The sequence below is a fragment of the Sminthopsis crassicaudata genome, chromosome 3, assembly GCF_048593235.1.
Source record: "Sminthopsis crassicaudata isolate SCR6 chromosome 3, ASM4859323v1, whole genome shotgun sequence".
NCBI lineage: Eukaryota > Metazoa > Chordata > Mammalia > Dasyuromorphia > Dasyuridae > Sminthopsis > Sminthopsis crassicaudata.
Window position 1 is genome coordinate 328344285 of NC_133619.1, and position 280704 is coordinate 328624988.

At 35.9% G+C, this 280704-nt stretch overlaps 4 protein-coding genes and 1 pseudogene across 5 annotated transcripts in view; 3 read left to right on the top strand and 2 right to left on the bottom strand.

Annotated features, from left to right (window-relative positions):
- Positions 1 to 9857, top strand: part of NDUFB4 (NADH:ubiquinone oxidoreductase subunit B4) — a 127391-nt gene extending 117534 nt beyond the window's left edge. Inside the window, exons 2-4 of the mRNA XM_074301339.1 lie at positions 2748 to 3055; positions 7291 to 7437; positions 9713 to 9857. Of these exons, the coding sequence (XP_074157440.1) occupies positions 2882 to 3055; positions 7291 to 7437; positions 9713 to 9775 (384 nt within the window). The 5' untranslated portion in view covers positions 2748 to 2881 and the 3' untranslated portion in view covers positions 9776 to 9857. The remainder of the gene's footprint in view (positions 1 to 2747; positions 3056 to 7290; positions 7438 to 9712) is intronic.
- Positions 9858 to 56263: 46406 nt separating this feature from the next.
- Positions 56264 to 135157, bottom strand: HGD (homogentisate 1,2-dioxygenase). 2 transcript variants are annotated; one of them, XM_074301340.1, is made up of 14 exons: positions 134955 to 135157; positions 115057 to 115128; positions 114297 to 114385; positions 99256 to 99361; positions 93220 to 93279; positions 90339 to 90430; positions 87960 to 87994; positions 84847 to 84926; positions 82483 to 82582; positions 78726 to 78850; positions 73775 to 73879; positions 69579 to 69705; positions 62420 to 62601; positions 56264 to 56605 (listed from the first exon to the last, which is right to left on the bottom strand). In XM_074301340.1, exons 1-14 carry the CDS (start codon positions 134970 to 134972, stop codon positions 56456 to 56458), a joined length of 1341 nt encoding a protein of 446 aa, XP_074157441.1. In that variant the 5' UTR covers positions 134973 to 135157; the 3' UTR covers positions 56264 to 56455. The 2 variants fall into 2 exon arrangements, with proteins under 2 accessions (XP_074157441.1, XP_074157442.1); XM_074301341.1 differs by lacking the exon at positions 56264 to 56605 and adding an exon at positions 61596 to 61733 and having other exon boundaries at positions 134955 to 135156.
- Positions 135158 to 150282: 15125 nt separating this feature from the next.
- RABL3 (RAB, member of RAS oncogene family like 3) lies at positions 150283 to 218031 on the bottom strand. The gene is made up of 8 exons (XM_074301344.1): positions 217700 to 218031; positions 202505 to 202596; positions 188116 to 188245; positions 184105 to 184219; positions 171483 to 171633; positions 155234 to 155305; positions 151131 to 151169; positions 150283 to 150508 (listed from the first exon to the last, which is right to left on the bottom strand). The coding sequence occupies exons 1-8, from the start codon at positions 217743 to 217745 to the stop codon at positions 150443 to 150445; spliced, it is 711 nt and encodes a 236-aa protein (XP_074157445.1). The 5' UTR covers positions 217746 to 218031; the 3' UTR covers positions 150283 to 150442.
- GTF2E1 (general transcription factor IIE subunit 1) lies at positions 217996 to 241253 on the top strand. The gene is made up of 5 exons (XM_074301343.1): positions 217996 to 218124; positions 221821 to 222300; positions 232321 to 232522; positions 237520 to 237761; positions 240275 to 241253. Exons 2-5 carry the CDS (start codon positions 221826 to 221828, stop codon positions 240697 to 240699), a joined length of 1344 nt encoding a protein of 447 aa, XP_074157444.1. The 5' UTR covers positions 217996 to 218124; positions 221821 to 221825; the 3' UTR covers positions 240700 to 241253.
- On the top strand, positions 236073 to 236447 carry LOC141561559 (small ribosomal subunit protein uS14-like; annotated as a pseudogene).
- Positions 241254 to 280704: the final 39451 nt, after the last annotated feature.

The following is a 280704-nucleotide window of genomic DNA, read 5'->3' on the forward strand; positions in this document are numbered from 1 at the left end:
AGGGGAGGCCAGGAAAGGATAGGGAAGGAACTTTTCTGGTGGCAGGGAGCTGGAAATTGGGAGGATTCCCATCAATCGGAGAATGACTAAACAAATTGTGCTAGATGATTGTGATGGAATAATATTGTGCTATAAGAAATGATTAACAGAATGGTCCAGAAAAGACTTGCATGAGCTGGTGAAAAGTGAAATGTACTTTATACAAAGTCAAAGCAATATTTTAAGATGACCCACTTTGAATGAGCTGGTTATTCTCAGAAATACAATGATCCAGGACACTCTAAAGGATTTATGATGAAAAATGCTATATATCTCTCCAAAGAGGAAACTGATTATATCTGAATAGTATAGAAACATACTTCTTGTTGTTGCTTTATTTTTCTTGGGTTTTTTTCATCTATATTTTCTTTACATGACATGAAATATGCTTTGCATGACTACACATGTCAAATTGCTTGCTTTTTCAGTGAGGGAGACGAAGTGGAGGAAAGAAATAATTGCTTTCCTAGTAAAGTCAAGCTAGTAAAATACAGATATGTAATTTAGGTGGTTCAGTGGATAGTATGCTGGGCCTGGAATCAGAAACTCATCTCCCTATGTTCAAATCCAACCGTAGATACTTCCTAGCTGTATGATCCTGGGCTAGTCAATGTCTAGTTTTCTTGTCTTAAAATGATTGGAGAAGGAAGTGGCAAACCATCCCTGTATCCTTGCCAAGAAATCCTAGAGGGTTATGAAAAGTTGGACATGACTGAAACAAATGAATGCTAGATGTGCAATATAGAATCAATCCATAAATATTAATTAATCACTTACTCTGGGCTAGGCATTGTATTAAACATATGGGATAAAAAAAAAGCTGTTTTACAGCAGTTCACAAGCTAGATATGAAATTAGGACATGAAATAGCACATATGAGGACAGGAATGTTAGTTGGAGCATGAGATGGAATAATGTACTGTCCTAACTTAGAGAGTCAGGTTGGAGGCCTGGAGAGACTTACATGAACTGATGCTGAGTGAAATGAGCAGGACCAGGAGATCATGTATATTTCAACAACAATACTGTATGAAGATCTCTTCTGATGGATGAGGCCCTCTGCAACAATGAGATGAGCCAAATCAGTTCCAATAGAGCAGTAATGAACTGAACCAGCTACACCCAGTGAAAGAACTCTGGGAGATGATTATGAACAAAGAATTCCCAATCCCTCTAGTTTTTTTCCGCCTGCATTTTTGATTTCCTTCACAGGCTAATTGTACACTATTTCAAAGTCCGATTCTTTTTGTACAGCAAAACAACTGTTTGGACATGTATACATATATTGTATTTAATTTATACTCTAACATATTGAACATGTATGTATTGGTCAACTTGCCATCTGGGAGAAGGGGTGAGGGGAAGGAGGGGAAAAGTTGGAACAAAAGGTTTGGCAATTGTCAATGCTGAAAAATTACACGTGTATATATCTGGTAAATAAAAAGCTATAATAATTAAAAAAAAAAAAGCTAGGTTGGAGTTAAATTGTGAAGGGGTTTTGAATGCCAGACAAAAAGATTTGATTCCTATCCTATAGACAAGGGGAAACTTCTGGAAGTCAGGTCTGCGATTAAGGACTGTCAGATTGGCAGCTCTGTGGCTGACGAATCAGAGCGGGGATAGATAGATACCACGTGATTGGAATCGAGATTTGGCCTCGGACTTGATGCGGGGAGAGGGAGGGACAGTGGGGCGGGATTCAGAAGTCTAAGATGCTCCTGAGTTTTAGAAGAAGGGAATTTCCTCTACAGAAATAGATGTGTTAAGAGGACAAGTTTAGGGTAAAGATAAATTAATTTTGTTTTGGACACTTTGAATTTCAGATGCCTAGGATATCGGGGAGTAGACTTTTCAGGTCTTTGCCAAGATTTGGTTCAAAGAAATTTCCTATTGTTTTTTATATAACTTTCCAAAAATTGCTCTCAGAAAACAAAACAAAACAAAGAAAAATCTTTGTATTTAGAATATTTCCCGTGGGCAAGGGTTACTTTATTTTTGCCTTTGCAAACCTGGCCCTTGATATGTAATATATGTTTGTCGGTTGGGTGATGGTTACAAAAGAAAATATAAAACAGTATAGAAGACAAGGTGTTATTGTCGCTCATGACAGGCAGGGGGCACCCTAGAATTATGAGGTCATAGATTTAGAAGCGCCTTCGCAAGTTTCATGGTCCTATTTTACAGGTAAGGAAACTGAGGTGTAGAGCGGGGAACTGATTTGTCCGAAAAGGCAAATTTTATTTTATTTTTACTTTAAAATTAAAAAAGGTTAGAGAGTGTCACAGCCAGGTCAAGGTATGCTGGTAAATGCTTTCAACAACTGGCTCTCCAAACACGTATGCAGGATAGATTTTAAAGTTTGATCTGCGCTAAAACATTTCTTCATCACCACATCAATCAAGCCCTGATTCGTAGCATTTACCGATTTTCCGAGGTGCACATGAGCCCACAGAAAATTTAACACGCGGCCCTCCCCGGTCCGATCAACTTTAATAAATTCCCGTCAGGATTAGAATTCTGCCGGAGGCATTAAATTATAAAGGTAGAATTGGAACTCTAGTCCCCAGATCAAAAAAAAAAAAAAACGCTGTAAGAAACGCCTGGTTTAGGCATGCGCAGTCCAGTCAGCGCGGGGAGGTGGAGGGGGGAGAGGAGTATAAAAGGAAACAAGATTCAGAGATCTCATTGGCTCAAACTCTGTCCTCTAGGAGACTCCTAAACCCAGCCGCTAAGGTCAAACCTAGAGAAGGCTCGGACGCATGCGCCGGTAGACGGGAAACTTCCGGCAGAAGGCGGGCCTTTCGGGACTGCGCAGGCGCTCGTGCCTAGCTGAGCTTCCAAGATGTCCAAGTACGTCCCGTCTCGGCTGGCCACCTTACCCCAGACCCTCGATCCCGCCGAGTACGACACATCATCCGAGGTCCGGCGCGCGCAGAACGAGCGGCTGGCCATCCGCGCCCGCCTCAAGCGCCAGTACCTGCTGCAGTACGACAACCCTCACCGCCGAGGGATCATCGTGAGTAGCGGGGGTGGCGCCGGGGTCACCGCCGGGGTCACCGGGAGCGGCCCGGCCCGACCTTGGGCCAACCTGCCTGCTGGGCCTTGAAGGCAGAAACTGCCCGTGGTGGGGAGGCCGTCAAAGGCCCTCTCCCCGCGTTTGTGTTCGCTCTTAGTATAGTGGTAATAATCATAAAACAACGAGAACTAGTGAGACTCCATTTCATCCTCTGTACAGGACGTCCCCAAGTCAGTGCACCGAAGCGTTAGCCAGGGGTTCTCAAACTACGGCCCGCGGGCCTGAGGACGTTTATGGGCCCGCCGGGTTATGGCAAACGGACTGAGGGGCGGAGACTGTGAGGCCCTCCTACAGTCTGAGGGACAGTGAACTAGCCCCCATTTAAGAAGTCCGAGGACCACTGCAGTTCATACCATGCCATCTGCCCCTTCTAAAGTTCTTGTTTCCTCCTCCAGACTTTTCTGGAATACCTTCAGGAAGGTAGCATATCTCCCCATTTGTAGACTAGGAGAACCCGACTTGGATTGTCGGAGTGGTAGTAATAATAACAACACATTTTACGACTGTTCGGTTTACAAAATGCTTTCTCACCAACAACCTCGTGTGATAAATAGTATAAATATTATCCTCTTTTTACAAATGAAAAACAGGCTTAGAGAGGAGAAATGATTTGCCCAACATTATAGGGCAGTAGGAGGCAGTGAGATACCTCAGTGGATAGAGCACTGGGCCTAGAGTCAGGAAGACCTGAGTTCAAATCTAGCTTCAGACATTTACTCCAACCCTGGGCAAATAAATCACTTAACTTCAGTTTGCCTTAATGCCCTGCAGAGGGAAATGGCAAATCACTTCAGTGTCTTTGCTGAGAAACCCCCTGGACAGTTTGGCATCCTGTTGTCCAAGGGGTCATAAAGATGCGGCTGAACAACTACTAGGGACAGTAACGTTCAGAGGCAGAACTAGAACCTTGGCCAGAAGGCCTTTTTCCATTATAGTGTGTTGCCTTCTTTACCCAGAATGACCTGCTCAGCCATGTTGAGAATTGAGCTGGGAGAAAATTTGGTGTCTGAATTCCTATAACAGATGTGTATGAGTAGTAGCTTTCTAGTTGTAGGAAGAAGAAATCTTTCTCAGAAAGAGGTTATTTGGGGAAAGCATTTGGACAGTTATCAAATTCTCAACTTGATTAGTTTAGATTTACAGTGGACCCAGGTCTTTATTGCTACAACTATTATGTTTAGCTATACTGCTTGACTATAAGTGTTACTATAAGTAACAAGGAATATCAAAGTGAACTTTTCCATGGGAATACGGAATATTCTATTTACATGAGGCATGATTTTTATTTAGATTAAATTTAAATTCCTGGGTATACTTAATTTGACCTTGTGCAGTTTGTTGCAGACCTTCCAGCCTTATCACTCAACTGGAACAGCTGTCTCCAAAATTGGCATGGATCTCAAATCTGTTCCCAAATCTGCTGGTGTTCTTTCTCAGTCCTTGTCCTTCTTGACCTCTTGGCAGCATTTGGCTCTTGCTTACTTTTTCTTGCTGTGCACTTCCACCTCTCTAGTTTTTATAACGCTGCTTTTTTGGTTCTCCCTGTTTTACCTTTTCTCAAACTCCTTAGCTGGATCTTCATCAATGACATGCTCACCAACTAGGCCCTGTTATCTTTTTCTCCCTATGCTGTCTCACTTGATTATTTCATCAGTTTCTGTGAATTTGTCTCATAGTCTCTAGGCAGATGATTCCCAAATACTTGTGTCTGCTCTTAGGAATAGTGGTGATAATAAAACAACAACGAGGAGGACTAGTGAGATTCCATTTCATCCTCTGTATAGGACGTCCCCAAGTCTTAGTGCACTGAAGCTTTAGTCAGGGGTTCTCAAACTACATCTACTATTCAGTATTTACTATCTATTTGGATATTTTAAACTAGATGTAGTGTGGGCATTTCCACCACTGTTTGTCCAAAGCATAACTTGATTTTCTTTCTCCTCTCCTGATCTCTCTTCTTAGAGACTTCTGTTCTTCCAAACTTACCTATAACTGGTGAAAATACCACTGCGTTCCAAGTTACCCAGGGTTCAACCGTGGTGTTGCCTCAGCACCTTGTTCTCACCTCACATATCCATTTTACTGTCAAATTTCCTGTAGAAGTCCTCTTCTTTTTTTTCCCCTGAGGCAATTGGGGTTAAGTGAGTTGCCCAAGGTCACAGAGTTAGGAAGGGTTAAATGTCTGAGATCCCATTTGAATTTGGGTCCTCCTGACTTCAGGGCTGGTGCTCTATCCACTGCGCCCCCTAGCTGCCCCTTATCCGGCTTCTTTATTCACCCAGCTATCATCCTAGTTTAGGCCACTTGCCTGGACTATTGTAATAGCCTTCCTGTTGGCCTTTCTGTATTGAATTTGCCTTTCCAGTCTTAAAAATGCTCTCTTTGTCTTTGCGTCTTAGAATCTCTGGTTTTACAATTTGGAACCTTGCCTCATAAGTTACAAAACCATACATACCTTCCCACTAAGAGCTGCTATTATATACTTATCTTAGATCAAAGAGGGAGGGAAATTATCTGATGTACAAAAAATATTGGAGATTGGATGAACAAATTAGAGTATATAAATGTAACAGGAATGCTATTATGATGTTAGAAACAGTGAAAGGGGTATTGTTCCAGAGAAATGTGGGAAGACTTGTATGGCTGCAGACAGAAGTGAAGAGGATAAAATTTTTATAGTAACATCAATAATAAGCAACTTTGAAAGACTTAAGAACTTAGATCAACACAGTAACTGTAGTTCCAGTAGATAGATAATGAAATATGCTACCCCTCTTCTGTCAAAGAAGTGATGGATTTAGGTTGTAGGTTGAGATCCACATTTTTTTAAGACATGGCCAATGCAAAAATTTGTTTTTCTTGACAGATTATTTTTTTCCAAGGGTTTTGTGTTTTTGTGTGTGTGTGTGTGTCAGTGGAAGAGAATGATAATAAACAATAAATGCTTTGTTGATTTGTTGATTTAATGACTTTTGTTCTACAAAATCTGCATTTTTGTGTTAAAATCATATTTCACATAGTCACATATCTGTGCAAATTTCACATTCAGTTAATTGGCAAATATTCTACTTAAGGAAACTGGTGATTTGGTTACTTTATCTGTCAGTCTTTTTAAACAATTACTTGTGTAGGCAGTGGGAGTGAACTGTTTACATTTCAGTGTAATTATGTGTAATTGTTACTACACTTTGTTAGGGTAGTGTTAACCATTTAAAACACATTTAAAAGTTTGTTTTATTAACAGCAGTTTTGTGAGCTATGAATACTTTTCTTCAACAAGCAGTTATAGTGACTTAAAAAAACAACAAGCCTATATTTAAATTTTTTTCTTTAAAATTATAAGTAATTTTTTGGGGGGGAGGGGAGATTATCCAGGCCAACATCAGAAACCTGTTTTCTGAGTTTTTATCATCCTGATTATATGCTGATACAATGGATAGAGTACAGGGCTTGGAGTCATGAAGTTCTGAGTTCAAATCCAGCCTTAGACATATTAACTGATCAAGAATAAGTCACTTATCCTCTGTTTGCTTCAGTTTCCTTATCTGTAAAATGGAAATAATAGTATCTGCCTCACAGAGTTTTTTAAAGGATCAGATGAGATAATAATTGGAAAGATCTTTATATCATGGCTGACATAGACTAGAGGCTGTATAAATGTTATTCTGTACTGGAAAGATATCTGGCCATCATTAAGAAGAGCATTAGAAATGAAAGCATAATCTTTTATGAAAGCATGATAAAGTGAAAAATTAAGACTTAAATCTTAGAAATATAAGGGGTTGTGTAAAGGTAAGATAGTCTGTTTTAATAGATAAGAATTGGGTGAATGTTTCCTTAGTTACCAAAACTAGGAGGCAATACTTGAACCAAAAGTAATTTAAAAGAACTGAAAGAAAATATTACATTATAAGTGTCAAGTATATGGAAAATGAGAAGTTCAGATAGGATGGAAGAATAAGTAAGTGCTAGATAGCTTTAGAAATGAACAAATAAAATATACATGGTTTCCAAAAGGATTTTAGAAACATTCTGTGTAGGTTCCTAATCTACTTGGATGATATTTTAGGTGTAGCTATCAGATTTCCTCATAAAATATCTCTTAGAGATAGAATACCAGCTAGATGGAAATTGTTCTGGTTCAATTTGGGTATGTTTTGTGTTCTTTATTTTAGGAAGATCCTGCTTTGCTTCGTTGGACCTATGCAAGAACAGCAAATGTCTACCCGAATTTCAGACCTACTCCCAAGACCTCATTCTTAGGTGCTGTGTTTGGAATTGGTCCCCTTTTCTTTTGGTATTATGTTTTTAAAACTGATAGGGTAAGTTATAAAATATAATGTTTAGTCTAATAAATGTTGAATTGTTGAATATGTTTTAACTGCTAGCTTTAGCTGTGACTCTTTTTCGTGGGAAGACTGCATAAGCTTCTTGGTAGCTACATAGAATTGAAGTCTACAGGTCAACTGTGATTCTTTCAGGCCATAACTCAGCATCCAAATTCACGCATAGTAAATTTGACTAATAAGCCTTTTTTTCCCCACTTTGAATTCTTTTTCTTTCTTTCTTTCTTTCTTTCTTTTTTTTTTTTTTTTTTTTTTTTTTTTTTTTTTTTTTTTAATGAGAAATGACAAATTTGCTGACATTAGGAATTTTTAAAAAGTCATATTAGGAATTTTTTTTTTAGTTAGCAAATAGCCCTTTGGGGATATGTTGAGATGAGTATACACTTAATTAAATGTCTGTTATCTTTTACCTACAGGCCAAGAAGCCCCTAGGTTTAATTCCTTTAAAAAATCAGTTGTTTAGGATTGAAAAATAATTTTCCTATGGAAGTAAGGATGCCAAAATTTATCTAACCCACTCCATATCTGAATTGCTATATATTTATTAATAGAAAACATTAATGGTACAATATGAATAATTAAACAAAGCAAACAATTGAGAATAGTGGCACTAGTTTGTGAGGATATGTAGATAGCCTCTTTTTTTTTCATTCTTTCTTTTCTTGATCAGATTAAGGTAGCTATAATCTTGGGTTAGGAAAAAGTCAGACCACTGAGCTCTGATTCTGGACTACTTTAGAGCTTTGATTATATTCTACTATAGTTCCTCATTATTCCTCAGTTTTTCCTGAGGAGTTATTTAAAAGAAAGTATTTCACTCGGTCCTTTCCTGGTTAACCCTTCTATACTCAGATCAGGGGTAGGGACTAGTCAGAATGGCATCTGTCCCTGTGCAATATTTGCAAACCATAGCCTTTCAGTTTAGGTGCTTTCACCTCCATGAGGACTTTTGTGATTTCCCCAGCTATGAAAACTCCTTCCCTCTTCCCTGTGAGAACAAGAAGTCTTTCCTTGGTTGGTTGGTTGATTGATTGATATGAGAAGGAAGTCTGCCATTAATTTGATGCTTCACTTAGCTATTGACAAGGTTAGCTGTTCCTGGAGTTGACAAGACGATTAGTTTCTTCCTTGGATGTTATTGAGAAGAGCCTTAGGAAAGAAAGGTTTTTAAATTAATAGGGAGCATTTGCCTGCAGTTAGTGGGTATTTCTATATGATTGCTTTATTTCTTTAAGATATTCCTGATTCCTGATTTGTTTAATATTAAACTATTTTAATCATTTGAAAAATCAATTAAATAGGGAAAGAATTTCAGATAGACTTCTCATAATTTTGTTTATAATTAATTGCTTTCAAATTAAATATGCAATGGATGGATTGAAAATAATTTATGGAAAGTTTATATTTTGAGGATTTCTTGTACTTTAATGTTCAGAATGATGGTTCAGCAATCAGGATGCTGATCATAATGTTTTTAAAGTAAGAAAAGGCATTTATAGGTATAGAAAAGCTTTTGATAAAGTTACTCTTAATTCTACCTAATTTTCCATATAAAGAGAAGCATCACTTTAATCAGAGTACTGCATTCTCTCAATATCCTAACAGAAGCTTTGTTGTATTTAGTAATTCAGAGTATCATTCTGCTCTCCAAATACCCTATTGAGATATTCCACAAAATCTACTTACTACCTAAGTATAGCATGCTCTGAAATAACTTCTCTTTTTCAATACTTTCAATGAAGGATAAAGGTTGGGAAAGCAAAATTTTCATTCCTGAGGAAGGTTATTAGATTTCATTAAATTTAATCATCTAATTATCTGTTATAATGAAGTATGAATGACTTATAGGTCCAAAGAAGGGTATATACTATAAACTTATCAGTAATATAATATTATCAGTAATTACCAATAATAATTATTTAGCATCTATGTTCTCATATCTAGTATTGGGAGTGTTATGGTTTGTTGACTCAAATCAGCCACTGGTTAGTACAATTAGAACTGTGAGAAATCTGAGGAGAGAGAGGTTTCTGCTTCTCCTTTGCTAACTCTGAAGATGTCCTTCTATTCCAGAGTGTCCTCTGGGTGTCTGGGACTAAAGTTGTAAATATTCAAGCACAAACAAACCACAAACTGGATAAAAATGTTTATCTTCAATAATCTTTGACTCTTTTCTTACAATTGGATTTTGATTTTATTGGAGTACATTTATATATTTAATGTGGATTTTTTTTTTTCCCTCTCTTTATAGGACAGGAAAGAAAAACTTATTCAAGAAGGAAAATGGGAAAGACCACTGAGCATTACTTACTAAGTCTGTGAAAAACCATGATTGCTATGTATTTAAATCACTGTATTATCTTGCTTAAATAAATTTTATGATGCTCATTAAACAATCTTTTTCTTAATAGTGCTTTTTATTTTTCTTCAGGGTTTCTCCTATATTTTCTCATTTGTTTTTCCTAAGAATTTAACAAGGGAGGTAGAACAGGTACTACCTTTCATATTATTTGGGGGTTAAAGTCATATAAAAAGCAAAGACTGTAAGCTTATTGCTCTCTTTTCTATAACGCTTCAATGTGAGGGTGTCCCAACACACCTTGAAATACTACGTGGTCTTATTAATCCTACTAGAACAATCCTTTTGCTATATAGTACCTTATCTGCCTTATATAATATGACTGCAGGTTAAAAAAGTCCCCTTAAAAAAGATCTCGATCTCATACCAAATTCTTATTACTAAAGAGGGAAATGCTCAAATGGGCAACACTTCTGCCTTGGTAGCAATGAAAAAGGGTACCAATAGCAAGGTGAAATTGAAGTCTTATTTCAAATGATACTTTTTTAAAAAATTAAAAAACAAAAAGGAAAAAAAAGAAAAAGAAAAAATAGGAAATGGGGGGGAAAATTGTCATAGAGAATTCAAAATATGTGATAATAAATTTCCATTTCAAGAAAACAATAATAGAAGACATTATATTCTTGGTGTCCATCTCTTCTTTGCCTTTGTGTAGATTATTCTTTTGTTTTCTGCTATGCATTTTTTACTTTTCTTTTTTTCCCCTTTCATCTTCTCCACCTCCTTTGATCAGGCCACAATTAAGCACAGATTTTTTTTTTTTTTCCCACATTTTAATAGTATTTTATTTTTTCAAATACATGCAAAGATAGTTTTCAATATTCATCTTTGCAAAACCTTTGTGTTCCAAATTTTTTTCCCTCTCTTCTACCCTCCCCTCTCCCCAAGAGAGCAAGCAATCTGATATAGGTTAAATATATAAGCATTGCTATATTTATGTGTATAAATATATGTATGTATATATGCATTTACACAAATTTAGACATGTATCTAAAACAATATGCTTGATATGTAGATTCTCTTGGTTAAATTTTTTAGTTTGACTTTGAGATCAATGATTACTAGCTCTACTTTTTCTTCCCTAATAAATTCTATTCCTGATCTTTGTTATTCTATTTGTGTGTATCTCTCTTAATTCTTATCCTTGCTAGCTCTTCTACTTTAATTGTAGTCTTTAACTTGCCTTGCTGTTATTTAACCTCCCACCTACTTATATAATCCTGAACCCATCCTCACTTATATTCTCCCCCTATGGTTCTCTCCCTCTTTTATCCTTTTCCCATTAATATACACACTTAATTCTACTGCTTTGTGTATTCCACCTTATCCTATTCCTTCCCACCCTCATTACTTTATAGATTTTGAAGAGTGCTATTCCTTTCATGGTACATATACATACATACATATGTGTATGTATGTGCCTGGTCTTCTGCATTTCATATAATTACTGTTTTTATCTTACTTTTTTAGAGTCAAATCAGCTTTGCCCCAATCTTTTGAACTACACAATTACTGATGTCAGTCTTAGACATATGATTTATATTTCTACATATAAAATATAAACAGTTTGTCCTTGTTTGGTCCCTTAAAATTAGCTTTTGGTGTTGATGCTTATATGTTAAATTTTCTATTGAGCTCAAGTTTGGTTGAGACAAAATCCTGAAAATCTGAGTTCGTTGAATGTGAATTTTTTTTTTTCATTCAATACTATGGTTGATTTTGTTGGGTATAATAATTTTGATCATGGACCTAGTTATTTTGGTTGTCCATATATATTATCCAGGCCCTGTGGTTTTTTTATTGTAGCTGTTGACAAATCCTGTACAATTCGAATTGTAGTTCCAACATATTTGAATTGTTTTTTGTTTGTTTCTTTAATCTGGAGGTTTCAACATTTAGCAATAATTTTCCTATGTGTTTTTCTTGTAGGATTTCTTTAAGGAGGTGGTTAGTGATTTTTTTTTTTTTCCTCTTTGTACTTTTCCCTCTTGTTCTATCATTTCAGGACAGTTTTCTTTGATTATTTGATGATTGTATCAAAGTTTGGGGTTTTTTTGGTCACAGCTTTCAGGTTATCCAATTGTTCTTAAGTTTTCTCTTAATCTGTTTTCTCATAAGATATTTCACATTCTATTCTTTATATCTTGTTTTGTTGTTTCTTAGTTTTTTGTAGCTTTGTTGACTTCCCCTTGCCCAATTCTAATTTTCAAAAAATAATATTCTTTAAGATTCTGGATGGTCTTTTCTAGTCAGTTGACTTTATAGTTTGTTTTTGTTGAATGATTTTTAAAAATTTTTTTACCTCAATTTCTCTTGATTTCTGAATTCTTTTTTGAGTTCTTTTAAAAATTCTTTTTAAGCAATAGCACTCTTTGAGGTTGGAGAGATGTTTTTATACTTCAGTGTCCTCCTCTGAAGGTGAACTTTAATGTTCCCTATTACCATAGTAAGTTTCTATAGTTGGCTTCTTTCTCCTTTGCCTGCCTTTTTTTTTTTTTTTTTTTTTTTAATGAGAACTTAATTAGTGTAACCATCTCTAGTCCTGGAGTTGGGGGAGATGATGCCTCTGGCTTCCCATCAGTTCTTCCCTCTGGTCTGGAATCCCCAACCAAGACCTCCACCCTCCTACAAGTTCCAGCAGCCAACTTCCCTCCCTAGGCTGAATCTCAGCAGGGTAGCTGGGCTTGGCTTTATCATGGGAGGTTCCCTCAATCCTCCTTGAGGTAGAACTCTCCCCCACTCCCCAGAGGGTCTGGGAGGTAAAAGTTCCAGTTGTCTGAACTGAGGTGACTTACAAACCCAGCTAACTCCAGGGCTCCCCCTTTGCTGTTTTAGTGGAGCTAACCTGGAGGTGATTATACTTCACACCAATTACTTCCTTTCTGGACTCTATTTTTATTTTTTTTTTTTGGGGGGGGGTCCTCTCTGTCCCTGGAAAGCCCCTGTTGTGCCTCTAGTTTTTTTTGTTTTTCACCATTGTTTATCTATAGGTGCAATTTTGTTTTGTATGTAGGAGGAATCTGGAGAGCTAGGAATCTTCCAACCTGCTCTACCATCTTCCCAGAATCCTTCCTATTCCAAATGACTCTTAAGGGTTTTGATGAAATCTTGTATTTGGGAGCTTGTATTCCCTCTACCTTGCTACTCTTTCAAAGAAAAAAAAAATCTTTGTCCTCTTAGTTCCTGATAAGTGTAAGCTGCAAAAAGGAGACCAGATTTGCTACCATTATAATTACCCATCCCAGGAAAATGATGTCTTTTTACTAATTGCGGTTTGGATAATTTTTTACTTTACTGTGGACAGAAATTATCATGTACAATAGAAATGTAAAATAACAAGGTTGGAAACAATTGGTGTGGTCTTCCTGGCCAGTCTCATAATCCAATAAATTAATAGTCCCTTTTTACTATATTCCACTCAGGAAGAATACTCCTAGGCACAGGGAGCTAAGTATCTGATGGGACTGTTCCACTTGCAAATAGTAAGTTCTCCCTTATATTGAGCTTAAAACAGTATGTCTATAACTTTTCATTGATTTTATTTTGCTCTGGGGAATTGTGGAGATCTAGTCTAATTTCCTTTGTATAGTAATTATTTAAATATTTATAGAGTTGTTATGTGTTCCTCAACACTAAGTTCTTTTTATTAGGCTAAACATCCTCAATTTCTTCAAGTGAACTCAAGATAGTTTTAAGTTCTTGCCATCATAGTTCTTTCTGCCTTACATTTTGTCAAATTTTAAATACTTATTTGTTACTTTGTCCACAGTTTTTTTTGTTTTGTTTTGTTTTGTTTAAATGGAATTTGACCTACATTGCATTTTAATTAAGAAGCAGCCAATACAGCCCTTTTCATATGGCTAGAAACTGGAGATTAAATAGATGCCCATCATAGGAGAATGGCCGAGTAAATTATGGTATATAAATGCTATGGAATATTAGTATTCTGTAAGGAATAACCAGTAGATGAATACAGAGAGGCTTGGAGAGACTTACATGAACTGATGCTGAGTAAAATGAGCAGAACCAAGAGGTCATTATATACTTCAACAACAATTCTGTATGAGGATATATTCTGATGGCCTCTGCTCTCTTCAACAATGAGAGGATCCAATTCAATTCCAATTAATCTGTAATGAACAGAACCAGCCACACCCAGCGAAAGAACACTGGGAAATGAGTGTGGACCATAACACATAGCATTTGCACTCTTTCTTTTGTTTGCTTGCATTTTTGTTTTTCTTTCCAGGTTTTTTTTTACCTTCTTTCTAAATCCAATTATTCTTGTGCAACAAGATAACTACAAATACGTATACATATATTGTATTTAACATATACTTTAACATGTTTAACTTGTATGGGACTGCCTGCCATCTAGGGGAGAAATGGGAAGGAGGGGAAAAGTTGGAACAGAAGGTTTTGCAAGGGTCAGTGCTGAAAAATTACCCTTGCATATGTCTTGTAAATAAAAAGAAATAATAATAATAAAAAGAAGGAGCCAGTGTCCTCTCTGGTCTCCTTTGAGAGTTTGCCTCCTCTCTCTCTCTCTCTCTCTCTCTCTCTCTCTCTCTCTCTCTCTCTCTCTCTCTCTCTCTCTCTCTCTCTCTCTCTCTCTCACACAGATCTTCATTTCCTCTCTCCTTGCTCTCTACCAACACTCAAATCTATCTGTACTTAGGAAGCTTTCACATTAACCTGCCATCCCTTTAAGCTGTCACCCTCTGTCTCCCTTTTCTTTCATAGCCAAATGAGGAAAAATTGCTTTCATTTCCTCTCTCATTTCAAACTCTGCTTCCTGCATATCTGGCTTTGGAGCACATCACTCCACAGCTGTCCAAGATGATCTCGTCACTGGAACACATCACTCCACAGTTGTCCAAGATGATCTCGTCACTGGTACATTTACTTAGTCCTCATTCTTCCTGAGCTCTCCACTTCCCCTCATGCCACTTTGGATTTTCATGTTATTGCTTTCTCCTGGCTCTCATTTCTATTTAACTACCTTTGCTAGCCCCTCATCGTTGTTCTGCCCACTCTTGTAATGGACATCCCTCAAGTGTCTTTTCTAAACTACTCACTACATTTTCTTAATGATCTCATCAGTTCCTACCACTTCAAGAATATCTTTTGCCAATTGATTCCAAGATCAATATATCTAACCCTATCCTGTCTCCTAAATAACTAGTTTTGTCTAATAAATCCACAAGCATTTATTAGGTATCTATTATATGCTAAGAACTTGCCAGACAGTGGGAACACAAAAAAATAAAATCGTCCTTAACCTCAAAAAGCTTACATTCTACTGGAGGAAACAGCGTGCACATACATAAACATAGGCAAAATCAGCATGAGGTGGAGAAACCATAGCAGCAAGGGCATCAAGAAAGGCTTCAAAAAGAAGGTTATGTTTGAGTTGAGCTTTGAAGGAAATGGAGGGTTTTAAAACAAAAAAAGTGAGGAGGAAATGCTTCCAAACATGGACGACAAAGATAAAAAGATCCAAGATGAAATGTCATGGGAACAATAATTAATCAATTTTGGGTAGCCTAAAAGGGGCAGGAAGAAAAGGAATGTGTAATAGCCTGGACAAATAGGTGCCAGCCAAATGGTGAAGGCAAACAGCAAACAGGAGTTTGAATGTATTTTAAAGGTAAGAGGAAGCCACTAAGGATTGCTGATAAGGGGATTAATAGTGTCCAATATGTATTTCAAATGTTTGAATGTATAATCAAAATAGAACCATAGTTTGGCACTCTAGCTAAAAATGTCCTATGGTACTTCTCTGAACTTGGTGCCTCATCTTTTTCACATTCTTAGAGACCATCCCCTATGCCTGAGATGTACTGTGTGCTCATTTCTATCTCCTACAATCCCAAACTTTCTTCAACGCTTATACCTTAGCTAGTATTCCATTTACAGAAATCCTGATCCCTTTAGCTGTTAGTTCTCTTTCCATTTTCAAATTATCATGTACATGTTGTATCTGTTTACATGAAAATTGTATGAGGATGCTGCCTCTGTGTTCATCTGAGGCATTAATAAAAATATCTGCAATACAGGGCTAAAAAAATAGAGAATTCTTTGGTACATTACTAGAGTCCCCTTCCAGGTTTTCATCATTCCATTCATCAACACTTGGATCCTGGATGTTTGATTAGTAATGAACTATGTATCTAGCCTGCCTCTCTCTATCTTGTCTATTTTGTTATGAGAAATTGTTCAAGACTTTATCAGAATATCATTCTTTCCCCAAATAATTCAAGACTTGTAAAAATTTAGACGTGGCATAGAGAATTATTTTTGAGTAAAAGTATGAAATAGTGATCCAACTTGAGGGCCATGTTTGGTGTTATTACATAATGTATAATATATATAATGTATGTTGTAATTTATTATATAATATATTATATAATATAGATTTATGATGGCTTTATTATTCCTGTTGAGTCATGTTCAACTCTTCATGACTTCCTGAATCATAGCATGTCAGGCCCCTGTCCTCCCCCTATCTGTTCAAGTTCATCATTTCCATGGCATCTCATTCTCTACCACTCCCTTTTCCTTTTGCCTTCAGTATTTCCCAACTTCAGGGTTTGTGTGTTCTTTTAATAGTTATAAATAAATTCAAATAATTTAATTTACTATCTAATTTGGATCCAAATACAGATATCAATACAACCTATTATTTAAATAGGGGAGCTAGGTTGGCATAATGGATATAGTGCCAGGCCTGAAATAAGGAATACTCACCTTCCTGAGTCCAAATGTGGACTCAGACATTTCCTAGCCATGTGACCCTTGGCAAGTCATTTAACCCTGTGTGCTTTAGTTTCCTCTTTTGTAAAAATGAGGTGGAGAAAGAAATGGCAAGCCACTCCAGTGTCTGCCAAAAAAACCCAAAAGGGGTCACGAAGAATCAGACATGACTGAAAAACAATTGAACACTGTTAAAATTAGTTAAGTAACAAATTCCTAATTAAAAAAAAATGAAGTCTAAAACTTTTTAATAATCAAAATTAATTTAAGAATGAGCAAGAAGTCACTCCCAGTTGGCAATAAATTCTGGAAAACAGAGATAGAACAGCTATACTACTATTGAAATAAGCATTCTGTGGTAAACCAGAGAACTTGGATACAGGATTGACACTTGGATGAGGGAACTTGGGTATAGGACTGACACTTGGGTTAGGAAAGGTCTCTGGAGGATATCAGAGCCAAGAAGACAAATACAGAAAACCAGAGTTTAGGAGAGCCATGCAGATTGTGCCCCAAACCCCCCCAATCTGGCCTTTACAAGGCCCAATCTTATGTGACCCCTGGAAGCACTCCTTCTAGTGTCATATGGTGTTTTTGCTTTACTCTAAATTTACCCTTCTACTGATTACTTTCTAATACCATATGAGGAGTATGTGTGTTCACATATACATACATACATACATAATTCTTGGATATAAATGAGAAGAATAGATTGTTTTGTCCTAGCTTACTCTAAACTATAAGTCCAGTGTCAATACCAGGCATGGGGCTGGGGCTCTGGGTAACAGAGCAGCGTCGAGTCAGTCAGTTGTTTGATTTAAGAATAAGGTGGGAAGGAGTTTGATGAGTAAATCTTTTTTAATTAAAGCTTTTTATTTTCAAAACATACATGGATAATTTCTAATATTCAATCTTGCAAAACCTCGTGTTCCAGATTTTTTCCCTCTCTTCCCCTGACCCCTCTCCTAGACAGCAAATAATCCAATATATGTTAAACATGTACAGTTCCTCTATACATATTTCCACAAATATGTTGCCCAAAAAAATTTTTTTAAAAATGAGAAAGAAAGCAAAAAGCAAGAAAACAACAACAACAAAAAAAAAAAAGAGTGAAAATGCTATGTTGTGATCCACATTCAGTCCCCATAATTCTCTCTCTGGATACAGATAGCTCTCTATCACAAGTCTATTGGAATTGGCCTGAATCATCTCATTGTTGAAAAGAGCTAAGTCCATCACAGTTGATCATTGCATAATCTTACTGTTTCTGTGTACAATGATCTCCTGGTTCTATTCACTTCACTTAGCATCAGTTCATGTAAGTGTTTCCAGGCTTTTCTGAAATCAGCCTGCTCAACATTTCTTATAGAGCAGTAATATTCCATTACATTTATATACCATAACTTGTTCAACCATTCTCCAACTGATCCATTTAGTTTCCAGTTCCTTGTCACTACAAAAAGGATTGGTAAAGGGTTTTTGCATATATGTGTCCTTTTCTCTTTTTTATGGTCTCTTTGGATACAGACCCAGTTGAGACACTGCTGGATCCAAGGATATACAGGCAGATTGGAAATTCTTTCCACTGATGCATACCTTTAAGAACTATCTTAAGAGAATTTCTTCTTGGTTCACTGAGAGCCTGTGACTTGCCCATGGTCACACAGCTATATATATATATATATATATATATGTATGTTGATTGTAGAAAATTATCCTTGTATGTATTTTGAAAATAAAAAGTTTTAATGGAAAAAAAGAAGAAATGTGGTATGTATATGTGTGTGTGTGTGTATATACATATATATATATATATATATATATATATATATATATTTGGCAGAATCTAAACCCAAGCCTTATTGATTTTAAAGTCAATAACTCATTCCTACCCTCTCACCCCATTTATGTCTTAGTTTCTAATATCAGAAGTAATGTGGAAAATTTGAAATTAGTATGACAGAAATCAAGATAAGATCAAAATGGGTTCATGATTTAGACATAAAGAGTAATATTATAAGCAAATTAGAAGAACAAAGGATAGTTTACCTCTCAGATCTGTGGAGAAAGAAGGATTTGTGGCCAAAGAAGAGCTTGAGTACATTAATGAATGTATTCCAACAAAATGGATAATTTTGATTATATTAAGTTTAAAAGTTTTTGCACAAACAAAACCAATGCAAACAAAATTAAAAGGGAATCAATAAACCAGAAAAAAATTTACATTCAAGAATTCTGATAAAGGCTTCATTTCTAAAATATACAGATAATTGACTCAAATTTATAAGAATTCAAGCTATTGTCCAATTGATAAATGGTCAAAGGATATGAACAGACAATTTTCAGATGAAGAAATTAAAACCATATCTATGACTATGATACAAAAAGTTGCTCTAAATCATTATTGATCAGAGAAATGTAAATTAAGACAATTCTGAGGCACCACTACCCAACTCTCAGATTGGCTAAAATGACAAGAAAAGATAATGACAAATATTGGAAGGGATGTGGGAAAACTGGGACACTGATATATTGCTGGTGGAATTGTGAACTGATTCAACCATTCTGGAGAGCAGTTTGAAACTATACTCAAAAAGTTATCAAACTGTGCATACCCTTTGATCCAGCAGTGTTGCTACTGAACTTATATCCCAAGGAGATCTTCAAGGAGGGAAAGGGACCTGTGTCAAAATGTTTGTAGCAGCCCTCTTTGTAGTGGCCAGAAACTGGAAACTGAGTGGATGCCCATCAGTTGGAGAATGGCTGAATGAGCTATTATGTATGAATGTTATAGAATATTATTGTTCTGTAAGAAATGACCAGCAGAGTGATTTCAAAGAGGCCTGGAGAGACATGAACTGCAAGATTATATGATGATGAATTCTGATGAACATGGTTCTCATCAATAACGAGATGATTCAAACCAATTCCAATGATTTTGTGATGAAGAGAGCCATCTGCACCCAGAGAGAGAACAGTGAGAACTGAGTGTGGATCACAACATAATATTCTCACTCTTTTTGTTGTTACTTGCTTGCATTTTGTTTTTTTTTCTCATTTTTTCCCCTTTTAGAGCTGATTTTTCTAGTGCAGCAAGATATTTGTGTAAATATATAGAGAGGATTTTGGAAATACATATAGAAGAATTGTCCACATTTAACAATATATTGGCTCACCTTCCAATGGGAGGAGAGGATGGCAGAAAGGAGAGGAAAAATTAAAACACAGGATTTTGCAGGGGTGAATGTAGAAAATTATCCTTGTATGTATTTTGAAAATAAAAAGGTTTAATGGAAAAAAAAAAGAAGAAATGTGGTATATTGGGAAGAATTCATTTGAAATCAAAAGACTGTAATCTTAGACTTGTTAATTAATTATCTATTTGTAGAAAGATTTTATATCTCTATCTGTATACTGGAATTATATAACATTCAAACTACTTAAGACCTAGTAAGGGTATTGTGAGAACCAAATAAGGTAATGTTCATAAAGTGCTTCCTTAAAGCCCTGTGTAAATGTATGCTTAAAAGTACAAACACTATTTCAGAATGTTCTACAGTTCTGACTTTTACCAAGTCTAGAAATTGCCCTACCTTATTTTTCTGAATTTATTAAGATTTACTACGTCTTTATTAATATTGCAGAGGTTTCATTTGTGCTGGTGACTGGGACTGGAGATAATTTCCCATCATTTTCCCTCTGGCTGCCTTGCCTCAGCCTCTCATTGGCCCAGACAGAACTTCTTCATGCTTGATAACTTTTGTGGTCTTGGAAAGAAATGGTGATCTGTCACTCTTCTTCATTGGTATTTCAGGGCTGGCCAGGCTAACCTTCCTCTCTTATCACTTGCAAAGCACATGGTGCCTCTCAACACTAAGCTTCAAGCCTCCATCACAAAGGAAAACAAAATGAGAACTTCCAACTTCTGAAGGCTGTTGGAGAGGAAAGTGGGGGCTGAGTTTTTGAGGCTATGGAAATAAGCCTGATGTACCCACATACAGTTAGTTAATCCTGAACTCTTACTGGTCCAGAAAAGTACTTTTTTTTTTCAGTGGGTTTATTTTTTAATTTTTTTAATTTTTATTTTTTTTACCCAGATGATTCTGGTGCAGTTGAGGGGGAGGGAGAGGAAATGGTTCTAGGGTATTATTGTTTTTTTTTTTCCTAAAAAAGTATCTTTGACACTTATATCCAGGAAAAAATATCATTCACTTCTTACCAATTGTATATAAATAGCTTTTAATTTTCAAAATACCTGCAAAGATAGTTTTCAACATTTATTTTTGCAAAAAAAAAAAAATTATGTTCCAAGTTTTTCTCCCTCCATATTTTCCTTCCCTAAATAGCAAATAATTCAGTATAGGTTAAAAATGTGCAATTCTTCTAAACATATTTCCACATTTGCCATTCTGTCCAACTTCTAACTAGTTTTAATATCTGCCCATAACTTTGTATCCAAGTTCAAGGATGATTAACTCTGCCACTAACTAGCACTGTGGCGTTAAGTCCCCTTAAGTTCTCTTCCCCTCAGTTTCCCCATTTGTTAAAAAAAAAAAAAAAAAGGAGGGGAAAGTGATGGGACTGAATAAAATTTTAAGGTTTATTCAGACAGCTACATGGCACACTGGATAGAGCTGTGGGTCAGGAGTTGGGAAAACCTAAATTAAAATCTGGCTTCAGAAATTTACTAGTTTTGTGATTTTTGTTTGACTTAATGGTAAAAAAGGAATAGTAATAGCATCTACCTCCCAGGTTGCTGTGAGGATTAAATGAGATAGTCATAATAAAGTGATTAGCACAGCGCCTAGTATAGTAGGCACTATATATAAATGCTTTGTTGTTATTCAGTCATTTTCAGTTGTATTCAGCTTTTTGTGACCCCATTTGGGGTTTTCTTACTAAAGATACTGCAGTGGTTTGCCATTTTCTTCTCCAGCCCATTTTACAAATGAGGAAACTGAGGCAAATAGGGTTAAGTGACTTGACCAGAGTCACACAGCTAGGAAATAGCTGAGGATGGATTTGAACTCAGGAAGATGAGTCTTCCTGACTCCAATCCTAGCACTCTATATACTATGGAGCCAACTAGTCACTCTATAAATGCTCATTCCCTTCTAAAGTCTTCTGCCTTTTATGTCTAATTAGAGTAGGGAGAGCACTGAATTTGGAATCAGAAGACCTGGGCTTGAGTCCCAACTCTAACCTCTTATAGCCTCAGTTTCTTCATCTGTAAAAACATATTATAACATTTTGTACAACTTAATCCCCAAAGGGTTGTTGTGAGGAAGATATTTTGTAAACTGTCGAGTGTCATGTACATGTATTCTAAACTTTGCCCCTAGGATCCATCCAGGCCGGCATGCCTGAAAAGAGGAACAGATCTCCTCTCCCTCAAATATAGACCCATATACTTTGGCCATTCCACACCCACTTCAGGCTGACCCAGCCACCTGCCTCACTGTTTCAGTGGTTGAGATGGATTAATCTTTGAGGCTCTCTAAAACTGAGAAACCCACTCCCTCAAATACAAGGCTTCCAGGCTTTTAATAAAGCTCTTACAAATTCCCTAAGATGAATCCTGTGTAAATAACCCTCCTCTAGTAACCATATTCTAGCCAGACTCTTTTTAAAAATGATAATAGCTTTTTTTTTTCAAAATACATGCAAAGATAGTTTTCAACATTCACCCTTTCAAAAACTTGTATATATACATATAGAAATATGTATAGAAGAAACACATTTTCTCCCTCCTCCTTCCCTTGGTCCACAAGTAACCCAATTTAGATTAAACATGTGCAATTCCTCCAAACATATTTATACATTTATCATGCTGCTCAAGAAAAATCAAATCAAAAAGGGAAAAAACACAAACATGCAAACAATAACAAAAAAAGGTGAAAATGTTATGCTGTGATCCACATTCAGTCCCATAGTCCCCTCTCTGAATGCAGATGGCTCTCTCCATCACAAGACCATTGGAATTACCCTGAGTCACCTCATTGTTGAAAAGAGCCACGTCCATCACAGTTGGTTGTCACATAATCTTCTTGTTGCTGTGTACAGTGATCTCTTTCTGACTAGACTCTTACTGGCAGTGTGTAACTGAAGAGCCTTCCTCACTAAATTCTCTTACCAGAAAAAGCTCTACCTTCCTGTAGGAATCCTGTAGATCTCAAGCCCTAAGTGATCAGCACTCTGTGAGGGTCATGGTGGAGTGAGAAGTGATGGCCACAGAATCAGGAGATCTAGGTTCTAATCTTGGTTTTGCCACTGCTTGAATATGTTACTTTAATTTATGACATTTATATAATATTTATATAGTTATATTATAATGATGTGTTTAATATGTAATATGGGCAAATCATGCAACTTCTCAGGGCCTTAATTACCTTATTATCTATAAAATGGGTGGAATGGCAGTAGGAATTAGACTACATAATCTCTGAAGCTGCTGTAGCCTCCAAATCCATTCGGTCTTTGGTATTCTCTAAGCTTGTTTTTTCATACTTGTTGCATAAGCCTATTTATTTCATCGGTCCAGAAGAGATTTATTTATTCTGAGCTTTAAAGCAGTCCACTGAACAATCTGGCCTCCATCTACAAGTGTCAGATGGAAGGAAGGAAATTTACCTTTGATAAAATGACATGATTTGTGATTCAATTCCCAAGGCCACAGTGAGAGAACAAACCATCATCGTGTTCTAATTCATTTCTATTACCAAGCCTCTTAAGAGAGTCTAAAGGTTTTAAACCCATTGCATCTCCAACTGCTTTTGTTCCACAAACTCTGGCAGAGGCTATGACTTCCACCTTGCATCAATGTAATGAGTTCACCTCAAGGACATAGTCATTTGGCTCTTTCTTCATGTTATAGATTATGTGCCAATCCTTTAAGATTAAAAAAAAAATCTGCAAAATGAGGACAGGCAGAAAATTTGATAGAATTGCAACTGAGCTCTCTTGAATCTTGATTTCAATAGCTCCAGGCTATCGGTAGCAAGCTTGGAAGGATTTGCTGTCACAAGAAGTAGGTTCAAATTCTGACATAGCTAATTATTGTTTGTGTGTTCATCATTTAAACTCTCAGAGCCTCAGTTTCCTCACTTGTAAAAGGGAGACAAGATGACCTCTAATATCCATTCTAGCTCTAAATAAATCTAAATAGGCCCTTCTTTCCTATTCTCACTCTTTCTTCCCTCACCCGGTTGGTGAATTCCTTATGTGTACCATATATCTAGAAAGGTTTCAGCAATGCTTCATGTTATTCTCCAATCATTTATTGTTATTATTATTTTTTTCCTGAGGCTGGGGTTAAGTGACTTGCCCAGGGTCACACAGCTAGGAAGTGTTAAGTGTCTGAGACCACATTTGAACTCAGGTCCTCTTGAATTCAGGGCTGATGCTCTATCCACTGCGCCACCTAGCTGCCCCCTCCAATCATTTTTTCATCAGATTAATTGCCTCCTTGTATCTCCTTTTCAGTGGAGTCATTTTTTACTCATTTGGGTCTGGTGCAAGAGTAAAATAATAGTTCTAAGGTGTTATGATTTTTTTTTCTAAAAAGTATTTTCTACATTCTCCACTTTGCCCCACTTTCAGTTCTAGAACTATACTCAAATCAGTACAATCATTGCTATTGAAAATAGTATATCAATCTATTCCAAAGAGTTCTACAATTTTTGAAGCCATAATATCTCTTCTTTCTCATAACCCCATTATACATATTGTCTCCTCCATGAAAATGTAGACTCACGATGCTGGAGATAATCTTTTTTTTTTTTTTTCTTCAATTGTATCCACCAGTGCTTACTAGTTTGGGGCACAAAAAGCAATTAATAAATGAATTTTCATTCATTTATTCATTCACTCCCTCTAGCCTACTATTTTAATTGCCACTTAAAAGGCTAATGAATATAAGTTGAGGCTAAGAATAGGAGGTGGTATCACATAGGAGTTAGGGATTAGAAGAAAGTCAGGAAAAATAGTTAAATCAAAACCTGAAATTTTATACAGAAAAATTCAAAATATATGATTCCAGATTGTCAAGCAAAGGAAAATATGGTCCCTTTTCCCTGATCTCACCCCCAAGCTGATATTTGAAATATACCTGATCATTTTACTGGTGAAATTTCTGTTTAATTTTAAATGACAATATATTAAATAACCTGGTACTCTGTCTCAGAAATCAATGATTCTATTTTGTTTTATGGGCCAAAGACTCCCAGTTTCAGGGATAGGGTTAAGATAATCTTTAAGAGTTCAACTTTCCACTCAATGTAGGAATTTATGCTATATAACATCCCTGACAGAAAGCTGATGTTCATCCTCTCATTTCTTTAATCACTTTTAGTGATTGGAGGGGAAGTGAGAGAGGAAGATCAATTAACCTCATAGGGCAGCATTTTCCATTGTCAGGCAGTTATGGTTGATGGAAGATTCTTTCTTATGTCAACTATAGCATCTTTGTTGTTCAGTCATTTGTCATGTCTGACTCTTCATGACCCCATTTGTGATTTTCTTGACAAAGATATTAAAGTGGTTTGCCATTTTCTTTACCAGCTCTGATTACAAATGAGAAAAGTGAGGCAGAGTTAAAGTGACTTACCCAGGGGCACACAATTAGCATGTGTCTGAGACCAAATTTTAATTCAGGAAGATGAGTCTTCCTGACTCCAAGTCCAGCACTATACCCACTGCGTCACCTAATTGCCTCCCACTATAACTTCTACTCATGTTCCAAAGACCATCTATTCTGGCCTTTTAGAAGAGCATAAATGTAAATACAATGACCATTTAAAAATACCTACTTGGATAAATCATTATACAAAGTTTATACAAAAAAATAGTTCTGCTCTTGATTTAGTAGAAGAATGAGACATGAACACATATAGCTATAAAATACAATTTTACATTATAAGTATATTAAAGAGTTGCAAAGCAAAATGCTATATGGGGTCTGAGGGGGAAGGTTATTACCAACTGAAAGAAATAAGAGAAACTTCCTTGAAAGTAGCAAGTTAGGAATTCAACAAGCACAGAAATGGAGGAAAGATAGTTCAGGATGGAAGAGTGGTTTGAGAGCATTGAACCAGTTCTTGGGAATGAAATGTGTGTGTGTGTGTGTGTGTGTGTGTGTGTGTCTATGTCTGTGTCTGTGTGCATGTGAATGTTTATCCAATTTATCTGCAGTTTAAAGTGAAGAGAACTTAATAATATGACATGAGTGAAAAAATAAGTACCAGGTAGTGGAGGGCCTTATGTACCAGGAGTTTGAGGATAGAATTAATTTTATTCAAGAGGAAATGGAAGGGGCAGCTAGGGGGCAGCTAGGTGGCGCAGTGGATGAAGCACCAACCCTGAAGTCGGGAGGACCTGAGTTCAAATCTTACATCAGACACTTAACACTTCCTAGCTTTGTGACTCTGGGCAAGTCACTTAACCCCAGTTGCCTGGGGGGGGGGGGGAAGATATGAAGAGGAAATAGGGAGCTAATGAAAATTTCTTATTAGAGGAGAGATAACAGATTTATCATTTTGATTGTGAGAATATGGATGGATTGAAGAGAGGAGCAAGTGAAGATGAGAAGAAAGAAAGAGAGAGGAGCAGTTAGATGGTGCAGTGAATAGAGTACCAACCCTGAAATCAGGAGGACCTGAGTTCAAATTTGACTTTGACACTTAATACTTCCTAACTGTGTAATCCTAGTCAAGTCACTTAACTCCAATTGCCTAAGCAAAAGACAAAAAAAAAAAAAGGAAAGAAAGAAAGGGAGGGATGGAGGAAAAGAAGAATGGAGGGAAAAGGAGGAGGGAGGGGAAAAAGGAGAAAAAAGGAAGGAGGGAGGGAAGGAAGGGGGAGGGAGGGGGAGGGAAAGAAGACAGAAGAAAGGAAGGAAAGAAAACTAGAAAGAAGGAAGAAAGAAAAGGATGAAAAAAAAAGTAAAGGAAAGAGGAAAAAGGACAGAAAGGGAAGGGAAAGAAAAGAAAACACATTAACCAAAATTGAATACAGTAATCCATATCTAAACAGATATGGGCATAATATAATAGGAAAATAGTTTCCTGTGATATAGACATTATATTTTTATTAAGACTCTAAAACAGATGCATTCATATTTTGTTGTTGGCTCCAATTAAGCTCAATTATGACCCCTCAGAGATTTGACATGAGTGGCTGTTAAGTTAGATATTTCTTATCTCACTTTTCTGCAATTAATCATTTTAGCCTGGAGATGAGACTTCACACTTATCCTGTGAAATTATATCCTGTCAGTTTTTGTCCAGTTCTGACCTGTCAGTATCACTTCATGCTTTAATTCTATCTTCTGTTGTATTAATGACCTCTCCTAGCTTCCTGACATCTACAAATTTGATAAGCATCTCTTCTGCCTTCATTCAAGTCATGGATTGTTCTGTTCAGCACTGTCCTGTTCAATAGGACAGAGCCACATATAGATGCCTGTGACACTTTGGGTTAATAAGATCATTAATCAACAGTTTTGGGGTGAGGTTGTTTAACCATCCTTGAATCCACCTGACAGGGCTGTCATTCAGCCCATATTTCACTATTTTATGTCCCAGAAACAGCTTATTTTTGAAGATTATTAACTTCCTTCAAAATCATTTTAAAGTTGTTCTCTTGTATCTTCCATTTATGCATTCACAGTCAGATCTCCTTTAATGTCTAGTAATCACTCATTTAGAAGTTCATCAAGTCTTAAAGGCAAGGATAGAGGAGACATAGGCAAGTAGAAGTTTAGGAAGTGAAGTGATTTCAATCCAAAGGAAGCCCATGGTGATCTACCATTGTTGTTATTATTAAAGGCTGCTCATAGAGCTAATCTCTACCTTAAATCTCCCTCCACATACCCTTATGACACAAAAGACCCTCATATACAGTAAAAGACTTCTCACTTTTCTAGCTGTAAGTACTCATCCAAAAAATGGGAAGATTAATTACAATATTGTCATGAATTCCGTATAAGTACATGGCTCATAAAACACAAAGAATGAACAAGTTTATTTGCAAGTGAATGAAAACAAATGGGATTCATTCCAAATAAAATAATAACTCCTGTTATTCTTGTTTATTATTATATTGTTTATAATTATTAAATTGTTTATTATTGTCTTGTTTGGACAATATGCTCCAAGAGATCTGTATAATTTAAATCACAGTCTTTGACTTGGATAGGATTTGCAGTAGCTATTGCCCTTAGTATGGCTCTTCATTATGTATTTTTTTTTTTATCATCACTCCATGTCTGTATTCTCATTCATGTCTTTTAACAGCTTCATAGACTAGTCTGCCTACACTTCTCTTCAGCTCTAAGCACAGAGCATTAACTGTTCTTTTTCCTAGGAAAACATCTCTTCACCACGAGCTCTATAGTAAAGTACTTTAGAACTTGTCATAGCGGACATAATACTTCAAAACATAGCTCTACACCTGGGTACCTCCCTCTGAAACTTTCTCTTCTCTCTGATTCTTGTCTTCACACAAAAATTCTTCCAGGGGCCAGGAACAAAATTCCCTTTGCCTCTTTCTGGGTGAGACTTCACCCCTAACACCAGGTTAGCTTAGGGTGAATTTCAGTCTGATGTTCTTTTTCTCCTGGGATTGTGCCTTACCCTCATATCAGCACTTCCCCAAATCCAGACTATTACAAAGTCCACTCCCTAATTGGAACTCTCCCAGGGCCAACTGGGTTGACTCAGATTCCTTGTTATTCAAAATGGGACAAAGGAGGCTTGCCTGGATACCCAAAGAGAAAACATTTTATTGTCATCACTACACTGAGTTATTTTTCAGTTTTAGAAAGGTAGGTGCAATATAGCCTATTCGACTGCTATTGTAAAAGATATATTCCTTGGATCTGGAACATAAAATAAAATTCTTTAGCATGATAGGCAAATTGGTGAACTATGAGAATCTGAGGATGTTCCTGATACCCATTTATGCTTGTACTTCATACATATGAGGAAGATTAGATATTTTGCTAAACCTCCAATATAATCAGAGTTTATATAATTCCAAGAGGAAGTAGCAGTCATTGTTAGCTTCTAGAACAGTCAACTGTGGAGACAACATAGCCTTATCAAAGGCAAATTATGCCACTCTAACAGTATTTCCTTTTTTGACATATTTATTAAATTTGTAGATTAGGAGTATATTTTAAATATAATTTAATTTATCTGGATTTAAGCAAAGTATTGTTATAACATTCTAAACCAGAGGTCAAGATGGGGAGAGATGTGGGTTGGATGATAATATAGATGCTTGGATTTGGAAGTGGCTGAATAGACAGATCAAATGAATATTCAGGCCATTGATTGATCTGTTTAGAAAAATGTCTCTCTGAGTTCCCTAGGAGTATAACCCTAGTCTTAGTCTATTTAACATTTTGATTATTTATAATGTAGGTATAGAAAACATCTTTTATCAAACATCCAGATTGCACAAAGTTTGGAGGGATAATTAACATCTTATATGAAAGATTCAAAATCCCAAGAGATTTTGATAGGCTATAATAATAGACCAAAAGTAGTAAGATTACATTTTTAAAAATTAATATAAAGTCTTATTCTTGTATTTAAAAAATTAACTCACAAGTACAAGATAGGAAGTCATGGCTAAGTAATAGTTCATATGAAAAATATTTGTAATTTCCGTAAACATTTCATCATTATCTTTGTCTTTCTAGTACCTATCACACAATAGATGCTTAATAAATGCCTGTAGATTATTTGGGGATTTTAATGGATTACAACCAAAAATTGGACTACAACCATCAAGAGTGTGATATGGTTGCAGTAAATCTAATACTATATCTAATCTATATTAAAAGGGAAATAAGAGTCCAGAACAGAGAAGATGATACAGCTAAGTCCTAATTAATGCAGGTTATTTGAATTTACATCCACTGAATATTTCCATTGGGCTGGAACCAATTACCATATTTTCATAATTATAACTTTGAATAATATTAATTAGATGCATGCAACTACTTTGCAGAATTCATTGTTGGTGTTAATTTGGACTTAGCTGTTGCCCTGCTGTACTCTGTCTTAGTCAGACTGAATTTAGAATATTGTATTTAGTTTTGATCACCATATGTTAGGAAAGACATTGATAAGCTATAGAAGGCTGAAAGCAGGGGCTATTAACCTGGCTTCCATGAATTTTTTAAGCTTATTTTGATAACTTACTATAAATTGACTTCTTTTATAATTCTATATATTTTATTTTGTGCAACTTAGAATAAGTTCACCTTTCATTATAATATTCGTTCTTATTAATTGTTAACTACTCAGAATTGATTTCCACCTTCAAAAACACCCACCCTTCCAAGGGCATATAAGTGTTAACTGGGTTCTTTAAGGGATTTTTGGCATTTGAGAGTGCTATGATCCCTTTTATAATTATCTGCTAGCATGATTAATAAAATTATTAATTATCCAGAAATTATGTATCTTGAACATTTTGTCATAAACCCATTGGTTTTACCAGACTACCAGATTCCATAATATTTTTTAAAAAGATTAAAAACCCTTGGATTAGAGGCATGTGATGGTGAAAAATCTCTAGATCTTGGCATGTGAAGCAATTGGGAAAGAGGATGGCACAGATATGATAGATATTTTCAAGTATTTGAAAGGCCATTTTATGTAAAGGGATTAGATTGATTCTACTTTATCCCAGGAAGCAGAAATAGGAACAATCTGTGTAGGAGATGAAAAGGGGCAAATTGAGTCTATGTAGAAGGTAAAAACAAAGAAATAAACAAAAACTCCACTTTTTGAGAATTATAACTATCAAAAGTGCAGAGAGGTTCCACTTCTTTAGGGGGTCTTCAAGAGGCAGAGTATTGTATGAACATTTGTTGGGGATGTTGTAGAGATGCTGTGCTCCTTGAGATTCAATGTAAATATAATGATCTTTCTAGTGACTCTCAAGCATTTTGATGTCAATACAACTTTCAGTTTTAAAAGTCATTCAGGGGGTTCTCTCAAAATTATTTATTTGTGTCAATTTTCTATTTATTAATATACTGAATTAGAGAATATAAAAATAATTTTGATCTTATAAGACTCCTGAAAATGTGTTGGGGATTCCCAGGAGTCTACAGACCACACTTAACCAATATTATAAACAGCAGATGAATGTTCTTAGGATATGCCCAAGATTCTTAAATTTCCAAATTGAAAAGAGAAACCCTTGAACACAAAGAAGAAGATAGAATCAGAAGGAAAGAGAAATCTTAAAATATAATGAGGTACCCAGAAGTCAAAAGACCTGAGCAACCCACTGTGATGAGTTTGAAAATGTAGAGAAGCTCTGAGAGGGAGAAGGAAAAAGAGAGTGTTTACATAAATCTCCACTCACATGCAAAAAAGAGCATATCAACATCCCACAAGGTGGAGAAAACCATAATGCTTTCAGGTAGCATTGATGCAGATCATAATATTATTATCTCTATTGAAGAATTTTTTGGGAACAAAACTTCCCCCTTCAGCAATAACCCTTGCTATCCCCTTCAGATATCCTACTATCTAAATTCCTCTCACAAAAAGAGCTTAATTTAGAGTCAGAGAAAACTGCTTAAAATCTACCAATTAATTAATTACCCATGTAACCTTGAGCAAATATTTCCTCATCTCTAAGATGAAGGGTATAGATTTCATGGCCTCTAATATTCACTCTGATTATTCATGTATGATCCCATTATTCTCATTAAAGGAGAAACACTTATATTTGTTGATTAAATTGATGATTATAATCTACCATCTGTCACCAACTCCTGTGCTCTTGGGCTAAAACTTGACCTTTCTAGACCTCATTTTTCAATTAATAAAATGAAGGGATTGGAATAAATATCTTTAAGGTCGCTACACTCTTAACAAAAATGTCTGTGTAACATAGTAACTCAACCAGCTATTTGCATTACAAATCTTTTATCTTTACTTGTATAATCAAAACTGGTGTTGAGGAACTGCATTAGGATTCTGGTTCCTGCTGTTTTCACTTTACACCATCCTTCTTTTTCCAGCATAGTGCCTAGCCATGCACACCTTGGTTGAGGCCCCAGGAGTTGGCAGTCTTTACAAATCCCTATCCTTGACCTGCCCTTGATGTTTTGTCTTCTATTTATTGCTCTGGGATTGTCTGTCTTCTTAATAGGGGAACTAAGCTCCCTGCTCAAGGAAATATTAAAAAATATTTCCTATCTAAGAATCCTGAGTTGAAAAAGGGGAGAAGGGAACCTCTAAATTCATGATACTCAGAAGACTGGTCTTCAAGAAAGCTAATTTAATCTACTTTTTGTGAACAGGATGCAGAGGGATAGGAGTGTCAGCTAGAAGAGACCATAATTTTTCTCCCTCCCAAGCAGCCTCTTGATCCTTCAAAGAAGTTACCCAAGGCTAATATGCCACCTTAACTCAATTTAAATTTACAAACAGCAGGTATCCCACTGGACTTTTCCAGATAGGTTATGTCCCTTGCTCTGAAGGGTCTGCCAGCTCCCTACCCAACCTTTCCCTTCCTTTGCAGCCTGAGTAAAGTCTTTGAACCATAAACTCTGCCTCCCTTCTTTCCTCCTAAGCCTTCCTATCTGAGCACATCTAAGGGCATCTTAATCCCTCCCTCTCTTTTAACTAAACTCATTAAGAGTAAGCTTCCTTTCTTGATTTAATTCTTACAGGGAGCTCCTCTCATATGACTTTTATTTTGTTTTTAATGTTTCATGTTTTCATATCTTTTGCTTTACATTAACTTCAAGGTCAAATATCCTCCTAACTTGTCTATCCAAAAACCCATCTCTGATAATAAAATGATGGAAAGAAAAGAGAAAACCCAGCAAATTCAGCAAAACTAACACAATCTTTTTCTACCCAAGTGACATTGGGAGGCAGCGTGGTACATTAGAAAGAACATTGTAAGTCAGCTAATTACTTATTCTCCCTATGGCTCTCAGTTTCCTCATTTGTAAAATGAAGGATTGAGATTGGATGATCTCTGAGGTCCCTATGAGCTATCATCCTAAATCTTTTAACTTCCCAGGACCTCTGTTTCTTCATCAGTAAAGTTATTCTAATGTTTGATAAATTCTTAACATCTCAACTACTGGGCAAAAGACTGATCATTGAGAATAATAGCTAGATTTGGAACCATACCTCAACAGCTATTAAATTGTGTATATGCCAATTGTCCCAACTATATGGCTATTAGGAATATTCCAAAGGGATTTTTTTAAAAGGCCAAAAGGACTCATATGTATAAAATATTTATTGCAGCTCTATTTTGCATTGGCAAAGAATCAGAAACTGAGAAGGTATTAATCAATTGGAGAATGGTTGAACAAGTTATAGTATATGAATGTTCTGAAATACTATTATGCTGTTAAAAATAATGAAGGGTATGATTTCAGAAAAACTTGGGAAGATTGGTATGAACTGATATAAAGTGAAATGAAAGAGACAATTTCAGAGGAATCTGGGGAAAATTGTATGAACTGCTGTAGAAGGAAGCAGATCCAGGTGAATAATTAATACAATAACAACAATATTGTAAAGATAAAAGCCTTTGAAAGAATTAGGTACTCTGCTCAATTCCACATGGCAATTCCAAATGACTCATGATGAAATAGTCTATCCACCTCTACAGAGAAAATGGATCGACCCAGAGATCATAATGAAGGATATTTTCTTTTCCTTTTTGGACATTGCTAATGTGAGAATGTTTTGCTGATATATATATATATATATATATATAAAATATGTAATAATTTTTTTGGCAAGGTAATTGGGGTTAAGTGACTTGCCCAGCATTACAAAGCTAGTAAATATTAAGTGTCTGAGGTTGGATTTGAACTCAGATTCACCTGACTCCAGCACCAATACTTTATCCACCTTCCCATCCAACTGCTTCTAATTATGTGTATTTGTAATGAGTTTTGTTTTTGCTTTCTCAATGGGCAAGGCAGGGAGAAATGGAAGGGAAATAATTTGGAACTGAAAATAAAATTGAATTAAAAATCAGACTACTTTCTGGGAAAACGAAAGGGTTCTGACAGAAATCGAATTTACATCAACTCATACCATATATCAAGGTAAGTTCCAAATGAATACATGATTTAGATATAAAAGATCACACAATAAGCAAATTAAAGAGGCAAGAAAGAAATTACCTTTTGTATCTATCAATAGAAGAAGTTGTGATGAAACAAGGATAAGAAGAGATCACAGAAAATAAAATGGACAGTTAAACAATTGTTATTACATTAAGTTTAAAAGATTTTGCACACACAAATACAATGGAGTTAATATTAAAAGTGAAACAATTAGCTACAGGGAAAAATCTATGCAGGAAAGTTCTTATTTTCTAGATATATAAGGAACTGATTCAATTTATAAAAACAGTACCTGTTCCCCAGTTGATAAAGTCAAGAATATGATCAAGCAGTTTCAATGGAAAAGCTATCAATAGTCATATTTTTAAAAAAGCTCTAAACTGCAATTAATTAGGAAAACACATATTAAAAGAACTGAGGTTTCAATTAATACCCATTGCATTGACAACATTGACAAAATGGAAAACAATAAATGTTGAAGGAACTGTGAGAAAATAAGCACACTGATGCACTATTGCCAGAACTGTGACCTGGTCTAGCCATTAGGACAATGCTCCCAAAAATATTAAATTGTTCTTGCTCTTTACCCAGCTATACACATTAAAGAAAGAATAAAAGTAGCTATATTCACAGAAATATTCATAACAGCTCTTTTTGTGGTGACTAAAAACTAGAAAGTAAGAGGGTGCCCATTAATTGAGGGATGGCTCAATGAATATAATATAATACTACTGATCTGTAAGAAATAATGAAAGAGACAATTTCAGAGGAATCTGGGAAAAATTGCATGAATTGCTGTAGAATGAAGCAGAACCAGGAAAGCAATTTATATAATACCAACATTACCAAAAAAAATGAGCAATACAATGAGCAACAATGATTCCAGAGGACTGACTATAAAACTTCTTATTGTTCTTATGGGAGAGAGGTGATGAACTGACGCAGAATGAAACATATATTTTAAATGTATGTGGCTATATAGGAATGTACTTTACTTGACTATGAACATTTGTTGCAGATTTTTTTTTCCCAGTGAAGAAGAAGGTGAAGAAGAAAAAATAAAGGCTTGTTAATTAAAAACATTTTACTTACAAATAAAACATGGTGTCTGGGGCTTCCTCCAATTCCAAATCTATCAATTGAATCTGACAGTATATGCAATGTCAGTGAGTCAATAAACATCTACTGTGTGCCAGGCACTGTGCTAAGCATTGGGAAACAAATACAAAGATTATATCCCTGCAGTCAATCAAGTTACAATCTAATGATGAAGACAATTTAGAAAAGGAAAATGAAAAGCAGACAGGTGAAGGGAGTTACCAGTCACAAGACATGATAGAGTCTAGTCTGAAGAAATGGGACAAAGTGGAGAATTGAGATGGCTGGCTTGGGGGCCTTTTTCAAATGGAGCTTTGTGAGATGTGCTTATCCTGATCACTAGACCTCCAATTAGATGGATAGAGAATACTGCGAGTATCAATGACATGTGAATCCCAAGGCAGGTATACTTTTACAGAAATGATACTCACTAGCCATAGTGTCCCATCTCTGCAAAGAAGAGGTTGTTGTTTAATCATTTCAGTCATGTTCAACTCTTTGTGACTTCACTTTGGATTTTCTTTGCAAAGAGATATTAGAAAGTTTGCCATTTCCTCCTCCAGTTTATTTTATAGATGAGGAAACTGAGGCAAACTGGGTAAAAATAACTTTTCTGATGTGATCTGGTCACATTTGAACTCAGAAGAAAAGTCTTGACTTCAGGCTAGGAATTCCACTGTACTATCTAGAGGGAGATACATTTTTGTAATCTCTTCTCAAGGGTTAAGCTCAGTAATCATCATGGCCCAGCTGCTAGGTTTGTTGTTGCTGTTGTTTTATTTGTTTATTTGTTCTTTTCAATTAAATTGTTAGAATTGTGAATTCAAATTGGAGTTTCAAATATTAGATGTTCTCCTGCTCTTAGAAGAATCTGAGACAGCTTTACTGTTCAAAGGAAGCTGAGCAATAGCTGAATTTGATTAATGCTCAGTTGGAGATTTCTCCCTTATGAATTCGGAATTGAAAGAAGTGTCAGAAAAAGAAAGTGATTTAGGGAGAAAAGTAAACAGTCATCTGAAGCATTTTTTTTCTATCAAGAACCAATATCAGCAGATTTGTCTATTATTGAAAAATACCTTGTATTTAACCCTCTTTTATGAGTCAAGTCAGCAAGCATTTTATTAAGGACCTACTTTGTAACAAGCAATGTTTTAAGTGGTAAGGATACAAAGACAAAAAGGCTCGAGACAAATGTATTGGCTTCCTATATTATTTATACCTTCAGTAATAAAATGTTTCATTGTAATAATAATCATTCATACAGTACTTTACAATCACAATGGTGACATATAGAAATGCTGAAGATTTATGTTTTTTATTTCATATCCTGCTACTTTGTTAAAAAAAATATTTTCAACTAGCTTTTTAGTTGAATCCTTAGCATTTTCCAAGTTTACTATCACATCCTCTTCAAAAAGAGAGTTCTATTATCTCATTATCCATTCTAACTTTCAGTTTCTTCTTCGCTTATTGCTGCTGCTAACATTTCTGTTACAATGTTGATTAAGATTGGTGATAATTGGTATTTTTATTTCACTCCTGATCTTATTGAGGCTTCTAGCTTATTTTCATTATAGATAATACTTGCTGTTGTCTTAGGTAGATGCTTTTTATCACTTAAAAAATCCATTTGTACCTATGCTTTTAAGTTTTTTTTTTAAAAAATAAGAATGAGTCTTGTATTCTGTATCTATTGATATAATCATATGATTTTTGTTATTTTTCTTATTGATATCAATTATGCTAATAGTTGTCCTTATATTGAGCCATTCCTACATTCCTGCAATAAATCCTACTCAGTCACAATGTATAATCTTTGTGGTATATTATTGTAGTTTTCTAGTTTTTTTTTTTTTTAAGATTTTTTTATCAATATTATTTAGGAAAATTCATTAGTGAAAGTGTATACTATGATTTTTTTCTTTGCTTTTTTTTTTGATCTTCCAATTTTACGTATCATACTACTATTTCTTCCAAAAAAAGAGTTTTATTGGACCCATTATTTACCCATTAATCCAAATAATTTAATAATATGATTATATGATCTTTAAATGTTTGATAGAATTCACTTGTAAATTCAAAAATCTTGATACTTTTTTTTTTTCTTAAGAAGCTCATTTATGGCCTGTTCAACTTATTTTCTAAAAAAAAAGGTTTATTTAGACATTCTATTTCCTCTTTTGTTAATCTGGGCAGTTTATATATATATATATATATGTATATATATATATGATTCAGGACTTTTATTATTATAATTTTTATTGACAGAACATATGCATGGGTAATTTTTACAACATTATCCCTTGTACTCACTTCTGTTCCGACTTTTCCTTTCCCTCCCTCCACCCCCTTCCCTATAAGGCAGGCAGTCTTAAACATATTAAATATGTTATAATATGTCCTAAATACAATATATGTGTGCAGAACCATACAGTTCTCTTCTTGCACAAGAAGAATTGGATTCAGAAGGTAAAAATAACCTGGGGGAAAAAAAAAACAAAAATGCAAACAGTTTACACTCATTTCCCAGTGTTCCTTCTTTGGGTGCAGCTGATTCTGTCCTCTATCCATCACTGATCAATTGGAACTGAATTAGATCTTCTCTTTGTCAAAAATATCCACTTCCATCAGAATATTTCCTCATACAGTATTGTTGTTGAAGTGTATTACGATTTCCTGGTTCTGCTCATTTCACTTAGCATCAGTTCATGTAAGTCTTTCCAAGCCTCTCTGTATTCATCCTGCTGGTCATTTTTTACAAAACAATAATATTCCATAACATTCATATACTGCAATTTACTCAATCATTCTCCAATTGATGGGCATCGATTCATTTTCCAGTTTCTAGCCACATCGAAAAGGGCTGCTACAAACATTTTGGCACATACAGGTCCCTTTCCTTTCTTTAGTATAGCTTTGGGATATAAGCCCAGTGGTAACACTACTGGATCAAAGGGTATGCACAATTTCATAACTTTTTGGGCATAATTCCATATTGCTCTCCAAAATGGTTGGATTCTTTCACAGCTCCACCAACAATGCATCAGTGTCCCAGTTTTCCCACATCCCCTCCAACATTCATCATTATTTTTTTCTGTCATCTTAGCCAATCTGACAGGTGTGTAGTGGTATCTCAGAGTTGTCCTAATTTGCATTTCTCTGATCAATAGTGATTTGGAACACCCTTTCATATGATTAGAAATAGTTTCAATTTCATCATCTGAAAATTGTCTGTTCATATCCTTTGACCATTTATCAATTGGAGAATGGATTGATTTCTTATAAATTAAAGTCAATTCTCTGTATATTTTGGAGATGAGGCCTTTATCAGAACCTTTAACTGTAAAAATGTTTTCCCAGTTTGTTGCTTCCCTTCTCATCTTGTTTGCATTAATTTTGCTTATACAAAGACTTTTTAATTTGATATAATCAAAATTTTCTATTTTATGATCAATAATTATCTCTAGTTCTCCTTTGGTCACAAATTCCTTCATCCTCTACAAGTCTGATATGTTTCTTTAATTTATTCATACTCTCTTTCTTTATGCCTAAATCATGGACCCATTTTGATCTTATCTTGGTGTATGGTGTTAAGTGTGGGTCCATGCCTAGTTTGGAAGTTTGTATTTTTGTAAGTATCCCTCAATTTCACTTAAGTTGTTAAATTTATTGGTATATAATTAGTGTATTTCCCTCCATCTTATTTAGTGTATTCATTAAAGTAGAGGACATTGTGCTAAGCTTCCTGTACAACTCAGAGTCTTGACTTTGAATATAGAGACCCCTTGAAGCTTCCTGCTTCACTTCATCATCTTGGTTCCACACCTGGAGCACTCATCAAAATCTACATCAAATTGCTTACATTATCAAAAACATGGGAGAAAGAAAGGAGAATTTGTCTGCTCCTCTACTGAGCCAGGACTTAGGGTCTTAGTTGCTGATTTGCTATAATTAAGAAAATTTACCTTTTACCGCCTTTCCCAGAGACTGTCTGAATTGGGCTGAACATACTTTTCACTCCAATGAGACTGACCTTTCTTGAAGTTAACATATTTCCCTCCATCCTATTTTTCCTGTTTAATCTTTTTTGTCTCTTTATACCCTATTCTTCTTCAGAAATTTAATTTGCTTTTGATTACAGCCTCCCTAATCTGCACACCCTCTAAGAGTTCCTTCCTTATGCTGCTCCTTGTCCTTCTATTTTTTGTTAAGACTTTAATACTATAATAAATGTATATGTTATTCCATTTTTAACCCAAATCTGATAAGACTAAGGTTCTAGTCCAATCTGACCTCCACTCTGCATTCCCCTCCTCTCTAACAATTCTTTCATTCATACCTCCTTTTATAAGAACATTTTTGCCATGCTTACATCTGCTTACCCAGTTTTATTTTTTAGCATCATTCTATCATAATCAAATGAACCTCAAGCCTTCTATCTAAATTTTCTTACATAAGAAGTAAACAATTTTTTTTCTTTTTTCTGAGGCTGGGGTTAAGTGACTTGCCCAGGGTCACACAGCTAGGAAGTGTTAAGTGTCTGAGATCAGATTTGAACTTGGGTCCTCCTGAATTCAAGGCTGGTGCTCTATCCACTGCACCACCTAGCTGCCCCAGAAGTAAACAATTTAAATCCTTCATAATTAATCTTTCATCTTTACCTTCTTTTGTTTCTTCTGATTCTTGTAAGTCAATTTACTGTTCAATTATGTCTTTTTCCTCAAGAATACTTAAATGTCTTTTAGTTCACTAAAAATAATTTTCTCCCTTTCAGAATTACTTTGCTGGACAAGTTAATTTTGGTTGTGACTCCAGCTCCTTTGCTCTTTAGAATACCGTATTTTGTACACATTGGTGTTTTAATATAGAAGCTAAAAATGGAATAACATTATGTTATCCTGACTATAGCTCCATAGTATTTTTTTTTTCTTTCTAGTCACTTGTAAGATTTTCTCCTGGACCTCTGTAAAATTTAGCTATATTATTTCTATGAGTTTTCGTTTTGGATTTTTCAGTTTCTATTTTTACCTGTTCTAAAACTTAAGGGCATTTTCCTTGATAATTTCTTGAAGCACAACATCTGGATTCCTTTTCTGATAAGTTTTTAGATGCCTAATAATTCTTATATTATCTCTCCTTGATCTCATAAGTTATTTTACATTCTCTCCTATTTTTCATTCTTTGGATTTTGTTTTTATTATTTCTTGTTATCTTATGAAGCCACTAACTTCCTCTTGCCCAATTCTAATTTTTAAAAAGTAATTTTCTTTGGCAGATTTTTAATCTCTTTTTCTTGAAATTGTAGTTTTAGAGTTTTGCAACAATGTTCCTTGGGGATTTCCTTGTAGGATCTCTTTCCAAAGGTGATTGATGGATTCTTTGAATGAGTATTTCCCCCTCTGTTTCTAGAATATTAGGCTGCTTTTTTTTTGATGATCTTTTGAAGAATGCTATCCAGACTCTTTTTGGGGTCATGGACTTTAGGTAGGCCAATGATTTTTAAACTGTCTCTTTCGAATTTATTTTCCAGGTCAGCTGTTTTTTCTAATGAGGCATTTCACATTTTCTTCCATTTTTCCCCATTCTTTTTAGCTTATTTGGTTGATTCTTGCTATCTTATAGAGTCATTAGCTTCCATTTGTCCCCTTCTAGTTTTTAATGTGTGATTTTCTTCAGTTGGCTTTTGCATCTCTTTTTCCATTTGGTTAATACTACTTTTGAAGGTGTTGCTTTCTTCAGTTTTTTTGTTTGTTTGTTTGTTTGTTCTTTGTTTTTTTCATTTGGCCAATTGTATTTTTTAAGGATTTGTTTTCTGCAGTCATTTTTTTTTCTTCCTTTTCCAACCTGTTGACTCTCTTTTGCATACTTCTCATTTCTTTCCTCATTTTTTCGCCTGCCTCTCTTATTTGCCTTTTAAAGTCTTTTATGAGCACTTCCAAGAATCCTCTTTGGGCTTGAGACCAATTCCTATTACTCTGAGATTTCCTGGACATTTTGCTCTCATCTGAGTTGGTGTTTTTGATCTTCCTTATCACCATAGTAACTTTCTTTGGTCAAGGTTTTTTTCTGTTTGTTTGTTTGGTTTTATTCCCATTTTCTTTCTTTTTCTTTTGGTATTTCCTTTTTTTACTTTTATGGTTGAGCTCTCTTCCTGGGTTACTGTCCCAAGCTTTCTATGCAGCCCTGACCCTTGGCTTTGAGCACAGAAGCCCCTTATGTTTTCAGGGGATAGCTTTGCCTGCTCTTTTCAGGAAACAGCCTGGTTCCCCAGAGTTTGCCTTGTGAGCTGGAACAGGATATTGTTCCATTGATCTGCTGCCCTACTAAGCCAGGACTGAGGGTCTCAGTTACTAATTTGCTATGATTAAGACACTCTCATTAGCTTTCCCAGAGTCTGTCTGAGCTGGGCTGAGCACCCTTTTCACCCCAATGAGATTGACCTTTCTTGAAGATTTTCAGTCTATCTTGAGCTGGTTTCATTCCATCAGACTCTGTTGAGAGGCTTGATTTCTTGTGTTTTTCGAGGGAAAGTGGGAGAGTTCTAGTCTCTTTCTAGTTTTATTCTGCCATCTTGGCTCCCTCCCTGAAAGTCTCTCTTTTTCTAATTTGTTGACTTTTGTTTTGTAATTTTCTTGATTTTCTTGCACTAGTCATTTCTTTTCCCAATTTTCCCTTGACCTTCCTTACTTTATTTTTTAAAAATCCTTTTTAAGCTTTTCCAGGAACTCTTTTTGGACATGTGACCATTTTGCTTTTTTTTTTTTTTTTAAGCTTTACAAGTAACTATTTTGACTTTAGTATCTTCTTCTGAATTTGGACCCTTATCTTTTCTGTCACCATCGTAGCTATCTACAATCAGGTTCCTTCTGTGTTGTTTGCTCATTTTTAATGGCAATCTCTATTGCCATTAAAGTATGTAGAGAGATCAGTCTTCAGGATTTTCATGTTGTTTTTTTGAGTTCTATTTGAAAGTCTTTGACTTTTTTGGTTTTTCTAGTGTTCTGTGATCAAAGATCAGACATGCTCCTGGCTCCTCTGGTTCATTCCTTGGTCTATTAATAATCTCAGGTAATCCTTTTTGCCCCTGAACTATAACCAGGGATCTTAGAGCTCCCAATACCACTGCTACCAGAAAAGCTTTTGCCCATTATGGTTCCTCAGGTGGCTGCAAACATCAGTTTACCTCTTTGTCTTGGAACAAAAATAAAAAATCTTCTGTTAATAACTCATAGCCAGGAAGGCTCCTTGCCCTTTTGTGGACCAGCCTTCCAGGAACAGTAAATCATCTCCTTATCAGTTGTCCCACATTTACACTGTCAGTGGAGTGCAAGTTCCAGAATTCTTCCATCTATATAGCTATCCCTAGGACTTGCTATTTGTTAACTTGGGTATATCTACCTGGCAGTATCTACACTTCAATTCACACAGATCACCACACCAGAAAGTCAGATATTTCCTAACATCCTCTCAAATTGCCTTAGACTGGATGATTGCTTTATCCCAACTTTTAATTATTTCTATCATTTTTAAATTCATATAGAGGCATGTAAGTTATGGGGAGAGGTGTAATTTGGGAGGCCTAGGAAATTTCCTGCTTATTCTGTCATATTTATGCCAATTTTCATTTGAACCTGAAAGAACACAAGTCATTCAGATGAGCCAATTTCAGGAGAGTCTCTGTGAATGGTCTTGTGCTAGTTCCCTATTTATCATCTGTCCAAATTTTCTGTTTAGTTTCATTTTTCTAAATATTTCATTTTCTAAGAACTGTATTTGGAGTTAGAAGAACTGGGTTTGAGTTTTATCTTTCCTATTTACTATGAAACTTCTAGCAAATCAAATCCCTCTCTGAGCTCCATTTTTCCCATTTGTCAAGTGTGAATGATCTGGACTGACAAATAATTGCATAGTGGCACTCTCTAGAAGGACTTAGAAATTTAAAATAGAAGACAAAAGTGAAAAAAGTACTCTCTTTTAGGAATGGGAATCATTATGAAAACACACATCTCTCTTTCCATCAAAGAGATTTGCTTCTTCGTCTATATTCTTATTTCACTAAACACGTGTCAGTTAAAAAAAAATGGAAAAGACAACTTAGCTCACCTCACCCATCTCAATTATCAGCTCAACATGGTTCCCTGAATAAGGATTTTTATTTATTTATTAATAGTATTTTTCCCAATTATATGTAAAGATACGTTTCAACATTCATCTTTGTAAAATTTTGAGCTCCAAATATTTCTCCCTCCTACATTGCCCTCCCTCCCTTTCTAAGACAAGAAGCAATCTGATATAGGTTATACATGTACAATCATGTTAAACACATTCCATGTGTTTATGGAGTTGTGTTATGAACTAGCATGTATCTAGAACCATCAGCAAGCATCATATGTAATGGAGATAAACTAGAAGCATTCCCAATAAGATCAGGGGTGAAACAAAGTTGCTATTCAATAATGTATTAGAAATATTAGCTTTAGCAATGACAGAAGAAAAAGAAATTGAAGGAATTAGAATAAGTAATGAGGAAACAAAATTATTACTCTTTGAAAATGATAGGAACATTTAGAGAATACTAGAGAATTAATTTAAAAACTACTAGAAACAATTAACAACTTCAGCAAAGTTACAGGATACAATCATTGGCATTTCCATATGTTATCAACAAAGTCTAGCAGCAAGAAATATAAAGAGAAATTCCATTTAAAATAAATATGATAATATAAAATATTTTGGAGTCTACCTGCCAAAACAAAGCCAGGAATTATATGAACACAATTAGAATTACAAAACAGTTTCCACACAAATAAAACTATATCTAAACAATTAGAAGAATATCAAATGCTTGTGGGTAGGCTGAGCTAATATAATAAAAATGACAATCCTACCTAAATTAAGTCTACTTATTCAGTGCCATACCAATCAAATTGCCAAAAAAATACTTTATAAAGCTAGAAAAATAATAACAAAATTCATTGGGAAGAACAAAAGGTCAAGAATTTCAAGGGAATTAATGAAAAAAAAAATAAAAGCAAATGAAGGTACCAAACCTAAAAGTATATTATGAAGCAGAGGTCATCAAAGCCATTTGGTACTGGCTAAGAAATAGAGTAGTGATAAGTGGAGTAGATTATGTTCACAATACACAATAGTCAATGATTAATCTAATGTTTGATAAATCCAAAGACTCCTGCTTCTGGCATAAGAACTCACTATTTGACAAAAATTTCTGGGAAAATTAGAAAATAGCATGATAGAAACTAGGCATTGACCAACATCCTATACCAAGATAAGGTTGAAATGGGTTCATGATTTAGACATAAAGGGTGATATTATAAGTAAATTAGGAGAACAAAAGATAGTCTATCTTTCAGATCTATGGAGATAGAAAGAATATATGGCCAAAGAAGATCTAGAAAAATGGATATACAAATGGAGTGCAAAATGGATGATTTTGATTATTAAATTAAATTTAAGAGATTAAATTAAATTAAATTTCGCACAAACAAAACCAGTGCAGCCAAGATAAGAAGGGAAGTAGAAAACTGGGGAAAAAATTACAGCCAAGGTAAAGGTCTCATTTCTAAAAAACATAGAAAATTGACTCAAATTTATAAGAATACAAGCTATTTTTCAATTGATAAGTGGCTAAAAGATATGAACAGACAATTTCCAGCTGGTGGAATTAAAGCCATTTCTAGTCATATGAAGTAAAATCACTATTTATAAGAGAAATGCAAATTATGACAACTGAAGTACCACTAAGATGACAGGAAAAGATAATGAAAAATATTGGAGGGAATGTGGGAAAATTAGGACATTAATACATTGCTAGTGGAGTTGTGAACTGATCCAACCATTCTGGAGGGTAATTTGGGACTATGCCCAAAGGGCTATCAAATTGTGCATAACCTTTGATCCAGCAGTGTCTCTACTAGGCCAGTACCCCAAAGAGATCATAAAAAAGGGAAAAAGACCCACATCTGCAAAAATGTCTGTGACAGCCCTTTTTGTAATGGCAAGGAACTAGAAAGTAAGTGAATGCCCATCAGTTGGGAAATGGCTGAATAAGTTATGGTATATGATTGGGTTTTTTTAAAAAGCTCTTCTTTTATATATATATATATATATTTTATTTATTTATTTATTATAGCTTTTTATTTACAAGATATATACATGGGTAATTTTTCAGCATTGACAATTGCAAAACCTTTTGCCCAACTTTTCCCCTCCTTCCTCCTACCCTTTCCCCCAGATGGCAGGTTGACCAATACATGTTAAATATGTTAAAGTATACATCAAATGCAATATATGCATGGTATATGAATGTTATTATTCTATAAGAGATGATCAGCAGGATAATTCCAGAAAGGTCTAAAGAGGCTTAAATGAATTGGAGCTAAGTGAGGTGAGTAGAACCAAGAGAACATTGTATCTAACTATATTAAAATTATACGATGATCAATTATGATGAATTTGGCTCTTTTCACTAATGAGGTGATTCAGGCCAATTCCAATAGACTTGTGATGGAGAGAGTCATCTGCATCCAGAAAAAGGACTATGTAGACTAAATGTGAATCACACATAGTATTTTCACTTTTTTGTTGTTATTCGCTTGCTTTTTTTCCTCACTTTTTTTTTCCTTGTTGATCTGACTCACACCATAGTATTTTCATTTTTTTGTTGTTATTCTTTTGCTTTTTTCTCACTTTTTTCTTTTTGATATTATTTTTCTTGTGCAGCATGATAAATATGGAAATATGTGTAAAAGAATTGCACATGTTTAACTTATATTAGATTGCTGTCTGAGGGAAAAAGTTGTGGTTAGGGGAACGGCAAAGGTTTGGAACACAGAGTTTTGCAAAGGTGAATGCTGAAAACTATCTTTTCATGTATTTGAAAATAAAAGGCTATCATTAAAAATTTTCAAGTCATGTTATGAAAGAAGTCTCAGAAAAAGGGGGAAATCTTGAAATAGAAAATAAACAAAAAAGTGAAAATGGTATGCTTTGATCTGTTTTCATACTCCATAATTCTTTTCTGGAATGTGGTCAGCACTTTCCATTATGAGTCCCTTGGAATTATCTTGTATCATTGCATTGCTGAGAAGAGCTAAGTCTATCCTAGTCAATCGTTGTTGCTGTTACTATATAAAATTTTTCTAGTTTTGCTCACTTCATTCAGCATCAATTCATGTAAGTCTTTTCAAGTTTTTTTCTGAAATCTTTTGGCTTACAGCACAATGATATTCCATTACATTAATATGTAGATGAAGACTTGTTTTCCAGTCTCTAAATGATGAGCCTCCCCTCAGTTCCCAAGTCTTTGCCACCACAAAAAGAACTACTATAAATAGTTTTGTATATGTGAGTCCTTTTCTTTTTTATGATCTTTTTGGAATATAGATCTAGTAGTGTTATTTCTGGATCAAAGGGTTATGTACAGTTTTATAGCCCTTTGGGCATAGTTTCCAGATAATGATTTTAGCCAAAGGGGAAAGCAAATTAAAAAAAATGTAGATCTGCATGGCTTAAAATTTTCTGGAATTGAGAAGCTTGTAAGAGTTATTAATAGGATAAAAATTATTTAAGATTCATGTAAACTGTAGCTTCCTGGTTAGGGAAATCCTCAGCATTTTGAAACAGAAGTTTTGGACCTCTTTCCTATTTGTCTCCATGTACCATAAAGGATTCATTGGGTCACTGTTATATATATAGTACTTCTTGAAATTTCAGATATATACACATACAAAGAAGTAATTATCAATCATAATTTTATATAGAAAGTAAGATAGTTTTAAAGGAGCTATAAAATCAGGAATTATGAACAACTTAAGTAACAGAGAGGGAAGGCATTTCACCCACTCTTTTGCAGATTTCATCTCCAATACACTTCACTCACATGCCTTATAATTTGAATAGGCAGAGACAATGAACTGGGAGAGAACTCAAGTAATTTTTGACACCCTAGTCTTAGTCTCCCATTATCAAACATGCAGTGAATTATCTCTTTCACTCTCTCCATAACCACCACTCTTCAGCTTGCCAATGTGATACTACTTCTATATCTTTACTCCCCATTTTCCTTTGCTTCTGGTGAATTCTTTCTAGTCTAAAGAACTTTATACTGCCTATGTGGACTATAATTTCTATGTAGCTAGGCTTTAAAAGCCTTTATTCTCTTCCTGCATAGTGCTCATTTCCCCCCAAACCCTACTATATTCTGATTCTATAATATGATATTGCTACTATCCTTCATTAGACAAACAAGAAGTTTTTGAGGTTTCTAAGGTCTAAGTAGGAACTAAATAAAATAAAACTTATTTTAAAATATAATGAAATTTCTGTACAATAATGATTATATTTACTAAATAAAAATAAATGTAAGATTTTATAATTATATGTGATTATATATGATTTTTAAATTATAAAATAACTTATAAAAAAAAGGAATGATGGCCACAAAAATAAAACCATGAATTGTGGGATAAACCCTCAGATTTTATGGCAATAGGTATTAACCTACCCTCCAGGAGGCAACACAATAATGTTCAGATGTCAGCTCTAAAGGTCAGTGTTGTCAACTCATGTATAAAATATTCAACAGAAGAAAAAATAGTTCAACAGAGGGATAAAATTCCTCTCAAATACTGTGGCATGTTTTTCAACTCTAAGTAGCAAGTGCAGGAATATTTTCTCCTTTGTTTATGCATTTTTATCCATCTAAATGAGGAAAATTAAATGGTACTCCAAAGGATAAGCATGGTGATGAGCTGGATGGGTTACTGTGAGAAAAATTTTATGAGAGGACAGCAGTAAGAATCCAGAGAAAGAATTCTGAGATGTATTTTTGCACATTCCAGGGATGTACCAGGGAGATGACATAAAAAAGACAAAAGGGTGTTACAATAGGTTCATCCTGGCCTCATCTGGGAAACTAATGGACTGTGGGTTATAAAGTCATAAAGATCAGCAGGAACTCAGACTGAAAAAAAGAGGGAAATTCTATTATCCTATTGATCTTTCCTTTGAGCAGTAGGGCACAGTGGTTAAGATAAGACTTGGCCAGGTGACTTCTGACAAAGAAAGTGTTATACTCAAGTCAGTGACTGAGAATTACATGTGTTGGTGGATGCTCATTCAATAATTTCTGCTTTGTTTCTTCCTTAAAAAAAAAACCTGTATTTTATATTTCCTGCATTCTGAACCATGTGCTTACTAGTGAGAAGCAGATCTCAGCTTGCTAGGAAAGCATTGCTTTTATGCTTTTCCAAGTTTCCTGAGTCAGGGCTGTGAGCCAAGAAAAAAAAAAATCCTTTCTTATGTACCTGAGCATTTTGTATCATGAGAAATTTCTATAACGCTTTAAGGTTTGAAATGCATTATTTCATTTGCTATTAACAAGAACCTTAAGATACTAAGGATATTCCATGTTATAGCTATAGGAAGACAGACTGTTATTTGCCCCAGTGTCGTAGAGTTACTCAGGCAGAATTTGAATTTGAATCCTCCTGACTGACAGGTCCAGTGCTTTTGCTATGGCAACCTAGTGAGAGTCTTTGACATTGGTGCCATAAACATTTATCCTTCTTGGGACACAAACGAGCTTCCTTTCAGAGAAAATAATGACCACCTCTGAAGATCTGGTATTATGTGGTGGTGAGAACTTTGGATTTGAAGTCAGATCAGTTATTCCTTAGCTATGCTACTTACTATATGCGGTGTAACTTTGTTATCTTTTATATCCAATAAGATGTCCTCTAGCTTTTACACCTTCTATCCCTTTTCAGAACAATTAGTCTACCTTTGGGGCAAAATTACTAAGAGGAGGTATGACTGCTTCTTCAAATCTCTCTGTTTGATCATGGGGTTGCTTTTTCTGAAAATCTTCCCAAGATTCTTCTGTAGATTTTCAGTGACCCTGACTTGGGCTCATATCAGCTATCAATAAAATAGAATAAACTGAAGCAGTTTGTAAAAGAAGACATCTTAAATTGTTGCTAGTTGTAACACAGTTGTTAAATGGTGAGTTACACGGTGTCTGATTGTGACTGATCAGACCAATATGAGCTCCGCCCTGCCACAGGTCAGACACAAATACTCCCTATGACCATCTGGGGTGCTTCTGTAACTTTACACATCTCACATTCTTTCTCAGCTATTTCAATTCTGTTTTGCTCATAGAGCACAACACCTTCCCTGTGCCAATATCTCTTATGTCATACAATCAATTCTAAAATTCTTGAGAGACCCTGAGAGTATTCTTGTATTGCTTTTTCTGATCACCTTGGGAGTGCTTATTCTGTGTGAGTTCTCCATAAATTAGTCTTCAATTTGAAGTAACATTGCAGGCAAATCAAAACTTCTTTCCTGTGGGAAAGAGAAGGAAGCCTAAACTTTTCCATTCTTCTAAGAAAAACAACAGGAAAATGTTAAGATAAGCTAAAAGAAAAATCTTTCAGAATTGGAAAAACCAGAAGTGTGTTGCTAAATATTTAACAACTGGGCAAACAAAATGCAATAATATCAGCACCTATACTTTAAAAAAATTTGTTGTTGTTGTTATACATATATATTAACTTTTTTAAATACACATTTTTTAATGAATCATGTTGGGAGAGAAAACACAGAACAAAAAGAAAAAAACCATGAGAGAGAGAAGAAAAAAAAAAAAAAAAACAGAAAAAAGCAGCACATGTGCTTTTTTTCCCCTGAGGCAACTGGGGCTAAGTGACTTGCCCAGTGTAACACATCTAGGACATGTTAAGTGTTTGAGATCAGAATTGAACTCAGGTCCTCCTAACTTCAAGGTTGATATTCTATCCACTGTGCCGTCTAGCTGCCCCAGATACACATATACTTCTAAAGTTTAATCTGAAGTGTTAATAGGGTTTGCTGATTTCCAAATTGTTAATACATTGAAAACTGGACACTGGACACCTGAAAGGATGCTTTATCTTTATAGAGAAAACAAAATATCTTAAGGGAGGAGAGAATTTTGAACACCTGACCCCTTTCTATTTGCTCTCAGTCCTCATCTCAGTCTGTTAAAATGCTGGGGTCTCTTCAAGACTCAGCTTAAACTACTTTGAATAGGGATGATTTTTCCCATTCCCCAGGAGGCTAGTACTTGCTCCTTTACCTATTTCTTCTCTGTATGGATTATGCAAATACCTGCTGAGGTCCAAGTTGGCTTACCTATTAAAATGAAAGCTACTTGAAGGAAGAACTAATTTTGGATTTTCTTTGAATCCTTTGCACTTAGGAAATGCCTGACACATTTGTTGTTATTGTTCAGTCCTGTCTGACTCTTTGAGATCCTGTGGACTGTACCATGCAAATGTTGCCTGTGGTATTTTCTTGGCAAAGATACTGAAATGGTTTACCATTTCCTTCTCTAGCTCATTTAACAGATGAGGAAGCTGAGGTGAATTGAGTTAAGTGACCTGTCCAGTTTCACACAACTAGGAAGTATCTGAAGTTCAATTTGAACTCAGATCTTCCTGGATCCAGGAAAAGTGCTCTATCCACTAAACCACCTAAGCTGCCCCAACACAGATGCTTTATACATGTAGAACTGTTAAGTAATTGTTGATTGATTTGTCATTAATCAGGGACAGAGAAAACACACTAAAACCTTCTTGTCGAATTCAAAACAGCTTAGACAGGGAAAAAAGGTATGTGATTAAAATATAGAGAATTCACAGTTGGCAATTGAAAGATGATTTACCACAACTGAGCCTGAAACCAGGAGGACTCCACAAACTCTAGGAAGGTTTTGACACCAAGCTTAAAATCAGTATGAGTTGCCATGGGACATTTCAAACTATCTGCATGTAATATTCTTGAATAGAAAGGAAAGGCTCAATAATTGTATGTGTATAAATGTGTATAATATATGTATACATAATATATATATACATGTATGTTATATACATATATGGATATTATATATACATATTTTAGGTGTTTATATGATTAACAGGGTTTACTCTTCAGAAAAAGGTTTTTCCCCTTCAAAGGGTAGGGAAGAAGAAGGGAAAGACTTTGAACTAAAAATAAAATTGAATTTAAAAAATTAAATGCTTGTTGATGAATCGACATATCTGCAGTTTTTGTCTTCTGGCTTGGATCATGTGTCTCATTGGTAGTCACATTGTTACTTGTTGACAGAGTACCTCAATTATGGGAGAAATGACCCAAAAGGGGAGAAAAAACCCAGCCACTGGTGCTGAAACTGCAAAACCAAAGTAAACAGCATATAGCCAGTTCTAAATTAATATTTCTATAATGATGTCAGCAGTTTTGGCATAGCATCTGCAGTGAATGGAGAGGCCCCAGGATCCCAATTGTATAGCAATGGGAGAGATACTTACTGGATGACAACCCAATTATTGGAGATAGTGACAACCTTGCTCTAGGGACAACACTGAGGGATTATTTCCTGGAATATATTCAGCCATAGAGTCAAAGAGCAATCATGTGTTGAGTTTGCCTAGGTAATAAAAGGAGGAGCTGCTGAATAAAGTGAATTTGGAAAAGGACAGCTATATTTTCATCAATAGCAAGGGCCACAGGTCTCACAGCAAACTCAGCTTCAGGTAGCAGGAATAGCAATGCCTACCCAATAAGGTAGGGAATGTGGAGATGGGCAGTCAGGGCACATATGGGGCAATTGTTTAGCCTGTTTCAGAAACTAAATTATTTCCAAATCAAATAGGAGCCAGAGAATGAAGGCAAGCTTATTTCACATAGCAACAGAATCCCTACTGATGTTGATGATTTTAATGCTGACCATCTGGGTTACAGACGAATAAGACAGTGTCATTGTGGAGGATTATCAATTTAGCAGAGTAATAATACAATTATGTAAATAGAATATAATACTTTGGAATTATTCAAACAACTAGACACAAAAGTGGTGATTAATGTACATATGTTACCCTGGAGGGTACTCAATAGTGAATTGTGCCAGGGTTTTGTTCTTGGCCTGTTCTTATATTTTTACCAATGCAACTTATTTGTCAATTAAACCCATGACCTTGACATGATAGATCCAGGTGGAATTTTGGGGGCTCTTTCACATATAATCTCTCTCCCCCCCCCCTTTAGGCTGGGGTTAAGTGACTTGCCCAGGATCACACAGCTAGGCCATGTTAAGTGTCTGAAGTCACATTTGAACTCAGGTCTTCCTGAATTCAAGGCTGGTGCACTATCCACTGCGCCACCTAGCTGCCCCTCTTTCACATATAATCTCATTGTTTTGGGCCTTCAGAAGCTCTGGAGACATCAATTTCTGGCTCATGTTTTCCACAAAATCTCCATGCTTTTGGCCTTACCCCTGGAAATACTGGGAATTTCACTATCCAGTTCATTTTATCATTCAAAGGGGCTTCAATTATCTTTAAAGCAATCAATGCCAACAAAAATTAAATATGTTTCACCTGACAAAAATCACAGAACAGGCTCAGTGACAAAAATCCTTAACCCTTAGGAAAGATTTCTGGAGGTATCTAGCAATCCTCCACCTCTCCTAGCTCCCAACTTTGTCTCAGATCTTACTATCCATGACTCAGGACACAAAAAGATAAGTCTGGATTACCCCACAGGCCCCTTCTGTATCCAAAGGATTATGGGATCAGAGCTTTGGAGCTGGAAGAAACTTAGTTCATTAAGTTCAAAGCTCTATTTTTATTCAGGAGGACCCAAAGATTCAGCAAGGTTAATGATTTGACTGAGGTCACAAATTGGCTGAACTGATGCTAAGTGAAGTGCGTAGAACCAAGAGAACATTGTACACAGCAATAATAAGATTATGTGATGATCAATTCTGATGGACTTGACTGTTTTCAACAATGAGGTGATTCAAAGCAATTCCAATGGGCTTGTGATGAAGAGAGCCATCTGAATCCAGAGAGAGGACTATGGAGACTAAATGTGAATCACAGCATAGTATTCTCACCTTCTTTCTTGTTTTTTCTCATTTTTCCTTTTGATTTTTTTTTCTTGTGTAGCATGATAAATGTGGAAATATGCTTAGAAGAATTGCACATGTTTTACCTATATTGGATTACTTGCTATCTAGGGGACAAGGAAGGTAGGGAGAGGAAGAAAAATTTGGAACACAAGGTTTTGCAAGGGTGAATGTTGAAAACTATCTTTGATTGTATTTTGAAAAATTAAAAGATATTGTTTTTTAAAACTACAAATATGTGCCAGAGATTTTAACCTAGGTCCATTGATTAAAATCCATCATACCATGTTGCTTTCTTCTTCCTTTTCAGAAATGAGATGGTACAGCCTATAAGTCTTTATCTAGGTCTTAATAAACCTGGCTTTTTCTATCTTCTCTCTTGCCTTCTTGTCATTCAGATTCCAAATCACTTTCTTCTCTCATCAAGATTTTGAATCATTTACCTCTTGTTCTCCTTAAGGTGCCATTTCTCTTGGCTCTGGCCATCTGGTCTCTGTTTCTATTTTTATTTCTCTCTTTCATGCCTTCTCCTCCTCTCCTTTGCCTATTGCATTAAACTCATCCTTTAAAAGCCAATTCTATCTCCACTTCTCTGGAAGACCTTCCCTGATTTTCTTTTAAATTTCACATAATATTTTGTTTTAAATACACTTCTAGAGAAATCATGCTGTTATTTATTGGGAGGAGTAACCTTTTTAGTCTCTACCTAGTTCATCCTTTCTCATTTACATAAAACAATGGAACATGGTAGAGGATGGTTAAAAATTGTTTCCTCATCAATTTCACCCAGCACTTCTCCCCCCCCCCCCCAGTTTGAATAGATATGGTCCTGAGAATATTTGCCTAGCAAAGTGGTAATAAAATGACATAAAATTACAAGGGATATCTGACCAAAAACAAATGACAGACTGAGGGAGGGGAAACAGCAGGAAAAAAAAATTCAAAAAAGAGTTCAAAGGGCAAATGTTATCTTAGTCTGGACATTTGTTATATTCTGTGAACAACCTGGATTAAGGGAAAAGCTTCATTGCCATTAACTTTTCATAAACATTAGCTGAAGAATTTCAACACTATTGACTGAGAGCTCATAAAGGAGAGCTCTTGGGGAGGGTAGTCAATAAGACTCATAAAGAAGAGTCTTATTGACTACCCTCCCCAAGATGTAGCACCTCATCTGAAGACCATCACTGAAGTTTAATGTTTGTATTTGAGATGGAGTAAGGCAGAAAAAGATGTGTCCTTCCTCTACAGGGAGAGGCTTACTAATCATACTATTCCTGATAGATAATGAATAGACCATTAGGTAATCCAGAATATAATTGAATAAAAATCAATTGAAATAGACAATTGATGTCCACCATGGAGCAACAGAAAAAGATATCCATTGGGGAACAGACCCTGCAGAGAGCATTCCTTTAATGATATCACCAGAAAATATCAGCAACTTTGCAGTGTTAAAGGCTTGCTTCTCCTGTCTGTGCTCCCTAGCTTTATATATGTTTTCTGTATGTATTCCCCATCCACATAAGTGCCTCAGTTTTATATATTCTCCATGTGTATAAGACCATAAACAAACTTATGCAAATATTTTCCAGCTAAAAGTGTATGTTTTGATTTAATGGGGAATTTTCTTGTATTATATTATTGCTGTGTCATTTCAATAAATCTTTGCTATGAACTAAATTTGTTCTCTAGCTGACTAGTAAGAGTAAACACTTGGTGGTGGTTTGGAGAAGACTAGAATTCACAATCTCCCTCCTGATGTCATTGGTCCTCTTTGGAAATGAAGGATGAATGGTAATCTGGATTCATAGTATCTAGAATCTGGGGTAGTTTTCTGGAGGTTTGGGGTGCTACATAGTTAGGAGATTTTACTGGTAAAGGAACTTGCTGGTGAGGAAATTCCTTCTACTAATGTACGTTGTTTTTTTTTTTTTCCTCTTCAATTTAAAAGGCTCGAGGAATTACCTAGTATACTAAGGGGTTGCTAAAAAATCACACAGCCACTATGTGTCAGAGGATACTCTGAGGCTAGCTTTCTCTCTTCTAAACCATGCTACATGTAATATGAGTAAGCACACATACACACACATACACATATATAATCTATATATTTATGTATGTGCATATATAGGTATACATGTATACCTATGTGCAAACATATCTATATAAGTATATTTCTATATGAGTATGTATAAGTATATATACATACACATACATATATGTGTGTTTGTACAGGTGTATGGATATGAAATAATATATGTTCATCCATATATAAGGATCTCTGAGGGCAACATTTTAATTTTAAAATGTAATGTTATCTATGCTTTATTTTATTTTTATACATTTGTTAGTATTTCCCAATTACATTTTAATTTAGTTTGGACTGCATTTAGAAATGTTAAGGGTCTGAGGTTTGAGATCCTATATAAGAGTAATGAATAAAAAAATCTTAAGTAATTTTTCTGTGTTTGGAACTGGAACTATGGTTGAAGTCTTGAGCAGGCAACCCTTGGCTTCATCAGAGAATGTTCATCCTCAATGAATGGTTACTATCTGCATGTGCATGAATTAAATCACATGCAAATCTTGAGACCCCACTTGAAAGTTTGTGATGATGTAGGGTTTCTCCAAAATCTTAGTGCCAGCTTAAGCTTCAATTAATTTAAACAAAATGGTTTTAATTAGCTTGAACAAAATGGTAGGAAGATTTTAAAAGATGCTCTGTGTGTTAAAAAAAAATTTTTTTTCATATTGAGCATTCACATCTCAGATACAGCTCAGAATCCTTTGGTATTCCTTTGTAGAAACACAACCCATTTTGGGGGGGGGGGGAAATCACTTATTGACTAATCTTTAACTGATGAGCTCTAATGAATATTTTCCATTGGTAGTTCTTATCTCTGTTCCCTTTGATCTCACATGGATATTTAGGAGCATTGTCTGCTAAGCATCAATTTTATGAGTTTTAAGATCCCATGGTTTCCCACTGATTGAGACCTTCCCAGCTGCTGCCAATTGTGCTTCTCCTTAAAAATTTTTGCTGAACTTGTCTTACGCCTGACTGGATCATAGTTTCAGTTTTAGCGTCACATCAATCATTGGAAAGATACGCTCATAGCCAGGGATGTGCTGGAGTCAACTTCTTAAATTTTTGGTGTTAAGTCTTTTTATATTTTGGAAATCTATAAATGCTACAAACCAGGACTTGATTTATTGTTTTGCTGATTATCTAGATTCAAAGTAATAGATAATATGTTGACAATTTAGATTAAGCTTAAAATATGTTGTGGGTACATCCACCCCACCCCAGAATTGCCCATAAATTTGTGAGTATACCATTCCTCCTAGCTGTGCACCCACAACCACCCTCACCTGACTTTTATATTCTGCCCAGACTAGAAAGATTCCTGCTAGAGTTTTGCTTTTCTCTTCAGACTAAACTACCTATCATCCTGGGACTGCCCACATTCTGGCCATGATATTTGTTATTTCCATATATTGCAGGTAGGTCTTTATTGAGTAATTAAGTTTACAATAATGTCACTTGCAATACACTTTTGCACTAATTTCCATGGAAGGATGGATAATTATTTTGACCAATTACAGGCTTATACGACTATATGCAGAGACCCTAACTTTTCCAAGAGGGGCTCTAAACATGAACTCTTCAGGCTTATTTATGGCCAGTAGGGTTTCTGAGCTTGGGCGTGAAGTGACTTCGTAAGTTTTCCCAGCACTTATAATAGTTCCCATCCAAACAGTTGCATGTCTTGAGACCCCACTTGGTGACAGCCAAACTGAGTGAAGACTCAAACATAAATGCCTGGTAGAAATGGATAAAAAGGGGAAAAGGGTGGTTAGAGACAAGGGTAAATATCAACAATAGAATTCTGAGGCATAAATAAATAATAAAATAACATTTTAAGATTTGCAAAGTACTTTGCAGTTATTATCTCATTTTTTATTATCAAAATTATCCTGGGAGGTAGATGCTGTCATTAATCCAATTTTACAGATTAAAAAATCTGAAGCAGAGAATAAATGATTTACTTAGAATTTATCTAGGATAGCTAGTAAGTATTTCAAGATTTGAACTGAGGTGTTCCTGACTCCTAGTTCAATGCTCTAGCCCAGTAGTGTCAAATTAAAATAAAAACAAGGTCTACTAAACCATGTATAAGGATTCCTGAAGGCTTCATATTGACTTAGAAAACCACATATTAATGTTATCCATGTTCTATTGTATTTTTATTTATTTTGTTAAATATTTCCCAATTACATTTTCATCTGGTTCATGCTATCACTGCAGCCTATGATGATGGGTTTGACACCTCTGCTCTTATCCCTGTACCACTTAGCTAATATTAACCAGTTTGGTGTCTAAAGCAGGGATTTTTAACCATGAACTTGGCCAAAATAAAAATCCCATCTTTATTTTCAATAGCCCCTCATTGAAATTTAGCATCTCATTTGATTCTGAATAGAGGCAACCAGTCATTATTCTGAAAAGGGGACCTCAGCTTTAGGAGCCAAAGGTTCTATGACACAAAATTTAAGAATCTCTGGAAAGAAGAATATTTTACTAGGTACTTCACTGTATGTCGTGTGGTTGGGTGGAAGGAAAACTACAAATGACAATTTCAGTCTTGAGCAAGTCCTGAATTCTAAAGTTAAAGAGATCAAGTTAAGTTAGTTCATTGTTCAGTCTTACTCTAACATGATATTAATTGGGGCTTTCTTGGCAAAGATTCTGCGGTAGTCTGCCATTTCCTTCTCCGAATCATTTTACAGATGAGGGAACTGAAGCAAATAGAGTTGAGTACCCCAGATTTACACAGCTGTAAATGTCTGAGGTTAGATTTGAACTCAGGGAGAAGAGTTTTACTGACTCCAGTCACAGTACTCTATCCACTGCAGCTGCCCCAAGGCTGAGAGAACCTTATGATAATATGTTGGCCACTAATCTTAACCCTCTAACATATTCAATACCCTTCTGCTAACTCCTAATTACCTGGGGTACTCCATGATGTTGCCCTTCCTGAGAATTTACCCTCGGAAAATATCTTTCCTTTGTCCCACTTTTTTTTTTTTTTTTTTTTTTTACCTCTCATGTCTGATAAATGACAGCAAACTAATTATTGTCATAGGTGCTCATTGTGTTATCTTTCTCAGGTATAGACAGAGACTATCTAAAAACAATACTTTTATCTAAGGGAATGATTTAAATGGTAGGAAAATCAGATATTCTTGTAAACTTGAGGAGGGAGATGTGACATAAATTCGGGTATGATAGAGCCAGCTTGAAAGGGCTGAGACAATTGTTAAATTTTCAGTATCACTTTTTTTTCTGTTTTTTTTCTCTTGTGGTTTTCCCCTTTTGTTCTGATTTTCCTCTCTCAACATAATTCATAAAGAAATATCTATGAATAAAGTTACTGTAATGTATAACCAGAAAAAATAAAATAATTATTAATAAAAAAATAAATTAAATGGCAGTGTGAGCACTTAACATCTTAGAATAAATCAGGGCTTCATTTATTGTTTGGTTGGATGTCTAGAATTAAGAAAATGATGAAGAAGATGTTAATAATGAAGTTTAAACTTGAAAATATTTCCTGTTTAATTCCCCTCCCCTCCATCAAAGCTGTTTGTTAAACATTTACAAGCACACCCCTATACCGGACACTTTATAGAATCCCTCAGATTATTCCACATAGGCCACAAATAGCCTGAGGCAGTGTAAAGGAAGCACTGGATTAGGACTCAAAGAGTCCTGATTCTAATATTCTCTAGCAATAAGATTTTGGGAAAGTTACTTTCCGTTCTCTGGGCATCTGGAAAATGAGGAGCACCATACAATGGACAATGCCCCTGGAGTGACAAAGATATGGATTTGAATCCAGAATCAGACACTTATTAGCTATTTGCCTGAGCAAGTCTGTAGCCTCAGTTTCCACATTTGTAAAATAAGGGAGGAGGGTTGGACTTAATGGCCTCTAAAAGTCTTTTTTTAACTTGATACCTATGAGCTTATGATGTCCATAGATAGCTAAATGATAACAAGGCCCAGTTTTGACATTCTAGAACTCTCTAGGTTTCATCTAGCTATCCTGGCCCTACCTACCCTGAATTTAAACCCTAAATTTGGGTTTAAATTCATCCAGATTTGACATTCTAGGACTATATAGTTTTCATCTACCTTAACTTGGTCCTGAGTTTGGGTTTAGCTCAAAATCTAAATCCTATGGGCCTCTGAGGGGTGCAATGGATAGAGCACTGGCCCTGAAGTCTGAAGCACTTGTGTTCAAATCTGGTCTCAGACACTTAACACTTCCTAGCTGTGTGACCCTGAGCACTTAACCCCAATTGCCTCAGTAAAAAAAAAAAAAAAAGAAAAAAAATCTAAATCCTAATGATAGTTTCATGACTCAGTTCATTTGTCTAGCAAGGCTTATCATTATTTTTGAACATTAGGAAGCATTTAACTTATTGTTCTATTCTTTTTTAAAAATTAATTTGCATATGATTTAGAATAAACTTAGAGCTTACAGTCAGTAGACCCAACCTGCAAAAATATAATAAAACCAAAGAGAGCAGCCTACTACTACACTTATATTCTAATTGAATATTCAGAGCACAGCATACAGGAAATGCAGAAAGATTTTAAGAGCCAATCGGTTTCCTTCTATGCCAGATGAAAAAGAAAAAGTAATGCAGATGAAAATGTGGTTCATTAGCTCAGGCTTTGATGAGGCTGGAGCTTCTGGACTCTGCCTGGTTCAAAAATATAGTTGAAAGATATCATTTTGCCTCACTGTAGCCCTGGTCCTGGAAGCTTACTTTGTTCTAAAAAAAAAGCAGGGAGAGAAGAGACTTGGAAAGACTAAGTGCTTAGAGCCATGGGGAGGAGAAAGAAAGTTCAAAAAGGCCTTTAACTTAGCATTAGTTTGCCTTCTCCCTTCACTCACCAAATAAAGGTGGGGCAGCTAGTGGAGCTCATAGTTTAATCTGGGAAAAGTTTCATATTCTTTTAAGACTCAAGCATTTTAAAATTTTTGGATCCTTATTCCTGTCCTTCTAGAGACAAGAGGCTGTATTTCTAGGGCCTTAGGGATTTTAGCAATAAGTTTAATAGTTTGTTAAAATATGATTTCTTTACAATAGAAGCTAGACCACCAGATTATATAGCACTTTAAAATTTACAAAGACATAAATATATATAATTACATATATAAACACACACATATACTGTTATCATCCAATATCATCCCTCTCTTTTCTCCTTTCTCTTTTTCATCCCTTGTTTTTTAGAGCTAGGGCCTAGAAAGTAAGCTGTGCACTGAGGTTGGCGTAACAACAATCCCTTAGGCTCATCTTCTGGATGAATGCTGCTGCAACTAAATTATGGAACTGATAGTCCTTGAGCTCGGTCCCAGATATGAAACCCTGAACTTGTCATTGTATAACCTTGTCTCACTGTGGCTGCTTTGCCCCACCACTGTTGTGATACTATACTATTTGATTCTTTATATAGTCATAAATGTATAAATCATAGTTTATCTGCTTCTATCTCCTACTACAGGAGTCCCTGACACATGACTAATTTTTCTCTCCCAAAAGAATAAATAAAGTTTTTTGCTTGTAACCTGTTCATATTACTCTTTTGTATTTGGAGAGTTAACAGAGGTTGCAAAACCTATCATTCTTTGGTTATTAGTTACCACAGTTGACATTGCTCTCATATGTATATGTGTGCGTATGTATGTTTGTATATAATACATTTACACCTATACATATATACATACATATATAATGTATTATATGTGTATGTATAGATATAGATGTAATTTGATCTTCACAACTCCCTTGGAAGGTAAGTGCTATTATTATAATAACCATTTTAAAAATGAGAAAACTAAAACTCAAAGTAGTTAAATTATTTGTCCAAAGTCAAAGAACTATTATATTCTAGAAGCCAATTCCTTATCCATTCTCTCACCTAGAAAGGATCTCCCACTATGATGATCTAAAAAGGTAACCCACATCTCTGAGCTAGTTGCTATCACCTTATCTACACCTTATCTACAATCTCAGTTTGTTGGGATTCACAGCAGGAAAAGCACCCTCTCCTAATTTGAGACTTCATAATCAGCAACAACTCCCTTTCTCTCTCTCTTTGTGCCTTCCCTTCCTATCTTTGAGGACTTTTGTTGTCTATTTCCTTTATTTTATTTTTCATTTTAATTTCTGTCTTCCACTTTACCCCCCCACCTTTAAAATTAAAAAAAAAAAAAAGAAAAGAAAACTTTTGTAATAAACATATATAAGCAAAATTCTACATTGTTCATGTCTGAAAATTTGTCTTATTCCTTCCCTGGTAGGGAGACAAGATCAAGGCAGGAAAAATAAGGTAATTTTTTCTTGTGTTTCTACTTTATGGCAAAACAGAGAAGAGGTAGAAATATCTTCAACCTCTCACTTTGTACATGTATCAGATAGATAATATGTATATGTGTATACACACATATATACAGCTACATGTATACATCTAGCATACATAAAGTATACATAAATACATATCAATCAATAAACAATTTATTAAATGCCTATTATGTTCCAAGTATTGGCCCTATAGATACAAAAAGATACAAAGAGCTCATAGTTTAATGATTGAGACAATATGCAAATATATACAAAGTAACTATATGCTCAATAATAGGAAATAATTAACAGAACGAAGGCACAGGAATTAAGAGAGGGTTGGAAACAATTTCTAGTAAAAGATAAGATTCTAGTTGGAACTTAAAGGAAATAAGGGAGATCAGTAAATAGAGATGAGGAAGAAGAACATTTCAGGCAGATAGGACAGCCAGGAGCCAAGAGACTGAATGTCTTGTTCATGGCAGGGCCAGTAGGTCGATGTCACTGGATCAAAGAGTACAGGATGGCAGCTAAGTGTAAGAACACACACATGCATATATACATGCATATACATATTACTTTTTTTTTAAGTAGGCAAAAGAGGCCATTTTTTGCCTCATTTTTTACCTAGCCTCAATCATTAAATGAGTGCTTCCTCAGGCAAACTGAAAACTGGGAATGAGGTCATAAAGAATATAAATTTTTTGGAGTAGAACTTTGGAAACCGGCTATTGAAAAAGCCATTGAGATTCAAATGGAGTTACTTGACTGTCTTAAATCCAAATCTCTCTGGCTCTCACTGATTGGCCAATAATAAGTCCCAGCTCAAGCTTCTAATGGTCATTGGGTTCTGAGGGTTCAGAGTGAATCTAAATATCAGTTGTTTCTGTTCTGGTCAGAAACACTAAGTGTCTTTCTCTGCCAGATTGATTTTTTTTTTTTTTTGGAGTAGGTAAAAGAGGCAAATTTTTGTCCCATTTCTTATCTCCTTTAATCATCGAATGGGAAACTTGTGTCACACATTGGAACATAAGCCTATAAACTCTGTGATCAGGTACTGTTTCATTTGTGTATTTGTATCTTCAGTCACTAACAGAGCACCTGGCACACAGTAGGCAGTTAAGTTCTTTTTAATTTATTGATTAAAGACCTTGGGGCTTTGGGGAAATGAAGCTGGGGCTCACCGAATGACAATATTGGGATTTAAAATGCTTACCATGGTTCCATCTGCAATCCTCTCTGGCTCCAGCTTGGCTTTGCTTGCCTTCTCAAAACAATCTCCATCTGGCCCATGAGGAGTCATGGCACTGTGTAGGCTGCCTCCTCCAGGCTGGAATCCTTCTTCCTTTGCCTCATAGTGCCCTTTGATCAGTCCCATAAATTCACTCATGCAGTTCCCTAGGGGATTTGAAAAAGTGTTTTTTAAATAACATATAAGAAAATGGTTATAATGCTTGAAACTACAGTTCCCAAAGACTTCAGAGAAGGGCAGGTGAGCTTTAGAGAGTGACTGGAATACTAAGGAGAAAAAACAGTAATAAGACTCTAGATTTGCAGTTGGAAAAATTGTGTCCAAATGCCACCTTTGATGTTTTCTACCTGTGTGGGTTTGGTCAAGTCACCTGATTTAGCCTCAGTTTACTAATTTGTAAAATGAAGAGGTTTGACTAGATAACCTTTAGATTTTTGAACCTATAATCATGAAAGATTTAAATCCTGGAATGCAATAGGGTAGGTGTGAATTTGCCCAGAACTGGAGTGTAAGGACTTAAAGAAATGAGACTAAGCTAAAGGAAATCAGGCTGCAGCAAGAAATTTTCATAAAAATAAAATCTGAGTTGTAATTCTACTCATGCTATTGATCCATAAACATTGAAACTATGGATCTTGAAACTTTCCTCCTACTTGGTTTCCGTGACATTGAATCTTCCTCTTTCTGCCAAGGTTTTTTGGGCTCTTGCTTACTACCCATCCTCCATCCCCTTTTTATGGATTTTCATCTACCAACCTTTTGTCCAAAAGTCTCTGCAGTTCTATTTCTTCACTCACTCATTACCTTTGTGAACTCATCTGTCTTTATAAGGCTTCAACTATCACCTCAATGGGGATGACTCACAAATCTCCACCTCCACTCCTCCTCCTCCTCTCTAGTCATATATTTCCAGCTTCTTAAAAGATGCCGCCACCTGTCTGTCTTGTCACAAAGATATCTTATTTCTTTCTGATTCTAATCCATCATCTTTGGTGACCACATCCTCCAAATGGAAAAAAATTAAACTGAAAAGGAAAATCAATTTTTAAAAACTATAACAATTTGTGGTCCATTATTCTTTCTCCCCACCTCATCTCTCTAAGAAAGAAGGCTTCAGAAAATTAGTGAGAATCAAGAACAGTGCCATAGACCCTTGGAGAGGAGGGAGCATTTAATCATCCAGGAATCCAGAGAACAAGGATGTTTGGGGGGGGGGAGAACATCATGACCTGCTCCTAATGGTTTCCTAAGAAATCTGGTATTCTCATGATTCCAGCTTTTAATCAACCTCTTTTTCATCACCAGTCTTCCTTTTTTTTTTTTTTTTTTTTTTTTTTTTTTTTTTTTTTTCTCTAGGCTGTTTTGACTCATATATTCAGAGCTACTCTATGGGTCATGATTCTCCACTATATTTGACTTATCTGATCTTAAATCTGATTATCTGATTTTTGTCCAACTCTCATTTACTGTTAGTTGTCAGTTGGCTCAAACCACTTTGGTCAGTTTTTATCAACTGTTATATAAGTAAGTATGATAGTGGCTACTATCACTTATTATTCTATGCAATACATCTTCAAACTTTATGGTTTAGGGACCCTTTACATCCCTAAAAATTACTAAGGAACTCTCCCAGCTACTCCAAACTTTTATTTATGTGGATTATGACTATTGGCATTTATTGTTAGAAGTTAAAATTTATTATTACGATTATTATGATGATGAAAATTATTTTGATTCAAGGACCCCTTTAAAGGGTCTCAGGGGTCCTTGGGAGTTCTGGACCATACTTTAAGAACCTTTGCTTTACACCTGTGCTTTTTCCTCTATGTCTGAAGTTGTAGATTGGAACTGCATTCAGCATTACCTTCAGAAGTCCCCTACCCTGCTCTTCTCAAGCCCATTCTCGGAAGGCTATTAGCTGGGAATGAAAAAAGAACAAATGCAATTTCTCTTTTTATAAACTATAGATAGATAATTGAAGGTTTCTTTTGCTAGTGAGGATTAAAAGCTAGAGAAAAGCCATTTGCAAGGGATTTTTGTTAGGAAGTTATCATGAAGTCCTAAACCTCTGTAGCTAGAGATGGAGCTCTATCTGTATTGGACACACTTTTAATTGAAAGAAATTGTTCAGGGTGAGTTTGAAAATTAAGTTCTGTTGAAGCCTTTGTAAGAAAGTCTGGTTTCTGGGTAGCTTTATGTGATGTTGAGAAATTTCCCTAACCACTCTGAACCTATGTTTCCATATTTGTCAAATGAGGACATTTAACTAGAGCTTTCCAAATCTAAGTCTATGAATCTATGAGTAAATTAGTTAAAGCTTAATGAATCAGGTACTTAATTGTATTTAGGTGTATGTATTTCTTCAACCTTTGTTTTAAAGTCTAATGTTTCATAATTTAATGGATCTGTGGTTTCATCAGTGTGGATGCTTCCTCCTATCAGAGTATATAATAACCTCTCTATGCATTTTATAACTTTCTCATATAAGAACCACTGCATGTGTTAATGGAACTTCTTTGATTCTTTATCTTAATGGTACCGATGTAGTCTTTCTGTTTTCTCAATTCTGGACTGAACTTATCTATTTGAAGTGTTTACCCAAGATATATAAATCTCTCTATATATACATGCATGCACATATACATGTGTATATATGTTTAGAGGTAGCTGTATGTATATATATGCAAGTATATGCATATATACCTGTATGTACATATGCATATATGTTAGAAAGATGAACTAGTTCAATGAACAGATTGTGCACCCAATGGTATGTCATAATCCAATAGAATGTAAGCCCCCTGAGAACTGGAAAGGTTTCATTTTTATTTTATATGCTTAGTAGCTAGCACATAGTAGGCATTTTAAACTCTTGTGGGATTGAATTTAGTCAATATAGGTTTTTCACCACCTCATTTTATTGTTTAGATTGTTCAACTAATCTCTTACGGATGATAATGGATTTCACCGAGGAGATTTAGTAATATCTTATGGCTTACTGCAGGGAGTCCTATGAATGACACATCCAAATAAGAATATTTAGAAAAGCTCATCAACATTTTCTATTTGGATTCTCTCTGTGCAAGATTTTCTCCATACCACTGCAGACACCTCAGGTGAGCATAGGTTTCCAGGGCTTTTGCCTCACTTGATGCTCACAGTCAGTAAGTTGAACAAAGTTATCTTTGTAGGTACATCTGTCATAGAATCTTGTATTATTTTAACATATGTGTGGGCAACACCTTATTTGAGAACCTTTAAAGCAGTTGGATTGTATATCATCTTTTAAAACGTCATAATTAGCTATTGTTCTGCTTCACTCTTGGAGCAGAGAACCCTCTTTTTATAGAAGAGGCATTTATTTGCAAATGGAAAAGTGAGCTTTGACATTTGCCCGGGTCCATCCTGCTTGCAGAATGTTTGGACCATGAGGCCGTCCACTTGGTGGCAGTTTATTCCAACCTAAATTCCCAAAACTAAGGGGAAATGCACACTACCTGAAGTTTAGCTCTGCAAACCAAACCTATAAAATGCTAGCCAAAGTCACATCCCCCTTCTCTCTGTGTGAATCCTAGCAAAGTGCCAAACCAAACCACTTTTTTTGTTGTTGTTTTTTTTGTACTTGGCTCCACAGCAATTCTGCTTGAAGCTCTGAGGAGATGACTCTGGCAGAACCCGACAGGAGGCTGGGAGTGTGACAGCCACAGTAGGGTAGGTGAGACTCTCATCACAGCTCCACTCTTTTTTCACCCATAAAGAGGAAATGTAGGAAATGGAATAAGTTTTCACATAAAATTCATGTTTAAAAAGCAGCCTAAGAGATAATGTTCATCATGGGTATATAGAATCAGGAAGGCTCAGGTCCCTTTTCCTCTGACACATACCTAAGGCAAATAAATAGCTTAACCTCTTGGGGGTCTGCTCCCCAAGTTCTCTAAGCCTCTGTACTCTGACATATATTGGTAGGAGTTTCCTTATCTTCATATTCTCAATGACACTGAGATTTTTCTCCCTTTGAAGAAGAATAGTGAAGTAACTAGATGGGGCAGGATCTCAGTTCAAATCCAGCCTCAGACACTTAATATTTACTAGCTCCAATTGCCTTGCAAAAATAAGTATGAGGTCACTTACTTTCACTCTTGTTTAAAGTGTTTATCCCCTTGCTAATATTCCCCATAACTGATTATCAACCTCCACATTGAGTGACAGTAACTGACTTTCTCATTATCTCATCCATTTCAATTGAAAGACTAATCTAAGGACTCAGCATTTTTTTGCTCTTTATCTTGAACTGAAATTCTCCATCCTTTGTCTTCCATACATTGGCCCTACTTTTGCTTTCTGGGATCACACAGAACTACCTAGTACTTTTATATGACAATCCTTCAAACATTTGAAGACAGTGATATTATTCTCCACTCTCCACTGGTCCAGTTTTATCTTCTCCAGATTTAAATCCAAATCCTTCAATAAATGCTCACTTGTCATAGGGCTAAGGGCCCTTACCTTCTTGGGTACCAGTTAGATATGTTTCAGTTTGTCATTATTTTTTCTGCAATGTGCCACTCAGGAATGGATGCAAGATTCTACTTGTGGCCTGACTGGGGCAGAGTGCCTCTGGAATCTTGTCCTGAGCATTCTATTTCTATTAATACAGCCTAGGATTAAATTGGGTTTTTTGGCTGCCACATCATTGACTCATAAACAGGTTTGCTCCTGGCTCCAATGTGCTCCAGCTCACTCTTTGCTGTTCCCAGTGAAGCCTGAAGGTGACCTTCATGGCTCAGTGGGAGAGAAGAGCAAGGCAGAATTCAGCACTGTTCTGAATGTAAATTGTATGTGTCAGTGGGTTCAGTGCTGGCATTTTTACATCACTTTTCACAGATAACAGGAGAACATTTCTTGCCTGTCTGATTAATGCTGAATTCAGTTAGCTAAGGTGGTTTCAGGCTACCTAGAGGCAATATTTTTATGGGAATAATTTCCTGTTTCACTCTTAAAATTATATCAAAGTTACATAGCTTTTTGCTTATTGCTTTAGCAATATTTTTTGACGTCTTTAGTAAAACTCACTTAGAATTAGTGGTTCTGCAATTGTAGATATGGCACAGTATAATCACATATTTATACAAAATATAATTGAAATCCATTACAAATTACAAGAGAAATATCTATGGTATCAGCAAGCATAGAGGCATAAAATAATAGATAAAGTACTTGGAATCAAGAAGGTTGGGGTTTGAATTCTGTCTTACATATTTATTAGTTTTATAAACAAGTCATTTAACTGCTAACAACCTCAGTTCTTTCATCTGAATAATGGACCTAATAATAATTCCTATGTCACAGGGTTACTGGGTGGATTGAACTCAGTAATATTAGGTGGCCCAATGGATAAAATGTCAGGTCTGAAGTCAGGAAGACTCAACTTCAAATTTGGCCTTAGACACTAACTAGCTATCATTTAAATTCTGCCTCAATTTCCTCTTCTGAAAAATGATAATAATAATAGTACTTACCTCCCAGGGCTGTTTTGAGGATCAAATGAGGTAATATTTGTAAAATACTTTAAGAATTTTAAAGTGTTTTATGTATATATGAACTATTATAATTATTTTGATAGACTGTACTCTAAGCCAAATTTTGGTTCCTACTACCTTTTAGTAAGGCATCAAATTTTATTAAGTTCAAATCTATAAACTTTCAGCAAAAAGTTATTTTAAGTCAAACAGACATGAAATGCTGAGTCATTATCCTGAAAGAGACCTTACTTCAATAGGTCAAAGATCACTAAACCTCATTCAGATGAAGATCAAATGACAGACATCAAGACTGCTGACTTCTGCACAAGTAGCCACAAGACCAGCTCCCCTCCCACCTTATTCTGATCTTCATAATCAGTAAATATTTATTAAGATCCTTCTGTATGCTCAACACTCACTTAAGGCTAGGGAAAGTACAAAGTTAAGTAAAATGTAGTTTTTGGGGTTAGAAAGTTTATTATTTTTGCCAATACAAATAACTATTCATGATTTCATGACAAATGAGATAGTTGCAAAATAAAATGCTTTGTGAGGTCAAAGAGGGGAAGAGGAATCAGGGAAGACTTCATGGAGGTAATAGCATTAAGCTGAGTTTTAAAAAGATGGGTAAAAATTTAGCTGGTTGAGAGAGAGGGAAAGAGAAAATAAGAGGCTAAATTCCAATAGATTTGTGTTGGAGAAAGCTATCTGCATCCACAAAGAGGACTATGGGGACTGAATGTGGATCACAACATAGAATTTTCACCATTTTTTTGTTGTTGATTGCTTTTTTTTCTTTCTCAATTTTTTATTCTTTTTTGATCTGATTTTTCTTGTGCAGCATGATAAATGTAGAAACATGTATAGAAAAAAAATAAAAAATAAAACAAGAGGCCAGTGTACAGCGTGTTTCCCTTTGGTGTGATAGGCACTATGAAGGATATGACAAAAATCACCAAAAACCATGACAGAAATCAATGTTAAAAAATCAAAAAACTAACAAATGGATCATTATTATTGCTTCCTTCCCATTTTCAACCTTCTTATCTTCTCTCTTTAGGAGACAGAAAGGGAGCAAAAGTCAAGGACAGCAAAGTCTTCATCATCACCATTGCTAGTGTTTACATGGTGTTTTAAGGTTTGCAAAGTGCTTTATGGATATTGTATCATTTGATTCCGGAAGGTAGATGTTATTGTTATCCTCATTTTAGCAAGAGGAAAGCATGGCAGACAGAGATTAAATGACTTGTCAGTTTTACACAACTAGTAAGTATCTGAGGCTTAGGAAGTATCCCAGCTTCCCTACTCCCACTCCAGAGCTCTGTCTGCTGCATTATTTGGTTGCCATGGGCCTCTCCGGCAGGGAAATTTGACTATCCAGGGATCCAGAGAGCAGGGATAGAGCCCTATGAGCTGGTCCAAGTAGACTCCTGAAACAAAACCTGGCATTCTCATAACTCCAGCATTTTCAGAAAATAGCTAGACCAATTCTAAGTGTGCAGGTCTCTCTGTTTTTGCTCCAAGAGCCTTACAACTCCTTTACTTGGTTCCTCCTTGGTTTTCTTGATTGTTTAACACACTCTATTAATTAACAGGCTTACTGTGATAATAGGGAGGTCGGAAGGTATGGTCACTAACTCCCCAGCGAGGTGGGAAGATGACAAAATCAGCAATTGCCACTCCAGGACGAAGCGACTTAGCCGTCAACACAGTGAAAATGGAAGGATCCTGTGAAAATCAAAAGGAAAATTACCAAATTTGGTGAGATACTAATTCAACAAAACCCCTCTTCTCTTGCTGGAAGTATCTTTTAGCTACAATTCACATTTTCCCTAAATGTTTCAGTTTTCTAAGCCAGACATCCTGCCTCCATTGAAGGTACCCCAAGGTGTCTAGACTTATTGGCCTTAGTATGCAAGTAATTAAACCTCTCTGGGTTTTCCCCCTGCTATGTTCTGTAGCAAGGTGCATTAACACTATGTGAGTGAAGCCAAAGCTGATTTTCAAACCACTAAGTTTGTGTCTTATAAAGCTTATGGTATATAATATCCCACCAAGTTAGGAACCCAGTTTTCTTATGACCCTACAAAAATAAGTACACACAGTGATCTTAAGTTAGATAGAAGGGGACAGTTAATAGCACAGTCAGTCCAGAGACTTTGGGTAAGAAAGTTAAAATTAAAATTACATTGAGAGAGGATTCTGGGAAGATGGCAAAGAGGTCAGAAATTTTCCAGCCCTCCAGATCTCCACCACAAACAAAACAAAACTGCACCTCGGGACAAGTATAGAGTGGTTAAAATACAAATAAGGGGTGGAGCAGAATAGTGGTCTTCCAGAACAACTGGACAAGATCTGAAGAAGAAAGGTACTAGAGTGAAGATTAGTACCTGTGAAGTATAAACACCTCCAGGTTAGTTCTGCTTAAACAAGAAGGGGATAAGAGCCTTAGGGTTAGATGGATTAGGAAGTAATCTTGGCTCTAGCCATAGGAATTTTTACCTCCCAGAGTGAGGAATTGGGAATCTGAGTCAAGGAATACTGAGGGAATCTCTGCTGGTAAGAAACACTAGACTCACATTATTACTCTGGTGAGTAAATATTATTGGATAAGTTATACTAGAAAAGCAGTGAAAGTAATACAGAGTAGTTAGATGTCATTATCAGAATGGCATGGAAAAATAGAATGACTGTAGAAAGGTTATTGGCAAGAAGGAGGAAGCATATTACAATTGGAGATAGTTTCACTCCTAATACAATCCTATCAGAAGAATTAGCAGAGAATTTAGGAATTAATTATCTATTCTGTGAAAGGAGAGCTGTCTAGAGGTTAGTAGACTTTTATGAAGTGGAATGTAAAAAATTAGCCAAATTTGAGGGGTTGGAAAAGGATGTGCAAACCAAATTATTAAAAAAGAAAAAGGGTAGGGGCAGCTAGGTGGTGCAGTGGATAGAACACCAGCCCTGAATTCAGGAGGACCTGAGTTCAAATCTGGTCTCAGACACTTAACACTTCCTAGCTGTGTGACCTTGGGCAAGTCACTTAACCCCAGACTCAGAAAATAAAAAAAAGAAAAGAAAAAGAAAAAGCTGGGAAATCATGAGAAATGGATTGGCATTTGGTTTCCATAGTTATGAAGATTAAATTGAAGAAATGAAACTTAATTCAGGAAACTGAAACTCACAAGGACATAAAAGAATAATCAAGGATGGAAGGTATCTGTCCCCGCCCCAAAAAAGAATGTAAATTCCTTAGGGGCAGGGACTGACTTTTGTGATTAGGGATGATGGCCTGAGATTTGAAAAGAATCATTTGTTCTTTGTCCTTAGCCCTCCTCTGTTAACTCTCCTCTTCAAGAATATAAACTGCTTGGAAGGAGGGACTGGATATGTAATGAAGGATGAAGATTCATGTAGTATAATTTATGTAGCATCCAATTAAGGAGGAATCAGGGAGGGACTTGTGCTTCAGGATAGGAAATGCTGCCTTTGGAGTTTCAAAGGTGCATCTACTCACTGAGGCATCCCTTCTTGCAAGAATGTAAAATAAATCTTTCCTGCATTCAAAACCAAACAAAAGAAAAGAAAAATAATACCAGACCCAACTATGCTGTGAAAAGGTAGCCTTAGGTAAGAAGGAACCAGCACATACCAGGTGAGTGCAGAAGCAATGGAGCAAGATTGCTGCTGTCTGCAGGCATCAACAGAAGGGTGGAGTTCTTGGTTTTAAGTTCCAGACCAGAGGGAAGAACTGAAGGAGAACCTGAGGCCCAAACACCATCCTCCATACCCCAGAACTAGAGATTATACCAACAAATCTGCTATAAAATAAGCAGGCAAAGGAGAAGGAACCATAGACAGTTCATACGGGAATAGGGAAGACCAGTGTTCATCTTCAGAGAAGAATACTGAAATTAAAAAAGCCTTTCCTACTCCAAATGGTCACCTGCCACAAAAGAATTCATAGAAGAACTTTTAAAAAGACTTTAAAAATCAAATGAGTTTGAGGAAAAACTACAAAACAAAATGAGAACAATCCAAGAAAAACACGATTATGTAAAGAAAGTCAACCAACTAAAAAACAAGTTCCAGAATCTTAAGGAACAAAATTTTTGAAAATTAGAATCAAGGGGGCAGCAAGGTGGCACAGTGGATAGAGCTCCAGTCCTGAAGTCAGGAGGACCTGAGTTCAAATCTTAGCCTCAGACATTTAACACTTTCTAGCAAGTCACTTAACCCCAATTGCCTCAGCAAAAAAGAAAAAGAAAAAAAGAAAATTAGAATCAGGCAAGGGGAAGCCAGCAAAGTTATAAGAGACCAAGAAATAATAAAACAAATATGAAGAATAAAAAAATAGAAAAGAATGTGAATCATCTTATAAGAAAAAAACAACAAATCTAGAGAGCAGATCAAGGAAAGAAAACAGAAGAATAATTAGACTACCTGAAAACTATGACCAAAAAACAATCTTGATATAATAATACAAGAAAGAATTAAAGAAGACTGTCCCAAAGTGTAAGAACAATAGGGGAAAGTAGAAATAGAAAAAAAAGAAAAATCTACTGATCACCACCTGACAGGAAATCATATAGGAATATTATAGCTTAATTCTGAAACTCCAGATGAAGGATAAAATATTATGAGAAAAAAAAAAAAAAACAAATCAAATACCAGAGTCATAAAAATCACATAGTATCTAGCAGTGACTACATTAAAAGACTGCAGGTCATGGAACATATTTATCAAAGAGAAAAAGAATTGGGTCACAACTGAGAATATCATACCCAGCAAAGTTAAGCATAATCCTGAATGGAACAAAAAAAAAAAAAAAAAAGATATTCAATGAATTATCATACCCGAATGTAATAGAAAATTCAACATATAAGATCCAAGGGAAATATCAGGTAAACACCAAAGATTAATTTCAAGGGATTCAGTAAGGATAAATTGTTTATGCGTTACACATGGAAATGGGAAATTTAAACCATAAGTCTAAGATTATCATTAGTAATCGGGTAGTTCAATAGAAATATTAAAGTAGAGTTGAGAAGGATGTGATCCTAAAAAATCAAAACTGTATAAGAAAAGATAAAAAAGAATAATTAAGTTATATGAATGAATTGCAAAAGCAAGAACTGACACAGAGGAACTAGAGGGGAAGGTGGGTTAATAGGTTCTAAAATCCTCACATACGGAATGGATTAAAGAGCAAACTACCTTCACACACACATATATATATATATATATATATATATATATATATATATATATATATATATATATATATATATGTATATATATGCTCTTTTCAGAGAGGCAGCTATGAGGAGTATTGTATTATTTGCTTTCTTTCCATTTCTTTTTCTGGTTCTGAACCTAAAGTCTGTGAATTTTAAACAAGTTTTATTGATGATTCTGTTTCAACTTAATTGGTTTCTTTTGTAATTCTGTATATTTAAATGGGTACATTTAAAAACATTATGCTGAGGAGTCCCCAGACTTCTTCAGAGTGTCAAAAGGAAAGCCTCATGGTAAAGGTAGGCAGAAGGAGTTTTTATGTCCTTCCAGGGATAGCAATACTCATTAACTGGATTAAGAGATATACCAATGCTGAAAAGGAAACATAACAAGAGGAAAGAGATGAAAAAGGCAATAGAGAAAGAACCAAATAATGATGAAGGCGCGAATTAATTATTTTCCTCCCAAAGGAAAGTATATTCTCTCCCCACTCTAACTAACCCCATCCCACTCTAACCATCTCTTTCATCCTGAAGATTTCTTCCACTTTAGGACTTACCGCATGGTCAAAGGCAACACTGTTGATGACCATAAAGTTCTCCAGATTGTATTTATAAGGAGTGTAGTTTCCATGCCATGCAACAACATTGAATGGAGAAACATCCTGTTTAATACGTAAACAAAGATTTAGTGCATATTTGTCAGTTAGGCAGCTATAGAAAAGAATGGCCTTACTGACTTCTTACTTACCTTTCTTCCTTCTCTCTTCCTTTTATCTCTTTCTCTCTTTTTCCTATTTGTATTTGGTTTCAGAAACTGAATTATTATTATTAATATTATCAATAACAAATTTATATGATACTTTATGATTTATAAAATATTTTACTTTATCTATTTTGACCCTTATTACCTTGTAAGGTTGGTACTATTGTTGTCCCCTTCTTAGAAATGAGGAAACTGAGATCATTAATTAATTTACCACAGAGACACACAACAAATAAGTATCTGAATCAAGATTTGAACACAGGTGTTTGGATGTATTTGCCCAAATATGTTGATATAATGAGGACAAGATATTTTAAATGGAAAATTCAAGTACTGCTTTTATATACCCAAAATTCTTGAAGATTTTGGGTAGATTTTTGCAATTTACTGAAGGGGAATCCAAGAGGCTTTAATGGAAAAACACAAACATTCTTTTTTTCTTATTATTATTTTACATGAGAGATGGCTAAATGGGGAAGAGACAGAATATCTATCTATGTGTAAATATAGATATAGATATAGTAATGAAGGCGATATAAAAATAAAAAGGCATTAATCATTTTTTAAAGGAAAGGCATGGACAAGAATTGTGATGAGATGGCATAGATGAGTAGATGTCTGTACTAGTGGAGATGTCTGTACTATGAGACCATGGATCTATTGAAATATAAAAACAAAAAACCAACCTTGGTTCAGGGAAAATCTTATCTTTACCTCTTCTACCCACTCATTTCCTTCTCTATCTATTCTCTGTAATTCAGCTTTTAATCACCCTAAAATAATCTATACTACTGAATGATGGAGAAGTATCTGACTCTATCCCTGTTTTTAGGTATCATTTGATTCTGCTTATTACTAAGTAAGCAGGGCTAGCTTGATGCTTCTGTTTGAATTCCAGAGTTCTGTGTTTCCCATTTTCTTCTTTTCTTCCAGAAGTCTCTAATATGCATCCATTGGCAAAGGGCTGCAGAAATCATCGAATACAACCTTTCAATTTTTAGATAACTAAACTGAGACCCCAAAAGGATGTCACTTGTGACTTTGGCAAAGTTATGAACGATCCATTGTTCTAAGCTGCCTCAGAGTGTGTGTGCCAACCTGCAATATATAGTCAGGAAAATCGCAATGTAAAAGAGATAACTGTAGTCATCCACCCAATACTTAATTTCCAGAAGTGAAGAACCTGCTATCTATCTCACTTTGCAACACTTCTAATTATGAGCAAAAATTTCCCCTTATATTAATCTTATATCTACTTCAATTCAAACATCTACCTATTATCCCCAGTTTTGTTTCCAATGCTTCAAATTTAAATCTAATAGGAGACCTAAAAATCTTTTTTTTTTCCCCAAGAAACCTAAGAAAAGCTTCTTTAAAGGTGTTCCCTAAGCTGTCTCTGGCAAATAGAAAAAAAAAATTGCTTGAATGTCAGAAATGTTTACCCAGAGACAATAGTTTGGGGCTTTGGTGCCAAGGATAAGCATTTATTGTATGAAGGAGTCCTTTAAGAAGGGTGGCCTTGGGAGCTAGAATTGCCACAAGAACCAGGTATAGCCAGACATGAGAGGAAGTGAGATAGAGTAAAAAGAACACCGAATTTGGAAACAGAAGCTTTGAACAGCCAGCCTCTTAATAGCTGTGTGATGCTGGGCAAGTTTTTAGACATTTTTCTGCTTGAATACAGAAGGCAGAATTAATAACCAATGGGTAGACATATGGGACAGAGACCAATTCCAGCTCAGTATAAGGGAAATTTCCCTAATAAACAAAAAACTAGAAATCTTCTAGCAGAGGATTAGGTGATCCCTTAAGGAAGCATAAGAGATAGGATTCATGATTTAGAAAGTGGTTGTATTAGATGACACACAGATATTTCATTCAGTTCATTTGTGATTTTAAGGCATTTTAGTTAGACAACAAGGAGAGATCATTGGTAATTAAAAAAAAAAACTTTTTTCATTGACAATTTTTGATAGTTATTAGAGTGAGGAAGCATGTGCATGCAGTTAAAAAAATAGATAATGAGAAAATTAAGGTATTTATCCCAGAAGTTTGATGGTAAAAAATAATACAGCATTGGCACAAAGCAAAGCATTGTATCAAGCACTTTTTTTTTTTTTTTTTTTTTTTTTTAATTGGAGTGAGGGGGATAGAGTCTGTGTCTGCTTGAAGGAGACATTGTAGATGGAGAAACATAAAGGATGCTGGGGGGTAGAAAGGATAAGTAGGAACACAGTTACTCTTAGTGGGAAAGGTATGTTAAATGAAGTAAAACTTTTAAAACTGTGAGTCATGACCTTATATGGGTTATGTAATTTAACATGGAGGATTTGCTTGCCATCTAGGGGAGGGAATGGGGGAAGGAGGGGAAAATCTGAAACACAAGGCTATGCAAGGGTCAATGTTGAAAAAGTATCCGTGCATTTGTTTTGAAAATAAAAAAGCTTTAAAAACATGGGGGGGTCTCAAAATTATGATTTATTATCAGTGAATGTTTGATTTGTATACCTAATCCTGAGTAAGCCACATAAACTGTGTGCCTCAGTTTTTCAGCTGTAATAGGCATAAAAACATCTACTTCCCAGGGCTATTATAAAGATCAACTGAGATATTTGTCTCCTGTTATACAGTAAGCACTTAATAAATCTTCTTGCTCCATATATGGGGAAAGTAAGACCTGTAAAAGTAAAATGACAAAACACAGGATCCACATAGTTATTCCATGGCATCTGAAACCCAACTCTTGGCCTTTTGCCATTATAGATTCTGCCCTTGCCTTCACACAACTACTACATGTTAAAAAGCCAGAGTGGTTTCCAAAGGGAACAATCAAGAGTCAAAGATGATAACTTGGAGGTTTAGAGAAAAGATGACAATTTCTTTCTGCCCAGGGACCACCTCTGTTCTCTATTCCCTGTGTTACCTTGAGTTAACTTATCTGGACCTTAGTGTCTTTAGATTAAAGGTGTTGGACCAGATGATCTCTGAGGTTCTTTCTAGCTATAAGGAATCCTATGGTCTTCATGGGGAGCCTGGTGGTGCCGTGGTTAAGCACTAGGTTTGGAACTTCCCGAGTTCAAATTAGCTTCAGATACTTTCACTGTCTGTGTGATTCTGGGCAATTGCTTAAAATCTCTCCCAATCTTCAAGGTTCAACTGATATGATATCTCCTTCATGGAGCCTTCCTTAATTCACTGAATTTGTGGTTTCATGATGGTAGGGAGCTCTCCATGGAAGAACTTCTACCAGTGCAGATATGAACTTCTCCCCATTTTACAGTCTTAGGGAAAACAGAATTGAATTAGCTCAGAAGAAACATGAGATACACAGTTAGAGAAGCACCTCAAATGTGCATAGAGACCATTTGTGCCCAACCTGTGGTAAAGCTTTCTGAACTCATATTGGTTTGATCAGCCACAGTGGGACACACTGTAACTCAGCACTAATATAATGATGTCATTTTGCTCATCTTCAAGAACAAAGGACAACAACCAACCAATCAACTAAGTGACTTTCCCAGGATCACACAGGTTATGCAGACATAGGACTCGATCCCAGCCCTTCAAGACAGCTTCCTAACCATTATACCACACTGTCTATCAATAGGAATTGTTATTGTCAACCAACAAGTACCCACCATATATCAGAAATTATTCTGGGTATGCAAATATAACATTAAGACCGTCCGGAGGGGGGGGGGGGGGCAGCTAGGTGGCACAGTGGATAGAGCACAGCCCTGAATTCAGGAGGACCTGAGTTCAAATCTGGTCTCAGATACTTAACACTTCCTAGTTGTATGACCCTGGGCAAGTCACTTAACCCCAGCCTCAGGGAAAAAAAAAAAAAAGATCGTCCCTATCACAGGGAGCTTATATTCCATATTACCTTAGATGTTAATTTTAAGTCCCTGGCTTATGCCTATCACTTGATTTATTTCTGAGTCATTTTCTATCATCTGTCACTTCAGGAGAAAAATTAAACACAAAATTAACTTTTTAAGACAAAGGTTGCTCCTTCCTGAGACAGTAACATAAGAAATGACAGAGCTGCTACTTACAGGATCCTCAGACTTTCATCCTTCCTGACCATAACATTGTTTTAATAAGCCTTGATTTAGGATTACTCTGCAATCTCAGGACCTTGGGAGCACTCTGAACTGTTCCAGATCTTCTTACCTCATAAGTATAATTAAGAAGATAAATATGCTATTGGAAAACATATTATGAACCCCAAATTTAAATATAAACTCTTAAAAGTATCCGACATTTTGTATTATATAGGATTCTCTTCTCCTCCAATAGTAGAGATAGCCCATAATTGACTGTTACAGTATTTCACCAAGCTAATTTAATTGTAGCTAGGTTTTTTGAGCTATAGAGTAAAAGAACCATAGTATTATGTGTGAGTTCTCAGGAGATACCTATAAGGGGATACACTAGCATTTCAGAACAAGGAGTGCCCCTCCCAAAGGCAGATGAAGCTTTTTCTGTAAAGCCTTCTCCTCAGAGTCTAGGACCTTAAAGATAGTGTTTTGTTCGCCATCACAGTGAAGCAATAACAGAGCCTGGATTAGAAGCCAAATCTTCTGAGATCCCTCTATTCATTATATTCTACTGGGATGATTCAAAAATTTATTTTGGCTACAGGACCTAGTACATCGTCAATATGTAATGTTCTCTATTACGTGTACAGATATTGAGAAGAGTAGAATTTTCTTAGTTTTTCACGGAGATAATAGCATTACCTGTTTGGCAGCAAAAAGCTTGCCCTGGTATTTATTAACCACTGTGTAACCACCTGGCACCTGACGATCTTCATACCAAGCAACAGGCACCAAGAAATCTCGAGGGTTAGCCAACCCATTGGCACCTGAAATGAAAAGACACTAATGGTCTTGTCAGTTACTTCTTAAATTCTATCTAGGGATTTTCAAGAGTAGACATGATATTTTTAAAAAATATTTTGTATAATTTATTATTAAATTTATGTTACATTTTTAAAAAATAAATTTTTTGATCTGTTTCTTACTTCACTATGGTATCCAACATATCATTTCCTTTTTCCTTATTCAAGAGCCATCCATATAACCCATACAACAACTAGTATATTTTTAGAGAGAAAAATAAATCATCACCACTGGTCGATATATTAAAGAAGTATGAAAACAACATGTTACATTTGTGGCCCTTCCCCTTTCATGAAGTATTTGAGTTCCACTTGATCTTTATAATTTGGTTACATTTGCTTTTGATTTTTTGGTGTGCTATTGTTCTTTCCATTTAAGTGGTTATAGTTACTGTATATATTATATTCTTGGCTCCATTTACTTAACTATTTAAGTTCATATGAATTTTTCCATGTGTCTCTGTATTTATCATACATATACAGAGACACATGGAAACATCTCTCTCTATAAAAAATTTCATTCATTTACCATACTTTTGCTTAGCCATTACCCAATTGTTTGGCATCTACATCGTTTCTCATTTTTAGCTATCACAAAAAGTGCTACTATTAAAATTTTGGAGTATATGGGGATGTTTTGTTTTTTTTTTTCTCAACTTTACTTTTTTTTCCAAAATGCATACAAATATAGTTTTCAACATTCACCTTGCAAATGTTGTGTTCCAGATTTTCTTCTTCCCTCCCCTAGACAGCAAAAAATCTAATATAGATTAACATGTGCAATTCTTCTAAACACATTTCCATATTTGTCATGCTGCCCAAGAAAAATCAGATATGTCTTTATTCTTATCAGATAAATTTGCTGCAAAGATTTCCCCCATTCAACCACTTCCCTTCTCATTCTAAATGCATTAATGCTACTATGCATTAGCTTGCAGTTTTGAGTGATCAAATTTATCTTTTATTTTTTGTAATTGTCTCTATCTCTTGTTTTATTAAGAATACATCTCTCACTTATAACTGTGAGAGATATGTGATCTGTTTTTTCTTTTAAATTTTTTATGTAGTGTGATCTTTAATATTAAGGTCATGTATCCATTTAGAATATGATGTGGAACATGGTTCAAGGTGTTGGTCTAAGCCTTTTTTTTTTTTATTGTCAGAATGCTTTCCATGTGATAACAGAGACATGTTTTCCTTTTCTGTCCCATTTAGAAGATGCCATAAAACTTTTAATTCTAGTTTCTCCAGAAATTTGTTTAGCTCCACATTTTTCCCTTTTGTTTATTTTTCTGTTAGATTTATGCAAAACTGATAGAGGAATACTGAAATTTCCTGTTACTATTGAGTTGCTTTCTGTCTTCTTGAAAGTCAGATGTTTCATTTATGAATTTGGATGCTAAGGCATTTAAATTGAATGCCTTTGTTTGTTATTTATGGTTTCTTTCAGTATTTTATAGTTTTTTTTTTTTGTTTATCCCCTTTTATTTTTTGAGTGTTTGTTTTTGCTTTGTCTAATAGCATGATAGCAATTCCTGTTTTTTGGAAATCCCCCATTTTCTCAGTTTTATTTTATGTATGACTTTTAAAAATGCATTTTTTGTAAGCAACAGGTTAGTCCAATTGTCCTCTCTTTTCTATTTTATTAACCAGTTTATCCATCCACACGTATGAGTTAGGTTTATATTTCCTCTGTCTCTAATTTTTTTTTAATTATGATTTTTTTCCTCCTTCTGTAAACACAATATGTTCCTTCAGTTACTTAATTTTTATTAAAGGTGGTCCTATTCCCATTGACTCTCTTTCCTTCTCCCATTCCTTCTTTATTATTTTTAGGATTTTTATTATTAGTTTCTTTCTGCTGATTTTATCTGATTATATATTACTTCTACTTTTCTCCCCTCTCAGTCAGTAAAGTAAAAGGGAAAGAAAAGAACCTGTCAGCTAGACCATTCTTCAGTTTTTTAATTTTTATTTTGTGCACCTCTTTCCAAAAAAGGATTTCTCTCTTCACTATCTACCTTTTCCTTCTATTTATTCTAGATCATTTTTCTCTGATTCATGACCTCTATCATCATCTGATCTTTCTTTTTTCCTCTGTATTCTTCATACAATCAAAGCATTCAAGGTATCATTCTACCTCTGTCCTCTAGGTACTTTTTGCTACTGCTTTGTAGAGCTTACCCTATGAATTCCCTTTTTCCATAGTGTCTCACTCCTAGAACAATGTCAATTTTAGGAGTCAAAGAGTCTACTACCTTATGGCAAAACTTCCTATCTGGTGTCCTCTCCCCCACCAAAAAAATTGCGTAACTCTCTCTTGTTAACTTTTCCCCCCTGCATTTGCATGGAAATCTCCCTGCATCCATATTCTCCCATTCTCCAGTTGCAAATTGCCCCAAGGGTTCCAACTTCCCTACCTTACAGAACAAGTAGATTTTCAGACAGCAAATTCCCTAGGTTTCATCAAATATAAGGGCCTTATTTCCTTTTATTCACAATAGCATCATTTGTAGAACCTCCTCCCACATCCAAAGTAAGGTGTCCTTCTTTCCCCCGACACATTTCCCAATCTTTCTCCACTCCTCCCTTCCTTCCCCCTGTAGGTTCTTTTCCTTGGTAGCTCTTAATTAGATTCCGATACATCTCTCACTCTTCTCTTTTCTCATGTTCTTCTCTCCTCCTTTTATGTACCTGCTGATGTTATAGTGTAGTCCCACAAAAGAAGCATTAACTTGTAGGAAAAGTATCATCACGTTCTGTCAATAATTCCCCCTTTGTCTCCTCACTGTTACCTCTACCAGATTTCTGCCTTCCCCTGTCTATATATATGTAGAAAGAAGTTTTTCCCTGGTTTTTATGTTGTTCCTCCATTGCTGTTATATTCTTTGATATTTTCATTTTCTCCCCCTCCACTTTATTCTCTTTATCATTCACTTTCTGACTCCCTCCTTTCTGATGATGATTTCTTTGGAGACTTGATCTCAAAGTGTCTCAGTCAGTCACTATTCTAGGTTCCTGCTCTAACTGGAAACTGTGTTATTTTTCTCAGACTTTTGTGAAATCATAGGTCCAGATCAGAAAAGGAAATAGGTATGGACTCTGATTTCATTGCTATAGGGAATACTTATATGAAGATGCTGTTTCTAATAATGCAAGTTGACACTGTCTATTAATTTAAATTTTGAGGATTATAAAATAAAATTTACTAACATATTAGTGTGTATGTCAGCATTAGAGCTTGAGTTTGAATCTTCCAGAATTTAAGGTTGGTTCTCTATACACTAATGTCATGCAGTTAGACTGAATATAAATATCTGTGTGCGTGTATGTAGCTATATGTAGCTCAATGTTACTCTAGTCCTACCCTAAACCTTATATCAATGAAATCACATCTATCTTCTATATCTTTATCCTTTAATTCTATTCCAGGTAACAGTTGGACACAAAAAAGCCTCTCCAGTAAGAAAGAAAATGGATTTATCAAAAGGCAAATGAGGGCCTAAATGAAAAAGTGAGAGAAAAGGGTATCAGGTTTTCTTATTATTGACAATATTCTACTGAGTGATATTTTGAGATCTAAAATAAGTCTTTACCAATAGGTCCCAGGTCAGGCAACTCAAAGTGAACTCCATAGACTTCTAGGATGTAACCTCTGGTCTCCTCAAATACATCCACGCTGAACCTCATTCCTCTCTGGAAAAAGAAGCAAACATTACGGTTCCTCAAAGAAATCATACCTGCAGGGACAAAGAGGCCTCATATAGCCTCCAAATGCAAAGACTACATTTATCCAAGAGGCCTTCAGGTTAGTGTGAGTCAGAGAAGAGAAGTGAATTTGCAATCACATTTCTGTTTCTACATAATTTTAGGATTAGAAGATTGGGGAATAAACACTTAAAATGTACTTCACCCCTTACAACTTGCCAAGCCTCAGGGCTCCATTTAGTCCTGTTTTGACTACTAGCCAGCCTGAGAGACTCATCATCTACCATGACATAGGGGTATCATTTCCACTGAGTCCCTTCCTTACTTTTTTATTTCTTGCTCAGAGAGTGAAAAGCAAACCAATATCACCATGGCTACCGCAAAAGTATGTGACAATCTACTCTTCTATAAATTTACTCAGAATGTCTGTGATTCTGAACATTAAGCCACCTTGGCCAAAGCTCCTTTCCCTGGCCACTACTCCCCAGTGCCTCATACGTATTAATGTCATTCCCATGTTTCCAGTGTCCCTTATCCAGCTCTACCTTAACCTTCCATTCTGACCTCTGAAGCCTCTTATTCTATTGTTAACATGTTGTCCTTCCTATGCTCTTCCCTTGAGAAATTAATTTTTAAATTAGTATCTTATGTTTATGTTTCCAATTACTCCAACATAGTCTTTGTGGGCAAAGACTCTGGATTTTGTCTTTGTATACCTGGCACTTACTACAGTGCCTGACACACAGCAGATACCTAATAACTGCTTACTTAGTTTGACTCTCAGCTTGAGACCATCCTCTCCTAGGGGCCAACCTAGATTAAGCACAAGACGGAGCTTCTTCAGATCTGACTCAATGAAGTGTCTCTCTCTTTTTTAAATGGTATTTTATGTAAAGACAATTTTTAACATTCATTTTTAAAATAAAATTTTAAGTTCCAAACTTTCTCCCTTCCTTTTCTTCCCTTCCCTTTCCCCTTCCTAAGACAGTAAACAATCTCAATAAGGTTTCAATCAAGCCACTCAACCTCATTCCTCTCCTGAATCATCATGGGAAAAACTTTGCTCTATGGCTTTATCCTATTTTGAAAGAAATTTGTGGGAATTTGATTTGCTTAAGTGTAATGTGTATATGTGTGTGTGTGTGTGTGTGTGTGTGTGTGTGTGTGTGTGTGTGTGTGTGTATTTTAAGAAAAAGGTTTTCTTTTTCTTTTTTCTTTCTTCTTTCTCAATGAGGGTTAGAGGTAAGGGGGAGGAGAAAGTAAATTCTTGTTGATTAGATAGATTGATAAGGCATTCATTAAGTGCTTACAAAATGCCAGGTACTATGCTGAGTACTAGGGATACAATTAAGTAAAAAAAGAAAATCAGTTCCTGCCCTCAAGGAGCTAACATTCAAAGGGGAGAAGATCATACATAAAAGGGACCTAAGGAGAGGTGGAAAAGATTGGAGAGTCAGGAGAGAGCATAGAAAGAACAAATTTCAAAAACTCAATCTTAATAAACAATAACAACAACAAATCAATCTGCAGGATATAAGGAATTAACCCTACTGATCCATAAGCTCTTTGGCATCTCTCTGTCTTTCTTTTCAGCAACCAGAGTTGCTATTTAACCACTGAAACAGTAAATGCATCACCTCATTCCTGGATTATTGTAATAACCTGCTGGTGAGTCTGCCTGCCTCAAACCTCTCCAGATCCATCCTCTATTCAGTCACTAAAGTGAATTTCCTAAAACTTGTATGAGAGAAGGCAAAGAACACCCTTTCTCCTGACTCAATAAATTTCAGTGGTTTCTACTGCTTCCAGGAGCAAATACAAAATGCATTGACCTTTAAAGTCCTTCATAACCTAGTCCTCTCCTACTCCTCTCTCCAAAGTCCATTCTTCAAATCTATGACAATGGTCTCCTGACTATTTTGGGTTTGGGCATTTTCTCTGTCTCCCTCGCTTGGAACATTCTCCTTTCTCCGTTATATTAACTTCCCTGGCTTCCTTTAAATCCCTAAGCCCCAACTTCTAAAAGAAGCTTTTCTCAATCCTTGAGGGTAGGGGTTGTCTTTTGTTTCTTTTTTATACCCCCAGTACTTAGCAAATAGTGCTTGGCACAAAATGGGCACTTAAATGTTTATTGACTGATTTATTGATCCAAATGCCTCCTTGCTTCTGTTGGATTTAACCTAAACCTGGAAAGGGCATATGTGGGAATGGTGAGGGGGGAGTTGGATGGAAAGGAGAGATATTTTACTTACTTGAATGACACAGATCTCATTGGGTTCCACCAGCATCTTGCCAAACTCAGTATAAATAAGAAGCTTCCCTAGCTGGGGAACTGAAGAGAAAGACACATTTAGAATTCTAAGGGACTAGAAATTTTTCCATCTCTGCAAACATAGAGAACAGAAAGCTAGGTTTAAGGGTGAACTTCCAGTTGATTAAAAAATAAAAAGTATCGAATTCAGGGCCCTGGAGGCTGACAAACAGTCAAAGGAATGAACTGAACAGTCTTCTAGAAGTGATAAGTACATTCTTAAGAATTCTTAGGTTGAGTTTGCCCTGGAGCTCAGCTGTTGGCAGTAATGGAGTAAGAGAGGAAAGGAAAAAGCTGACATTTATTTGGCCTTTATAGTAATCTATGAAGTAAGAGTTATTATTATATCCATATAATTATATGCAATATAATTATATTACAGATAGGGAAAAATGAAGTTCACAGAGTCTAAATGATTTGTATGGTCTATGGTCAAACAGATGATAAATCTAAAACAGGATATGAATTCAGGTCTTCCTTACTCCAAATCCAACAATTTATCTTTTACAGTGAAAACCATTCCTATTTGTGGTTGCTCTAGGAGACTGGTTCATACTTGTACTTTCTTGTACCTGTAGATTGAAGGAAGATATAATAGATTTGGGGAAGATTCTATATCATTTTGAAGTTTGCTATGAATAGTATGACTAGAAGTTTGGTCCGATATACATGTGCCTATTATTCACCTGTCTCAAGCATATTTTTAATCTATTTAATCTATTCTCCTTTCCATTAGAAAGAATACTTTGAAATTGCAAATAATTCACTAATGTAATTCAGGGTCTCTGGAATATCTGCCATAGACTTGCCCAAGTTCAGAATGGCTTGAGTCCAAATCTGAAGAGGTCAGTTGCATCAAACAAATTTTGGCAATACTTCTTTGGCTCACAATCTCTCTTCTGCTGGGACTGCTTCCAAGGCTAATCTGATTGTCAAGAGAATATCTCTTTCCAAACAAGTCACCCAAATTTAAAACCTCAGCGTCATCCTGGACTTCTCTCTCACCCCACATATGCGATTGGTTGCCAAATCATGCCATCTCTTCCTTCATTACATCCAGTCCCCTTATGTAAGTCCCCTTCTCTGCTCTACCACATCCATCATTCTAGTTCAAGGCTTTATCGCCTCTCACCTGGATTGTTGTAATAGCCTTTTAACTTAACTCCCCTCTTTAAGCCTCTCCCCATTCTATTCCATATCCACATAGCTGCCAAAGTGATTTTTGCTGCAGTAAAGTTCTGGCCACATCACCCTCAGGGACCTCCAATAGTTCCCTACTGCTCCAGGATCAAATATAAATATAAATTCATGACCTGTTCCTTTCCTACCTCTTCAGGTTTCTGCCATTGACTTCCCGCAATATACTCTATAATCTACAATAGCTTACTTGCTATTCCTTATTGATAAGTAAGTTTCCATCTTTAAGTTTTTATGCTAATTGTCCTCCATGCCTAGCATGGTCTGTCTCCTCACCTCTGTCTCCCAGAATTCTTAAATTAAGATTTAGTTCAAGTACCATCTTTTGGGGGAGTTGAGTCCTTCCCCTGTCCTTAAAAATGCTCTGCTCTTCCTCTCAAATCAATCTTTCATTGATTCTGTATGTATTTAATATGTATCTAATAATTTACTTGCTAACCTCACCTAGAGGGGAACTAGAATCTAAGTTCTTTAAAGATAGAGACTGTTTGTGTCTTTTTTGTACCTCTAGTCCTTGGCACATAGAAAGTTGTTTGTCTTTCCCATTCAAAGAGGATCAAAATAACATTATGATGTTAGAGTCAACATACAGGTATCTGGGCTAGAACAGATTGTACCAATACAAACTTGGAAGGCTCTATTATACTTTGGGCACTAATAGTCCATTCCCAGTAATTATTTAATAAATATTTGTTTATTAGAGAATTATTTTTACATCCAGAGAAATCTATACTATTCAAGAAGAACAACCCTCCACCCTGGAGGGGGCAGGATGACAGATTTGACTCACTGAAAGAAAACCAGAAAGATCCCAGCACTACTATGGGATCAAAGGTAATTCTACCAGAAGATCTCATTCATTGCACATAAATAAAAATGTCTTGATCCAAAGAAACCTAATTTTCTAATCCTTTGGATCTATAGGTAGCTTTTTTATATATTAAATTCTCCATCCTTTTTTTTTTTCTTGACTCTGCTAATAAACCCATACATGGCAAGATAAGGAGCCTTTGAAATAGATATTCCACCTAATGTGGTTAATTCATCAGACACTATACAAAAGAGAAACAAGCTGGACCTAGGGAGATTCAGAGTTCCATATGTAACCCCCTTTTCTATTCTGTTCATATGGAAAAGTTCACATTTGTTGGCATTTGTCAATTTCAGAGTAGCTACATATAGATGCAAAGGATTTGGGTTCAAATCCTGATTTTAGTTCTCTGTGACATTAGTAGTCAATTAACTTCTCTGGGTGTGGTTTTCTCATCTATAAAATGAAGGGAATGATTCCCTAAAATCCCTTTCAGTTCTAGCTTATGACTACTGAAAGAAAACCTTAAAAATTTTGTCTACCAAGGAGTGAAAATTTCTTTTAAATTGTCCCGAGGCCAAATTCAGAAGTATATAATAGTTCAGGTGATCATTATGTATTTGTATATTCAAATAATGTATGCATATATGTATATTTGCTTATAATAATATGTGAAATGCCCAGATCTTATTGTCCTATCTTTTCTTGAACAATTGTATTGTATCCAAGGGTTCATTTCATCTTAATTTTTCTCTTCATGTCTTCTTACCTGAGCCAGATGTCCTGTGAAAGAATGGAAGAGCTCAAAAAGATAGACACACAGAGCAAAAGAAAATAGAAGATAGGATCTTGAGAAGCAGCAACACTTTTTTCTGGACCGTTAACGAATGGGTCTTTAGTTTTCAGATGACTATATAAGGCTAAACTGTTGGAAATTAGAGAATTTAGGAAAGAAGTGCTATTTTTAAAGTACTAGGAGATAGAAAAGGCAATTTGTGGCTAGAGACTACTTGAGAGTCACAGGAAAAAAGCTCTTTATAACTTACCAATCAAAAAATCACCATCTGAATTGTAAAAACATCTGGAAAGAAAGTAGAAAACAATTTATAAGATGTTCAATATCAGCAAAATAAAAGCAAAATAAGGAGCAGCACAGTGCTCCAAAAACCAAATGGGATTTGAAATCAGAGATTCTGAATTCTAACCCTGCTTCTGACAACTTGTTCCACCCATGGGACCTTTAATAAATCATTCCCTCTCTCTTGGTCTCATTCACTTTATCTTTAAAGTGAGGTGATAAAGATGGCCTATTAAACCCCTTCTGCTTCTAAAATTCTTTGATCCTAAATGTAGCAAGCATGACAAGTAGATACTAGCTGGTTTCAAAATTAGGAAGAACTGGGTTTAAGTCTTATCACAATGACAAAAACTGGTTGCAGGATCTTGAGCAAGTCATTCAGACTATTAAGGCTCCCAGACAATTCCAGTACTCTCTAAGTGGCTGGAGATGGATCTGAGTTATTAGTAGGAGGGGTTTCTTAATGGGAGCTTCTTGCCCAAAGGTGAGGTAACTGTTAGGATAGAGGGTTTCTCTAGGCACTAACCATGAGGGAATGTGAAGAACTGTATGATTGCCTAAGAGTATTCTTTATCCATATATGAGCAGACTGATAATAGTGTGACTATACTCTCAAAGTAAATCATTTTAGTGTTTGGGATATGCCTATTTGTAAAAGCTTGCAGGAAAGTACAGTAGGAGTGTTTAAAAATGTCCTTCTTCCTTTTTTCTCCCTTCCTCGCCCCTCCTGTCTTCCCTCCATTTCTTCTTTCCTTCTTTTCATCTTTCCTTTCTTCCTTCCTTCTATTTATTAAGATCATTCTTAATAGGTTAATATCCCAAATATTGATCTTTGGGAGGAAAATTTATAGTAATTACAGATTACCTTCATGCTAGAAAAATATAGAAAACAGCATGCATTATGGTTAAAGAACAATGAATGGAATTATTGGTGTTACCCAACAAATGTTGGAGTACATTTAGAGAACCCTCTAAATATATTGAGGTTTTAGGATTCCCTGTACAAGCTAAAAAATGTTGAGGTTCAGAGTGTTGGACTGCAAAAGTATTTTGGGGTTAGGGATCAGTGTCACAAGAATTTGTAGGTTTAAACTTTCTCCAAATCAAGAGGCAAAGTTTTATTATGCTGTTAACAGCTGGCTAAAGCCATATGAGATTTTTAGCAAGGACAGTGGTTTTAACAATTAACAAGGGCTTTCAATTTTAACAACTGACAAGAGCTAGCAACTTAAAATTAACCATGGAAAGATGTCATTAGGGAGGAAGGCACCATTAAGGCATGGCAACGAACCCTCACCCCACTGACTGGAGCTAAACCTTTAAAGGTGTTAGTTAAAAGAACTGTAGCTTCTTTTATAGGGGAAATATAACCTCAGAAGTTGACATCGTAAGTTGTTCTGACTGGATACAGTTACTATGGAATTATGGTGGTTTTGTCAATGCAAAGAATTTGCTAAAAAATCAACCTGAAGTGGGACTATAATAAAAGCCCATTTAAAGAACAAAATCAAAAGGTACACTTATAATCTTCTCAGTGTTCCTCCCAGTTTACCTCAGGGAGTAGCACTGTTTATAGAAATTTAAGCTCTCTTTATCCATCTAGCTACCAAGGACCAAGGACCTTTCAAAATCAGACCTTGCATTCAAGTCTGGGTTCCGACTCTACACCAAAAATGGGGAAATCACTTATCTGAGCCTCAATTTACTCCTCCTTGAAACAGAGATAATAAAGCTCTTTGCCCCAGAAGTGTTTTTTGTTGTTGTTGTTGTTGTTTTGTTTTGTTTTGTTTTTGTTGTTGTTGTTTGTTTGTTTTTGAGGAAGACATTTTAAAGTTTAAAACAGTTTGTAAAAAAGAACTATTATTACCTAGGGAGATTTGTAACTTATTGACAAATTGAATTATTTAATTGATTCCCTTCAAAGAATGCAGGACTCAAATTCCTTATTTGTAAAATGAAGAGTTTAGAGTAGATGATCCTTTCTGGGGCAGCTAAGGGTCAGTGGATATAGTACCAAGTCTGAAGTCAGGAAGACTCATTTTCCTAAGTTCAGCTCTGGCCTTAAACCCTTACTAGTTATGTGATCCTGGGCAAATCACTTAACTCTATTTGCCTCAGTTTTCTTATCTGTAAAATGAACTGCAGAAGGAAATGGCAAACCACTCCAGTATCTTTGCCCAGAAAATCTTAAATGGGGTCATGGAGTAGGACACAAATGACTGAACCACAAAAGGTGTCTTCTAGCTTTGATATTTTGTAATTCTAAGGTCTTAATTCTAGGGAATCAAAGTCTCAACTGGAAATTAGAATTAAACCTCCTTTGGGGCTCAGAGGACCGGTTACTTACTTGTTAACCATAGACATGTTACAAAGGAACATGTGCACAGCAATCCCATTGTTAGATTTGATGTCTCCAGCTCCACACAAGGTATGAAGTCCCTAGGAAACAAAGGCCACACCCACCAGGAAAGAAGTATTAAAATGCAAGGTTTCCTTCCATTCCTCTGTAACTAAAAGAAGTCAAGTTGTTTACACCAGAGGTTGGGAGACAAATATGAACTCTAAGACAAGCAAAGACCAAGAGGAGCTGATTGAAGAACTCAAGATGCCTCATATCCATATATCCTTCTTCAATCTATAAACTGAAACTATAGGTTATAACTATAACCTATAACCTATAACTTCTGTAACCTATAACTTTAAAAAAGATAGCTAGTAATGACAACACAAATAACATATATGAGAGGCAGTTGGACAGCTGGTGATACATGTTGGAAGGACCTGATTTCAAGTCTGACCTCATACTAGCTGTGTGACCCTGGGCAAGTCACTTAACCTATCTCTAATTCAGTTTCCCCATCTGTAAAATGGAATAATAATAGCACTTATCTTGTAAAGTTGTTTCAAGGATAAAATGAGATGACATTTGTAAAGTGCTTTGCATAGTGTCAGGCAAGTAGTAGGTGATTAATAAATGTTTAATAATTAAAATAACTTTTTTTTACCTTTTTTTAAAAAACTTTTTTGCATGATATTCATGTCTTATTAACTCAGCAAAACTGTCTCATTCTTCTTTCAGGACATATCTACCAAGCTGGAAACTTCATAAAAGAAAATTTATTTTGTTTCACCTTTATAGCTCCTTCAGGACTGTGCTGTGTACATAGGAGATACTTGATAAATGCTTGTTGAAAAAATGTATGAATGAATCTATATGGTGTGTACTGCATCAGAGGTGAGCTTTCCATATATCCCTTTGTACTCAGCATAGTGCTGAACACATGACAGATGTTCAGCAAAATACTTGTGAAATTAAATCAAAACTCATCTATCCTCTTGTCCATTCTCTCAGATCCTCTCTTTTTGCTGTGACAATTAGCTAATTTCATAAACTATTTTTCATTAATGTATTAATGGGTACTTCACCATTGTTCAGTTGCTTTAGTTATTTTCAACTTTCTGTGTGATCTCATTTGGGGTTTTCTTGGCAAAGGTACTGGAGTGGCTTACCATTTCTTTCTCCAATTCATTTTACAGATCAGAAAACTGAGGCAAAAAGGATTAAGTGGCTGACTTTCACTCAGTTTAGTAACTGTCTTGAGACTAGATTTGAACTCAGGAAAATAAATCTTCCTAACTTCAGCCTCAGTGTTCTATCCAATGTCCCAGTAATGGGTATTTATGTTTCTTCATTCCAAAGTGATTTTAATATGAGCCTTCTGGGGACAATGATTTCATTCAAAGGAATCTCTAATAATAGACTCATAACTGAGGAATAAGATACTTGAGAGGTAATTGTGACCTTGTGATTTTGCTCAAACCTCATTGCTAAGTTCCAGTTTAGAAAAAGATTCAACCTTGAGATGGGACTTTTCTGTATGATGTTTCTTTATCACTGCCAAGAAAAGCAGCATGGAGATTTGATTCCTGCAGAAAGACTGTATAGTAAGAAGTCTGAGAAGCTGGGGCAGAACTGGGTTGATACAGAAAATTCCCTTTCTTTGGAAACATTGAAGCAGAGATTGAATAAAATGGAAATGTGGAAGGAATTCTAGCATTGGGTGAGTTAAATTTGATGATCACTAGGTTTTCCTGAATAAATGCATGAAAACCTTAAAATATAATGCAAACAAACTCTCATTGTTATAATTATCATTCCAACTCCAACCTTCTATGATTTTTCCTTTGTAATATTGGGTATGTCATTTCATGTGTCAGCAGCTCACTTCCCTCTTTTGTAAAAGGAGGGGAATGATTTTGGATGATTCCCTAATTCCTGTGGGGGAATACTGGGATCATAGGGTTTATATCTAGATGAGATCTTAGGGATAATATGGTCCAATGCCCTTATTTTCTCATAAAGAAAAATGGAGTCGGGGCAGCTGGGTAGCAAAGTGGATAGAGCACCAGCCCTGAAGTTGGGAGGACTCGAGTTCAAATCTGGTCTTTGACACTTAACACTTCCTGGCTGTGCAACCCTGGGCAAGGGTCTTAACACCCTTAACCACAATTGCCTCAGCAAAAAAAAAAAAAAAAAGAAAAAGAAAAAGAAAGAAAATAAAATGGGGTCCAAAGAAAGGAAGTGATTTGCTCAAAATAATATAAGTAGTAAATGAGTGATAGATGATGAATTTGACACAGATCTAATGCCAAATTCAATGTTATGTCCACCATACCATGATGCCTTTTTTTTAAAGCTAGGTAAGACATGGTTTCTGCTCTCATTAAGTTTATATGGTCTATTATTTGCCACCTTCAAATTCTCCCTAACTTGTGGCCCACTTTCTGTTAAGTAATATAAAGATGAATTGATAAATAGTCTTAGTGGCAAGCAAAGGATAAATACGTGACTTTCTTCCAGAAAGATGTACATTTTAAGCTAACGGTAGCTACCTTTAGCTAATGATGAAGATATTAGGCTCAGGGACAGGCATGTGAAGGCCATATTTGGATCAGAGGGAAGCTTTCAATAATCCTCCACCCTATTCATGAATGTAAGGCTGACCGTATTTGGCACCCAATTGGATAACAGTTGGATATACCAAATGAACCTTTCCCAATAGAATATAATTTCCTTGAGCCTACAGACTATTTAATTTTTATCTTTATATTCTCATCCCTCTGGAATGTAATAGGCACTTAATAAATGATTATTGGATGAATAAATGAATGAATGTATGAATGAACTAGCCACAAAGGAGAGGAGAGGGCTAAGAATAGTGACTTACATTCACAAAGTCCATTTTTTTCTGGGATGCTTTTGGAATCTCAAATGGTTTCCACCTAAGCTGAAAAACAAGTCAAGATAAAAAAGTTATTTTACAAAAAGAAATTAGAGATTTTTAAATGAACGGTATCTACATCATGGAAGATAAAGTAAGGAGCTCTGACTGCTAGTGATTTTATTTTGAAATTGATCATTATTAGTCACTTTCTTCCAGAAACTCTGGCAGGATTCATTAAAAAAGAAAAAGGAAACTAAGTCACCCATTTTTTCCAAACGATTTGCAGGGTGACACCTGCTATTGCTCCAAGTAGCAGAATGTGTCCCCTGCTTCCTTTGCTTTCTCCTACAGATGCTGAAGCTTTGCTTTTTGACATTCTGCTCAGGCAGATCAGGGAGTTTCAACTGATCCCATTTTTTATGCTATTTATAATCAGCTCCCCTTCCTGGCACACTAACTGCTCCGTGTGGGCTCCCAACACTGCAGAGGCTGCCTGGGGCTGCTTTTTTGCTTTCAGCCCTCGTAATTCTGAATCATGACTTTAAACAAGTGAAAAAGCATTAAGTCTGGGTGACTGGGGGGCAAGCTAGTGCCCCGTTTGAGCCTTGGTGTTATTTGTAAAACTAAGAGGTTGGGCTAAGTGATCTCAAAGGGCCTTTCCAATGCCTACATCCCTGTGATTCTGCAAATTGATTGTTGATTTTATAAGTTACAGAAGTGCCATTCAATTCCTTCCCCAAACTTAGGATTTGTCCCTAGGCTACCTGGCATTTTCATTAGATTCATCACAATATGTGATTTGTTAATTATGCAATATTTAACTTATTAATTAGACAATTGAAAGAATCAGAAGATGTCAGCAGGTTGGAGGCTCTGCCATTTGTGCCAGCCAGCCAAGAGGCCCAGGGCTTCATGATTTATTAATCAGCTCTGCATTGGGTTTAACTGAGCAAGGTGATGTTGTCAGAGGTTGATAAATAATAAGGCTTCTGAGCCCATCTGCTTCAAGAGTGACCCTTCTGCCTCAGCTCCCCCTGCACAACAGCTCCCTGATCAGTGTCTCCATTAGTCCTAAACAGCGGGTGGTGCTCATGCCCCATCACTTCATGCTACAAAAAGTGAGTCCAAAAGGTGGAGAGAATATGGTTAGCAATTAGTCTACCATCTACCCACAGTCATGTAGTAGTCCTGATTTTTTTTCTAAAAGAAAATAAGGTTGTCATAACTGGGAAATATTTGCTTTGGGAATTTAAACTACACATCTGAGTCCCTGCATCCCTTTGCCCTCAACTTCTAGTATCTCCCCTCCCCCAAACTGTATTTTTAATGTATTCATTTTGCATATATATACATGTGAGTGTGTACTCCCTCCTTTGAAAGACTGTAGGCTTTCTGAGGGCAGTGACTATTTGTTTTTAATTTTTGTATCCCCAGTTTTTTTCACATTGGCACATATTAAGTAAATAATAAACGTGTTGATAGTTTGCTTAAGAACACCACACACACATATGTATATTTTAATAATATATTTCAAAGATTCACAACTTCATTGATGAGACTATTCTATCTCAGCAAACACTGGTCTTAGCCTTTTCATAGCTTGAGAAAAAGGCTTTGCTAATTGCTGTGGCTAAAAATGGGGAGGCAGCCAGATAGCACAGTGGCTAGAATACAGGCCTGGAATCATGAAGTCTCATCTTTCTAAGTTCAAATCTGGCCTCAGATACTTCCTGGCTATGGGACCCTAAGCAACTCTGTTTACCTCAGTTTTCTCATCTGTAAAAATGGGCTGGAGAAAGAAATGACAAACCATTCTAGGATATTTGCCAAGAAAATTTCAAATGAGGTCATGGAGAATTGGGCACAATGAACAACAAATAACAAATGGCTAGAAAAAAAATCATCCCCTGGTTGACCAACCAGAAGAAATGATGAACCCTTCTAAATTTAGCTAGGCTGAACCTTGATTGACAGGCATTAAGACTTTCCCTCAGGCTCAGATTTGAAGACTTTCCTTTGGGAAGACTTGTCAAAGCTCACATTCTTTTGCCACAGCCTTTGAAAACCTAATAAAATTTGGAAAGAAGACTTTGGTGAAGGACTTATTTATTTATTTATTTTAATGAAAGGAAATCATGATTCAGCTCAAATCTCAACTTCTGTAGGTGACCTTTCCCAACTTCGTTACTGCTAGTTCCTTCCCTCTGAGATTACCTGCCATCTGCTCTGCATATATAATGGTTTGTTGTTTCTTCCACTAGATTGTGAGCTACTTGAAGGCAAGAACTTTTTTTTTTTTTTTTTTTTTTTTTTTTTTTGCCTTTCTTTGTGTCCTTATCACTTAGCACAGTTCCTGGAATATAGAAATAACTTAAATTTTTGTTGAATGATTGAAATTTCCCAAGTAAGTAATATTGTTGAAGCTTTTGCTTTCTCTAGCATAAATTCTGAATAATGAAATATCCTTCCTCCATCTTTTCCCTCTCTCCCCAAAATTGATAGCTTTAGGATTTGAATTCAGTGTCTTCTACCTGGAAGTTAAAAGATCAACAGTCATTCCACTATCCAATACTTTGTTGTTCAACCACAAATTAATTGCTTGTGACTCAATTTGAGGGTTTTCTTGGCAAAGACTGGAATGGTTTGTTAATTCCTTCTTCAGCTCATTTTACAGATGAGGAAACTGAGGCAAACAGAGTTAAGTGACTTGTCCGAAATCACATAGCTAATAAGTGTCTGAGGCCAGATTTGAACTCACAAAAATGAGCCTTCTGACTTCAAGTCTAGAACTTTACCTACTATGCCACCTGGTTGCTCTATTCTGCCTTACCTCATAAGACTAGTTGACCCAGAGAAAGAGAATGAATCAGTTTTATAGTAAAGGTTTTTTCCATAGTATATATCAGCCCTTTTTCTAGGATTGCAGCCCTCAGGCAAGGAAAACAAAGCTTCAAGGAAAAAAGGGAAGAGATCCTAGGAAACAAATGTACTCCTAAATAGCAACTATTCCCCAAGTGATACTTTATGGTCCTTTGGCACTGAAGGCATTTTCTCCAAGGAAACATTCTCAGGGAGGAAGGAGCAAGTGATGGGAGTGAAACATTACACAGTTAGGCACAGGAACAAGAGTGTCTGATCACCATGGGTAGCTCAGAATGACTTGCTTGATGGGGGTGCATTTGAATGAGACATGAAGCTGCAATATTAGAGAGAATAGGGAGGAACTAGTGGATTGTGGTATAGGTAGGCAACAATGTAATGGGTAAGTGAATAAATGGGGAGCTCTAGTTTAGATCTCTAGGGAAGTTATGCACACGATTCTGTCTGGACACAAGTTCTAAGAAGGGGACAGAAGGCTAGAGCCTCCAACAGGCTATGAAGATGGAGACTAGGAAGAGGAGATGGCAATATACAAAATGCTTTAGGAGTTGGTGGATGAAATCTTTAGAACAGGACATAGGAAATCTTTCGTTAGGGCTTGGTGGGCAGCTTAATTTGGTCCAGTACTATATGTGATGAAATTAATCACATCTATTTCCTCTCTGCTGACTTGCTATAACTATGCTTTCCGAACCTCTGAAAATTTGGTAAAGGTGACTGAATTATACCCAGAATAATAATAATTTAGGTCTGGGAGTGGGGATGGGATGTGGGAATTGTAGGGAACAATTAATCCAAACTTCCCACTTCTGAGATGAAAAAACTGTGAGATAGCAATAGTTAACTCATTTTTTAAAAAAATTGATAAGAGAAATTGATCGACAACAGTCCAAGGCAATTCCAGAGGACTTATTATGAAAAATACTATTTATCTCCAGAGAGAGAACTAATAAAGACTGAGGTTTTTTCACCATATTTTTCTTGCCTTTTTTTGGGCAACACTGCTAATATGGAAATATGTTTTACATGAGTTCCCATGTATAATTGATATCATATTGCTTGCCTTCTCAATGGGTAGGAGAGTGACTGGAAGGAAGGAGGGAATTCAGAAGTCAATTTTTTTTTTCTAATGAGGAGAGATATCAGGGAAGAATAACAGAAGGAGAGTGTTTCACTGGAATTAAACAAATGAGAGATAGAGGTAGGGGATATGGAAAGAAAACAAACATTTATTAGCATCTACTGTATGTCAAGCCTTGTGTTGTGAGTCTTAGTGCTATTATCTCAGTTGATCCTCATAAAAATCCTGTGAAATATTGTTATCCCCATTTTATGATCGAGAAAACTGAGGAAGACAGAGCTTAAATGAGCTGACTAAGATCACACAACAGATTAGTAGCTGAGGCCAAATTTTAATGCAATTCTTCCCTCCTTCAGAGTCACTGCTCTATCTACTGAGCACCTAATTGGAAAGAGCAAGAAGCCTGTTACTTGAGAATCTGGGTTCAAACCCCAGGTCAGTTATCTGTGAGATCACTTGACTACTCTGACTCTCAATTTGTTCATCTTTTACAAAATGAAGAGCTTGGACTAGATGTGTAGTGTTCTTTTAAGCTCTGAATCCTAAAATCCTATAAAATGTGAAAAGAAATAGAATTGTTTTAATCATTGCTTCTGGTATGTAAAGTTAATTCTTTATGAAGGAATCACTGAAAGACATTGACAGGAGTTGCATTAGATCTTAAGGCATAAATGAGCTGCTTTCTAACCTGCAAGGTTAGCCTAATGGACAGATAATGTTCAACTTGGAGCACAAAATCCTGAATTTAAATTTAGCCTCAGATATCCACTACCTCCATGACCCTAGCTAAGCCATTTAACCTCCCCTAGTCTCAGTTTATTAATCTATAAAACAAGAGGTAGCTGGGTAGCACAGTGAATAAACATTGGAGCTAAATTCAGGAAGACCTGAATTCAAATTCAGATTCAGACACTATCTGTGTGACTATGGGCAAGTCACTTAACCATTATTTTTCTCTTATTTTCCTCATCTGTAAAATGGAAAAATAATAACATCTATTTTCCAGAGTTGTGAGGATCAAATGAAATAGTATCTGTAGAGTACTTTGCAAATCTTTTTCTTCTTCTTAATTTTTATTTTATTTCTGTATAAGCTAAAAGGAAATTTACATAATTAAATCTCAAAAGATCTGGGGAATGCATACTTACCTTGTTAGAAGTTCTTCTACAGCTCTTTTTTCCATAGGAATTTCCCCATTACAATTTACAAATAGTCTTACTATATATATATGTATATATAGATCTATATCTATATCTATATCTATCTATCTATCTATCTATCTATCTATATACAGAGAGAGAGAGAGAGAGAGAGAGAGAGAGAGAGAGAGAGAGAGAGAGAGAGAGAGCAATCTATGCTTATTTAATTTTATACTGTGCAAAATCCTCAAACAAAACTATACTGGAATACTATAATGGAAGGGGAAAAAAATCCACTAAAAGATCTTAAAGTGCTATAGAAATGTTAGCATGTCATAAGAATTTACATAGCACTAGGTGTTGCAGTAAATATAATGTTATATCTGAAGTCAGGGACCTGGGTTCAATTCCTCCCTACCTATTTGCTATGTGACCTTGGGCAAATCACTTACCCCTATTTGCCTCAATTCTTCATCTGTAAAATGAGCTGGAGAAGGAAATAGCAAAACATATCTTTTCTATTAGGGTTTTTTTTTTTAAGGATAAATGGATATATAAAGAAGGATAAGTAGAGTACATATTTTATTTAAAATCTCCAAAAGCCATTTTAAAGATAGCTCGTAAAAATAAGCCATCGTGGGATTGAGAGAATATTTTGTTATAAATGGGGAAATTGAGTTTGAAAGAGGAAAATAAGAATAAGCAAAACTGAAACTTTACTGGATAGTACTAATCTTATTTAACATTTTTAAAAAATGGATAAGAGATATTGCATTATAGATAGACAGATGACCTTGAAACCAGGAAGACTTTGAGTTCAAGGCCAGACTTTGATACTGGCTGTGTAATGCTAGGCAAATCAATTAACCTTTTAGTGGTCTATGCAGAGAGTTTCCCTGTATCAATTAATTTAGAGCCTATCCCCTATATATATCTTACCTGGTTAGGGTCTGGCTCTACTTCATCCCAGTTATGGGTGAGATGACCTTGGTCAATGGATTCAAAAGGCTTGTGATTGACGGAAGGTACAATTCTGTACAGCCAGCTGTGGGAGATAAGAGAAAATGAAAGATTTAGGAAACTTAATGATGCAAAGCCATGTCCAAAAGTTCATAATCTAGATGGGTAAGTATACATGTGAACATGTATACAAACAAATCAAACTTCTTGTGGATTTCCATGGCAGTCACTGACTTTTCCTACCTTTCTCCCTCCCTAACCCCTCCCAAATGCTGCAGGGTATTTGGCACACTGATTAAGGCAGTGAAATGACAAATAAGAAATGAAGAATTGTAACATGCTTTCATTTCTTTATGCCTCAGTTTCCTCATCTGTTAAATGAACATATTGGTTTTTAATGTCCCTTTCAGCTCTAAATATTATGATTTTGTGATATCATTGGGGAAACCTATTTTAGTTCAATTATTAAGAAATCAATATTGTTTTAGTTTAGAACTCTTTCTTTTAGGGTCTTTTTTAAGTAAAAAGGTCAAGACTAAAAGTCAAGGCATTGGAAAGTAAATTAAGAGAGATAATCAAACTTAGAATTAGAAGTACTTTCTCTTATTCCAACACAATGCTCCACTTGGTAGATACTTAATAAATATTTGTTGACTTGACTAGTTAATATCCTTGCCTTTTCCTTTCCCTTAAAATAGATTAGAGTTATGATCCAACTAAAGACAGCACCCTTTCACTCCTTTTTCTAAAGGTATTAGGGTATTGATTAGCGCAAGGAGGTTCCTTTAATTACTTCAAGAGTCTTTGAAGCAAGGGGTCAAAGAGGTATGAGTGATTTTTCTCCAAGCATAGTTTGTATAGATAAAGTGACTATTATTTTACTATATGAATTAAGATAAATTCTTCTTTATTATGCTATGATATTTTCCTCATTCAGGGTTTCTATAAATGTTACTTTACAATGTTTTGACATGTCTGAGGGGATTTGGGGGACGGGGGACTTGACAATGTGGACATTTCATTCCAAACAGAACAATGCTTGAATTTAGAATAATGTTAAATTAATTTAAAACTGTCTCTGGCAGACTCATGTTGGAAACGCAGATTATGTATTCTTTTTTGACATCATGATCCTTTTCAACTAAAACTCTAAATGGAATTTGGAGAGAAGAGAATCCTTTGTGACAGCATTTCAAAGTTGCAATGAAAATTACAAAAAATAAGGAACTGAACTCCTTATATTTTGAAAGCAAATAACAAGAATAGCAACAAACATTTACATAGTGCTTTAAACACTTTAAAAATGAAAAAATGATTTCTGAATATGATCCTTATTTGACCTTTACCACAACCCAATAAGGTAGGTTTTACAAGGTAAACTATAAGGAAACGAAGACTTAGGTTAAAAGAAGTTGTCTTGCTACTACATCTAATAACAATAAGAATGATAATACCATCATTGTCAGTAGCAGTAGCATCATATTTAGCACATATCTAGGGCCAGATTGAGACTCCAGTCTTCTGACTTCAAGTTTACCCACTGCACCAGATAGCTCACTTTCTTATGGGCACATAGAGGGAAAATAAAATTATAATCTTTGCTAGTAGGGCAGTAAGAATATTGTGGGACATGTATGGTCTTGGAGGGTAGGAGCTTTTTTTTTTTTTTTTTTTTTGTCTATGAAACTATTGTCTAGTACACAGTAACCACTTATTCAATGCTGTTGAGTCATTGACTGGCTGATTGATTGGATTTGGGTTCTGAGATTTTGGGCTCTTAGTCTCAGGCTAACCACTATTGAACTAGGTAGTTTGGGCAAGTCTCCTGTCTGGACCTCTGTTCTCTTGGAATTGAGTTAGATTAGGGGATCGAGGTCCTTTCCAGCCTAGATTCTATAATACTTGTGGATCATTTCTGAACAACTATAGCTAAGATACAATCACCTTGAGTCACAAACAGTTGATTGCCTTCCCTTGGAATATGCTTGAAGATGATTTCAGAAAAGCCTGGATTTACATAAACTGATGCTGAGTGATGTAAGCAGAACCAAGAGAACATTGTACATAGTAACAAGATTATGTGATGATCAACTATAATGGATTTGGTTCTTTTCAACAATGAGATGATTCAAGGCAATTCCCATAGATTTGTGATGGAAAGTGCCATCCACATGCAGAGAGAGAGAACTATGGAGCCTGACTGTAAATAAAAGAATAGTATTTTCACCTTGTTGTTGTTTGTTTACTTGTTTTTTTGTTTTTTTCCCTTCCTCGTGTTTTCCCTTTTGAGTTGATTTTTTTTTTCCTCAGCATGACAAATATAGAAATATGCTTAGAAGAATTGTGTATGTTTAACCTATATCAGATGGCTTGCTCGCTTGGAGAGGGAGAAGAAGAGGAAGAAAAAATTGAAACATAAGATTTTGTGAAAGTAAATGCTAGAGGCTCTCTTTTCATGTATTTGGAAAGATAAAATACTATTAAAGCCAAACCATAACAGAATATGCTTGAGGGAAAAATTGAAACTTACTTCTCAGTTTCTCTTTTAAGGCATTCTTCCTAGTCCTGTCATCCACTGACAGCCTGGTCACCCTTGTTTCATCAGTGGCCTGATCCCCCTCATTTACACTTCCCTATATTCTATTTCTTTCCCTCTAGATTCAGGATATCAACTACCTAATCAGACAGGCTAATTTCACGCATTGTGCATGCATTGTGACTGTGGTCTCTTCAAATCAAATCAAGTCAGTAACTATTTATTAAGTATTTACTATATATGTATCAGAGCCTGTATCAGGCTCTCTGCTAAGTACTGATAACATAAATACAAGCAGAAACCAATTCAGACTATAAGCTCCTTGAGGGCAGGAACTAGTTTTTGTCTCTTTATATCCCTGGCACACAGTGCTTAATAAATTTTTATTCATTGATTGATTCTAATGAGGGAGACAACATGCAAACAACTACATATAACCAAGATATACACAGGATAAATTGGTGATAACCTGAAAGGGAAGGTACTAAAACTAAGGAAGTCACGAGAAAAACTTCTTACAGAATAACATGAGCTAACTTCTTTTATTCCACAAAATATAAGGAAATGCTTAGCCTAAGGACTGGACCTGGGTGCTAGATGCTAAATAAATGTTTATTACATAGTAGATGTTTAATAAACTGTTTATTATATATTGTTGTTCAGTTCTGTTCCAGTTGTGTCTGACTCTTCATGACTTCACTTGGGATTTTTTTTGCAAAGACAATAAAGTGGTTTGTCATTTTAGTGACAACTGAGGCCAATTTGAACTTAGGAAGATGAGTCTTTATGATTCCAGGCCAGGCACTTTATCCACTGTGCCACCCAGCTTCCCTGCTTGCTATTAGGTGCTTAATAAATGTTTATAATATAAAAGATGTTTAGTTAATGTTTATTGCACTCAAGGAGGAAGATAATATATAACAGAAAATAGAAAAGCAAGTTGGTGCAAGGAAAGAAGGTAATAGAAAGAGGGCATTGCAGAGAAAATGCAGAAATCAGGAGTGAAGCCTAAAAAGGTATTAAGATATGGCTGTCCTGAATATTTTCTTTAAAATGAAGATTCTAGGAAAGACCAAGCAATTAGAGGAAGGGACCAAAGAAACAGAATATATTTCTTATGAGAGCAAGTTTTGAGCATATAAAGAACATGCAGCATAAGGAAGGCACTGTGGAATGGTGGGAAATGTCTGAAGAATCAGGAATAAAGCTCAGATAGGAACGAAGACTTTGGAGAGATAATGCAATGATGATGCAATGTTGTTTAGTCATTTCTGACTCTTTGTGCCTCCTTTTTGGGAGGCTTTCCTTTGCAAAGATACTGAAATGGTTTGTCATTTTCTTCTTCAGTTCATCTTACAGATGAGGAAACTGAGACAGAGTTAAATGACTTGGCCAGGGCCCCACAGTTAAGAAATGTCTGATTCCAGATTTGAACTCAGATCTTCCTGACTCCAGACCTGAAGCTCTGTCCACTGGTCACCTAGCTGCCCTTTAGCATCCTTCATAGTTGGAATTCTAAGTTGTTGGTAGAGAGATATAGGGCAGTGGCTTTCCTGGTTCCCTCATGCTACTCCATCTGTGTCTATGAATGTTCCCAATAGAGTTTTTTTCCCATATCTATTCCCATAGCTTTGGTGCCCAATGTTCCCCAATGGAGTTTTGTGTAAAAGACAAGGGAGACATGGTTGGGTTTACGCAGTAGTTGAGTCAGTTCATAAAGCTCACTGGGCTGCTCAACTGAGATTTAATTCTGTTTCAGGGAAGAATGCCAGCTCCTTAATGAAGCTCTGACAGCTCCTTTCCAGTTTTCTGGAAGAGACTGTGGTTTGGGCTACTGGTAATTACTGCTGAGTGATGTGAGCAACAAAATATTGAGTCTAATTCTCCTGTTATTTTGATGGTTGTTAAGACCAAATAAATGGGTTTAGGTAGAGCCAAGTTGTCATAAATGAGACCATAATAGAGATTGCATTTTTCAACTTTGGCTTCACATGTACCATTCTCTTCTACTTCTCCCCATGATAGGGATCTATATTTAAGGGGAACATTTAAGGGTTGTGACTGAGCAGGATCCATAATGAGCCTTTCCTATGTTAGGAAGTGGCTAGGAGAAGAGCAGAAACCATTCAGTTATTCATTATTCTTATTCAAGACCAGTTATGTGCAGCTAGGTGGTACAGTGAGGGCCCTGGAGTCAGGAATTCAAATCTGGCAGCAGACACATTCTAACTATATGACCCCAAGCATCACTTAATCCTCTTTGCCTCATTAATTTCTTCATCAACTGCCTCAGTTTCTTTATTTGTGAAATAGGCTGGAGAAAGAAATGTCAAACCATTTTAGTATCTTTATCAAGAAAACCCCAAATGGGGGTCATGAAGAGTCAGACATGATTGAAATGATAGAATAACAACATAGGCAAAGCACCATGGGAAAGGCTAGGAACACAAAGATAAAAGCAAACATTCTTGGCGAAGAGGTCTCTAGGAACATATACAACACACACAGAGATACATAAATGCAGGAAGTCAGGAATATTTCAGATAAGTGATGTCACCTAAGCTGAGCCTTGAAAGGGAGTCAAGGCTTCCAAGAGACAGATCAAGAGGAAGAGCAAAAGCATTATAAGCCAATACCTAGAGGCAAGAGATGGGATGTTAGATAAAGGGAACAACTTTGTCAATTTACCTGGAATACAAAGAATAGAAAGAAGAAAAGAAATAAACATTTATTAAGTATCTCCTATGGGCCCTGTGCTAAACACTTTACAAATATTATCTCAATTCTTACATCAATTCAGGGAGATAGATGCTATTATAATTTCCAATTTACAGTTGAGGAAATTAAGACATTCAGAAGTTAAGTGGCTTGACTAAGGTCAAACAACTGAGAGTCTAAGATTAGATTTGAATTCAGATCCTCCTCACTGCCCAGCACTTTATCCACTGTACCACCTATTTACCATGAAGGTAAATAAAATGTAGTAAGCCTGGAAAGGTAGGCTGAAGTCAAGTTTTAAAAACTTTAAATGCTAAACAAAGGTGTATATATTTTCTGCTAAGGGTGAGTCACTGAGGTTTCTTAAGTTCATGCTTTAAAAATATTTCCTGTATTAGATTTGGTGTCCATTGTTCCTCATTGGAGTTTTGTTTAGTAGACAAGGGAGACATGGTTGGGTTTACACAGTAGTTGAGTCAATTTATAAAGCTGGACGGCTTGACAAAGATTTAATTCTGTTTCATGGAATAATGCCTTTGTTCCTGCTTAGGTGAAGTCAGAATCACAATATGAACCTACCAATAACAAGAACCTGTATATGAATCATGGAATTAAGAAGGCCAGATCATGTGAAAGTCCATGTTTAAAGTAACAGTTGGGTCAAAATTAGAGGAGAAGTGACATTCAAGTTTCAGGCTGTAATTGTTTGTTAATGGGGGTACCAGTAATAGAGTAATCATTTTAGTTATTTCAATTTGTTGTATTTTGTGGGCTGGTAGGCACATGGCATAGTTCTAGGCCCTCCGTTTTCCTGGGAAAACTTCAACTAGAAAATCCATACTCTTCCTTCTCTCCCCATCACAGACTGGGACACTGGACATAAACCTTCAGACCTGAAATAGGTGGCACTAGCTATTGCCAGTGTGCTGTGTGATTTCAAATCTGGCCTCAGACATTTGCTAGCTATAGGATCTGGGATCTGGAATCAGTCACTTAACTTTGTTTTCTTCATCTGTAAAATGAGGATCATAATAACATTTCTCCCTCAGAGCTGTTGTTAGGATCGAATGAGACAATAATTTTAAAGCAATTAGCACAGTGCCTGGCACATGGAAAGCTTATATAAATGTTAGCTATGGTTTTTATTCACATGAAAATTATCCAGATCAGGAATTATATGTGGGTAGATTTTCAATACAGTAGCAATATTGATATTATTACAATAATACCTCAACTAGCTTGTATCTTCACCCAAAAGAAACAACCAAGAACCACGAAGAAACAAAAAAGCTTCTAAAAGTCCATAATCACTATCACAATCTATATGCTGAAGGTCATGCAGTTGGCTTTTGTAGGAAAATATTTCAAAACCCTCACTCAGAGCCTATTTTTTAATACAGAATTCCGACAAACTTAGTTATCTAGTTTATAAATCACAGAAGATTAGAGCTAGCAAATAAGAGCAAGAAAGGATCCTACAAGCAAGCACATTGCTAGCAAGAAGTGGATAGTTAATAACCTAACAAAAATGTGTGTATGTGTGTGTGTATGTGTGAAACAGAAAAACTAAACACAAGGACTCAAAAAGCACAGCAGGTTGGGAATAACTTTGTGATGAAACTTAGCAGTGTGATCTGGCCTTTCAGGCAAATGTACAACTTGAAATTCTATTGCCTGCTATGAAATCAATGGTGTGGACTCTACAATCTTAGAAGGCTAAGATTTATTAAGGGGATGAATGCAGTTGAGATTAAAATAAGCACTTCTATCATGAGACTTGGGGAGGTAAGATATCCAAAGAGGGCAAATTAGTTTTATATCCCTCAATGAACAGCATAGTATAACAACTGATTTTTGCACTGATAAAATCCATGACCAAAAAGAACCTTATCTGTCACTTTAGCCCTCTTGCCAAATGCCTAAAACTCCACTACACTTTGACACTGTTTTTTGAGCCTTTCTAGTGAGAGGAAATGCTTATCCCATTAGGGATACACATTCTTTTTTTTTTTTTTTTTCCAGACAATTTTAATCATTATAAAGTTATTTCTTGTGCTAAATTGAAATCTCCCTCTTTCATCCACTGGTCTCAATTGAGGCTAGAGAGAACTCTAATTTGTTGTCCACGTGTCAGAGGTTCAGAGGTTTGCAGACAATTATGTTTCCCATCTCCGTTTTCTGAAATATTCACAAGCTGAAATATTGCTTCATACTCTTTCTAATATAACATGATTCTGTATAACCTGCATCAAATGCTTACTTTATTAGGGGAGAAGAGAGAGAGAGAGAGAATGTGGAACTCAAATTAAAAAAAAATTAATGTTAAAATTTGTTTTTATATGTAACTGGGAAAAATAAAATATTATTAAAATATATAACATTTCCAGTTCATGTATTTCCAGTCCAGTATAATATTACCATCCAGTTCAGGAGCTCCAGCTTGTTAATATCCCAGGATATTAAAAGGAGAGGGCATAATACTGCAGAAATGTTCTAATGAATACAGACTAAAGAAGAAGTATCATACTAGGTCCTAATATCAAGAAAAGGTTGGGTAAATATCTATAACTCTTTGTTTAAGAAACCAGAAAAGAGCATAATTTTCAAGAAATTTCCCCTAAAATTGTTGGAATTTAAATGCTATGGCTTCAATGTTATAATATTATCCACAACTTATTTCTTGGGTATCATTTATACATAATTGTTTATATGTTGTCTCCCTCATTAAATTGTGATCTCTTTAAGAGCAGGGATTGGGGTTATTTGTTTTTGCTTATTTTCTCCTTATCCTTACTTTTTAGCATATAGTGCTTGGTACATAGTAGGTATTTAATAAATGCTTCTTGACTTTGGTTGAGGTTTATATTCATCTATCCAGAAAACTCAGCTATCAAGAATGATTCATTCCATAAGGGTAGTTGAGGTTCTTTATCTTAATAGTTTCTGCTCTTTTATTAGGTTAACAAAAACACATCTACTCTGTTGGCTAGAAATTATTGGTTCTCATTATGTTGAATCCCATATTTCTTATGGTGGCTACTCTCCAACATCTTTTTTTTGTTCATCTCTATAATGATTATAAATATTAATCCATTTGTTTATCACATTTTGAAGTTAATTGTTGTGGAACACACTTGCCAACACTATTATGTCTGTTGGCATAATTCACAACAACGAGGACATCTCATTTGCTGCCGTTTTTATTAATAATAGCATTGATAATAATTGTTCTGTTGTTGCTTCAGTTCACATGAGTTTTTCATATTATAGTTACATTGACCAAATGTTACAGAATTGCAAAGAGTTTTGGAAATGGAATATAAAGAGCTGAATTTGAATTTTAACTTCAATTCAAAGTATCCGAATCTCAATTTCTTCATCTATAAACTGGGAATAGTCTAATGGCACTACCAATCTCATAGGACTATCGTGAAGACAGTGCTTGGTAAATTATAAAGTGTTATTTTAAAAAAAGGTGAAGTGGTAATAGCAGTAGTAGTAGCTGTATACAAAATGTAAAGGGGTATTTGGAAGAAGGAGGAGGAGAAGGAGAAAAATAAGGAGAAGCAGGAAAAGGAAAAGAAAGAGAAGAGGAAGAGGAGAAGGAGCAAGAGAAAGAAGAAGAGAAAAAGAAGATAGGTACTATTATTATTATTATTTCTATTTTACGGATGAGAAAATGTAGGCAAGCAGCAATTAAACTAGTTGGTCACAAAGTAAGAATCTGAGGCAAGATTTAAATTTAAATCTTTTAAATTCCAAGTCCAGTGCCCTATTCATGGGTAACCTAGCTGCCTAATAAATAAGTGATAAAAGTGAGACGGTGATAGCAATGGTATTAATATTAAGGCCAAAGTACTCTAGGTATTTGCTATCTGACAAATAAACCCATACAGAGCAATCATGGCATAATGGAGATCAATATACATCTGGATTCAGAAAACCCTGGTTTGAAATAATATTTCTAATATTTGCTAGCTCTGTGACCATGACCAAGTCCATTTAACTTGTCTAAGTTCCTTCATCTATTAATTGGGGATGCCAATAGGCATTGATTTCAGGATGACATGATGAGGTTCAAATGAGATAACTTATACAAAGTGCTTTGCAAACTTTTAGTGGCTAGAAATTATGCCCCAAAATCTCAGTGACATTTTACTTCAAATTAGTATTATTTACTTATTATTAATCTATATGTAAGACACAATTTTTATTAACCTCAAATATTAAAGTGATTTAGCCCTTATAGTTTCACTATGGGAAAATCACTTTACCTCTTTCAACTTCAGTTTCTCTGTCTTTAAAAAAGAGGGATTAGCAGTTCCAATAGAACAGTAATGAACTGAACTAGCTACACTCAGCGAAAGAACTCTGGAACTTGACTATGAACCACTACCTAGAATTCCCAATCCCTCTATTTTTGGCCACCTGCATTTTTTATTTCCTTCACAGGTTAATTGTACACTGTTTCAAAGCCCGATTCTTTTTGCACAGCAAAATAATTGTATGGACATGTGTGTATATATATATATTGTATTTAACTTAACTTTAATATATTTAACATGTATTGGTTAACCTGCTATCTGGGGGAAGGGGTGGGGGGGAAGGAAGGGAAAAGTTGGAACAAAAGATTTTGCAATTGTCAATGCTGAAAAATTACCTATGCATAAATTTTTTGTAAAAAAAAAAATGAAACAACAACAACAACAACAACAACAACAACAAAAAAAAAAGAGGAATTGGACTAGATAAACTTTGAGGTCTCTCCTGCTCAGAGATTCTTTGATTATGAAGTAGCTTTGGCAGAGTGGATTTGAAGTCAAGAAAATCTAAATTCAAATTGCATATTGAATACTTATCATCTGTCCAAGGTCACTTTAACTTTTTTTCAGTCTCAGTTTCCTCATCTGTAAAATGGAGATAATAATAGTTCCTCTCTTATGGAGCTAGAGAACCAAATGAGATAATGAATGAAAAGTGTTTTGCAAGCCTTAAAATGCTAAAAAGAAGTATTAGCTAGGATTATCATGATTCTGTGCTTCAGGTTCATCTGGCAAGCCTAGGATACTGCTTGTGACCTACTTATTCAATAAATTATTCTGCTAGAACACTGACATTCTAAAAAGCTGCTTATTTGGGAAGAGTGAAAAGGTTAATGCACTTTTGAGAAATAGGAGGCGTGAAAATAGCCAGATGACCTGTGGCTATTTCTGGCATATTCATTTCTTATTTCATGTCAGCTACTGGATTTGCAAGGGATGGAAGTATGCCAGACTTACAAGAGTACACGAGTCAGATTGTAACTTAAATTTTGTAACTGTTGTTGCTAAAAGAATCAGATTGTATGTCAGAGAATGGGAAGGATGAGTGGCCTTGAGATGAGTGGCAATCTCTGCTCTACTACTATGCTAACTCTGCTGAGTGGGGAGGACTTTGCCCTTAGCCATATTAAATTTGACTCATGGATTTGACAGTGGATCACAGATTGAGGGCACTTGGGGAGGAAAGGTGGGAAAAGATGGAGGCACCAAGAGTGGTGTGTGTGTGTGATCAAAGAACATGTTTATAAAAACCTACAAGCTGGGGATAAAGGGATTTCAGTGGAAATAGCTTAAGGCTCAGTAGTAAGGTTCCTATTCAAGACAATCTTAAGAGTACCTGGTTTAGACTGATTCATCTGATCTCTGCACATTTGACAAATGGCTTCATCTTGATGTTGACTGACATCATATACAATTACTAGACAAGGATGGCTTTGAACAAACTTGTAAAATAAGTTTAACTTATCTTCAGAGTCCCAAGTTTCTCCTTTTTATGCCCTGTTCAGATACAGTTTTTGCTTTGTGGATTATGCAAATAATGTTCACAGGTGGGCATCAACCACATTTAAAGTTCATTTGGACTAACAAGGAGGGTGGGTTAAAATAAATTTCATCATCAATGGGTCCTAGAATTTGAGCTAGAAGTAACATTAGGGGCCATTGAATCCAGCCCTTCCATTCTGAACATGAGAAAACTGAGACAGATTAAGTGATTTGCCCAGAATCAAATAAGAAATAAACAAGCAAAAGAGGTAGAATTTGACTGTAAGTCCACTCAAATCCAAATCCAATGTCTCATTGCTCTACCTCATGCTGTACCTCAATTCAATTGAATTCACATTACATTTTTCTAATTTGTGTAAAAGCACTCTAATAGACTTCCATTTCAGTGAGGTCTGATGTTGCTAGTGCAAGTAGGGCAAGAAGAAAAGGGAGGGAGGGAGAAGGATGGAAGAGAGAGAGGAAGGAAAGGAGAAGTAGGAAGAGAAAGAGAGAGAGAGAGAGAGAAAGAGAGAGAGGGAGAGAGAGAAGAATAGAAAGAAAAAAGAGAGAAGGGGAAGAGAAGTGGGAAAGGAAGAGAGAAAAGAAGGAAAGAAGGGGAGAAGAGAGAGATAAAAAACAAAATACAAAGAGACAAAGACAGACAGAGACAAAGAGACACAGAGACAGAATCAGAGACAGAGAGAGACAGAAATACAGAGAAAGACAGAGAGAAAGGAGAGAAACTCTAGAATATGGATAGGATGTGAATGGATGTGGCTCAAACTCAGCTCAAACTCAGACAGCTCAAACTCCTTTGGCTGTCTGTTTTAACTCTATGTTTACTTTTTCAACTCTATATCCTGTCACTTCCCTCTTCTTCCTATTGCCTCAGTTTCTAATCACCCCTTCTTCTTTTCACATGATCAAGTCAAATGCTCAGGATAAAAATTCAAAAGCAAGGATCTTACTGCTTTCAAGGAATTTACATTTTTCAACTCTTTGGATCTTATCAGTTCCATATTTCTAACCTCTTCTACCTACTGCCTTAGTCTCTAACCACTCCCTTCCTCTTCTTTTCACATGGTCAAGTTAAATGCCAAGCATTGTTCTACATGTTCAGGATAAAAATTAAAAAGCAAAGATTTGCTGCTTTTAAGGAATTTACATTAGGAAAAGACGATTCATCTTAGAACTTAGTGGGCAAGGGAAGAATCTCATGATCTCTTGCTTCCAGCTCCTCACAAACTGAAAATTGATTGATATAAATTTTCCCACCTGCAAATGCAGCCTCACTAGCATTGTGTCTGCATGTCCACAAACCATGTTATCCAGGAGAGGCTAATGGTTCTCCTCACTTCCTTTAATTTACTAAATTAGGTGAAGTATCCAATCACTACCTCAAAAATGGTCAAAACAAACAAGCCTCAAAGACCACTGACCTGCCAATGATGCTAAACATATGATTATCTCATTATTATTCCAATATTATCCATCTTAGACATGTACATATAGCAACAGACCTATAATACCTTATAATATGACTCTGATCCTTAAAGCACACATACTCAGAGAGAAAATGGGAAGTGTCATACACAACTGCAGTAAATGAATTATCCAATAGTCTTGATAAAGAATTGCATAGGAAACACAGTCCAGACGCAGAGCTAGCATACTATATAACTCGAGAAAGTTAAAGCATCTTTATGGATGACAATCAGCAATGAGTGGAAAACATCTGTTAGTCCATATAGCACCTGTTCTCAATTGGGAGAGTAACACTCAACCACACAATACTCATTAGTAAATCTATCCTGCTAGCAGCTCTGTCTCTGCTGCTTAGCACCAAAAGCAGTAGTGACCACATGGGCAATCCACCATGCTCTTAGCAACCTAGGAACTCAGCTTTTGCCAAGGGTCCCAAAGCAATGGATCATTCATTTTCTTCTATCATATGGAAATGACCAGAGAGGTAGCTGAGGAGGTTTATATCAACAGGAACAAATAAAAAAAAAAAAAAGAGAATGGGAACTTTTCTTGCTATTTTTCATAATCACTGAAGTAATAATAACATCTAACATTTAAATACTGCTGTAAGGTTTGCAAAACAATTTACAAATAGTATCTCATTTGATCCTCAAAACAACCCTGGAGGGGTTACCCCCTTTTTATAGATGAGCAAGTTGTGATAGATAAGAAGTTAAGTGATTTGCTATGTATCACATGACTAGTTAAGTGTGTAAAGCTAGATTTGAAATCAAGTATTACTTATTCCAGTTCCAAGTTTCTATCTACTATACCACTAGCTGCCTCTGACATCTTCCTTACCACCTTGAAAGTTTCTAGACTATTCTGATTTCAAATGCTGGAGAATATTTTTCACATTTACCAGGTTCTCAGAACTTGTTTTAATAATGGAGAAAGCCACTTGGGATGGCTCCCAGCTCTGAGAAAGCTAGGAATGGCCTTTCATTGGCTGAAACTTTGGACTTATGTATGTCTTCTCCCACAGAGTAACTTCACATGACTCTGGGAGCTGCTATTGGAATCAAAGATTTGCAGAGAAATCAGTTTGAGAGCAATATAAAGAAAGACATTTCTAAGCATTAGAACATTCTGAAAGTTGAAGGGACTTCCTTCTAGATAATGTTACCCGTCACTGGAAAATTTCAAAAAGAAGCCAGATAACATTTAGGATTGACAGGTTCTTGTAACAGGTGAGAAACTGACCTTAATAATAGCTCACATATACAATACTTTAAAGCTTTTTAAAGCCATCCACCCCATGGCATAGAATCACTATCATTATCTCCATTTTAAAGATTATAGCTCAGAAATTAGAAGTGATCTTTCCAAAGTTACACAAAAAATGACAGAGTTGGGGTGGGGGACACTTGAACTCAGATCTTCTAACTTTAGATCCCGTTATCTTTGAACTTTGCACTGACTTTTAAATTCCCTTTTAACTCCAAGACAGTAAAAGCATGATCACTCTGGGGATGTCTTTGATTGTAGGTCATTTGACTTTGTCAAGGTTTGGTGAAAAGGCAGACAGGGGTTTGGAAGAGTTATATTATTGTCAGGACCTTGGACAGGAACTCTGGGAAGACTGCAGGGATCAAAAATCAGATTTTTGAAAGGGATGGTACCTAGGTTCTGGGAGTTAATGTCTGTATGGTCATTTTGGGTGTTCCCAGGCCAGGAAAAAAGTGTAGAAGAAAATGTTAAGGAGGAAGAGTGGTCTTCTGCTCCTTGTGGAATTTGTAATAGTTTTGGTGCTTTCACAAGATGACTCAGATCCATGGGATTCTCTAACATTTAGGAAGAACATGACTGTATACTTAAAGATTCCTGAGAAATTTAACAGAAATGGGCATGTTATTTTATGTCTCCACTAGGATATCAGCCTCTGGAAAGTGACTAGGTGAATCATGTGAGTGTGTGTGTGTATGTAAGGAAGGAGGGATAATGTTTCCCACTGACCCTCTCCCCTCAACCCCATGCAGTTGTTTTTAACTATACTTGGTACATCCAATACCAGTGTTTAGGTTTTAAATAAACTTGCAATAATGAGGCCTTTCTCAAATAGTCTAGGGATGCAACTTTGAGATGTAACTTTTGAGACTCTGCAGCTCAGCCTTAGGGTCTGTCTGAAGGTTCTAGACCTAAGAGTTCTTCAAACCAAAGCTTACTTTATTCTTTATTCCCTTTTTCCTTCCAGGGTTGCTGAGCTGAGAAAATTGCTTACACTTTTTATATATCTCACTTCACACATCTCTAAAATGTAAGGTCTGAACAAAATGTCCTCCAGACATTTTGATTTTATTATCTTTTGACTAAAAATGGAAGCAATTGAAAAGGATTTATTGACTCAATAGCACCCTAGAATAAGAGAAGGAAGTTGACTCTGACTTAGAATTTTCTCCTAATCCACAGAGTGGAAGCAGTAGACAAGGTTTCTGTACCTTCTTTTATTGGTGCTTCGGGGGCAAGTGAATGCTGATCCTGAGAGCTGTTCAGCATACAGGTTATATGGGCAGATCTGAGGATTATTCTGAAATTTTAAAAGATAATAAGTAATAAAAAACTATTCCAAAAGAAAAATTATTCCAGTCATTAAGCACTCATATTAAAATATGACAAAATCCAATGCAAGGAGAATCAGGTTTAATTTTCTATGGCATAAGAATTGTAGAAGACTGATTCCATGAACCCTTAGATCTGAGGAGGTCATTTGTCACTTACCCATAGAGGATAGTATAGTTTTGGATTAAATCAGATCTTAATTTAGGGGACATGTCCTCTTCCATCCCAACACATATGCATACACACACACACACACACACACACACACACACACACACACACACACAGAAATCCTGTAATTAGCTCACACCATACACATTGAGCCTAGTACATGGAATTATGTAGTAATTGGGTCTTAACAACTCGCACTTAGCCATTTTATAGCCAATGGCCTACATGATGAAACCTTGTCAACCAATGCATTGATAGTCATTATTAATCTATTCCAGACACTGGAGATGCAAAGACAAAATTGAAAAAGTCTCTGCCTTTGAGGAACTTAAATTCTGTCTAGAAAATCCTACATGGGTCCCAATTGTTTTAGTGACTAGCTGAAATCCATATAAGAATTTGGCCATATGAAAATTAAACCTCCCCTCTTCAGCAGAAATAATATGAGCTAGACAGAATATTCCATACCTGGCCCTCTGGCAGGGCTCCTGGGCAGCGTGGATCCTCCGAGGCAAACTCATTTCCAAATCCTGAAATGTACTGTATTCAAGAAAGACACATTACATTAGTGAATTAAAGAAGCCAACTTTCTTTTCTTTTCTTTTTTTTCATTTTTTCATTTTTTATTATTATAGCTTTTTGTTTATAAGATATATGCATGGGTAATTTTTCGACATTGACAAATGCAAAACCTTTTGTTCCAACTTTTCCCCTCCTTCCCCCTCCCCACCCTTCCCCCTAATGGCAGGTTAACTAATACATGTTAAATATGTTAAAGTATATGCTAAATACTATATGTATACACACACACACACACACACACACATGTCCAGTTACTTTGCTATACAAAAAGAATCGGACTTTGAAATAGTGTACAATTAGCCTGTGAAGGAAATAAAAAATGCAGATGGACAAAAATAGAGGGATTGGGAACACTATGTAGTAGTTCATAGTCATCTCCCAAGGAAGCCAAATTTCAAAAAGCTTTTTGTCACTACCACAACTTTGTCTACAGAAGAGTTAAACAATTAGCCCCCAGTGGTTCCTTGGGTGATGACTCACCTTTTTCACTCCTCACCTGCTTTGGCACCCAGTAGTTTTCATTGTCTCACTTATTATCTATTTTCCCACCCTTTCTGACATCCCCTGAGCTGTATTCTTTCACATACAAAAACCTATAGAGTTAGAAGAGACTTAGTACGTCATGCAGTTCAACTCCATACCTGAAGCTAGGATTTCTTCTGTCACTTGACAAGTGACCTTTAGTCAAGCTTTATTTTAAACACTTTATTATGGGTAGTGCTCTATCTGATGATTTTATTTTTGGATGAGTCTATTTGTTAAGTTCTTGCAATGCTCTGAAACTTGCTTCTCTGTCACATCTATTCCCTAGCTCCGTTCCCTGTAATCACACAGAGTATGTCTAATTCCTCTTTGATAGCATATACATTTTTGGTTTCTTTTTTTAAAATAGCTTTTTATGTTTCCAAATACATTCAAAGATAGTTTTCAACTTTCACCTTTGCAAAACCTTGTGTTCCAAATTTTTCTCCCTCCCTCTTTCCTACCCCCCTTCCTTAGACAGCAAACAATCCAATATAGATTAAACATGCATAATTCCTCTAAACATATTTCCGTATTCATTATGCTGCACAAGAAAAATCAGATCAAAAGGTGAAAGAGAAGAAAAAACATGAGAAAAAAAACCCCAAAAAACCAAATAACAAAAAGGTGAAAATACTATGCTTTGAATCATGGACAATCTTCACAGTTTTCTCTCTAGATGGTTCTTTCCATCACAAATCTATTGGAATTGCCTTGAGTTATTTCATTTTTGAAAAGAGCCAAATCCAACACTGTTGATCCTCATATAATGTTATTGCTATGTACAATGTTCTCTTGAGTCTGCTCACTTTACTTAGCATTTAATTCATGCAAGCCTTTCCAGGATCTTGCTTGTCATTTCTTATAGAACAATAATATTTCATTACATTCATATACCATAACTTATTCAGTCATTCCCAAACTGTTGGGTATCCACTCAGTTTCTAGTTCTTTGCCACTACAAACATTTTTGCACATGTGATTCTTTTCTATTTTTTATGATTTTGGGGGGGGACACAGACCTAGTAGAGATACTGCTGGATCAAAAGATATACACACTTTGATAGCCCCTTGGATATGATTCTAAATTGCTCTCTAGAATTCACAACTTCACCAAATATACATTAATGCCCTACTTTTTCCACATCCCTTCCAACATTCATTATTATTTTTTCCTGTTTTCTTAGCCAATCTGAGAGATGTGAAATGATACCTCAGAATTGTCTTAATTTGCATTTCTTTAATCAATAGTTGTTTAGAGCATTTTTTTCATATGACTAGAAAGGCTTTTATTTCTTCATCTGAAAATTGTTCATATCCTTTGATCATTTATTAATTGGGAAATGGCTTATATTCTTATAAATTTGAGTCAATTATCTATATATTTTAGAAATGAGGCCTTTATTAGAAAAACTGGATATAAATTATTTCTCCCAGATTTCTGCTTCCCTTTTAATCTTGGCTGCATTGGTTTTGTTTGTACAAAACTTTTTTAATTTAATGTAATCAAAATTATCCATTTGCATTTTATAATGTCCTCCAGTTCTTCTTTGTCCATAAAATCCTTCTTTCTCCACAGATCTAAGAGGTAAACTATCTCTTGTTCTCCTAATTTACTTATAGTATCATCCTTTATGTCTAAATCATGAACCCATTCTGATCTTATTTTGGCATAGAATGTTAGGAGTTGGTCTATGTCTAATTTTCTGCAATACTATTTTTCAATTTTTCCCTAGCAATTTTTGTCATATAGTGAGTTCTTATTCCAGAAACTGGAATATCTGGGTTTATCAAACATTAAATTAATATAATTGACTATTGTGTCTTGTGAAACTAACCCATTCCACTGATCAACTACTTCATTTCTCAGCCAGTACCAAATGGTTTTGATGACCTCTGCTTTATAATATAGTTTTTAGGTCTGGTACATGTAGGCTGCCTTTCTTTACATTTTTTCATGAATTCCCTTGAAATTCTTGACTTTTTGTTCTTCCAGATGAATTTGGTTATTATTTTTTCTAACTCTTGAAAGTAATTTCCTGTTACTTTGATTGGTATGGCACTAAATAAGTAGGTTAATTTAGGTAGAATTATAATTTTTATTGTATTAGCTTAGCCTACCCATGAGCACTTGATATTCTTTCAATTGCTTAAATTTGATTTTGAGCACATAAACTTTTCAAAGATATATCCTACTTCAATCTTCTCTCCTCCAAGCTAAACATCCACCATTTCCTTCAAATGATCTTTCAGAATATTAATTTCTAGGGCCCTTGCTTATCCTCCCTGGCATGTAAATGATCTGAAATTTGTTTTTCTGCATGTAAATTTGTTGTTCAGTCAAATGTAATACCAAAACTTGAACATAATACTTCAGGTATGGCCTGACTAGTATAGAAAATAGTGGGTCTTTTTTCCTCACTGCCTATTATTTGAAATCTACTTATATGATTTCTGTGGTTCTCAGTGTATCAGTGTCAATGTATAGTTTACCAGTGTATACAGTACAGACACAGTGATATTTGGGTTTCCCATGGGGGATGCTTAATCTTCAAGGGTGATCAGTTATGAAATACCAAGTGGCCAAAATCAGGATGGTCATGAATAAAATTACCTAGAATGAGTATCACAGGAAACTGAGGACATTTTAGATAATTTCAGATCCAATTTCAAAGGTCTGTTAATCATTAAAGCTCTGGGAAGGAGAACAAAAGACTTGCTCTTCTATAGAAATATCTGATCTCCTGGACCTTTACTTAACTGCTTAGAGAATAATTTAACTATTTAATGGCCTGGAGATATTCTAAAAGGTCTATAAACTGGGTAATCTCTATTTGTTGAGGAAGCCTGAGGTAAACTAAGTCTCCTTGGTTATTCTAGTTTAATGAACTACTTACCTCTCAACAAATTTCCTCTTTGTGGGGCATTATATGGTTTCTTATAAAATCATTTACTAAGGTAGATTGAATTTATAACTTAGATTCAGTTTATCTGGGGAATTTAGGAAAATGAAATAGGGCGTTCATACTGGCTCAAGTAAAAAGTTGTAAACAGTTGCAAACTGACCACCATAAAACATTCCTGCAAACAGTTGTGAAACTGAGCATCATAAAATTCAGGTCAAAATTTAACAATTTAAATTTAACTTCCAAGCATTATTCTTGTGGTCATGACTACATAACTCATTTCAATCTCTGTGGAAATTAACCTCTCTCTACTGTCTGAACCCCAGTTTAGAGATGTTCCTTCTTGCAAGATTCTAGAATAAACATTTCTATTCTTCACTTGAGATATCTCTGAGTATTTGTAAATTGGATTTGCCATACCCACACATGACTGACCTGAATTCCTGTCTTTGGAGCCATCCAGATGGCCACTTACTGTGTAGGCTTAGTTCTGTCCTAGACCTTAAAAATAATCTAACTTCTAGGGTAGGGGAACATATAAAGAACCATGATTGGCTTAGTGTAACACAGATGATTTTGTTGACAATGAATCCTGGTTCTTGTAAGTAGATTATTGTCTTCTTTTTTAACACCTCAGTCCTACCAAATGGATCCCTGCTTTGTTTATGTCATATTCAAATCCTTATCCTGCTTTGTGTCTTTGTTCCTCCAAAATTGTGTTTTTTCCTCTCTTCTATCCCAGTCCTAGTAGATAAGTCTCTAATCCCTGCTCCCTGATTACCTCCTAATTATCTATCTTCTTGGGTCACTGGCCATTGAACCCTGTTTGATGCTAAATTAATCCTGATAAGATGATGACTTCTCATTCTAATGGTACCCACATCATTAGGTGCATATTGGCCAGAGAGTGCTCTTCTTGAGGAAAAAAAAATAGATTTCTGAAAATTAATTGTATCCATACTCATGACCCTAGAGACTCAATAACCTTTCAGTGTACAGTAGTGAAAAGAGTGATAGTATACTTCAAGGGATGCTTAGCAATCCTAGCAGTACAGGTGATTCCAAAGGTCATTCATCCTACTGATCTTTATCTTTAGGAGTATATCTTAATACAGTTTTGATAAAAGAACATCTCTATTTGTGCACATGCGGTTTTTTGAATTTTTGCATATTCTAGTCTTTATCATGTAGGAAATAACACTGTATTTGTTTTCTAAAATCTTTTAAAATATTTATTGTATCATTTCAATTAAAAAGTTCTCCATCCCAACTTTCTTTTATGGAAAAAAACCACCACCACTTGTAATTATTATGCATAGTTAAAAAAAACAAAATCATGTCCAAAATCATATGTCTCATTCTCTTTCATGAGCCTCTTTGTCAGAAAGAAGGTAGCATTCTTCATCAATGGTCCTCTAGAATTATGGTTGGTTATTACATCAATCAAAGTTCTTGGGTCTTTCAAAGTTGTTCATTTTTTCTTAATATCTTTAAATTTTTGTCATTTTCTTGATACCTAGATATATATTTTCCCCAAAGTTCAATGTATGACCCCTTACTCTTTTCTCTATGCAACTGATACTATCTCTGGCATAAATCATCTAATTTCATGGTTTAAAATTTTCAGTAGATTCCTATTGTCTATTTATAAAATCCAAATGCTTTAGTCTAGACCTTCCTATCAAGAAGTTTTTTTTTTCTCCCTAGATCTAATGGATTTCCCTTTTCATTTCTTCCCTCTTACTGTTTCTGGGTCTGAATTGTTATTTCTTGTCACTGGGTCAGGACTCCACTTAGCTTCCATACAGAGGGCAGGAGAAATAAGGGATTAAGAAAGAGAGCTCAGAATTGACTTGACCCATCAAAGTTTGTACAGGAGTAATTGCTTTGACATGCAGAGGATCTCTCTTCTTACTCCCATTATAATTCTCTTTTCCCAATCATGGACAAAGCTCCAGAAAAACTTCACTTACTTCTTTACTTCCTCACCTTTTTTTTTTTTTTTTTAAACATGTCCTCCTGGATATGTGAGGGAAGAGACAGGGACAGACACAAGATATTTATGAAGGCATGTTGAACATGTGACAAGTAATTAGCTATAGAAGTTGAAAGAGTACACGATGGCCCCAGGATTGTGAGCCTATATGACTGGAAGAAGTTGAGTATCCTGGTGAGGTTCATTTTGCATTTATAATTGGAGATGTTTTTAGGTCATCTTGGTAGAGATAGCTGGCAGGCAGCTGGTAATACTGTACTGCAGTGAGAGAGAGAGAGAGAGAGAGAGAGAGAGAGAGAGAGAGAGAGAGAGAGAGAGAGAGAGAGAGAGAGAGAAAGAGAGAGAGAAAGAGCAGAGAGAGAGAGAGAGAGAGAGTGAGAGTGAGAGTGAGAGAGAGAGAGAGAGAGACAGAGACAGAGACAGAGAGACAGAGACAGAGAGATTATAATGGATAAATAGATATTGTAATCTATCTGATGAGATAACCAAGTGGAAGGGTATAAAGAGAAAAGATATTCAAAAAAGATGTAATTGCATTTAGAGGGCAGAAGATGGATGGTGATACAGCAAAGGATACTGAAAAGTAGTAATCAGTTAGAACACTTATGGGTAATATGGCATAGAAATAGTATGCAGAACTCAAGGATCTTGATTTCTGATCTCAGGTCTACTACTTCTTACCCATGTAAACTTAAGAAATTCACATAACCTTCCTCATTCTGTTTTCTCATCTGAAAAATGAAGGTTTTATATTAGATGAAATCTAAAGTATCTTCTGATCCTAAATCCATGATTCCATGTTTTTTCCTAGACAAACTGCCTTATGTAGTGAATAGTCAGTCAGTAAGCTATTATTAAACACCTACTATTGGTCAGGTATTGTGCAAAACTGAGGGCACAAAATGAACTTGCCAGAGTTACTAGAGGCAAATGCCAGACCTGTTCTCAAGAAGCTTACCAAATAGGGACGACAACAAGCAAATAGATATGTATAAACAAGATTAAATCATAAACAATTAAATGAGAGGTTTTATGATTAAGAAAGGTTGCTAACTCCCTGTAGAAGAGGGAGTTTCAGTTGAGACTGAAAGGAAGGCAAAGATAAGGAGGAAGAGTTTTGCAGGCAACCAGAACAAATGCCTGCGGCAGAGTGGAGAGATGGAAAGATGGAATGTATTGTTTGTGGAAGAGGAAGGAGATTCGAGTCACTGAATCCAATAGCTGGTGAGGAATAAGGTGTAGAAGAAATGGGAGTGGGCTATGAAGCACTTTAAATGCCAGACAGAAGATTTTATATCTAGATAGACAGATATAGTTATATAAATTTATTCTTGGAGGTATAGGAGCTTGAGTTCCTTGGGTGGGGGGTTGGGCAGGGCTGGTCTTGACATGGTCAGATCTGTGATTTAGAAAAATCACTGTAATGGCTGAATGGAGATGGATTGGAGCAGAGAGAAACTTGAGACAGGCTATGTAGGGAGTTGGCCTAGGAGCTAAGAAGAAATGGTTTTAAGTCCTATCTTTGATATATGCTGGTTGGGTTACTTATTCCATTGCACCCTAGGCAGTAAGTAGTCTGTGGGATGGGTCGGGTGCAAGACCCCCTTCTCAATCTAATTAACTAATCAGAGACATCATCAGGTACAAATAGAAAACATTTATTTAATCCCTGCAGGGAAAGGCCCAGACACACACCTGGGAGCCATCCCAACTCCCACCATGTGAGCTTGGAATCTGACCAGCTTCAGGTTTATCCAGGGCTTAAAAGCAAAAGACTAGAGCCTTCTCATTGGATAGACTAAAAGGATGTAACCATCCTTGACCAATGGTCACCAATGCTGGCTGCATCCCACAGGTCATGTCACTTCCTACAACTTCCTGCATCTCCAGGTTTAAAGTTCATTCCTCCAGAGAACAAATAACCTCTCAAGGTCCCAAAGTTCTGGGAACAGGGATCATATGACAATAGTGAGAAATACTTCATCCAGTCCCAAACTTCAAAGGGAGACCAATAAATACTGTGGGTCCATTTCCAGTTACACTTCTTTAAGGTTTCTATTAACCTCTCTGGTGACCCAGGCAACAAGATATTGTAAAACCTATCTGCATTGGTGAAGGGATTTAATAGCCCTGAAATTCTCTATAACAATAAAATCACAGACATTCCTTTTCTTCCCCTCCTCCAAAAAAGTTCTTTTTGTTTTTTTTTAATGAATATGAATATATTTTTCCTCTTTCCTGATGAGGCAACCTGGGATAGTAGATAGGACACTGCCTTTGAAATCAAAACCTGGGTTCAGATTCTATCACAGACACTAATTTCTCTGTGGCATATAATCTCCTCTGTAATGTGAAGGGGTTGGATTCTTTGTCTTAATAGACTGCTTCCAGATCTTAATTTACTATACAATGATTCCCTAACTTCTTTCAGTAATCACTACACATGAAGAATATTTAAAATGCCATATCCATACTGATGGTCCTAGTAAATGCACTCTCCCTCCAGCTCCTTTTCAAATGGAAATAAAGCCTGTATTGATCAGTTTTCAGAATCATTCCAATGTTTAATTGCTTAGGCCTTTAAAAGTGAATCTAGCAGGATGGATTACCCTCACCTTTATTTTTCCCCCAAAAAAGGAAGCCTATTAGCAATTGCAACAGCAGAGAGAAAATTATGTTTTGATTCCAAGGGCCTGGGTATGTGAATAATGTTCAGGCAAATAACCTGGAAGGACTGTTGGAAGGACTGTCACATGTAAAATGTTCTGACCTGTAAACTGATAAAAGCAAAGCAATTTGTTTGCTTTCAAACATGATTGGTCTATACATCTGCAAGTCCATCAGCAAAAACACTATATTCTTTTAGGTTCAGGTTAGTTAAGCAGCAGCATGGTTCTGCACTGATTCATCTTTGGCAAAGAACCATGGCATAGTATTAGGTTTTCTTTTTTTTTTTTTTTTTTTTTTTTTTTTTTGCACAATTTCCTTCTCTCAAAGATAATTGTTGACATGAAGGGGATAGTACTCATTCTTGAATTAATCATTAGCTATATTGCATTTCAATTGGTTGGGGACAGGGATAGGGGGTGGGAAGTAATGACCAAATCAAATTGAATGTGGTGAAATGGAGGGATTGCAGACCATCTCAAAACTGGAAAATGTGAGCATGGTGATCAAAAGAGAGCTTATACTTTCCTTAAAATGCCCAAGTGCCACACTGCAACTACAGCTAGAGAGGAAAGGGTTAGGAAGTGCTGAGTCATCATTTGCTAAATAAGTTAGTTATCCAAAGCCACTGGAATTAAAAAATAAAAACCAGAGTTAAGTATTTTTAGGTTTGCCAAAAGGCTATGTGCTTCTCTTTTCCACAGTTACAGAGGGAGGAGGGTCAGTATCCTGGCTTTGAAATCAGGGCCAGTTTCTGAACTCTGGACTTATTGATCACAAGAATTATTAGGGATAAGGACTTGGGATCACATGATCATACATCTATAATTGGAAGAGATCTCAAAAATCATCTAATACAACTTTCATTTTATAGATGAGGAAAATGGGGACAGGGAAGTTAAATGATTTATCAAGTAACACATTTAAAGTATGCATCAGAAATAGGGATTTGAATACAGGTCATCTGACTTCAGAGCCAATGTCCTTTCCTCTATGTCCTATTGCCTCCCTTATTTATTTATCATAACGTAAAAAAAAAAAATCACTTCATCTGAAGTATTCTCAGAATCATGCAAAAACTTAATCATGAAGTCAAGCAAAAGGGCTTGGGTTGATTTCCAATGAGAATTCTTAGGATTTAATCTAATATTTTTTAAGGTGAATTATTTCCAAGAGAACTTCACAAGCACAGTATTCTCTGGATGATTTGGAGAACAAGTACTTGGACATATTGTGTTGTGTGTTAATTCAGAATGCCTAGCTTCTTGGCAGCTCCCAAGCCTACTTTCTAATTCTCACCTGGCCCCCAGGATATTTGTTTATGAACCAGAGTAGTTTGATGAGGCAGTTGCTTTTGGCTCTGATCCCCAATATATCACCCCAGTAGAGGGAACAGATGGTCCATCTTCCTCTTTTCACTAGGTATGAGGTAGAAATGGAGTGGGGGTGGGAAGAATCCACAGATCTTAACTGTCTTTTCACATTATTCTCCTCTCTTATCCTCTCATGTTAAGATTCAGCAAAACCAGGCTATTTTCTGATTTATTAACATGATCTGTACTTGCCTTAATTTCTGCTTTTGCTCTTACTGTTTCTTATAACTATGTCAAGGGTGTGCTGGTAAATATTTAACAACCAGATCCTTCTGAGGGGGAAAAAGTGGGGAAAAGTGGCCCTGACAACATTGTATATATAATCTGCATTATTATCATTTTCTCCATTACTTTCTCAACTTTAGAAAGCAACAAGGCAATAAATTAAGACCCATTTGAAGTATCTGCTTATTGTATGTAACAGATGTAACAATCATATTGAAAATGTAACCCTCAGCTCTCTTTAATCCATACAAGCAAGCTCCAATATATCCCTGCTTATAGTAAAGTAGGAGGGAATCTGTTCCCTTTATTGAAGCTGTTTTCCCTTTAAGATTATCACTAAACTGTGTTCTCTTTAAAATTAAATTGTGTCCCCTTTTTGATCTGAGAGATCAGAATCTCCCAGGCTCCAAGGAATCTAGAGACAGGGCCCATCTTCCCAGGATGAGAGAAGCAACACTATTCAAGGACAAATCATCTCCCATTGAAATTTTTGAAATTCTAAATTCTCATTCAGATGAGAAATCCTAGTCTGATCAGCTCAGGCTGTCCCAGCCCCCCACCAATATAACAATATAACAAGCTTCCTTCAGCTCAATTCTTTGCAGAGGGCCAAGCATTTTGCTAGGATCCTGCATATTGAGCATCTTCAGCGTCAAATTCCATTTCCCTAATAGGACTCTGCCACTAGAGAAGTCAGTCTCTTAGCAAACTGGTTTCTAATCAACAATAAGCTTTCATTTTGCAATTAATAATTTGGGAATAAGTGAATTCTTTCACTTTAAACCTGTGGCCGACCAAAAAGGAGATTTTAAACAACTGTCTTATTGTCACTAACCTCATCACCACCAAGAATTGAGGGATACAAATCTCATCAATAGTGTTTTCTGGGGGCAGCTAGGTGGCACAGTGGATAGAGCACCAACCTTGAATTCAGGAGGACTCCAGTTCAAACCTGGTCTCAGACACTTAACACTTCCTAGCTGTGTGACCCTGGAAAAGTCACTTAACCCAAGCCTCAAGGAAAAAAAAATGTTTCCCTATCAACTTCCCTTATGGAATTCCTACCTGTATTCATTAGCAGTAGGATAGAGTGGTTCTGAAACTTTTGTTTGCAGTATCTTTATACTATTAAAAATTATTGAGGATTTGTCAAATGAGTTTTTGTTTATAGGGATCATTTTTTAATAAAGCTTTTTATTTTCAAAACATATGCATGGATAATTTGACAGCATTGACCCTTGCATAGCCTTGTTTTTCAGATTTTCTCCTCCTTCTCCTCATCCCCTCCCCTATATAGCAAGCAATTCAATATATATTAAACATATTAAAATATATGTTAAATCCAATATGTATAAACATTTATACAATTCTCTTGCTGCACAAGAGAAATCAGATCAAAAAAAGAAAGTAAATGAGTAAGAGAACAAAATATAAGTGAATAATAACAAAAAGAGTGAGAATGTTATATTGTGATCCACACTCATTTCCCATATTTTTCTCTCTGGGTGTATGTAGATGGCTCGCTTCATCACAATATCATTGGAACTGGTCTGAATCATCTCACTGTTGAAGAGAGCCATGTCGATCAGAACTGATCATCCTATAATCTTGATGTTGAAATGTACAATGATCTCCTGGTTCTGCTCATTTCATTTAGCATCAGTTCATGTAAATCTCTCTGGCATTTCTAAAATCATCTTCCTGATCATTTTTTATAGAACAATAATATTCCATAACATTCATATACCATAATTTATTCAGCCATTCTCCAATTGATGGGCATCCACTCACTATAGTTTCTTGCCACTACAAAAAGGGTTGCCACAAACATTTTTGCACATGTAGGTCCTTTTCCTTCCTTAAGATCTCTTTGAGGTATAGGCCCAATAGCAACACTGCTGGATCAAAGGGTATGTACAGTTGGATAACTTTTTGAGCATAGTTTCAAATTTCTCTCCAGAATGGCTGGATCCATTTACAGTTCTACCAACAATGTATCAGTGTCCCAGTTTTCCCATATCTACTCCAACATTCATCCTTGTCTTTTCCTGTCATCTTAGCCAACCTGAGAGGTGTGTAGTGGTATCTCAGAATTATCTTAATTTGCATTTCTTTGATCAATAGTGATTTAGAGCACTTTTTCATATGATTAGAAATGGTTTTAATTTCTTCATCTGGAAATTGTTCATATGCTTTGCCCATTTATCAACTGGAGGATGGCTTGGATTCTTATAAATTTGAGTCAGTTCTCTATGTATTTTAGAAATGAAGTCTTTATCACAACCTTTAAATGTAAAAATGATTTCCAAATTTATTGCTTCCCTTTTGATCTTATCTGCATTAGTTTTGTTTGTACAAACACTTTTAAAAGTAATATAATCAAAATTATCTATCTGGTGTTCAATTGTGAATTCCAGTTCTTCTTTGGTCACAAATTCCTTCCTTCTCCACAGATCTGAGAGGTAAACTACACTATGTTCTTCTAATTTTTTTATAATATCATTCTTTATATCTAAATCATGAACCCATTTAAATCTTATCTTGGTATGTGGTGTTAGGTGTGGGTTGAGCCCTAATTTCTTCCATACTAGTTTCCAATTTTCCCAGCATTTTTCAAATAGTGAATTCTTATCCCCAAAACTAGAGTATTTGGGTTTGTCAAATACTAGATTGCTATAGTTATTGCCTATTTTTTCCTGTGATCCTAACCTATTCCACTAATTGACTACTCCATGTCTTAGCCAATACAAAATGGTTTTGATGACTGCTGCTTTATAATATAGTTTTAGGTCTGGTACAGCTAGGCCACCTTCATTAGCATTTTTTTCATTAATTCAATGGGGATCATATTTATAGATATTTGCCATATTAGAAACAAAACTATTTTGAATTTATAGAAATTCTGAAAAGGTTTCAGAGACCTCCAGGATTCTCTGGATGACACTTTGAGAACTACTGCTCCAAAAGTGTTGGCTGCATAATGGATAGAGCCAGATTCAAAGCCAGGAAGCTAAGGTTCATGCTATGAGATTCTGAACAAGTCACTTCATCTTTCAGTGCCCAAGCAATGATAATTTGAATAAAAGGGCCAACTTCCATTGGTAAAAGGGAGTTTCTTCTTCTGAGACTTCCCTGTACCAATGAAATTACAGATATAGTTCCCATCTTTCCATAGTTCAAATAAAATCCTGTCTTTTCTATGTTTCTTCCAAATTAATTAATCAATTAACAAGCATTTATTAAGCCCTTATTCTATGTCAGGCACTAGGTAATAGGGATATAAAAAACATAAGTGAGCCAGTCTTCTTCCTCCAAAATTTTATATTTTGGAGGAGGAGAAACCATATGCTTATAAAAAGTAAATTTATACAAAATAAACACAAAGTAATTAGCAGGAAGGAACAATATTAGCCTCAGACTAAAATCAAGAATAACCCTATGTAGGAGGCACTTGAGCTCAGTTTTGAAGGATTCTGAGACAATGAAGAGGGAATAAATTCCAGGCATGTCAGACAGCCTGTGCAGATACCTGATATCTAGAGGTGAATGATCTCTGCAGTTTAGCATTTCATTTCTGATCAAAGGGCTATCCTTTAGTCCAGTAGTGTCTCTACTGGACTAAATAATCCCAAAGATTATAAAAGAGGGAAAAGGACCCACATGTATAAAAATATTTGTAGCATCCCTTTTTGTAGTGGCAAGGAACTAGAATATGAGTGGATGAGTGGATAGTTGGGAATGGCTGGGTAAGTTATGGTAAATGAATGTAATGGAATATTATTGTTCTATAAGAAATGAGCGGGCAGATTTCAGAAAAGCCTGGAAAGACATAAATGAACTTATGTTAAGAGAAGTGAGTGGAATCAAGAGAACACTGCAAAAATAATAATAATAATAATAATAATAAAAAGGGCTTCTACAACCATTAAAAACAAAACAAAACAAAACCATTTCATTGCTGATTTTTTGACCTTTCAATATTTTTTCCCCCATGCCTGGAATGCACTTTCTCCTTACTATCTCCTTTTAGAATCCTGGTTTAGTTATGCCATTTGTCCCTTATCATTAGTTACTAGTGCTATTAGAATTAGTTAGTTACTTGTGCTTATTTAACAAGAGTTACTAATGTCTATTCTCTCTCCCTCCTTTTCAAATTATCATGTATATAACTATTTCTTTGCACATTGTAACTTATCTTCCCTTTCTCAATGAAGGTAAACTCCTTGAAGGCAGATTCCCCCCAAGATTATCTCAAATAATGTTTATAAGATTGATTTAGATTTAGAATACTACCTTACTTTTCTAGGGTGGGAAAAGAGGGCAGGGCAGAACCTTTAGCTGGCTTTTAAATCACACAATGTTAGGGCAGCAAAAGAGCTTAGAGATTTTGTGGTCCAATGACCTTGTTTTCTAGTTAAGAAAACAAGACCTAGTGAGGGGAAAAAACCAGGAGGTTCAGAGAAGGAAATGGCTGACTTATACCCAGAGAATTTAGCATCCTCCTTAGCAACCTCCTGAATTCAAGTACTTTTTCTGCTGGACTTTTCAATTAATTCAATCTAATAAGCATTTACTAAGCACTTACTATGTATAGAGCACTGTGCTATTTGCTGCAAATGCAAAGACTAATAACAGGAAATAGCCCCTGATTCAAGGATCTTACATTCTACTGAGGGGATAACCTATTTACACAAATAAATAAAAACATATAAAGTCACATAGGATAAAGATAGCACCAACAAATAGGGGCAATAGGAAATGCCTTCAATAGGAGCTTTGAAGGGAGGTAGAGGGAAGATGGAGGGGGATGAATTCTAGAAAAGAGAATAATAGTGTTTTCCTATAATAGGAGGCAGTTAGATGATACAGTTGATAGAATACTGGGCTTGGAGTCGAGAAAACCTGAGTTCAAACTTAGCTTCAGAAATTTCCTAGCTGTGGGATCTTGGGCAAAATCACTTAAACCCTATTTGCCATTGGCAAATCACTCCAGTATTTTTGCCAAGACAATTCCAGGGACAGAGGATGGACATGATTGAAACAAATGAACAATAACAACAACAACATAATAGATAGTAAATCATTTCCATAACAAATGAGATATTTGTAAAGTGTTTAACATAGTTACTGTACATAGTAGATACTTAATATATGCTTATTTCCCTCCTTCAAATGTGAGGTCATAAAGACCTGAACAAGTGTTAATACATTTTAAATCATTTGCTGTCTTTGAAAACTTGGTCTCCATTGTTAACTTATGCCCCCAAATATGTGATTTCCCTGACTGAGCTCTCCCTCCATTCAGAGAGCTCACACCCCAAAGGAGTGAGAAGGAACTGAGTTCCAATCCTGCCAATCCCTATTTACTAGTTGTGAGACCCTTGGTGAATCATTTCATCTCTGTCCATCTCAGTAGCTCTTCATACTCTAGTATTTTCACTGACTCTGGAATTTTCTCCCTCCTTTTTTGCCTCCCGGCCTCCCTAGACTCCATGTCTCAGCTAAAAAAATCCATCTTTTGCAAGAAACTTTTCTCATTTCTTCTTAATTTCCTTCTGAGATTATCTCAATACAGATCTTATTTGTACAGTTGTTTATTGTCTTTCCTATCAGCAACTTGGTGTTTTTCTTCTTTCTTTGTATTCCCATCATTTAAACATAGCACCTGACACATAATAGGTGCTTAATAACTGCTTGTTTACTTGACTCAGTTTCCTCATCTGTAAAATGGGGATAACCTCTATATTCCAGGATTGTTGTGAGGATAAAATGAGATGATATATGCATGTATTAATATGTATTTATACACACACACACATATATATCTTTTAAGTCCAGTGCATTCATTACTCTTTCCTATTTCTCTCTCTTGTTTCTTTGCTTTACTTCCCTTATTCTGCTGTTCTCTTTCCTTTCCTAAATTTCTTTTGTTCACTACCACCCCACTGAGATGCATATATGTGTGTATACACACACACACACACATATTTGTTTAAATATGAATATATACATACAATTGTGTGCGTTCGTATGTATTGTTTAGAAAATATGTATATTTTTGTTTGTTGTAATTGTTGTTATGAGTTATATTAAAGAAAAAAAAACTGGAGGCCAGTTCCCTGGAGCTACAGCTCTTCCAGCTTAGCTATACTGACCTTCTATTAACAGATGTACCTCCAAGGTACCAGTCTTACAGGGAATAATTCTACTGTGGTTCTGTTGTATCTAACACAAACAGGACTTTAAGGATTCATTTTATTTGGGTCTTTGTTTTGACATCTTGACTAAAATAAAGAGATAAAAGCTGAGAAACATAAAAAATTAAATGCTGCATCACCATCATCCTAATCAATAAACATCATAGCTTTTCTTTCTTTGGATCCCTGGGCTGACCTCCAGCACTAACCTTTCAGAACAGAGATTAGACAGCAGCAGGGATGAATGCTTTTGAAGTCTAATAGAGAGACCAGAACATAATTTACATTGGTGGGCTGCTGGAGCAGTGCATAATAAATTGCTTTATAAACTACAACCCACTAAGAGTTGAGAATCATTTATTTATAAATGGTAAAAATGTTTCTGGCTCCCCTTGAACTTCCCCCATGGGAGTTTCATCAGGAAACTAAGTTTCCTAGAGTTGATACTTAACTCAATTAAAAAAAAAACAAAAACCTATCCTTAGACAAGACTTGATGAAATTATTTTCCTGAGGGGGGGGGGGGGGAAGAAAGAAAAGATGGAAGAAAGTGGAAGAAGAGAAGTTTTAAATGGCATGGATTTTAAACTGTGGCCATGATAAAGACATTGTCTCTTTGCTTCTTGGTTTTTCCATCTATAAAATGTGGGGTTTGGTCTGCATTATCTCTAAACTTCTTTTCCTTCCTAACTTTCTTTGGTTATAGGAAGTAGCAATCTTAATAAATAATCAAGTGAATAAAACTTTTTTTTTTGTAAATCTAGCCTAGGAATTAAGAAATCTAGATTCAACCAGACACTAACATGATCTTGGGGTTGATAGGAGAATTCAAATAGGATCTTCTGGTAGACCAAGACTTGCATTTATAAAATTTGACAGACTTTTAATAAAAAGAAAACAAAGGCCAGGAACAGTATTCATGCTTGAAATTCCCCACCCTTTTAAGTAGGAAATAAAGGACATTTTAAAATATAGAAATAGATGACAATTTTCAGAAAACTGCAAATTCTCAATAGTTATTATAAATACAGACATATGCACATGAATGCATGTGTGTATATGTTCCAAATTACTGAAAAAAGAAATGCAAATTGACCAATTTTGAAGAACATACACCTAACAAAGTAGCTTTTGATATAGGCAATTTTTGATATAAAAATATTCAACATTTCAATCCTGATATTGAAATAATCGGTGCTGAAGAGACTGTGGGGGAAGAAAGACACATTAATATACTGTTAGTAGAGCTGTGAATTGACCCATTTTTTAAAATAGAAAAAAAATTGGAATTATTTAAGAAGTCATTAAAATGTGATACTTTGTTCTACTGATCCATCTACTGGGCACATATCTCAAGAAACATAAGTTCATATTTGCCACAATATTCATAGCAATGTTTTTGAATACAATAATACTATTGTACCATGTTATTGTTGTTCAGTCATATTTGATTCTTTGTGACCCCAGGGGACTATAGCATACCAATATTATCCATTGAGTTTTCTTGGCAAAGACACTGAAATGTTTTGCCATTTCCTTCTCCAGCTCATTTTATAAATGAAGTAGTTAAGGCAAATAGGGCTAAGTGACTCGCCAGGGTCACACAGCTTGTTAAGTTTAGGAAGCTGGGTATGAAGTCCTGTCTCCTTGACTGCAGGCCCAGGACTCTATTCTCTGAGTTATCCACCTGTCTCCTATTGTGCTAGAAGTCATAAATAGAAGTAATTCAGAAAAACATAGCAATATATATATGAGCTGACACAAAGGGAATTAAGCAGAAACAAGAGAACAATATAATGTAAATGAAAAACTCTAAAAGGTATTCAAAGTATAATTAATTGTGATGAATTAAGCTCTCTCTTAAAGAATTGAAAAAGGAAATACATTTCCCTCTTCTTGGTATAAGCATGGGAGCTTAGAGGTGCCAAATGTTATATTTTCTATAAGGCTTGTCTCCCCTTTCTCCTTCTTTTAATCTATGCTCCTTATGCTCAAAGTTTACTTTTCTCCTCCTACTGTATCCTCATCTACTACCATACCTATATCTGAGTAGGGTATTTTGTGAAACAGATGTAATGAGGGGATAGATCTAGTACTATTCCTATCAGTCCCAAGTTACTAGCAAATATTACTGGTAATACTATCAACTTGGGCAAATAGCTATCTTTTCTAATCCTATAAAATTGGAATGGGAGGCATCAGATTAAGTGTCACTAAGAATGAATTATTTATTTTTTCTTTCAGAGAAGTTTTCCTGATGACTTGCCTGGATGACTTTGTCCCTATACCAAGGGCATCTAGGTGGCACAGGGATAGAACACTGGGCTTTGAGCCAGGAAGACTTATTTTCATGAGTTCAAATTTGGCCTCAGACACTTAATAGCTGGGTGACCCTGGGCAAATAGTTTAACTCTGCCTTAGTTTCCTTGTTTATAAAATAAACTGGAGAAGGATGTGGCAAAAACTTCCAGAATCTTTGCCAACAAAACCTAAAATGGGGTTATGAAGAGTCAAACAGGACTGAAAATGATTGAACAAATTGTACCTATATCCTAATCATGTTCCAAAATGCCTACTCCATTCCCTACCCCTGAAAAATCTAACCTACTTAATACTGAGGAAAACAGGAAAGAAAAGCCAATTTACAAAATGACCTTGGCTGATAACTTATGCAATATTTTGTACCTGTAGTCCTCACCTCTTATGAAGTGGGGAGAGAGGGGAGAGGAGAGATACTAGAGAGTATCAAGACTGATCACTGCAATTAATTTGAATTCATATGCATATATTTTAAAAGTAGTCACTATCTATCATGATATCCAATCATATCTTATATCATTCAGAAGAAATATTGTCTGTCATTCTGAAGTCTAATGGTAGACATTAAAATTACATTATTTTCTCTTTTCCCCATTAAGCCACACACTTTGCCAAGACACAAAAAAAACATTACTTCCTAGGGGAAAGGCTAGAGTGCTTGTTAGCCATGATTTCATTCTGAGTTTCATAATAATCTGCATAGAACGAGCACCTCAATCCAACTGAATGATTGAGGAACATTCCCTACCACTCCCCTCTCCTCCCCAGTCAGCTGCAGCATCTGGAAAGGTACGTGAAGCCAGGAGAGGGAAGCTGTGAGCATTGTCAATCAGTGTGTCAGTCAGAGCAGTGTGTTTGACTGCTGCTAGCCTGTTCAAGCAGACAATATTGGAGGTAGCAGCAAGCAGCCAAACTCTTCACCTAGGAGGGAAGCCCTTCAGCAAGGCTGAGGGCCATAGAGTCCTGGAGATGGGGGTAAGGAAGAAGAGAAGGTTTCTAACTCCAAAAGTCCCTATGAGACACTGGGAGGCACAGCATCCTGCATGTTCTTATCCCATCCCTGCCACTGTGTGACCTCTCTTGTGGCCTGTTTGCTCATCTGTAAAATGAGACATTTGGTCCTAACTGATCTTTAAAGACATTTCCAATTCTAACATTCCAAGATTCTGTGTCTTAGTGTAGTGAGAAATAATTCCTAAAAAGAAGATAGATTTAGCTCCCCATTGCCAGAATTCCTTGCCATGTCCTTGTTCAGTCATTTCAGCATCCTCATGATCTCTTTTGGGATTTTCTTGAGATACTAGAATGGTTTTCCATATCCTTCTCCAGCTCATTTTACAGATAAGAAAACTGAGGCAAATACAACAGTGACTTGCCCCCAGGGTCATACAGCTACTAAGTGTCTGTAAAGCCAGATTTGAACGCAGGAAGATGAGTCCTCCTGACTCCAGGCCTGGAACTCTAACCACTATGCCACTTAATTGTTCCCTTGCCTCTGTAACCTGTTAGATAATTTCTGTGGAGTGTTACAGAGGTCTATGCAGCTTCTAACTACAGAAACCGTCTGGATCATTTCTTACCTTCAAATCTGCCAACATTTTCCTCTTGTAGGCTTTGGGAGCTTCACAAAACACAAACACAAAGAAAGTGTAGACTAAAATGCTGGTCTTTCTAGGGAACAGTTCTGAATCCAATCTCTTGCTTTCCTTCTTCCTACCTATCTGTACTAGTGAACTGCTAAAGGAATTTCTAAACTGCTTGGTGTGCAAGTGATAAAGTCCAACAAGCCTCGCTTGAGGCTATTGACATTGCTTTATATGGTTTGTTTGTAGTGTGTATTTAAAATCAAATCTAAAACTATTTCTTAGTGGCTGCCAGAAAGAGTTCTTTTTCTTTTGAGTTACTAAGGAAAAGGAGGTAGGCTAATTATACAAAGAAGGAGAGATTTTTTTAAAAATTAATTTTTATAATTATAACATTTTCTTTGACAGTACATAAGCATAGGTAATTTTTTTTTTTTTTTTTTTTTTTTTTACAATATTATCCCTTGTACTCTCTTCTGTTCCGAGTTTTTCCCCTCCTTCCCTCCACCCCCTCCCCTAGATGGCAGGCATTCCCATACATATTAAATATCTTATAGTATATCCTAGGTACAATATATATGTGCAGAACCAAATTTTGTTGTTGTTGTTGTTGCAAAGGAAGGATTGTATTCGGAAGGTAAAAATAATATGGGAAGAGAAACAAAACAAAACAAAACCAAACCAATGTTCACAGTTTATACTCATTTCCCAATGTTCCTTTTCTGGATGTAGCTGATTCTGTCAATCATTGATCAATTGGAATTGGATTAGTTAGAAGGAGAGATTAAAAAAAAGGGGGGGTAATCCAATTAAGTAGTGGATGATTTTTAAATGGAGATTTTCAGGGCATTTGAATAAAGTGATTTCTCTTGCAGGTCTTGTCTTAATGAAGCAATAAACATTTTCTTGTCCCTAAAGAAAAAGAAAACCCTTGTAACATATATACATAGCCAAGTAAAACAAATTTCTACATGGCTGTTTTTAAAAAAATTCATCTGCTTCAAGTAGCATGCTTCATTAATGCTCCCTTGGAACTGTGAATAGTTACTGCACTGATAAGAACATTTCAATTGTTTGTATTTACAATGTTGTCAAACTGCTCCTTAAACATGACACTTCATGCCCTATATGGAGCAGATTGACAATACTGAAAGGTAGAGTACTTGTGGGGGAATAAAGTGTTTAAAAAGCTGCAAAGAAAAGACTACCAGCCCTGAAATCAAGAGAATCTGAGTTCAAATCTGACCTCAGAAACTTAACACTTCTTAGCTGTGTGACTTTGAGCAAGTCTCTTGATCCCAATTCCCTCAGCAAAAAAGAAAAGAAAAGAAAGACCTTGTAATTGGCTTTAAGTGCCAAACGGAAGATTCTATATCTTGGAGTTAGTAGGAAACTATTGGAGTAAAGCTAAAACTTGTACTTCAGGAAAATAATTTGGAAAATTTAGGGGTAGACTAGATTGAAGTGAAGAGACATTTGAAGCAGGGAGATCAAGGGGAAAGTTGTACAAGAATCCGGGCTGATGAGGTGTTGAAAGACTTTATTAGATGGTCACTGTGTAAGTGAAAAGAAGATGATGTATACAAAAGATGTGAAGGTAGAAACAAAAAGATTTAACAACAGATTGAAGAGGTGAGTGGAGAAAGGATTTGAAGGTGACACTGAAGTTTCAAATCTGAGAGACTGGGAGGGTGGTAGTTTCTTTACAAGAGAGGAGGGGTTTTTCTTGGGGGAGTGGGTAGGAAGAGATAATGCATTCTGTTTTGTATCTTTTGAGTTTGAGTTCATCCTCATACATTCTAAAAACTTATTTAAAATTGCCTAATTACAGAATAGATTTTACAATTATTATAATTTACAATTATTATTCACAAGTTGGGTCCCCCAAAGCAAGGCCACATCTCCCCTTGCTTGAAAGGTACTAGTGTCTTCTCCTCAATATAAATTTCATTACAGTTGATTGCTCCCTGTATCATCAATACTTTCCAGTAGACTAATGTCCCAGTACCATTTAAAAAGTCAGCACTGTATAAATTCATTCTTACAAAAAACTGTAAAATATTTGTAAATTTCCTGAGAAGAGAGCAAGAAAAGAAGTTGCAAAGAATTCTCCTTCCCACACTGTGGGGCACACTCTCCCATGTACCACCTCTGTCTTTGGAGAGATCAGTTCATATTTAAAGGAGTTTCTGCATAATATTGGCTCTATCAACTTCATTTCTAAATGTATAGTTGATAGATAAGTTGCTTACACTCCATTTTAGAAACCTTCTATCCACTTAGTCATTTGTGACCTAAATCCTCCTTAGACTTTTCTGTCTGCAAAACCCAGCATGGATTCAAACTCCTCGACTTTTAAAAGCTCATTTTTCTGATCTGAATTACACAGGAACCAGCATGTACTAGTACCTTCCAGCTGGATGCATTAATAATAATGCAATAAGTTAAAATGTTGAATTCTATTTACATCACTCTAATATATGGATAGTTCCCATGATCCTCAGTGCTTTTTATGTGGTAATAAATGTCCTGTCCTGTTCCAGATTCAGCCAGAAAGTGCTGCTGCAGCTCAACAGCTCCCTGTGGCCTCAGCTAAGCATTGTCATTGGATTCTATGCTAGAATATATATATATACTAGTACCTTTAGATTTATAAAACTTTCTAATACATTCTTATCCAAGTCTCAAAATTGTTATGTGCCTGAGGTAGGTAGGATAGAGGATCTCAGCATCGTATTTTTATATCCTTCCAATAGGAAGAGGGAAGGGAATAAGCATTCACATAGCATTTAACCATATGGTAGATGCTTTACTAAATGTTTTACAAACATTGTCTCACTTAATCCTTACAACAACTTTCCAAGATATATGCTATCGCAACTCTCATTTTACAAATGAGGAAATTGAAGTAAATAGAGTTGTTAAATGACTTACTCAGAGTCACACAGCTAGGAAGCTTCTGAAGCCAGATTTGAACTCAACTCTATCCAATCCTATCTCTACTAGTTTCTCAGCTGTAGCACCTAAATAAAACTACTGTTGTTCAATCATTTCAGTCATCTCTGATTCTTTGTGATTTCCATTGGAGTTTTCTTGATACAGATACTGAGTATTTTGTCATTTCCTTCTCTGGCTCATTTTACACATGAAGAAACTGAGGCAAAAGGGGATAAGTGATTTAGGCAGGGTCACACAGTTAGTAAGTATCCGAGCTTTTAGTAAGTTTTGAACTCAGAAAGATGAGTTTTCCTGATTCCAGGTCTGATACTCTATCCATTGCATCACCTAGCTGCCGTCAGAAAAAATAAGTCATTTTTTCACACTAGGAAATTATAGAATTAGAACCTATCTCTTCATTAATCCATGCTATTCCATTTAATATTAAATTAAACATCAATATGGCATGCAGATAATAATCTGCATAATAAGATAATTATTAGATAATAAAATAATTAACCCATTTTCCTCTGTTTTTTGGCCAACAATCCACAGAAAGGTGATTTTGCTAATGTGGACACAATGTCCTGTTTGAACGAAACATATTTTGAAGCAAGTACTTTCGTCAGTCCCTTTCAATTGAGCCACCAGTTTGTTTGGCAATGATGTACTTTTGGAACAGGACTGAGTCATAGTAACTATGGTTGAACAAAGCACTTAGGCAGTATGGTGGATAGGGTTGGAGACAGAAAAGATTAATTTTCTAAACACTCCAGTGTCTTTTGCTAAGAACACTTCACTGGGGTCATGTAGAGTCAGGACCAAACAACAAACTGAATTTGAATTCTTGTACAATGGGGTGGCTGCTCAGTATAGCTGAAATAATACCAAGTTAGGAGACAGGCCTAAATCCAAACCCTGGCTGAAATATCAGTCATTAGTTCCAAGAACTTTAGTATCATTTCCTTTCCAGGGACCCACATCCCCCCCCCCAAATTCTACAAAGGATCTTTCGCATCTATTCATATTCCCCTTTTTGTCTTGTTGGGTTTTCCCCCCTTCATTTTAGAAAAGTATTCCTTGATTTCTCAAATTCCATAATCTCCACAATGTCTTCTCTGACATTTTTCCTTATCTCTCAGAGAAAAGGATCTTTCCTTCTTCAATTTATTACAGCACTTTGTCTGCATTCCTTACTTGATTTTCCTCAGTTATAAGTAAAAATACTTAAGCAAAAAGGTAACTAATACAAGTACTGTTTGTGTCAGCATATGAAGCATTAGACATTTAGTCTTTCACCTCTCTAGTGAAAGAAGGTTCATTTCATCATTTGTCTTATGGAAGACATATTTGGCATATATATTTATCAGTTTAATATTTTTTAAGCATTGCTACCCTTTACATTATTGTGGTTATTGTGGCTATTGTATATACATTGTTCTCTTGATTCATCCTTCATTCTGCATCAGTTCAGACACATTTTCCCATATTTCTCTGAATTTCTCATTTTAACTTTTTATTGCACAAGTGTGGCCTCGTAGAGCACTGGACTTAAATTCAGAAAGACCTGGGTTCAAATTCTGCCTCAAACACTAACTAGTTATGTGACTGGACAAGTCATTTAATTTCATCTGCTTCACTTTTCCTATAAGTAAAATGGGGATAATAAAAGTACCTTCCAAGGTTGTTGTGAGAATATTTGCAAAGTATTTAGCAAATGTAAAGTACTATATAAGTGCTCTTATTACTGTTATCATTTCCTCATTCATATACTATACTATCTTTTGGATTGTTCAATGGATAAAGCACTGAATCTGGTTTCAGAAGATCTGAGTCAAATACGCCCTTTGACACTTTGTGTGACCTTTAATCCTTAATCCACTGGAGAAGGAAATGGCAAACCATTCCAGTATATTAACCCGAGAAAACCCCAGGGACACCATTGATATGCTATGGCCACAGGGTCACAAAGAATTGGACAAATACTAAAAAACTGTTTTTTTCTGCTAATCAACAAGAACCTGTTTCTACTTTTTTTTTTTTTTTTTTTTTTTTTTACTAATATGGAAACTGAATACAATATTTTAATAGGATCTTTCTGCCTTTAATTTCCTTAGTATTTATGTCCATTTATGCAGTGGGTATACAAATGGCTTGGGTCGTTGTTTTTTTTTTTCTTATATAATTCCAAACTGTTTCCCACCTTCTCCAACTGCACTACAGTACGTCTTTCTACTCTTCCCTTCACTCCCAACAATCTCTGTGTCTCATCACCTTTGTTACTCTAGAAAACAAATGCTCTCTTTCAATCCTACCCAGTTTGAGTTCATAAAGTCCACATTTTATCCCCAAATAATACTCTATACAATCATAGATTTAGAAATGAAAGGACTCTCAAAAATTCTAGTTAAACACCCTTATTTTACAAATGGGGAAAAAGAAGACCATCAAAACTTACCCAAGTTCATACCAGGAGGGAGTAGTAAAGCCAAGATTCCAGCTTAGGGTATCTAGCTCTAAATTCAGCTGTTTTTTTTCCCATCACATTGCTCTCTCTATAGGCCCAGCCTCAAATTGCTAAGGAACTATAGAAACTAGCTGGAAACAATACAAGTGAAAAACTAAAAAGAAAATAGTGACATGCAGGGCAATGCATTGAATTTACTTTCAACTTTGCCTCCAAAACACTTTTCTAAGTGTCTGATACATTCATGACTTCTACCTTCCTCCCTAATATAAGACACAAAACCTTATAATTATCTATTATGTTAGTCACTCATAGTTTAGTGTTTTGTGGGGGGGGGGTTGCCTTATGTAAAAAGAAGGGATAGATTACTTCCAAAGTGCCTTCTGCTATCCACTTTTCAATAATGTTTATGATTGACACTAATCTTTTCAGTGTCTAAGTGTAAAGAATCTTTCTACCACATATACAAAAATATTTATAGCAGCTTTTTTTATGGGCAAAGAATTGGAAACAGAAAATGTCCATTAACCAGGCATTGGCTGAACAAGTTGTGGTATATGAATGTAATGGAATACTATTTTTCTGTAAGAAATGATGAGTCAGTGGATTTCAAAAAAACCCTGGAAAGACTTGTAGGAACTGATATAAAGTTAAGTGAGTTGAACCAGGAGAACATTGTACACAATAATAGCAAGATTGTGTGATGATCAACAATGATTTACTTAGCTCTTCTCAGCAATGTGATGTTCTATGACGATTCCAAGACTCTTGATGGAAAATGTGATCCACATCCAAGGAAAGAACTATGGAGTCTGAATAAAGATCAAAGCACACTATTTTCACTTTATGTTTGTTTTTGGTGGTGTTTTTCCTTTTGTTGTTTCTTTTTAACAACATGACTACTTTAGAAATATGTTTAACCAGAGGACACACATAGAATCTATATCAGATTGTCATCTTGGGGAAATGAAAGAAGAGAGTAGGGGAAGTAGGAAGGGAGGAAAACTTGGAACTCGAACTTGAAAACAAAATAAAACAAAACAAAAATCAATCATCCAAGGATCAGGCTAAACAGGTGAGATAGAGGTACTAATAAAATTTTACATTTGACATGTCAAATCTTTGTCTCCTACTGAGAGGGGATAGTAGTTGTTCTCCCCAAGTTAGATTTGAAGATGGGAGAAATAGTGGGAGCAGTAGTGGGGGAAGACTATACCCTTAAATTGCTAGCAGGTTACCCACTTAAATACTGGAAACATATTCTTGCTGTATGTGAGGCAGCCTTAGCTGTAAACACAACAGGAGAGAATGCTCTGACAAGTATAGGGATCCTGACAATGGAGTAAATGGATGGGAAGAGGCTTGCTTTGCTCTAAGATCTCAGGCCCAGGGCTGACCTTATTAACAACTAAGTAGAACAGGCAACTCCCTCTTAGAAATATCACCTTGCCATTTAACTAGTATAGCTTAATTCCTTTGGGTCTTGAAGGCTTGTTTTCCAAAATTCCCTGTAGATCTTAAGGTATGAGCTCACCTCTTAGCAGAAAACAGTTGACAATGGCTGAAAGCACAAACAGACATAGGATAGGTACCTGGGGAAGTTTATGGGAGTTGGATGAAGCAGAAAGGAGGAAAAATGACATTGACAGGGGGAATGAAATGTATCTAAAGCCAAATTATTTCCTTTAGTTTTGCCTTAAGCCATCCCTGATCAGAGCATTGAAAATCATTTAACATGAGCTCTTTCCTGGCATTAAGCTTATACTGCCACAACATACTCTGGCCACACATTTCTTACTGTGAAGGGAGTATATTATTTTTTTGTTTTGTTTTGTTTTTTTTATTTTATTTTATAATTATAACATTTTTTGACAGTACATATGCATGGGTAATTTTTTACAACATTATCCCTTGCACTTACTTCTATTCAGATTTTTTCTCTTCCTCCCCCAACCCCTTCCCCCAGATGGCAAGCAGTCTTATATATGTTAAATATATTACAGTATATTCTAGATACAATATATGTGTGTAGAACCGAATTTTTTGTTGCACAGGAAGAATTGGATTCAGAAGGTAAAAATAACAGTTTACATTCATTTCCCAGTGTTCCTTTTCTGGATGTAGCTGGTTCTGTCCATCATTAATCAATTGGAATTGGATTAGCTCTTCTCTATGTTGAAGAAATCCACTTCCATCAGCATACATCCTCATACAGTATCATTGTTGAAGTGTATAATGATCTTCTGGTTCTGCTCGTTTCACTCAGCATCAGTTGATGCAAGTCTCTCCAAGCCTCTCTGTATTTCTCCTGTTGGTCATTTCTTATAGAACAATAATATTCCATAACATTCATATACCATAGTTTACCCAACCATTCTCCAATTGATGGACATCCATTCATCTTCCAGCTTCTAGCCACTATGAAAAGGGCTGCCACAAACATTTTGGCACATACAGGACCCTTTCCCTTCTTTAGTATTTCCTTGGGGTATAAGCCCAGTAGTAGTATGGCTGGGTCAAAGGGTATGCACATTTTGATAACTTTTTGGGCATAATTCCAGATTGCTCTCCAGAATGGTTGGATTCTTTCACAACTCCACCAACAATGCATCAGTGTCCCAGTTTTCCCACAGCCCCTCCAACATTCATCGTTATTTGTTCCTGTCATCTTAGCCAATCTGACAGGTGTGTAATGATACCTCAGAGTTGTCTTAATTTGCATTTCTCTGATCAATAGTGATTTGGAACACTCTTTCATATGAGTGGAAATAGTTTTAATTTCATCATCTGAAAATTGTCTGTTCATATCCTTTGACCATTTATCAATTGGAGAATGGCTTGATTTCTTATAAATTAAAGTCAATTCTCTGTATATTTTGGAGATGAGGCCTTTATCAGAACCTTTAACTGTAAAAATTTTTTCCCAATTTGTTACTTCCCTTCTAATCTTGTTTGCATTAGTTTTGTTTGTGCAGAAACTTTTTAATTTGGTGTAATCAAAATGTTCTATTTTGTGATCAATAATGGTCTCTAGTTCTCCCTTGGACACAAATTCCTTCCTCCTCCACAAGTCTGAGAGGTAAACCATCCCATGTTCCTCCAATTTATTTATGATTTCGTTCTTTATGTCTAAATCTTGGACCCATTTTGATCTTATCTTAGTATGTGGTGTTAAATGTGGGTCCATGCCTAGTTTCTGCCATACTAATTTCGTTTTCCCAGCAGTTTTTGTCAAATAATGAATTCTTATCCCAAAATTTGGGATCTTTGGGTTTGTCAAAGATTAGATTGCTATTTTTATTCACTATCTTGCCCTGTGAACCTAACCTATGCCATTGATCAACTAGTCTATTTCTTAGCCAATACCAAATGGTTTTGGTGACTGTTGCTTTATAATATAGCTTTAAATCAGGTACACGTAGACCACCTTCCTCTGACTTTTTTTTCATTAGTTCCCTTGCAATTCTCGACCTTTTATTCTTCCATATGAATTTTGTTGTTATTTTTTCTAGGTCATTAAAATAGTTTCTTGGGAGTCTGATTGGTATAGCACTAAATAAATAGATTAGTTTGGGGAGTATTGTCATCTTTATTATATTCGCTCGGCCTATCCAAGAACACTGAATGTGTTTCCAATTATTTAAATCTGACTTTATTTTTGTGGCAAGTGTTTTGTAATTTTGCTCATATAATTCCTGACTCTCCTTTGGTAGATATATTCCCAAATATTTTAAACTATCGACTGTTATTTTGAATGGAATTTCTCTTTGTATCTCATGCTATTGGATTGTGTTGGTAATGTATAAAAATGCTGAGGATTTATGTGGATTTATTTTGTATTCTGCGACTTTGCTAAAATTCTGAATTATTTCTAATAGCTTTTCAGCAGAGTCTTTGGGGTTCTCTAAGTATACCATCATGTCATCTGCGAAAAGTGACAATTTGATTTCTTCATTTCCTACTCTAATTCCTTGAATCTCTTTCTCGGCTCTTATTGCCGAGGCTAGAATTTCTAGTACTATATTGAATAGTAATGGTGATAGTGGGCAACCTTGTTTCACTCCTGATCTTACAGGGAAAGGTTCTAGTTTATCACCATTACATATGATGTTTACTGAAGGTTTTAAATATATGCTCCTTATTATTTTAAGGAATAGTCCATTTATTCCTATACTCTCAAGCGTTTTTAGTAGGAATGGATGTTGGATTTTATCAAATGCTTTTTCTGCATCTATTGAGATGATGATATGGTTTTAATTACTTTGATTATTAATATGGTCAATTATACTAATAGTTTTCCTAATATTAAACCAGCCCTGCATTCCTGGTATAAATCCCACTTGGTCATAGTGTATTATCCTGGGGATGATTTTCTGAAGTCTATTTGCTAATATCTTATTTAAGATTTTAGCATCAATATTCATTAAGGAAATTGGTCTATAGTTTTCTTTCTCAGTTTTCGATCTACCTGGTTTAGGTATCAGTATCTGTGTCATAGAAGGAATTTGGTAGGACTCCTTCAATCCCTATTTTTTCAAATAGTTTACATAGCATTGGAGTTATTTGTTCTTTAAATGTTTGGTAGAATTCACCTGTAAATCCATCTGGTCCTGGGGACTTTTTCTTAGGAAGTTGGTTAATAGCTTGGTCTATTTCTTTTTCTGAGATGGGACTATTTAGACTACTTACTTCTTCCTCTGTTAATCTGGGCAAGCTATATTTTTGAAGGTATTCTTCCATTTCATTTAAGTTATTGAATTTATCGGCATAAAGTTGAGCAAAGTAGCTCCTAACTATTGTTCTAATTTCCTCTTCATTAGTGGTGAGTTCACCCTTTTCATTTTCAAGACTATCAATTTGCTTTTTCTCTTTCCTTTTTTTAATCAGGTTTACTAAGGGTTTTCTCTATTTTGTTGGTTTTTTCATAAAACCAACTCTTAGTTTTATTAATTAATTCAATAGTTTTTTTACTTTCAATTTTATTAATCTCACCTTTTATTTTTTGAATTTCAAGTTTTGTGTTTGTCTGGGGGTTTTTAATTTGTTCCTTTTCTAGCAATTTTAGTTGTAAGCCCAATTCGTTGGCCCTCCCTTTCTCTATTTTATGCAAGTAGGCCTGTAGAGATATAAAACTTCCCCTTATTACTGCTTTGGCTGTATCCCACACATTTTGGTATGATGTCTCATTATTGTCATTTTCTTGGGTGAAGTTATTAATTATGTCTATGATTTGCTGTTTTACCCAATCATTCTTGGATTATTTAGTTTCCAGTTATTTTTTGGTCTATTTTCCCCTCACTTTTTATTAAATGTTATTTTGATTGCATTATGGTCTGAAAAGGATGCATTTACTATTTCTGCCCTACTGCATTTGATTTTGAGGTTTTTATGCCCTAGTATATGATCAATTTTTGTATAGGTTCCATGAACTGCTGAGAAGAAAGTATATTCCTTTCTGTCTCCATTTAGCTTTCGCCAAAGATCTATCATATCAAACTTTTCTAGTATTCTCTTTACCTCTTTGACTTCTTTCTTATTTATTTTGTGGTTTGATTTATCTAATTCTGAGAGTGCAAGGTTGAGATCTCCCGCTATTATAGTTTTGCTATCTATTTCCTCTTGCAGCTCTCTTAATTTCTCTTTTTAAGAATTTAGATGCTGCACCACTTGGTGCATATATGTTTAATATTGATACTGCTTCATTATTGATGCTGCCCTTTAGCAGGATATAATGCCCTTCCTTATCTCTTTTAATTAGATCAATTTTTGTTTTTGCTTGATCTGAGATGAGGATGGCTACTCCTGCTTTTTTGGTTTTGCCTGAAGCATAATAGATTCTGCTCCACCCTTTTACTTTTAATTTGAATGTCTCACCCTGTTTCAGGTGTGTTTCCTGTAAACAACATATAGTAGGATTCTGACTTTTAATCCAGTCTGCTAACTGCTTCCTCTTTATGAGGCAGTTTGCCCCATTCACATTTATGGTTAGAAGGACTAATTCTATATTGCTTGCCATCCTATTAACCCCTGCTTATGCTTTTCCCCTTTCCTTCCCTTTTACCCTCCTATCCAGTATTAAACTGGTGAACACCACTTGCTTTTCACAGCCCTCCCTTTTTAGGATCCCTCCCCCACCTTAAAGATCCTCCCCTTATTTTACTCCTTTTCCTCAAAATTACTGTATTCCCTTCCCCTTAGCTTACTCCTTCCCTTTCACTTTTCAATGAAGTGGAAGAAGTTTCACCATAAATCGAATATGTCTATTGATACACGCTATGTTCATCTCCCTCCTTTCTTTCTCTCAGATATAATAGGTTACCTTTGCCTCTTCATGAGATGTAGTACCACCACTTTACACTTTTTTATGATATAATCTCCTTTCCACCTCTAGTTTCTAAGACAAATGTTCTTTACATATTTTTTTGACAGAAGTATAGTTCTCAAGATTTCTTTTTACCTTTTTAGAAATCTCTTGAGTTCTGTATTTGAAGATCAAACCTTTTATGTAGGTCTGGTTTTTTCATCAAAAATAGATGGAATTCATTTATTTCGTTAAATGTCCATCTTCTTCCCTGGAAAACGATGCTCATTCTTGCTGGGTAAGTTATTCTTGGTTGCATACCAAGTTCCTTAGCCTTTCGGAATATCATGTTCCAGGCCCTGCGTTCTTTTAATGTGGACGCTGCTAGATCCTGGGTTATCCTTATTGTGGATCCTCCATATCTGAATTGCTTTTTTCTAGCAGCTTCCAATATCTTTTCCTTTGTCTGATGGTTCTTGAACTTGGCCACTATATTTCTTGGCGTTTTGATTTTAGGGTCCCTTTCAGTAGGTGATCGATGAATTTTTTCAATGTCTATTTTACCCTCTGTTTCCAGAATGTCTGGGCAGTTCTCTTTGATAATTTCCTCGAAAATGGTGTCCAAGCTCTTTTTTTCCTCCCATTTTTCAGGGAGTCCAATTATTCTCAAATTGTCTCTCCTGGATCTGTTTTCCAGGTCTGTTGTCTTTCTGGTAAGGTACTTGACATTCTTTTCAATTGTTTCATTTCTCTGGTTTTGCTTGACTACCTCTTGGTTTCTCCTTGAGTCATTCATTTCTACTTGTTCCAGGCTAATTTTCAATGATGTATTTTCTTCACTCACTTTTTTTATATCTCTTTGTAATTGTCCAATTGAGTTTTTATCTTCTATGGAATTTTTTTCCATTTTATCCATTTTATTTTTTAGAGAGCTGATTTCTTTTTCCAGCTCACTAATCCTGTTTTCCTTGGAGTTGTTTACCTTTTCCAGCTCACTAATCCTGTTTTCCTTGGAGTTGTTTACCTTTTCCAGCTCACTAATCTTGTTTCTCAATGATTTGATTTCTTTATCCACTCTGTCTTTGAATGCATGGGATGACTTCTCCAGGCTCTCTTGCCAAGCTTCCCTTTCCTTTTCCCATTTCTCTTCCAGCTCTCTTGTGAGAGCCTTTTTGATTTCCTCTATGAGGTTCTTTTGTATTGAGGAGCAGCTTATATCCCTCCCAGGGGATACATCTGGGGACAGTCTGTTCCTAGTCTCCTCAGCATTTGAAGTCTGCTCCCTCTCCACACAGAAGCTGTCAATGGTTAGAGCCCTTTTGAATTTTTTGTTCATTTTGTCAGAGTAGGAATCAAAGAAAACAAACTGACAAGAGAAACAATTGGTCTGTTTTGTGGGGGATGGGGCTGGATGGTATTAATGGGCTTCCTCTACAGACTGGGGGTAGGGCAGCAGAGAGCCACTAACAGAACAGCAATGACTGTACTGAGTCTGCGCTCTGAGGCTCCGAGAACGCACCAAGTCAGTCCAGGTGGGGGTTGGGGGTGGCCGGGCTCTGAGAGAGCTGGCTTTCTGGGGTTTTAATCTTCACCTCCGGTGTTTACACCCTCTCCGCTGCTCCTGGCTTGCTGCCAAGACGGAGCATCCACACTGGGGCAAAAGCCCTTTCACAGAAACGGCAGAGATCACACCCCTCCCCCTCCGGTCTGAGCTGTGTGAGCTGCCTGTCTTGCTCTGGCTGCCTGCCCTCAGTCTGCGCCCAGTCTGATTGACCCTCCCCCGAGCAAACACAGACCTTTTCTGGCGACTTTCAAGGATGTCTTCTCTTGGTGATTATTTGTGGATTTCTTTCTGGGTCAAGCATTAAGTCAGAGGCTTGTCATGAAGTAAGTTCTGAGAGAAAACGAGGAGCTCAAGCAGCTGTCTGCCTCCACGCCGTCATCTTGGCCGGAAGTCCAGGAGTATATTATTTTGAAAAATATATATATTTGGGATGATAAGAAAGAATTAAGTTCATTTGTTTTCTAAAGAAAAGGTAATCAGCTCTGGGAAGGTATTTTGTTTGGTTTGGTTGTTTTTTTTAAGAGGGAATAAGCTGTAATGGGCTTTAATTTAAAATGAAGAAAAGATAATGCTTGAAATCAGTACCCAAAAAGTTAAACAGAGACAGCAATGCTATTAATTTTTTAACATTGGGAAACTGAGAGCCACAGCTGGAGAATTTTGCCAAGGTATTGTTGACACAATGCACAGTCACAGATACAACATTAACACTTATATCAAAATCCACATGTGGCATAGACGTTATATGGTTCTGACATCCCCTGCCTTCCACCACCAAATCCTATTCAAATGTGGCCAGAATTATATTGGAGAAAGTGGAGAAACTACTCTCCAGAATCTTTAAAATCTCTCTTTCTTGTAAAATCCTAATGTAAACTCTTCTCTTCTGATTCTGGACTGGCTAAATGTTGGAAAGTAATTAAAATGGGAGAAAAAGATAAAGGAGAAACTGGAGTGTGAATGCTTTATTTTTACAATGAGGAAATGAAGCTGTGAGGTGGGAACTTAATTAAAAAATCATGGAGAGAGATAGGGGAAGAAGATAATTGAAGCTGAGATGAACATTGGAGTTGGAGAGAGGACAGAGGGTCAATCAAGGAGATTCTGAGGAAAGCAGCAAAATCAAGATTCACTTTAACAAGGAAAAATGATGGGCAAAAATCAAAAAAGGAAGGCTTGTGCAAAAAAAAAAAAAAAAAATGACATGATCCTAAACCAATTATTGGGCCATCAAGAAAGCCAAGAATCCTGTTCCACAATTCATATATATTTCTAGTGAATGTGTGGCTACAAAGCCTATTTTTACTCCTTTCACAGTGAATCCTCCATTGTTGGCACCAAGAATAATATTTTTAATTCATTGAGTACATGCAAGTGAACTAAAATTTACTCTTCCAAAGTTGAATTTTACTTCAAATAAATAAAAAGTGAAAGAGCTATAAGTCACTTACTGGTTTGTTTTTTTTTTTTTTTTTTTTTTTTTTTTACTTGTTGGCCTCCAAAAACTCCCTGCTTATTCCCAAGTAGGTTTTGGTGAAGACTGCAGTCAGGTAGCACTCAAAGCTTATAGGGTTCAGGAAACTGCCAGCTTCTGAACAACTTTTTTGTTTTTCTGCTTCTGATGCTGCTCATATATTATTAATTTGTACTTATATTTAACTGCAGCTCTTAGTCAGCCTCTTTTAGTCACTGAGAGATTTATGAGGAAGAGGAGGGAAAGCAGACAAGACCTCTATGAAGAGTAACTGACTGAGGTGGAAATATAATTAATCCTGCTTTTCCTCTTTGAGAATGTCAAAAAAGTAATGAAAGTTAGCTAATAAAAACAATTTAAAGATTAACTAATATGACTTCTGTTAAGAGTTTAAAACAATATGAACTCATGTTAAATATACTTAAGTTTAGATGTACTGGGCAAGAATAAATCTTCACTGTACTCTCAAGTCACTGCTGTTTGATGCTTAAATCTGATAGTATCCTTTATTACCACATGACTATACAATTCACGGAAGTCAATGACAGAGAAGGAAGAAAGACTCTATATACTCACAAATGATCCCTATTATCATTTTCCTTTATTTTTCCATTAGTGAGGGAAGAATAGAATTTTAAAGACAGATGCATAAAATACTGGACATTCCAAAAGCCAATATGTTGTTCCTGGAGTTCATCAAGAAGAGAAAATCTGTTCATTCTTATAAAAGGATGAACATATTTCAGTCATAATGAAGGTTTTTTAGAGTTCCCCCACCAAATCTTTTTCGTTCAGGAAAGCCAGGGATCTGTAGATAGGAAGACAAAAAATATCTAAAGCAGATGTAACACAGTCATATCCGTAATAACATGCTTGTCCTTCTCTCATTTCTTGTTTTCTATAGTGAAATAATCCAGTAATATCATTCACACATTAACATTGTAAATGTGTTTATCTTGATAGGGGAAGTTACTACTAAGAAATTTAAACTGTAAGAATAAGGTGAGCTAAAAATATTACCAAAGAATAGGTACCAAATAGGTAGAAGGCAAATTTCTTTAAAAACAATAAAATATAACCTAAACTTAAAAAGGTAAAGATTTAATATTATTTAATTAAAATATTATTATTTAAAATTAAGTGTTACCATTATAACAGTCAGTTCTTTAATGTCAGCAATAGAAGAAAATAGGACATGTGGTTCCTTTGGGATCAAGAGGAATCCCTGTAACTCCATAAAGAGCTTTAGAAATTAAATATTCCAAATCTAAGGGTAAGGTTTAATGATATAGATCTTTTGAAATCATTATGGTCATTACCATTTAATACTAAGATATAGGAAGACATTTCTAATGAAAATCATAAAAAGCAAAACTTGGCACTTTAGCTTATAGGCCTTGCTTTACTTAAAGAAAAAGCTGATCACTAACCTGATTACCATCTCGAATAAAGTATCTCTTCTCTATAACCTGTTGGAAACAGAGATGATTTAAGCATATGAAGAATATACATATCTGGAAAATGTGGTTAACTGTAATGGCTACTTAAGGGACTAAAAGACTTATTCAAAATTAAGAAACCTTAATTAATCTAAAATTAAAAGGCTTCATACAATTTAAAGTGAAGTTTGAGAGTTTGATCTCTATCTGCAGTTAATTATGCTCTTTTTCAGGACTACAGACGGAACCCTTAAGTCAGATGCTTCATTAACTTCTTTTTCCTTGGCCACAGAGAAGATCAAGTTAGAGAATGTGGATGGACAAATTATTTTTTTTAAATTTTTTTAAATGTTTATTTGTTTGTTTATTTATTTTGTTGGGCTGGTGACAAGGTCATACAGCTGGTAGGGCGAAGGGGGAGGGGCGAAGGAGATGTCCAAGGGGGGATCCGAATTGAGATCCTGAGGCCTTGTCTTCTTTCTTCGGGGCAAGTGCTATATCCATTGCACCACGGGGTCACCGCCCCGGATGGATAAAATTAATATTGATAGCGTTGCAGTGGTTGAAGTTAGGATAAATTTCATTGTATCAATGGCACTCAGGCAGAGGACAAATGTATAATGTATAATGTATATATATATATATATATATATACATATATATATATATATATATATATATATGTAATACATATATATAATATAATATATAATATATACATATAATGTATAAGAATGACAACAATTAGGTTCAAATCTAAGGGCAGAAATTCTATTGTTCCTTAAATGAGACTGCCTACATTGTGGTAAAGATTATACCCCACTCTATTCCTATAGATTATGTGTGAAACTTGTCTGTTTCCCCATAGATGCTATTGTTATTTTACTAACTCATGTTCCCCTTGGAGCCATCCTCCAGTTGTTTCTCATTCTTGCTATAGGCACAAGTCACTGCTGGTAATATACCACAGTCTGCTTGGCCATCATGAATCCTTCCATTTCTATCTGTTCTTTCAATTCTTCTGAGATGATAATTTATTAGTGAACAGCATTACTCCAATATTACTCAATAGTAATTCAACCTTTTTTCAGTGGTGATCAACACTGCTGTGCAATTTCCCATATGCAATCCAGCCTGATAGCCCCAGTCAGCTCAGTCCTTAGCCCAGATCATTATCTACTGGAAGCACTTATTCAAGCATATTTATAGGCTAAGTCTCTACCCATCCCTGTCCAAGGAAAGAGGCCAGAGTCTGAGTAGGAGTCACGGTTGTCTCTGATTTGGTAGCAGTTGTTGGCATGAGCTGGAGAAGGGCGGTGGGCAAGAAATGGAACAGTGAGCATGAAAGTCAGTAATAAGGATCTTTCCTTTCCTATGAGTTCCTACTCTTGGGATGCTCCTTTGCCTTTGTATCTCTAGCATTTTATTTGTCTTGCACATAGCAAACATTTAATAAATAACTATTGGATTGAATTGGATTGGATTAGGTTTGGAATTGTTTGGAAGTTGGAGGAAATGATGATAAGAGATGGAATTTATTGCATTATAACATCAACCTGTCATTCAGTGAATATAATTACATATGTAGGTGAGGTGCATGCACACACTCACATACACACACACCTTCTCTATAGAGAGATTTCCATATCAGGAATATTCAGTTTCATTCCCTCGGTGATCAGAAAGTACTTCCTGTGACCTGACTGATTTAATTCTAACCTATATACTCCGTGGCACATAAGAAAATAGGGTGGGGGAAGCCTATACTTCCAGGATTTCTCAGCCCCAGAAAATTTGGGAGCTAATGTTAGATTAGCAAACATTTTTTCTTTGGAATCTAAGAATTATAATATATATTAGGTCCTTAGGTGATCTCACCTGATATTTACTAATAGAACATTATGAAGAGAGCCACTATTATGAGCAATATCATCACATGACAGAAAAAAGCAATTCAGGAAGAAATCCCAGAGCATTTGAAAACAAAATCAGGAGAAAAAGAGGTATAAAATAGAACAAATATAGGGGCAGCTAGGTGGTGCAGTAGATAGAGCATCAGCCCTGAAGTCAGGAGGACCTTAGTTCAAATCTGACCTCAGACACTTAACACTTCCTGGCTGTGTGACCCTGGGCAAGTCACTTAACTCCAACTGCCTCAGCAAAAAAAAAAAAAAAAGAACAGATCTGCTAGAATTTCTATTTATTTTCATTGACATCCATAGTGGAATTCCTAGTATGATGCCACAGATGTACTACATAGTAACCAGTATGACTGATAATGGTGCTTTGAATGATATAGGAAATCATGTTAAGAATTGACCAAGTATATCCAGAAGAAATTTGTGTTCCAGGTTATGCTTTAACCTACTGATATTAAAATAAATTTCAAAGCATTTCACCAATTCTCAAGATAGCTTGAGAAAGATCAAAAAAAGTGGTTTTACACAAAAAAAAAGGCAACTAAGACGATAATCCCACATTGTTTGCCTTCTTATCTTCATAAAATCTCTGAGAGTGTCACATTATGTTCATACTAAGGGTATACTTTTTGAATACATGAAAAAGGAACAAGCATAATTTAGAAAGTGTTTCATAGATTATCACATCATTATAGCTACACAACTGCCTGAAAGTTAAGAGAATGTATGTGTAAGTTCTCATTTCATTTCCTAATTTTAAAAAAGCATTTGACTTTCAATAGTCTTGACAGTTTCCTCAGACAAAGCTCCTCTCACATATTTTCAGAATCATAAGAGAATCCATGACTGATGTGACCACAGAGGTAGCTTTGTTCAGCATTCAGTTAAGTACTTACATCAGAGAAAGTATTTAAACAAGCTAATCAATATATGTTCATCTGGTATCATGGAAAATGCCCAGTACAAAGTCCAAATGAAAGTTTTACTCTAGTTAGTAAAATTTTCACATGTCCTTTTTCTTATAATGATAGAGCACTACAAAACTGCCTTAGTGAAATCCATACCAATGCATAATTAATCTATCCCTTCTTTCTCTTAGAAAGACAGAAATGATTGAAAAACACATGTAGTTGGACAGGTAATTTATTGACTTAGTGGTGAGAAAAGGTGAAAACGAATTCAACCCACATGTAATAGTATGTACTAAAAGCCAAAGGTAGGAATAGGAAAAGATGACAGTCCTAGCACTCTAGGAATTTAAAATCTAATCTAAGGAAGATGAGACAAGTACACAAATAAGCATGAGACCAGGGTTAAAGAAGAGATCCAAATAAACTGCTCCAATAAAGTTTGAGAAAGGAGAATCTTTCTCACTTGTGAGGACAAGAGAAATCCTAGTAAAAGAAAGAAGATGCTAATTCTGGAAAGTAAAGATGAGGACGGAGTTCACTCTGTTTTCCAGTCCCCCTTAGTGTGCAATATGAACACTGGGCACACAGCACTCACTTGAGCAGCATTGCAGATATGTGACTTTGACAAGGCAAAGGTGCCCTAATTTACGAGCATGCTGAGTCATCTTATATTTTTATCCCATTTCAACACTCAGAGAATAGGTCAATAACAGGAATTCAAAAGTCTTTGAAAAAGTATTAGATTAGCAAATATTTTTGCTATGGAATCCAACAAAAAAGGCTTTGAAAGCCTTTGAAAAGACATTAACTTCATAGCAACTAATAAAGTAGCAACTACTTTAAAAATTATATATGTGTCTGAGATGAATAACTCCTTAGAATTACCCAAGCAAAACAAACAATTCTTAGTATCTTTTTTAATTTTATGTTTTTTAGGAATGTGTATACTAAGCTTAAAAAAAAAAAAAAAGAAAGAAAGAAAAAGAAAAACATCTATTTAAAGTCAGAAGTGGGATCGATTGCCTTAAAATGACAAAAGTAAAAAATTTACACCCTGGAAGTCATTAGATATCCTTTGCAGATAATGTGATGTTGCTGATGGTACAATATTTCAGTAGGCATTGAGCAATTAAATAAACAGTATGTTCCCCAAGTTGCAACTTCAACCTGAAGAAATAAAGGGACATTGCAAACTAGGTCTTTAACTCTCTTAATAAACAGGCTCTTAGTTATAATAGAAAAGAGAGCACTAGTGAGAATTTACCTTATCAAAAAATCTACTCAGCTTGACAGCATTGGAAGATCCTGCGGCAAGGTACCGGGGATTTGTGCAGTCCTAGAAAAGGGAACACAAAACCTATGATGAGCAGTGATTTATATTTTTCTTTTTTCACCTAAAGGTATTTTTCCCCAATTACATGTAAAGATAGTTTTCAACATTTATCTTTTTTTTTTTAAATAATAGCTTTTTATTTTTCAAAATACATGCAAAGATGATACTTTTCAACATTCACCTTTGCAAAACTTTGTGTTCCAAATTTTTCTCCCTCCTTCCTCACCTCCCCCAGACAGCATGTAATCTGATATAGATTAAACATGTACAATTCTTCTAAATATATTTCCACATTTATCATTCAGCACAAGAAAAATAAGATCAAAAGGGAAAAAAATGAGAAAGAAAAACAAGCAAAAAAACCCAACAAAAAAAAATACAACAAAATTTATCTTTGTAATTCTGAGGTCCAAATTTTTCTTCATTGCTCCTCCCCCTCCCCTGCAAAATAGCAAGCAATCTGATATATGTTAGACGTATGAATCATGTTAAACACATTTCCATATTAGTCATACAATGAAAGAAGATTAAGAATAAAAGGGAAAAAAACATAATAAAGAAAAAATAAAAATAGTATGCTTTGATCTGCATTCAGACTCCATAGTTCTTTCTCTGGATGGGGTCAGCATTTTCTAAGTGATTTATATTTTTCAGTAAAAGGTCTTAATTAGTTACAATGAATATTATTACGTCCTTTGATAGAGAAATAAAGCCTCTTATATTTTAGAAACAGTTTCTATAGGTGGATTTCAAATTACAATTAATAATACAGGAAGCAATGAATTATAAGAAGTATTAGAGAAAGGTAAAGTTGCCCTTTTTTTGTGACCAATTTATTATTTTTATGGTGGTCCTTGAATTGGTTTATTCAGAGGGTTAGGTTTATAAGGTTGGCACTTTTTGAATGAAAAATCAGTCAGCAAGCATTTATTAAATACTTACCACATGCCAGGGACTATGTAGGCTGAAGGTCCAAAGCATTTAATTAAGGCCACAGCAGAATAAGAAATAGAATCATTATTAGATAAAAATTCTTCAGTTCCATTCCTCTGTGCTAATCCTCACAGAACATTTACTCATAACCAAATGTGACACGAAATAAATCATTTGAAGCTCTTATGTCAAATGCAACACCAAACACAAGCATAATTATTTCCTCCAAACACTTAAGGTGCCATGCTTAGGTCTGATGGCACAAGGGACACAGGGCTCCAGAATTGAGTTGTATTGAAAAAAGAAAAGACTGAAGGCAGAAGGTTAAATGTTTTGAATATTTAGTAATCTATCTACTGAGATACATATAGGAACTTTATCGATACAGTTAATGTACTGTAGAATGCTGTCTACAGAAAATAAGATGAATCTAAATAATTAGAGAAATATTAATGAAAATGATCAACTATGAAAGATTTGGTTCTTCTCAGTGATTTAGTGATTCAAAGCAATCCCAACAGACTTTGGACAGAAAATGCCATCTGCATTCAGAAAAAGAACTAAGGAAACTGAATATAAATCAACACACGCTATGTTCACTTGGGTTTTTTTTTTCCTTTTTCTTTTTTCCCTGAGGCATTTGGGGTTAAGTGACTTGCCCAGGGTCACACAGCTAGGAAGTGCTAAGTGTCTGAGGCCACATTTGAACTCAGGTCCTCCTGACTTCAAGGCTGGTGCTCTTATCAACTATGCCACCTAGCTGCCCCCGTGTGTGGTTTTTAATCTTTCCTATGGTTTTTCCCTTTAAGTCTGATTTTCCCCGCCCAATATGATTCCAAAAGCAATGTGCATTTAAAATAAATAAATAAACAAATTGCTAGTGATTAAAAAAAAACAACAACAACACTTTGGATCTCACTTATTGTTCTTTCATATTGTACTGTGAATTTTACATATCTGTATAATCTCTTATCTTCCATAAGGGAGAGAAAAGAGCTAGAAACAAGAGAGATGGCTTGGAAAAAATGAGAGGTTGGTGAACTCTAAGGTTGTAGGAAAAGACAAACAGATTTAGAAGTCCTCAACAGAGAGAGAGATGGATAGGTTATGATCAAAAAGGATTTTCAGAATTTGAGATCATAGAGATATGATCAAAATCGTAAATAATAGTTATACTTTTCACATAAAGTTAGATCTAAATGATTGGAGGAATACCAAATGCTCATGGGTAGGCCAAGCTAATGTAATGAAAATGACAATTCTACCTAAATTACTCTATTTATTCAGCACCATACCAACCAAACGGCCAAGAAATTACTTTATAGAGTTAGAAAAAATAATAACAAAATTCATCTTTAAGAAAAAAAAATTCAAGGGAATTAATGGGGAAAAAAAGCAAACAAAGGTGGTCTAGCTGTACCAGACATAAAACTATATAATAAAGCAGTGGCCATCAAAACTATTTGGAATTGACTAAGAAAAAATAGCATAGTTGATCAGTGGAATAGGTTAGGTTCACAATGACTATAGTAATCTAGTGTTCAATAAACCCAAAGACTCCAGATTGCTGGGAAAACTTAAAGTAGTATGACAGAAACTAGGCATTGACCAACACCAAGATAAAATCAGAATAGGTTCATGATTTAGACATAAAGATTGATATTATAAACAAATTAGGAAAATAGGGGATAGTCTGCCTCTCAGATCTGTGGAGAAGGAAGGAATTTGTAGCCAAAGAAAAAGTAGAGAACTTTGTGAAATATAAAATGGATAATTTTAATTATACTAAATAAAAACGTTTTTTACAAACAAAACCAATGAGTCAAGATTAAAAGGGAACCAGAAAACTGGGGGAAAATATTTATACCCAAGAGTTCCAATAAAAGCTTCATTTTCAAAATATAAAGAGAACTGACTCAAATTTATAACACAAACCATTCTCCAATTGATAAATAAATCCAAAAGATATGAACAAACTTTTTCCAAAGAAATTAAAGCCATTTTGAACCATATGAAAAAGTGCTCTAAATCACTACTGATTAGAGAAATGCAAATTAAGACAAGTCTGAGATACCACTACACACCACATCTCTTAGACTGGCTAAGATGACAGGAAAAGATAATGATAAATGTTGGAGGGGAAAACTGGGGCACTAATACATTGTTGGTGGAGTTATAAACTGATTGAATCATTCTGGAGAGCAATTTGGAACTGTGCCCAAAAGGGCTATCAAAATGTGCATACCTTTTGATCCAGCAGTGTTTCTACTGAGTATATATCTCAAAGAGATCATAAGAAAGGGAAAAGGACCCACATGTGCAAAAATGTTTATGGCAGCTCTTTTTATAATGGCAAGAAATTGGAAACTGAGTGAATGCCCATTCAGTTGAAGAATGGCTGAATGAATTATGGTATATTAGTTATGGAATATTAGTGTTTTGTAAGAAACGACCAGCAGGATAATTTTAGAGAGTCCTGGAGAGACTTAATATGAACTGATGCTAAGTGAAATGAGCAGAACGAGGAGACCCTTGTACATGGCAACAACAAGATTATAAGTATGATCAACTCTGATGGATGTGGCTTTCTTCAACAATGGGATGATTCAGACCAGTTCCAATGATCTTGTGATGAATATCCAGAGAGAGGACTGTGGGAACTGAAAATGGTTCACCACATAGCATTTTCACTTTTTTTGTTGTTGTTTGCTTGCATTTTATTTTCTTTCTCATTTTTTCTGGTTTGATTTGATTTTTCTTGTGCAGTAAGATAACTGTATAAATATGTATGCATATATTGATTTTAACATGTACTGCTACCATGTTTAACAAATATTGGATTACTTGCCATCTAAGAGAGGGGGAAATTGGAACACAAGCTTTTGCAAGGATTGGTATCAAAGAATTATCCAAGCATGTTTTGAAAAATAAAAAGCTTTAATAAAAAAATAGAAAAAAGGAAACTGCCTGTTTATATCCTTTCACCATTTATCAACTGGGACATGAATCTCAGTCTTTTTTTTTTTTTTTTTTTTTTTTTTTTTTGAGGCTGGGGTTAAGTGACTTGCCCAGGGTCACATAGCTAGGAAGTGTTAAGTGTCTGAGACCACATTTGAACTCGGGCCCTCCTGAATTCAGGGCTGATGCTCTATCCACTACGCCACCTAGCTGCCCCCATGAATCATAGTGTTATAAATCTGACTCGGTTCTAGAAATATTTGACAAATGTGGCCTTCATCAGGCTCTAAATTTCCCCCCTACTTGCCTGCTTTATTTCTAATTTTGGCTACATTGGTTTTACTTATGCAAAACTTTTAAAAAACAGTCTCCAAATGTTAAGATTTGTTTTTACCTGTGTGCAAAGTGTTTTGAAGTTGTGTTCATATAATTCCTGGATATGTCTTGGCAGGCATAATCCAAGCATTTTATATTTTCAAGTTGTTGTAAGTGGAATTTTTCTTTTTTTCCTGTTGGGACTTTGTCAGTAATATATAGAAATGTTGGTGATTTATGTGGGTTTATTTTATATTCTGCAATTATGCTAAAGTGGTTAATTATTTCAACTAATTTTTTAGTTGATTCTTTAGAGTTCTCTAAATATAGTATCATATTGTCTACAAAGTGATAGTTTTGTTTCCACATTGCCTATTCTAATTACTTTTACTTGTCTTATTGCTATAGTTGCAATGTCAAGTACAATACTGAATAATAGTGGTGATAAAGCACTCATGCTTCACTGGATTTTATTGGGAAGGCTTCTAGTTTATCCCCATTACAAATAATGCTTGTTGGTAGTTTTAAATAGATACTAACCAGTTTAGGAAAACTCCATGTATTCCTATGTTTTCTAGAGTTTCAATAGGAAGGAGCATTACATTTTGTCAAAAGCATTTTCTGCATTATACTGATAGTTTTCCCTAATATTGAACTAACCCTGCACTTGTGGTATAAATCCCACTTAGCCATGGTGTATGATCTATGCTGCAATTTTCTTGCTGTAATTCATTCAAAATTTTTGTATTGATATTCATTAGGGAAATTGGTCTACAGTTTCTTTTTCTGTTCTAGTTCTTTTTGGTTTAGACATCAGTACCATATTTGTGTTACAAAAGGAATTTGGTAAAACTCCTTTGCCCATTTTCCCAAATAGTTTATATACTACTGGAATTAATTGTTCTTTAAATGTTTGGTAGAATTTACTTGTAAATTCATTTGGTTCTAGCAATCTTTTCTTAGGAAACCACTGACAGCTTATTCATTTTTTTAAAAAGGATTATTATTGCCAAGAGAATGGCCTCTATGGGTTATAGACATTAAGGATTGTTTCTATTCTATTCCTCTAGATAAGGAGGATATGAAAAGATTTGCTTTTTCAGTGCCTAGTGTTAATTTGGCCGAGCCTTATAAAAGATATGAATGGACAGTTTTGGCACAGGGAATGAAAAACAGCCCTACTATGTGCCAAATGTATGTTGCAGCTGCTCTTGCTCCAGTAAGAAAAGCCTTTCCAAAAGTAATATTGTTACATTATATGGATGATATTTTGGGATGTGCACCTGAGGAACAAATGTTAGAGGCATGTCTACAAAGGACCATGGAAACATTAAAGTACTACAAACTGCATATAGCTACAGAAAAAATTCAAAGACATGCTCCTTTTCAATATTTAGGATATGAAGTATATCCTAAGACACTCACAGTACAAAAGCTTTCTTTAAGAACAGAGAAGTTGAACACCTTAAATGACTTTCAAAAATTAATAGGAGATATCCAATGGATGCGTCCAGTGTTAGGCTTAACTACCAATCAACTACAACCTCTCTATGACATTTTAAGGGGAGACAGTGCTTTAAATTCACCACGCCAGCTTACAAAAGAAGCACAAAAGGCTTTGAGAGAAGTTGAACTGGCTTTATCCAATGTGGTTGAAAGAGTCACTCAAAAACCCTTGGAAATATCAGTTTTTGCTACAAAAGAGGCACCCACAGCAGTCCTTCATCAAGGAGACAGTGTGATTGAGTGGGTGAACCTCCCAGCACAACCAGAACAAAGCCTTACACCTTACCCAGTGCTTGTGGCTAGGATTTTATTAAAGGCTATTAAGAGAGTAACACAATTATCTGGAATAAGTCCTGAAAAAATATACACATTCTATACTAACGCACAAATTAATGTATGCTGTGAGACCATCCCAGAATGGCAAATTTTATTGGCCACTGCTCCAAATTTTGCACATGGATCTCCATTAAAGATTACCCGGCTACTACATAATTGGCGATGGATTTTTGAAGAAAAGGTTTCTAAGGTTCCTCTTAAAGGACCAACAATCTTTACAGACGCCTCCAAAGAAAATATTTGTGCTGTATACTCTCATGATTTAACCATAAAGAGAGTAGTCAGGACTCCTTTTCAGTCCACTCAACAGAATGAATTATTTGCTATCATGCTAGCTCTTACTTATTACCCAGGAGATGTAAATATAATTACTGATTCAGCCTATTCAGTAGGTGTAGTACAAAGAATTGCCACAGCCCAAATAAAATTTGCAGCCTCCAATATTTATCAGCTCTTTAAGGAACTTCAAGAGCAAGTGAGAAAACATCCAGGCAAGATTTATATCTTGCATGTCCACTCACATAGTGGACTTCCAGGTCCTATTTTTGATGGAAATTCAAAGGCAGATAGCCTTCTAACCATGTTAGCCAGTAGTCCTTTATTTCAGGAAGCACAAGAATCTCATTCTAAATATCATCAGGCTGCTCGAGCTTTACGTTTACAATTTGGAATCACAAGAGAGGAAGCTAGGAGCATAGTAAAAAGCTGTACAGCTTGTCTTCCTTTCCATGCTCCTACATTCCCTCCAGGGAAGAATCCTCGTGGTTTGAGACCCAATGAAATCTGGCAAATGGATGTGACCCATTATAAATCTTTTGGTCGTCTATCTTTTATTCATGTCATGGTAGACACCTTTTCAGGATTCACATTTGCAATGCCAGCAGCAAAAGAGACAGCCCGAGTGGTCACTGAATTCCTTATACAAGCTTTTGCAATTATGGGTGTGCCACAAGCAATAAAAACAGACAATGGACCTGCATATACGTCCAAACATTTTACACACTTTTGTGCACAGTATAAGATTTTACATACCACGGGCATACCCTTTAATCCTCAAGGGCAGGCAATAGTAGAGAGAAGAAACAGAGATATTAAGACACTCCTCCAAAAACAAAAGAAAGGGGGAGCCACAGGTAGCCCTAGGGAACTTCTAAATTTAGTTCTCTATACCATTAATTTTCTAATTTTTGACAAAGATGCACTGGCTCCGGCAGACAGGTTTTATAACCCACCAGAAGGGCAGTGTCCAGTGCGAGCACGAGCATCTCCACTGTCCTTAGATAATCGCCAGGTGATGTGGAGAGATCCAGAAAGTGGTGAATGGAAGGGACCAGATAGGTTAACTGCCTGGGGGAGAGGGTTTGCTTGTATTTCTTCAGCAGGAGAAGGAATCATATGGGTGCCAACGAGTCATATTCGCCTTGTCCATCAGAGAAAGACAGAAAAAGAGAAAGACCTCAAAATAAAGGAGAAGATCTAAGAAACATCTGACACTGAAAGAGCATGGATAATAAGAAGACTGTTAAAGAACTTTAAAAACCAGCAGGAATCATTGGACATCCTCACACAAGATGAGACTAATGAACAATGGACTTATGGACATTTATAAATTTTCAATTTATGATTATTTGATTATGTTATTTGTCATATACTTCTAGCATTTATTATGTTACTATGTGCTTATGTAATTTATGTAATTATGTGTAATACTTCCCATATTGATGGATTTATGTTTCAAGATCATGACTGTCCTATGTTCTAAATCAAAAGAAAGGGGGAGATGTTAGGATTACTAGGTGAGAACTCAGGTTGTCTGGATAGTGACAAGGTGAGAATTCAGGTTGGACAATTACAAGGTGAGAACTCAGGTTGACTTGATAGAAGGAGCAAGCTCATTGGCTGAAGTGGTTCTTCCCAGAAGCCCTTGCATTATCCCACGCCCATTCTCTGGGAGAATAAAAGAGAGGACACCCAGAGATAGAAGAAGACTCTGCATTGCATCAGGCTTGACGGGGCTCTCTGCAGGAAGGGAAGTCACTTCTCTGGACAAGAGTTAACAGCAACTGCCTGGAGACAACGGTTCGTTACAGGAAGAAGAATCTGTCTGAGAGATTTGAGTAGACACAGCAGATCTCTTCCCAGAGAGCGATCCAGCAGCTTCTGGAGACGACAGCTCGCTACATTAAGTATTCTACTTCTTCTGTTAACTTGGGCGATTTATATATGTTTTTGTAAATATTAAACCATTTTACTTAGATTGTCAGTTTTATTGGCATATAATTGGGCAAAAGAGTTCCTAATAATTGTTTTAATTTCATGCTCTTTGACAGTTAATTGACCAATTTCATTTTTGAAACTGTTAATTTATTGTTTGTTTTTTTTTCCAAATCAAATTGACCAATGGTTTATTTTTCCCCCATAAAGCCAACTCCTAGTTTTATTTATCTGTTCAATTTTTTTCTTTCAATTTTATTAAGACCTTCTTTGATTTTCAGGAGTTTCAATTTGGTGTGTTCAAATGGGGATTTTTAATTTGTTCTTTTTCTAGTTTAACTACATGCCCAATTCCTTGCACTCGACTCTTATTTTTTATTGAAGGAAGTATTTAGAGATACATTTTCTGCATCCCACAAATTCTGGTATGTTTGGAAAGTTAAGGTCCCTTACTAGCATAATTTTACTATTTTTCTATAACTTACTTAACTTTTCCTTTAAAAATATGGATGCTATATCATTTGGTACTTATATTTGGTACTGATATTACTTCATTATCTCTAGCATCTTTTAGCAAAATGTAGTTTTCATGCTTATCTCGTTTAATTAAGTCTATTTTTCCTTTACTTTATCTGAAATATGATTCCTACTTCTGCTTTTTTTACCCCTTAGCTGATGCATTATAGATTTTCTCTAGACCTTCATTTTAACTCTGCATGTATCTCTGTTCCAAATGTGTAACTTGTAAACAATATTGTTGGATTCTGGTTTCTAATACATTCTGCTTCTGTTTTAAGGGTGAGTCCATCGAATTCATATTCACAGCTTTGATTGATGTGTATCTCCCTCCAGGGCAGCTAGGTGGCACACTGGATAAAGTGCTGAGCCTAGAGTCACAGAAACCTAAGTTGAAATCAGCCTCAGATATTTTCTAGTTGTGTAACCCTGGACAAGTCACTTAAATCTATTTGACTCAGTTTTCTCATGTGTAAAATGAGCTAGAGAATAAAATGTCAAACTACTCCAGGATTTTTTTACCAAGAATATGCCAAATGGGATCACAAATATAGACATGACTAACAACTGGATAACAATAACAATTTCCCCCATCATATTTTTTCCCTGTTTATCCTTTTCTTTTTACCTTGTCCTTCCTCAAAAGTCTATTTTGCTTCTGATTACCACCTCCTTTAATCCACCTTCCCTTTTTATCAGCTCTCCCCCTTCCTTTCTTTCCCTATTCTCTTTCCTCTCCTATTGCTCTGTTGGATGACAGAGTTTCTACACCCAAATGAATGCATATGTTATTCCTTCTATGAACCAATTATGATTAGAGAGAAGTTCATGCATTGTTGGCACCCTCTGGTGCATCCCCCTCCTCCTCCAATTTTCTGTCCATTGTAAATAAAAGCTCTTTCTTCTGTGCTTCTTTCATATGAAATAATTTCCCTCATTATTTCTCTTCCTTCCTCCTTCTCTCAATGAATCCTTTTTCTCATCTCTTAGTTTTTAGATCATCTCATTATAGTCAAGTCACACCTTTGCCTCTCTGTGCATGTATACTCCTAATTGCCCTAATAATGACAGTTCTTAGAAGTAACAAGTAACATCTTCTTAAATAGAATGTAAGCAACTTATTGAACATTATTTATTCCCTTATGGTTTCTCTTTCATGTTACCTTTTTATGTTTCTCTTTAGTTTTGTATTTGAAAAATTAATTTTCTATTTAGTTCTGGTCTTTAGCTCTAATCAGGAATGTCTGAAAGAGTTCTATTTCATTGTCTGCTTTTCCTTCCTGAAGGATTATATTTCTTTTTGCTGGATTATTCTTAGTTGTAATTCTGGATTCTTTGTCTTCCAGAATATCATATTCCAAACCCTCTGCTTCTTTCATGTGGGAGCTGATAAATCTTTGAACCTGATGGTGGCTCCATAATATCTGAACTGTTTATTGTCTGAACTTTTTCTCTTTGAAAGAACTCAGGAATTTAGCTATAATATTCTTGGGAGTTTCCATTTGGGGATTTCTTTCAGGAGATAATTGGTGGATTATTTCAATTGCCATTTTACCTTCTGGAACCAAAATATAAAGGCAGTTTTCCTTGATAATCTCTTGAAATATGATGTAGACATTCTTTTTCTAAAAAGGCTTTCAGGTAGTCCAGTAATATTTTTTTGTCTACTCCATTTATTTTCCAAGCTGATTGTTTTTTCCTATGACATAATTCACACTTTCTACCCCACCCCCATTCTTCTGACTTTGTCTTACGGAGTCATTAGCTTCCACTTGCCCGATTCTATTTTTTTTTTTATTTTTAATATTTTATTTTATCCCAGTTACATGTAAAATAAATTTTTTATGTTTTTAAAACTTTAAGATCCAGAGTCTCTCCCTTCCTCCCTCCCTATCCCCGCACTGAGAAGACACATATGAAGTTGTACAAAACATTTCTATAAAAGTCATATTGTGAAAAAAAAAAAAAATAAGGGAAACTAGATGGCACCTCGGATAGAGCACCATCCCTGGAGTCAGGAGGATCTGATTCAAATCCTGCCTGACACTAGCTGTATGACTCTGGGCAAGTCACTTAAACCCAATTACCTCACACCCTCCTCCTATATATTTCTGCCAAAGGGGGGGTGGGGAACTTTCAAGAGAAATAAATTAAGACAAAAAAAAGTATGCTTTTATCTGTATTAAAATATAATCAGTTCTTCCTCTTGGTATGGAGAGCATTTTTCATCATAACTCTTTCAGAGTAACTTAAGATCATTGTATTGTTGATCTTATGATCCTACTTTTTGTATTCCCCACAGTGTTAGTATCCAGTAGGTCCAACAAATACATGCTTAACAAGTGAAAAAAGTAATAAATTTAGAAATTAAGACTTGGAGCAGTGGATTTTCATACCTATATTAGAGATATGTTTCTAAATCTCTAGGCAAGTGTCAGATTGTGATGTTATTGTTAACAACAAATAAACAAATGCTAGCAACTGAAACAAATAATATAGATTAGAATGTTGGTCCACCCAAAATTTTTTGTAAGGCAATTGGGGTTAAGTGACTTGCCCAGGTTCACACAGTATTTTTTTCTGAGGCTAGACTTGTACTTAGGTCCTCCTGTCTACAGGGCCAGTGCTTTATTCATTGAATCATCTAGCTTCCTGTCCCTCAACCCAAAATTAAAGAAGAAAAAAAGGCCTGATATGAAGAAGGTTGGGCTCTTAGAATAAAAAATGTAAGTAGTACTGGCAAGGTCTTAAAATGCCTGTTCTCCATTAAGGGAAGACTAACAGCTATTTGACCTCCAGAAGAGAGCAAGCAGGTTATAATAGTCAAGAGTATTCATAGCTGTGTCCTTGAAAGGGAACCTTTGTTTCTTCCTCTAAGAGACTTTCAAATTCTCATTGAAGCCTATATTATCATCAGGATAAGGGTGATATAGAATGACACAATCCCTGCCCTGAAAGAGCTCAGGATCTATTGAAGGATGCAACTAGCAAACAAATTTATATAACCAAACTACAAACAAGATAAATAAAAATAATTAATAGAGGGAAAGCACTAGGATTAAGAGGAATTAGGAAAGGCTTCCTGCAGAAGATAGGCTTTTAGTAGAGGCTTGAAGGAAGCCAGGAAACAAGAGGCAGAGATGAGAAAGGAGAGCCAAGTGAAAATGTCCAGCATTGAGAGAGATGGAGTGTCTTGCTCTTCAATGTTTTATGGAATGCTCATTTTGTGTGGTATTTTCAAGTTCAGAATAATAACAAAATAAAGATTTGAGAAAACAAACCAAAAAAAAAGGATAAGGATGATATAATTTTTAGATTATATACACTTTGGATTCTATCAAAGAGGTGAGATCTATATAGTTTTGGACCTTCTACAAATGATCTCTTTGAAATTAATAGAATCATTTTTTTTCTAATAATTGTTTTGTTCTGTTCACCTTAAAACCCAATCTATGCTCTCTCAAGAAGTACACATTTATCCATTAAACAGAATTTACCGGCTATATCTTTATGCTTTTGGTCAGAAATTGATATTATTAATAGTAAAAAAATACAAGTATGGTCTTCAAAATGAAATTTAAAAGAATCATTCTGATAATTACTGTGGTAGGAATAATTTTCTTTTTGAATTTCAAAATTCATAGTACAAAAAGAGACTAAATCTAAAACCATCTATTTCAGACACAAATAAGCTTTTGGGAAAAACTCCTTTTGAAATTTATGCAAGTCAGAATCACAATCCTAAGAACCTTGTAGAGTATTTCTAAATGCATATCTATCTATCTATCTATCTATCTATCTATCTATCTATCTATCTATCTATCTATCTATATGTATATAGATCTATCTATCTATATATATATGTATGTAGATAGATAGATTGATAGATATACTTTCTAGTACAGAATCTAAGATACAGCAAGACTTTGCAAATGGATAGCTGTTAAGTTTAAGAAAGACAAGATTAAGTAGATAAGGTATCCAAATCAGATCTAATTTGATAAGAATATAAAATTTCTTTCCAACAATGAGATGATTCAGGCCAGTTCCAATGATTTTGTGATGAAAAGAGCCATCTATACCCAGAGAGAGGACTTTGGCAACTGAATGTAGATTTCAACATAACATTCTACCTCTTTTTGTTGATGTTTGCTTGCGTTTTGTTTTTTTATTCATTTACTTTCCCTTTTGATCTGATTTTTCTTGTGCAGCAAAAGAATTGTACAAATATGTTTACAAACACTTGATTTAACATATATTTTAACATGTATAATATATATTGGATTGTTTGCCATCTGGGGAGGAGCTTAGGGGAAGGAGGGGAAAATTTGGAACATAAGGCTATGCAAGGGTCAATGTTAAAAAATTATCCATACATGTGCTTTGAAAATAAAAAGGTTTTTAAAAAAAGTATATAGGGGCAATTAGGTGGTGCAGTGGATAGAGCACCACCCCTTAAGTCAGGAGGACCAAGGTTCAAATCTGGCCTCAGACACTTAACACGTCCTAGCTGTGTGACCCTGGACAAGTTACTTAATCCCAATTGGCTCAGAAAAAAAAAAAATTCTTGAGAGTTATGCCAAAAGGATATAAGATCTGACAGATTCTTCAACTGAGTGAGGTTTAGAGTTTGGACTTTAAATATGCCATGTTTGTTGCCTCAAGAACAGATCAGATCAATGGATAATATTAGATATGTCTCTTGAATATGATCAATCAAATCTAAAGTCTGAAATTCATCACAGAGGATTTATTATTATATAATGAATTTTTTGGCTATAGTAAGTCATTAAGCTATCTCTTGAAGCAGCGAAGAATTAAGTGCTCACAAAGATGAAGTCACAAATCTTTGATTACTGAAAGAAGTATGTCCAAGTGCTATAATAAAGACTCAAGTATGAACTGTACTCTGATCTCTTTCATTGCTTATATGTGCTTTATAATATACTACCATACATCTTCTGTTTAAACTACATAATTATATTGTCGGGCTCTTTTCCCCCCTGGTTTAAGAAGATGCATCATTCAATAGATCTGTGATCAACAAAAATATAATGGTATTCAAATGGTTCAATTTTCCTCTTTTTAGAGACTGAACTTGCTTATTTGTACCTGAATTTTTGTTACTTTTCTTTCTAATTGTGTTATTTTTTTTGGTATTAACCTCCCTTATTTTCACTTCCTTGGTTCTCAATATTCTTATTGTTAATAATCAATTCAAAGGCCTGCCATTGTCAAAAGTCCAAAGCTCTTTATCGAATAAGTGAACTCTTTGGAGGCACTCAAACTCTTATCACTTGAAAAACTTTTCCAGATTCTAAAAACATGTAAAACTGGCTTCATCCCTATTAAGAGAATGATAAATGACATATTCTAGACTAATCAGGAAAACCTGCAGGCCCTGTTAACACAAAAACATTTTGATTGACATCAAAAGGAACTATAAGAATAAAATAAATTCTTATTTCAATTTAGTCCATTTTTCTTTTGGGTACTGTTAAAATTGAGTAATCTTAGAACTACTAGTATCAGGATATGATGTACTCTACACAAGAACTGCCATCTAATATTTCAAAGTCCATTGCTCATTCTTCAGGCATTTACAGCAAATCCTCCATAGTGACAAATGAAGGAGACAGGAAAGCTAAGAATCAGTTTTTGTTTGCAGTCCTGTTATTCCTAAAATGAAGAGCCTATACTCCACTGCAAAACAGAATGCAAATGTTTCAAGAATTCGAAGGAAGGTGATCTAGTTGCAGAGATTTGATAAAAGGTAGAAACTATTCATCCACCTGTAGTGCGCCATGAACACCCAGAAGTAAATGATCTGCAAAGAGCCATCATTACCATTTATATCTATCTCCCTTACATTGCATCTGCAACAAAAATAGTGACCACTTTAGGAGTAGAACTATATGCATTTTTCTCCATTTGACACTGCTTGGCCTACAAGAGAACAGTGTCATATGGTATTGTTAGCAGTAAGCCTTAACTGCTAACTGGCTCAGAAATAGGGCTCAGTAATCTGTAATGTATTATCACATTGGAAAAATGAGTAACTTTCAGCTTGTCTAGTAATCCCTCAGTGTGATATTCAGTTCTCAAAGCTTATGTAAGCACTCCAATGTTTATGGAAGAATTTAAATGATTAGGATAGATTCTCTTCTGTGATATGAGGGCTACCCTTCACCAAATTGAGGTAACTAAGTGACTCACTCAAGGCAGGAACAACTGAGGCACAAAAATCACCCCCTACACTAAGCACCTAATCATTTTTAGCTTGCTTTAATCTTTATTATAGTAAGCCTACCATTTTCCTCAGACACAAACAAATTATCACAGTGGATAGCATTGGAATCACTGTTATAAGTCACTTCATATAATGTTAATTTTATAGAATACATGTTTTAAGAGACTGCTATACATAATATACCACATGGTACCTAGTATGAGGTTCCAGAAAGCAGGGTTAACTGCTAATAAATTGGCACAGAGAGAATGAAATTAGTCAGATGACCATAGACTTGTAAGTGATCAAAGAGTCAAAGCATACAAGTTTTTGATGAAAGAACAATAGCCAGGAAGTGATAGGGTATAGCTGTTTCCCCTGCAGTGACTTAGCTGTAAGCAGGGTCTCAATCTTTTCATATGTAAATGAGTGAGGGTGGATTAGATGTAATTTAAGGATCAAGTAATACTGCATTATACAGAAAAGAACAATTAGGAACTAACAAGAAACTTCCAAGAATAGAAGATGCTAACAGGGAAATGCATGATAGAATGAAAGATGGTTATGAGATAAAGGTAAGGAAGACAAGTGGATAGCCACAGTACTCCAGTAGTACCTTTCCAATGTTAGGAAAAATCAAGGTAGTCCTATAGTACTTTGAGTGGATCCTCTGTGATGAACTTGGGGGAGGACATGGATAAGAGCTGGACAGAAGCATAAGGCAGGGACACACTGATCTGTATCACTGAAGAAAGAATTCAAACTGACAAGATCACTGATCCATCAGAGAACTTTTAGGTATCCATTACATTAAATGATATGTATATTTCACCATCCCTTAACCTACTAAGAATGTTTTTCTAATAACACAGACATCTACTAATGAAATACCAGAGCAGCTTGGTGCAGTACATAGAGGACTGGGCCTAGGTCAAAAGACTTCAGTTCAATCCAGACTCAAATACTGACTAGCTATGTGACCCTGGACAAGTCACTTCAGCACTTAAATCAGTCTCAGCTTTCTCATCTGTAAAACAATATAATAATAGCACCTACCTCTCAGGGACATTGTAGGGATCAAATGAAATAATAATTATAAAACTTTTAGCACAGTGCCTGGCACAAAGTGCTATATAAATGTTAGCTATTATTATTATTATTATTATTACTTACCAAATTAATCTCTTCGGCATTGAAATCTTCAGCCAAGAAAGCAATTCTAGTTAGAACTTCATTACGCTTAGCTTCATGAATTTGGTCCAGTTTGGTTCCTATTACCAACAAGGGGATTTGGTTATCAGCAAACTGTTCTCGGTCATAATCCCTGTTACAAATAATGAAAAAGTGAAAATTATAGCTTTTCTATTAGAAATGTCTTATGTTTATTTTACTTATAACACATACATATCCTTGTATCATTTACCTACCAATTGAGTATTCCATCTATCTGTTGTTTAAAAACAGTACTTTTAACTTTCAAAAATAAGTACAAATATTATAATGCATAACAAATAAGGATGAAGACCACCAGAATAAGGCATATATATGCTGTAAATATAACTGTAACTTTTATTTATAGAATATAAGTAAAAAAATAGATTGCATAGTAGTTTTAATAAGGCAGTTACAAAATCATCTTTCTAAGACCATTTTTTTCCCTCTTATGTGTCCATTTGACCAGGTTCTGATGCCATTATATTGCCTATTTCTACATATCCACTGATACTTTTCCACCATTTTCCGAATTTCATTTCTTTACTCATTAATTTTCTGAGCTATTCTTACAAGTTTCTGGAGATACTTTTAACAACCGAGGGCCTATTAAGGATAGTAAATATTTTTTTATGTACAGATTAAAAACTATTTACTTCGCTGGTTTTCAATTTTTTTCTTTAGTGGAAGAACCGTTCACTTCAAATAAAACAGGGAAAGCTGTCACAACAAAATCTTTTAAAAATATCTTTTAAACCACATTACTAATAGTACTGAATAACACAGAGATGATTAAAACACACATTTTCAAATAGATGTAATTCTCAATTTTAACAAATCTAATACTTTTGCAAAATAATTTAATTCAATGTAATTCATCTCAATAAGCACTTTTTAAAAGTACTTACTATTTATTAGACACTGTTAGGCACAGGATTATAAAGATTAATAATGAGGGCATTGCTGGCCTTCAGGTAGTTTACTTTTTATTAAGAAACAAAAGAAATTACAAAATACAAAGTAAAGACAATGAAATTTAATAGGGGGAGAAAACTAACCACATTATGGTCAAGAAAGATCTTGTTAGTAAGTAGCACCTAAGCTGTGTCTTAAAAAGAAGCTTAGGATTCTAAGAGGTGAGATAGGAAAGTATTCCAGGCACAAATAGCAATCTATGCAAACAGACAAATTGGAGCTCGGATATTATATACAGTGAATAGCACTAAGACTCTTTTTTAGAATGTGGTGTGCATATGAAAATGATGCGAAATAAGCCAGACTGTGAAGGGTTTTAAATACCAAATAACACTCTTCATATTTAATCCTAAAGTGATTAAGGAGCTACTGAAGGCCCTTAAAGTGGAGAAACATAGTCAGACTCATGTTTTAGGGAGAGTAATTTAACAAATGTACAGAAAGTGGATGGGTTCCCATGGGTCATTGTGTATGTACATCTATTAAAAATGGAGATTAAGAAAATATTTAGACACAGAGATGACAAAGAACAGAAAATCAAACAGATGACCTACCTGATTATAAAGCTATGTAAGGAGAAAAAACAAACAAACCAGATTTAGCAATTGAAAATGGGGGGGGGGAGGGGGAGGAAGGCTATAAAGGAGTGAAAGTACCAGCATTCATATTCTAGCTCTGCCACTTACATATTTTATAGCCCAGGAAAAGCCACTAGTATCTTTGAGCCTCAGTTTCCTCACTTATAAAATGGAAGGAAATGAATTAGATAGTATTTCTGAGGTCCTTTCTAACTCTAAATCTATGATCTCATAAAATGGGATATATATTGAATAGAATCTATATTCTATATAGATATATAGAGCTTATATTTAAGGGAGGAATTTGCAACTAGAATGCAAATTTGTATTGGGATCCAAGCCCCCCAAAATAATCAGAAAATTTCAGTGTCCTTTGGGTCTGCAAAAGGATACTACTGAACATATCTAAAGGCAGAGGAATCATATAAATGGTGCTTCATTTCATTGGAAAAGAAGATGAAGCACCACATTATCTATGTATCAAAGATAAGCCAGGTGTGGATTTAAAAAAATGTTACAAGCAAAAAGTAAGTCAGCAGAAATGGAGTTCCAAGATAACTCAGGTAGGCTTGTGTCAGAAAATCAATAAACCAGTCAATATATCCAAATTTAGTAGTTTCCCCTTTTCTTCAGTATGTTTTCCCTTCTTTCTTCCCTCCTCCTCCCTTCCTTCAATACTTTATTATTTTTCTTTCCTTTCTTTTTGGAAATTTATGAATCAGTTAGCCAAACTTACTGAAACATTATACCAAACTACAATTTTCAGACATTTGAAAGCCTCATGACTGGCCAGCCTTTACAATGAGTTCTATTGTTTGCAATCTACCTTCTAAAAACATTAACATCCTTCTTTTTACAACATAGCTAATTACTGCAAGAGACCTGTGACCCTTACTTCCAACATAAATACTGCTTTGAGAGACAAGGTATGAAACTGTGATTTGTCTTATCACTGAAATGTTATCCTTAATTTCCCCCTTTTCTCTTTTAACCTGACACATATCCCACTCATGTCACATACATATTCTCCTTACTAAAACTTCCATCTATGATAAATCATTGCAGATAAGCCTATCTCCCAGTTTTATCTTCACTGAAATCTCAAGTGCTGACAACTAAGTAGGAATACACTCACAGTAACTCAGCTATATTCCTTGACAACTGAAAAATTCCCACTAATCCTTTTGACAAAAATATTATTTCCTTCAAGAAGTATTTCAAATAACACTCTTCCCTGCCCTCCTTCTCCTACCTCACATTATACTTTTAATTATTGTTGTCATCCCATCAATCACTTCTGGGAAAAACCCTGCAAAAATTTTTTTTTCCATACTAGACTGAGCCCCATATTTTAACAAAGAAAAAACATTTTATACAATGACTATATCTGACCATGTATACAATGTTCTATCCTAGTAGTCCAACTTCTTTCAGATGAAAAAGTATGTTTCATTATGTTTTCTGGATTTTTCATCAATTTTTTTTTCAACAGTTCAACGGTTTTCATGATTTTTTTTTTCATTTACAATATTGTAATGAATGAGTATTGTAGGATCTTTCAGTTCTCTCATAAAGTCCTCCCCATTTCTATGAATCCTTCATATCTGTCATTTCTTAGCTGCAGAATATTCCATTACATTCAGATAATAGATTTTTATCCATTCCCCAGTCAATGAGTACCCACTTCTTTGTTAAAACAAAAAATGTGCCTATGCATATAGATCTTTATGTCTTTAACTTCCTTGATGCATATGTCCAGTAGTGAGGTCATTTGCTTAAAATTGTGAGGATCATAAAATAACTTTACTTGCATAATTGCAAATTTATGTTCAGAATGGATGTAATAAATCTCTTTCCAAAACAACAGCAGTAATCCATTTTTGATCATCTCTGCTAAACTGCATGGTGTAGAACAGAGGTGTTTTTGTGTGCACTTCTCATTATATTAAATTTTCATATCTTTAAGTAGAGGTTCCATTACAATCATGTACTACAATTTGTTTGGCCACTGCCCACGTGAGAGGGAATTTTCCCAATTGTTTGCTATCTTACAAAACTGTACCTATAAATATTTTGGGGCTTGGAGAGATTTTCTTTTTATTGATGGTCTCCTTGGGGGATTAAGTCCATAATGGAATTTTTCAATTACACAGTGTGGACATTCTAGTCATGATATTTGCAAAAGTCTACATTGCTTTCCAAAATGTCTGGATTAATTGTGCCTATTTTCCTACAATCCCTCCAAACTTGTTTCTACCACCTGTCATATGCCATTTTTGAGGGTGTGAGGAAAAACCTCAGTATTGTTTTAATTTGTTATTTGTTCATATTTAACCACTTATCTATTGAGGATGGCTTTTGGTCATGATTAGTTATAATTTATATATAATTTGGATACTAAACTCTTATCAGAGAAATCTGATAGTGATTTACCCCAATTTTTCTACTTCCCTTCTTGTGCTAGGTACATTAATTTTGTTTGTGCAGAAAAATCCATTTTTCTGTTTTTTGAAAACAAAGTATTAAAGTTTTTTGTTTAATTTTCTATAGTTATTTCTATTCCTTGTTATGAGAGGTAACATACTGCTTTTCTTTCAATTTTTATGGTAAAATCTTTGATATTTAAGTAATATACCCACTTAAGACATATTATACTATATAGAGCATGCTCTTGGTCTAAACCTAGTTTTCCCAGTAGTTATTTGCTGGGAAGTTCTTTCCTAAGTAAATGATGTTTTTCTGGTTTAACAATCAATGAGTTATTGAATTCTTTTGCTATTGATTCTCCCTTGTCTAATCTGGTCTGCTGATCTACTTGTGCATTTTAAAAACAACAGTAAATGGCTTTCATAACTGCTGCATTATGACATAGTTTGAGAACTAGAAGTGCTATTCTTCCTTCATAGAATATCAAATATTAATTTCATTATTAGCCTTGATATTCTAGAACTTGTTTTTTCCAAATAAATTTTGTTTTTATTATATTGGATTTTGAAAAGTACCCCTCTTTCATAATTTGATTGATAAAGACTAAATCAACTCTAGTAGTAAGGTTATTTTGATTATATTGGCAGTCTTGCTATAATAACTACTGAATAGTTGCTTAAGTTAAGATTCAGCTGCTTAAGTTATTATTTTTTTAAAAGAGCACTTCGAGCTTTGCTCTGTTAAACCCTGACAATTTACACATCCTGTAGCTACTTAGAATGACATTTTTTTCTCCCTATAACTGCCTCTTAGATTCTATTATTACACAAAAATGCTGTTGGGACTCATTCTATAGTCTGCAATGTTGATCAAGTTTTTTAATTCTCAGTACCTTTGCTGATTCCCTGGGATTATCTAAGTAAACCATTGTATCACAACAAATTGATAATTTTTTCTCCTCTTTTATCCAAACTCTGTAAAATTTTTAGTGCTGTTCTTTGTCATAGTCCATTTCTATATATACTAAGATAATCGTGTTTCTGGATGTTTCGGTTTTATGTTAATATGGTTATGTAGATTTTTTGTCTAGTGTTGAATCATTCCTGATATAACTCCAAATCAGTCATCATGAATTTTTAGATAATTAATTGTAAACTACATGACCAGGTTCAATTAAAAAAAAATATTAGTGATTCTTATGTTTTATTCTTCTCAGGTTTAGATATTAGGAGTATATATATATTATATTTTCATAAAAGGAATTCCATATGGTGCTTCGTTTCTCCTTTTTTTGAGTATAGTATTGGTACTAATTGCTCATTAAAAGTCCCCCCCCCCCCAGACTGGGGTTAAGTGACTTGCCCAGGGTCACACAGCTAGGAAGTGTTAAGTATCTGAGACCAGATTTGAACTCGGGTCCTCCTGAATTCAAGGCTGGTGCTCTATGCACTGCACTACCTAGCTGCCCCTCACTAAAAGTTTGATAGCTTTCTGGTGTGATTCCACCAGAACCAGGAATTTTACTTTTGGCAGATCCTTTATAACTAACTCTTGCTTCCTTTCTACACAATGGATTCTCTTTTTTTTTGGTCTTCTGTTGGAGTTTAAGAAATTTTTAAAGAAATTCCTCAATTTATGTGTGTTTTCAATTTTATTACCATATAATTGCATATTAATTTTTAGTTATGCTTTTCACCTTGCTCACTTGCTGTCTTGTTAATTTAATTTTCTGATCTGTATTTAATCAAATTGGCTTAAGTTTTAGCAATTTTATTAGGATTTTCTAAGAACTAACTTTCAGTTTTGTCTTTTTCATAGATGTTTCTTTCCCCGCAGTTCTTTTCTTTTCTAATTTTTAAAAATATCCTCTTATTATGCTTACTTTAAATTTGTTAGCGCTCTAATTTTTAAATACATATTCACTTTATGAATTCTTTCTTTTTTTTTTCTATTCTGTTAATGTATTAATTTTGTAGGAAGATGATTTTTCCCTAAGAATTGCTTAAGTTGCTTCTCAGAAATTTTGGTATACTGTTTCATTGTTATAATTTTTTCACATAATTATTGTTTCTATGATTTGTTCTTTGATATACCTTATTTAGGATTTCATTATTAAGTCTCCATTTGGTTGTCTATCTTTTGTTTGTAGTCTATAAAGGATATTTGCTATTTCTGCCTTTTTATATTTTATTTGTATTATCTCTGTGCTTAACACATGATCAGTTTCTGTAAAAATCCAAGTGCTGAGGATGTGTATACTCTTTAGCAGGACCATTTACAAGACAATGTTGTTTTTTTAGTCTTATTTCTCCAAAACTTTGTTCAATTTTATATTTTTCTCTTTAAGATTATTCTTTTTTAGACTCACCTAAAACTAAACATCAAGACATTGAAGCTTCCAGCTACTGTTGTATCACTATTATATGTCTTCTTGGTAGTTCAGGTAATTTCTTTTGATAGATTTAATTAACTGAACCATATACATTTAATACTGATATCAATTTGTTATCTATAGTTCCTTTTAGCTTAATGTAGTTTATTTATCCCTTTTAAAGTTTTGAATATTTGTTTTTGTCTTGTCTGACAAAATATGTACAATTTGTGCTTTTTTGGATTCATCTGATACATAATAATTTTTTCTCCATTCTCTCATTTTTATTCTGTATGTATATCTTTGTTTTTTTATAATAGATTTCTATTTTTCAAAATACATGCAAAGATAATTTTCAACATTCATTTTTGCAAAACCTTATGCTCCAAATTTTTCTCTCTCCTTCTCTACCTCCCCCCTTCCCTAGACAGCAATTAATCCTATAGAGCAATTCTTCTAAACATATTTCCACATTTTATCATGCTGCACAAGAAAATTCAGATCAGAAAGGAAAAAAAGAAAGAAAAAAAACAAGCAAGCAAGCAAACAACAACAATGAAGGTGAAAAAACTATGTTGTGATCCACATTCAGTCCCCACAGTTCTCTCTCTCTCTGGATGCAGCTGGCTCTCTCCTTCACAAGTCTGTTGGAATTGAAATGAATCACTTCATTGTTGAAAAGAGCCATGTCCATCACTATCAATCATCACATAGTCTTTTTGTTGCCGTGTACAATGTTCTCTTGGTTCTACTCATTTCACTTATTTTAAGTTCACGTAAATCTCTCCAGTCCTCTCTGAAATCACCCTGCTGATTGTTTCTTATAGAACAGTAATATTCCATAACATTCATATACCATAACTTATTCAGCCATTCTCCAATGGATGGGAATATATTCAGTTTCCAGTTCCTTGACACTATAAAAAAGGCTGCTACAAACATTTTTGTACATGTGGGACATTTTCCCTTTTGTATGATCTCTTTGGGATACAGACCCAATAGAAATATGTCTTTGTTTTTTTAAAATGTTTTTCTTATAAAAAAGCAATAGATCATGGGGTTGTGTTTCCTTATCCAAGTTGTCACTTTTTCATTTTATTGGGCTTTAAAAATCTATCATTTAAGGTTATAAGATCTAAGTTTACATTTCTCTCCAGATTAGAACTTTTTTCTCCTCTGGAAATAAAATACCAAGTCTCATTAAGTATTTCATCTTAATCTACTTAAAGGCAATTCTATTCTAGCTTTATCCTTCTCTGCTCCTTTTTGTTACTGTTTTTCCCATTTCTGGAGTTTTGACATTTTTTCCCCCCATTCTTCTCTTTATCTATTTATTTAATTCTTCACCTTTTTTTCTTCTCTCAGGTAAAAGAGCTAAGTAGAATTCCATTTCCATTCCTTCCCATCAACTTATTTTGTTAATTTTTAAAATTTCATTTTCTGAGCCTTTTTATTTTAAAAAAGCATCATTTCTTTCCCTTAGTTTTTTCATTATTAATCTTCCCTTTCTGAATTTTATTCTTTGATACATGGTCCTTGTACTTATTTAGTTATGCTTTCCATTTTCATCTCTGTACCCCTCATAGAGTTAAAAGTTTCTAAAGTACATATTTTAGATTCCCTCTTTAAGGAAGAGTTTCCATGTTATAGCCTTGCAGATTTTTTTTTCCATGGCAATTTTCTACCCCCATTTGCCATGAACTCTCCCTAGGTCCATGCCCTCCCACTCTTGTCGATAGTGTTTCCGAACTCAGATTCCCCTTATCCTGAGAAAGGCTGCATAGTCTCTCTAAGCACCAAATCTCTGGATATTATACCCATGTGTCTTGTTTATACCCAAATATACCCATCTCCCTTTATAGAATTTCATCCAGCATGACTATTCTTCAGTGACATTCCTCTTCACCATTCCTTCTTTTTCATCTCTTCCATTGCTTCCTCATTCATTTTCTGTGAACTCTCTTCTTACTGAAAGAGAACAGTAGATGCTTTCTCTTGATTGTTAATTAATTTTTAACTAGATTAAGCTTCATCACATTTTCTTCTATCTTCTTCCTCCTTTCTCCCTTTTTATGTACCTTCTTATTCTGTAATTCAGTCCCACAAAAACAAAACAAAACAAAACAAAACACTGATCTGCAGGCAAAGTGGTAATTAATCCATAACATTTCAGGTCTATGTTTTTACCATCACTTCTGTTTTCCTTTCACTGTTATTTCCTTGAGTACTGTTAGAAAGACATCTCTCAATAGTTCTTTCTGTTGTTTTGTTTTTCTGCTTAGTTATAGTATTTGTTTATTTTTCCTGTCTATCTATCATCTTAGGTATCTGCAAAACAAATAACTGGTCAGTTTTGGTTAATTTCTAGAAAGGCTCTGAATGCCTTCTTTTTAATGAATTCCATCTCTTTTCATTATTAGTTAGGCTTGGGTTTGCAGGATACAACATGTTAGATTGCATCTTGACTCTTTTGCTCTTTGGAACAAATTTCATTGCTTCCTACAGTTTGTGGTGTATGCAAAATAGTCTTGTTATTCAAATTTCATTTCTTTTATTAAATTTCAAGGCATTTCTTTTTGTTGCTTGCAGAATTTGTTATTGGAATTATTAAATTACAACATGAACTTCTGGAGTTCATAGGATGTAGATTTTGGGTCATCTGTTGATCCTTTTGATTAGCACTTTTCCTCCTCCAGATTCCTCAATTCTAGACAGTTTTTTTGGGGAAAGAAGGGACAATGTTTCTTGAATTATAGTATTCAGATTTTTGGACTAGTCATGTCATCTGTAATCCTTTAGGATTTATACATTTCCTGTTTTGTTTGTATAGAGATCATAGTTTCTTTTAACGTTATTGCTTTTGCTTTTCTTCTTCCAGGTTTTCCTTTATTTCTATGTATGTGCTTTCCTATTTAATTATTCTCTCGTTTCTTTGGTGAGATTTGCTACATTGGATTCAAATTTTTCTATTCTGCCAATTATTTCTTCTGTGCAAGTCATAAATTCTGCTTTTTACAGTTTCTATTTCTCTTTTAAACCATTCTGCTGCTGTGTTGCCATACTCTTTTTGTATCATCAGGAACTGATTCATTTTCCTTTGTCTTGAAATATTTATTCAAAGACTTCTGGACTTTTTTAGCTGATCTGGAGACCATGTTTCCTTTTGTTATAAGCAAATTCACTGTCAGTTTATCTGTTTACATTCAAGTATATTCAAGTATTCATGTTTACATACCCTATGAAAAAGATGAAAAACCTATAAATAAAAGTGAACACTTGTCCTGTTCTTTCACTTTTTTCCTGCACGGGGACAGCAATGTTTGTACCAGTGTGGAAATTAACCAGCACCAGCCTGTATATCTTCTTAGTGAAGAGCACATCACCCTTGCTCAACAATCTAATAATCCTTTTCAAGTTATCTTAAGTCCGTTTGGATTAAATGGCACTCTAACAGGACAAGCATTCAAGATGTCTGATTCATCCACCAAGAAATTGATTGGTGAATGGAAACAGTTTTATCCTATTTCATCATGCTTGAAGGAAGTATCAGAAGAAAAGCAGGAAGATATGGATTGGGAAGATGATTCTCTAGCTGCTGTAGAAGTTCTTGTTGGCTGATTTGACAGGAATTAAATGGAAACGATATGTATGGCAAGGCCCAACTTCTGCCCCAATTCTCTTTCCGGTGACTGAAGAAGACCCCATTTTGAGCAGTTTTAGTCGATGTCTTAAGGCAGATGTACTTGGTGTTTGGAGGAGAGATCAGAGACCTGGAAGAAGAGAATTGTGGATATTTTGGTGGGGGGAGGACCCCAACTTTGCTGACCTTATTCACCATGACTTAGCAGAAGAAGAAGATGGAGTGTGGGAGAATGGACTTTCCTATGAATGCCGTACTTTGCTTTTCAAAGCAGTTCACAATCTGTTGGAGAGGTGTTTAATGAACCGTAACTTTGTACGAATTGGCAAATGGATGTGACCCATTATAAATCTTTTGGTCGTCTATCTTTTATCCATGTCGTGGTAGACACCTTTTCAGGATTCACATTTGCAATGCCAGCAGCAAAAGAGACAGCCCGAGTGGTCACTGAATTCCTTATACAGGCTTTTGCAATTATGGGTGTGCCACAAGCAATAAAAACAGACAATGGACCTGCATATACGTCCAAACATTTTACACACTTTTGTGCACAGTATAAGATTTTACATACCACGGGCATACCCTTTAATCCTCAAGGGCAGGCAATAGTAGAGAGAAGAAACAGAGATATTAAGACACTCCTCCAAAAACAAAAGAAAGGGGGAGCCACAGGTAGCCCTAGGGAACTTCTAAATTTAGTTCTCTATACCATTAATTTTCTAATTTTTGACAAAGATGCACTGGCTCCGGCAGACAGGTTTTATAACCCACCAGAAGGGCAGTGTCCAGTGCGAGCATCTCCACTGTCCTTAGATAATCGCCAGGTGATGTGGAGAGATCCAGAAAGTGGTGAATGGAAGGGACCAGATAGGTTAACTGCCTGGGGGAGAGGGTTTGCTTGTATTTCTTCAGCAGGAGAAGGAATCAGATGGGTGCCAACGAGTCATATTCGCCTTGTCCATCAGAGAGAGACAGAAAAAGAGAAAGACCTCAAAATAAAGGAGAAGATCTAAGAAACATCTTACACCAAAAGAGCATGGATAATAAAAAGACTGTTAAAGAACTTTAAAATCAGCAGGAATCATTGGACTTCCTCACACAAGATGAGACTAATGGACAATGGACTTATGGACATTTATAAATTTTCAATTTATGATTATTTGATTATGTTATATACTTCTAGCATGCGTTATGTTACTATGTTACTATATGCTTATGTAATTTATGTAATTATCTGTAATACTTCCCATATTGATGGATTTATGTTTCAAGGTCATTTATGTAATTATCTGTAATACTTCCCATATTGATGGATTTATGTTTCAAGGTCATGACTGTCCTATGTTCTAAATCAAAAGAAAAGGGGAGATGTTAGGATTACTAAGTGAGAACTGAGGTTGTCTGGACAGTGACAAGGTGAGAATTCAGGTTTTCTGGACAATTACAAGGTGAGAACTCAGGTTGACTTGATAGAGGGGGCAAGCTCATTGGCTGGGGTGGTTCTTCCCAGAAGCCCTTGCATTATCCCACGCCCATTCTCTGGGAGAATAAAAGAAGAGGACTCTCAGAGAAAGAGGAAGACTCTCTGCATTACATCAGGCTTGACGGGGCTCTCTGCAGGAAGGGAAGTCACTTCTAAGGACAAGAGTTAACAGCAACTGCCTGGAGACAACGGTTCGTTACAGGAAGAAGAATCTGTCTGAGAGATTTGAGTAGACACAGCAGATCTCTTCCCAGAGAGCGATCCAGCAGCTTCTAGAGACGACAGCTCGTTACAGTCTTTAATGGAGTTTTTTTCTTCCTTTAAATTTGTTATTTTCAGTGTTTTTGTTTTTGTTTTTTTTTTCTTATTTTCTCCTACTGTTCATTTTCTGACTACTTCCTCTTTGATAATCTCTGAGAGTTGGTCCTCAAAGCCAGGTCAGCCTCCTTCCACAATGGAAATATCTGACCCAAGTGACATGAAAAATGACAAAACTGATCTCAGCTAGATGTTGGGCTTTTTCTCTACCAGCTTATTGGAGTGCTACATAGTCCATTCATATGTCCTGTTCTAATTCTCTCTATTCTTGAGTTCTCTTTGAGTGCAACTGCACCACAGTATACTGCTTTACTGTAGTCCTAAGTAGAACAAGTTCTAGCCTTTAGGTTTTTTGTGATACTGGGATTAAGGAGGAGAGGCTAGTACTGAGTTCTGTTGCAGGCTTGTGGGTTAGTTTTTGTACCTGCTAGAGGGTGCTGACAAATGAAGTGAGCATGTTAGTTCTGTGCTATTAATGAAGACAGTTGGGTTTGCTTTATTATTTCTTTTATCTAATTCCTGTTTTGTAAAGGATTGAGAGGTTATATGAAAGGTTCTCCATCTTGTTGGTGATATGATCAACATCTATCTTCCACCTTGTTGATCATGACATCTTATATGTGTGTGTGTGTGTATTTATATGACCTTAAAATTAGTTTTTTTCTTCAAACCACAAATTTATATTTTCGTAAAGTTCATGCTTGAAGTTACCTTAATACTTGAATGAAGTAGGTAAAGAAGATAAGAATCTGAAATTCAAGTAATTTCTTGTCTAAAAACTATATACTTACCCATTGGTAACTAAGACTCCACTTGGAACCAAATCCCTGTTGACAGCTTCCAATGACCAACGATACAAATTCTGAGATGACTTCTTATTTGTTAAGTCATGAACTAGAATAATGCCTAAAATACAATAGAAAAGCAAAGTCATGGCTCCTTTTTTTCCCTAAATTTCACTAATTCCAATATGAAAATACCTTGCAAACTGAGAATCCTAGTATCTGATTCAATATGATAAACTAAGAAAAGATTCCTTTATAAAAAAGTGCTTTAAACTTATTCAAAATCTCTTCCATAAGTAAGTGGATCAAGTAACATTTATAGCTCATTGATTTGTGGAGGCTGAGACAATGACATTCAATAGCTGCAACAGCTATCTCATCATTATAGAGAAAGAAAAAAGGTGTTTGAAATCAAGAATTTATTACCAAAGGGATTTTACTGAATACTACTATGTACTTAAAACATTATGCTATATGTAGATATTACATTAATTTTTAAAAAGTGATATCATAAAACAAAACCTTATTAATCTGGTACTGGTTTATAATAATAATTCATATTTATATAGTTCACAACAATCCTGTGTGTCAGTTAGATAAATATTATTATGCTCATTTAACATACAGGGAAATCAGAGTCAGGGAGTTCAAGTGATTTGGCCATGGTCAGAGCTTATAAGGCAGTGGAGCTGAAAATAGGGCCACGGTCTTCTGACACTAACTGGTAAGCTCTTTGCAAGTTGAGGAAATATGGATTTGAAATCTGAAAAATTTAGAATGTTGGATCAATGATGCTAAGAAATATGCAAAAGTAGAATTAGTCAAAAAGCAGAAACAGTCAAGGTCCTTAAAGAACTAACAGTTTTGGGGGGGGGGTTGTGTGTTTTTTCCCCATTAAGACAGGGGCAAAAAAAAAAAAGATCAGTGGTTAATTAGTGGCTCTAGGTGAAATGATAATTAATAGGAAAGAGCTATTGTCTACATTCTATAGTCTGGCTCAAATTTTTTGAGGTATTGAAAAATTGATGATATAAAAGAATATAGCAACTTGGTAGGCTGCCAATAACAAGTGTATGCATTTGGAGAAATATACCAAAAACAAAATGAAAGAATAAAAAAAAAGTATTAAGTGACTCTTCTGATAACTAAGATTAAAGAATCAAATAACTCAATTTAAAAAACTTCAAGTGACTCCTAGATACAAAGCATGATCAAAGACAAAAAAAAAAAAAAAATCTAACTGTCCTTCAATGTAGAGAACTTGTTTTTTACTAGGGAATAAAAGACATATAATAAATAAAAATAAATCCAGAAACTACTATGACTTTCATCTGCAAAAATACAGGAGAAAGATTCACACATCCAGACCAGTTTCTTTTTTTGAAACCAGGATCATATACTTTGATAATAAGAATTTTGTGAAGTTTTTTAGGATTTGAATGTGGATCTTAGCATTTAATTTAATTCAAACATTTATTAAGCCCCTACTATAAGTAAGGAAAGACAGCAAAGAATATAGAGAATGAATAGTCAGGAAGATCTGAATTTGAATCTCCCCTTTGAAACATAGTACTATGTGCACTGGACAAGTCACTCAAAGAACCCCAGGTAGCTCTTTCACCTGTATGTTGCAAAGAAGATGCTGGTTTGCACCAGTAGAGGAAGTTACTCAGATGGACTTCTCATAATGGATACATCACAAATGCCTGATAACAAGGCAGATATCCAAGTATCCCCATTTTTCAGGTCAGACTAATGTTATAAGTGATGACTCATTACAATTATCCCTTCCAAAATGTGACTTTCCCCAATGTGGTTTCAATATATTGTGAACTGGCATAAGAAATTAGTTGGGAATTTTGTGTGAGTTTTGTAGAAAGTGTAGATAAGCAAAGGTTACCAGATGACAAAGAAAAGTTTAGAAACTCAGAAATGCATAAAGTGTGTGTGTGTATGTGTGCGTGTATCAACCCAAATTTTACAATAAGGCACTGTAAACATCCCATAAAAGAAAAAGAAAAAAAAATCAGACTTCTCTGGCCAAAACATTTTACAGAGATTTTCAAAATTGAAGGAGCACCATGCCCTTGATCTCCATGACAAAGAAGGGAAGACATTCTGACAAAATCTAAGTCTATGGAGCCCAACTAAAATTCACCTCTTCTAAAAAGTGTTTTCTTTACTTATTAACTTTTTTCAATTTTTCTATAAATCTCTATGATCATTCACTTGCTTATATATACTGCCTTGTGGTAATTCCTATATTCCTATGTTCGTTTCTAAAAGGGCAGGGACTGTCCTTTGTTTTGTTTTGTAATCCTATAGCATTTTTGCCTAATTCTATACATGCAGTAGATGCTTAATAAATGCTACTTGAATGTGGGTATGGCACAGTATTATAAAAATTTCTATATTCTAACAAAAAATATAATAAACCTCCTGGAAAATCAGTGACACTTGGGTAACTACAGGTTAGAGAAGGACTCAGGTCAGGGAACTTGTGTCAATAACTGCAATTTAGTTTCAGGATACCTTTAGCTCCCATTAAATTCAATAAACAACAACAAAATGTCTACTAATGTGAGCAGAGCATTATGCTAGATTCTGGGAAAGGTACCAATTTTAGATAAGACAGAGTCCCTGACCTTGTAGAACTGACAATATATATATAAGAAAGACATACATAAATAACTACATTACAAAATAAATAGACAGTAAAGGCAGGAGAGGTAAGGAGGACTATGTAAAACTTGAGGAGGAAGAGATCACTATTGACTGGATAAATCAGGGAAAGATACATGAAGAAGGCAGTGCCTGAGCTGGGCTTTAAAGAACAAACGGGAATACAACCACCAATACAACAAACCATTAAGGTAAGGCTCAGTTTTTTAGAGGAGAAGGAAAGATATTCCAGGCACTGGGAACAGCATTAACTAAAACAGGAAAAGTGCAGGGCACGTACAAGTGACAACCATGAAGGCAGTGTGCTGAAGCATAAAGGAGAACACATAAAGTTGGAAAGGTGGAGTAGCCACCTTTGTAGAGTCTTACACACTAGGTTTACACTGAACTTTATTTAGAAAAGAGGCCCACTGAAAGGTTTTAAGAAAAAAAATTATGCATGAAAAAAATTAATGAGGCAGTGATATTCAGGATGAATTGGAGGGTGAATTCTGAGATTGGAAGCAAGAAGATCACAGCAATGGGAATGGAAAAGAGAGAAGAGTCAAAGAGTTCTGCAATTAGAATCAATAGGCCTTTCTAACTAATATCATGTGATGAGTGGGGAAGAGTCAAGGATAATAAGGTCTCAAACACAAGACGTTGGGTGAATGACAGTTCCCTGACTAAAAAAAAAAAAAAAAAAAAAAAAAAAAAAAAAAAAAAGCATTAGGAGTATTAACTTTTAGAGAAAAGGGCAGAAAACTCAAATATTGGATTAGAAGTGCTGCTGAGAAAGACATATCTAGGTAGAAATATTCTTCTGGGCAGTTAGAAATATGGGTTTGGGGCTTAACTATCTGCTAAGAAGAGATCTGCCAGAAGAGTGCCAAAAGCACAAAGGGATGAGGAAAAAATCCTGAAGAACAGCCAGCTTAAGGACATGAATGGGGTGAGGATGCAATGAAGGTGTCATGTAAAAAAAAAAAACTTTTTTTTTTTTTTTTTTTCTGCAGAGATGGTAAATCTACAGGTATGGTATATTTACATGTTGTTGTTGTTGTTGTTTTTTTCAATATATTACATTTTTACTGATTTTCCTCTCTTTTTCTTTTTCTTTTCTTTTCCTTTTTAAAAAAATTACCTGTTATTTGACATAGATCTCTTAGAGGGGGTAGAATACTAAGAGAAATTTTGATGGTGTAAAAAAATTATCAATATTTATATCAATAAAAATTGATATAAAAAATGACCTCTAAGGCCAAGTGGCATTCCCTATCAGATGATCTCTATTCACAAAGCACACTGGATTAAGTATCTCATTCATACTTGGGGAGTGGAAATCAAATACTTTACCATTTACAGAGTTGAAGAACACTGCCCGTGTGCTTTTCACACTGCTGGCACCGCCCACTGACCCTCCAACATCCCATAGTTCAATATAGAAGGTCTTTTCTTCTGGTGTTCCTTCCTTATAGTCATGAATCTGGCAAGTCAAATAAGGAATTATAGTAATTACTGAATAATGGCTTACATGCACATAATATTTTATGGTTACTGATCATTTCCACATACATCTCCTTGGATGCTCATAACAATCCTATGAGGTAGGCAGGATAGTTGTCATTATCTCCCTTTTGCAAATTAGGAAAACTGGAGAAGGACAATATTAAATGACGTGATCAAGATCCTCCACTAGTAAATGGTGGAACCAAGACTGTAACCTAGATTTTGTGACAAGCAAATAGCTTGCTTCTCTACATAGTCCTCTGATTCACGCTTCTTCTTAGTGTATCCTATAAAATCACTACCCAATGTGTTTAAATTTCCTTATACAAAAAATTAAATAAATAATAGCAAACTCCACAACAAGTTTCAAATAATGGGATCTAGAGTTCAGTTTTCCCACCATGTACCTTAAGGCTAGAAATAAAGAATTATAGACGCAACAGTTGAAGCTATGAAAGGGAATAAAACTGCCAGGAGACCAAATTTGAAGAAGGAAGAGTAAAGACAGAATCTTGGATACCACCTATGTAATAAGGTCCAACAGACAGAAAGGAATGATTTGGTGATGTTAGTGACAGAAGTCAGAAGGGTAACAGTTAGAAGAACACAGTATGGACACACTATATTCAAAACACTTAAGACTTATATACCATTCTTTAGTATTTGATAAGATGGTCAACTTCATCTTTCCAGAACTTAACTACATGGCAATTTCTTCTTTGTGTACCTCTATCTGGTAATCTGACTTTTCTGAAAAATTCAAAACATCAAACCTTAGAAGGGCCTCAGAGTTCTCTGAGTCCAAGTCCTGAGAAGTAATCTTCCTTACAATATCTCTGATAAAAGAGACACCCAGTGACTGGGAGCACACTGCCTCCTGTGGTAGACCGCTCTATCTTAGGATGGCCTTTCTTTAGGTCTCAATACTGTCCCCATTTCTATGTATTGGGGCCAAGCAGGATAGATATAATTCCTCTCCTTACATGACATTTCTTCAAATATTTCCAAGACTGTTATCAGAAAGATAAAAGTATGCACAGAATGATTTTACATACATATATACACATATGTATAGAAATACATACATATTTATGTCTAATGGTAGCCATCTCTAGTATGGGGTAGGGATAAGGAGAAATGGAAGAAAAAAAAAGCAATTTAGAGGATAATTTCACTTTTTGCAGATGATATGATGGTATACTTAAAAGAACCCCAGGGAATCAACTAAAAAACTATTAGAAATAATCTACAACTTTAGCAAAGTTGTAAGATACAAAATAAATCCATATAAATCATCAGCATTTTTATAATCACTAACAAAATCCAACAACAAGAGATAAAGCTTAAAAAAATAACAACAATCCAAGAAAACCAGGAAGATTACAAAAAGAAAGTCAACCTACTAGAAAAGGAGATCCAAAATCTTAAGGAAGAGCATGACTCCTTGAAAACTACAACTGTATAAGGACAAGCCAGCAAAGGTATAAGAGACCAAGAAATAATCAAACAAAATAGAAAGAATAAAAAAAAAAAAAGAAGAAGAGAATGTGAACCATATCATAAGAAAAATGACTGACCTGGAGAACAAATTAAGAAGAGACAAATATTTTTGTATATTTGTGGGTGTCTTTCCCTCCTTTAAGATCTCTGGGATAAAAATGTTTATGATAGCCCTTTTTGTAGTGGCAAGAAACTGGAAACTGAGTGGATGCCCCATCAGTTGAAGAACGGCTGAATAAGTTATAGTATACGAATGCTATGGAATATTATTGTTCTATAAGAAACAACCAGCAAGATGATTTCAGAGAGGCCTGGAGAGACATGAACTGATGCTGAGTGAAATACGCAGAACCAGCAGATCATTATATAGGGAAACAAGAAGGCTATAAGATAATCAATTCTGACAGACGTGTCTCTCTTCAACAATGAGATGATTCAAACCAGTTCCAATTGTTCAGTGATGAAGAGATCCATCTACACCCAGAGAAAGGACTGTGGGAACAGAGTGTGGAACACAACATAGCATTCTCCCTCTTCCTATTGTTGTTGTTGTTTGCTTGCATTTTTGTCTTCTTTCTCAGGTTTTCTTTCCCTTCTTGATCTGATTTTTTTCTTGTTCAGCAAGAAAACTTTATAAATATGTATACATATATTGAATTTAACATAAATTGAATATTTATCATGTATTGGACTACCTGCCATCTAGGGGAGGGGGTGGGGAAGGAGGGAAAAATTTGGAACAAAAAGTTTTGCAAGGGTCAGTGTTGAAAAAATTACGTATGCATATGTTTTGTAAATAAAAAGATATGATATTTAAAAAAAAAAAAAGAACCTCTTTGGGATATAAGCCCAGTAGAAACACAGCTGAATCAAAGGGTATGTATGCACAGTTTGATAGTCTTTTGGGCTTAGTTCCAATTGCTTTCCAGAATGCAGTTAGTTTGGGAGTAGCTTGAAAGAACTGACATAGAGGAATTAGACTGAGAAAAAGGCTGGTAGTTCTGGAACCCTACTCTCATTGGAAATGGGTTAAAGAGGGAATAAGATATTTATATATCTAGAAGGATATAAAGTTCCTCTAAATTCAGGAAGAAAAAAAGAGGCTGGGGGAGAGGGAGGAAGAGGATAATAGAGAGATTTTTAGATCTGACTCATATCAGATCAGGATTAAAGAGAGAATAACATACATTTAGAAAGGAACAGAAGTCTTCTAAATTTATAAAGAAGTAAGAAGGTGAGGAAATAAGATAAGATGGGGATGGGATAAAACAATATATTTGGAAAATTATAAAAAATGTTTTCTAGCATCAGAAAGAAACAAAAGGGCAAGGGGAAAGAAAGAGTGGGGAAGAGAATAAGGGAAAAATTCTTGGAAGCGAGGTAATTTAAGTAACAGGAGGACTAAAGCAGAGGAGTCAAAAGAGGTAGGAAGTGAGAGATATACACAAACATAAAGATCAGGAGTAGAATTTATTATGTTAAAAAAAGCAGGTGTAGTAATCCTGATCTCAAAGTTAAAGCTAAGATATTTAATCAAAAGAAAAAATAGAGAAACTACATTTGAAATAACCAGGTTGGAATATTACTGTGATATATGGAATGATGAATTGTGTGGAGTTAGAAAAACTTGGACTGATAAAGATATTACCCATCTTCAGAGAAACAAAAGCCAAATCCATAGTACAGTCTTACATAGAAGCATATGAATGTTTATATATGTATATACACATATATGTATATATGAACTGTATATGTACATATGCATGTGTGTTTATTTCTACACTTAATTGCAACCTTCTTGAGGCAAGTAGGGAAAGAAGGGAAGAAAAGAGAATAAAGTAAAAAGTAAACAACAGAAAACAAAAGAAAATCTACAAGAAAGCAAAGCAAAGATAAGAGCTTTGAACACAAGTATGTACTATTACATATTTTTAAAAAATAAATATTTATTGTTTTGTATTTTAAAGCCTCTCTGTTCTGCTGTGTACACAGCAATGATTTCTTTTTCTTTTACTATTTTGTATGTATGTTTAAAATAAATAATTATTTGTAAAATACATTTTTTAAAAAATACCTTTATTCTGCTTGGTGCTAAGACAGAACTGTGATCAATGGGGAAAAGTCCTGGGAAAATAGAATCCTGCTTTACATAAAGAAAGGGAACAATAAGGATTGTTGAAAAATAAACTGGTGATAGAACTTTGTAAGGCAGAATGCTGCATTTGGAAGCTAAAAAGATTCCTACTACAAAAACTTTTTGGGGGGAGGAGGGACTTTTTTTTTTTCATGTTTTCATAGTATTTTATTTTTCCAAATACTTGGAAAGATAGTTTCCAACATTCACCTTTTCAAAACCTCGTGTTCCAATTTTTTCTCCCTCTCTCCCCTTCTTCCCCCTCACCAAGATAGCAAGCAATCTGATATAGTGCAGTTCTTTTAAACATTTCCATAGTCATCATGCCAAGCAAGAAAAATCAGATTAAAAGGGAAAAAATAATGAGAAAGAAAAAATAAGCAAGCAACAATAATAACAAAAGTGAAAATAGTATGCTGTGACCCACATTCTGTCTCCATAGTTCTCTCTCCAGATGTGATTGGCATTTTTCATCATGTCTATTGGAACTGCCTTGATTCACCTCACTGATGAAAAGAGCCAAGTCTATCATAGTTGAACATCGCATAATCTTGTTACTGTGTACAGCATTCTTGGTTCTGCTCACTTCACTTCAAAATACTTTTAAGTACTTTTTAAAAGTATTTTTTGAAATCCTACCTCAGACATATACAAGTTGTAATCTCTAATAAATCATTAATATAGTCTAACAACAAGTCTAACAACTTCTTTTATCCTGTTTCCTCATCTATATAATAGGGATAATAATAACATGAACCTCACAGAGTTGTTGTGAGAATCAAAATGAATTAAATAATTATAAAGTACTTATAAACAATAATTATAAAAAAATTAGTTATTATTAGTGATTGTTTCATTATTGAAGGCATTCATATATGGTTTAGCTGACTGGAGTGAAGTTAGATGACCTTCAAATCTAAAAGCCTATAATTCTGTGAAACTAAACCCACACAAATGAAAATGCTTGAGAAATTTGTAAATTTCTTATATGCTATGCAAATATAATGTATTACTATTATTATTGCATTACAGTATAACAACTGATGTTCATTGTGACACTGTTACTAATGAAAGATTAGATTGATTATCCTCTATATGAAGATAGAAAAATATACATAAAAGTTCATATCTTAAATGGTTACAACTTTGGAAAAGCATTGGCTCTTTTTAGCCCTTAAGTTATCTAGATGATTTGATCATCTGGAACAACTCCTTGACTATGAATTCTAGATAAGTAAAGAGTTTATGGTATTCAAGTTAGTACTTTATTGAATAGCACCACCATATAATTCTCAAACTGTTTCATGTAAACCTTCCCTATAAACCCTGCAACTATATGCAATAAGACAGGAGGTAAAGGTCCTTTGAAGGCAGGACTATGTCATATGCTTTCACCAAAACTTCCGAAGCATATTCTAGGCACACAGTAGTTAGCTGCTCCATAAATACTTCCCGTCTTGAACAGACTTTAAATGACATGACTAAATAGTGCCTTGCAGAGCTAACACAGAGCTGTGAGATTATCTCTGATTTCACAAGTGTGAGTAATTTCTATGAGAAAGCCTGATGTTGACATAGTAAGTGGCACCTTATTCAAAGTCATTGCTATCCTAAAAACAGAATGTGGTAAGAACGAATATAAAACAAAAAGAAATGTGCTTTTTATGGAAGGCAGGTCTCAGAGGCCTTGAAATTTATGGTCATTAAAAGATCCTACAGACATTTTTTGGAACGACACAGTACTTCTTCCCAAGCAGCACACAAATGTGCTGTTCATCAAGTGAGAAGAGGCTCCTCAACATCTTCAGTCTGAAGTTGTTATTATTAAGGACCTTCTCATTTACCAAAACCCTTATATTTTTATTAAACACAAATAAGCAGTAAATAAGTTAAATCTTTGTTCCATTTTTTATTAAATTTTAAGTTCCAAACACACACACACACACACACACACACTCACTCTGTATATATACACACACACACACACACACACACACACACACACACACACACACACACACACACATATATAATCATACTATACATACTTTTATCTATCATTTCTTTCTCTGGAAATAGATAACATCTTCCTTCTTAGGGCCTTGGTCAGGACATCTTGATCATTAACAGTTATTCTTCGAAAGCTCTTTTTGGTTTGGTTCACTTCACTCTTACTGTTTCATGCAAGTCTTTCCATACTGTTTTTCAAAATTAACGTGCTAATCATTTCTTATGGTATAGTAGTATCCCAACACAATTATATACTATTACTTGTTCAGCAATTTCCCAATTGATGGGCATTCCCTCAATTTCTATTTCTTTACCACCACAAAGAGAGCTGCTATAAAATATTTTAAAACATATAGGTTCTTTATTTCTTCCCTGATCACCTTGAAAAACAAGACTTAATAGTGGTTTTGCTGGGTCAAAGAATATACAATTTTATAACTCTTTGGGCATAGTTCCAGATTGCTCTCCAATATGATTCAATCAGCTCGCAGTTCCATTAAAAGTGTATTAATGTCCCAGTCATTCCACATCCTCTCCAACAACTGTCATTTTCTCCTTTTATCATTTTAGCCAATCTGTTAGGTTGAGATGATAGGTCAAAGTTCTTTTAATTTTGTATTTCTCTAAACAATAATGATTTAGAGCATTTTTATATGATTATAGACAGCTTTGATTTCATCAAAAAACTGCATGTTCATATGTTTTTGATCATTTATCAATGGGGAAGGACTCAGTCTTAGAAATTTGACAGTTCTCTACATATTTGAAAAATGAGATCTTTATCAGAGAAACTGTCTATAAATTTTTTCTCTCTCAAATTTCTGATTTCCTTCTAATCTTGTATATATTAGTTTTTATTTGTACAACCCCTTTTCAATTTAATGTAATCAAAAATATCCATTTTACATCTCACAATACTTTCTATCTTCCGTTTATTCATAAATTCTTTTACTATCCATAAGTCTGGTAAGTAATGATTCATGTTCTTCAATTCTTTTTTGTAATAATTCTTTATATAGAAGTCATGTTTTCATTTGAACTTTATCTTGATAAATGGCATAAGATATGTCTATACTCAATTTATGGCAGACTGCTTTCCAATTTTCTTAACAAATTTTACTCATGAATTCTTATCCTTCAAAGCTTAAATCTTTACTATTGTCAAACCCATGGTTATTATGATCATTTACTACTATGTACTATATGTCCACTTGTTCCACTGAACCATGTTTCTATTTCTTATCCAGTACCTGATAGGTTTTGATCAATGCTACTTTCTAATTTAGTTTAAGATCTGGTATTGCCAAACCTTCCTTCACATATTTTTTTTTCATTAATTCCTTTGATATTCTTGACCTTTTGTTCTTTGAAATGAATTCTGTATTATTTTTTCTAGCTCAATGAAATAGCTTTGGCAATTTAATTGGAACAACATTAAATAAGTAGATTAGGTTAGGTAGAGTTGTTACTTTTGTCATGTTGGCTTTGCCTACCTATGAACAATTACTACTTCTATAATTACGTTCATGTCATTCCTGGGTTTGTTTTGGCAGGTATACTCACAAATATTATATGCTGTCTATGTTTATTTTAAATGAGGTATCTCTTCTTCCAGGGTTGTGTGGGTAATATATAGAAATGCTGATGATTTTATGTAGGTCTATTTTATATCCTGTTTGTACAAAAATTATTATTTTCATTAGCTTTTTAGATGAATCTCTAGGATTTTCCAAGTATATCATCCTATCACCTGCAGAAAGATATTACTTCATTGCCCATTTTGATTTTTTCAATTACTTTTTTCTCTTATTATCATTTCTTTTTTTTTTAAATAGTTTTTATTTACCAGATATTTGCATGGGTAATTTTACAACATTGACAATTGCCAAACCATTTGTTCCAATTTTTCTCCTCCTTTCCTCCCCCACCCCCAGATAGCTGGTCGACCAATACATGTTAAATATGTTAGAGTATAAATTAAATACAATATATGTATACATGTCCAAACAGTTGTTTTGCTGAACAAAAAGAATCGGACTTTGAAAAAGTGTACAATTAGCCTGTGAAGGAAATCCAAAATGCAGGCGGACAAAATTAGAGGGATTGGAAATTCTATGTAGTGGTTCATAGTCATCTCCCAGAGTTCTTTCGCTGAGTGTAGCTGGTTCAGTTCATCACTGCTCTATTGGAACTGATTTGGTTCATCTCATTGTTGAAGAGGGCCACGTCCATCAGAATTGATCATCATACAGTATTGTTGTTTAAGTATATAATGATCTCCTGGTCCTGATCATTTCACTCAGCATCAGTTCATGTAAGTCTCTCCAGGCCTTTCTGAAATCTTCCTGTTGGTCATTTCTTATAGAATAATATCTTATTATCATTTCTAATATAATATTGAATAATATTGGTGATAATAGGCATCTATGTTTCACTCCTTATGTACTAGTTAGGGTTCTAGTTTATTCTCATTACAAATAATGCTAGCTGATGTTTTTAGATAGATGCTTCTTAACATTTTAAGGAAAAATTTATTTGTACTTATGATTTCAATAATTTTTTCAAAAATAGAAATGAGTATTGTATTTTGTCAAAAGTGTTATCTACATCTATTGTTATAATTATAGGATTTCTTTGTTTCATTTTAAGTTGTATGTTTTTGTAATTTTGAAAAAAAAATTACTGACAGAAATTGGATACTCTAATAAGAACACAGGATGGAGCAAGTGTTCTCCAATATATTCAGTCAAGGAACTATGTCTACTGAATCACACTTTTATATGCCCTTTTCAAGCCCAGGCAAAATCAGAATACTTTTGTGGGAGAGATTGAGCAAAGGAAGCAGTGTATCAATGCTAAGGTAGTACAAAAGGATGGCTGCTATCACTTCTGATGAATATCCTGATCTCTCTCTACTGTTTTCCTTACTCTGCTATTTGTTATACTTCCCTGACAGTATTTCAACACCCACTGGGGTGTGCAATTCTTTGACTATTAACCCTCAGCTGGATATACTTGGTTTTGTGCCCAGATAGTTCACCATACTTGCCATCTCAAAATTTATTTGATGAAAATCTCATCATCTTTCCCTGAAGTCTCAGAGGAAGAAGTTGGCCCTTCTCTTTTCCAAAACTAACTTCTTCATGAATTTTATTATCTAGCCCATCTTTGTAATTATTTTTTCAAGCTCTCTTCCACTGATCTTCTCTATCTTGAAACAATAAGTTATCTTTATGAGAAGAGAAAAAAACCCACATCTTCAATTCATCTATTGTCCCTCTAACCCAAAAGTTTTTAATCTTTTCTGTGTCATGGACCTTTCTGGCAAACTGGCGGAACCACTGGACCTTTATCTGCATAATTTTTATTTATTTTTTGCTGAGGCAATTGGGGCTAAGTGACTTGCCCAGGATCTCATAACTATTAAGTGTTATATGTCTCAAGTTGGATTTGGACTTCAGTTTTCCTGACTCCAGTGTCAATGCTCTTGTCACTGTGCCATTTAGCTGATTCTGCATAATGTTTTTAAATGTACAAAATACATATATTTTACAAAGTAATCCAATGGTAGTAAGAAACATATTTTAAAATAGTATTTCCTTGCTCTTTTGTACTTATAACATCCAGTACATACAAATCTCCTTTTTAGCTTTGATTTTCATTTTTCTCAGTTAAGATTTCTCGCTGCATCCAGGGCCATCTCTAGTTATCCTGATCTAGATCTTGCCACTGGACCCAGATGGCTCTGGGGGACAGAATAAAGCTAGTGATCTTGCACATCCTTGCTTCATTTAAATCCAATTTACTTGTGAGTAATGACATCACCTTTCCAATGTCATGGTCCTGTTCAAGAACCAAAGACAAACAACAATAAAAAGCATTTTTTAAAAAATTGTCTCTCTCGACCTTCTCCCTCCCATAACGGGAAAACATATAGAAAGAAAAGGAAGGAAGAAAGAAAGATAGAAAAGAAGGAAAGGAGAGAGGAAGGGAAAAAAAAGGAAGGGAGGAAGGAAAAGAGGAAAATCTGATAAAACAAATTCCCCCAGTAACCATGTCCACTTCAGTACTTCCTATGGCACAATAATAATGTAATACCTTCATATGTCATAATTTGTGTAGCCATTCTCCAACATGAGGATATACCTTAGTTTCCAGTTTATGGTCACTAAGAAAAGAGCTACTCTAAATGTTTTTGTATATGGAGGTCCTGTTTTTCTTTGATTACACTGGAATTTAGGTTTAATGGTAGCTTAAGTAGTTGGATCAAAAGATATGTACAGAATTTAATAACTTTATGGTTAGAATTTTCATTTGCTTTGCATAATGGGAAGACCAATTCACAACTCCATGAAAAGGGCACTAGTGGACCTATTCCCCTTCAATATTTCATTTTTCTTTTTTCTTCATCAGCATAAGTCTTATAGGTGTGAGGTGAAACTTCAGAGTTGCTTTAATTTTTTTCTTTAATTACTTGTTGATTTATAGCATTTCCACCAGGATTGTTGACAGCTCCGCCTTTAAAATTCCCTAATTATATTCGTTGACCATTTGTTTACTGGAGAATAGTTCTTAGTCATATTTTTGAATTGGTTCTTTATATATCTTAGAAATGAGAGCTTTACAAAAGAAATTTGCAACAATGATTTTCCCCCTTCCTGAGTTCTTCTGGTATCTTTGCTCTGGTAATTAAATTATACTAATTAAATTTTAACATTAGATTACGAGAGTCAGGATTAATAAAGGGGGGGGGGTCTGAACAAGATAAAAGTAAAGTAAGGTTTCAAAATTCCATTTATGCAAATTAAAATATATTCCATGTCTATTCCCAGATTATAATTTCAGAAATAACAATATTTTGTATGTTTCATTATCATATAATTAAGGAGACTATACTTTTATCAATTCCAAAATGACAAAAAAAATTCAGGTCCCCATTTTCTTATCTTTGAGATAAGTTTGAACCTACCTTGTAATCAATGTTAATCCAAAGATTTCAGTAATTTTACCTTATTAATTCAACTTATTACTAATACCTCTTGAAATGAAATCGACCATTTTTTTCATGTTGTTCACTTCTAAACTTATTTGGCTTCTCAGGAAAACAGAAATAAATTCAGTGAGATATAACTATTTCCAAGGGAGCTTTGAAAAGTACATTTTAATGAATCTACCTACAGTCTAGAGGGCCTTTCTCACAGGCTCTGATAAAACAGAAGCAATAATGGCAATATGAATCTACTCTAGAAAACATTCATTTCAACTTACTTAGGTAGAAGCATTGCAAAGTCAAATTTCTTCTAGGGAAAAAGTGTTTATTTTGTTATAACAAGTCATAATAACTTAAATTTTCATATAACTTTTTTCCTTTGAAGTGTCATAGAAAAAAAAAATCTATTATATTTTATGTCCCTGGAGAAATGCAATCATTTTAAGGGAATGTGGCAGAAATAATTAAATGTAGATTGTAATACAGAGGAATGAATGGAAGATAATTTTTAACTCATTCCAAGTTCTATTCTTATATATGTATGTATGTATTTCAAAACCACAGATTGTTAGAACTAGAAGGGAAAATTTTAGTCCAACCCTCTAATTTAATAGAAAAGGAAATCGAGGCCAGAAGTAACAACTTACCCACCAGGCAGTTGTGGCTAGAATCCAGGTCTCCTGATTCCTACTTTCATACTACTTTCTTTGCCACCTCTCCCAGGTTTTGTTATGGTGGTGATGGTGGGTTTTTTTTTTTTGGTTTTTTTTTGGTAAATAATACTATTTTTTCCAATTACATGTAAAGACAGTTTTTCAACTTTCATTTTTTTATAAGATTTTTTTAGTTCCAAATTTCCCTTCCTTTTTTTCCCTCCCCATAACAGCAAGCAATCTGAGGTAGGGTATACATGTACAATCATGTTAAATATACTTCTATATTAGTCATGTTGTGAACAAAGAATCAGAACAAAGGGGAAAAAACATGAGAAAGACTTAAAAACAACAGCAGCAAAGTAAAAATAGCATACTTTGATCTACATTCAAACTCCATATTTCTTTTTCTGGATGTGCATGGCATTTTCCATCATAAATGAATTATCTTGAATATATATTAAACACATACCCACATATATATATATAACATATAATATTACATAATGTATGTAATAACATATGTATGTAATATAACATAATATAATCCATATATATCCCTGAACATATTGCTTAAAAGTGTTAAGCTATTCAAAGTTAATCATCACATATTGTTGCTGTAGATGCGCACCATGTTCTTCTAGTTGATGCTACTTTCACTATACCAAATAATCCAATAGACTGCAGATGTAACTTGATTTTTCAAAAAAGAATTGCTGAGTACCAAACAGGCCAAAATAATCAGCCAAATGATATGCAGGAGCTATGGCTTTTCTTACTACTGCTTATGTACTTTCTTAGAGTGAGAACACCTAATTCTATCTTGATTCCTACTTCCTATTCTTTGAGTACAGTGTACTTTCTGTGCAACAGGGAGGGAGAGGCAAGTGCAAAATACTTCTAATATTCCCAGTAAAGCTTGAAGAAGTCTAATTTCTTCCCTCTACATAACATAGATTCTTAAAAGTTAATAATTAATGACAAGAAGTTTTTAGAAGATAAAATCAAAGCTATCTATAATCATATAAAAATGCTCCAACTCATCATTTAGAAAAGTGAAAATTAAAATAACTTTGAGGTACCATTTTACTGATGACAGAAAAGGAAAATGCCAAATGTTGGAGGGGTTGTGGAAAAACAGGGACACTAAAACACTGTTGGTAGAGTTGCAAACCAATCTGACCAATCTGGAGAACAATTCGGAATCATGCCCAAAGGGATATGCAACTGTGCATACTCTTTGACTGAGCAAGATCTGTATTCCAAAGATATCAAAGGAAAATGGAAAGGATCTTTTTGTACAAGAATATTTATAGCAGCTCTATTTGTAATGGCAAAGAACTAGAAATTAAGGGGATGTCTATCAATCGGGGAATGGTTAAGCAAGTTATAGTATATGACTATAATGCAACATTAATGTGCTGTGAAAAAATGACAAGCAAGATGGTTTCAGAATAACCTAGGAAGACTTAATATGAACTGATACAAAGTGAAGTAAGCAGAACCAGAAAACTACCAAACACAGTTATAGAAATATTGTACAATGAAAAATTGTGAATGATTTCACTATTTGCAGGAATACAACGATCTAAGACAATTCTGACTTATAAAGAAAAATGCTTTCCATCTCCTGAGAAAGAATCGATGGAATCTCAATGCAGACTGACCCCTACTTTTTACTATGTTATTCTTATGGTTTTTTTGTCTATCTTTCCTTTTGCAAAATAGCTAATATAAAAATGTTTTGCATGATTGCACATTTACAATCTATATCAAATTGCCTACCTTCTCAAAGACAGGGTTGGGGCTATAGAGGAAGAGAATTTGGAACTCAATTTTTTTAAAAATCAATTTAAAAATCTTTGTTTACATGCAATTGAAAAAAGTTAAATTAAATGAAAAAAAAATTACTATGACAAGCTCCTTGTAATTTAATCCGTCTTCCATGGATTCTTAATGAACAAGGCTGTACTACTCTACTTATAGAATTAAAAGCTTTACCAGTTAGATCTCCAACTTGATTTGAATAAGCTATGTCTCACTAAACCCCCTCCCCCAAGTTATTAAATTAAGGCTAGTCATATTACAAAGCCCCATAAGACTTGCTGGCACATCAACAGGCTTCTAATTAACTTCAGGTCTATTTTACTGAAGTGCCACCTCCTCTTACCCCTTTCTCTATACTGATCTGAAGTATTTCCTCAGAATGGGAAAGGCTAGAATCTCTATTTTAAATATTATGCTCAAAAAAAAATTATGCTCTATGAGACTGGTTGCATGTTTACCCAGTAAGGCTAAAGGAAATATTAGGATCTTCTTCATCTTTCCATGATTTTGGAATGATCCATTTTTGTGCTCTGCTCCCTTTCAGGAACAGGCATCTTTACTCTGTTCCCTTTAATTTATTCAAGCTCTCAGTATGGTAAACACATGAAATTTAGAACAAATTAGTCTCAGCCATGTTTGCTAATACACATAATTGTTTTTGGACTATCCCACAATTAAGACAAAAACTCCCCTTTTCCCAATCCATCATCTTCACTGAAAGCAAGAAAGGGCCAAATCAGGAGAAGTGACCCAACATATTACATAAGGTAATATCTTTGCTAAGGAGATCACAAAGGAATAAACCAGAATTGTGTTCTGTCATACGAACAACTGCACATTCCTCAACCTCATCAGAAACCCCAGGTGTGGACCCAATGACCAGGAAATAAGACTACAACCCCAAACCACAAAACCTGGCAGATCTAGTAACACAATGAAATACATGTGCATTACATAGTACTTTGAGCCAAGTCCTTATCAAAAAGTTCTAGGATTTAACTTATTTAACAGTTTAATTTGAACCTGTAATTTAAAGGTATACAATGAATTCTAAGAGAATTCATTTCCTTAACCTATGAAAACATAGTTTTTTGGAAAAGCTAAAATCTAAAGATTACATACTCGGACATCCACTGAGCAGCCCACGGTCCAGGATGGATTTCCCAACACCTGATTTTGACACAAAAGATGAACAAGTGAAGATTTCCCAACACCTGAAAAAGATAAATACTTCAATTTGTGTGTATATTGGAATCTATCTTCATACCTTTCGGTACAAAATCTTGCCTCTTACTTTAGAGTTTAAAAGCATCCATCTTTTAACTCTTCTCCTATCACTGACATCTCAAAATCTCCCTATAAATGTCTACATCCACCCCTATTCCTTCTCTGTGCCATAGCTAACTTCTTCACTTATGCCTTTTATCCTATTAGCTTCAAGAGCTTTATGCAGTAAGCATTCCCTCCTTCTTCAACTTGCCCCACCTTCCCTTCCTCTCTCTTCAGTTTTTCCTTATTTACTAGTTTCTTCCATACTGTCTAAAAACAAAACCCAATGGTCTATCTTTAAAACAAAACAAAGCAAGGTATTTGTCTTTGACCTTACCTTGTGCCAAGCTATCATCTTCCTTTATCTTTCTTTTTCTTCTCTGCTTAACTTTTAACATGAGTTGTGTCACATCACTGCCTCCACTTGCTACTCATTCACTCCTCAACAATTTAGAATTTGGCTTCTAAACCTACCATGATTGAAACTGTTTTCTTAAGGTCTCCAATGATGTCTTAATTGCTAAATCCAAGTGCTCATTTTTTCCCCAGTCTTCAGTCTCCTTGACCACTGTTCCTTCTGCATTCCCTGTCATCTCCTGGCTTCTATGACACTGATCTCTCCTAGTACTTCTCCTCCTTATAGTACTTCTCCTCCTTATATAATTGCACTTTTTAAAATCTCTTTTGATGGCCTATCATCTGCTTGCCCCTCTAAGAATGGGAGTCCCCAGATTCCGTTACAAGTCCTTTCCTCTTTTATTGCTCTTCTGTGATGACTATATCTGATGGTTTGAATTCAACTATGCCCCATACACTAACTCCAGACATCTATCTGTCCTGTGCTATTCTCACTCCTAAACTCTGGTTTAACTCTGGACTAACAGTCCAGTGGACATCTTATATCCACGCTCACACATTTTTTTAAATCTGGATTACCATAGCCAAAAAACTTATTACCTACTAGAAAACCTACTGATGATGATCTTAGCTGGTAGACTGGTCCTTGGATGGCAGACAATCTTGGAAAACCTGACAGAGCTTGCACCCCTTTAGGAAACCCAGGTCACCTCCCTTCCATGAAGCACCAGAGTAAGACTTCTGGGGTGGAAAAGAAGAGGGCTGATCAAGTCAGAAGGGTAAGGAATAAAAGTTGGACAGGTCAAATGCTCCCCTGATATACGTGAACTACTAGAAGAAATAGACAAAAGCCTTCAGTTAGTGTTGGATGGATTCTCTAAATGGATAGCACCACAGAAAGGACATTGAATTTGAAGTTATAAGACTGAATTTTTTTCCTTGGAGGAGGGGGGAAACAAGACAATCCAGGTTAAGTGACTTGCTCAGGGTCACACAGCTAGTAAGAGTCAAACGACAAGAATAAATGGGGAACCCTGGCCCTGCAACATCCTTCTCCTATGACCCACAGCTAGATAATTCATCTCTTTGAATCTCAGTTTCCTCGTCCAATGATCTCTAAGGTCCCTTTCAGTTCTAAATTCTGTGAGGCTTTTGATGAATGAACAAAAACACTTATGTGCCAATATTTATGACTTTGCCATTTGTAACATGCCCTCCTGGCAGTTACTATTACCAGTCTGTCCAAGGCCCAACAAAGTACCTTTGACCACTGACCTTTGCAGTATCAACTCTATCCGGCTCGCCTTCTCTGAGGCCTTCTAAGGTCTCTGGCCATGATTTCTTGAATCTATAGTTTAATAACCGGTAGCACCCTCAAGAACAGCCACGTGTAAACTTAAAAGCCTTTATTATACCTACTCACATAATACCCTGACTTAATGCCTGACTTGTTAGCTCCCTAGTAAATACCTGGTCTGAAGACCCAAGTGTTCACTACCAAACTCCTTAGCTCTTGGCTATTCATCAGCTTGGCTCAGCTACCCCAGTTAGGGAGCCAGGTTAAAGACTTAAAACAAGAATCACATAAGATGTAGAAGTGGCACTTTGCAGGGTGGAGAGAGATTCCACTCCAAAGGAACTGTAGTTTTTAAGCTTTAAGCACACTTAACTTGTAAACTTTGTCTAATGGTCAAATCAGCCATACTGCTAAAGAATCTGAACTTCATCCATGTAAATATCACTGTTTTAAAAGGAATCAGAGGACGTGAAATTGCAGCAAAATTGAGGAGGAGGATTTGCCCTTGTGCCTAAAGACATTAAGAAGCATCATTTCAGGGATCACTTAGTTACCTCACTTCAAATGCTCATGATGACTAAGCCAATAGATGGCCATTTATTAGCAAGGGATGAAGTTGAGAAATTTTGTGAAAACCTTGATAATATCTTGATTCAGAGAACCTTTCTGGTGACTTCAATGTTTAAGAAAAAAGTTCAACAGCAAGAGCAGTTAGAAAAATAAGAGCCCCTCATCTGTATCTCAGATTTAGGGCTGAGAAATCTTCTAAACCAATCCTCTTGTTTCACAGATAAGGAAATCAAAGCTCAAAGAGGTAAGTGGTTTACTCAAGGTCACTTATGTAAGGCACAACATGAATACTAAAAGAAAGGCGCAATTTTGGGCAAGCACTAAATGAAATCATAAAAAAATGAAGCCGCATTTAACAGGAAATGTCTGGTGACCAGTCATTTCATAATTAACAATCTGTGTGCAGTCACGTCTTTGCCTGGTTAGAGAAAAAGGGGCAAGCATTTACTAAGACCTAAAGCAGAGGCCATCTAACTTAAACAAGCTGATAATAAAATCTGAAAATTTGGAACTAGATAAAAGATAATTCAATTCAACAGGCATTTATTGAATGGCTACTATATACTATGTGTTAGATGCTGGAGATATAAAAAGGAAATGGCTGCTGTCCTAAAGTTGCTTACAGTATACTGGGGAAAAACATGATGTACACAAATAAAAATACAAAATATATACAGGTAAAAATAGAGTTACTTTGGTGGAAGCACCAACACAATCTCTCTCCCCCAAGTCTACAAAAAAGACATCCAATATAATATGATCCAATATGTCATTATAGGGATTTGATAACAAAGGAGGCCATTTTATGCTTAGATGAGGGACATAACCTTTTTCAAATATACAGATGATGCTGAAAGATGTTAATAATAATGATGATGATAAAAATAATAACTGACAGTTCTATTGCATTTACCATGTGCTATATATACTATGCTAAATGCTTTACAATTATTATCTCATTTGATCTTCACAGTAACTCTGAGAGCTAGGTGCTATTAGTATACTCATTTTGCAGATGAAGAAACTGAGGCAATGAACAGTTAAGTGAGTTGGTCAGTCATATAACTAGCCAGTATTTAAGACAGTATCTGAACTCAGACCTTTCTGATTCCAAGTCTAGTACTCTATTCACTTTACTAGTTAGACCATACCTTATTCTTCCCAAACTCAGTCTTTCTCATCATGACTTTCAAACTCTATACTTCCTCACTCAGGCTACATTCTTCCTACTCTAACTACATTCTTCTCTCTTCACAATCTCAACCCTTTAGTTGGAACAAGTCCAACCTGCCTATCCTGTAGTCTTCATGCTTATACCCTGTAAAACTGCAATCCTGGAATTCATCAGTCATCTATCCCCTTTGTGCCTCCTTATGAAAGGAGCTAAGGAGATTCACCCACTGGTAAATCTGTCCACTGTCCATTGCTGCCACCAACCCCTCCTCATCTCACTTTGGGGTCCACTTCAAAATTTAATTAGCTAACCTTAATACCTGGGCACTTAATATAGTTAAGGCAATTCTTTTATTCCATAAGTAATTGTCACCTATTCACCACAACAGCTGTTTTAAATCTCTTCTCAAGACTCCTGCAGCACCTTTCCCCCCTCCCTTCCAGATGAGGTCCTTGCTTTGCACTTCAAAAATAAAGAGTGAAGAAAACAAAGGAAATTGAGGTAATTCACCAAGAGCTCCCTCTTCCCCCTCTTCATCAGACATTCCTGATCATTTCATTCTTAAGTAACGAGGAAATGTCTCTCTCCATCAAGGCTGACTCCTCTACATGTACTCGATCTTAACCCTTCCCATCTTTTCCAAAAATTGGCCCTATTTTTACTCCTCTCTCTCTCCTCTAATTTTCAATCTTTGGTTCCTTCCCTGTTGTCTGCATGTATTCCCAAATCTCTCCCTACTAGGTCTCATCAATCCTGCTATCTATCATTCTGCATCTCCTCTCTATCTTAGACAAACTAATCTAAAGGATCATCTACCCTTGGCTTTCTTTCTTCTTAACCTTCTGCAATCAAACTTCCAGTCTCATTGTTCAATTGATAAATCTCTCTCCAAGTTACAAATGATTTCTTAATTGTCAAAATCTGTCTCCATTATCCAATCCTCATTCTTCTTGATCTCTGCAACATTTGACATATTGACTATTCTCTCCTCCTGGATAAGTGTTTTCAAAACACTTTTTCTTGGTTCTGTTCCTACATTTCTGATTTATTTCTTTCTCGTCTGATAATTCATAATCCATGTCACACCCACTGTTCTAGGATTTCTTATCTTTTCTCACTATATTCACTTGGTGACTCCATGTTCCCATGTTCCCATTTGCATTTTCAGGCTAATGATTCCTAGACTTATCTATCCAGGCCTTGCCTCTGTCCTCCTGCCTCAATAACTGTGTACTAGACATTTCAAACTAACTGTCTAAGAGATAGCTTGAACTTAACATGTCCAAAACAGAACTCATTATCTTTCCCCAAAACCCATCCCCTCTTCCAAACTTCCCTATGACTGTCAAGAGCAGTACCATCCTTCTTGTCATCCATGTTCACAAGCTCAGTGCCATCCTTGACTTCATGCTCATCCTATACATCCAATCAGTTCTCTATGATACCTCTTATCTATGTCTCTCATTCTCAATTAAACCACTGCCACCTCAGATCAGGCTTTCATTAGCTCTCCTCATCTCAAGCCTCTCCCTATTCTACAGATTTTCCAAAAGTCAGCTCTGTTCTCCTACCTCCTCTGAACACCCAAGAAATTCTAGTGGCTATTTGTCACTTCTAAGGGTTAAAAACGAACTCTTCTGCTTTGTATTTGAAGGTTTTTATCATTCTCTGCACCTTCTCTGCACCCTAAAATCCAGCCTCTCCTGATCTAATCTTGTTCCAAATACCCAACTCTCCATCTCGGTGCTTTTGCACAAACCAGTATGATTCCCTGAAAGACAGCCAAAACTTCTGGGAATTCTTGGTTTGCATCAAGACTCAGTTCAGGTGCCCGCTTCTGCATGAAGTCTTTTCTGATGACCTTAGCTGCTAATGTGTTTCTTCCCAAAATGACTGACTGCTGGACACACCCCCCCCCAAATAGGTGATACAGTAAATAAAGTACCAGACCTGGACTCAGGAAGATTTGAGTTCAAATACAGCATCAGACACTTACTAGCTGTGTGACTCTAGTGTTATCTCCCTAATTTACAATGTAGGCACCTTTGAGGAAGGTATTGGTTTATTTTTGTTTTATTATCCATCTCAGCCTTTAGCACAGTGTCTAATAGACATTAAGTGCTTAAAAATGCTATTGATAAATGTATTGAAGAGTCAAAGATAACTATGAGATTCCAAACTTGAGCAAATGGGAAAATGGAAATGCCATCCAAAGAAATTGGGAAATTAGAAAAAGAAGCAGGTTTTGGAGGGGGCAGAGAAAGAATTCTCTTTTAAATATGTTGAATTTGAGATATCTATTAGGCATTCAGGAGATAGCTAACAGGCAGATGATGATGAAAGATTAACGATGAGGTGAGGGACAAGGGCTAGGTTTGGAAGTCATCTGCAGAGTCTGACTCCATGTGAGATAAAGAGATCACTAACTGAAGAAAGGAGAAATTTTAAAAATAGCTAACATTTATTTGGCTCTTTAAGATCTGTGAAGCACGTTACATATTTTATTTCTTTTGAACTTGACAACAACTCTGTAGAACAAGTTTTGTTTCGGAGACAATCCTGACCACACAGCTATTAAGTGTCAATTGTCAGACTGGGTTTGAACTCAGCTCTTCCAGACTTAGTTGCCCTTGGTGGGCTGGGTTTTACTGAAGGGGGATCAGGTTAAGAGAGGTTGAATGACTTTGTTCAGGTTACATACACAACTCTCGTAGGCTGTTTTTGTTCTAGAAGAAGAACATCAGAAAAGTGATGTCTTGGCTTGCAAATGAACTGGACTTAAGTGAGACAGGGCAGTGCAAAGTTACCAGCCTCACCCTCTCCTTCAGAGCAGAATGGGTTCAGTGGCAAGTCATAGGTCAGGATGAGTAGAAATGACCTTGGAGGCAGTGGGAGACCTTGGCCTTTTTAAGCTAAAGTCTTTGCCAGTTCTGTTTGCCTGAGGTAATGCCCAATCAGTGGTTAAGTCTAGGCTAGAAACCAGGCAAAAAAATGGCTTCTTTTACCTACTCAAAATAAAATATGTGTGTATTTATATTATATTATGTTAGATTTATATCATATAATATTTATGTAAATATGTGTGTGTGTGTGTGCACACACACACATCAATCTGAGAGGGGAAGACTTTCAGAGGTTCTGACCAGAATGGAAACAATTGCAATTTACACTCTGACACAAAACCCCCTAGCAATTATTAAGAAATAAAGATATATACACACACATATATATATATGAAAATTTTTTTTTATTTATGTAAAAATAGTAGCTAAAACAAGTTAGCAGAATCTAGCAATTATTTCAGCCAGGAAACAATTTTTTCAATAAAGAGAAATATGGTAGCCAAGGACAACACTTGTTTAGCTAAGAGAACAAACTCATTTCCAAAACATTATGCAGGGAAAAAAGGTTGCCTATTGATTCTGTTAAAAAAAAAAAAACAAACCTGATTCATAATAAAATGTAGTTGTTAGAATTATTACTAGGTGATAAGTTGGCTGTCTGGTACTAAACAATTCTCTAGTTCAGAGTTCACACCTTTAAAGCAGTTCAAACCTTTAAAGGAGTTTGCTCATTGGTTCTGTAAGGAGTACCCACAAGCCCATTCTCTGGGAGGATATAAGGAGCCAACATTGACTGAGCTCAGTCTGGGAGACAGTCAAGGGGAGAACTTCAGGGAAGCTCGAGGAGATTCAGAGCCAGGATTCAGTGGATTCACAAGTCCAGCTGATTCACAAGTCTAAAAGAAAAGCCTGCTCATGGACTTCCGGAAGACTCACAACTAGGACTGACTTCTGAGAAACCCACAATCCCACACTCGAAGGCAAAGTCTGATTCCCACACTAGGAGATTCAGAGTCAAGATTTCATTCCCACGTCTACCTTAGTGCTGTCTGAAGACATTCTGACAGGAAAAGATTCAAGACTTTGAAGGCCACAATATAGGAGCTGGACTTTAACTCCTGGCTGCATTTTGGGATTATTAAACTGAAACTAAAACTAAGACTCCCCAGAAGCTCCCCAAGAAAATCTGCCCCCAAGAGAACGATCACGATTTAGAGACAATAGAACTTCACATGTAGTTTTGAGGATTCTTGGCAAAATGACAGAGGCAACAACAGTGGGGATAGTTTTTCTCAACTTTCTGGTTTGTGTGAACACCAAGTATTACAAGGTACTATCATAGATGTCTTGTACATTGTCCAAACTAAAAAATTCTGAATTGATAGAGAGGCTGTCTAAATGCTGCCAAAAGACAACAAAGTTCTAAATGTACAGAGCCTCAGAATCCCAAAAAAAGTTTCCAGTCAATTTCTTAGCAAATCTACAAAGGAAAGCCAAAGTGGATATATCACCCAGTGACATGTAACTTGCCAAAGAGACAAATGAGTTATATGTACTGATGGAGTACGTAGTCCTAGTACTATAAATAAAATAGTGGATTTAGCCCAAAAATAAATAGAAAAAAACTGGGCTGGATTGCATTTGGGAAACCATACAGAACTTTTAATGACTTCAGACTACTGGCTGTCGCTAAAGTCCATTAAAAGGAAGGCACTATAAGCACCACTCAGAACCATCCAAATTCAAGCTCTGCCTACTTGTGTGTGATGTGTCACACATCAGTGACCCTACCCACTCGAATGGGATGAAATTGGCCCCATGTACAGAGACATTAGTTGAACTATTCAACCAATTAATCTCCCCTACTGTAATGTGCTCTCCTGGCAGTAACCAATTACTAGTCTGTCCTAAGCCCAACAGAGTACCTTTGACCACTGTCCTTTGCAGGGTGAACTCTACCCGGCTCACCTCCTCTGAGGCCTTCAAAGGTCTCTGGCCACGATCTCTTGAATCTATAGTTTAATAACCGGTAGCGCACTCAAGAACAGCCACGTGTAATCTTAAAAGCCTTTATTATACCTACTCACATAATCCCCTGACTTGTTGGTTCCCGAGTGAACACCTGGTCAGAAGACCCACGTGTTCACTACCAAAATCCTTACCTCTTTTGGCTACCCATCTTGGATTGGCCACCCAGGCTAGGGAGCCAGGGTGAAGAGTGCCAGGTTAAAGAGAGCTATTGCTGCCTGCAGTGGGCTTATAAAGGGCCTGTGAGGTCTCACACACAGCCAATCAGCGAGAGAGTCACCCATTACGAAGCCATCTCAAAATGGACAGGATCCCACCTACAAGGCAGTCCTAATATCCGCAGAAATTACTTCTGGGCCTCAATCTCCCAATGCGCTATGTCCGCCCATTTAAAGGGCCCTTACACCCTACCATGAAGATCAACCTGGAGACAATACTCCTATCAGTTCTCCTGTATCCTCTCAGAATAGGAAGGAAACCTCAGCAGCCCCTGCTCTGGCTTTTTATCCTATGGCCAGAAAGATGACTTGTGTTGTGACAGCTGTCCCTGGGGGTTTACACCCTAATCTAGTATAGAACCAAGTTACCCTAGCAGTTAACAAAAGCAACTTTCTGGCTTCCACTTATTTTAGTATCCTATTCCTTTTTCCAAATGCAACAGGTGACTTTGGGGGTTCACAGAAAATAAAAAATGGAGAACTGATCTGATTTTCTTATTCATGTTACTTTCTACATCTAGCAGGAAGTGAGTTACAAATAAATGACATCCAGAGAAGTGTCACATCCAGAGAAGAGGAAAAAAGGATCATAAACATAGAACTTATAAATTTTAAGGAAGTTTACTGAAGTATATTCTCTATAGTCATCAAAAGTGTTAGAATAGTTGGAGGTGAGATGCTGCTCAGAAGCCTTGATTTAAGACAGTAGAGGTCCCAAGTATCAGACTGGCCAGCAAAATTAAAAGGAACAAAGTAGGTAAAGATGGAAGCTCCCCAAATGGCTCATAGATTATTGGCAAATATCCCCAAGAAGTCTCAGGAAGACTATAGAAAGAGAAAGTTTGCTACCATTTGACAGAGAAGATGCTGGGGGGGGGGGGTTGTGGGAGTGAGGAATGAGGGTACTAGCACCTGTGTTTAGTACCTCTGCTGTCCTTTTTTTTATACTCTCCCCCCCAAATTCTCCCTGCCGTGCATTAAGGACGTCTTAATTTTCTAGTCCCCAATGGTTCCAGAACAGCAACTGTCAGAATAATATAGAAAAAGTGGGCCTGTCAGGTTCATCTTCTGTATCTCTGCTCTGACTGCAGCAATTCCTTATCCATAAGCCTGGGATACTACAAAGAAAACAGCTTCATTTGAGCTAAGAATTCTGAGAAAATGGAGGCCTCAACAGGTAAGGGGTATAAGGAAAGTGTTATGAGCCAGAACTCTGAACTTGAAACAAGGATACTTACAAGGTATTAAGTGGAATTGATAAAATAATGGTTATCTAGTCTAGCATGGTGATTAATAATTCTCCAAATTCAGTATGATTGATTTAATCTTACAACAAATAATGGTTTCCTAGTGTTATAATGATTGGTTTATACTCAGTGTGGAGCATATAAGCAGGGACTGAGAGACACAGAGGACAAGCGTACTAGAAGCTCTGGGAGCCAAGGAGACAGAAATTCATTTCACCTTCAGGCAGACTCCTGGTGGCTGGCCTGGCCTCCTGCACTTCCCCCATTAAGACCAAGGTCAGTCAGAAAGTTGCCCAGCTTCCGGAAGGAGATAATAAAGGATTTGGACTTTAACACCAGGCTGTTCTCGTGGTGATTACTCTGACTAAAACGAAGGCTGCTACTGGAGACCACAAGAAAACCAACTAGAGAACATTACAGGAAAGAGTGAAATTTCAAGAAGGAGAGTAATCAGGGTAGTGTAAGAAGTTTTCTGCCTCTAGCATTTCCATTGCCAATAGGAATGGTGCTGGAGCTTGTTTCCCCTCAAGAGAGAACAGAGCCTTTGCTTAGAAGGGTTACAATTTTGGGGAGGAAATCATTCTTCCAAACTTACTCCAACTACTTTCTTCACTCTTCTTTAGATGAGGCATCTCCTACTGCTTCTGGGGGCTTATTGGATTTATTCAGACACTGGCTTAGCCCACTGCAATCCTGAATGCAAGGATCCATCAACTTCAGCTGCTTCCTTGTAGCAACAATTATAAGGGCATAATAACTGGGGGCCCACTCCTGACCTACAACTTTCCATTGAAAGATTCTCACTTGAGAATCAAAACCTAGCTAACGTGGGCCAAGGGGCTGGAAGCTTCAGAAATTCTAATGTTGAAGGCAAAGGTGCCTCCAATTATCAACATAGATACTCTAGGCCCAGGAAAACAGGCCCCCAGAACACTAGGCAGGCTGCTGGACATCAAAAGACATAAAGCTTGCAGAAAAGAAACCATCAATCCCAACATCAACAACACTGCCACTGATGAGCTGGTAAGCTAAGAAACCCAGAAATGGCAATGCTCCTTAGCTCCACCCTGCGGACCATCAGCCCCACTTCTTGCCAATCTCATAGGCCAGCATACAGCAAATTAACCCTGGTGCAGATTTACCCTAGCAACTCTCTCTTCAGAGGCAGCTACCAAAGCCCCCAAAGTTCTAGGCACAGTCAAATGGTCCAGCACCAGATACTATTTGGTTTTATTAATGGAAATAGCATTATAAAAGCTCCATTACCATCTGTTTTGTTGCACTATTTAAAGACAATGGGCCTTTTCATGAGACATTGCTAATATCTGCATCTGAAACTCCATCTGTTCGTGCATGAGTCTGTATATATGCATATACACATTTATGTATATATGTGCATATATGTATATAATCTCTTTATATTAGGATGTGAGCTCCTTGAGAACAAGGACTGTCTTTTCCACCTGTCTCCCCAGAGATTAGCATAATGCGACTCATTCATTATGGCTAACAATATCAATTCCCATGTATTTACTCTTGTAGTTACAAAAATGTGAAATAGTAAATAGATTCTTATATGCTTTATGAACATTAGGTACTGAACTAAAAAGCCAGGAACTATGGAAGGAATAGGCATTCTGTTAAGCTGATACAACCACCCTTTCACTATTACACCCTCTGGTCAGAAGGAAAGGCTTGCGTCCACTCCCTGAACTGGCTTTTAAGCCAACTTTCTCAATTTTCCCAACACCGAGTCATGTTTCAATAGGATTTTTCTATAATTAAGTTTCTCTTCCTCCTGCTCTCTCCAGGGTCAGCGCCAATCTGAAGAAATGTTAGAGAACACAAGAAGAGATTGGGAAGAGAAGTACCACACTACAGGTACTTCCCCTCAAACCAATTCCAACTTCTTATTTCAGTGAGGGAACTTGCAATCCACCTGATTATCCCAAACTCTCTTGATGACCTTTGTGGACAAAATACTTCCAACCTTTGAAAATCCACCCTCTTCCCTGGCCAATATCTAGCCTCTTTCTTCCCCCTTCTCTTCCAATTCTCTCAAAAGAGGAATGAAGCTGAAAAGCCAGAATTTGACCAATCAAAACTGAAGTGATAAACTATGATGAATTTAAGGGACTGAGTAAACTGACAAATGCAACTTATGGGACTAAAGCTGTTCTGCCTGTAAAGTTCACTTTGCACAGACATGACTGAAATTGAGAAATAAGCAGTCCAAATATAGGTTTGGAGAAATGACCCTTAGAGGCTGTATTTGCAATAGCAGGCAACAAGGTCAAGGAGCTCCCCATCTACTGGATGCAGACTATCTCTATACCTTTTCTCTATCTTCATTTATATGAGCAAAAGGGAGAAACAAAGTTTTAAAAACTGGGGAAATCCAAACCCTAGGATGATTTGACAATCAAGCAAAAATGGTCTGTTAAAGAGACCTTCCAGCACTAGATCTATAATTCTATAATCTTTCAGTTTTTATATAATTTATAGTCTGCAGAGATGAATACTGGGAAAGTGTATCTGACAATCATCATAAGCTAGGGTGAGGTTCCCTAGAACAGGGTTTCTTAAACTTGTTCCATTAGCAACCCCTTTTTACCCAAGAAATTTTTACATGATCCTATATGTATAGGTACATAAAACATATCCAAATCCCACACTTACTGGTAATAAGGCATAAGTTCAGATACTCCCACACACATTCAATTACAAGAAACCATGTGGGTTGCAAATCACAGTTTAAGAAGCTGGACCTAAGAATATCCAGCCCTCTATCAGGAAGAGGGTATGGAATGGTTAAAAAGAAGGGCAAAGTCTAAAACTCATTTGCTGGCTAGGATGATGCTGTTCATTGTTCCAGAGCTTAGCACCTGGGGCTGAGAATCTCCTGCTTGAGAGAAAATAAGCCTCCGGTTAGTGACCCTAAAGAAGTGGGATGGGGAAGTATTCTGCTAGAGATTTTCTAATATAAGGGTTTCTGCCCTTTCTTCAAAAAGCACAGCAGTATTCAAGGGCTGAGCCAGAAGCTAGAGGTGAAGAAGACTAAAATCAAAAAGTATTTGATATAGTTCAGCAGAGATGCTCCATCAGAAAGGAGTAGAGACAGTAAGCCCACTGAACCAACACACTCAGTCACGAGTACTACAACACATGACCAAAAACCATCTGAAATCCAGCAGTATTAGAAGTCTAAATTGCTCCCCAATCTGAATCCTGCAACTGTGGATTCTTCAAACATAATGTCTATACTTGCTCACTTTCTCCACTGATAATGTATTTATGTGTGGAAGAGTATATGCCTTTGACTTACTGAGGAAAGAGGGATAGTGGGGGAAATTATCTATTGTAAATTTTCTGACCAAAAGAGCCTTAGAGTTTTTGTTTGGAGTAGATGTAAATTCAGAGTCTCTGGAACCTCTGGAGTAGTTAGTTACTCTGTAAGAACAGTTAAGAGAGAAGAAATAAACTAAAAATAGTTTCGGGCTTTTTAAAATTTTTTATTTTTTTTTAGTAGAAAGTTTTTGTTGATTAAAAAAAAATGAAATTTTTAATTTTACAAAGCCAGATGGATCACAGACTTAAGAGCCAGAAAGGCCTTCAGGAGTCATGGGATCACAGCCATATAAATTGTACAGACTTCAGCAGCCCTCTGGTCCAATACTGTCATTTTACAAATAAGAAAACTGAGTCTGGGAAAGCTGAGAGGCTAGTTCAAAGCCACCAAAGTGGGATGTGAAAGAGACCTGCTCTTACCTGCAAAGCCAATGTGTTCTTTCCACTGCATCATACTGACTCCCTTCAGTTATCAATACTCTCTCATTTTACAAATGAAGGAAATGAGGGCAAAATCTTACCCAATGTCAAAACAAAGCTATGGATCCAGGCCCAGTGGATCTAATGTCCTTTTCCCTGCTAGTTTGGGAGTTTGTTTTCAAATGATTAATGCAATAGAGAACCAAGTGTTTGGTTTGAGTAGGTAGGACCTAAAAATAAAACTGTGGAGGCCATATTAATTGTAGTGATATTAAAATATAGCTTTGCTGGGTCAATGGGCTGGCTAGAGGGAAATAACCGCAGGATAAAGTGTAGATTTTAGTGGTGATTAATACACTTGATGTGAAATTTAATAAAATTTTGGTTAGTAATACACTTGATGTGAAATTTAACAAAATTTTGGTGACTAATACACTTGATGTGAAATTTAATAAAATTTTGGTTAGTAATACACTTGACGTGAAATTTAATAAAATGTTGGTGATTAATACACTTGATGTGAAATTTAATAAAATTTTGGTGATTAATATATTTGATGTGAAATTTAATAAAACCTTGGTGATTAATACATTTGATGTGAAATTTAATAAAATTTTGGTGATTAATACATTTGATGTGAAATTTAATAAAACCTTGGTGATTAATACATTTGATGTGAAATTTAATAAAATTTTGGTGATTAATACATTTGATGTGAAATTTAATAAAATTTTGGTTAGTAATACACTTGATGTGAAATTAAATAAAATTTTGGTTATTAATACACTTGATGTGAAATTTAATTTGCAATTTAAAGCTCCCTTTTCCAACACAAGGGTCAGCAAACTACAGTCCAGAGGCCAAATCCAGCTGGCCAGGCCCCGGGCAGCAAGTTAATAACTTTTTTTTAAATTTTAAGCTTTTTTTACACAACCAATAATAAGTGCACAAATTCAGGTATAAAGGTAGGTTCGATCCTCCCTTCCTGACTTCTGTGGCTTCCTTTGAGTATCTATTACAATTCTGCCTTCTACAGGATAGGATACCTTCCCCAAATCCTTTTAATGCAGGGCCTTCTCCCTCGTATTTACTACTTATTCTACTACTATACTACCCTTCCTGTTACTATTTATTCTATTACTATTATAGCTTTGAATATTTATTTGCAAGTTGTTTCTCTCACTGAAAGCTCCTTGAGGACAAGGGCTGCCTTTTGCCTCTTGTGCTGTCTCGGGTGTGGCTACTATCTGTAAGCACACGGATCCCCTTTCCCAAAACTTCTCCATAGGCGTTTTAGAAAAAAGGAACAGGAAAAGCGAGGCACAACTAGGGGTCGGCCAAAAACGTGGGCGCTCGGGAGAGGGAGCCCCGCTCACACAACCCAGCTCTCTAGCTAGGCCCGCTGGGAAATGTAGTTTTCCGTTATTCCGGAAGTTGTTTGGCTCCAGCCGAAAAGCTTAAAGTTAGGAAGAGGAGCCATAAGGAAGAAAGCGAACTGTGGGAACCCCGGCGTGGTGGAGAGCTGAGAACATAACCTGACACTCACCTGAGTCCCCCAATACGAGTACCTTCACTCGATCAAGCGACGCCATCTTGCCGTCTCCGGTTGACAATAAGCCCTTCCCGGTTTAAGGCTGGTTGATAGAAAACCTGCTAATCACAGAGCTTGTGTGACCAAGGCACCTCCCCATACCGCTATTTCATTGACTAATGGGAATAGGACTTCTTTTTTCCAGCGGCATCGATTGGTCAGGTATATCTTTACGAGCAGTCTTTCCTGGGAGGAGAAAAGCGCCTGTCTGAGGCAGCGGGTGGGCGTGGCTGGGGTCTGGGGCGTGGCTAGGAGCGGAAGAAGGGCTGTGCGGTAGGCCCTAGACAGCGCCGGCGTCGCGCTGGTGATGTATTTTGTTGTGGACGGCCCCGGGTTCACCTGGTGAGCGTGGGGCTCCCGGCGTCTGCCGACTGCTTCTGGTGAGTGGGGCTCTCTGAGCCCCGGTTTCTCTAGCGCACCAGGCTTTCCCTTCCTCCCCTCAACCCCCTGGTGCTTCCCACGTCTTGGTTCTCTCTCCCTGCCGCCGGACTTACTCCCCATGGCCCCTGTTCCCTCCGGGGCCCCTTCTCCTCCACAGTGTGCCCCCCGGGGCCTCACAGGGCCCGAGCCGGGAGGGAACCTCAGCCCTCCCGGAAGCTGTGTATTAAGGGCCTGCTTCGTGGGAGGCGCCGGTCATGCTCCCTCCGATAACAAGAGGAAACTGAGGCTCCCGAGGACAAGGTCGCCTCGGCAGGGTCTCGCCGAAATGGGCATCCGAGCCCCGAGTTCTGGGGGCTTCCAGTTCTGACTGGGCCGCGTGGCCCTTAATGTGGAAAGAGCAGGGTAAAGAAGCCCCCTAGGGTGGAGATGGGGGGCTTGGCTGAGCCCTCAGTCATTCGAAAAAGTTAGTGAATTCCGCACCACGAAGCGTGAAATTGGATTGTTAACTCCCCAGGGACCTGTTTGGGGCCTTTCTTATCCTGTCCCATTGCGGGGGCCCAATAAACACTCATTAAACTGACATGATTGAAGGATTAGGTCGATAATCTATTTATTAAACACCTAAGGATTTAATGCTGGAGTAAAAGGAGGCCCTGCCCTCAAAGAGCTCCTCTTCCAATGGGATCAGCGCGTAAACAGCTGGGTACAACCCGGTGGAGACGGGGTACTTCGGCAGTGGTCTCCGGGAGGCCTTCTTGCAGAAGGCGGGATTTGAGCAGAGATCTGAAGGAGACCTGGTTTACTAGGAGTCTACGGGAAGGGAGCGTTCTAGACTAGGGGCGTACAATGAAAACACTGGTAGGGAGATAGGAGGCCGCCGTCGCTGGAGGGCATGGAATGAGTAAGTTCTAGTGCTCTGTAGGTGCCTTAGTGCTTACGGTGCTAGGCTCTGGATGCTTGGTGAGAAAGGGAATTCCCAGGATTACACAGATTAGAAAGTGCTTCAATTAGATAAAGCTTTATATTTTTAAGGGTTTTGTTTGTTTGTTTTTTATTCTATGGGGGTTAAGTGACTCGCCCACGGTCACACTACTGTAAGGGTGTGAGGCCACATTGACTTTGGGTCCTCCAGACTTCCGTGCTCTATCTACTGCGCCACCTAGCTGCCTCTTAAAGTGCTCACACTACTCCAGGCCTTAGGGTAGCTAGACCTTTATTTCACAGTTGACTTGCCCAGGGACACGCAGCTACTTGACTATCTGAGCTGGGATTTGAACCCAGCTTTTCAGGCTGGTGATATATCTGCTACTTCATAAGAATGTGCTAATTGTCACAAACAATCATGGAAATAAGACAAACTTTTAATAATCTATTGGTATGAAAATAATATGCTTGAGAATCAATTGACTTTTTAAAAAATCTCTTTTACTCCTGTCCATCTGTGTTGTCACTTGTGGGGGGCGGGGCAGAAGAGGCTCACTTGTGCTGAGCTGTGAAGTATTAGCCTATATTTAGACAGAAGTGAAGAGATCTTGTAGATGAAGAGAACCTATGAGCCAGAGCAGGAAATGGGGAGAAAGTGCTTAGAATGTGGAGTCATAATTTGTTAATGTACTGGAAAGTGGTGTTGCAATTGAGATAACTCGCGGCGAAATTATCCCTTCCCCCACCCTCCTTGACAGCTGTGCTAACCCACTCAGTGGTGAGCCAGATTTCCAGAAAAGAGCTGACTATGTACTACTTCCCCCTGGATTTCACCGAGGAAGGTTAGGGGCGGATTTTCTAATCTCCTGCAAGTGTATTCCTCAATTATTCAAGGCTCAGTTCAAGGTGTGGCTCTTCCATAAGACCTTTATTGATTGCTATAGGACTCTTTGAGCCCCCTTTCCTATTAACTTCCAAACAGTTTCTGCCACATAATTTAGCTCTAAATTATCTTTTATTGTCTTGTTTTGTTTATGAGTGTGGTATGATGAAATGACTTATTCAAGTTTTATGAGCAGGAGGTATCGTGTTAGCTGTGCAAAAACTATATTCCTTGGTGCATGTGTAGATTATGCTCTTCAACTTTTTGTAGATGTGGAAAAGTAGATATGAGTTGAATTTATTCTTCAGTGACTTCAAAATTGTGTTGCTAACAGCCACAGACTCCTTGGTGGTGGTGGTGGGTATCCTTGGTCTAGACTAGCTGTTCTCATCTGGTTTCTTCAATGCTCTATTTGTTCATGCAACACTTCAGGGTTTGTAATGTTGAGAGTCCAAGCTCCACTCCTATTTGTAGTGAAAAGCATTTGTTATGAGAATTTTTTAAAATGTCTTTTCCTTTTTTCCTCACTCTAGTTTCATTCTTAAATATTCTGAGTAATTTTGCTTATTTGGGTCTCTTTCCAAACTTTCTATAAGATTATGTTTCTGTCTACTATGTCTTATGTTTTAGAAGATAATAATAGTCTTCCCAGTTCACTAAGATATTATAAAGTGAGTTTGTTCCCAGCTAGCATTTCTTTCCACTAGGCAAGGAAATTAAATTTTTGAATAAGTAAGGCGATTTCTAGGCTCATTTGGTTTATGTGATCATAACAATTGGTTCATATCTGATGGCAATTCAGTATTCAGTGTCAGTGGTTTCCTTAAATAGGTCAGGTTGGAGTTGTATTAATTGAATCCTACTTATTTTTGTTCTAGTTCAGTATTAGTGTTGATCTGTAGACTATAACAGGGGAATAGTCTGAATGTATTAACAGTAATAGCTAACTTCTAGATAGTACTTGAAGGTTTGTAGAAACATATCTTGTTTGTGAGATATATAGTTATTCCCATATTACAGATTAGGAATTTTAGGCCAAGGGATTTACCTGGAGTTACATAGCTAATATATTGTTTGAAATAGGATTTGAACTCTGGTCTTCTAGATTACATTGTGCTTCTAGATAATAGATTGAAAAATGTCTCACCAGTAATAAGTCATTTTCTATCTCCTAAAACATACTCCACTTTTCATTTTTTTTTTTGAGGGGGGGAGGGAAATGAAACTCTCCTACTCTAATTTAAAAACCTTTGTTCTTTCTCCTTGTCTTCTACACCCAGATTTGCATTGAAGTTACCAGGTTTAAAATGAGATACTTAATTTAATATTGAATATGATAGCATATAGTTTTTTCAGAGCCACTTATCAAGGCCTTCATGGGATTTCTCTCTTGTAGTCTTTGCTGCAGATGTTAATGCCACAGTTATTTTAATGGTGGTCCTTTCACAAATTCTGTTTCTGAGCAGTGCAGTTTGAGATGGCTAAAAGATATTTTTTATTTTTAATGTCTTTGTACATATGTACCTTTATCTTCCTGCTTTTACCACTGTATGTCTCTTCCCTCCCCATATATATATATATATATATTTATATATATATATATATATTTATATATATATATATATATATATATATATATATATACACATACATTTAAATTGCTGTCTCTCATCATACCCCAGTTTAAGTCTTTTGTACATGTGCTTGAAAATATAAATGTCAGGATGTGTCAATGTGGGTCTGTTGGGACTTCTTCACTCACTTGTTGGTCTAGCCCTTCTTTGGAGCCATTTGTTTCTTCCATATGCAATACATCAACAATTGATTATTTCTAAATTTAAGCCAATTAAATTCTTAAGCTTAGATTAATTTTTCTTTCTTAATACAGGATATATGAAAAGTGCTGGCTTTCTGCATAAAATGACTGACCCAGACGTCCTTACAGAGGTTCCAGCATCTTTGAAAAGACTTGCTAAATATGTGGTACGGGGCTTTTATGGCATTGAACATGCTCTGGCCTTAGACATCCTGATCCGAAATCCCTGTGTGAAGGAAGAAGACATGTTGGAACTGCTGAAGTTTGATCGAAAACAACTCCGATCAGTTCTGAACAACTTGAAGGGTGACAAGTTCATTAAGTGCAGAATGAGAGTAGAGACTGCTGCAGATGGCAAGACTACTCGCCATAATTACTACTTTATAAATTATCGTCTTTTGGTTAATGTGGTAAAATATAAGCTAGACCACATGAGGAGGAGGATTGAAACTGATGAAAGAGATTCCACTAATCGGGCTTCTTTCAAATGTCCCACTTGCTATAGTACTTTTACAGACTTAGAAGCCAATCAGCTCTTTGATCTTGGGACAGGTAAGATTGTGCCTATTACATAAATTTTCTTCTCAAGTTATCATGTTTTACAATGGAAGGTAGTTATTTTTAGGGGGGGGAAACATTTTCCAGAACACAGAACCATGTTTCTTTCTCTTACCTTTATCTTCCTGCTTTTACCACTGTATGTCTCTTCCCTCCCCATATATATATACACATACATTTAAATTGCTGTCTCTCATCATACCCCAGTTTAAGTCTTTTGTACATGTGCTTGAAAATATAAATGTCAGGGTGTGTCAATGTGGGTCTGTTGGGACTTCTTCACTCACTTGTTGGTCTAGCCCTTCTTTGGAGCCAGAGAATATAATTCAACTGAAAGCTACAGAAATTGAATCTTCCTTTTTCTGGATCTATTTGCCTTTAGTCCTTTTCAGGGACACCTTCTATCCAGATACAGGGTTTCTCTTACCCTAATACTAGCAACTAAAGCCCCACTTAAAGAATTGAATAAGACTCTGAAGTCCAAGTACTTAATGAGAGATTGGGAAGGAGAGGGGAGGGAGGAGAGTTGTACACTACTGTGAGAGAGCCTCTACATAAAATCCTTCGTTTAACAATGTTAGAGGGGAGAAGACATCAGAAATGTCTTGGATACAAGTCACACCAAGAGGGGAATTTCATGTTTTCCATTTAATCACAAGAGAGGGGAAATATTCCATGAAATTGGAAAATACTTTTCTTCTATCCTAAGATAACTGGGGAGACACAGTTCATTTTATCATGTAGAGGATGGGTGAAGTAACAAAATTCTGTAGGCATAGCTTCATCTTCATATTTTATTATTATTCATATAATCATGGCAAATGAAGCTTTTGATCTTGTTTTTTCAATAAAGATATTGTTCACAAATTTTTAACCATCTGACAACAGTAGAATTAATTAAAGAGCTGTAAGAGTTAGGAAATTAGGAGATAATTAATAAAAAATTCCTTAAAATCATTTGAATTTCAGAACATTCACCACTTCTGCAGACAGCCATTACCCATGGTCTTTTAAGATTCTTGTCTTGAGACTGCCTTTATCTATCTATCTATCTATCTATCTATCTATCTATCTATCTATCTATTTAATATTTGTTAAAGGACATTTCTGGTGTAGAAACTTGTAGTTTTTGGAATGTTGTCTAAGAAATTCAGGGGCTTACCCTTGAAACAGGATTTTAACCAACCTCTTTCTAACTTCAAAGCCCCTCTCACCTCCCTCCATCTGCTCTCTCTTTGGCTCTTTGGTAAAGGTAAATGAACAAATTTTATTTTTAGGATCTAAAAATGCCACTTTTGATCTAGAGTATATACAAAAGCCTTTAATAGAGAATTTATGTGCAGAAGATGTGCACAAATGTGCATTTATGTGCAGAAATCTGAATTTAAAAACAGGTAAGTTAAGGTAATAGGATTATTTGTTTCCTTTTGTACTCCCATAAGTACGTTTTAAATTGATTTTTATAAAACTTGCTTAGTATCACAGCTATTGCATAAATTGAGATGTAACTGTATACTGTATTTAGCATACTTATAATATAGTTACATCCAGTTTTAGTCTCACTCTATACTTTAAGAATGTACAAACTAGAAAATCAGAAAAGAGCAATAAAAATGGTAGTTTGTGAAATGTGTCTTTGGGGTAAAGAATGAAAGGATTTGGATTTGCTTAAACCAAATAAGGCTAAGTGATGTCTTTATTATTTTCAGCTTCATATATACATATGTATTCATGTGTGTGTCTGTGTATAGATATACATGTGAAATATTATAATTGAGATTATTGATTAGTGTTTTTAGAGGACCAAATAAAAGGAAATAGAATAGTAGATCTTAGATGATTTGATTTAAATTGTAAATCAGATGTGATTTCAGTCATTATTAATCCATAATTATTTAATCATTCCTTTTTTGACAGAATATGACTATGTTTAAGAATAAAGATGTAGGTTTCATTTTTGGAAATTTAATCATTTTAAAACATTGGTGGGAGGGTTCCTCTCTTCAGATAAATTTTATTCTGTACTGTACCTGAAAACAATTATTAGTTGAAATAGATACTTATTAAATCATTTAGATATGAGCAGTGCCAGTATTAATGGGTAAGTTGGGGACATTTAGGATCTAAACTTTTAGACAAAATTAAGAGCCCATGAGACAAAGCCCTATATCTTTTCTAAACTTTGTAATTCTCAGAATCTAGTATAGTGCTCTCTGAATACAGTAGAAGCATAAATAAAACAATACATCCTTGTTCTTTTTCTTCTAACAAGATGTATGATTTAATAATGTTATGCTCTTTATCTTTTAACTTTTTTATCATGAGTGTGGATTTTTGTTGGTTTTTAAAATTAAAGTAATGTTTAAAACCAGGTCTACCTAAGAAATTGACTAGTATGGTATGTAGCACCTTGTTGATAGGAAAAGAAAAACAGATGCTGTATTGTCTTCGCCAGTTCCTAAATTCTTAATCCAAATTTGGAATAATTTTGTCCAAAGGAAGAAAAGAAAAAAGCCTTTCTATATATGAAAGACTCTATTGTCAAAAGCTGAACTACTACTTTGTTAGCGTTTGGATCCCATTTATTTAAATACCTTTTAATTATTGGTATGTGTGTCAAATCAGGAAGTATTTAAAATGTTTTCTATGTACAGACACTGGAAATACAGAAAAAGGCAAAAAAGTTCCTTTTCTCAAATAGCTTACAGTCTTATTGACTGTATGTACAACTTGTACAAACAGCATATATACTGTAAATTGGAAGTAATCTCAGAGGGAAGCCACTAAGATTGAGGACAGGCAAACACTTTGTAGAAAGTGGGACTTTGGCTGAGATTTGGAGGAAGCCAGGAAATAAAGATGAGGACAGAGAAGATCCTAATTATGGGGGACAGTGTAAAATGCCCAGAATTCAGAATTGGGAGACAGATCACTGGATACATGGAAGAGTATAAGACAGAAGACTAGAAAGCTGGGAAGGGGCCAGGTTTGAAGGGTGTTGAAAGGCAAACAGAGACTTTTATATTTAATCCTGAAGACATTAGAGCACCTAAAGTTTGTAAACTTCTGGCTCACTTTCTATATAGTTCTGGAGTGGAAAAAGTCACTTTTGTCATTTTTTATTAGGCTTCCTGTTACTTCTTTGGTTTTGCACCAATTCTAGGCTTTTGCCTATGTAGGTATAGAATTAGATGATCCTCCTCTGTTTAAATAGCTATGTTGGCTAGAAGTCTGCTGTAGTTCACTTTTTAAAAGAATTTAAATTAAAAAACAGATTTACACTTAATTACAATAGTAATTATTAAATTAATTAATAATTAAACATGTTTTTATTTTTATTCTAATTTTTGCTGACTTAGCATTTCAGTCAAGTTATATATATCTGTGATTCAGAAATGATTTTAACATCAATAACTAGTTAGTTCTTGTTTAAAGTATGTTTTTTTTTTCCTTTTGGAGATTAAATTTAGTGTTCATTATGCCTGATATTTTCTAACTATTCTTGAAGAAAGCAGTCAGTATTGTTTCATGAAGTAGTTCACGATATATTAGTCTGGATCTTGAGGTTTCCAGATGATATGTAAACTGAAATTTCAACTCTTTACTTTCTTGATTGTAAGCCATATCTTCCAACATATTCTTAACCATCCTCCCCACCCTTCACAACAGAACCACTGTTATTGAAGTGTATACTGATTTAATTTAGAGTCTTATCAGATTTTTTCATAGAATTAACCTCCTTCTCCTCTCCAGCAGATGTCGGTTTAAAAGTTATTCAGATTATTTTATGCTCATTATGAGCACTGTAACCTGAGGTAGCCAGGGTGCCCATGCAACACATGATAAAACGAAGCCTATTAACTCCTTATAATTCTGAGGAGAATGTACAAAGCCATTCCATGATTTCTCTGTATCTTCCTTGTGTGCTATGGATTTTACTTGGAATGAGGAAGCCAACTTTTAAGATGATTCATTTATTCTAGTAGAATTTTTTTAATAGAATATTTCAGTGTTTGGCGTTGAAATTAAGCTATTCTCTTGAAGGTTACATGTGACTTCTTAATTACAAAATTCAATGACCTTTTCTTGTCTTCATCATTTTTTTTTTCCCTATTATTTGACTGAGGATCTATTCCTTTTGGATGATCTCTTTTCCCTGTTTCCATAACTCCTTCCTAAAGTTGTTTTCTGTAATTCTACTTCTATATCTTCAACTGCCTATTAGATAGATCCATCAGAACTTTAAAGTATAAATATGTTCAAGATTGGCTCCCAAACTCTCCCGGATTTACTCACCTTCCTTACTTCTTTTGATGGTACCCTCACACTCCATTCAACAAGTCCTAAATCATCTTTAATGGTTTACCACTTATTGGAAGTGTTGAATAAAGGATTCAAACAAATTGTGATTATTTGAGGTTTTTTCCATCTCTGGAACTCTGCAAGATTTTGAAAGAGGAAATTACAGGAAGAGATGATCAAAGAACCTAGAAGGTCATTTAGACCCACAGGTAGAGGAAAAGAAGAGACTGCAAAGGTCAGTTAGAAGGACAGCTTAATATCACAATTCAATACATTTTCAAGAAGAATCATGGGATTTAGTATTGGAACAATTCTTTAGAGATAATCTTGTTTAGCTACTTCGTTTTGTAGATACAAAAATCAAAACACAAACAATTAAATGATTCAGAGATCCAGAATTTAAACTCATAAAATGGTCAGCATTGAATCACTACTAAGTCTCCTGGATTTAGTAATTATGAGGTCATTATTTTATTAAATTGGATTTGGAGTAAGGTTTGGATAATGAAAGGGATCTGAAACCAAAAAATTGTCTTGCTTATTAAAGCCTAAAAATTCATTTTCTATGAATTATGTTGATTATAAATGAAAATCAATATATTGAGTTCATTCTGGATTTGTAATATCAAAGATGAATTAGTAGTTTTGTACCCTTATGATGATACTGTAGAAACTCAGTCATTCTTCTACAGATGCAAAATATATTTGTTGCCAGCTGAGAACACTAACGTGCTAGTGGAGAATTTTATTTATATGCTCTATGTAAATATTAAAGGTTAGAAGATAAAGAGAAAAGATTTATTTTGCCATTTCCATCTTACTCTTATCTTTCAATCATTTAAAAATTACTTTTAAACCTTCCTCAATAGGGTTTAAGCCTTGCATGAGAAAAATAATTCAGAATGGTAAAGAGTAGGTAACAGCTTGAATTGGACAGCGCCTAATCTTCTGAGTAAAGTTAGTACACGTTCTGAATTTTGAGTCCAAGCAAGTGTAGGCCAAGACTTAGCCTGCCTGAGTAATGAAATTTCTCAAGACTAGAGTAGGCTGAGTTAAAGTAAAGTTAGGTGCAGAGAGCAGCTCACTTAAATGCATTCTCAAAACTTTGGCCTTTCATGATAACAGGGCACATTCCTAGATTTAAGTAACCTATTAACTAAGATGCATTGATAAGGTTCTGAACTTGGACACCATTCAAAACGGAATAAAGGTAAGGCTAACTGCTCTATGATAATGGAGTAATAAAGTCTGACTTAAAATATTTAAAAAAAAAAAATGGATATTACTGTCTGTTGAGTGATGACCCAAACTTTCAAGGTCTGATAGTTCATTAGAAAACATTGTGCAAGAAAATTGTAGAACCAGTTGAATCAATAATGAAAGCAAAGGCATCATATAGTCATTTCTGTTAGTTGGAGATTTTAGATAGATTGCATGAATGAATTCCACAGATAACCTTGAAGTGAGTAGTTTTTGACACAATTTCTATCACAGGTCAGTTTTCTTTGCCTTTAATTTATTCTGTCCATTTGCTGAAGGAATTGCTAAATGCCTAGTCATTCCCTGAGATTTTCACAAATAGGTAATTAAACCAAAAGATTTTGAGGAATTATTGATTCTCTAGTGTAGGGGTTGGCCACACTTATGGGCCAAATCTGGTCTACCACCTGTTTTTGTCTCAAAGACTACAAAAAAAAAAAAAAAAGCTAGGCAGTGGGTCGGATTTGGCCTATGGGACATAGTTTGCTGGCCTCTGCTCTAGAAACAATATGAAGAAATACTGTTTAAACCAATCAAGGTGATGTAGTAGAGAGAGGAGAAGCAGCTTAGCTCCTCCCAAAGAAGCTCTCAATACTAGACTAATAATCAAAAAAAGAGAAATCTCCATGAGTTATTTTTTCTGCAAAGGATCACAGATTGGATTCACAAGCAAATGACAAGTTCATCAACTGCGAAACTGGAATGGGCCAGGATTCCTTTCCTCCCTTTCTCTTCCCTCCACATCCCCTAACAGAACAATGCCATGGCTCTATTGCTCTTACGTTCAGCTGCAGAAAAAGATCATACAAAGCCCTTAAAATCTAGAGTTCCAATCCTGAATAATGAATAAACAAATAAATACAATTATTATGATAGACAGGAAAACTCAAGATACCAACCTAGAAGGAAATAACTCTAAAACATCCACTGGCATTGCCTCAAAGAAAATCATAGCTTGTCCAAAAAAAAGTGATTATGATGTTAGAATGAAATGAGATACCTGGAACAAAGAATTCAGAAGAAAATGAGAGCAATGGAGGAGAAATTTGAAAAGAGAATTAGCAGCTTAGCACAGAGGTACAAAACAATATCCCAAATAACAGAATCCCTGAAAATTAGAATGGGCCAAACAAAAATTTATGACTTAGTGAGATGACATGAAATATTAAAACAAAGTCAAACACACAAAAAAAATCAGTTATCTTATATTTAAAAAACAAAAAAACCAAAACTGATCTCAACAACAAATAAAGGCGTGATAAATAACTTAAGAATCATTAGAGTACCTATTAAGTGTCCCTAAAAAGAGAGAGCCTTGGTATTTTCAGTAAATCATGAAAGAAAACTGCCCAAACATATATGGAACCCAAAGACAAAGTAAAAGGGATTCACTGATCACCACTTGAAGGCACTGAAAATTTTCCAGGAATATAATAACCAAGTTACAGAAATTCCAGATCAAAGAGAAAAATATGCTGTCAGTCAGAAAACTTTCAGTACCAATTAACCATAGCTGTGATAATACAAGCTTTAGTAGTTCCCACTATGGGGTAGTAGAAAGTATGGAATATATTCCAAAAGATATATAGATCTGTAACCCCGAATATGTTCATCTCACACCTATCAAATGAACATAAATTAACAGATTTGAAGATTGCCAGAAAATAGTTGCAAAATTGCCAAAAAATGCATTGATAGCATATAACTTTGGTTTGCTGTGAATTGGTAAAATTATTTTGGAGAGCAATTGGAAACTATTCCCCAAAAGTACCTATACCCTTTGATCCAACATTACCATTATTTGAACCACCTTCAAAACAGTGAAAGAGAAAGGAAATGGTCATGTGCATGTTTTAAAATTCTTTTGTGTTACAGGAAATGATCAAAAAAATTAGTTTCAGAAAAACATGCATAAAGGAGATTTGTTTGAATTGTGTCAGTAAAATGAGAAGAATCAAGAGAATGATTTATTGATAATAAGAATAGAAAAGTGTTTATATAGAGCTTTAAGATTTTCAAAATATCTCATTTAGCCTCACACCAATCTTGGGTTGATGTTCTTATCTTCATTTTACAGTTGAGGAAACTGAGACACATGAGATTAAGATTGCCCTTTTGAAACAGGCAAAATGATAATATCTTTATTTTACAAATGAGAAAATGAAGTTCAGGGAAACTCCAAGGTTATAAAGCCAGATTAGAATTTAACTCTCAAATTCTTATTCCACTATCATATGCTACTCAGTTGAATGTTTTGATAAGTGCAAATGTATTGTGCAAGATCAAGACTTGGCGTGATAGAAGTCAATTATTGAAGGTATCATTTGGGGAGCTTGTTTTCGAAATAGGCCTTAAAAGGATAGATTTGAATAGGAAAATAAAAAACAGCAAGTCATTTCAGGAGGGATAAGCAAGAGACACTGGGACAACTATGTTAGATGGAGAGAATGGGCATTTGGCAGTTACAACCACTAATTTTGAGTAGGTAGAGTAGGCCGTGTTATAGAGATCCTTGCTTGGATGTTTGGGTAAAGAATTTGGATTTGAGCTTAATCTTATTTATAAACTACCAAGTGGGCTCTTGAGTAGAGAAGTGATATTTGTAAGCAATACTTTAGGAGAATTAGTCTTATGACTGTGAGGAGGATGGATGGGAGTGGAAAAAGACTGAAAGTAGGCTGGAATTAGGCAAGAGGTAATAATATGGGCCAGTACAAGTTAAGGTGTCATAGTAGAAAAGGGCTACACTACAGATAGCAGGATGTGATGGCAGATTGTGTCTAAGGGAATAAGGATTGGGATGACCTGAAGTGGGAGACTGAGTGTGAAAAAATGTTTAAGATGAATTTCATAATGGTCTTAATTATATAGAATAATTAAGCCATTTTTTTTACTATAAAAAGTCCATAATATTGATAGTTTTATATTTAGTAATGTCCTCTTTTAGAGTCTGTTATCTTAGTTCTTTTCATTTATTTATTTCAGTTGCAAGGGTCAAATAGATTTCGCTGAAATATATGGAGTAAAACATGACCATTTCTAGTGCAGTTTTCTCCAACCTGCATGTAAATGGGGACTTTTATGTTGTTAAAAGGGAAAGGTAGATTGTAAAGCTAATTTATTTCATTCTCTTATCAGTTAAAGTACTGGCTTCCCAAATTAATATGTCTAAGTTTATAGTGAATAGAATTATTGAATTGAGAGAGACCAAAATCTAGTCCATCCCATCCATTATACAATTGAAGAAACTGAAGGGCAGAGATTTGAAATGAATTGTTCCTTGTCATACAAAATTTAGCGTCAGAGCCTAGACTTAAACCTGGATTTCAGTTATTTTATTCCGAATCTAGCCTCTCCCTTCATTGTATCACAAGTCTTCTTTTCCCTATTTAAATACAGCTTGCATCAGGACCTAAAACCAGGACAGTAATTAATCATTATATCTGAGGCTCTTGGGCAGTGATCCCTAGTGAGGGTGTGTTAATGATTTTTTACTACTTGTTCCATATGTGGTCACCACCATTCTTCAAGCACTCTGAAACTGTGGTAACTTATGACCTTCTGGTTTCCTCTGTAAACAGTATAAATGTGTGGTGGTGGTGGTGGTATTCCTTTCAAAGAGCCAGATGTTTGACACATTTAGATAAAATTTTATTGAATTCATTCATTGGAACGTCCTTATTGTTAAAGTGAACAGAATGATGCATCATTGACCTTTCACTAAACCACAAAAATACAAGATTTGAGTATGCGTATTTATAAACTTATTTTTTAAATTAAGGTTAGGGAAGTAGGTTTAAAGAATATATTGGAATTTCAATAAAATACTACAATGGGCAGAAAGAAATAACGGAAGAAAAATTATTTCAGACTTCCTAAGAGTATAAGGAAACAGTTGTATGCTTATCTTTGATCCTGTACTGTGAACCAGAAGAGTACTTCTTAAAAAATAACTACCATATTCTGATTTGAACTTTCTGGTTCCCTATATATGTGTCATCTATCTTATTCATTTGAAAGTTCAAAGAGAGGGCATTATCTTGGTCTAATTACTCTTTGTGTTTCATCCAAAACCTCCCTAGCGCAATACTCTGTACAGGGTAAATACTAATGAAGTTAACATGTCAAGAACCTTGTGTTAACACTTCTATTAAAAATAGCTAACATAAGTGGAAAGGCTTTAAACATAAGAAATAAAAATGTAGTAGTATCCTAGAAAAGTATTTTCCACATTCCAGTGAGATTTATGTGTAGTTGCATAATTGATGTTTCTTTGTGCGGTTAAATACTACCTGTGGAATGAATGTCTGGAAAGGAAGGTACACTGGGGGTGGAATTTAGTTTTGAGTTTAAAATGAACCCAAATATTTGCTTCTTTTTGAAAATGTTACCACAGAGAGAGTGATTGGGTGGCTCTGGTTCACTAATCATAAGCTTTTGTTGTCTGTGTAGGAATTTTCCGTTGTACCTTTTGTGAAGCAGAAGTGGAGGAGGATGAGTCAGCAATGCCCAAAAAAGATGCTCGAACAGTTGTGGCAAGGTTTAACGAACAGATCGAGCCCATTTATGCCCTGCTACGAGAGACTGAGGATGTTAACTTGGCCTATGAAATCCTTGAGCCAGAACCCACGGAAATCCCAGCCTTAAAACAAAGGTGGGTTATGAGGAGTTATGCCCTTACCCAAAGGTACTTTCATATCTGTCTTCAGTGTTTGGACTTCTGCACCTCTAAGAGACTATCCTTCAGGCATTAGATCACTGATTTCTATTATAATCTGGTAAATCTATAATCTTCTCAAAGTAGGTGAAGCCATTTGAAGCCCCCAAGGAAAAGTAGAGATAAAGAATTAGTTATCACTCACAACAGGGTTAAGGATGGGAAGGAAGACCTAGCAGAGAACTGATCTGATTTGGAGACTTAAGGGAGATGATGTGGAACCAGATAGCCAGTGATCTCTCATCTGCCAATCTCCCTGTAGCATCTGATATTGTTGGTCTTCTTTGCTGACATTATATTAAAAAAACCAGGAGTTAGAAATGGAAAGATAGCAGTTGTGGTCTTAGAAAAGAATTCCTTTTCTCAGAGGTATCACTGGTAGTGGTAAAGTGTAGCCATGTTTGTGGGTGTGCAAATTCTAAGAAAGAATGAAGGGCATTGTGGTTGGAGAATTTGAAGAATAGGATCATTGTGGGTGATAGTCATAAAGAAGGATCCTGAGTAATGCCTGGGAAGCTGCATGATTTCCATGGGAAGAGCATATTGTAAGCTTCCGAGGAGGTGAGGTCATTAAGCAGTGTTCTCAGAATGGTGGCAGAGGAGCTGCACAGGGACTTAAGGATTTGCTGATGGCCCTGTGGCTCAGGTGGAGCTTTAGGAATCAATTTCCATAGAAGAAAGTTTCAAAAGAAGTAATATCAGTTTAATTCCTGGAAGGGCCCCATGTCACCCTCCTCCTAAATCCTAATGCCTCCATCCTTTTTACCCTTGTTTTGGGTATCACTTACGTCTTTTCTCAGCCTTGGCCCAGTTCCCTCCACACAAAACTTTGTTCTTGAACCTTTCCTCTTTTTTCCACTGACAATTTATCCCTCCCCAGACCGGAGGCCTAGGTTATTTCTATCACACTGCCTTTGCTACTATCTATGGCATTCCAGTTCTACTGCAGAGAGCACAACTCCATTGGGCTGGCCACATTGTTTAAATGCCAAATATATGCTTGCCAAAGAGATTATTTTATGGAGAACTCACATAGGGCAAGTGCTCACAAGGTGGTCAGAAGAAGTGATACAAGGATGCTCTCACAGTATTGCTTATGAACTTTTGAATTGATGATTTAACATGGGAGACACTGGTACAGGACTGCCCAGCATAGTGTGTGCCCTCATCAGAGAAAGTGCTGTGTGTGCTCTTTGAGCAAAGCAGAAGTGATTGAGTTCAGAAGAAACGTGAGATGTACAATGTTAGAGAAGCCAGCCCAAATGTTCAGAAGGACTATTTGTGTCTGACCTCTGGCAGAGCATTCTGAGCTCCTGTTGGTCTGCTCAGTCTCAATCAGGCACACTGTAACTTGACTCTAATGTCATTTTGGCCCTCTTCAAGAATGAAGGACAACGACCAATGTGCTGTTGAATACTGTTGGTGGTAGTGTTAAAACCATGCTGGCAGGGTAGTTATAAATTCATTGTTGTCTTCAACTAGGTGTTCACTACAGTAAGGAAATCTTTTTATTCCTCCCCAGTTTATTCTCTTTCTCTCTCTCCTCACAGAATTTATTCCAACTATTCTTTTCTTTCCTTAATCACCCACACTACTTCTGCTCTCTTAACTGAAGACTTCACCTCTTCATTTACTGAGAAAATTGAAGCCTTTTAATTCCAGGAGTTCTCCCTTCTCTCCTTTTCTTTAGGCTCAAATAATGATATAGCTCTTCTTGTCAAGGCTAATTCCTCCACATATGGCAGCGATCCCCTCTCCTATCTTTTCCAATAGATCCCCCTTCAGGCATTTTCTTTGTAAACCTCACCTTCAATCTCTTCTCAACTAGTTTCTTCCCTACTTTCAACATGCTCAAGGAGAGTTTCTACTCCTGAGAAGCTAATGGTAGAGAATGGAAGGCAGTCTTCAAGGAGATGACACCAGCAGCTTGTAGGAAAGCCTCTTGAGAAAGGTGGAGGTACTTAGTCTGAGTCTTGAAAGAAGTCAGATTCTTAAGAGTCCAGGGTGAAGGAAAAGATATTCCAGGTGTGGGAGACACCTAAAGTAAGGAAACGAAAGCAGCAGACAGAGCTTCATGTGAAGAACACTAAGTTAGCCAGTGTGGCTGGATTGTCAAGTGTGTGAAGAGCAGTGATACGTAAAAGAGGAAGGTGAGTTATAAAGAACTTTAAATGCCAGGCAACTTCACATTTAATCCTAAGAGGGATTAAATGGACTGAGAAAGAAGAAACTTGAGGCAGGGAGACTAGTTAAAATGGTAGCTTTGAGTAGAGAAAAGAAAACATGTTAGAGAAATGTTGACAAGGTATAAGAGACAATATTGGGCGGGGAAGTATGAGTGAGAGGGTCAGGAAGGCATTAAGGATGTAAATCTGGGATGTTAGGCAGAGGGGTTGGTGTTGGGATGAATGGGGTAGAAAATAAGGAGTTATGTTCTGATCATGTTGAGTTAGAGATGTGTTTTGAGACATCCAGTTTGAAATACCCATTTAGCAGTTATTGATGCATGCCCTGAAATTCAGTAGAAAGACTAGGGCTAAAAACACAGTATAGGAATTATCTGTGTAGAGATGATTATTAAGTCCATAGGAGCTGATGGACTCAAATGAGAAAGTGTAGAACAAAAAGAGAAGAGGAGGCAGGACAGAGCTTTTCAAGGGCACTCACAGTTTTGGGGTGTGCAATGAGAAGGGAGACTGAGAAGGAGCAATGAGACAAATAGAAGGAAAATCCAAAACGAGGCTTGTCATCAAGACCTAGGGAGAAAGAAGAGGCAACAGTCAGAGAAAAAGGATGAGAACTAAGAGAAGGCCATTGGTATATCAGTTTGTATTGATCGATAAGATAGGAAGCCAGATCGAAGAGTATTTAAAAGAGAAAAAGTGAAGATATCCAGGTATACATAGTTTTTTTGGTTTGTTTTTTCCAAGAACTTCAGTTGAGAAAAAGAGAGATAGGACAAAGATTAGTGATTAATCTCAGTGTAACAAAGACATCAGCCCCCAAGCTCCTCTTGTCTCACATATACACAGAATTCAAGGATGATAATATATGTATCTCTTTTTCTGATATTTTAAGGTTTATAGAGTGCTTTACAAGTGTCATCTCATTTACAAGCACACAAGGTCACCACACTGGAAGATTTCCATCACTCCTAGTCTATTCTTCCAAATTCCTTGAATGCCAAATTCATCAGTTACTGCTTTTTACCTTAGCAAAATTCAGTGCAATAAGTATTCATTGAATAGCTACTACTTTAAGGGACTGCTAGAATAGATGCTCAAGGAGCCTAAACAAATAGAGCAAGCAAACAAACCGATAATTGGTATATGATAAAGTGAAACTAATGTAAAAGCGAGGTACAGGCTAAGTGTTACTAGAACTTGAGGAAAAATTGTTCATAGGGCATTAGGGTATGTGTTAAGGTGTTAAGGAGCACTTCATGGAAAAAGTTCCATCTGAGTTTGGCTTCAAAGATGGAGAAGAGGAGGGTCCACTCATTACATGACAGACTGAGCAAGGAAGGGTTTGAACAGAGTGAAGAAATTAATCCTTTTTAGAATACAGAGCTTTTGGTCTCCCATCTTTAGTAATGGCACCATGGGTCACCAGCAGCTCTACTGGAACCACAAGTTTGGCCAGGGGTCTTGGTTATGCCTTGTCTATTCAAACTGGCATGGCCTCATCTGCAAGTACAACCTGAACATATGCTGCCAATGCTTCTGGCATTAAAGACATTGGCTTCGTTAAGTTGGACTAAATATTTATGGACCTCACTTCCATGATTACTCTGACCATTAATAATTACCATTTTGGATTCTGGACAATTAATTGATCTACATACTTAAAGATCAGTCTTACTGCGCATACTATACTAGTTTACATATATCATTTTAAAAAGTCATCCTCAGTTTAGATTTTTTTAAAAAACACATTGGAGAAATTTACATAACATTGTAAAGATACAATAACATTTTGTTTAAAAATATCAGGGCACAATATGAGATGAGACAGGTAGATAAATTGGAGCTAGCTTGTAAAGAATTTCCAACAGTAGACTCAGAAGATTATATTTTATTTCTGAGGCATTGGAAACTTGAAAATTTTTTAAAGAGAGAGAAGTAACAGCTCTCGGCCCTTGGCCAGCAATTTGGAAAGAATTAAACTAGATATAGATACATTGGAGGCATAAAGACCATTAAGCTATTCCGGTAGTCTAAAAAAGAAAAATTGAGGTTCTGAGCTAGTAAGATAGTAGTGAGGATAAATAGGAGGACACACATTAGGGTGAGATTGCAGGGTTAGAGACATTAGGATTTAGTAACTGATTGAATATTTGACATGAGGGGGAAGAGTGAAATATGAACCAAGACATTTAGTTAGAATTTTGGGGGGCAATCACTGCAGCTCTTGAGGCATTCTGGTCAGCTTTCATGCTTCATTAAATGAACAAAGACTCTGGTTCTCTTGCGAGTATAGCCATCAACAATATACTGAATTAAAACAGTCTTCATCTCTTTAATCTTTTTTTGTAGTGGAGGGTGTAGTATTAGTGTAATAAATCTTAGGGGCAGAGTTTGCTGGATTTCTAACAGTTGCCTTTTTGGGTGCTGAAAGCAATGGAAAATGAGTGGGGTATATCTACTCCCAGAATCCAGTAAAGAGCAACTCTCAATAGAACCTCCAAACCCTGTGTCTGACCTGCTTTTCAGGCATCATTCAATAGAAAGGTTCTCTTCAACTTAAAAGATTGTCATAAAAGGGCTGTAGCAGTTGACCTCCAGCTTTACAGTAGCATCTCTTAGATACCTAGCATCTCATTCCTGTCTCTTGTCTACTTTTCTGGCAGTGTTAATGCAATGAGATTTTCATGGATTTTTTTTGTTTTTGTTTTTGTGGGTTTTTTTTACTTTTTTCCCTCTGGTTTTACATAGCAAGGAACGTGCTGCTGCTGCTGCTGGAGCTGCTGGCCTTGCAGGCGGACATCACCGGGAAGCTTGGACTACCAAGGGTCCGTCCTATGAGGATTTGTACACTCAGAATGTTGTCATCAGCATGGAAGACCAAGATGATCTTCATCGGGCAGCAGCTGAAGGGAAACCCAACAAAGAGAGGCCTATTTGGTTGAGAGAAAGCACAGTCCAGGGAGCCTATGACTCTGAAGAAATGAAAGAAGGTAAGAGGCTAATATGCGTCTCTATCTTAGGAGCAGCTGAGGATGTTTGCCTGCACGCTTGTATGGCCTCATCATTGATGTCTTTTGCTATGTGCTTTTCAAATCAGTGAGAGAATGACACATTTAAGAAAATTTATGCAAGTGGCTATAATAGCAAGTGGGATTATTTACTTATATTTAAAATCCAGTTTAAGAGAGGAGACTGTACGGCCCTGAGTTTGATTTGAGATTTTTTTGCTTAGTTATGGGTAGCACTTAGTATCAGAAACATTTCTTTCTTGATCTAAGTCTGCTGAAGTTATTTATTTCCCATTTACTTCTTACAGAATCACTTACTAATGTACTTTCATAGCAATAACTAGCACTTATATAGGGCTTTAATATTTGCAAAGTACTTTACATAAATTATTTGATCCTCATAAATACCCCAGGAGTTAAGTACTATTATTATCCCCCTCCTATAGATGAACTAACTAAAGCAGACAAAAGTTAGGTGACTTGCCCAGTGAGGTTGAATTGGAATTCAGGTCTTCATGACTTAAGATCCAGCACTGTATCCACTGTCCCAGCAGGCACTTTTGATCCATACCAAATGTGCAGGACAGCATAAAACACAGTTTAAGAGACATCCAGTAATGGTCCAATCCAATAAAGCTTGGAAATTTCATACTATAGTAATTTCCAGACAGGATACATGGTTAGTAGCAGATAGGCTGAACTTGGAATTAGAGAGTCCTGAATTCAAATTTTGCCTAGCTCTAACCCTGGACAAATCCCTTAACCTCTCTCAACATCAGTTTCACCTCCTGTAAAAGAGGATAATAGTACCTACCCTCACAGTATTGTGGTAAGATTCAAATGAGATAACATTATAAAGCTTTGCACACTTTAAAGTGTTAAATCAATGCTAACCATTGTTATTGGTATAGTTACCATACTGAGATCTATAATTCAAGAATGCCAGTGGCAGATACTATGTCACTAATTATAAAGTTATTAGAGTTATTAGGGTATTGGGGTGCCTTTTGGTCTGGGAATGAGATTAACACACATCTGTAAGGTGTCCCAGAAAAGCAGTGCTGTGACTAGAGATTTCTGTACTTCTGGCAGCATTTCACTTGATTCCTGGGCTAAATGACCATTATTGTTTATAAGTAACTAGAAATTACCTCCTCCTTCCCATAATGACCTATTCTTTCTTTAAAAGTATAGACAACTCGAAAGCAATCCCAATATTTGGACAGAAAATGCCATCTGCATGCAGAAAGAAAACTATGGCGATTGAATATAAATCAACAAATGCCATGTTCACTGCATTTTTTTGTTCCCTCTCCCATGGTTTTTCCTTTTTGCTCTGATTTTTCTTTCCCAACATGATTCATAAAGCAATGTGTACCAAAAATAAATAAAGAGAAGTTTTAAAAAAGAAAAGGTATAGACAAAGACAGAGAGGTGGTGTCTTTCACAGTATGACTCTTCACAATGTTCTCATTTTACTCGGAAAAGAGTTCCCTTGACAACTAAAATTGTACTTCATTCCAGCTAACACTGTCTTTCCTACTGATCAGGTCAGCCTTAACATTAAGGAGCCTGATGAACAGGACCAAATTTTAAGTTGTTGAAGTCTTCAAGGCCCTTTGAGGGATTCCCTACAATCTAGCACTTACCCAGACTCCTTTCCAAAATGTTGGAGTGACTAGTTAATCTGATAGATTAATCTGTGCTTATGTGACCATAAGAGAAGGCAGCCCCTTATTCAAGGCCCTCCTAAGCATTGGGTGTTTTTGACATGGGCCTGTCTCTGTCAGCCAGTACAAAGAACATTCTGCACCAGGCAGTTGAAGGCTGTGCCCTGTAGGGTTTTATAGCACTCCTTAAATCATATTGTATAGATGGGTGCTTATTTCTTGCAATATGTACAGCTGGTCCTGAGGAATGTTCAAAAATTGGCACATCTGAGCAATGACCACATTTTGAAAGCAAAGAGTCATTATACGTGAGTCATTAGGCATTAGTGGTGTTGGGAGAGCGACCTATTTTTAAGGCTGCAAAAGATAAATCAAGTTCTATTGATAGACATTTCAAGTTTTCAGCTGTACAACTATTCATGAGCTGCCTTGATACCAGCTTTCTCATTAAGTATTTAGATATTTATTAGTAATCTCAAAGGTAAATAATACAAGTATCTTTCCACTCAAACTTCAATTATAAGAAAAATTTTCATTATTAATGAAGTAGAATATTTGTGAGGAAATTCTCAAAGTGATAGGATGGTGAGGAAAGCTATGCTGTTGATGCTGCACTGTTTGGGAGCACCCTCTGTGTAGGAGAAGCGCTGGGTGTTTTGTTGAGAGTCACTGTTTAATCCCAGACCACTCTGGGGCCTTCTCTCCATTTATAGAAGAGCTGCTGTCTCCTTTTGGAAGGCAACTTACAAATTCTAGACTTTTCCCAGGTAGTGGGCTCATAAAGGACTTCTGAAGGTCCTTATTGTTTGTATTTTCTTTTTCAAGGTGGATTAGACATAGATGCTTTTCAGGAACGAGAAGAAGGCAGGACGGCCCTGGACGATAATGAGGAGGTCATGCGGGCCCTCCTCATTCACGAGAAGAAGACGCCTTCAGCGGCAGTTGGTTCAGTTGGGGCAGCTGCTCCTATAACTACTGCAAATGGCAGTGACTCAGAGAGTGAGACAAGTGAATCAGAAGAAGACTCTCCACCTCGTCCATCTGCGACTGTTTCGATGTACCAAGAGGATGAGGAAGAGGAGGAGGAGTTTGAGGAGGTGGCAGATGATCCAGTTGTCATGGTAGCTGGACGGTCATTCTCTTATAGCGAAGTGAGCCAGCAACCTGAGTTAGTAGCACAAATGACTCCAGAAGAGAAAGATATCTATATTGCAATGGGACAACGTATGTTTGAGGACCTGTTTGCATGAAACTTCTCCTGTGTCTTCCATGTTGGCCAGATCAGAGAATGTATTTTTCAAAATAATTCCCAATATTTAGTCTAAAGAAAATATTCATCTCACAAATCAGGTCAAGGGTAGGAATTTGATTTTTAGTGTGCCAAAACAGAAAAGAGGAGGATGGAAGGGAAGAAGATAGAATGAATTTTATACAAACCGAGAAAATTCATTCATCTGTTACCACAGTATCAGTATTTCTACTTTTTTTTTTTTTTTGCATTATTTCTTAACTTGCTCATATCTCTGGTACCAGTATGGATTTTGGTTTTCGCAGACTTGTTTGTCAAAAAGATATTATGCAGCAATTAGTTCTGATATGTAGCATGGCATTGTTTCTTAATGCAGAGTTTTAAACTTATAAAAATATGTAAAATATATATATATACGCATATGTATATATAAATATAAACTTTCCTATAGGTGCCTATAAAAGTAGTAATTTTTGTAACACTTTCTCTTACAATTTTTCAAAATGTCATTTTACAGGCCTTTGTGGACAGTAAAGATTGTGTTTCAGAATTTGACCCTATCAGAAATGATGTTTCATTTACATAGGTGAATGTTAGAATTGAAAAACTATTTTCAAAATATTTTATACCAATTAAAATTTGTTATTGCTAGTAATGTAACACCCAGGGGCAAGGGTTCAAACTGATATTTATCTCCTTTAAAAATAAAGTTTTCTTTAAAAAATGTTTTGTTCAAGGGTAAGGTCTTTATTTTCTATTATATAAACTAATATCTGCTAGGTGCCTTTCTTATTTTCATGTGTTAAGTGCTTTTCTGTTCTGGGGTGTTGTTCCTGCAATGAAATTGCTGTTACAGAAATAACTTTCCTTTATGCTGTGATGCACCTGGAATACCTTGGCCTTTAAAGCTTGATGCTTATTAAAGTTTTCATTTTAATAATATGGTAAGCCATTGCTAACACTTGAAACTTTTAAAAACTGTCTAGTTCCCTGGAAAAGTATAACTTCTCTGTTGAAGTTTTATTTCAATCCTCTTTACCTCCTTGAATTATTATCCCATCTTGAACCCTCCTTTTATTGCCAAACTTCAGAACAAGAAGCAGTACAGAATATAGCCAAAGTCTTAGTGCGATGTTAAGCTTTAATTTAACAGTTTTAAAATGAGGATGTTTATATATTCCATTTAAGCTTAAGAAACTTAAAATTAAGATTTTTGAAACATTCTGTATACAGATTCAGCCTTTCATTGCCACAGTTATACTTAAATGTTAACTGCCCTTTACCCCCTACTAATAGGCTAATGTTACTAAAAAATTACTTTTATTGGTGAATCTTGGACCTAGAGAACAGGTAATAAACCTATTTCCCTCTTTAAAAAGAGATGGGGTATTGGGAAGGTGGAAAGTATGTGAACTGAAGTTCAATTGAGAGAGGAGGATATATTGGGAGAATACATGCAAAAGAATGTTCAAAACAAAAGTGTCTCAAGTATAAAAACTTAAATGGTTTCCTGTTTATAAAGTTGAAGAAGCTTCTTGGTATGGTGGAGAGAATGCTGGATGTGGAACTGAAGATTGAATTTAAATCTGAGTTCTTCCATTTAATGTCTGGGAAACTTGAGTGAAGTCATTTTAATGCTCTTTGGGCGTCAGTTTCCCTCTAAAATGAGGGAATTGAGAAGGGAGCTTCTGAGTTGTCTTCCAGTTTTGCAGCTCAAAGATTCTTAAGCCTGACTTTCAAGACAAGCTATCACTTGTTCCTTCTCTCTCTCTGCTTACTTGCAGCTTCCGCTTCTTGTCCAACTGACCTGGCTCTGAATCTTTCAGACCTAATACATCCCTATTTATTTCTCTAGCAATGCTTTAAGGCAAAGCTCGCTTCTCTCTTCTGTGAAGACTTTTTTAGTTTAATCAACTCAAACCTTTTTAGCTCCTGATTGTCTAAAATGATCAGTGATCTTCAATTTTAAAGCTTTTGAGCATGCACTATATAGGATTGTATATTCCATACAAACTACTGCACTGATATTGTATAATAGAAGAATTACACCAAAGCAGTATTGCTAAAGGATGAGTTAAAGATGAAAACAATCATTTTTTAAACAATCAACATTTTTTACAAACAGCATGCTTGACTTGTTAAGGGATCATCTGAACTTTTCTTTTTGAGTTGCCATATTTTCCAGAAATACTGGACTTAAGAGTATTCAAGAAGCCCTAAATATTTCAAGAATAAAGACCCCTACCTTCCTACTGAGCTAACACAAGTTCTTGTTTGCATCCCAAGCTGCACTCCCTTATGTGTCCTTGAGCATCGAGACAGGCACCATTCAGTCTGCATTAGTTGGGAACCTGCTTATACAACTGGGACCCTTGTAGTAGATAGGCAGATTCTCCTATCTTCATGTCTAGTAGTTCCCAAGGGTAAAGATTACTGTTTTTGCCATCTTAATTATTTATAGTTTCTCCTCCCTTGACGCTCCCATTTACGTAAAGATTTCTGTTTTTCCTCTGTTGCAGTTTCATAAATATTCAAGCTTTTTTTCTGAATTGTGAAGTCTTTTCTTTGCACACATTTACAATTCCACTTGCATGCTCATTTCTCTTGTAATAAACAGTTTTTCACCTAAGTTTCTCGAAGCTGTGATGGCTATTGACAATGATTCATTTTCCATTTTTAAAAAAATCAATTTAAATGTGTGTCTTAGAACATGGTCAATCAACAAGCATGTATGAGCTGGGGAAACAAAAAGACAGGTCCTGCTCTCAGAAGCTCACATTCTAAGTAGGAAGGCAATGTGCAAACATCTATGTACATATAAGGTACATCCAGTGTAATGAGAGTTATTCTCAGAGGGATGGCGTTATAGGTGGTGGATGGAGAGGACCAAGAAATTCCTCTTGGAGAGTGGTATTGGAACTGAGACTTGAGTGAAACCAGGAGATGGAGGTGAAGAGGGAGATCATGGGAGAGCCAGGGAAAGACCCAGAGGGAGAAGGAAGACAGTGTCATTTGGCAGGAAAACCAGACAGGCCAGTATGTTTGCATTCATAGTGAGGGGGAATCAAGTATAATACTGGAAATGTAGGAAGGCACCAAGTTGTGAAAGCTTTGAATTCCAAATAGCATTTTATACTTTATCCTGAAAGTAATAGAGAACTACTGGAATTTATCCATTCTTAGAGGTCTTGAAAAAATAAAAACTAAAAAAAAAATTTTTTAAATGAATGCTAAATATAAAAAAGGAAATAAAAAGGGGATTCCAGAAAGAGGAAAAAAAGAAATGACAAAGGTCGAAGTGAAGGATATTTGAGAAGTGGACCTTAAGTAAAACCAACCTAGTGAAAGTGGAAGACTGAATATTAGACTTAGTGAGAATTAGGATGAAAAGTTAATGAGGAGTTAAAATTATTTGACCCTAAGAAATATTGATGAAGAAAAATTCAGAGAAACTTGGAAAAACTTGATAGAAACTGGAATGAATAGAACTAGGAAAATTATTTGCATGATAAACACAATACTGTAAAGGAAAAGAGCTTTGAAAGACTTCAGTACAGTTCAGACTCCAAAAAACCAATAAGAAAATCTTATCTTTTCTCTTGGCATAGAGGTATATAATGATCATACCCCTTCAGACAGCATTTTCAGAGTTCATTCATTTTGCAAAATATCTCTGAAGATGTATTTATTGTTACAGATGTATGTACATACACACGTGTATTTCTTACAAAGAAGTATTTACCATGCTGCCTGACATAATAGGTGCTTAATAATTGCTGTACACTTGATATGACATGGTGGGGTGGCAATAAGTGAATGAGAAATGATAGAGATGGGGGAAGGGGAAATAAAAGCATCAGTTAAAAACTATATATATATATATATATATATATATATATATATATATCCAGGAAAAAAATTGTTCAGGAGGGGACATCAACAAATGGCTATTTTGTCATTTCACAAAATTTAACATAGATCTTTAAAATTATTTAACCAGTTCACAAGTTCATATTCAATCCTCTTTGTGTTGTTTGTATATTAGAATATTGTTGAATTATTAAGTTCATAATTTTAAAAAGATTAATTTATTAAATTACTTGTCATCTAGGGGAAGGGGTGGGAGGAAGGGAGGGAGAAAAAAATTGGAATACAAGGTTTTGAAAAAGTGAATGTTGAAAACTATATGTTTTGAAAATAAAAAGTTTTAAAAGTAGATTAATTTGGTGGCAATGAAGGAAAGAATGGAGGTGAGGGTGCTGGTCCCTTTCCTCTCTCTCGACACTTTCTGCTTTTGTAATCTCATCAGTTCTCATGAACTATTGTCTCCTTTATCTATATATGCAGCCCTGCTCTGCCCTGGGCACCAGTCTCACATCACTAATTTCCTAGTGCTTATTTCCAACAGGATGCCCTGTAAACCTCTCCCATCTCAGCACATCTGGGATAGAACTCATCTCTTTTCCTACAAAGCCGAAACTCTTCACAATTTTCCCATCTTCTGTCAAGAGCACCACTATCCCATGAACTCGTGAACTCATCCTCCCTGATCCTTAAGTACTATTAATTTCAAAGCATTAATTAGTCTCTTCATTTCACTCTATTAACACAGTCACCGCCCTAGTCATCACTGCTAGTCTGGACCATCCATCAGCAATCATGCATTTACAGCACTAAGCATCGTTGGGGAAAAAAAAGCGCAAAATAAAACAGTTGCTGCCTTTAGGGAGTTTAATTTCTTCTGGAGGGAACCGACAGCTGTATGGCAGTGGATAGACACTAGGTAAGTTTGCCCCATCTGTAAAATGGGCTGAAAAAGGAAATGTCCAGTATTTCTGCTGGAATACCCCAAAAAAGGTCATGAAGAGTCAGACACAACTGACTGCAACACAATACTACAAAACACATACATATATAGGCACATACTGGATAAATATATGCCGTATATGTGCAAAATAAATATGAGGAAGTTAGTGGGGGAAAAATCAGGGAAGACATTAGGTAGATGAAGTGATGTTAAATTCCATACCTAAGGATCTCTGCAGACCACATGTTAACTTAGATTAAAAATGTAACGTTATTTTATTTTCGTTTTAAAATGTAATGCTATTTTATTGTATTTTTATTTTGTTAAATATTTCTCAGTTATGTTTTAATCTAATTTAATTTGAGTTCAGGTTGCACTGTGTATTGTGTATTTGACATCTGGTGTTGAAAGTGATGTTTGAGTTTTGTCTTAAGGGGAAATTGGGATTTTGTGAGGTAGGGTGGAGGTGGGAGTGCATTCTCAACATATGGGATGGATGGGCAGGTAAAGACTCTGATCTGATCCAGGAGATGTGTGGTATGGAAGGAACAGAGAGAAAGAGCTCTATGTCTGGTTAATTTTGCTAAACAACTCTCCTCCTTTTCCCCGTTGCTATTAATTATTTGTTACAAAGGATGTGTGTGTGTGTATATATATATATATATATATATATATATATATATATGTGTGTGTGTGTGTGTGTGTGTGTGTGTGTGTGTGTGTGTATATATATGTATATATATTATATATATCAATAAATGTGAGGGGAAATCAGACATTTATTGAACATCTATTATCTTCCAGGCACTGTGCTTATCACTTTACAAATATTATTCGTTTCTTATAACAACCCTGTGAGGTAGATGCTATTATTAAAACCATTTTGCAGCTGAGGAGATTGTAAAGATGATATAAAAACAAAAGTAATAAAATTATATTTAAAAAGAGAATAACTTTCCCTCTTCTTGTACCTTAAAGATGAAATATGATAGCCCATTAGGTCTCTTAGTAGGTATATTGTCTATCATGGGGATTTGATACTATATATGTATGTATATGCGTATATATATTTACATACATATATATAAATATACATGTATATTGTGTATATATAGATACACAAACATACATATACTCTGGGTCTACAAATAAGAAACAAAAGGAGATGAGCAGGTTGTTCGGAAATAGTAAAAACGAGAATATTGCACTCAACAAAGTCGGAGTACCAGGCTAGACCACAAAGATATCCCCCCCAAAGTAGCACAAGACTGATGACTTAAGAAATCAGGAAAGGGAGCTCTTAATCTCACTGCTTTAGAAAATTGATTCAGTTTGATCTAAATTCTTTGTGACTGAAAATCATTACCAGCAGTGTCCTGGGGTTTGAATTGGTAATACAGAAACCTGCTGGGAGCCTATTCACTTAGCAGGTTTGCACATTTAATCAATTAAGAGCAGTGATTTGGTTGTATTTATCTGTATGCCTCATATCTGTACTTTTTTTTTTTTACACTGGAGCCCAAATAGAATTTCAAAGCCACTAAAAAGTAGATTGAGCTTTAGAATTTCCCTGCAATACTTATTTTTAGTAATTACATAGCTTTTTGTAATTGTATTTAATTTCTAATATTCTAATAAGTAGAAGGTGGTGCAGTGGATAGAACTAGAATGTTGGAGTGTTCAAATCCAACCTCACACTTACTAGCTGTGTGACCCTGGGCAAATCACTTACACTGATTTGCCTCAGTTTCCTTATATGTAAAATGAGCTGGTGAAAGGGATGACACACCTCCAGAATCATTGCCAAGAAAATCCCAGATGGGGTCATGAACATGGGACACGACTAATAACAAAAATTGCAATGAGAATTGATAACTTCTGAAAGAGAGCAATAGTTTTTTTTTTTTTTTCTTTTTTTCTTTATAAAGATAATAACTCTAGACAGCTTAGTAGGAACATTGGGTCAGAAAAGTTTGATAAATTTGGAATCATAGGACATAGGTTTGATATCACAAGTAATTTTGCCTGGAATTTCATAGAGACCCACAGTGTATGTCCTTATAGCATTTCTTTTAACTACCAATATAACAATCCTGTCCAAAAAGGAAATAAAAGTAGGCAGGAATAATTTGTTTTTGGTGGATTCATGCTAGCTTCTGAATGTTACTGATCCTCAAAATTAGTGTTCTGAGCTCATTTTTAGCTCTGATACTCAATGGTTTTCTAACAATGATTAATAATAGTATTAACTAGCATTTACAAGGCACTTTTTTTTACAAATATCATCTCAATTGATCCTCACAACAACCCTAGGAGGTAGGTGCTATTAATATCTTTGTTTTACAGTTGAGGAAACTGAGGCAAGGACTTGTCCAAGGTCACACAATAAATGTCTGAAGCTAGATTTAAATTCAGGTCTTCCTGATTCCTGGTGATGCCTAGGTGCCTATAACTATCAAGGACACAAACTTGGATTTAAAAAAAAATACTATTACAAAATTAAATAAATGAAAATATATTAGTTATAACAACTAATAAGAGCCAACTTATATATATATATATTTATACATATACACATATGTATAAATTATATACTTAAGTAATATAAATTACTTAAACTAAATTAAGGTTTAGTGTATAAAGCATTTTTATATAAACTATATTATTCTACATTAATAATCCTATGAAATAGGTCTTATTGTCATGCCAGTTCTGCTATTGTTCAGTTGTTTCAGTCATGTCCATCTCTTTAGGACCTCATCGGGGGTTTTCTTGGCAGAGATACTGGAGTGCTTTGCCATTTATTTCTCTAGCTCATTTTACACATGAAGAAACTGAGGCAAATAGTATTAGTGACTTGCCCAGAATCACACAGCTAGTAAGTATCTTAGGTTGGATTTGAATTTAGGTCTCCAAGAATGTAGTTCTATTCACTGCACTTCCTAAACTTCACAAAAAAAAAAATCCTAAAGAAATGTTATATCAACATATGAACAAAATACTCTATTAAGAGTACTTGTGCTAACAGTCTTTATTAGATGGAAAGATAGGATTATTGTCCTGTATATGCATATTTCTTAAAGCCAAATCAAAAAATATTTGAAAAATATATCTATTCTTAGCGAAACATTTCTTCAAATTCTTGCTATAATGGGAAGTGGGGAAATATAGTCCCAAAAGTCCAGTGTTGATTTTTTGTTAGTTTTTTATTTTAAGTGAAAAAAAAAAACTAAACTATGTCCTCTTAAGATATTTAATTCCAAAAGGATGTGTATTAGAATAATCTTTTTACTTCCTCAGTGTATCAGGATTTGTTTCATCTCTTTATCTTCAAGATATCTGATCATCTAAATGGTCAAAGGATATAAACAGACAATTTTTAGATGAAGAAATTAAAAACATTTCTAGTTATGTGAAAAAATGCTCTAAAATCACTATAGATCAGAGAAATGCAAATTAAGACAATTCTAAAGTACTGCTACTACACACTTTTCAAATTGACTAAAATGACGGGAAAAGATAATGATGAGTGTGGGAGGGGATGTGGGAAAACTGGGACATTAAGACATTGTTGCTGATGATCCAACCATTCTGGAAAGCAATCTGGAACTATGCCCAAAGGGCTATCAAACTCTGCATACTCTCTGATCCAGCGTGTCTCTGCTGGGCCTGTATCCCAAAGAGATCTTAAAGGAGGGAAAGGGATCCATATGTGCAAAAATGTTTGTGGCAGCCATCTTTGTAGTGGCAAGAGACTGGAAACTGAATGGATGACCATCAGTGGGAGAATGGCTGAATAAATTGTGGTATATGAATGTTATAGAATACTATTGTTCTGTAAGAAATGACCAGCAGATTGATTTCAGAGAGGCCTAAAGAGACTTACATGAACTGATGTTGAGTGAAATGAGCAGAACCGGGAGATAACTGTACACAGCAACAAGACTATACAATGACCAATTCTGATGCACGTGGCTATTTTCAATAATGAGGTGATTCAAGGCAATTCCAATAGACTTGTGATGGAGAGAACCATCTACATCCAGAGAGAACTATGTGAACTGAGTGTGAATCACAACATAGCATTTTCACTTTTTGTTGTTGTTTGCTTACATTTTGTTTTCTTTTTCATTTTTATCTGATTTTTCTTGTGTAACATGACAATTGTGGAAATATGTATAGAAAAATTGCACATGTTTAACATATATTGGATTACTTGTTATGTAGGGGAGGGGAGCAGGGAAAAGGAAGGGAGAAAAAATTTGAAACACAAAGTTTTGGAAGGGTGAATGTTGAGAACTATCTATGCATGTATTTTGAAAATAAAAAGCTTTAAATAAAAAAAGATATCCAATCATCTTTAATCTTTTACCTCAAGAATTTGTTTCTAAGATAAGTGGTAGCTCATAATATCACTTTGTACCTGATGTAACTTAAAAGGTTTGCATTTTGTAGTACCATTCTTACAGTGGCCAATATCAACCACTTCAGTTTACAGAAGAGACCATTAAAAGAAAATCACCTACAGAAAACTAATCCTAATCAAAATTTTAATAAGTCTTTAATGAAGTTCTTTTCATTTTATTTAATTCTTTCAGAGTCTCAAATACTGAGGGACACTCAACATTAGCATGGTTCCACTAGCACAATCCAACCGTCATCCTGCCGTCTACATTCTCCATTGTTGAAAAGTCACACAATAAAGAACAGAACAATTGTTACCATATACGCAATAAAGCTGCTGCTTAGTAATTCATAGAAAAAAATAAATAATTATTGCACCAATTTAAAAGAATAAACGAAAAAATTTTTTCAACATCAAATTGAGTGTCTGACACAACATGGTAGTTTTAGACCAAAGTGCTTTTAGAGTAAAATAAATTCAGGATCATAGAGTCAGAGTAGTAAAAGCTCTTAGAGGCCATTATATCCAGTGCATTCATTAGGTAGATATGGAACTGAGTCCAAGGGATTCAGTATCATACATGTAGTAAATAGCACAACTAAGGTTTGAATCCCAACCCGTTGATGTCAAAAACAGGCTGCCCTCATGTAAATTATTTTTCGTCATAGAAACTCATGAAGAATATTCTTCTAAGGTCAAGAAGGATTAAGATCTACTTGAATATTTTTAAGTACATATCCACTTTATGTGTCCATTTTGTTGTTATTGTTCACTAGTTTTCAGTTATGTCCAATTCTTTGTGACTATGTGGTATTTCCATGGTAAAGTACTAGAGTAGTGGGCTATTTCCTTCTCCAACTCATTTTACAGATGTGGAAACTGAGGCAATCAGAGTCGAGTGCCTTGCCCTGGGTCCCACAGCTAGTAAATATCTGGGGTCATAATTAAATTCAGGTCTTCTTGACTCCAGGCCCAGAACTCTATTCACTATACCACCTGGGTGCTCCATTGTCCATTTAGTGAACAGTAAATAGAAGTGACTTTATGATGCATCTAGCTCATTTTACAGATGATGAAACTCAGATGCAAAAGAGGCTAAGAGGTTAGTTCCAAGTTCAAAGCTAGTTAAAACTGAGGCCAGAGTCTGTCTCCTATTGGATCATGGACTGATACCTAGAAAGGAACTTAGGAGTCATACAGCTCATCTTGCAGATGGGGAACCTGAAGCCCAGAGAGGTTAAAGTGAATAATTATTCAAGGTGACAAGCACCATGGGCTGATTTTAAACCTAGGACCTCTACCTCTACATCTATCACTTTCTTCATCTGCCTCAGTTTCCTCATTGTCAGATCTTTCTCTCTTGTGCATGCTTTCTCCTACAGAAACTGGGATTATTAAATGCAAAAAGGCAGCACAGTGACAAAGGCAAAATGGACCACGCAGTGAAGGCTGGGATTCTTAAATGATTTCTATTTCATCTTGGTGCCAATTCTTTTTCCCATGGGCACTCATCGTTGACATTGCAAGAGAAGTCAGTAAGGAAATGTTTTGATATGTAAATTTGCATTTTATATTAATATATTAAAAGCCTTCCTGAAACACACCGTAAGGTCAAACGATACTGAGTTTTAGAGGACAAGTATTTGCCTTTTGACAGACATTAATTCAATGAGAAAACCAATCAACGCCAGTGCCCAATACAGAGTAAAAAACCAGAACTCTAGCAAGCGTGGACCTCAGAAGGCACAAAGAGATCTCGCTCTTATCTTGGCAATCTCCTTTTAGCACAGTGCACTACCATTTGGGAAGCTCTCACTGAGATTTAAGGGACCTTAATTCGGTCCTGATAGGGTCATAGGAATGAATAGTCCTAGTACTGTGTCACTCCATGGCCCCAAATTTAATAGAAAATCAATTTCCCAAACTCTATTTATTCCAAATTAGTCTGCTGGAATCTTAAGATCATTTTACTCAGTTTATAAACCTCTTTTCTGAATAGGAACCGTTTTTTTTTAGATACCTTCCACATTGTGAATTTGGATATATACAATATCAATGAATGACAATCTCCCAGAGAAGGGATCACCAGCCTATTGGGGGATGGCAGGGAGAGCTCCTGCTGAGGCTCTGGGCTCATCTGAGTCCTGAAAGTGTCCTGAGAAGCCTGGAGGCCGAGGTGAGCAGGCAGGACATTTCAAGCTTAGGAAACTGAAAATACGAAAAGAGGGGAAGATGTCTTGTCTGAGGAACAGCATATGTGTGGGCCAGTGAAGCTGGATCATAGAGTTGGGGGTGGGGGGAGCGTTAGTAAAAGTAGGAAAGGTAGTGAAGGGCTTTAAATGTGACAATTTAATATTTTATCCTGGCGGTAACAGGGAACCAGTGCAGTTTATTGAGGGGAGGGAACCAGGGGATCAGCTTTCTCTGGCTCAGATTTGCTCTGTAGGAAAATTACTTTGATTAGTAAAACAATAGGTAAAATAAATAAAGTACTCTACAAAGGAAAAAAGGTGGGATGTGTCTGTCAAATGGTTAAAAGGGTATTAACTAATATTTTAATACTACATACTATGTGCCAAGCACTGTTTTAATCACTTAAAATATTAGCTTAATTGAGCTTCACAGGTCTGGGAGATAGGTGCTATTATTATCTCCATTTTACAGATAATAAAACTGAGGGAAAGAAATGTGAAGTGACTTAACTATAAAGTTGTGAAGGTCTTAAAGAGTCACTCACTGCTTAAAGGGTATACATTTATTTGGGATATGAGTTGCTTACTGAAAAGGGGGCATCTGAGAATGAAATTAGAATTTTTGGACCTTGATTTAAAATATAGGAATGGCAGACTCCTGGATGGGGATGGAGGGTCTCTAACAAAATTTGTTCAGAATGTTATTTCAGGCTTCTCAGAAAACTAATCAAATAGGCTTTAGAATAAAAAAAAAAGATGGAACTATCTATGGATATATGAAGCATTTTTGTTACTATAGAATATTAATGATGAAGAAAGAATAGCAGTTGAGACAACCAGAAGTTCACAGGAGACAAAATTCAAGAAAAAGTCCATCTTTAAAATCTGTGCCTCTAAGTACTTGCACAGAGTCTATAAGCAAAATGAGTAAGAGATTCTAATGCTAGGAAGAAAATTTGACTTATTGGCATCATGTAGACTTGGATTGAAATGTATTAATCAATTCAATCATCACCAAACTTTTATTGAGCACCTATTGTGCATAAGGTGTTGTGCTGGGTTCTGGGGTGACAAATACTAAAATTGAAATAATCCCAATTTTTGAGGAACTTTCATTTTCTTAGGGGATAAAATGTGTACATATGTACATGTATACAGAATAAATAAATGCAGACTAAATCTAAAATAAATACATGGTAGATAGGGAGGGAAAGTACTAGCAGTTGGGAGGAATCATAAAAGGCTCTGTAAAATGTGCTATTTTAGTTGTGTCTTGAATGCAGTTGAAATGAGGAGAGAGTTTATACCAGGCATGGGACATGAAGACAGGAAATGAAATAACGTGTTTGAGAAGGCCAATTTGAGTGGACCCAAAAATGTGGGAAAAGTGTAATATAGAATGAGACTGGAAAGAAAAGTCTGAATCAAGTTGTGAAGAGCTTTAATAGTCAAATAGAAAATTTTACATTTTATCCTAGAAGCAATAGTGGACCACTGAGTGATGAAGATCTGTCCTTAAGGAAAATTGATAAGCTGTTTGGTGGAGGATTAAATGGGGAAATACTTAGGAGACTGAGCGAGATTAGTAAACTACTGCAATAGTATAGATAAGAGGTGATTAAAGGCATCAGAAAAAGATGTAAATCATGAATGACAAATTTTCACAATTGATTGGAAATGTGAAGTGATGAAATATCAAAATTTCCCAACATTAGTATATCATTTGGAGTTGAGGATGTTAAGAATAATGCTGAGATTATCAACCTAAGAACTTGGAATAATGGTGGTATTCTTTTTTTTTTTTTTTTTGGCTCAGGCAATTGGAATTAAGTGACTTGCCTGGGGTCATATAGCTAGGAAGTGTTCCAGATTTGAACCCAGGTCTTCCTAACTTCAGGGCTGGTACTTTATCCACTGCACCACTTACCTGCCCCTATAATGGTGGTATTCTTGACAAAAAAGGAAAGTTGAGGAAGAGGTTGTGTTGGGAGAAAGGTAATAATTTCTGATGTAGATGTGGTGAGTTTGATATGTGTCTAGGACATTCAATTTGAAATGTCCATTAGGTACTAAACTCAGGACGAAAATTCAGATGAGAGTTTGCATCTCGATATAAAATTTTGCATCTGCATAGTAATGACCTTCAAACCCATGGGAACTCAAGAGGAACAAGGGAGAGAAAAAAAAATGAACAGAGAGACAGAGACAAGCAGAGACAAAGAGAAAGAAAGAAGAAGGAGGAGGAGGAGGAGAAGAAGAAAGAAGAAGGAAGAGGAAGAAGAAGCAACAGTAGCAGCAGCAGAAGAAAAAATAGCAGCAGCAGCAGAAGAAGAAGAAGAACAAGAAGGAAGAAGAGGAGGAGGAAGAGGAGGAGGAGGAGGAAGAGGAGGAGGAGGAGGAAGAGGAGGAGGAGGAAGAGGAGAAGGAGGAGGAAGAGGAGGAGGAGGAAGAGGAGAAGGAGGAGGAAGAGGAGGAGGAGGAGGAAGAGGAAGAGGAAGAGGAGGAGGAGGAAGAGGAGGAGGAGGAAGAGGAGAAGGAGGAGGAAAAGGAGGAGGAGGAAGAGGAGGAGGAGGAGGAAGAGGAGAAGGAGGAGGAGGAAGAGGAGGAAGAGGAAGAGGAGGAGGAGGAAGAAGAGGAGGAGAGGAGGAAGAGGAGGAGGAAGAAGAGGAGGAAGAGGAGGAGGAGGAGGAGGAAGAAGAGGAGGAGAGGAGGAAGAGGAGGAGGAAGAAGAGGAGGAAGAGGAGGAGGAGGAAGAAGAGGAGGAGGAGAAAGAGGAGGAGGAGGAAGAAGAGAAGGAGGAGGAGGACTAGGAGGAGAAGGAAGGAGGGAAGGAAGGAGGGAGGGAAAGAAGGAAGGAAAGAAGGAAGGAAGGAAGGAAGAAAGGAAGGAAGGAAGGAAGGAAGGAAGGAAGGAAGGAAGGAAGGAAGGAAGGAAGGAAGGAAGGAAGGAAAGAAGGAAGGAAGGAAGGAAGGAAGGAAGGAAGGAAGAAAGGAAGGAAGGAAAGAAGGAAGGAAGGAAGGAAGGAAGAGAGAGAGAGAGAGAGAGAGAGAGAGAGAGAGAGAGAGAGAGAGAGAGAGAGAGAGAGAGAGAGAGAGAGAGAGAGAGAGAGAGAAGAGAAAAAAAAGAAGAGAAGGTAAATCCAGGGAAAGGGAGGGAAGTGATTAGAATAGAGCCTTTGAATCACCTCAGGATTAAAGGGCATGATTTGAACCTTATTCAAAAGAACCGGGATAGGTAAACTGAGAGGGTGGGTAGTATTCTAAGCTTTACTCACCTCGTAAAAATAGGAGAAGGAGATAAGAAGCCTAATAGAGAACATTTGCTTAAAGATCACTGGAGGGAGAAATGAGTTTTGTCATTGGGATTAAAAACCACCTCAATGGCAGGAGGAAAAAGATGTAGAGCTTGGGAAAGAATTAATTAAATTCTTATAAAAAAAAAAGAATATTTATTAATCACTATGTGTGAGGCATTGTGCTAAGTTCTGGGGATACAAATAATAAAAAAAAAAAGAGACTTTGGGCTCTTAAGGAAATTAAATAGAAAAGAGGAGTTTATCTGGACTGGGTCTTACAAAGGACATTCTCTTGGTAGTTTAGATCAAATATCTATGGGTCATTCAACAATTAACAAAAAAGAGATCTACCAGCCAAACATCAGAAAACGCTTGGATTTCTTTTGTGGATACTTTGTGTTCAGACAACCAGCAAGAGATGCTAACATCCTGAATCTTGGTCCTAAGAATCAACCAAAACTTAAGTATGATCTCAATATCTTTGTTTTTTTATTTTTTTAAAAAATTAATAATAGCTTTTAATTTTGAAAATACATGCAAAGATAGTTTTCAACATTCACCACTGCAAAATCTTGTGTTCCAAATTTTTCTCCCTTCCTTCCCTCACCTCCTTCCCTAGATAGCAAATAATCCAATATAGCTTAAACATGTGCAATTCTTCTATACATATTTCCACATTTATCATGCTACACAAGTGAAATCATGTTCTCAATATCTTTAAAGGAAAAATTAATCTAACTAGCATGGGAGAAGGGATTAAAATATTGTTGCTTCCCCAGGGGAAGTGAACAGGGAAAGCTGGGGATTTTTGTTTATTTGTTTTATTTTGTATTGTTTTCTGAGGATATTCCAAGAAGGGTTGTGAGCAAGCAAATGATATAACCTAGGTAGATGGTTGAATGGATATGAAATTGGATCATAGTTTGTTGTCTAGGGCCTAATTAGACCTAGCCAATATAACAAGTAGGGCAGCTAAATGGCCCAATGGATAGAAAACACTGAACTTTCTCTCAGGAAGATCTGAGTTCAAATGTAACCTCAGTCATTTATTAGCTGTGTGATCCAGGGCAAGTCACTTAACTTTGTGAGCCTCAGTTTCCCCATCTATAAAATGAACTAGAGAAGGAAATGGCAAACCGGTTCAATATATTTGCCAAGAAAATTCCAAAAGGGATCATGAAGAGTCGTACATGATTGAAATGATTGAACAACATATTGGATTAAGTGAACTAGTTTGCACAAATTGTGAGTCATTAATCAACTGGGTTAGATTCTTGCTGGGAGCTCCAAAAATTAGCTACTAGCTTTCCAGGGACTAGGACTGGGTAATGGAAGGGTTGAGAATATACTACAAAGTATGTGGAAGGTTCTGGTCCAGATGCTGAGGAACAAGTCAGCAATGGTAGGCAGATAGCGAGATGGTGAAATGGCTTGGACATATGGGTAGATGACATGTTCAGAAACCTAGCATAGAAATATGATATATTAATAATGACTAGAAACTTCAGTTATCCATTCATCTACTATACCTCTGCAATACCAGAGAAACTGAGGAAAGACAGAGATTGTTTTTTTTTAATTAATTTTTATAACATTTTTTTGACAGTACATATGCATAGGTAATTTTTTTTTTTTACATTATCCCTTGTACTCCCTTCTGTTCCGAGTTTTTCCCCTCCTTCCCTCTACCCCCTCCCCTAGATGGCAGGCATTCCCATACATATTAAATATCCTATAGTATATCCTAAGTACAATATATATGCTCAGAACCGAATTTTGTTGTTGTTGTTGCAAAGGAAGAATTGTATTTGGAAGGTAAAAGTAATCTGGGAATAGAAACAAAACAAAACAAAACAAAAAAACAATGCTCACAGTTTACACCCATTTCCCAGTGTTCCTTTTCTGGATGTAGCTGATTCTGTCCATCATTGATCAATTGGAATTGGATTAGCTCTTCTCTGTGTTGAAGATATGCACTTCCATCAGAATACATCCTCGTACAGTATCATTGTTGAAGTGTATAATGATCTCCTAGTTCTGCTCGTTTCACTCAGCATCAGTTGATATGTCTCTCCAAGCCTCTCTGTATTCCTCCTGTTGGTCATTTGTTACAGAACAATAATATTCCATAACATTCATATGCCATAATTTACACAACCATTCTCCAATTGATGGACATCCATTCATTTTCCAGTTTCTAGGCACTACAAAAAGGGCTGCCACAAACATTTTGGCACATACAGGTCCCTTTCCCTTCTTTAGTATTTCCTTGGGATATAAACCCAGTAGTAGCACTGCTGGGTCAAAGGGTATGCACAGTTTGATAACTTTTTGGGCATAGTTCCAAATTGCTCTCCAGAATGGTTGGATTCTTTCACAACTCCACCAACAATGCATCAGTGTCCCAGTTTTCCCACATCCCCTCCAACATTCATCATTATTTGTTCCTGTCATCTTAGCCAATCTGACAGGTGTGTAATGCTATCTCAGAGTTGTCTTAATTTGCATTTCTCTGATCAATAGTGATTTGGAACACTCTTTCATATGAGTGGAAATAGTTTCAAATTCATCATCTGAAAATTGTCTGTTCATATCCTTTGACCATTTATCAATTGGAGAATGGCTTGATTTCTTATAAATTAAAGTCAATTCTCTGTATATTTTGGAGATGATGCCTTTATCAGAACATTTACCTGTAAAAATTTTTTCCCAATTTGTTACTTCCCTTCTAATCTTGTTTGCATTAGTTTTGTTTGTGCAGAAACTTTTTAATTTGGTGTAATCAAAATGTTCTATTTTGTGATCAATAATGGTCTCTAGTTCTCCCTTGGACACAAATTCCTTCCTCCTCCACAAGTCTGAGAGGTAAACCATCCCATGTTCCTCCAATTTATTTATGATTTCATTCTTTATGCCTAAATCTTGGACCCATTTTGATCTTATCTTAGTATGTGGTGTTAAATGTGGGTCCATGCATAGTTTCTGTCATCAGAGATTGGTTTTTAATTGTTTAATGTGGAGAGTTTAGGCTAATCCACCCAAATGAGATTCTTGTCCAAAGCATTTCCACGTAGAGTAACTGAAGCAGGAAGCTTATATAGGGTTTTAGTTGACTAGGTTTTAACAAAGGCAGATAAAATGGTGTGTCAACACTAAGAGGATGGACGAGCCATAATTCCAGGAAAGGATCATAATTTAATTCTGACAAGATAGAGGTCAAGATTAAAAGGTCAAAGTCTGGAGACAGCAGGAGGAGGGGTAATATTCAAAAGTAGGGAGAATTATCCTAAGAAGGATTCAGATAAAGCATCTGGAGTTTTTGACACAATGGTATGTAAAGATGGTCCAAGCTTCAAGGTTTTTCCTGAGCTCTTTTTTTAAACCCAATTTCCAGTCCTAATGGCAAGAAAGAGGGGTTGGCTCTATAGCTCTGTCTCTGACTAAAGCAGAACATCTAATAACTTTTTTGACTTTTCTTAATGATGATATTCTTTAACATGTAGAAAGCCAGCAAGGGAAAATTAAATACTAGATTGAATCTCACTAATTGGGGTGAAAATAATGAAACTAAGAAGGGAAGTGGCCTCTCAGTAGGTCAACAAGTATTTTTTAAAGCACCTACTATGTGGTACTGTGCTAAAAGCTGAAGAAATATTTTTTAAAAAGAGGAAAAATAGTTCCTGCTCAGAGTGCTCAGAGTCTGGTAGAGGAGACAATGTTTAAATAGGAGATAATGAATAGAGGAAAGATTCTAGTATTAGTGGGGATCAAGAAAAGCTTCTCATAGAAAATAATATTTTAGCTGAGATTTGAAGGAAGCCAGGCAGACCAGAAGGTGGAGATGAGGAGGGAAACATTCTGTATATGGGTGACAGCCAGTGAAAATACCCAGAGTCAGGAGATAGAACATCTTGTGAAAGGAACAGCAAGAAGTGTTACTGGATCACAGAGACCTAGATTTACAGAAAAATGTGAAATTTAAGAATGGAAAGGTAAGGGGCAGGAACCAAGTTATGGATGACTTTTTTTTTTCTGGAGTTCAATAAGGGTATAAGGTAGTCTGACCTGAATTTTAGGGAGATTAATTAAATAATTAAGTGAGAGACAATCTAGGGAAGAAAGAAACTTGAGATAGGAAGACAACCAGAAGAAAAGGACCAGCACTAGCATGGTAATACTGTCAGAGGAGAGAGCAGGGAACATTTAAAGAGAAACATTTCAAAAGGACAATTGACAGATTGGATACTTGCTACTAAGGAAGAGTCAGGAGTGGAGGATTTTACCTAGATTGTGAGTATTGGGAAATTGAAAGGATGGTGGTACCCTCAAAGGCAACAGAGAAATTAGGAAGGGAGAAGTGCTTGGGGGAATAGATAATGAGCTTGGTTCTGGACACGTTGAGTTTAAGGTCTCTGTGAAAGTTGAAGATTTCCAATAGGAAGTTGGAAATTTGAGATTGGAGATCAGGAGAGAGGTTAGAGCTAGATAAATAGATCTGACAGCCATCTACCTAGAAATAATAATTGAAACATTAGAGCAGATATGAGATCATCAATTGAAATGGAATAGAAAGAAGGAAAAGAACCCAAAAGAGAGCCCTGGGAGATGCTCAATGTTAGTGGCTAAGACCTAGATGAAGCAAGGAGCCTGAGAAAGATCATTTAGACAGATGGAAGAAGAAACAGGAGAGAATCGAAACAGGAGAGAATCGAATCCTGATAATCTAGAGATAAGAGGGAATAAAGGAGGAGAATCAGAGGCTTGAGGAGTGGTCAAGAGGATGAAGATGAGTAAAAGGACATTAGGTTAGTTAGTTCATTGGTAACTTTGCAGAGAACAGTTTCAGTTGAATGATGAGGTCAGAAATCAAACTGCAGAGAGTTAAGTAAGACTTTAGAGAATAAGAGGAAATAAAGTGGCAGCAGTAATTAGATGATTTTCTCAAGGAGCTCAGCTACACAAGAAAGGAGAGATATGAGATAATAGCTCGAAGGAATAGGTGGATCAAGTCAGGGGTTTTTGAGGAAAGAGGAGGTATGGGGATGTTTGTAGTCAGGTTGCAATCCCTAAACAGAGAAGTTAAAGATTAAAGAAAGCAGGATTGATAGAGGAGGTAATTTATCAGAGAAGACTGGACAGAATAGGTTCATTACACCATGATGCTTAAGACCCTCCTGTTCCTTCAGCTGAATACATTTCCCATATTCCTAACAAAAAACAAAAAACCCTACAAAATTTTAATCTTCAGAGTTCAAAAATTGAGATAATTCAGAATCTACTTAATGTTTATAACAAAGGCCCATTTGCCCCCAGCACTTTGAGGTTTACAGTATGCTTTCCTCCCCACAACACTGCAAGATAAAGCACTTACCACTTTTTTCCTCCAAAGCTTTTGCACACATTAAATACTATTAAAGTTTGACTCTGTCCTTGGAGTCTGAAATCCCAGTGGGAAAAACAAGAAAGATTTTTAGAAAAGGCTTGCTCTCAAGTAATCTTATAATCCTGTTCTGTTGGGGCCCAAATGTCATAAAGAACCACGATAAAATGATAGAGGAGGTAAGGACTGATAATGGAATAAAGTGCATATTGAGCCAAAATGGATAGGGAAGAAGAAGTACATTAAGCTATCTGTTATAACCCTGAAGATCTGCAAGAACCAACTCCCTCATACTGAGGTTGAATGTAAACTCTTATTTCAGTGAAAGTTTTGTTCCCATCTCATAACAACTTTCCTTTACTTCCCTCTTACAAAGCACAAGAGAGACATCATCCTTCCTAATCCATTAATTTGTTCCAAATATTCATGATAATAACTGATACTGATATAGCCCTTTAGAGTTTGCAGAGTGTTTTGCATATATTCTCATGGAAACCTCATCACAACCCTGTGGAATAGATATTGCAGGTAGTATTATCCTCATTTTATTACTGAGGATGCAAATTTAAAGAGGAGATAACTTGTCTTTGTCACATAACTAGGATATGTCAAAGGTAAGATTTGAATTCAAGTCTTCCCAGATTGAAATCTTATACTATGTTCAGTTATGGAAACTAATAATATAGCATTTATCATGTATATATAATTATGTCATATAATCATTGTTATCATATTATATAATAATACAATAACATAACTTGTCAAGGTTGTCACAAGGATAAAGTAAGATATTATTTGTAAAACACTTTGTGAGCCTTAAAATTATGTATATCTATGTATATCCTATATAGTATTCTCATTTTATAGTTGAGGAAACTGAGGTAGGGAGTGATTAAGTAAGTTGAAATTATATATATATATATATATATATATATATAGTGTTTGTGTGTGTGTGTGTAGAAAGAGAGGTTTTATATACAAACATTTAATTATATAGAGAGATTTTATATATGTACTTATATTTTAGAGAGAAGTAATTTTATATAAAGAGAGGTTAAGTTAAAATTATATATATATATACATTTTTAAGGTCTACAAAACACTTAAAATCATGCACATATATACATAATTTTAAAGTTTTACAGTTTGCTTTACAATGATCTCATTTTATCTTTGTAACAAACTTGGGAGGTAGATGGTAGTTATTATCCGCATTTTATAGTTAGGGAAATTGAGGAAAGGTGAGATTAAGTGACTTGCATAAAGTCATATTTGAACTGAGGTCCTCTGCATTCCAGGTCAGAAGATCACTCTATCCCCTCTTGTTAATTCTTGTTGTTGGCAGTGGAGGAAGTCTGAGGGGAATGAGAATAATGTTAAAAACACAACAAATAAGAAAAGAGCAATCAACAAAGACATTTTTTTTAAAAGGAGGGAGCATAAAATTGGAGAGTAGGCTACCAATTAATTCATGGAATCTATCACAGAGGATGGGAGAGATGTGGGTGCTCATCTCCTATAACCTTTTTCATTTATTGATGGGAAAACTAAGGTTCAAACAGATGAAGTGGCTTGTCAGAGATCACATTGTCAGTGAGTGGCAGGGCTGAGACTAGGACTTTTTCTGCTCACTTTAAATAACTCTTTCCATCAGGTAACACAGCCGCCTTATTTGTTCCTCTCCTTTGCACTGAACATGAAGGATCCCAGGACCACAGAATTCTGACCTAGAAGAGACCTCACAGAGCATTTCATCTAATCTCATCCCCTCTAGTTTCCTCTAAAATCGCCTCATCACAGATGTGAAATCTATTTCTTTGATGATTATCCTCAATCTTCAATAGTTAGTTCTATGAATTCCTGAGAGCTAGAGCCTCTGGCTATTCACTGGTTAGTAGTGAACCCTTACCATCCATTGCCAATCTATTGATCCTCTCCTAGGAAATGGAGGTGTTCTGAACTTTCACTGGTGCTTTTGCAGCTAGACCAGAGAAACATCACATAAATCCAGAGGGGGAGAGATGCAAGCGTCTCCCTGAGCCTCCTGGGCTGGTGCCAGAGGTTTATCCCCTCTGGGGAAAGAATTTGCCAGCTCTCCTTTAGCCCTGGGACTATTACGTATGCAATCAAACAAACAAAGCCACCTGCCGGTTTTCAATCTGATCCTGTAGCTTAAGCTCTAGCCCCCCAATTCCTTTAAAGAAAACAAAGAGCAACCATTTCACCAGCTGCTACTTCCTGAGTCAACCATGTGCTTCTTCCAAAGGAGGCTTTTCATCTTGTGGATTCCCTTACCCTCACTGCCAAGGGTCTGGGAGCTGAAAGAATAGAGATACGAACTCACTCCTTTTCTCCTCTTCCTTTGTAACAGCAGAAACTTTGCCATTCCCTTCATCCTAAGTGGGACAAGGGGGCTAGTCAGTCTCAAAGACTAAACCTTCATCAATAGTAAAGTGTAGAGGAGAGTGTGAAGGCAAATGTTTAACAACCATCTTTCTGGAGATAAAAAAGAGAATTATTTTTACAATTCTTTTTTAAAAATTTAAAATTCATTTTGAACTTAAATATGAAAGGAAAAAAAGGACATTTCCAAGAGAAAATTCAATATAAAACCACAAATTTCCACTTCAGACTGTTTTATTTTTTTTAAAAAAAGCTATGACATTAATACTATACATTGTTTTCAAGCTACACTACTTTTCTGTGTTTTAAGTTTTATTTTGTTCTCTGCTGTGAACTTCTCCCCTTTCTCCCCCATCCTGCCTTAGAAAAGCTACATTAAGCACAAAGTGTGTGTTGTGTGTGTGTGTGTGTGTGTGTGTGTGTGTGTGTGTGTAAAACCATGCTATACATACTTCTATTTGCAGTTTTTTCTGTGGATGTGGATAGGAAGATGCTATAGATTGTATAGTTTGTAGTTGGTTTAACTATGTACAATAGTCAAGATGAATTAGTCATTCAAAACTGTTCTTGGGACAATATTTCTGTTATTATGTACAACATCTTGTTACTTCTCATTTCAGTTTTCATTATTTCATGCGTCTTCCCATGTTTTTCTAAAATCAATTAGCTCATCATTTTTTATGACACAGTAGTTTTTCAAAAAAGAGGATTCTTGACATACTCAAATTTAATCTTTATTATCAACATTTTCTTCATCACTTCTTTAGTTCTAGATAATCAATATACAATCAAGCCCTGATTTGCTAACTTTGAGTCCAAATGTACACAATGAAAAGGTAACAATCACTTTGTCAGGTTGGAGCCAGCTCCAGAATATGCCTGACAGATGATATGGAATGTCTTTCTCCTCACCCAACTATGGACAGAATTGTAATGGAAAGAGCACTGTCCTTGAAAGAATAAGACATCGATTTGAATCCAAGTTCTTCCACTTGCTACATATTTGAACTTGGGCACATTAGTTGATCTCTCTGGACTTCAACTTGTTCATCTATAAAATAAGGGATTTAGATGATGTCTAAAGTCTTTTCCAGTTCAAAATACTATCATCTTGAAATCTTTCATGCTCAATGAGAGTGAGGAGAAAGGAGAGAAAGAATTAAGGTGGCAAACTTCCCTAATGGGAAGAGCATTAAAAGGGAGTCAGGAGCCCTGGACCAAGTCCTAGCTCTGGCACTAATTGACAATATGACTTTGGGCAAATTAGTTCCTCTGTTTGAACCTTACTTTCCTCATCAATTAAATGAAGAGAGTATACTAGATGAGCTCCAAGATCTTTTCCATTTTCTATATTAGTCTATGAAACTTTTGTTGGTTGGTAGCATACATTCAACTTTATTTTTTAAAATAAATATTGCTTTATTTTTGATGATCTTTTAAAACATTAATGTGGTATTTTTCAGTATTTTCTCCATCATTCTACATCTAGAACCCTGCTTTTTAATGAAACATTTTACTAAAGTAACATTTGTCAAATAAAAAAAAAACTATCATTCCCCCTTCTCTTTCTTTCTCCTCTTTCTTGGCTTTTAGTTCCCTTTTCCCTTTTCCCACCTTCTTATAAAAATATTTTGGACAAAATGAGGTCTCAAATAGTATCCTAAACCTGTTCCAATGGTTGGGGGAGCCAGCAAAGCAAGGTCCTCAAATCTTGCAGTTTGCAAGAGAGGACAATAATGAAATATATTTTTATTGTTGTTAGCTTCTTTCCTCATTTCTCACCATACTCTGGTTCTCCTTCCCCATTATGCTTTTGTCCCTATTTTTTCCCTTTAGACACACCGACTGACCATGTGGATCATGACAAACAAGGTATCAGTATATTCTTTCCCTCCCAGCAGGCTCCAGATGGCAAGAATGCAGCTGGCTCAGGTTCCCTGGCAGAACAAAGTGGACATGTGTCCTTTCCAGCTTTGTCAATGACCTTATGAAAGCCCCCACTAGTCATCCTTCTGGTGGGCACCTTTTGTTCTCTTGATAGATTCACATGCTGTAAGGATTTTGTGTGTTGGGGAGGTAACATCCTTAGAATTATGCAGGCCAGCCCCAACATCTTTCATAGGAAAGGAAACTCAGACTAAAAAGGTGAAGTAAATTCCCCAGCATCTCTCCCCCAAATCATTGTTAGCTGGTGGTAAAGCTGGGATTAGGAACCAGATTTTTTTTGATATGATTTAATCTCAGATAGATTTTCACTGAGCTATTCTATCAGCCTCCCTTCAAGGTAATCTAAAGCAATGTGCAAATGCAAATTATTATTGTTTTTTGTATGTCCAAGATTTTCTCTGGCCAATGAGACAGAGGAATACAATGAAAAAGAATTTTTTTTCCTCCTATTTCTTCGCCTGACTGAATGCAATGCTAAGAATGGGGAAAGATTTTTCAGTCTTTTAACAGCCATCCAAGGGTTGATATCAGAAATCACTGTGGATTTCTAGACGTTTAAAAACCTATTCAGAAAGCCAGAGGTAAAGAAGCCATGCAGAAGAAAATTCAGAGAATTTTGTATTTGCGGCTATACTCAAGTGCTAATGAAATATAGTCTTGATCCAATGCCCACTGGCTAGAATATTTGTTGTACTGGAGAAAGTGTGGAAGGTAGCATCAATAATTGTTTTTGCTCAGTCATGTCCAACTCATCATGACCTCTAGAATTCTATCCCATAGAATTTTCTTGTCAAAGATACTGGAATGATTTGCATTTCTCTCCCCATTATTAAGTGACTTGCCCAAAGTCCCACAGCTAGGAAGTTTCTGAGTCTGGATTTGAAGTGAAGTCTTCCTGACTACATATCTACATTCTATACACTCTCACTGTACCACCTAGTTGCCTCAAAAATACCTGGATTTAAATGCTTTTCAGTCACTATTTACCTGTGTGACAGTGGGCAAGTACTTAATCCTTACGTGTTTCAGACAACTACCTGTGTTTTGCAATCCCTCATTTTTGTTTTGTTTTGTTTTTTGTAAATTTTAAAATTTATTTTAAACAAATTCAAAATGAGAAAAGAAAATTTTTGACATATATAAAGCAAAACATATAAGAGGATTCAACATAAAATGATTAATTTCCATTTTAAGAAAATCTATATGATAAATACTATACCTTATTTTCAAAGCTTCCCAACTTTGCTTCCTTATAGGTTTTCTTTTGTTCTCTATCGTGCACTTTTTACTTTATTTTGCCCTCCCTCCTTCCCTCCCCCTTAACATAAGAAGGCTACAATTAAGCTCAGATAATAGATATAGATATGGATATTTATAAAAATATATGTGTGTGTGTATATATATATATATACATGTATATGTGTACTTCTACATATATATATATATATGCAAGATCATATTCTTATTTCCACTTGTCATTTATTTCTCTGAAGATAGATAGCATCTTCCTTCATAAGTCCAAGTCTTTCCATGTTTTCCAAATCAACCTTCCTTCTTCCTATTTCTCCTTAGTGTGTTTCTAACACTATTTACCCTATTCTTCCTCACTCCTTTACTTCTTTCTGCTACTTTGCCTTCCTATTCCTTAATTTACCCACCCCCTCCAAGAGCCTCTCCTTTATCCTCTCCTCCCAACTCTCACTTCTTGCCTTTATTTCTTTCTGAATTTAGAAGACTTTTATTCCCTTCTAGATATTATTTACTCTTACTCTTTCCTTAACCCATTCTTGATGAGAGTAAGGTTCCAGAACTATCCATTCTTCTCCCCCCCCAGCTTCTTGTGTATTATTTTTAAAACTTTTATGCTTCATTTGTATGAGACAGTTGCTCCTTTTTATCACTCCCTACAGTTTTATTGTTTTAGAATCAAATCATCAAACCCAGCTCAGCCCAAGCCTTTCTATCAAACTATCCAAATAATGATAGTCATAAAAGTACTGATAATATTTTCACATATAAGAAGTAAACAATTTGACCTTTATTGAGTCTTTAATAGTTGGTCTTTAAAGTTTACCTTATTTTTTCTCCTGAATGATTTTAAATGTCAAATTTTCCCTTAAGTTCTGGGGGGTTTGCCACAAATACCTGAAAGTTTTTCAGTTTATTGAATATATTTTTGATTTTCACACAGGATTATACTTAACTCTTTTGGGTAAGTTACCTTGGTCATAACTGCAGCTCTTTTGGCTTTGTGAAATATAATATTCCAAGACCTACGTCTTGGCAACATAGTAACTTCTAGGTCTTATTGTAGCTCCATGATATACAAATTGGTTTTTTAGTTGTTTCCAATGTTTTTTCATTAACCTCACTGTCTTGTAGCTCATTTATAATATTCCTATAAGTGTTCCTCCTGGAATCTCTTTCAGGTGGTGATTGGTAGATTTTTTTTTCTATTTCTATTTTGTCTTATTCTAGGACTTTGGAGCAATGTTTTTGGATAATTTCTTGTAATATTGCGTCAAGATTTTTTAAATCATAATTTTCAGGTATGCTATTCTTATATTATCTCTCCTTGATCTTTCTCCAGATCAATTGTTTTTAAATGTTTCATATTCTTTTCTATTTTTTCCATTCACTTATTTTGGGGTTTTTTGGTCATTTCTTGGCATCTTAGAATGTCATTGGCTTTTCTTTGCTTAATTCTAATTTTCAAAAATTTATTTTCTTCCTAAGTTTTTGATTCTCTTTCAAGTTTGTTGATTTTCTTCTTATACATTTTTTTTATTTTCTTGGATTGCTCTAATTTTGTTTTCTAATTTTTTTTAATCTCTCTTATTTGTGTTTAAAATTTTTTATGTTCTTCCAAGAACACGCTTGCACACGGATATATGTGTGTGTGTGTGTGTGTGTGTGTGTTTGGGACCATTTAGTGTTTCTCCTTGAAAAAGGAGTGGCTTTATTTTAGACTCCATTGTCTTCATCTGAATATGAATCCAGATCTTCATTTACCCATAGTAGCTATCTATGGTTAGGCTCTTTCTCCTTTGCTTATTCATTGTTTTTTTTTTTTTTTTTTTTTTTATTTTGCTTCTAGCAGCCATTAGTATAATAAGTTCTAGTCCCAACATATGCCTTACTAATGATTTTCTCCTATTTTAAAAAATGCATAAACAAAATGAGATCATAGGATTTAGAAGTGAATCTCTACAACCTTTCTTTTTTATAGTTGAAGTAACTGAGACCTGAAGAGGTGGGATTCCTTTCCCACTGTTCAAAGAACAGTCACCAAGCCTTGATTCAAACACAGATTTCCTGATTCCAAATCCCTGCTATTTTTATTACACCCATGTATGAAATCAATAAAATTGTCAGTTTACCTCCTGCTCAGTGAGGAGGATTAAGGCAGCCCATGTTTACAATCTCTCTCTATCTATTTGGGACATGGTACCTATATACTATACGCTAAGGACAGTTCTGGACATTGGAGGTATATACAAAAAAAATGAGACAATCTCTGCCCTTATTTGGGAGGTAGATAGCAGTGTAGAATAATGGAGCTCAAGAATTTCCAACAGAATATATTTCCCTAGTGAAGATTACTGTTAATAAATTTAAGGACAACTTTGCATCTGAGAGGAAAATAGCAATGATAATACATCAAATTTCTGTCTTACTTTACAGTTGTCCAAGCTGTTATATATGTTATCTCTTCACAGGAACAACAAAAATAACAGCAGCAATAGTTAGCATTTCCATAGGTTTATAAAACTTTTTGCATATCTAATCTCATTTGATCCTCTTCTATTTTATAGAATGGGTAATCTGGGCACAATTCTCTATTTTAAAGATGAGGTAACTGTGTCCCAGAGCCTAAGTGATCTGCCAAGGTCACACATGGGCTTAGAATTCTGATGCCAGATCCCAGTGTACTTTCCATTAAGCCTTCCTGCTTCCTGTATACAATGAATTTCTCAAGAGGTTGGAACAGAACTGTGTCATTACATTAAGTAGCCCTTCTGTGGTTGTACCTGTGATTGGTAATGATTCAACCCTGTATCCCTCAGGGACAGACTGTGCATTGTATACTGTTTATTCAGTAACTCCTTCCTCTTGGGGTGGTCCCTTGTGGTAGGTGGTTGCCCCAGCTTCTCAAAGACTATGGAAACACGGGCTGTAATAGGTACTAAAACATAGGAAAGGAGATGCTCCACAGACTGAGCATCTGCTGTTCAAGGACCAACCCAGACAAAAACAGAGAGATTCCCCATTACAAGGTGAGAACCAAGTGATGAATTATTCTGGCCACAAAGTTAAGTAATAATCATAAGGTTTACAAAGTGCTTCCCAAATATTATCTCATTTGATCCCCACAAGAACCCTGGAAGTTTGGTACTCTTATTATCCTCATTTTGCAGATGAAGAAACTGAGGCAGGAGTGCCCACAACGAGCGGGTGTCCAAGGCCATATTTGAACACAAGTCTCCAGTGGTCTCTTGCTCTTGCCGCTTGCTACCTCCTAGTGGAGGAGCTGGGATCTTCATCAGGCAAAGGATTCCACACTGGGGGAATCAAACCACAGATACCTGGGGGATTTCTTGAGATCCTTTGGTGACCATCACCCTGGTTTAGCCCATCTGCTGAGACAGTTCCCTGGGGTGTGGCTGTCCTGCGTGCTACAGCTCCCACGGGGGAGACTTAGATGGATCAGCGGCCCCCAAAGGTGAAAGCACCCTGAGAAGGGCTCAGCGGCCCTCGTCCCAGAGAGGCTTGTCTCTCCTGGACACAGTCTGGTATCTATCCTGGTGGGATCCTGGATGGGAACAAGTTGTTCCGACGTCTCTGAAGGCAAGTGAAGCAGGTGCTAGGGAGCACTCAGAGCTGGGTGACACAAGGTCATCCACTGCATCTGCAGCCATCCTAGCATCTTGTTCTGTCCAGCCACTGGACACTGAGCACTCTGGCGGAGAGAGCGAGGCTGAAGATTTTGTGCAACTCTGCCTCGCTTTTATCCAATTCACCCCCAAATCAAAATAAATCATCCACCATTCCATTACACTTGAACATTTAAAAGAAAGATATTTTGTTCAAAGACACAAGAGGGAATTTTTAGAGCAAGGTGGGCTTTTCCCCTGGGATCTGATGTAGTATTTTAAAATAAATTTTGATAGATGTTTTTAATTTTTTTTCTTTTGCAGCCCCATACATTTTATTTTATGCATTTAAAATCATCTTTCTGAGAAGGGGTACACAGACTTCAGCAGGCTGCCAGAGGGGACCATAACACACAGAAAAAGGTTAAGAGTCCCTGGTCCAGAGAATTTCCCTACCCGAGGGTCACCTGTGAGATAAGCCTGGCAATCTCAGAGTCCCAACCTAACACTGCTCCCTCGACTTTTTACTGTTGCAGCATGGGGGAGAGATGCCAAGCTGTCAAGTCCTGCTTCAGACAAGCGCAAACACTCTCATTCTGTCCAAACATGATATGATGGCATAAACAGGACCATTTCTTCCTAGTCTGTACTTTGCTGGAAGCCTTCCCAGCATCAGGAGCCGGGATGACAGGCATCCTGACTGACGGGCAGTGCCCTTCAGGAGGACCAAATGCTCTGCACGGCGATTTGCACAGTGTGGAGTCAACCTTTAATCAGGCTTTTTCCACCAGCTTCAAGGCTGGAGGCCGGCTGCCTTTTATGTCAGAGCAGTGAACCCCCTGGGAGGGCCAGAGAATGATCCTGGCAGCCATCTAAAGGAATGATCTCCTTTCTGCTCTCAGGCTTCTGCGTGTAGGTGTGGGTGTGAAGGTGGAGGAAAGAGCAGGTGGGGCAGTCTGTTAATTGGGTGGGTGGGTGGCAGATAAATATATCCCTCTGTACAGCCATTGCATTTCATAGTTCTTTAAGTTACAGTTTCTGATAACTTTGCAGAGTACTTCTGGATTTAGGGATAAAATTATAGAATTTGAAAAATACCTGCATCTGCTGCAGACATTATAGAGACAATTAGTGATATAGCAGAAAGGGTGTTGGGCCTGGAGTCAGGAGTAAGTAAACTCTAAACCTGCCTCAGATACTTGGATGTAGGAACAAATCACTTTAATATCTTTCACCCTTTGTTTCCTTACTTGTAAGTATATGATGATATCCTTATTATTCCTTATTTGTAAGAATACAATAATAAGACGTAAAACAAAACAATAAAATGTAAAATGGACATAAGACTTATCTCCCAAGGATCTGAAAATCAGATGAAAATACACACACATGTATATGCATTATACATACATATATGTATGTATGTATATATACATATATTCTCATTTGATTCTCGCAACAACCCTGGGAGATAAATCCTATTATTAGTCATATACACATGTATGATATCTATATCTATATCTACCAATACATATATACACACACAATGCTTTGCTAACCCTGAAGCACTACATAAATGCTAGCTATTATTATTCTTGAAGGATTATTTTAATCCCTTCTAACAGACATGAGAATTAAAAGCTTTCACAAAAGAATTAGCCAGGTCATTAATCCTAAAAGTAATAGACCTTTATTAATATCTGTACTTCAGCTCACACAAGGAGAAGTTTTAGTCCGAACATGAGCTAAGGGGGAACAGGGAGAATGAAAGAGCAATCCTATAGGATTATCAGGGTAACAGTTGGGAGTTTGGGGAGAGACAGTTATCATTGCACCTTGCATACAGCAATTTTTAAGTTATGGCAAGAGAAAGAAAAAGGTTCAGTGATGCTCCTTTAAGAGGGACAAAAGCAGCTAATGTTCTCTTTTTATTACTCCTCCCAGTTGATTAATATGATGCCTGATTTGTTCTTTATTTCTGTGCAAAAGCTGCTCAAATTCTATAGTGAAGGCTCATTGGCTTTATGGGAATGAATGAATGAAAAGGAGAAGGAGGAGGAAAGGGAAGGAGAAAGGAAGAAGAAAAAGGAGGAGAAGGGAGAAGAGGAGAAGGAGGAGACAATAGTGATGATGAGGAGGAAAGATAGTTTGAGGTCAGTTTATAAAGGGCTTTAAAAGACAAATAGAGGAGATTATATTTGATCTTAAAGGCTATCAAGAGTCATTGGATTTGGAGCAGAGGTATGCTATGGTTAACCCAGTACTTTACAAAAATCACTTGGGTACATATATAGAGGATGAATTGGAGTGAGGAAAGGAGAACAGTTAAGAAGCTATTACAATGGTCCAGGTGATAATGGCCTGAATTAAGACAGTGGCCATGTGAGTAGAGAGAAGGGTAGATGACAAGAGAGTCATCAACAACAAGGTCTGGCAACTGATTGGATCTGTGGGACCTTAAAAGCCTGTCTAAGGGATTTCCTATTGATGGTCCCAGAGTCAAGAAGATGGTTGGTTTAGCCAGCAAGGTCTGCTCTGGAAGCATCTCCCAACTATGTTTCCAGTGAACAAGACTCCAGAGAAGGTCATGAAAAAGGGTAATAGCAGGAGTAGTTAAATGAAGAATAGTTAGACCTCAAAATAGCTGCCGTGTTACTGGCACTGTGCCTTTACAACTTTTATCTCATTCAATCCTTATAACAGCCCTGGGCAGAAGTTAAGCAGATTAGAACTCCTCACATGAGCCTTTCCTACGAATAGCTGCCAAAAGTATGGTCTTTCTTTTAGTCATTGGCCTTCTTGGAGTATATTCTGATTGTGTGATAATTAGGTAGCTTATGGAGAGAGAATATGGAAAGCTTAATGATTTTAAGATGATGATAGGTAGCATGTACATAGTACTTTAAAGTTTGCAAAGTTCTGAATGAAATTATTCCATTAGAGTCTCATGACAATTGGCAGGTGCTATTATTATGCTAATGTTTTATAAGAGGAAATTGCGATAGAATTAAGTTACTTAATGGTCACATGGGTAGTAAGCATCTGAGACCACCTTTGATCATGATTCCAGATCCAATACTCCATTTTCTATGCCACATAGCTACTTTGCAAACCTCTGTTAGCTCCAAATAAATGTTAATTATAATCATTAGGTAATGGTGATACAATGATAAAAACAGAATAGTCCCTGACCTATGTTATCCTAGAGCTGGACCACCCACCTTCTGGCTTCTGCTCTACAGACTTTCCAGGGTTCTTCTATCATTCCCATCCAAGCCACTCAAATCTGATTTCTTCCTTCCATTGCCGTCTCCAGTTCTCTGGAAACTATTCCCAGACCTGATCAAACTTGACCTTCGAATTCTTGCCTTCTGATCAGACTCCCTCCAGAGATAACTTTGGCTACTCTTGCCTAATGTGAGGGAAGCCTCCTGTACCTTCCAGCATTGCCCCCTAATAGAAAGTACCTTGGACAGTGCAATCACCTGCCTCCCCTCAGCAGATACTCTCCACATGGATACTTCCTGTTTTCATTCCTCAGTGATTGGCATACTTCCAAATACAACAGATGAAGAAGATGAATGAGTTGAGGATTATTAAGAGGTCTTGTTCTTTTGTGACTTGTGAAAGATGCTAGTGTTCTTACTAGAGATCAGTAAATTAGGTTTTTGGGACAGTTTCCCATGCCATTAAAATTTTCCCCTCTTTGAAATATTTTGAAAATTGATCCCTCAATACTTGAAAATTATATTACTTCTAGCTCAGATATATACATGCACACACACACACACACACACACACACACACACACACATATATATATATATATATATATATATATATATATATATATATATATATATATATACACACACTAGTTCAATCCACCTGTTATTCTTAATTTTTTTTTTTTTGGTGCCAGTTCGTCTTCCTAATGTTGCATATAGGGATGTGGATAGGTTATTTTTTCCCCCTAAATGTCAGTTTTATTGTCACTGATGAAGAAACTAGTTTTGTACAGAAACCAACAGATTTTCTGAATTTTTGCCTGTTGTTTTCTTTGTCGCCTAATCCTTTTTTAAAATTAATTTTTTTTTCAATGAACAAAAATAGCTCCCCCCTTCCTACCTCCCTTTCACTCCACTGGAGGAAAAACACAAAAACTTTTGACAAATATGCATAGTCAAACAAAATAAATTCCCATTTGGTCATTCTCAAAAACCGTAGTTCCCTTGTGTACTGTGAGTCTACTATTTCTGTGTCAGAAGGTGTATAGCACATTTTTATCATTCTCCTGAGATTATGGTTCATCATTGCCTTGATAAAAGTTTGTTAAGTCTTTCAAAGTTGTTTTTAATTGTTGTTTATATGTTATATATTGCTCTCCTGGTTCTGTTTATTTCATTCTAAATCAGTTCATATACACCTAACCCTTTCATCCTTTCTTATAGTCCAATAGTTTTTCATTATATTAACATCACAATTTGATCAACCATTCCTAAATTTATGGGTATCTTCTTTATTTCTATTCTTTGCCATCACAATATGAAATGTAGTAGTGGTATTGTTGGATCAAAGAATGCACAATTTAGTAACTCTTTGGAAATAGTTACAAATGTAATTCACAACTCTATCAACAATACATTAATGTGTCTGTTTTGAACAGTCCCTCCCACATGTTTTTTCCCCATTTTTTGTTAATTTTGTCAATATTATGGGTGTGAGATGGTAGCTCAGAATTGCTTTGATTTTCATTTCTCTAATTATTAGTTATTTGGAGCACTATTCTATTGATATATTCCATATTTTTGTTTTTAAATATGGTTTCTATATGATTTTAACCTTTCACTTGGACTATTACAACAGTCTCCAAATTGGTTTTCTCACCTTTAGTTTCTCCCTTTACCAATACAGTCTCCATACAACTTCCAAACTGTTATTTGGTTGTTAAACATAGGTCAGAACATTCCCTCTATATTTAAAGCCCACACACTCTGACTCTAAACTGCCTATTCACATTGATTTTATATTTCCCTCATATTTTCCACATTCTAGCAAAACTGGTCTGCTTGCTATTCCCAACTTGCCATTTCCCTCTTCCAGGCCCTCCCTCTCTCTCTCTCTCTCTCTTTCTCTCTCTCTCTCTCTCTCTCTCTCTCTCTCTCTCTCTCTCTCTCTCTCTCTCTCTCTCTCTCTCTTTCTCTCTGTCTCTAGATAGATAGATAGATAGATAGATAGATAGATAGATAGATAGATAGAGATAGACATATGTATATATATTCATGACATAATTCAAGTGCTACCCATTGGCAAAACCATCGAGCAGGCAGGCTAAACCAGGGTAAGCAATAGGCCTCTGACCCATTGGTCAGTCAGGAGGGTATCCATCCCAAGCATGTGAACACTTCTCTGGTAGAATGGGTAGATAGAAAATTTTGTTTCCTCGGTCATGAAGACAACGAAAGCAGATTCTTTGGAGAGCTTAGAGATTGGACAGACATCATGGGCCATTGACGTTCATCTTGACTTCTGTCTTGTCACTGGATTTTGATGATTCTTGAAGAGAGAATAAAGCTGATGAGTTCTGCCTCATGTTAATCCAAGTCAAGAGATCACCCCATGATGTCACTGATCTTCTTTGAAAATAAAGGATGCACCCTCATAATTTCCTCATTGCAGTAATTGTGAATCACATTCCAACTGCACTCTCTCTGATGCAGTGGATAAAGTGCTGGGCCTAGAGTAGGGAAAATTCAAATTCAATTCTATTCTCAGATACTTATTAGTCACACCAATGTATCACACTATTTAGCCACACCTAGTCATACTAATGTGACCATGGGCAAGTCAATTAGCTTCTATTTTCCTCAGTTTCCTCAATTGTAAAATGGAAATAATAGCACCCACCTTCCAAATTATCTTAAGAATCAACTTATGTAATATTTGTAAAGCACATAACACAGTGCCTGGTATAGAACATGTAAAAGCTATATATAAATACAATTCTGTTCCCTTCAACCCTACTCCCCAAAATGTCCCACTCCACACTTTGGAATGCCTGATCTATATTTAACAAATTGGCTTAGATCTTAAACCTTTTCTTTTTCTCAATCCTTTCATCTTCTGGCACTCACTGCCTTGGCTTCCTCCTGATGGCACAGCATCATTGTTTACCCATTCTAGTACTGGCTGTACTTTCATTCACTTCATCTAGATCACTGGTCATGGTAGGAGAGTCAGAATACATTGCATTTGGAATGTGGGACTGTGCGGGTAGGAATTCAGCCAAACTATGAAGCTAATCCCCTTCCCCACTTTAGATTTGTTGGAAAAAATTTTGTATTATTGTTGCCAGAGTATTTGTGATTATTCCTTTGAAAGTAACTATTCCTTTATAAAAGCTAATACAACTGTTAGTGATTAAATGTAATTAGGGTACTAGGGACTATTTCTAAACTTGGGGGAATAGCACTGATGAGGGCTAGAGCCTCTGGAAGCAAGCCTGGACATCCCACCCAGATTCTTCTTAAGAGTAGCAGAGAATCCTGGAGAAGAGATGAAATCTAACATATCTAGCCTTCTAAGCAGTAAGAGCCAGCATAGCAGTGTTACTCAAAGATCTGACCATGTTACCCCCTCCCCAATCCCAATGAGCTCTCTATTAACTCCCTCACCAAATAGAAATTCCTTTGTTTGACATTTACCTTGAAGACCCTGAATGCATTTTATATATATGCCTTCTTGACAGCCCTCCAGACAACCCCTCACCTTTTCACTGACTGTCCCCTAGACTTAGAACATTCTGTATCTCCTCACCTGATCCTCCTGACTTCAGGGTTGGTACTCTTTTCAATGTGCTACCTAGCTGCCCCTACACTTTTTGGAATCTTTCACCCTATCATGAAAGGCAAGCTACTTAATCTCCAGAGATAAAGGACTAGTATAAAGCATTGCAATTCTCCCCAAGAATGTTATTTTAGGAATAGGGAATATTCCCTCTCATGTTTTTTCCACACCTAAAAGAAATTATACTATCTGGACATGGAGCAACCTGTAGTCCAGCCATAGAAAATGATTTTTGTTCAGACTCTTTACAGAATACTTTACCAATTCTACCCAGGCATTGGTGTCTATCACTTGCCTTAAGTTCTTAACTTGATTCCAAATCTTCCTAAGAGATCTATATCTATTACATGTATAAGCAACTTACTTTTTGATTTGTATTTTCTAAATGTCTAATCCTTGTAGCAAACCAAACATTATTTTGAATTGGACAGGCAGTTCCATAAAACCTCTTTCTCTATTAGAACATAATTGTACCTACTTGTCAAGGTTAGTCAAGCCTCTACAATTCTATAATTTGACAGGCATCAAACTGAATTGTCTATGCAATATCCTTTCCCAGTACTGTTAACCCAAATTTTAACCCATTGTCCCCATCCTAAGCCCTGAATACAATTGCAGCAGGGGAATAGCATTAATTCTGCATAACCTCCCCTCTTCACATATTGAGAGACTTCTTACAGAGATCCCCCCTCGGGGTAGAACCTTTGATATAGCATCACATGCCTTAAAACAACCACAGACTCAAAAAATAAAAACAAACATTAAGTAATTAACACCATGTAAATACAAACTATTTCTTTAAAACTACAGAAGCAATTAATATTAAAGAAATTTCACTTAACCAGCAAGGGGGTGGCAGAAGTTGAAGAGGTGAGCTCCAGTGAGTGAGTTTGTTTTCTCTCTTCTAAGAAGTATCCCCATCCAGAGAGGGAAGGGTGGGCTAAACCTTCACCTGCCCAAAGCAACAGATCTTTCCCTTTCTTATCCCCCCACTCCATGTGGTTTCCCTTCTAACTCCACTATGCTTTCTTTTTTTTTTTTTTTTTTTTTTTTTTTTTTTTTTTTTTTTTAATTTTTTTATTTTATTTTATAATTATAACATTTTTTGACAGTACATATGCATGGGTAATTTTTTACAACATTATCCCTTGCACTTACTTCTATTCAGATTTTTTCCCTTCCTCCCCCAACCCCCTCCCCCAGATGGCAAGCAGTCTTATATATGTTAAATATATTACAGTATAATTTAGATACAATATATGTGTGTAGAACCGAATTTTTTGTTGCACAGGAAGAATTGGATTCAGAAGGTAAAAATAACAGTTTACATTCATTTCCCAGTGTTCCTTTTCTGGATGTAGCTGGTTCTGTCCATCATTAATCAATTGGAATTGGATTAGCTCTTCTCTATGTTGAAGATATCCACTTCCATCAGCATACATCCTCGTACAGTATCATTGTTGAAGTGTATAATGATCTTCTGGTTCTGCTCATTTCACTCAGCATCAGTTGATGTAAGTCTCTCCAAGCCTCTCTGTATTTCTCCTGTTGGTCATTTCTTATAGAACAATAATATTCCATAACATTCATATACCATAGTTTACCCAACCATTCTCCAATTGATGGACATCCATTCATCTTCCAGCTTCTAGCCACTATGAAAAGGGCTGCCACAAACATTTTGGCACATACAGGACCCTTTCCTTTCTCTAGTAGTTCCTTGGGGTATAAGCCCAGTAGTAGTATGGCTGGGTCAAAGGGTATGCACATTTTGATAACTTTTTGGGCATAATTCCAGATTGCTCTCCAGAATGGTTGGATTCTTTCACAACTCCACCAACAATGCATCAGTGTCCCAGTTTTCCCACAGCCCCTCCAACATTCATCGTTATTTGTTCCTGTCATCTTAGCCAATCTGACAGGTGTGTAATGATACCTCAGAGTTGTCTTAATTTGCATTTCTCTGATCAATAGTGATTTGGAACACTCTTTCATATGAGTGGAAATAGTTTTAATTTCATCATCTGAAAATTGTCTGTTCATATCCTTTGACCATTTATCAATTGGAGAATGGCTTGATTTCTTATAAATTAAAGTCAATTCTCTATATATTTTGGAGATGAGGCCTTTATCAGAACCTTTAACTGTAAAAATTTTTTCCCAATTTGTTACTTCCCTTCTAATCTTGTTTGCATTAGTTTTGTTTGCGCAGAAACTTTTTAATTTGGTGTAATCAAAATGTTCTATTTTGTGATCAATAATGGTCTCTAGTTCTCCCTTGGACACAAACTCCTTCCTCCTCCACAAGTCTGAGAGGTAAACCATCCCATGTTCCTCCAATTTATTTATGATTTCGTTCTTTATGCCTAAATCTTGGACCCATTTTGATCTAATCTTAGTATGTGGTGTTAAATGTGGGTCCATGCCTAGTTTCTGCCATACTAATTTCCAGTTTTCCCAGCAGTTTTTGTCAAATAATGAATTCTTATCCCAAAATTTGGGATCTTTGGGTTTGTCAAAGATTAGATTGCTATTTTTATTCACTATCTTGCCCTGTAAACCTAACCTATGCCACTGATCAACTAGTCTATTTCTTAGCCAATACCAAATGGTTTTGGTGATTGTTGCTTTATAATATAGCTTTAAATCAGGTACACTTAGACCACCTTCCTCTGACTTTTTTTTCATTAGTTCCCTTGCAATTCTCGACCTTTTATTCTTCCATATGAATTTTGTTGTTATTTTTTCTAGGTCATTAAAATAGTTTCTTGGGAGTCTGATTGGTATAGCACTAAATAAATAGATTAGTTTGGGGAGTATTGTCATCTTTATTATATTCGCTCGGCCTATCCAAGAACATTGAATGTCTTTCCAATTATTTAAATCTGACTTTATTTTTGTGGCAAGTGTTTTGTAATTTTGCTCATATAATTCCTGACTCTCCTTTGGTAGATATATCCCCAAATATTTGATACTATCGACTGTTATTTTGAATGGAATTTCTCTTTGTATCTCTTGCTGTTGGATTGTGTTGGTAATGTATAAAAATCCTGAGGATTTATGTGTATTTATTTTGTATCCTGCGACTTTGCTAAAATTCTGAATTATTTCTAATAGCTTTTTAGCAGAGTCTTTGGGGTTCTCTAAGTATGCCATCATATCACTCTTTTAGGGGGCTAAATCCCTTTCAGGATTTAGCCTGCCAGCTAAGGACATGTCCCAATCTCATGGGGTATTTCCTTTCTCCAGGCAAATGGCAAGTTCCACTAAGGAGCTTGTCCTTTCCATCATTAATTACTAAAATCCCTTTCTATGCTCTCCTCTAGTTCATATTCACCATTTCTGATGTCTATTCTACCCCTCCATTTTGGGGGCCTGGAACCACATCTTTTGATTACAGCCAAAACTACGCTGTAGTCTTCTCTGTGCCCTCCAACATCTCCCCTCTTTCTCCAGCAACCTATCACATCAATAATCCTTAACAATTTTAGGTTTCAATATTATGATAATAACCTCAAACAACTTAATTAGTAATTTCACAATTTTTATAAGTGATAACAAATAGCTATAACACAGCCTATCACAAAATGGATAGGAATCTCATGTAATTTACAGTCAAGTTCCTAATTTTAATATAACACCAATTGAGAAAAAATTATTTTAAAAATTAATACTTTAACTTGTGAGATTCTAACTGGATGTTCCATATGATGGGGGTTGAGATCCCTTTAAGATTCCTTTCTGATTTCTAACCCCCCCAAGGCTGAAGAAGCTAGGATCTTTTGATTTACAAAGCCTGGTCAAAAAGCATCCTTTTTGAATTCCAATGATATCCAGGCTTTCCCAGCCTCCACTAT

Coding starts and splice junctions, on each gene's coding strand:
- HGD (XM_074301340.1), bottom strand. Junction 93,280..99,255: donor TAGAGCCAGACCCTAACCAG/GTAAGATATATA, acceptor CTTGTTTTTCAG/CTTAGGTGGAAACCATTTGA. Junction 73,880..78,725: donor AGCTTTTTGCTGCCAAACAG/GTAATGCTATTA, acceptor CGTATTAAACAG/GATGTTTCTCCATTCAATGT.
- RABL3 (XM_074301344.1), bottom strand. CDS start 217,745: ATGGCGTCGCTTGATCGAGTGAAGGTACTCGTATTGGGGGACTCAG. Junction 184,220..188,115: donor GTTCTTCAACTCTGTAAATG/GTAAAGTATTTG, acceptor ATTGTATTTTAG/GCATTATTCTAGTTCATGAC. Junction 155,306..171,482: donor ATGCCGAAGAGATTAATTTG/GTAAGTAATAAT, acceptor TCCCTTTTCTAG/GACTGCACAAATCCCCGGTA.
- GTF2E1 (XM_074301343.1), top strand. CDS start 221,826: ATGAAAAGTGCTGGCTTTCTGCATAAAATGACTGACCCAGACGTCCTT. Junction 232,523..237,519: donor ATCCCAGCCTTAAAACAAAG/GTGGGTTATGAG, acceptor GGTTTTACATAG/CAAGGAACGTGCTGCTGCTG. Junction 237,762..240,274: donor CTCTGAAGAAATGAAAGAAG/GTAAGAGGCTAA, acceptor TTCTTTTTCAAG/GTGGATTAGACATAGATGCT.